At 38.4% G+C, this 288,358-nt stretch overlaps 6 protein-coding genes across 8 annotated transcripts in view; all 6 read left to right on the top strand.

Annotated features, from left to right (window-relative positions):
- The window catches only part of LOC306854728 (uncharacterized protein), a 6,345-nt gene extending 1,606 nt beyond the window's left edge, over positions 1-4,739 (top strand). For both annotated transcript variants that reach the window (XM_079392970.1, XM_079392969.1), the window contains exons 2-5: positions 104-2,483; positions 3,115-3,356; positions 3,634-3,672; positions 3,764-4,739. In XM_079392970.1, coding sequence (XP_079249096.1) covers positions 248-2,483; positions 3,115-3,356; positions 3,634-3,672; positions 3,764-3,841 — 2,595 coding nt within the window. In that variant the 5' untranslated portion in view covers positions 104-247 and the 3' untranslated portion in view covers positions 3,842-4,739. The remainder of the gene's footprint in view (positions 1-103; positions 2,484-3,114; positions 3,357-3,633; positions 3,673-3,763) is intronic.
- On the top strand, positions 3,984-9,890 carry LOC306854791 (solute carrier family 46 member 2-like; the record flags this gene model as incomplete). Its single annotated transcript, XM_079393021.1, has 5 exons — positions 3,984-4,034; positions 7,828-8,599; positions 9,404-9,487; positions 9,615-9,806; positions 9,868-9,890. 5 exons carry the CDS (start codon positions 3,984-3,986, stop codon positions 9,888-9,890), a joined length of 1,122 nt encoding a protein of 373 aa, XP_079249147.1.
- Positions 9,891-11,167: 1,277 nt separating this feature from the next.
- On the top strand, positions 11,168-16,726 carry LOC306855468 (uncharacterized protein). The gene is made up of 3 exons (XM_079394212.1): positions 11,168-12,238; positions 14,792-14,918; positions 15,061-16,726. Exons 1-3 carry the CDS (start codon positions 12,048-12,050, stop codon positions 15,793-15,795), a joined length of 1,053 nt encoding a protein of 350 aa, XP_079250338.1. The 5' UTR covers positions 11,168-12,047; the 3' UTR covers positions 15,796-16,726.
- A 2,295-nt stretch (positions 16,727-19,021) lies between these two features.
- LOC306854718 (polypyrimidine tract-binding protein 1-like) lies at positions 19,022-37,310 on the top strand. Of its 2 annotated transcripts, XM_079392952.1 has the most exons (16): positions 19,022-19,089; positions 19,594-19,644; positions 20,923-20,953; positions 25,525-25,585; positions 25,679-25,851; positions 27,181-27,327; positions 27,882-28,037; positions 28,845-28,955; positions 29,513-29,690; positions 29,789-29,869; positions 29,951-30,096; positions 31,871-31,904; positions 32,695-32,787; positions 33,698-33,914; positions 33,998-34,075; positions 35,463-37,310. In XM_079392952.1, the coding sequence occupies exons 1-16, from the start codon at positions 19,082-19,084 to the stop codon at positions 35,593-35,595; spliced, it is 1,698 nt and encodes a 565-aa protein (XP_079249078.1). In that variant the 5' UTR covers positions 19,022-19,081; the 3' UTR covers positions 35,596-37,310. The 2 variants fall into 2 exon arrangements, with proteins under 2 accessions (XP_079249078.1, XP_079249079.1); XM_079392953.1 differs by lacking the exon at positions 19,594-19,644.
- A 3,641-nt stretch (positions 37,311-40,951) lies between these two features.
- On the top strand, positions 40,952-43,942 carry LOC306855118 (membrane protein FAM174A-like). The gene is made up of 3 exons (XM_079393567.1): positions 40,952-41,370; positions 42,252-42,380; positions 42,544-43,942. Exons 1-3 carry the CDS (start codon positions 41,099-41,101, stop codon positions 42,545-42,547), a joined length of 405 nt encoding a protein of 134 aa, XP_079249693.1. The 5' UTR covers positions 40,952-41,098; the 3' UTR covers positions 42,548-43,942.
- A 48,192-nt stretch (positions 43,943-92,134) lies between these two features.
- LOC306855097 (ephrin-A2-like) lies at positions 92,135-233,410 on the top strand. The gene is made up of 4 exons (XM_079393550.1): positions 92,135-93,025; positions 212,315-212,607; positions 222,001-222,066; positions 230,461-233,410. The coding sequence occupies exons 1-4, from the start codon at positions 92,886-92,888 to the stop codon at positions 230,577-230,579; spliced, it is 618 nt and encodes a 205-aa protein (XP_079249676.1). The 5' UTR covers positions 92,135-92,885; the 3' UTR covers positions 230,580-233,410.
- Positions 233,411-288,358: the final 54,948 nt, after the last annotated feature.

Below are 288,358 nucleotides of genomic sequence, written 5' to 3'. Positions count from 1 at the left end.
TGGAAATACGTTTTGTTACTCTCTACACACAGTGTGTTAATCATCTGATAGTCTCTGCACAGTCCTGAAGTAAATCTGTTGTTTCTTTTTTGTTGTTACCCAGAGACAGGCATCAACTCTGACGGTCAACCCATATGATCCATGGTCTCACTCCTCAGCAGAGAAGCAGGCTGTGAGCCATTCCCATTCTTCTCTGAGACCTCCACTTTCCAGGGCTACCCAGAACCATCCACCACCCAGAGTTCCCATGACCAGCAACCCAAAGCGCTGGGTGATGAAGCCCTTCTCCCCTAAGCTAGAGCAGTCAGATTTGCGCTCCATATTGAGCCCTACAGGTCAACCACAGTTGCTAGAGAACACGTGGAGCAGCAGTCAGGATGGTAACTCTTTCAGGTTCAGCTTGGAAAGCATAACAGTAACAGACATGCAGCCCACTGTGATAGTGTCCTCTGGGTATGGCAATAGTCCTCCAGATGTGATGGTCCAGGCTAGGCAAGTGGCTGTGTCTGAGGATGGAAGTGACAGTGAAGACTTTAGGCCCAGTACTACAAGCAACCCCAGCAGCCCTGGAACCGCCAGCAGTACAGGCTCACATGTTGGATTCTATTCCTTTGTAGATGACCCAGCAAGTGCAGAAGCAGAGATGAATGAGGTCTACATGGTTTCTCCACAAAGGCAGGCCAAACTTAATACCCTGAAGGAGAAGAGCACCTTTAAGCTACAGACGTACACAGAGGAAAATATACCTGGAAGGCTTTTTGAAGAAACTAATGGATATGACCCTTACCGAATCGAGGATGCCTCCACAGTGAATGAAGATGAGGAAAGTCCAGACCGAATGGACATCATCCGTAATCAGGCACCCAAGAAAATCCCTGCCCTTAAAGAGCAGTGGAGTGCCTTAGAAAATCTGGACCTCAGTAACACGCCGCAAAGGCTCCTGCATGGGTTTAGTCTAAGCTACAAACCAGTGAGCGAGAAGACTGAAGAAGCCAGGGTTGAGCCTGGCTCCATAGACAATGAGCAAATTGACTTCAATGCAGCACGAAAGCAGTTTCTAATGATGGAACAATCAAAACAGAACCCCTTCCTACAGAGTCCCGAGCGGCTCCCTTATTCCCCCAAACTGCGGGGAAGAACTCTATCCTCAACGGCCAGCATCTTCATTCTAAGACAAGTAAGCAAAGAGAGCATCCTAGAGGAGAACGAGATCCCACTAGCAACACAACAAGCAATTGTAGTAAAGACTGAAACTGTGACTGAGGATTCAAAAAATGGAGGTGCCTTAGATGATGTTGACTCTGGTCTTGGTGACCGAAGTGGAGGATACGCCAGCGATGGTAGCATTTCGAATGATCCTTCTATCGAGATGGAAAGCAGCTTGACGATGTCAAGTGCAGAGGAGACTCCCATTCAAAGGGAAATCAGAATTTCCCAACAACGGGAAGAGAATCTTCGTCGATCAAGGGGTATCTTGCACAAAGGCAATTCAGAGATGGTGGAGATCAGGATAAAGCCAATTCTGTCCTTGTCACCTCCACAGGTGAAAGCTGCAAAACCCAAAGAACCCAACAGAGTAAGTTTCCTCATTCAGAGAGAGCGTGAGCTTGAGAAACAGCGACAGATCACAGACAATGTTTCAAGCCATGATACCCAAGAGAACCAAGTACAGGACAATAAGAAGTCATTTGAGTCACAACCGGATGAAATTCCAGTCACATCTTTAGGGGCAAGTCTAAGAGAAAGTCCCACAACTGATTTAGAGCAAAGCACAATCTCTGCAGATGACATGCAGAATACAGAGAAACCTGGACTTGTAGAGGAAGGTAACCTTTTGGACTCAAAGGAAGTTCTTTCACCTTGCTGTCCTCATCGACATCCTGATGAATCTATCCTTCACAGAAACTCTGACAGCTGCACTTTTGGAAACCAAGTCCAAGTAAATGCACATCCTGAGGAGCATTCTAAAGTAAGCATTCATAAAGAAAATGGTGTAGAGTGCCAAACCAATACCCTCAGAACAAAGAAAGAGCCATCCTGGATTGTGGAAAATTACAACAGCATGTCAGGAAGGAAGAGATTTTACTCTCGAAATTCTTTGTCCCCACTGGAACCTGCAAAAACTAGTCGGTACACTCCTACCTGGAAATCTCACCTTGAGTACACTGACTGGAGCCCCAAAATGCAGAATGCCCCAAACAGCATCCGTCAGGAAATCGAAAAAGACCTCAGACGAGAGCAAGAGCTCCAAGAGCTGAGAGAGTCCAGTAGTCAGTTTTTCTCAGTACCCAACCCAGCATCCGTGAATCCAGTGCTAAGTTCCTCTGAACCCAGATCTCCTCTAACCAACGAGGAAACTGTATTTTCACCACAAACTACACATGGGAACATGGCAGAAGTGGATTCGGTATTTCCAGAAAAGACACATAATTACAGTAATCCTCATTCTGGGAGTCTGGACACTTCTCGATTATCCATGACAGGTATAACTCTTCAGTCTCACTGCACTCAAACATACTAAACATAACAAATAGGTAAGGGGGGGGGGGGGGGGGGGGGGGGTACTGTCTGTTACTGGGAAACTGCCTTATTATTCTGTACAATGTTTGTGGCATGTGCATTTCGTAACTTTTTGGTTTATACAGCAGCTAACTGATTAAAGCGTAAAATGTTTATGGATGTCAGCAGCACCAAGGAATGAGAAAGAATTGCCAACGTAGTTTCTGAACTTTGGACATACCATGACATTCTGCTTCACTGAAGAATGATTAATCATTTACTTCATGGATGTAAATGCGCATTTGAAGTTAAAGATTGCTTTTCACACAATCAAATGCATACATGCTATGTCTTTTTTTCCAATACAATTTGTGCTGGCCAAGATCACAGATCACTTATCAGTTCAGAATCTGTATCCATAATAGAACTATGACTACATTTCAACAGATACATTGTATGTTAAGATGTGTTTGCTTCAGAAATGCTCTTAGAAAATCATGATGATTTTTAAACACAGTAATTTATTTTAAAATGTATGGGGAATCGAATGACTCGTGTAAGTAGGTGAATGAATAGAAAACATAATCTCTTGTGTTTCTTTGTTTATCTCTCCAGATAAAAGTTCACAGTTGTTCTCACCACGACCCACTTTCAGACTTCCCTCTGTGTCAATTATGACACCCCAGCCATGGGGCAGCCCGAAACTCATGTCTCCAACTGTTTCCCAGACCACCCCCAACAAGCCCATGAGCACGCTTGCTGATCTGTCTTCGCCTTCTTCCCAAAAAGGTCTGACTGAGACACTGCTAAAGGACTTTGAGGACAGACGGGTCAAACTAAAGCTGGAAGAAAATGCAGTGAGTGAAAATTTCTTTCAGGAAATCACAAACCTCTCAAGTAAACAGCCCTAAAAAAAGATAGTTCACCCAAAAATGAAAACTGTGTAATCACCTTCATCTTCATGTCATTCCAAACTGCAAATCCATGGAAGAAAGTCACACACGTTTGAAATGACACAAGTAAAGAATATAATTTTTAGGTTGACTATCCATTCAAGAGATTAATGTCACAATGCAATGCAATGTAGAAGTGTATAGGCAGATTTTTTTTCACTTCATAAATTTTCTTTCTCAGTATGCTGGGATCCACCCTACTGATGACATAAACAATGAGGTGAGCTGAGGTTTTCAATGTGTAGTGCCCTCTGCTGGATTTTGGAACAGATCCAGTTTGATCATGTTGTGTAACTCTGGTTTCTCGGCAGGTTGTAGAGGCCACCCGTGTAATAAGGCATAAAAACCAACGAGCCCTGCAGTGGGAGGCAGGCATGTACGCCAAATAGAAGAGCTAATGAATCAGCACCGACACAACAGGACACACCAGAAATCATCTTCAGATGAGAAGGACTGGTTTTAATTCCACATTGCACTTACCAAGCACACTACTCGTGTCACCTCACCATATAAAGTCAATGAACATGAAACATGGACATTGCTTCCATCTCACTCAGTTTAGCTGGCTGTTCTGATTGGCTGGTGTGGTGGAAATAGGTGTTGGTGTGGAGAGCATCTTACCTGCTAGGGGTGATTTGTAAACTCTAGCAAGCTGGATCGTGAAAACTTTCTTTATCTATTTCTCCTCCCATTTAACTATCATCCTTAATACTTATAAAATCTGTCATCTGAAAATAAAACACCAAAGTGTGTTCCAGATCAATAATGTCACTAACCTTCAAATCTTAAGCACTTAAATGGATAGACCAGCTTGCTTTTTTTTACACAAGGAATAAAACCAAATAAGCAAAGTATAATCACCTATCAATCCTATACAGAGAGGAGGGACCATGAGATCTGGACCTGGACATGAACTCATTAATACACAAGCCTGTTGATCTAACAAAGTGGTCTTTAAATAATGAAAATAATGTTGAATCTTGCTTTCCACTGAAAAAATATAAAATATCATTAGAAGATTATTTTTGTATTGAATATTAAAGATTCATAAAGTTGCACTGGAGATGTTTGCTGTATTGTAAATGCAATCTGATAATTGTTTTTTATGTACAATCTTAACAGCTAAGACATTGTAAATTGTGTCTTCATGACTCAGAGTTTTGTTTCAATAGTAGTCTGGTATGTCAAAATTAACATAATATCAAAAGATAACATTGATGTATTCTGTGTTGTTAACACATTATAATAATATATGCAATATATATATTAAAAGACTTGATTTTTAGTAGATATGTTTAATGTATACCATTTTTTCAATAGAAGATTTTATGGTTTAGCCCTGAACAGTGATTCCTCACCACTGGTACTGCAGAAAGAAATTCAAACATAATGTAAAAGGGGAAACAAGAGATAGTTTTTAATCAATTTTCTTGTTGAGTCGATTTTACAAAAGCAGTATTTCTTCTTATTTTTCTTATATATTTTTTCTATAAATTATATTAAATAATACTAATGACTTTATTAGTGCTAAAAGCATGAGTGAAACTTAACACCTTTCTGGTTTGGTGTTTATGAAGGTGCACTTGAGCCTTATAAGACAAGTTGGGACAGAACACAAGATCCAGGGGGTGTGTTTGGATCCAACTCCTCCCACCTTACATTTAGCCTACCTAAACCTACCCGTCTCCACCCACTGATCCCTAAAACCTCCCATCCCCACCCCTAAACCTACCCGTCTCCACCCCCTGATCCCTAAACCCACCAATCCCCACCCCTAAACCTACTCGCCTCCACCCCCTGATCCCTAAACCCACCCATCCCCACCCCTAAACCTACCCGTCTCCACCCCCTGATCCCTAAACCCACCCATCCCCACCCCTAAACCTACTCGCCTCCACCCCCTGATCCCTAAACCCACCCATCCCCACCCCTAAACCTACTCGCCTCCACCCCCGATCCCTAAACCCACCCATCCCCACCCCTAAACCTACCCGTCTCCACCCCCTGATCCCTAAACCCACCCATCCCCACCCCTAAACCTACTCGCCTCCATCCCCTGATCCCTAAACCCACCCATCCCCACCCCTAAACCTACCCGTCTCCACCCCCTGATCCCTAAACCCACCCATCCCCACCCCTAAACCTACCCGTCTCCACCCCCTGATCCCTAAACCCACCCATCCCCACCCCTAAACCTACTCGCCTCCACCTCCTGATCCCTAAACCCACCCATCCCCACCCCTAAACCTACCCGTCTCCACCCCCTGATCCCTAAACCCACCCATCCCCACCCCTAAACCTACCCTTCTCCACCCCCTGATCCCTAAACCCTCCCATCCCCATCCCTAAACCTACCCGTCTCCACCCCCTGATCCCTAAACCTACTCGTCTCCACCCCCTGATCCCTAAACCCACCCATCCCCACCCCTAAACCTACTCGTCTCCACCCCCTGATCCCTAAACCCACCCATCCCCACCCCTAAACCTACTCGTCTCCACCCCCTGATCTCTAAACCCACCCATCCCCACCCCTAAACCTACTCGTCTCCACCCCCTGATCCCTAAACCCACCCATCTCCACCCCTAGATGTAGATCCAACCCCGCCCCCTGGATCTTTGTTCTGCAGTGAGGGGCTACTGCTTGTAGTGTTTTCTAACTACTTGTATGTTAAAGTTCCAGCAATATTCTAATCTCACTAATTAAGAGCCATCATAAAAATGACATAATTGCTGAACAATCTTCCTTCAAGTGGTTTCCCTTTAATGAATACTTTTTTTTATATATATATTTTTTTTTTATACTAGCATGTATAGCCAACGGCCACGGCACAGCAGCGCCATCTAGAGGAGAAAATACATGATTTTCTTTTAATATGATATTGTATAAAAATTAGGCAGGAGCTCTGTCAAACATGTTTTAAACATGCATGCAATGTAGTTTGCTTAGTTGTTTGTTCATTTCATGCCAGTGTCATTAAAAATGTCTACACAACAACAGTGCAGATTAAATAAAGCCACGGATGCTAGACAAGACTCAAAATCCTCATCTGAACCCTATTGTATTAGTGCCACAATTTGTTTTATGCTCTCAGAATAGGTAGATGCATTTACAAGCAGCAACAAGATACCTTTTAAAATCACTTTCACTTCAATCACACAGCTTCTATTCTGCATTAAACTGCAAATCAGTGCCAAGCGGGCCTTTCCACTCTTTCATCTCAATCAAAATCCATTTCCAGTGGATAAAACCTTTTGAGTAAGTGGAGTGCATTTTTTCCTGTATTTATAAACGAATATTCATATTAGCCTGCAGTAGCATTTAAATGCATTAGTGTATGCATGTGCTTTTGTTTGTATAATAAGTGGGACAGCATTTTATTAGCTATTATAATTAGGATCTGACAATGATCAATCTTTGGACCATGTGATTTGTTTATTTGCATGGGACATTACTTTCAATATGTAGGAGCGACTGGGGCTAGTTGTCACACGTCACTGTAGTCTAATGAATATTTGGCACAGCGGGTTTATTTTTGTAAGTTTCTGTATAAACATATACCTTAAACTCTTGGCTACAATGAGCAATTTGACATTTTCATCGCCCAAGCAAAAAAGTAATTCATTCAGTACACACTCTCCCACTACAGTGGAGCAAGTTGTCCCAGTAGGAACCTGTTATTTTTTAATGTTTTTCAAAAGAAGTCTCTTATACTCACCAAGGCTATATTGTAATGTAAATGTAATTTATTCCTGTGATGCAAAGCTGAATTTTCAGCATCATTACTCTAGTCTTCAGTGTCGCATGATCCTTCTGAAATCATTCTAATATGCTGATTTGCCGCTCAAGAAACATTTCTTATTATTATCAGTTATTAAAACATTTCAGACGTATGATTAAAAAAAAATCAACAAGGACACATTCAAATGATCAAAAGTGTTGGTAAAGACATTTATAATGTTACAAAGGATTTCTATTTCAGATAAAGGCTGCTTTTTTGAGATTTTTATTCATCAAAGAATCCTGAAAAAATGTATCATGGATTTCATAAAAATATTAAGCAGCAAAAACAATGTTTTCATTGTTGATATTAATAATAACCATTATAAATAATTGGAAATAAACTGGAGTAATGGCTGCTGAAAATTCAGCTTTGCGACACAGGAATACATTTTATTTTAAAATCTATTCAACTTGAAAGCAGTTCTTTTAAATTGAAATAATATTTCACAATATTATAGTTTTTACAGTATTTTTGATCAAAGAAATGCAGTCTTGGTGAGCATAAGAGACTTCTTTCAAAACATTTAAAAAAATCTTAATTATTTCAAATACACACACATACAGTATCAATACGGCTTATTTTTTGTCTTAAAGGTTAAAAATTACAGCTTTGAGATCCCAGTCTGCCAATCAAATGGGGGCCATTCTGACCGTCATGGACCTAAAGTCTTCCTGGTGGCCTCTCAAATGGGTTCGGTTTTGGGCATGTTCATACTTGTCATCTTCATGTACTGTGAAGTTCCTCTGGAGTTTCTGTACTTGGGTTCTTTGCTGCATGGTTTGAGCGGAGGCGGGCCGATGTTTTGGGCTGGGGTGGCGGCTCTGGCATCTCTGAGCTCGGAGCAGGGCAAACGCACTCTTAAACTCAACATCGTGGACTTCTGTTTTGGGGTCGTGGGAGGTCTCCTATCTGGATATATGTACCAGATGGGATCATCAATTCTCCTCCTGACAGCAATTCTAATCAGCCTTGTGGCATTACTGTACTCTGTGTTTGCCCTCACTGACTTGAGACATTCCCTATCCGAGAGTGAGCCGTTGCTGGCTGAATCCGAAAATGGGAAAACGATGGATCGAGTCTCTGTAGGCATGCTGATGACAGCAATGGTGTCGTTCATGCTAGGCATGGTTGGGGCAGAAAATGTGCTCCAGCTGTATGTGCTGAAGCCCCCCCTGAGCTGGGACTCGGTTTGGGCCGGATATGGCAGGGCCGCCACCAGTGCCATGTACCTGAGTAGCTTCATAGGGGTCCTCGGTCTGTTCAAAGTGTTGGGAGACACAGCCCTCACTCTACTGGGTATTGTGTCCAACTGTACTGGGATGGCAATCATGGCATTCGCTGTAGAAAGCTGGGTCTACTTCCTGGGTGAGTTTATTTTAAGGTAATTAAAGGTGATTTATCGTGGAATGATGCACATAGTCCCCACCTGACAGATATCACCGAAATAGGTCTCCAGTAATAGCCATAGAGCAGTGGTTCTCAACCAGTGACTATTATTATCAGGGTTGCCAGGTCTGCGTAACAAAACCAGCCAAATTGGCACTCAAAAATAGCCCATTCATGTTCAATCAAAATAGCATTCCAGGGGGTCAAAACCTCTTTGCATGGATTTTGTATCAAGCCACGGACTAAAAATAAGAATCCGCTGCAACAGTATTACAGTAGCCCAATTGAGCGGGAAAACCGCAGACTTTTCAACACTGATTATTATTGCACTTTCACAAGAGCACAAATCAAGCGTAACGTTATGAGGTAACCAAATTTTAAAAATGTGATTTCTAGATCTGGAAATTAAATGTAAATTAATCAAATCTCCATGTGCATTTTTATACTGAACATTTTTAGTTATGACATGCCCTCAGGCCATACAAGCTGAGTTTATTCCTTCATGGGAACAGATTTGGAGACATTTAGCATTAAATCACTTCCGCTGCAGTAAATGGGTGCCGTCAGAATGAGAGTACAAACAGCTGATAAAAACATCACAATAATCCACAAGTATCCACGACTCTGGTCCATCAGTTAACATCTTGTGGAGCTAGAAGTTGTGTGTTTGTAGTAAACTCATTTATAATAAAGGCAACTTTAAACCGTTACCTCTGGGTAAAATAGAGGTATCCATAATATTGCTTTCTCCAGTGAAAGGTTGAGATGTGTTGTTTTAAACAGCTAGAGGGATCATGATGTTTGCCTGCGTTCCCATGCCAACACTGCGAGCCATGCTGTCCAAGAATCTGCATCCTCAGCAATATGGTTAAGTTACAACTCCATAGAAACAAAAACTTGAAAAATGTGCTTCATCTAAGTATATGCTGTAGTTGAGGTCATACTGCACGTTATACGATACTTCATGAGAGTCCTCTGCTGTGTTTCTTGGCAGGGCGAGTCTTTGGGCTGCTCCAGGTGGTTCTAGCTGTATCTGATCTCTTGTCCAATGTCTTTTTCACCTCCATTTACCCACTAACTCTCGGCTGGTTCAGTGGCTTCTGCTTCCTCCTCTCCTGTGCTATTAGTTACATCAGTGCTGTCCCGATCATGTATGTAAATCTGTCGTTAAAAGACAACAGCAAAAGTTTGTTTGGTGGCTTCTTCTCATATCATGCAGGGTAATAGTTGTTCATTTTGTTTTCCAGTTATCGAAGTGGGCGAGACTTGAGACTTGGATCCATTTGAGATGTTGAACACTTACATGAAAATGTATGTTCTTATTTTGATTCAGTACTTCGGAGCCCCTAATGTGACGAAAAAAAAAGGATAAAAATGATATTTCAATGCTTTTGTGTTTGCTTTCTCACTAAACCTTTGCATTACCTGAGAATGTTTGCATTCACTCACAAAACCTTTGTGTTCTCTCACAAAAGTATTGCAATTCCTGAGAAAATTTGTGTTTGCTCACAAAACTTTTGCATTCTCTCGACAACGTTTTGCATTACCCAAGAAACTTTGCATTCACTCACAAGACCTTTCCGCACTCTCCCAAAATTATTGCATGCCCACAGAAAATTTCAATGCTTTTGCATTTGCTTGCAAAACTTTTGCGTACCCTGAAAACTTTGCATTTGTTTACAAAATTTTTGTTTCAGTTTCTCTTGCAAAGTTTTGTTCACACACAAAATTTTTGCATCGTTTAAATTTAATCAATTAAATTCCCTGTGAATCTTTGAATTCACTTGCAAAAGCACTGAAATACAGTTTTTCCTCCCACCTTGTGTATTAAGTATAAGTATTGTTTATGGTGGAAATAGTTTTAGGTCTTAATATAAAATACTATTAGCATTTTAGGACTGACACATGAAGTGTCTATAAAGTAAATTAAATAAATAAAATGTTTTATGTTGGAGAGCAGCATTGCAAATTATTTTCTATTGTTACAGTAAGTAGTATGTGTTTCTTTATGTGTTATTCTCAATAAACCTCCTTTAAAAAGATTGGTTATTTGTTCAATCATTCTATTCTCTAGTGGGCTAGTTTTTGTAGCAGCATGGGCAAAGGGTTCTGCACTTCACTTTTTTAAGCTTTTCTTCAGTTTGGTTCAGAGTAGAGATACTTCTTTCATTTTTTTCTGCGGATTCATCAGTATTTATAAATATCTTCCACAGATCCAGACAGAAACAGATCAGAACAACATAACAGAATATTTAGTAAAACACATGCATGTTGATGTGTTTTACCATCAGGATATTTTAAGTGTAATATCCAACAGCTGCCACATAGTGTCATCTAATCGTCAATGCACGACCTACTATGGCAAGCGTATTTGTGTAAAAACAAAGTTGGTAAAACTAATATTTTAGATAATTACAATTGTATTTCAGATTAGTCAGAATGACATTTTAATACATCTGCAATTATAATTTAATCAAAAAATCTAATCAATTCGGAATGGACAAAACAAAGTCCTGTCATACATTTTTTTTTTTTTCCTTTAAAGAAGCCGTCTCACTAAGATATTTCACAATTTCCATTTCATGATGACTTTAAATGAGATTTGATTATAAAGAATTCCAATTCTTATCTAGTGAGCATTCAATTAGAGATACAAAAGCACAAATTATAGGCTAGTTGACTTCATTTAGCTACAATTTCTAGTCGTCAAAACTATATCCGAAAAAAATATTTATAGTTTAGCCTATATGTATATTATGAGTAGTCAAGGAGTCAAAATTGCAGAACAGACATCTGGATTTTTGACTAGTCAGAACTAAATCAAGACTATTAATGCCAGAGTCATTAAATGCTATGACGGCTTGCCATATGCCTACGTATTTCCGCTAAATTCTCAGTGTCTACCCGAGCTTCCGGTACTGGATTCAAACGGTGTTAGTAGTGAACTCTGTCTTACATATTTCGATTAACTATCGATCACAATCAAATGTATAGATTATTACATTATAGGCTATTAACTACAGTAATATACCATTTGGTACAGTTTTAGTAATGAGTTCAAAAACCTTTAAATATCTTCGTCGTGAAGGTGCGTCGTCTCGATATTGCTGTGTCCCGTCCTGTAAAATGTCCTCAAGATTTAATTCTGTGATTAGTTTCCACAGTTTCCCTTTGAACAAAGAAACACGCAAAAAGTGGCTTCAGGATATCCGGCGTGAGGATTATAAAGTCAGTCCTAATACAAGAGTGTGCAGTCCACACTTCAGGACTGATGATTTTATTCCGCAATCGACTCCCAATGCACGCCGACTGCTGAAGAAGGGCACCGCTGTTCACGAGGAACATCTCCAACACTTCAGCACCGAAGCGCACCGGGTTACGGAGGAGGAGACGCGTCCCGTCTCCTTCAAAACAAGATCCTGTGCCCATGGGCTTCCAGCATCAGGAACATGGTTATTGTTCATCTCTCGTCCAGGATCATCTAGAAGTGGATGAGACCGAAGTTCTCCGAAAGGAGGTCGAGCGCCTGAAGAGACAGGTGGCAGAGTTGTCTGTCCTACAGAGGTTTTGTTTGGGGCGATTTGCTGCATCTGACGTTGACATACGGTTTTACACCAGGTAAGATTTAAAACCTAAACAACATTTTCATACATGTTTCCATAACTTTTTCATACTTTAAATAGAACGAGTTAATTTTAGTAGCACTCAAGTGAATGTATTGAATGTGCACTAATACTTCAAATCTTAATTAAAACCGGCCTGCAGATAATAAGAAAATAAAATGCCACAAGTGTAGTTCGAGCACATTTTCATGACTATTTCTTAACACGTTTAGTAAGTGCACTTTGTAATCACGACGCATTTTTTTTACGCTTTAATTATTTTTTTTTGCATGCTTTAAGTAGGACTACCCTTATTTTGATTTGACTAACACACTTTGATTCCCATGAAATGTTTTTTGTTTTTTTAAATGAAGACCAGATTTCGTTTAAATATTCTTTTAATAGACAGACTTTAAAAACCTTTTGTAAATAATAATAATAATTTTGTTGTTATTATTTTAAGATATGGTTTATTTACGTTTTCTATTTTTCATTCCAGTCTTGCCCTGAATATACAGGTACAGCTAAAAAAAATAGAATATCGTCAATATTTTTTGTCACTCATTTCAGAAAGTGAAACCCATATATTATATAGATTCATTACACACAGAGTGAAATATTTCAAGTCTTTATTTCTTGAAATTGATGATTATGGCTTACAGATAATGAAAACCCAAAATTCAGTGTCTCAGAAAATTTGAATATTACGTAAGACCAATAAAAAAAAAAAAGGATATTTTAAACAGAAATGTCAGGCTTCTGAAAAGTATGTTCATTTCTATGCACTCAATACTTGGTTGGGGCTCCTTTTGCATGAATTACTGCATCAATGCGGCGTGGCATGGAGGCAATCAGCCTGTGGCACTGCTCAGGTGCAATGGAAGCCCAGGCTGCTTTGATAGCGGCCTTCAGGTCATCTGCATTGTTGGGTCTGGTGTCTCTCATCTTCCTCTTGACAATACCTCATAGATTCTCTAGGTCGGGCGAGTTTGCTGGCCAATCAAGCACAGTAACAGCATGGTCATTGAACCAGCTCTTGGTACATTTGGCAGTGTGGGCAGGTGCCAAGTCCTGCTGGAAAATTAAATCAGCTTCTCCATAAAGCTTGTCAGCAGAAGGAAGCATGAAGTGCTCTAAAATTTCCTGGTAGATGGCTGTGTTGACTGTGGACTTCAGAAAACACAGTGGACTAACACCAGCAGATGACATGGCAGCCCAAATCATCACAGACTGTGGAAACTTCACACTGGACTTCAAGCAACATGGATTCTGTGCCTCTCCACTCTTCCTTCAGACTCTGGGACCTTGATTTCCAAATGAAATGCAAAATTTACTTTCATCTGAAAAGAGGACTTTGGACCACTGAGCAACAGTCCAGTTCTTTTTCTCCACAGCCCAGGTAAGACACTTCTGACGTTGTCTCTGGTTCAGAAGTGGCTTGGTAGCCCTTTTCCTGAAGACGTCTGAGCGTGGTGACTCTTGATGCACTGACTCCAGCTTCAGTCCACTCCTTGTGAAGCTCTCACAAGTGTTTGAATCAGCTTTGCTTAACAGTATTCTCAAGCTTGCAGTCATCCCTGTTGCTTGTGCACCTTTTCCTACCCAAATTCTTCCTTCCAGTCAACTTTGCATTTAATATACTTTGATACAGCACTCTGTAAACAGCCACCCCTTTCAGTAATGACCCTCTGTGACTTACCTTCTTTGTGGAGGGGGTCAGTGTTCGTCTTCTGGATCATTGCCAAGTCAGCAGTCTTCCCCATTATTGTGGTTTCAAAGAACAAGAGATACCCAGAATTTATACTGTAGGATGATCATTTAATGAAGCTCAAATGTAAATATTCTAATATTTTGAGTTACTGATTTTTTACTTTCATGAGCTGTAAGCTCTAATCATCAAAATTAAAAAAAAAAAAAAAAAACTTATGAAATGTTTTACTTTACATGTAATGAATCTAAAATATATGAACGTTTCACTTTTTGAAATAAGTTACAAGAAAAAATGAACTTTTTCATGATATTCTAAATTATTGAGATGCACCTGTACAATAATCAATGAATCAAATACATGACATACAAGTTTCAATAGAAATGAGTATATAAAGTAAATTTAGTTTACCATGAATGCTTGTCAGTACATTTTAACCATATTTTAACGACAATTTGTTTACATAATTTCTGAAATTACATACAAATGTGTACTTAAGTCCTACTTTAATGGATCAGAATCTCTTAAGCACTCTTAAATTCATAAGACTATTTGAATCTTATTGCATTTAATATAAATTTAAACTACGTTTTCATTCAATCATAAATAACATGCAATTAAGTGTCCGGAAATCATTACATTCAGTTTGCACATAAGTATATTCTTTTAAAGTTTATTATTTCTTTAAGAAGTACTTACTAAGCATATTTTTTAGGTTTAAGTATGATAAATTGTACTTTTAACAAGGGTTTAGAAGACATTTTAGTACACTGTAAATAAAAAATAAGCTACAACTTGGTGGTTGATCATCACATTTGTTGTTTTGTATATTATCTCAAACATGTCCCACATTTCTTATAGGTTTGCAACTTACAACCACTTGATGGCGTTCTGGAGACTCATTGAGCCGGTGTCCCACAACATGGTTCGTTTGACCAGAGTCAGGACAGCTACAATGAGCAAAGCTGGAGCATCAGGCAGTACATCTGTAAATAATTCATTTATATATGTCATCTAAAATTTTGTGGGGGGGGAAGAGAGACAGAAATGTTTATGCTACTAATATTACTTTCTCTACATAAACACACACATTATATGTATTAAAAAAACTTTCACAATTTTGTTAACAGTGTCAGTCCATGCAGCCCATAGATGAGTTTTTCCTCTTCATGGTCCATCTCTCAGTTGGTCTAACTGAGAGAGATCTAGCCCACAGATTCAATATCAATCAGTCCGCCGTGAGTCCAATCATCACAAGCTGGGCCAATTTTCTCTACGCCATTCTTGGATCTGTGCGCATCTGGATGTCTGAGGCGGCGGTCAAGGCTCACATGCCAAAGGAGTTTCAGGACTATCCAGACACACATGTTGTGATAGACTACATAGAGCTGTGTTACAAAACACCAACCTCTCTTCTGCTTCAAGGTGAAGGGTCCCATTGCACCTACAAGGGTTTAATTGGCATGGCACCGCATGGTGCCGTAACTTTTGTGTCATCCGTGTATGCAGGGTCTGTCAGTGACAAGGAGCTTCTGAAGCAGTCTGGGATTGTGCCACTCCTGAAACCTGAAATGGCCATTATGGTCAACAAAGGGTATTTTATAGACAACTGTGTACTGTGCAAAGTTTACAGACCTTCCTGTTTGCTAAAGAAGGAACAGATGCCGGCTGAGGAAGTGAGGGAAACTCAGTCCATTGCTCGGCTCAGGGTCCACATTGAGCGTATTGTCGGCAGGGTGAAGCAACACAAGCTGTTGGACAGTCATTCCTCTCTGCGACACCAGGACTATCAACCAGCTATACACTGTTGCTTGCCTCCTTATAAACTATCAGAATGGCCCCTTGTTAAAAGCATGGGCAAATGATTAAAGACCAGACAAAACATTTGCTGTTGGAAGATAGATCAAAAGGACTGTAATGTAAATGTATAGATAAAAATAAATAACTTTGATGCTACGTTTCTGCATGTAAATATAAATGACTTTCATAGTGTTTATGTAAACATAAATATTTTATAAACCTTTTCTTGTATGCCACTGTTATGTAAACGTAAATATAAATAACTTTGATGCTGTGTTTCAATATACCTAGTTTTATTCTGTTTACAGTAGTGTACAGGAAAAGTTTTATAAAGTAGTTTATATTTCTACAGAAACACTGGATCAAATAGATAAATGCACCTATGTAACTCTGATACAAGGTTTCTGTAAACATGTAAATATAAATAACTTTGATGGTGTTTATGTAAAACAAAAAACGTTATAGTGTTTTCTTACACCACTGTAATGAAAACATGCAAATATAAATAATGTACAGAAACAGTATCGAAGTTATTTATCTGTATGCAGTAGTGTTATCAATGTATGTTTACAGAAACACTGCATCAATAGAAAAATGTAAACGTGTAAAATGTAAAATGTGTTTTTATAAACAAGTTTATAGCACTTTAATAGAAATGTAAAAAATTTACAGAAACATGGTATCAAAGTAATTTGAATTTATGATTACAGTGGTGTTTCTGTTAACATAACTGTCATGCAGATGTAAATAGCTTGTGTAGAGACATGTTATTAATATTTGTTTAATGTCCTGTTGTACAGGAAAAGCTTTATAAAGTTGGGTATTTATAGAAATGTATATAAATTTGATACGGTTTCTGTAAACATGAATCACTTCATAAAGCTTTTCCTGTTCACCACTGTAATGTTAACGTACACAACTTTTATACAGTTTTTTTCTGTATCAAATATCTGTATTTTATGGAACTAATAATTAAAAAAAGAACTTTGCAGTGTTAACCTGTTAACTGTCACTGTAACTGTCAGACTAATATCTTAGTCTGAACCTAAAGCAATCTTGACAAACTATATATCGTTTGAAAGCTTAAAGACTCTAGTTTTCATATTTGGTGACTGATTTTTGAAATATTTTACAGAGCAACCGTAATTTATTAATTTGTAAGAAGAGTACTTATCAGACTCAGAGCGAGAACTGACCTTTACTTTGAAATAGAGATACATATATAAAATCATGAAAAATCAGCCATTCTTGTTCATGTCAAGTGTTCAAAAGATAACATTCATTCTATTTTTTGAGAAAAAAAAAGGTCTAAAAGTGTTTCGAATATAAAGAAAAAACAATAGGTTCTCAATTTTTGATGCAGCATGAACTATAACGTACGTCCAGGGTTCTTGTTGCATGTCTTTTATGTGTTTTTTAGAGGTTGAATTGAAATCAAATACTGCCATACTACCCTTAATACTTCTGAATGTGATGTCTACGTCATAAATATTGAGAAAAGTAAGGAAAAACATGTTTCAGATCACTTGAACCACATATGGAAATGGAGCCGCCCTTATATGGTTACTAATGGGGTTTGATGGTCATCTAGTGGAAAAGCTTGGTACTGCGCCCAAACAAAATTTCACTGAAAGCTCATTTTCTGAGATATCAACCTCAAATTTGGAACACAACTTCTTCAGATTTTTTATTTTTGATTTTCTAGCAGTTTTAGAGTAAAACATGTTTTGTAAAATATACATTTTATATAAAATATAAATATATAAAAATTAATTTCCATAAACTAAAACTTCCATAACTTTTTTGTAATATACTTTTTATAACCTCTACAATAATCGGCTAAGGGTCTTCTTTAAAAAGAGACCAACCTTAAGTATCTGCTCCAAACCATTCAAAATAACAATTTAAGTTGGAAATGTCATTTTCAGGCCTATACTCAAAAAGTGGAACCGACAGTTAAGAGGTTAAACTACTTTTTTTAACATTACAAGAAATAGTCAGCCAAAGTAAAAAAAAAAAATCATCCAGTCCAATCCTAATAAATGACAGACACATGTATCCTACTGTACTTTCATAATTATTTCCAATTCGTTACTTTTACAAAACATAATATATTGAAAACAATTTTAATTGTATTCTTTAACTCTGAAAGCTTCTCAGTTAAGGCCTAACTTATTGGTCGGCCTCATCTCTGCCCTATTATTTACCTGGTCAGGTCATGTGATGCCTTCAGTTGGCTACCTTGGAGACAATGAGTCTCAGTTTCTGTTGTGGCCCCCCATCTATTATTTAGATTTAAGCAGGTGCAGCACAGGGGAAAAGTAATTTCCTGAGTGTGATGAACGGGTAATTATTGATGATGATGATGATACCTGATTCCAAAGATCTCCATGTCCCATAGTCCTCCTGGACAAGACATTTAAAACTTTTACATAGAAAACTTTATTCATTTTCTTGGATACAAGATGGTTTCTCCAAACCAAAACTATTTTGTCTATGACAGAGTGAAACGACAGTAATAACTCTCCTCAGCCAGGTGGTCACAAGAGACTCCGTCTCACTCCAGAGACATCAAGGAGATCATGGGGCCTTTGATGCCAGAGGCACTTAAATCTAACTGACAGCAATCCAACTAAACTAAATAAGACCAAAGGTTTGGGGTTTTTTTGTCTGAAATGCACTAGATGAAGTTCGTCCTTCATCATTGGTCTACTTTGGCCAGTCTCAGTGATGCTGAAACCTTCATGCATTTTTATTTACATAAGCACTATTATTTTTGTATGTTGTGGAAATAGCAATCAAGTCCCTAGTCAGACATAATGGATCTTTTCAACCACTGCAACCTGAAATATTCATGGACCTGGTTATATTAGCTTTCAGTTTGTTGTTGTGTCTAAAAGGTACTATTCTCCATTGAGGACACCTTTAAGAGACTAGGAACTATGAAAAAGTGTATTCTATTAGAGTCACAGTAGCTAATATATCATAAATATATTAGAAATCATTAAGTAAAGTTTCTGTTTCACTGACGAAATAACACGTTAATGCTTTGATTGAACAAAAAAAAAAAAACCGGTTTCCTAAGGGACTAGTCCATTCTTCAAAGACCCAGAACAATACTAGGATGTACGCAGTTTCTACTCCTCAACTGTGACCACCCTTTGCTTTCAACTCGTCTTATCCAATCACAATCCTCCTCGTGTCTCACACGCCCACTGTTGTCCAGGCTTGACCAATCACCGAGCTCATCGCTGAGGCTCGGCTCAACGCACTCCGCCATTTTGTAGCGCTTTAAGAAAACTCAGCCAAGCAACGAAGTTGCGGATCAGAGCTGCTGTTCCTCGGTGTGCAATGGACGGGTAAGTGATGCTACGTTATTATGAATGGAAAATAAATTGAGCTGGCCGAGCGATAAGCCTTAAACGAATAAAACCCTACCTTTATTAACTGTAATGCATTTGTTTGTTTGACTGGACTCTCACCACCAGTTGCGGTAACGTTAGTTTTCCCGTGAATCAGGTTTCTGTCTGATGCTCGCAGCTTTGTTAATCACATTTTGCTTTTTCCAAGTTTGCCTGTTTTATTAGTACGACGTAAATCAGAGTTCGTGTTTTGCAGCGTAAATAAGGCAGTTTTGTTGCAAAACTAGGGAGATTTTCATCGAGAGGACTTGTTGCATCGTATGCAGTGATAAAAGTAGAAAGAGTAACGTTAAATAACATTCTTTAAAACTCACAAATATAGGGAAACAAGCCCCAAAAGTTGTGTTATTCTTTCAGACCAGAAAACTGTTAGTAAAATGAATAAAAGTAAATTGAATAGTTGGGTTGTGTGATGGCATTGACATCTTTTTCCCTGTGCAGCCGCCTAGAGACTGAATTGTATCCTGTGGGATCAAGTTACGCAGAATTAGAGTAAGTCCATCTAAAATTTTACACTTCAGAGCTGGAGTTTTTATTTTCTTTATTACAAGCCCACAGATTACATTTTATTTAGTTGTTATATTAGTCAAATATTAGCATACTAAGGTGCTTCGCTTACAAAAATCGTCATGGTTGCCATAGTTTCCGCCAAAACACAGTTATTTTAGCCGTTTTAATTTCCTGAATATGATTGCATTGGTGTACCTTGACTTTTTTAATCCTTAGAAGCACGGGTCCTTTTTTTAAGTGGTTCAATTAAGGTTTATTGCTAGAGCACTGCAAAATATGGGTTTTAAGGTATTTAGACTTGGGTTACAAAATAACCAAATATAAATAAAACGGCTTATAGGGAATTCAACTTCCGGAGTTTGACACACAGCATTTTCTCATACCATAAACTAAACGAATATTTACATTTTAGAAGTTTTAGTCCCTATTTGCTGATTAGCAACCTAGTGGTGGCTACATAGCGGTAAACATTACTGTTGTGACTACTGTAAGGTGGTGGAAACTGTGGTTAACATGGTAAATGGTTGGCTAGTGAGTCTCTTTGATAGACCCGAATGAACCAGACAAACGCATGTAAGAAGATACACAGAATCTAAAACCACACCCCATGTATTGTGAAAAATGACCCCAGTCTATAGGGCCCCTTCATTTGAGCTCTCACACCTATTTGCATGAAGAGTTTTTCCCTCTTGGGGAAGATGTATCAGGACTTTGTTTTGGTACACTTGGTTTCTTTTTCTTTCCATTGTTTCAAACATAAAAGCATTGATATGAGGGCTTTTCGAAGAGCCGAGCCAGAGGAGAGATTCTGGTATTGCGTTTACTGAGAGTTCATGTGAAACAGGATGTGGGGGTTAATCTTCAACCATAGACTGACCCAAAAATACCACTCATATTTCTTGCTCTAAGGGAGATCTGTGGGAAGGAACTAGATTGCACTCTCTAGCTGCAATCTGCTTATTCCTTTAATGGGAAAAACATCTAACCAACATGAGCCAAATTAAATATTAGACTCATTAGCCCCACTTTAATATGGATTACGGTTAATATTTAGGTTGAGGATATTAATTTTACGAAATGGGCTGGATTCTTAAATTACATTATAGACATCTTTGCATGCAATGTTTTTCTTTACCTTTTGCTTTATTGGGACTATAAGTGCATGGGGTCAGAATGTTTTTTCTTTTCCAATTTCATGCATTTTGTTTATGGTTTCCTGCTCTGATTTTTGTTTTGTTTTCCATTGGTTTTCTTTTGCAGCGTCGTTCACGATATTGCAGTTGGTACAAAGGTAAGAATCTTATTTTAAGTCCTTCAGTCACTACGACTACATGTGCTGTACAGCTTGGGTTGGTTGAATAAGAGCAGATTGTTTCGCTTAACTTTCTTTAACTGTTTGTGTGCTGGGGCTCTCTGTATTGAGAATTCGCATGGCCTTTGTGTCTTCCACACCTTGTGCTATCGCTCCTTCCAGGCATGATTCATCCTGGCAATAATGGGGTGAATCAGAGATTTGTTAGAACAAGCACTGTGGCATTGTGCCATGCCACATTGTGCTTCCTCAACTGAAAGTTATAGTTTAATTTCCGAAACAAATTCTGGTTCATAATATTTGGCTGTTGTGAAACGCATAGTTAAGAAATCCTTAACTTGCTGCCTGGATCAGCCTTCACGAGGCCACAACACGAACACTCCCTCATTAAAGATTATTTCCTGTGGTATGTGGCTAGTGAGGAGGGACCCACAGGATGTAGAACAAAAGCCTGATTCATGAGTTTCATTTAGGTTAGTTACATGCTTTAGGTCATGCAGTAACTTATGCAGCACGAAACCTACAGGCACTGCATTTGTCTGAGGATTAACACGGTACAGAGATAGGCACTTTTTTTAAGAGTTGTATGCTAATTGAAAATTTGGATTCTGAAAGGTTGTCTAGTTTTGGATTTGAAATATCTGTAAGGGACATTTTTCTGTATTACGTCACAGGTTCAGATCAATTACGGGATAAAGACAACCTGAAACTCCATACAGAACTCATTTTACTTTTGTAACATGACATTTCTGAGTGAAATAGGAGATTTAATAAGAAAAGGTGTAGGCTAGGGCTTGATTTTATACACTGGGAATTGATTGAATTGTGAAACCAACAAGTGAGCTTGATTGAATAAAGGTTTGTGAAAACAAAACCTCCTAAATAGCTATTGGTTAAAATTACTGTGGCCTAAGTGATGTCATCAGCAAAGTAAAGTCATTTTAGAGCATGTTGCATTTACATTTTGATGAAAATAAAAGAGTGGAATAGCATGCAGCAGTCATTCACAAAAAAAGGTCACTGTTGATTTCATGTTAAATGGTAACACAGGAATCTTATCATCCTCATGCATTTGGTTAATTTAAACTGCAAATTCACAATACAATAATGTTCCACATGTCTGAGTGAAACCCAACATAGTTTATGCAATTCCTATTGATCTTGAGCAACGGGCTGTATTATTGGTTAATTTTATTTTTCTATAGCTACAAAATGGGTTTTCTTTATTTAAAATGCACTGAAAATTCATGCACAATATAAGATTAATTAAGAAAAGTAGATGTTCAGTTCTAATTTAAAGTCTTAAAAATGTTTATCAGATGTTCTGACTGTTAGATGATCTTCAGGTAACCAAGCATTTTATTGTTTCGGCGCACTTTCTACCTCAGCCTAAAGATTGAACCCGTTTCAGAGACATTCCTCAGAGATTGGTTTTGGCTGTTGATATGACGAGATGAATGCAGTCTATTCATCAAATGCAAATATGTTTGCCTCATCACTCAGCACACACATGTAGCTCTTGTGTTTGTTCAGCAGTGCTGATCAGGGGGAAGATGGCTGGGGGAGGTGCTAATGGGTCACATGGGGGTTCGCTTGATGCTATCAGTGTCTCTTTCTTGTTCTCTGTATCTCATAAAGAATGCAGGTCGATAGCTTGTGGGTCGCAGGTGCTGGTTATAGCTTGTTTTAACTGGAACTATTGTGGATTGTCATCTTGTTAGATGGAGTTTAATTTAGCCCAATATACGAGAATCTGAAGCTTTCCTGTGTTACCAGTTAGCATGAAATCATGACATTTTTGCCTCTTCTGTTCGTTTTTTTTTTTGTGAATGATTGGTGCATGTTATTCTACTATTTAATATCTTTGATCAAAATGTAAATGCAACGTCCTCTAATACGACTTTCCTTTTCTGATGACATCACCTAGGCCACAATAATGTTCACCAATAGCCAAACAGGTATTTCGAAGGCTTTGTTTTAGCAAACTTGCATTCAATCAAGCTCAATTCTTATCTGTTTCACAATTCAGTCCGTTCCCAAGAAGTCACCGTTTCTTATCAAATATCCTATTTTACTCCGATCTGAACCTGATACTTAATGCAGAAAAATCCAACTATTTTAAATCCAATCTCAGAAATAACTTTTTCAGTTGTTGAGTTTGAAGGGTCCAGATGTCTATATGTTAAAATCTGTATAGAGTCCGTATATGGACAATTACTACTGCTATTATTGCATAAAACTGAAGTCTGGATCAATGCTCATAACCTGTATGGTTAGTGTGGTATATGGCTCAAGTTTGAACAGTAATTGTGGGTGAAAGGCACACCTGGGCGTATGGAGATAATGGGTCTTGTGTATTTAGTTCTGGGTTGGGTTTCAGTTACCTGCAGCGCAGGCACAAGGTCTCCATAAATTGGAGCTGCTGTGTTAACAGCCCCAATTTTGTTTTTAATTATTGCAGTCGTCGCCCCTCGCCATGTCTTTCACACCTTTTAATCTGTTTAACCAAGTATGCCACACCCAAGAAAAAGTTAACACATTGAATATTTGTGTTCGTCATGCTCAATCAACTATTCACTGAGATCGTGTTGTCTGACACCATCTAGAAGTTGAGGAATGTTCCAGGTCCAGTGCAAGTTGAAATCTATCACCGGAAATTCTATCACCATAGAAAATAATTTCAATTAGTTAAAACATATAAATTGTGTTTTTGATGTGATTTGTGCACCGGGAAACAGATAAGATGATAATTATGTAATGCTATGGCTGATATTAAATGAATTAAAAATAGAGCACTGAAAGATAAGAGCCACACATATGGATATTGTGGCCTCAAATTAAGTATGTTCACATTTCACGTTTTCATTAATTCCCTCATTTTAGTCAAATTGTAAAGTTACGCAAATGTATTCCCTACATTTAATGTAGTGAAATTGTGACCATATTGTAGTAATTTGTTCCCTTGTTTTCATATAGTTAAAACGTTGACCACAATTTAACTAATTTAACTATTCATGGCATTTTTCAGCGTTTTAAATGCTCCAAGGTAATTTAGGCATCGCACCATTATAATGTACATTATGAAATAAGGATGCTTGTATTGAGATTTTCTCAAGATGTTATGATTTAACAATGTTAGAGGGTAATAATTTTTATATTCAGAAGAAATAACACGCATAATGTAACTGTCTGCAAAGTACTGGTTACATTGAACAAAGCAAACTTCTCTAATTCTGTGGGTTACACAAAACCAGAAATTCATTTGACTAGAATAGTAGTCCTGCTGCTAAAATGATAATTTAGCAGTATTGCTATGAACGTCGCAGGCTTGTAGTCAATTCATTGGCAGTTTATGGTAACAGTCAACAGAGCGGAGCTGTAAACAAGTTTTTGGTTCATGCTGACTTGGTGTCAGCGTGGACCAGCAACTGTTTGTTACCCATATTCTTAAAAAATATCTGCTGTGTTCAGCAGAAGAAATTCATAGAGGTTTGGAACAACTATCCCATTAAACCAAGATTACATGCGACTTAAAAGTAATAAAATCACAGTTCTGCAAATAACATGCGTCTTTGTCCCATTTAATTAGGACAATCAAAAGCAAATGTTTGTTCTGATTGTCCACTTTCCGAGCACAGACAGTTGAGACAAACAAAGCAACAGAAGATGGCTGGATTGAGGCCGTGTATGACTAAAGCAAGAGTGAATTAAGTGTATTCAGCAGAAACTCCATGCAACCACACAGGCCTGCCCACCACATTAAAATTCCACAGTCAAACGACTCAATGAAAACCACATGTAAACCAGAGGGGGGTGGCATCTGGTTCAACAAACTAAGCTAAGAAACAATCGTTTAAAGGGTTACTGCAAAACAAGCTAAACTGGGAACTTAAAGCTTTTACAGAAACCTGTCTGGATAACCACGTTCTTCAAAATATCTGCTGTTATATTCAACAGAAGAAAGAAACTCGTACAGGTTTTAGAGAGTAAATGATGAGAGTTTCCATTTTTTGGGAGAACTATTCCTTTAAGCTGGGTTGAAATGTGGTGTTTGATACCATGCACAGAGGTTCTTCACGTGGACATGTTCCGTCCTTCTTTAAAAATAAAGTGTGAAAGAGCAAATTCAAGATTCAGTCTGCACACTCATTCCTCCTGGTTGACGACCCGGAAATGTAAAACCGCCCCTCTCCCCATGGTCTACGGAGATCTTGCTTCATAGGTTTCTGGTGGGGGATGTCTTGTGGTTGATCTCTGACCCCACCCGCCCTTAAGGCAATGCTATTTGCACAGGAAAACTGAATGCAGCATTGTCCATTTCCTGCGTTCAGAGTTTTCTGATGTAAACTTGTCCTTATTTGGACATCCTACTATCATTCTTTCCTTTACTGGATGTTTTTGGCATTCCGGCTAAAGGTTGGATTAGTCTACCATCGTTTTTTTCCTCTTTGCTTCAAGTGTTCTGTTTGTAAACCTCAGAACTGACTGTCTTAACTTCATAAAAATGACTGAAACCGGTTTGACCTGGAGCTTTTCTCTTTTTTTGTCAGAGAGGATCCGACGAGCTGTTCTCCTGTGTTTCCAGCGGGCCCTATATCATGACCTCAGCAGGTAGGATCTGTTTGCTCTTGACTCATCATTTCCTTGTCAAATGTGTTTAGTTTTGTCCCAACAATCTGCCCTGATCATCTACCTTCCACACAGCCAACGGCAACGACAGCAAGAAGTTCAAAGGTGACATCAGAAGTCCTGGCGTCCTGTCCAGAGTTATACATGTCCGCAAGCTGCCCAATGACATCAACGAAGCAGAGGTCATCTCCCTCGGCCTTCCCTTTGGGAAAATCACCAATCTGCTCATGCTGAAGGGAAAGAACCAGGTATCATTCTTTCTCCATTTATGACACTCTTAGAATTAGCTTGAAATGGGAGACAAGTTGACTTAACCTAGCTGTCCACCAAAATTTAGGGATTTTTCGTATGTGTCCCTGGACCACAAAACCAGTCATAAGGGTCAATTTTTCAAAATCGAGATTTATACATAATCTGAAAGCTGAATAAACAAGCTTTCCACTGATGTATGTTTGTTAGGATAGGACAATATTTGGCCGAGCTACAACTATTTTAAAATGTATTTTTGGTTATTGCTACAAATATACCCCAGCGACTTAAGACTGGTTTTGTGCTCCAGGGTCACATATGTAGTAAATACTGTATATAAACTGGAAAATATTACCACAGTCCCTAATATTTGTGTGCTTAGATGTTTTTGTATGGAGTAAAATGTGTTTAGCTTAGCAACATGTTAACATCAGATTGTACGATTTCTTTTGCTAGAGGTTGTTTGTGAGTGTCTTAAGAATGTTGTACTATAACAAATCAAGGTTATGATAGATAACTAAAACCGTAGAAAAAAATTGAAAAAAAAAAAGACTAAACTAAAATTAACTTTTGTTGCTAATTCCCAAGGAAATTTTTCTAATTTTAATTTAGTGTAACTTGAACTAAAATAAAAAAAGCTGAAATAAAAATATTAAACCATATAGACAAAAAAAACGAATGACAAAAATAAATTAAATATAAAACAAACTAAATCATACTATTAATAAAAACTATAATAGAGACAAAAATTAGCATTTTTGAAAACTTATGCATTTATATGTTGATCAGTGACAGTCAAGACATTTATAATTTTAGTAAAAAAAAAAAAAGTTGAAAAACTTATTTCAAATACATTGTTCTTTTGAAAAACTGTGTGTGTGTGTGTGTGGGGGGGTATATTTATATAAATCTGTAAAACTGTTTCCACAAATATATTAAGCATCACAACTGTTTTCAAAGTTGATCATTAGAACTGTTTCTTGATCAGCAAATCAGCATATTAAAATTATTTCTGAAGGATCATGTAATGCTGAAGACGAGTAACGATGATAAAATCAGGTTTGCTCCACAGGGGTAAATTTACATTTAAAAATATTAAAATAGAAACTCCATTTAAATTAATAATATTTCACAATATTACTTTTCTTTTTTTTACTAGATTTGACCAAATAAATGCCATTTTGGTGAACAAAAAAAAAAAGACTTAAACATTAAAGAATAGGTCATTTCTGTGAAACTGAGTTTAGCTAGACGTCTTTGTGTTCATGTGCTTGCGTGGAGCATTTTCCAGGCTTAAGTCAAATTGCATGATCTGCATTTTTGTGCAGGCTTTCTTGGAAATGAATACTGAAGAAGCAGCCCAGACGATGGTTACTTACTACTCCTCCGTAACACCCGTCATCAGAAATCATCCCATCTTCATGCAGTACTCAAACCACAAAGAGCTAAAAACAGACAACTCACCAAACCAAGTGGTATGTGCTTCAAATTCTCTCAGCCAGCACATGCACCACGTATAGGGCTGCATGTGGCTTCTTTCCACATTTCTGACATATTGATTCATTTGTAAATGTTTTTATGTAAATAAAGACAGCTGAATTTTATAACGATGACTTATTTGCTGCAGCTGTGCACTTGATGATTGATACGAGCGGAGGGTCTGATTTGCTCTCTTCTGCGCATCTTGTTTTTGTTGTCACATTTTCCACACTGCCCATTTTCCTCTCCAAACAGTTTATATGCCACTAAAGGCCTTTAGCAGTGAATTCCACAGCTGCAGCCCATCAGCGCTCATTTGGAGGATTGCTTAATTTACTTTGCTTCGATCTGTTGGAGTAAACACAGAAACGTAGCTTACGGTGTTTACTCCATACTCAGTTTTGTTCAAAATAAGCAATCTACAAATTTCACTCATGCTTTTTCAGACATAAAAATGTGCATATGGATGCATAGGTGTAAAATCAATTAAGTCCAATAAAAAATGGTAGTTTAAATATAATATGTGATTTTTTTTTTTCTGGTTCTACAGAGGGCACAGGCTGCACTGCAGGCAGTGAATGCTGTCCAGACAGGTGGCATGACTCTAGGTGCTGTTGATCCATCTGGTTTGACTGGCCCCAGCCCTGTCCTGAGGGTCATCGTTGAAAACCTCTTCTACCCCGTGACCCTAGATGTCCTGCACCAGGTATACACTTGCTCTAGTTCCTTTCTTACTAAAGGGATAGTTCACAGAAAAATAAAAATTGTCATAATTTGCTCACTCTCCGCCATAAGGCTTTGGTTAGTCTTTATGTGTAATGCATTATACAGGTATTTGTAATGCAAGTTGTAATGCATTTTGTATTTTCAATAATAATAAAGTTAAAATGCATTATAATATTTGAAGGTTCGTTGTCATGTGTTTTATTTGTAACTGTGGTTACAATTATTCATGAGATCATACAATGCATTATAAAGTGCATTACAAGGCATAATTAATGCATTCAAACTACTTTTATAATGCGTTATATAAAAAGGATGTAAGTAAAGTGTTGCCAACATTTTCAATGAGACCTGAGACGTTTCTGTCCTTAAAAGATTCAAAAGGTTCATAAAGTTGCCGTGAAACGAATAAATATAAATTAAGTGGTTTAATCAAAGCCTTCTCAAGAAATGCGATTGCTGATGAACAAATTAAATTTAGTTTTTTATTTATATCTAAATGTATGGTATGTGTGTCTACAATTAATAGACACACATACCATGAGCACATCACATCTGGTAAGTGCATAAGCTCAAACGATGCCTTCATAAGCATTGTGGTTATCTGGACTTTCAATGGAAGGACAGAAACCTCTCAGGTTTCAGTAAAATATCTGTATTTGTTTTGTGAAGATTTGGAATGACATAAAAGTAAGTAAATGATGACCATTTTCATTTTTGTGTGAACTATGCCTTTAACTGTTGGCAGTTATGGTTGTTCGATACTAAAATATGTTTGGTTCCTCAACAGATTTTCTCGAAGTTTGGCACTGTGCTAAAAGTGATCACTTTCACAAAAAACAACCAGTTTCAAGCTCTCCTCCAGTTTGCTGATGGCCTGACAGCACAACATTCCAAGCTGGTGAGTAGCGCCATCTATCAGCCATAATCTCTAATGACAAACTTTGTTTTTCATCAGAGAGTGCCTGGGTTGCCAGGTTGAGAGGATGAGCAGAAAATGTATCTATTTCTGAAAAAGCTCTGATTGGGGGATTGAAATCTGGCAAATGCAATCATGAAAGCTTGCGAAGGCTTGTTACTAATGCAAGAAAAGGCAAATGTGTAAATAAAATGAGACAACTTCAGGATAAATAACCAGTGGGCAAATATCGCAGATGATTGTTAAAAAAATCGAGAGAAACAGAAATCGTGATCACGATTAAAATACAATTCATCATGCAGCCCTATCTGAACTGAACCAACACAGCCGTTTTACAGCAAAATCTGAACTGTCTCCATAGTTGAGTTTTCATAATTGATTGTGCTGTTTATCGCTGAAGCTGCTTTGACACAATCTCTATTTTATAAAGAGCTATAGAAATAGGTAATTTGACTTGCAGTAATTCACAAACTGTGAAATAAGTTGAAAGTCTAGATTTTGATGTCTGTGGCACAGTTTTTAATACTCTCTTTCCTCAGGCTCTAGATGGACAGAATATCTACAATGGCTGCTGTACCTTGCGGATCAGCTTTTCCAAACTTGCCAGCTTAAACGTCAAATATAATAACGACAAGAGCCGTGACTACACTCGCCCGGACCTGCCAACTGGGGACAGCCAACCCACTATTGAACATCACGCTATGGCTGCTGCTTTCGGTACAAACGGCTGTTAAATTACAACCAGCACACTCTTTTCTTAACCACATTCCCATTCTGCCTCTTTTAGAAAGTCTAAACATCCTGGTATTTTGCAGCTACTCCCGGGATCATCTCTGCCGCACCATACCCAGGAGCGCATGCCTTCCCTCCGGCTTTTGCTTTCCAGCAGGCTGCGGGTACAACGGCACACAGCTCGACTCTAATGCCTTTTGTATTTTGTTTCTTGTATAGCATAAAATTTAATCCATCTTGAACAGGGTTGACAATACCTGGGGTTCACGGAGCCCTCACCTCGCTGGGCATTCCCGGGGCAGCGGCGGCCGCTGCAGCTGCGAGCAGACTGGGCTTCCCCGCCCTCCCCGGCACACACTGCGTCATGCTGGTCAGCAACCTGAACCCTGAGGTTAGCAGTTCTCAGTCTCTGACAGACCTAGAAAGTGCTCAAGATGTCTTTAAATATTAGGTCTTTGTTGATGTTGGATGGCTGATTTTACTATTATGCCATTATGTTCTTAATTCTTCAATTTTATTCTTCTTTAATTTTTTAATGAATGAGAAATGTATCAGTTGTATCAAATGTAGAGTCACAATGGCAAAATTTCAGTAGTTGAGTCTCTACACACTTTTTATATTGTACGTTTTAATGTATGTTTTTATAATATAATGTAAATATATTGGTTTAAAAAGTAATAATTTAAATGAAAGCAATGGTACCACAGCAAAACTAAATGGAACTCTTATTGAAACAAAATGTAAGTTTTTTTTTATTTATTTTTTTTTTTTATTTGATTATTTAAATTAAAACATTAGCAATGACACCACAACATAAATATTGGTATAAATATTTCATTAAAAAAATTACAAATGGCAATGGCACCACAAAATAAATATGGTGGAACATGCTTTTTGTAACAATTTATAAAATAAAATGCAGCGTAATAATGTGTAGTACTATAAATTGTAATAATTTAGATTGAAACAATGGCTATGCTAGAACAAAATAATAATAATAAAAAAATAATATTATATTGTAAAAATAATGGTATGAATATTAATACTTAATTTAAATTAAAGTAGTTGCACCACAGCAAAAACTTAGTTGACAAACATTTATTTTGTTTTTTAGAGAAAAAGTACATTATATATTAAAACAATGGCATGTAGCTAGTTTAACTGAGTCAAATTAACAGTACAATGGATATTATAGACTGATGTTGTTACTGCTGCAATACTGCTGAATGTTCCTTTAAATTTAGTGCATATATGATCTGTTGTCCCTCAGTAATAGCAGTGCACGGGACAAAAAGCCCGTTGCTTAGTGTCCATTAACCGAAGCTGCTCCTCTTTATTCGCTCAAGTGTCCTCACCCCTTCTACAGTGCGTTGTCATTTCTTCCTCTAACATCCTCAGGTTTTTTGCATAAAATTATGCCATTCAGTTGAGCCTCATTCTTCTTGTTGCTTCCATTTGAATATGTTGCTGCTTTACTTCACATTCCACTCATCTCCTCCAAATATTACCACAGTAAAATAGCCAAATTGCATTTTCTGTTGGTCTGTTCTTTTATTTGTATTACTTTGTAAAAACAGACCATCAGAAAATGCGTTTACACATTGACATGAGCGCATTGTTTACTACAGTAACTAATTGCTAAAGATTAGCTTGTTATGCTGGTTAAGTTTCTTTGTTAACTTTAGCACTATATTTTGTATTTCTTTATGTATACTGACCTTGTTTTTTTTTACCTCCTTTTTTTTTCTCCTACTTCTCTCCCTCCCCGTTCCCCTCATCCCATTGCTCTTTTTTTGTTTTGGAAACCTCGTTCTCCTTTGCCATCTGGCTGCACGCACCATATGTCTTTACTCATCTGATCTGTACGAACAATTACACGATTCAACATCATCCCACAATCTCTCTCACACACACACACACACACACACACACACCCAACATGTCTTTAAACACACAAACATCTCTCTCTGTTCTATCCCCCCCCCCCCACTCCCTCCCCCCTCTCTCCGCTCCCAATCCATTAACCATCTTCATGATCCAACCATCGTTTTTCGCCATTTCCCGTGGAACTGCCTCGCTGCCTCGGATATGTTGAACCTCCACTCTGCCTCCGATCTTTACCTGTCTCTTCCTCCTCCGCTGCCCCCCTCTGCTGTCCTTTAAAGAGAGTTACGCCCCACTGCCTCTTTATTCTCTTCGGTATGTCATCCTTTAGCATCTTTTTTTGTCACTCGTTTGTTCTGGTCTTTTAATTTGGTTTGATTTCCTCATAAGGCATCTGTGAGGCCCGATTCTTTGAGTGCCTCGCTTGTTTTCTGCAGTATTTGGTGTAGTGAGATGAGACGCGTCATGAAAAGCTTCAGCTTTCCCTGGACAGTGGCACTTCCTCTGAACACAGACGGAAGGCTGCAGCTTTTTAATGACGGAACAAAGCAAATTGGCGCCTCATAAAATATTGCATGCTTTTGAAAACTGTTCCTCTTTTACCTTTTTTATTGCATGTCTGTGGAAGAAAAGCTGTTTAAAATACTTGGTTAATAGTCAAGACTCCTGCTGTTTTATAAGTTCATTCTTTTTTGGGTTAAAAACATTTTCATCCCCTCAACTTTTTATCTTTCGATTCTTATTACAGTCAATCTATTCAACCTGTTCCTCAGGAGATCGAAAAACAAACTAAACGCACATTGCAGTTTTCTGAACTTTTTGAACTCTCCTCTTAACAATTTGTTTTTTTTCTAAACTAAGATTTTTTCAGTCTTTTCTTAAAGCAAGTTCCCTTCCGCTTGAATAAACCCTTGTTAGACACTAGTGATAATTTTATGTAAATACATATATATTTTGTACCTTGAAGAGCATGTGATGGTGTGATATAATGGAGTATCTTGATTGTGAACTGAAGTTGTTTTATAGCTCAGGCCGGTTTTGTTGAGGTGTGAGATCATTACGTACTGCTTATTTGTATCTGACATCATACTGTCCGTCTTTGTAGGTGTATATGGGGATGTATTGAGAGTGAAAATCATGTTCAATAAGAAGGAGAACGCTCTCGTACAGATGTCTGATGGGACACAGGCTCAGCTTGGTAAACCTACTTAAAATTATTACAATTTGCTTGCAGAACGAGTGGACAATTTATATATGCACCACCATTTAAGAGTTTGTGCAAGCATGAATTTTTACAATGCTTTTAAAAGCAGTCTCTTTTATGCTTACTAAGGCTGCATTTATTTGATTTAAAAGTGTCGTAAAACAGCAATATTATTAAATATTACGACAATATAAAACAACAGTTTTCTGTACTAATATTTAAAAAAAATATTTTTAATTTAAGTCTTCAGTTTCACGTATATATAAATAATGATATGATTGTTATAATTATATATAAATTAGCATTATTAATATTTATTTATTAAAGTTGAAAATTGTGCTGCTTACATTTTTTCAGGATTATTGAATAGAAAGTTCAAAAGAGCAGCATTTATTTTCTTTATTTGTAACGATGTAAAAAAGTAGGTTTTTTTTTTTTTTTTTTTTTTTGCATCCTTGCTGAATAAAAGTATTAATTTCTTTCAAAAAATGTCACTGATTGACACCGCAATAACTGACTACTCACTATATTTGCTTATTGGAAATGTTATGTCTTTAGTCTCATCAGAAATGGATGAGTGCATATTTCATAATCAGATTGTACTTTTTTTTTTTTTTTTTTTAAACCACTACAACGATAATTCACAATGAACAAACAAAGGAAACTAGAGGGCTATCGGTCATGCTGTTTTACAGTTTTGTTGATTAATATTAGCTGTGCTTCAACGCCCAAAGTTATTTATAAATGTCCCAATGTTTAGCAGATGCTAGCACCCAGATTTGTTTTCACAGTATACTGATTGATGTTATGGGAAACTGGGGCGCAGAATGATGCACACTTGATATTTCATTTGATTTGTAGTTCAGTATTTATTTATTTATATATGTATACATTCATATTTCAGCAATGAGCCATCTAAACGGGCAGAAGTTGTACGGCAGGCCTCTGCGCATCACGCTGTCCAAACACATGACAGTCCAGATGCCACGGGAGGGACATGAGGACCAGGGTCTCACCAAAGACTACAGCAACTCTCCTCTCCATCGCTTCAAGAAGCCAGGCTCCAAAAACTACTCCAACATCTTTCCTCCCTCATCTACCCTGCACCTGTCTAACATCCCGTGAGTTTATACACATCAGCCTCTTGTTTTTCTATGAATTTAAAAACCCAAATATCTCACGTCTAACTTTGTCTCTGTTCTAGACCCGCGGTTGTTGAAGATGAGCTCAAGGTGCTCTTTGCTAGCAATGGTGCTCTTGTCAAGAACTTCAAGTTCTTTCAGTAAGTGTATGCAGTTTGTGGCATTATCATACTGTGACTTTTATGTAGTATAACATCATTTTAAATTATTGATACTGGTAGTGGAGTCGCAGCCAGTAACTGATAGTGTGTATGTGTGCGTTTAAAACTTTTGTGCACATTTTGCTATATATTAGGGCTGTCAATTGATTAAAATATTTAATTGCGATTAAACGCACGATTGTCATGAGTTAACTCGTGATTAATCGCAACTTAATCGCACATTTTTCTCTGTTTTAAATGTACCTTAAATTAATACTTTTTTAATACTTTAATCAACATGCATGGCCAAATATGGATGCTTTATGCAATATGTTTATTATTAATGAAACCTTAACATAGAGCATGAAGACTAGACAAAAGGTCATAGATGTTTTTCAAAGAATTTGTTCATGTCTATTAAGACGCATGAAAAAATGAACATAGAAACAGGTTCCCATTACTTCTCTTTCTTTGCACTGAGCAATTTACTTACACAAACCTGTTTACATGTTCACAGGACAGGGCAGCTCACTTCTTCTGAACAAGCAAAATGTACATTTATTTATTACATTTGTTTGCCTCTCTGTACCCACATACTGTATTTTGATGCAGCTAAATTCTCAACGGTTTTCATTCATATATTTGACTGTTTCTGTTGTCCGACAATGGAATGAATATGAAATAGTGACTGAAACGCGACCCATTAAGACTACATAACCAGCTCTCCCTTCCAAGAGGTTAATCTGCACAAAAATCCTGATTATAATCCAGCCGTCATCAGATAAAATCAAATAGGCTACACATAAAATAAAGACAATGGCTGTGCTGTGATTTCGGCTATACTTGCATGTAAAATTAGAGAAGTAACAATATGTGTTTTAACTGAAAGCACAGCTCCTCTCAGCCACTCGCGGAACAGAGCAGACGCACAGAAAGAGGTGTGTGCGCAGCAGGAAAGAGAGTCTCAGAAATTAAATAAGGTTTGGGCAAACCCTAAAGATTGGTCGGTAGGTGCTTTTTTGCTAAAGGGGTCTGAAAAGTCACTAAGTTGGCAACACTATCAGCATCTCCATCCATTTCTCCAACTACGGGTTAGGCCACGGGTCAAACAGAAAATGCACGCTGCATTAATAAAACTAGTGCCGTTAAAATTAATTTGCGTTAACGCGTTAATTTTGACAGCCCTACTTATATCACTTATATGCGTTATGAAGTCAACTTAGTTAGTTTAGTGAATGGTATTTAGTAAATGTTTTTTAGTTTTGTTACCTGGTAATTTTGAGTTCAAATTGGCCACAACCGTCTGTTGTGATTACTGAATTTGTCAGCACATAAATTCTATATCAGTGTATCCACAAGAAATACTAACAAATTCATCAACTTTCAGGAAGGATCGCAAGATGGCTCTCATTCAGATGGGTTCAGTGGAGGAAGCGATCGAGTCCCTCATCCAGTTGCACAACCATGATCTCGGAGAAAATCACCATCTTAGGGTTTCTTTCTCCAAGTCCATCATTTGAGACAAATACAGTCTAGAAAGGGCTGGAGTGGCCAGTCATTTTAAACCTTAATGAGTCTTAATCACAAAACTCACTTCCATCATTCCTTTATTTTAATTTAAGAGGCATTTTTAGTGGATATTTACATATATTTTTTTTCTCAAGGTTTTAGAACAGCTGTATTATTAGTCGGGCCCGAAAACTTCAATAACTGTATGCATCACTCCATCTGCCACTTTCAGCCTATTTCAGGCTTCGGAAAGTGATTTCTGTAGAAGTAGAGATGAACCACTACAGGCCTTTGATTCCATTCATGCCATTTGTGCCTTACTGATCTCCAGAAACTCAGTCAAACATCTGCATCTAATGTTTGCAAATCTGTAGTTTACAGTCCATTCTTGTGCCCTGAGGGCCAAACATTCATTTTCTATGAGACATGGGTTATTTCATCAGGCTGATGGTACAGGCCTAAAACTCTGCGCCTTTGCATTACGTATCTCCTGGTAGGGTTGTACTCATCATATCCTCTAGCTTTAGCATTTATACTGTATCTTTAGACGTAGAATGTTTACAGACATTTCCTCCTTCAAATTTATGCAATCGTTTGTGTATAAATCCAATAGTGTTGTCTAAATTTGTATTGTTTTTATACTGTGGGCCATTGCATGTTGGCTGTGGTCAGCGGATCATTAACCGCTGTCGGTTTACTGTTTGTCCTGTATTTTGCGTAGATGTTTAGCGTCGGGTTTCATGTTGTTGTGTGATATTGTAGATTATTTAAGATATCCTACTTAAATGCCCCATGTATTTTATGTATTCATGTACCTGTGTGTACACTACAGCTTGATACCAAAGCCTTTCCTCCGTGTACCTTCGTAAGGGACATCCTGACACCTTTTAGCCTCACGACAAACGGCGTGTACAAACAGGTCCTCTCAGAGGGGCTTACGTCCGTTTCTCTGTAGAGAACGGTGATGGAAACAGTTCAGGTGAATTAGGACGGTCGCCAGATATGACTGATAATCAGCACACCTGCTGAATTGTGCACGTCACATAATGCCAGTCTTAACAGATGGTCTTTAGTGACCTCTGTAAAAAGAGCTAGGCCTTTATCCCCCCCACTCAAAAAAAACTGAAATCTGACAAGTGCCTTTTTAAAATAATGTCTTTGACTGAGAGAAAATTAATCTTTTTTTGTTTATATCATATTCTCAGCAATGTGTCATAGTGGATTGAGTTATTTTACTATTTTTAATTTTACATTAGGTTCTGTGTATGATGGGTTTTTCCCCCTTTGTTACGTTTTACTATTTGTGTGGGACCAATCTAAAAAATATATATTAAAAAATAGAGGTGGCGCTTTAAAGAAATCCAAATGCTCCTTGTATGTAGAAAAGAGTTTCTGTCATGTTGTTGATTCTCTACAGTGGCTGGATAAAACCTGATTATGCATCCTTGCACAACATTAAACCCCCTCAATATACAACATCTGCCTTAGATTATAAAGTGCTTTTTCTTATAGCGGACAGATGAGGTGTAAATACTATTTTTGTATCACAATGTTAAAAGTTATGGGTTTTTATATCCGTTAAAAACATGTATATTTTGATTACAGCTATGGACCATCATCATGCAAAAATATAGTTAAATATAAAATGGTTAAAATCAGGATTACACTTGTTCTTCGTGACATTCCTAGTTGTACTTTTTGCCTTCAATAAATATTTGTTTACTCAAGTCTGTGTCATGACATTTATTCTTGTCAATTAATGAAAAACGGCTGAAACACACGCAGGATTATTACAGAAAGCACATAAACCCATTACGCAATCAAGTACGCGAGAGTTATTTGGACAAAACAAAGTTGTGGGAACGCTAGCGTCGTGTTATGCAGCAGACTCGAGAGTAGCTAGTAACGTTATGTTTTCAATGTCTCTGCTAGTAGCTACCTATGGATTTTTGTGCCAATTGTCATCAAACAAATCCAGTGTTTTGTAAATAAACAATCTGGTTTGCAAAGAAAAACTCGACTGTCAAACAAATGCAAAGTGATTTTCAAATACAAAACTCTATTTGAGAGAAAATGCAGAGGTATGGACAAATATGTGTTGTGTGTTACAACTTTGTGACTCATTTGCCTTTTTATGGGGAAACTTGGCTTGATTTTCTCAAATGCATGCAGGCAGATTTTCTCACACGAGTGCAATTGAGCAACTTTCTTTTCCAAAACAGCAGATGTTGGTCAATTTACGCTAGTCTCCCGAGACCTGAAACACCTCTTTACCTTTTTCAGACCAATATGAGTGGGGAACAGGTGAGTTTCTGTCTTACTAGATCTATAATTAACCATTTAGATGTTTTCACAAAGCAACCCTACTCAAGTGTCAGTGAAATTCACAACAAGTGCTGTAAAGTTGTTAACATGATTGATTAGTTCAAAAATCAGAGGTGACATGGCTAAACATTTAACTAGTCTGTCTTTCCCTATAAAAACTGATCCATTCTCCGTACCCCTCTGTTGGATCGCGGGATATAGAATATACATATATATTGATACAATTGTATCAACAGTTGTAACACACAATACATATATTTGTCCATACCTCTGCATTTTCTCTCAAATAGAGTTTTGTATTTGAAAATCACTTTGTTTGTTTGACAGTCGAGTTTTTCTTTGCAAAGCAGATTGTGTTTATTTGCAAAACACTGGATTTGTTTGATAAATATTGGCACAAAAATCGCTCCACAGCTACCGTTCTGTTCGACTGTGTTGCTTAGAATAATGCTGCGTCCCAATTCGCATACTATCCGTCCTAAATAATATTCGAAAATAGAATTAGTATGTCCCAAATCATGGTATGTTTAAAAAGTATGCCAAAAGATTCCCGGATGGTCTGCTACTTCCGGTTAGAATTCGAAGTGCACACTCTAACGGCTAATATTGCCCACAACGCATTGCGCTTTGGACTAGGATTCGATTAGAACTACAAACACTCATAGGGGGAAGTCGTGGCCTAATGAGAGTCGGACTCGTAATCCAAAGGTTGCGGGTTCGAGTCTCGGGCCGGCAGGGATTGTAGGTGGGGGGAGTGAATGTCCAGCGCTTTCTCCACCCTCAATACCACGACTGAGGTGCCCTTGAGCAAGGCACCGAACCCCCAACTGCACCCCGGGCGCTGCAGCATAAAATGGCTGCCCACTGCTCCGGGTGTGTGTTCACGGGGTTTTCACTGCTGTGTGTGTGCACGTTGGATGGGTTAAATGCAGAGCACGAATTCCGAGTATGGGTCACCATACTTGGCTGAATACCATACATACTCCCTTAAAACTACAAACATGGCGGATATGCGCTACCGATGGACAGGTAAAGAAAGGGATTTGAGTGATAAATAATGTCTGACCTGATGAAACATATTTATTTAATGTTATCCACATTATATTTACAACATATTTGCAACAACACTGAACTTGTATAATGATAAGTTTGGTCAATTAACTTTGAAATGCATCATTATGCAAACACATGAGCAGAGTTCTCGTTATGAAATGTGCTTCTTTATTTCTCTCCAATACGGTAGGAAATCAAATTAAACGAAATGTGGATGATGTCAACTGTGACAAGATGAATGGCAAGGCAGTTTGAACAGTTACAGGATGCACGTAACTAAGCAACAGAGCTTCTGTTAAAGAAGCAGCTATGACAAAGTATTACAGGCACATAAAAAAAAAAAAAAATTTGAATGTCGTGAAAAAGTTCTTTTTTTTTCTTGTAAGTTATTTCAAAAAGTGAAACGTTCATATATTTTAGATTCATTACATGAAAAGTAAAACATTTCAAAAGTTTTTTGTTTTAATTTTGATGATTCGAGCTTACAACTCATGAAAGTCAAAAATCAGTAACTCAAAATATTAGAATATTTACATTTGAGCTTCATTAAATCTACAGTATAAATTCTGGGTATCTCTTGTTCTTTGAAACCACAATAATGGAGAAGACTGCTGCCTTGGCAATGATCCAAAAGACGAACATTGACGCCCTCCACAAAGAGGGTAAGTCACAGAGAGTCATTACTGAAAGGTGTGGCTGTTTACAGAGTGCTGTATCAAAGTATATTAAATGCAAAGTTGACCGGAAGGAAGAATTTGGGTAGGAAAAGGTTCACAAGCAACAAGGATGACCGCAAGCTTGAGCATCAAGAGTCACCACGCTCAGACGTCTTCAGGAAAAGGGCTACCAAGCCACTTCTGAACCAGAGACAACATCAGAAGCGTCTTACCTGGGCTAACGAGAAAAAGAACTAGACTGTTGCTCAGTGGTCCAAAGTCCTCTTTTCAGATGAAAGTAAATTTTGCATTTCATTTGGAAATCAAGGTCCCAGAGTCTGGAGGAAGAGTGTAGAGGCACAGAATCCATGATCCAGTGTGAAGTTTCCACAGTCTGTGATGATTTGGGCTGCCATGTCGTCTGCTGGTGATGGTCCACTGTGTTTTCTGAAGTCCACAGTCAACGCAGCCATCAACCAGGAAATTTTTGAGCACTTCATGCTTCCTTCTGCTGACAAGCTTTATGGAGATGCTGATTTCATTTTCCAGCAGGACTTGGCACCTGCCCACACTGCCAAAGGTACCAAAAGCTGGTTCAATGACCATGGTGTTACTGTGCTTGATTGGCCAGCAAACTCGCCCGACCTGAACCCCATAGAGAATCTATGGGGTATTCTCAAGAGGAAGATGAGAGACACCAGACCCAACAATGCAGATGACCTGAAGGCCGCTATCAAAGCAGCCTGGGCTTCCATTAAACCTGAGCAGTGCCACAGGCTGATTGCCTCCATGTCACGCCGCATTGATGCAGTAATTCATGCAAAAGGAGGCCCAACCAAGTATTGAGTGCATAGAAATGAACATACTTTTCAGAAGCCTGACATTTCTGTTTAAAATATCCTTTTTTTATTGATCTTATGTAATATTCAAATTTTCTGAGACACTGAATTTGGGGTTTTCATTATCTGTAAGCCATAATCATCAAAATTTCAAGAAATAAAGACTTGACATTTTTCACTTTGTGTGTAATGAATCTATATAATATATGAGTTTCACTTTCTGAAATGAGTGACAAAAAATATTGACATTTTTCACGATATTCTAATTTTTTTTTTTAGATGTACCTGTATGTCCCAAAGCTTGCCTACTACTCAAAAGTATGTACTTTTTCTTCACAAAAAGAGTACATACTTTTAGGGCGTAGTATAAGTAGGCGAATTGGGACGCAGCATATGATTCGAGCAGTAAAATGATCACAATAGCATTATTTTCAAAACACCACAACGGAAAAGAAGAGTTAATGTTAAACGGAGGGGAACCTGATCGCGTTGTTGATTCCCCTCAGGACGCAATTTACCGTAACACTCCTTGACGCTTCTGTCTTCAACCAGGAAGAGGACCTGGATTCTGTCGTTAAAGCCAACTTCATAGTTGTGTGTGGGTCTTGTCTTGTCTTTAAAAAACACGAACGCAAGCTACAATGACACATATACGACTGCTCCCTCTGGTTTGGACTTTGTGGGTTGTTTCTTTCGCCGATGACACGAGCAATATGACCATCGTCACTAAACCACACGCACCCAAGAACACTTCCAGCATCAGTAACGTTACACACCAGTCTCGCAAACATGCCACCACCGCCAGCTCAAATATGGGCTTCGATCTGGACGGCGCGATGATAAACAGGGCTCTGTATGTTCTGATCGGGATCACGGCCATCGGAGTGCTGTATTTCATAGTGAGAGCTGTCCGGTAAGTCCTCTGGAAATCATGTCAAGGGAGGTTTTGTATTAAAAGTGTTCCTACAGTATGTTCACTGTATATCATGCTTATACTTAGTGATGCAAAATGCAGCGTTGTAATGATTAAGTCATATAACCTGTTATTTGACCTCGAGCAAGGCTAAATAAAGTTTTATTTTGTTTTTAAACTTTCGTTTTAGTAGTAGTGGGACAAGATAAGCTATAATTCCCAAAGAGCTGCACGATGGACCTTTAAACACCCTTGTTTTTAAGGTGCGCTAGATCTTGTTAAACATTTTAATTAGCAGTACACGTTTGCGTTTTATTTATATATATTTATAACATACACTCACTTAACTCGATTCTAGAGTTGTTGAAAAGGCTGTTTTATTCTACGTGGAGCGGGTCGCCCCGTCATGGGCGCCGACATGTGTCACATGACCGGAAATCGAGTTAATCAACTATTACTAGGGTGGCCATGTGTTCTCTTTTTACAGTACTTGTCCAGGTTTGTCTTTGTTTTCCTATTGATGTCGTTTTATGGTCCTCAAACATTATATGTATGCTTTGCTTTTACAGTTCAATGTCGATCCCGCCTTCTCGCACGCCACGATTGGTCAAAACAATACATATGCCTGCGCAGTATTGGTCAAACTACTTTTCAGTCATTACCGTAAACAAAGCCAAATTCAATTGAAAAGCGCCCCTGCCAACACATTTCAAGGAAATAGGACATTTGGTCAACAAATGAACAACAACAATGTATTTACTTTAGGGGCTGACATTTAAGTCATAATTTGCTGATAAATCTATAAGAAGGCGAGTAGATTAATTGTATTTTAGTTTGTTTCTTCAAGGGTTTATTGTCTCTGATTTGTACTCTCATTCCAGTCTGAAGAAAACAGGTGTTCAGAGGAAGAAATACGGGCTCCTGTCAAACTATGACGACACAATGGAAATGGCCCACCTGGAAAGCGACGAGGACGATACCACTGTTTATGAAGCCAAATCTTTGAGAAGGTAGTCAAACACTAGAGTATCCTACCAGATATTCACACATTGACATAAATAAAGCTTCTGCTCCGCTTCAGACTTTGGTCTGTGATTTTGGAAATCTATACCTCAGAGAGTATCTTGTCGGATCTGCTTTTTAATAGCTTTTCTTTCCTGCTTCTTTCAACAGATGAATGTCTGGGCGTGTTCAATACTGTCGGAAATATAATATGATGAAGACAATCCCATTATTTCCACCAAAATGGTTGTTGAATGATTTTGTTGTCATTTTCTACAACCATGAGAGGATCTATTCAGGGTGCTTGGATGCCTTTGTCCAAGATTAAGTGGATTGTGTAGGTTTAAACTAGATTTTGGACTGAAATGACCAAATAGATCTTCTTGGAAGGTCATAAATTTTGTTGTGGCAGAAGGTCAAAACTGTGTTTTGTGCTAAAGTTACTTATGCATCATTTTTAGGGGTTTGAAACTCTTGTTTGAGTTGACGTGTGTTAATAATTAATATTGTAAAAGATTGCCCCTCATTTCCAATCCACCAACACTGAAAGGCCTGAAAGTTGTTTGCTAATTTATGGGACTATTATATTGTTTGGACTATCTGAATTTGTCTTGTTTTTTTTATTTTTTTTTGTAGGTGCACTGTCAAATTATGATATGTTTTCTTTCAAATATCCTTCTGTTTTTGTTCTGTTCTGTTCTGTTCTTTTCTCTGTCTTTCTTTCATTACTATACTGGGACTGTACTGGGTATTGATTTCAGATTTGTATTCTGGAATAAGTGTGATAAATTCACGGATTCCCGTGTGTATGATTCTGCCAAATACCAGCATATGTAAGAGATGCACTTTGATTTTTAGGGTTTAGAAACTACAACAGCAAAACATGGTATTTTATGACATTGCGACACTCCTGACCACCCATCATTGCACCATTTCAAGATTTGTTGCATAAATAAAAGTAATTAAATTTTTTTGGACTAAACATTCCCACACAATGTTGGTTCCAAATGTAGATGTGCTGCTGTGTTTATTGTTACTCAGCATGTTAACTGAGGTTTTGTGAGTCTCAACCTGCATTTTTTTTAACAATGGCTGTGATTCTGCATTGTGTAATGGTAACAGTTTAATGTGCTGTAAAAACAGCAAGCCATTTTGAGGTATATAGATGCAATATCAGCATTTTCCGATATCCAACTTAAACATTTAAGGGGTGTGTATGACAGCGTTGATGACATGGTATTCTTTGAAATACATTCACTGATTATTGATGTTGTCAAATACTTTCAAACTGAAATGCATGAAGTATCAATATTTAATGTACATAATTTCAATGATTCCCGAAGTGTGCCTTTCATTCCTTCCCTTTTTGTAATTGCATTTGAGTAGATGTGATTTGGGCTGTTTTGTAATTAAATTCTCTTCTCTATTTTCTAATTTTTTTTTAGCAAAGGCAGCTGTGAAAATAAATCTGCATTGTTTATCCTTTTGATCTTTCACTCAAAAAATTCACAAAACTCTAAGCTATCATTGGGAGAAACCATCATGATGAAATAAATGTTTTTCTCCAATGAATGTTGGCCACAATTATTGGCACCCCTAGAAATCCTTATGAGTAAATATCTCTGAAGTATATTCCCATTCATATTTACATTTTTTAGCACACCAGGGTGACTAGGAGCATGAAATTGTCCAGCCATGACTTCCTGTTCCACAGGATTTTAAAATGAGGAACACAAAGGCCAAATTCCCTTAATCATCCATCACAAGGAGTAAAACTAAGAATAAAGTTCTGATGTGCAGAACATGATTGTTGAACATCACAAAACAGAAAGTGGCTGCAAGATATATCAAACATCCCCTACATCACCACATGTTGTTTGCGAGGGTTTCAAGGAAAATTCTCATCCATCCGAAAACAAACTCCAGCAAATTCAGTTATCAGACACGACTGGAACTTCAAATGGCACTGGATTCTATGGTCAGATGAAACTGAAAAAAAAGAGCTTTTTGGCAGCAAACCCACCAGATGAGTTTAGTACAAACAGGGATAAAAAAGTACCCCATGCCCACGGTTAAATATACTGCTGGATCTTTAATGTTGTGGCCTGTTTTTCTGCTGGAGGTCCTGAACATCTTGTTCAGATGCATGGCATCATGGATTCTATCAAATACCAACAGATAAAAAATCAAAACCTGACTGACTCTGTTAGAAATCTTATAGCCTAATGGGCCGTGTTTGGATCTTCCACCAGGACAACAATCCAAAACAAACATCAAAATAAACACAAAAATGGGTCACTGAGCACAAAACAAATCTTTTACCATGGCTGTCCCTATACTCTGACCTGAACCCTACAGAAAACGAGTGGGATGAACTGAAGAGAAGAAGTACTAACATGGAGCTGGGAATCTGAAGGATCTGGAGAGATTCTGTATGGAGAAAATGGTCTCTGATCTCTTATCAGGTGTTCTCCAAACTCTTCAGGCATTATAGGAGAAAACTCAGAGCTGTTACCCTGTGGAGGGCACTGACATAAACAACCCCAAATAACTTCCCCCCACCAAACCCACTGAGGGGAATTCTCGCTCCAAGTTGAACTCAAAAGTTGTCAAACATGGCTTACTCAACTTCACCTTAAGTGCAGTGTTAAAAGTTATATCTGATGCAATATAGTTAATAAGCCTGTTAACTGCAGTAGAGTGTGTCTATAGCCTACCCTATAGCTCAAATCTTCAACGTGAATCCTATTTCTAATTTAGCATGTCCAACAAGTTTGATACCTAGCATTGTTTTCAATTCATGTCCTTTCACATTGTCATACTTTTAGCATGACAAGTAGGTTAACTTCTTTGATTTGATTATTATAATTAATATGTGCTAGTCTTTAGTGTAATTAAATTCTTTTGAAAAAACATAATTCTTTCCCTTGTGAAGGGGCTTCCTTATTGTTTTATACTAACCATACAGTGGTTTCTGTACTTTTTCCTCATTCTAATTGTGTAGTTTTGAATTAGATTTTTTTATTTCTTTCATGTGATTTTCAGTCACTAGATGGCCCCATCTGTCTGTCTAATAGCAGAGGATGTATGCATAAATACACACACACTCACACTGTCAGCTTTTGCCCAGTTGAGTTTGGCCTCCTTCCTGCCTTATGAACCATTAAAACTGCTAAATAACATGGAGAATTAAGTCTATAAACATCATTATGCTGGAACAACAGAAAGGTTCATATTCTCCAAATTCAGCCACATATCATACATCAGCACAGAAATACCACTCTAGGGTCAAAAGGGGTCAAAACACACATAATCATTATATTACATTAACATCGTAATGAGTTTTGTCATTTTCTGCTCACATCATCACTGCTTAATGAGCAAGTCTTACACCATATTTCAGAATCTCAATTAAATTCTGAGTTTGAACAGAAACTATAATTCTGTTGAGTTGAAAGATGAATACTACGACAGATGAATGAAAATGACAAAAAACACTAATCTGACTCTGAGAATGATCCAATGTTCATTATCAAACAACGAAAGCAAGAATAACATATTATAACATATCAATATACAATAATTTGATTGACATTTACTATGTCAATATCAGGTTTTTAGCCTACCTTGTTGTTCTTTAAATACCACAGTATATGAATATGGTGAATTACCTTGGTACTAGCATCACCGTACCTGTACAACCAAAATATTTTTTTTTGTAATAATATTTCTATTTAAACAAATTTGAAAAAAGCATCCTAAAATTAAGCATTTTTAATCATTTGTTAAAATGTTGAAAATCCAGACATAATCTTTTAGCTTTGCAATAGTGTAGTAAAAAAACGTTGACAAAATCCACTTTTAGCAGATAAGCATTTAAAAGTGCTGTATGTCATCTTTTGACTGTACTAAAGCTTAAAAACACCATAATTCCGGAAACATAAGTTCACATACTTGTTTCTCCAAAATAAAGTGCTACAGCAAGTTAATCTACTTTGAAAATGTGAGTTCTGTGTCGGAATGTCTGTTTTTGTTTTGATCTGTGTGATTCCGCCCACTTACTGTTTACCCAGTAATATTTTAGACAGCCTGGGTTTCCAGTTTGAAAACACAGCATACTGCAGTCATGGAAGCGAGCAAACGAACTGGGTCAAAGATCACAGAGTCTCCCTGACCTAAAAAGCCTCGACATCCATCTAAAAAGCTCTATGACCACAGGCATATTAAAAAGCAGATAAATCAACTCAGTTTACAGTGTAAGGTTCGTCGCCTTCCCTTGTCAGTTGCGCTTGTTCGTGTTGCGTGTCCTCAATCTGGCAACCCGCATGAGCATTGAGTCTGAGGAGGAGGGGGAGGGATAAAGAAACAATATTATTCTGCCACTAGCTGTCATTATTACTTTTAAAATTTACAGTCGTTTCCTTTGGGAAAACAAAGTAAAACATATTGATGGCTCATCCTGCATTACACAGATTGTTGACCACTCAGATGCTCCCTAAATGAGAATGTCCCGCCTCCTAATGCCACAAGCAACCAACTAGTAATTTCATTGCTGCCACATTTTTAAATATTATTATTATTATTTTAAAGAGATTACCCATTTGATATATTCTGTCTAGGCGTCCTTTTTCAACGCAAAAATTTTACAAAAAATTGTGCTCATCAAGTTGGGTTTTTATGGGGGGGGGGGGGGGGGGGGGGGGGGTATATTTCTTTTGTAACATTCATTCTTTATTTGAAACGTCTTCAATATTAAGCAGCAAAAGACTTTTCTTGCTGGAACAGTTCATTGTCCTCTGATGGGATTCCCTTTTGATGATTCCGGTTGACTCTAGTCAAGACCAATTTACCAATCTCCTGAAAATGTGGCTAGACAAGCCAGCAAGGAGAACAAATGACAAACGCTATTGATCGCCACAGCAGGAATTTGGAAAAATGCAGAAAAAAAGGAAGAAATACTAGAAGTGCAATGGCTAAGCTCTGTACAGAATCCCACTTTGAAGAAGTATGCTAAAAGAGAGATTAATTCAGGCAAAAAAAAAAAAAAAGAAAGAAAGAAAAGAAAATCCAACTTAGTGAAAAGCTACGCTCGGACTGTTTGAAAGGCAGAAGAGCAGTGGTGTGTTGTTGATGATCATCCCAGCTTGATTCAGCACTCCATCTGCGCTCTCAGCCGTGAAAAGCAGCTCCCGCTTGATACCATTTAGATGCTGCTCGGCAGATAAAAAATTACCTTTTGTGTCTCTTTGTCTGAAATCCGGAGGCTGGTGTGGAGATTTTCCTGGTTCCCCACTGAGTCTCTCTGGCTATCCTCGGCCATTTGTCCTTTGTCTGCACAGCAAGCATAAAATATTCCTCCTGGAAGTTTCACGCAATTTTCAGCTAAAGCTGAAGCTTTTGCATTGTGTTCTTCTGCTGACTGACATCAGTTAAAGAGTGCATCGGCGTCCGTCAGTCTCACCCGTGGGTCAGAGAGATGCTGAGGATGTTTCTGCTGGTGGGTTTGGTGCGTTCATGGTGATTTCCCTGTTGACCAAAGAGACCTGACCCAGGGAGTTCAAAGGTGCGGAATGAAACTTCCTCTCATCTTTCTTCCTGCTATTTTGTGTCCTTTCTCAGCTTTGGGACAGCATCTACTTAAATCTATAATAAATACCGCCAATTTCACAAAGGACAATTTCAATCTCGTGCTTTTCTGCATGACAGAAACTGATGCAAAAGCTCCCCGTAAGGAAAAACATGTTTTTTTTTAGCCCAATTTCCCAAAATATAAGATGATTAAAATAATGTATTAATGAATATTAATTTTGTGTTAAAAAAATATGAAAAAAGTTTGTTTTGGTAATGTAGCCTGAATATACAGCAGCAAGAGAAACTGCTGGGATATAATCTGTTCTAGAAATGTTGTCATACTTTTGTGCATTCACTACAATACATTAATGAATAAATCAATACTTCTATAAATGTAATTAATTTTGGATTTCAGAAGCTTTTAAGAACCCTTATATCCATATATTTTACACACACACACACACACACACACACACACACACACACACACACACACACACACACACACACCATTTAATTGTTAATATTTTTTAATAGGTATAGTTCATACTTTTATAAATATTTTTTAAATATAGTTTATAAAACAAAATATTTATAGAAAAGAAGGTAACATGAAGGTATCATTTATTAAAAGGGATACAATAAAGATGAAAATAAGACTATTTGTTAATAATGTTGACAATAAACCTTTAGTTGTTCAGCAGCATACATTCTATGCTTCTTACTATTCTCTATAAAAAAGTAAGCATTTTTGCACAGTAAAAATGTAAAAGAGTAGGACTACTTTTGTTGATCTTGCCATGATGTATGTGTCCAGTTGTCATCTTATAAATAAGGCTAAATTATAATACATTGATTTCATAAATCAAGTGAAAAGAGAATACAAATCATGACTGTATTTACTTCTGTTTCATTAATCTTATTGAAATGGAAAGTCATGTGCATTGAATTGTGGGATACATAGTACTCAGTGTAGTGTGCACTGCTGTAACCCACACATTTTGACAAATGTAATAGGTTTTGCAGTATTATATACATACAGAAAATGTGCATAGTGTGCACAGCATGTATACTACAACATAACCCAATCCAGATGATTTATATGCAAAATGCTATCTAATGCTATATATTTCAAATAGTCAAAATCATTATTTACAGTATATACAGAAATAATAAGAATAGTATGTTAGTATGCTACTCCGAATGTAATCAGACCGTGTTCTGGGCTGTGAGGAACTACTAAGTTTCCACTCTGAGCAGTTAATTAATTGACCAATTGACCTTTAATAATTGCCTGTGATTGTTGGATTGTAGCTTCACCAGAAACTTTAGAGAGTTAATGGAAAGGAAATCGTGATACTGTTTTCTATCGTATACGTTTGAGTCGAGCGATTGAGATCTGTTTTCCCAAAGGGTGTATTTTATGCGGTAGTAAATCTGATAGAAATGAGATGGAAAGATGGACCAGTATCTTTCCAAAGTTATCTACCGTGCTTTGTTCCTTCTCTTTTCTTTCTTGCTCTTCCTCCTCTCCACAGACCCTCACGGTGACATCCCAGTGAACAAAGCTGGATTGTGGGAAAGCGTGGGCATTGGCGGCTCGGTCACACACGCTAGTCAAGCACCCCGCCTGAGCAAGCGTTACGCCCGAGTCATATTTGGACAGGAATTTTTTTTCTCCCAAATTTCATTTGCATAATCCTTCACTAAACACCCCTCAAATGCACATGCGCGCACACACACACTCTTTCACTCTTCACACACATCTTTTGGACCATGTTCAATATAAAGTTGACAGACACTTCAGAGAAAGCAGAACTACATTCAACAGTACAATTCAAGCAGGTGATGGAAGATTTGCTTTTATTCTTTTGGCTGCTGTTTCTCATGGATGCTGGAACAAAAGCTGTGAAGTGTTTGGTATCATGTATCCGCAAAGGTGAGACAGTATAGTGGGAAACAGACTGTAAAGTTTGTTCCCTTTGTCTTTTCATCTTATATTATTCATTAATGTTATTATATCGATACTTACTATACGTACTACTATACACTATCACTGCATCTGAAATTGCATACTTCCCTACTATATAGTATCTAAAAAAACAGTATGTCAAAAAAGTAGTATGTCCGAATGCATAGTATTCGAAAAACAGTTGGCGAAAAGTAGCCAGATGATGAATTACCTCCACCATGATTTTAAAGCGTGCATTCGATGCACGGTTTACTATCCCATGAGGCCTCGGGAAAGTATTTATGAATGGCAGTGAAGTGACAACTGATGCCATGTTGTTAATATGTCACATCACATGATAGCAACAACATGGTAGATAGTATAAACATACTTTTTTAATGGTCACGTAGTAAGTTCAAATTCAACTCGGATGCAACGTGATTTCGGACACACTGTATGCACTCTGTAAATTTTAGAATGTTATTTTACATAAAAAAGGCTACGGCAGTGCATGAAGTGTCCAATATTTCACACTTACTTTTTTAGTTAGGGTACTGAAAGTGCACCACCTCTTGTTGAAATTTTTGTACTAATCTTTACTACAAAATGGCATCTAACTATGCATATGTATGCAAATTAGGACTCCAGAAATTCAGGCCAACTGTCTTATGTATCATAAAATTTATGTTCCATAACCATACAATTAATACTGCAGTCCTTAGGGACCATTTTTTACTGGTCTCAAGATGCCGCAAATGAGTTATTCTTAGAGAAACAGCAGTATGCAATATAGCAGAATATGTCCTGCCCTTCAAAATAAAAGAGCCAATAACCAATTAGAAAAGTCATATATATATATATATATATATATATATATATATACAAACCCGATTCCAAAAAAGTTGGGACACTGTACAAATTGTGAATAAAAACAGAATGCAATGATGTGGAAGTTTCAAATTTCAATATTTTATTCAGAATACAAAATAGATGACATATCAAATGTTTAAACTGAGAAAATTTAAAATTTTAAGGGAAAAATAAGTTTATTTTAAATTTCATGGCATCAACACATCTCAAAAAAGTTGGGACAAGGCCATGTTTACCACTGTGTGGCATCCCCTCTTCTTTTTATAACAGTCTGCAAACGTCTGGGGACTGAGGAGATAAGTTGCTCAAGTTTAGGAATAGGAATGTTGTCCCATTCTTGTCTAATACAGGCTTCTAGTTGCTCAACTGTCTTAGGTCTTCTTTGTCGCATCTTCCTCTTTATGATGCGCCAAATGTTTTCTATGGGTGAAAGATCTGGACTGCAGGCTGGCCATTTCAGTACCCGGATCCTCCTACTACGCAGCCATGATGTTGTAATTGATGCAGTATGTGGTCTGGCATTGTCATGTTGGAAAATGCAAGGTCTTCCCTGAAAGAGACGACATCTGGATGGGAGCATATGTTGTTCTAGAACTTGGATATGCCTTTCAGCATTGATGGTGCCTTTCCAGATGTGTAAGCTGCCCATGCCACACGCACTCATGCAATCCCATACCATCAGAGATGCAGGCTTCTGAACTGAGCGCTGATAACAACTTGGGTTGTCCTTGTCCTCTTTAGTCCAGATGACATGGCGTCCCAATTTTCCAAAAAGAACTTCAAATTTTGATTCGTCTGACCACAGAACAGTTTTCCACTTTGCCATAGTCCATTTTAAATAAGCCTTGGCCCAGAGAAAACGCCTGCGCTTCTGGATCAAGTTTAGATATGGCTTCTTTATTGACCTATAGAGTTTTAGCCGGCAACGGCGAATGGCACGGTGGATTGTGTTCACCGACAATGTTTTCTGGAAGTATTCCTGAGTGGATACACATTACATTTATGCATTTAGCAGACGCTTTTATACGAAGCGACTTAAATTGCATTCAGGCTATACATTTGTTTATCAATATATATATATATATATTAGAGCCCTACACGGGCCTCAAATTTAGGCCCTAGCCCGGCCCACGTCCGACAGCTTATCAGAATTACCAGCCCGATCTCACGGCAATTCGTACATATTTTACGATGTGGCTAATTCGTATGAATTTGTACGAATGACCTACACCTAACCCCGCCCCTAAACCTACCCGTCACTGGGGTTTAGACAAATCGTACTAGTGAGGTTGTACGAATTTGTATGAATTAGCCACCTCATAAAATACGTACGAAACGGCGTAAGATAGCGTTGGCGTACCGGCCCACTTCAAGCACTGAAGGGCACTGCATATATATATAACGCTATTTGAGCATAAGAAACAACTTTTATGAGACATTTCATGTCACATTTTTTTGCTGACTTGTGAATTTGAAAAGAAATGTGAATTTGGCAAGCAGTTTTTGAGATTCCCCATTCACGTAGACAGGAATAGATGCCTGAAATCGATGTCCAGAGGTTTTGCAAATATGGCTGCAAAGTGAACAGTCTCCCCTTATAAAGGACTTTGGCAATAGTAGAGACATTAAAGTACCATGTTTGTGATCGAACATACAGTTTGTAATAAGGTGCTGTAATTCATTTAGTTTATTCTGGGATTTATGATCTTTGTAATAACTAATCCAGACAAGCTCAAAGATGACAACCTAGTTTGAGATTCTAGCTGAACAATATTTCAAAGCAGAATTTCAGTGTTTTTCCCCCACAAAATCGGATTCAACTTTATTAACAAAATAATAATTAAAAAAGTAATAATTAAAACAAAAAATAAAAGTCCTGCTTATGAAATTCCCATAAAAAAAGTCTATTTAATTGTCTGAAGTAATAAAAAAGGTTTTGAAAATCAAAAGACAAATATTATTCATTCAGTTTGTGATAGATTGCTTTGACAGAATCGACTTATCTCCCACATCCTTTCTTTGAGTTTGAGAACAGTGCCAGAAGAATCCTAAAACACAAATTTAAAATCCGAAAGCCTTGGTAACTAAAGAACAAAAACACTTATATTAAAAGAAGTGCTCCATCAGTCATCAGAGACCCAATGATTTTGTCATCTCTCACTGGACTGTAAGTAAATGTGGAGAATTTCACGACTGTGCCAAGAAACTGTTCCAAAAAGTCTTCTTTTGGAGCAACATGGCCATATATCTTGTGTTTTAACGTGTTAACGTAATGATTTGTTCCAATAAGGCCTGCAGGAATTCAGAGACTGTTGTTACTTCATGCTTTATGGGGATAAGGCACTTTTGCAATGTTTTAAAAAGAGAGAACTGAGGCTCTTAAGAGCTGGCCGGTGTAGAATTGTTTTCTAGTTTCCAGTCTTTATCTTAAGAGCTGAACGCTCAAGAAACTCTCGGGACTTCTTCCTTGGTGATGAATGTAGTTGCTATAAATCTCGTAAAACATGGTATACATTTCGCTATAGTCTCATCCACTGTCGGCTGAGAGGGGCAGATGGATAGTTAAAGTTGAACAGATAGCTGAATTAGAGGCAAATGAGGGCTGATGAGATTTTTCGGGGGGTGGATGTTGGGGGAGTAGAGTAGGTTACCCCGAGGCCCTGAGGATTAGGTCGCAGTCATGAGCAAATGTAAGGCGGGAAAATTATTTTTTCCGTTCATTTTAGTGTAATGAGGTGTATATTGCTTCTTGGGAGAGTAATGAATTAGAGAATGTGATTCTTTTCAAAATAAAGTGGTACATTCTTCCCCGGCTCATTTTTTCTTCTCCCACTCTCCTGCAGTTCTTTGTGTTGCGCTGTTTTATAATCAGGGTGTCAAGCGGCAGAATATAATAACCCATAATTTCCTATTAGGCTCATGAAAAAGTCATTTGGGCTCGAAGAAGGCAGTGTGAAAATCTGCTGCTGTTTTTTTGCAGATCTTTTCAGAGTCATAACAGGTATAAATAGGCCACTGAGTCTTATTTGCTGAGAGATTATTGCTTGCCGCACTTTTTATGCAGAGTTTACAATAAAAACGTAAACTTTTATGTTCAAAGAGGTGAGGCAACTTTGAGAGGCCAATTTAAAAGTTGCTGGGGAATTTTTTCAGGGTATCACAGGACTCCTCTGATCTCTAAAGGTAATTTTTCCAATCATTAAACTTTTTGCATTTTTAAATACGTAGTTATGAAAAAATTTATTTAAAATGATTTAGCTACATCCACGCCACTAGGTGTCAGTGTACGTCCAAGACAACCGGCAAAACATAAACAAAAAAATACTTTAATAAAGTGCTGGAGTGATGAAACATTTTTGGACATGATGTTGAATGGGTTTGTTTAAATGCCTGAAATAAGGTCTGTGTTGAAAACAAGATCAACATATTTCATCTACTCACTAGTCTGCTTTCACAGCCTCATTGTGATTATAATCATGCTCCTGCAGCCTATTTTAACGCAAACTTTCTGGGAAATATTTTTAAATAAAGACTGAAAGAATTTTAGGAAGCTTAAAGCTTATTTCATCCAAAAATGATAATGCCGTTCCAAACATGTAAGACCTTCGTTCATCTTTGCAACAAAAATAAGATATATTTGATGAAATCCGAGAGCTTTCTGACCCTGCATAGACCGCATTGCAAGTGACATATTCAAGGCCCAGAAAGGTAGTAAGGACATCGTTAAAATAGTCCATGTGACATCAGTGGTTCAACCTAAATTTTATAAAGATACTAGAATACTTTTTGTGCTCTTGTGAACTGGAGTGATGAAGAATTTTTGGACATGAGTTAGTATTTTAGCAATACTATATAGTCTCTTGTGAAGCAATACAATACAGTCTCTTGTGAAGACTGACACAAAAGAGAAGAAATTGTTGAAAAAGTCAGTATTTATCATTTCTTGTTTGCACAAAAAGTAATTACAGTTGAACCACTGATGTCTGATACAGACATAAAGCTCTCAGATTTCATCAAAAATATCTTCATTTGTGTTCCAAAGAAGAACAAGAAGGTAATAAGAAGGAATAAGAAGTCTTACAGGTATGGAACAACATGAGGGTGAGTAATTAATGACATCATTTTCATTTCTAGGTGAACTATCTTACGGAGCCCTTTATGGGACATGGTGGTGGGAAGAATTCGGGGCGAGTGGCAAAAATTCGGGGTGGGAGGAAAAAATATTTTTCAAATGTTTTGCATTCTCTCGCAAAACATTTGCGTTCCCTTGAGAAACTTTGCGTTCCCTCGCAAAACTTTTGCGCTCTCTTGCAAAACCAATTGTGTTCGGACAAGCTCTTCCAATTTACTTTACAGCTTGCAGTAGTTCATACAGCTCGTATGTTCACAATGGAGCGGTTCATAGAGTTTTATTTTGAACTTGGACTCAAATAAAGAAATACGTCAATGCTAGTTCAAGGCACGGTTTTGGGACATTCTTGTCAGGGTTCTGTTGTGTGTGTCATGTGTTCCTGCCCCTTGTGGCCATATTTGGTTTGTTTCCTGTCCTTGTTTCATGTGACTTATTAGTTCATTCTGTTCAGGTGTGTTTGTCTCATTAGCATGTGTATTTAAGTTCCTGCCTGTTGAGTTTCGTGCTGTCTGGTCTACTCGTTACTCCCCGGTGTTCCTGTTGATGTTTGCCTTGCCTTGTCCTGCCCTGATGTCATGATGACTATTATTTGAGTTATATCCTCGTCTGCGTATTCCTGGTTCCTCCGTGTGTGCACCGTGACAATTCTACGCTTAATGTTTTAAAACGGTGACATTGGAGGACCAAATTTCATCATAATAAAAGCTGATAAAATTATTAGGCTAATATTAATAACCTTATTAGTAATAATACTAAGCAGAACATCCCTGAATATAAACGCAACGCCCTGCACGTAAGCTTTTTCCTCCCCCATAATACTCTTAATGTAGGCTAATGAATGAAAACAGAAATTTTTTCCACTCACCCCGAATTTCTTCCCACCACCATGTCCCATTAAGGGCTCCGTACTATCCCTTTAATGGTGGTGATGTTAAAGTCACGTGACCATGGTATAATTGGTACATAGGCTGTGTCCAAATTCAGGGTCTGCATCCTCCTTAGGATCCTTCCTACCCGGTTGAAGGAGGAGGGATCCTCCGACGTCCGCAAAACCCGGAAGTCGGTGTTTGTGAATTTGGACAGCCTACCCTTCTTTCAGTTCCCTCCCTTACCCGTTGCTCATATCCTGTCGCCTAGCAACCGTGACAGCGCCAAGCAAGAAGCGGGAAAATGGACAAACAAAGAGTTATTCTCCTCATTTGAATTCTTTTGGAAGAAATAAAGCAATTAAATAAATTAAATACTTTCTTTGCTCGTTGTCGGAGAGTTTTTTATATCAGACTACAAGACAGTCACATCCAGGTAAGCCATTATAGCCTATTTTTATTTGTTTTTAAGTATTCTACTAATTTCTCCTACAAATTCATTGAGCCGAAGCATAAACTTTAGCTTGTTTTGTCAGAGAAACTCCTCTCCCACTCCGCTACCGCTCGCTTCGTCCGCCATTACACTCTGCCGAAAAGAATTATGGGATAGGTAGGACGGGAAAGGATCCACCACACCCATCCTTCCAATTTGGGGAAAAGGAGGACGTATTTGTGGGCCGCATTTGAAGGATCCTACGAATTTGGACAGCCTTCGTCGCGGCGCTGTGACGTAACATCCTTCAAATGAGTACTCCGAAGGATGCAGACCCTGAATTTGGACACAGCCATAGACTACGTTTAGCATTTTACTTGTGAAACCATGTAATAATCATAATCTTTAACGTGAAAATATCTTGAGCTTGTGTTAACCACTGACCTTATAAGCATTTAACCAAAAACCCATTGACTTCAAGACGATGGAATAGAAAGTTTAGAAATGGCAACTTATTTCTGAGTTTTCTGACTCAATCCTCTGGCACCCTATGGATCTGCATTATTAGTAGATGCCATGCTTTTTAAAATGAGAGAAAATTAGATGACTGAAAAGTTCTAATCACCAAATGTAATTATATTTTGGATTATTCTGAAACGCCATAATCAAAGACAAAAAGACACAAACCTCAGTCAAGCCCCTTTTTGTTTCTGGTTTTCATGTGACTCTTAGTCTCTTTGTATTAAAAGGCTCAATTGAATTAAGAGTATTAATTATCTCTTTTTGGTTGCCATAGTTTCTATGAAAATTCTGTCAACATTTGCACCCTCATGTTTTTCTAAGCCTGTATGACTTTTTTTTTCTTGGAACACAAAAGAAGATATAAAAAAAACAAAAACAAACAAAAAAAATGCTTTAATGTGTGTGTGTGTGTTTGTGTGTGTGTGTGTTTTCAGAGTTGTTCTTGACTTTTACTGAACAGACAACGTTACATTTTTCAAAAAGTGGCTCTTTATGTTTCATAGAAGAAAGAAACTCATTCAGGGTTTGAACAACATGAGGGTGAATAAATGACAGAATTTTCATTTTGGGATGAACTATCCCTTTAATATTCTCTCATTATTAAACACACACTGCCTTTTTCCTCATTCCAGCATGCACAGCGGTGCCAAAGAAATGTTGAGTATTTCTGCTGGTCACACCTGCAGTGTGGCCTTTTGTCTGTGCGCCCTCACACTCACACTTGCGCAGTATGTACTCACACACACACACTTGCGAGTGATGCCTTGCACTTCTCACCAATTCCAACATCTCCTACTGCTTTTTAAGATCTCTAATCTCTTCATTCTAGAGAGAGAGAGCTGTGGGCCTTCATTTTCCCTTCATGCTCTTCTGGTCACAGTTCAAGCCATCATCTCTCCTCTCATCTCTTTCGATTTCCTGTCGAGTATTTAATAGATTATTCCCCAGCGTCTCCACTGCCATACGAGGCCCGGCAGGGGCGCAGTGTGACCGCAGTGGGGTCATATGTTGATGTACTGCACGCTGTTGTCTCTGATTAGCACCCGAGAGCTGTGTAGGGAGTAGCGCGCACTAATTAAAGGGATCAAACCCCATCTGTGTCCGATGACAGCAGAGTTTAGGAGTGACACCACAATCCTGTGTGTGTAATTAGACGTCCAGAGGCAGCTCCCCCGGCAAGCTCCTAATGACGGTGCCAGTCGACTCAGGTAGTTGCTCATTATCAGTTGGATGCGAGTGGAAGCACTTGTTGTCGTCTTTTGTCTGTTTACCAACTTAATTCTGTTCAGAACAATTAGATTTAGCTCAGTCTAATCTGTTCAACTAAGTAAGACTTAAAACCAGAAAAACAGAATCGACTCTGAAAATGTAGTATCCCTTACCAAAAAGTAGTATACTTCAAGTTTATTTTTATTAATTTTACTTAAGTATATTTGTAAGTATACTTTATGTTGTCAACTTAATTCTGTTCAGAACAATTAGATTTAGCTCAGTCTAATCTGTTCAACTAAGTAAGACTTAAAACAAGAAAAACAGAATCGACTCTGAAAATGTAGTATCCCTTACCAAAAAGTAGTATACTTCAAGTTTATTTTTATAAATTTTACTTAAGTATATTTGTAAGTATACTTTATGTAGTCAGTATACAAATATCAGTGTACTAGTAGTATACTTGTAAGTGTACTATTTCAATACTCCTTGGGACTAAATTGACCCACTTTCTAGTATATAAATGTATACTTTAAGTATAACAGTAGAAAACTTTGAGTACACAACTAGTTTATATCAAAGTTTTTAGCTTATACTAAAAGTGAACTCCTATAGGTATACTGATAGTTTACTAATTAAATACTTGTAGTCGCATAGTACACTTTGATTGTGGGGGGGGGGGGGGGGGGGGGTTTGCTGCTCAGCCTCAAGTTCAAAATCTTCCTCTCATAAGACTGCGTAATGTTGTATTTTCATGAACTGCAGTGTTTTTGGTTTTATGATACATGATATTAGGGATTGGAGAAAAAAAACAACAACAGGAGTCACCCAACTATCGCGATTCTTTTTAAAATGATTTAAAGCCAGCGCGACCATTGTCTAGTCTTTAATAAGCAAACAAAAATCACAATAAATTGTAATATTTCACCAGAATAGTGACTGCTAAGATGTGTGTTGTTTTTAATTGTGTCTATATTAAATGTATCATTCAACTTTTTCCCATGGTCTAGAGCAGGCATCCTCAAATCTGGCCCACTCCTGCAGAGTTTAGCTCTAACCAGAATCAAACACACCGGAGCATGCTAATCAGTGTCTTCAAGATCATTAGAAAATCACAGGTAGGTGAGTTTGATCAGGGTTGGAGCTAAACTCTGAAGCAGATTGGACCTCCAGGGGAAGATTTGAGGTACACAGGTCTAGAGTTAAAAACAAAAATTGCAACACATAGGATTTGGTCTTCGATTGGCGAACAATATCCAGAGGGCTTGACAGGAGGTGTAATCCAGGTACACGAGCAATGGCCCAGGCAGGGGCAAACAGAGTCCAAACGACAAGACGAGAGAGCAAAGGCAGGCTATAAACTTCAGGGCAAGCGGAGATAACACAGAAATGAGATACACAGGCTAGGATCAAGACACAAATGACTCAGGTAATAAACAGGATAAACTAAACTAAATCTCAGACAATAAACTGGCTCCGTAAAGTGCTATCACTAGGAGAGCGATAAACGCAGACAATACTCAGCAATCTGGAAGTGGAAGTCTAAGACTTATAAAGCGTGTATGATTGTGTGATAGTTCTCAGGTGTGAGTGGGTGATTAGTGAAATGTCTGCTGGGAAATGTAGTCCAAGGTAATATGTAACAGTCTGTGTGGTGTGAAAGTCAATGTGATGGAGGAGTGACCTCTTGTGGCAGTCAGACGGAAGGTCATGGACCAGATTCATTACACATGAACGCATTTTTAAAATCTTATAAAGTTTTAAAGCAGGGATGGGCAACTTCGGTCCTGGAGGGCCACTGTCCTACAGAGTTTAGCTCCAACCCTAATCAAACACACCTAAACCAGCTAATCAAGGTCTTCAAGATCACTAGAAAGCTACAAGCAGGTGTGCTTGATTAGGGTTGGAGCTAAACTCTGTAGGACAGTGGCCCTCCAGGACCGAAGTTGCCCATCCCTGTTTTAAAGCCTTTATTATTGTCAACTCTGTGCAGTAAAATTCACTTTATTAAAGGTTCACTTTTCATTCATGTTTTAGGCTTCTCCTTATTTTTTATATTTTAGACATCCATCAATTAGTGATGAAAAAAAAAATTGCCGCGCTGGTGGAAACAACACGTGGCCATGCTACCACGATTATCAAGAGCGGCTCGACGGTGTTTAGAGTCCCGTAGCAGCAGCAGAGAGCCGTCAGCGCAGCTGGAGAGTTCTGCATTCAAACGCACGCAATAGGCTAAAAGTTTGCCGCAAAGCCCCAACAGGTAATTACCATTGTGTCAGGGGGAAATAATGAGATATTTGAATTATAATAAACTAGTGTTTTCGCCGTCTCCTCATTAGATGCGCCTTTAGAGAGAAATGCATGGATTATTATAATGAAAGACTATTTGTTTTCGATTTGTTTTATTTTGTTAAGTAGCAATTTAAAGCTTTCTATAGCCTAGATATGTTTATCATGTCTGTGAGGCATGTATTGGCTAGTTTTGGTTCATTTTTGTGAAGTGCTCCTGTTCAAGATGAGACGGCAGTATAAAAGCACATCGTTTTTGTTGATATTGTGAGTGCACAAATAAAAGTAGCCTTCACTTGTCATTTAAAAAATAAAAATAAATAAGGACAGACAACAGCCTATAATCCTTAATTAATTAAATACCTACATAGTTAAGTACAAATTAAATAAGTTGGTACAGTAATTAATTAGTGCATTCAATATATTGAAATGTTTAGATTTAATTTAATAACTACATGTTTAAGTTTTATCCAACACAGACTTGTTGCTGCTGTAGTTTTGTTAGTCTGAATTTTAGCTCTAATTTGACATCGGCTCGTCAGATGATTCATTCCGCTGCCTCTGTCAATCATAGCAGTGACTCACGATTTAACGGATTCACTCGCGGAAATTTAACATTCGCGTTTGTCATCCCTGAAACGTTATACGTGGACGTTTGGTCCTCTTAGACAAACAAAACTTTTCTCCAAATTATGAATGGATTATGTAGAGAAACTGAGCAAAGGGCGCTCCCTTATGGCACAGTACAGTTGACAGGAAATGACTGAGCTGGCTTATCCAAAACCAGGAAGTAATCGTGCATATGGTCAATTGAATCACCACAAACATTTCTGAGGAAAAATATTAACTATAAGTAAACTTACATTTATTCTAAGTTAGATCCACTATTGTATGATGTTACCGTATGGCAACATATAATAAAATACCTTAAAATAATACCCCCCCCCCATTTTTTTTTTTACAGCACTTCAGATTAAGCCAGTCCGAGAAAAGAAAAAGAGTCAAATATTTTTTTCTATAGGTCTATCATAATGTGTGCGGTAGAGGGTTAAGTGAACTTTACATCATACTTTAAGCATATTACTATGTCCCTATTTAGGTATTAATTTGTAAATATTTTGTCATATGAATATCTGAACATACAAAACATCAAAAGAAAGAACAGCGTATCTGCTTGTAAACAAAAACATTTTATTCTAGCTTCATGCATTCTTTTTTTTTAAAACACTTGAAAGTCTCATAAATAAAAAATAATATTTTGAACAAAAAACTGAAAAAATACTATGAATTGGATTCAGAATGATAATCAAAATGTAGATGGAGTCTGTTGGGGAATAACAGTTCAAATCCATGGACCAGGTATGATGAACAAAGACCAGGAGTCAGATTGCGATTAATTAAAGAAATTTACTGAAGAAATAGTTTGCAGTTTCATCCGCAGAATTCAGCTTTAACACTCGCGATGGAGTTCGTAGGCCGACCTGCTTTTCAATTCAAAAACACCAGCAATTATATCCTAACAGAGGTTGCTAATTGCGTCAATTAATTGCAATTATGCAACTAATTGCATAAGTCATCAAAATTCAGATTGTTTCTAAAACCTAGATAAACTTATACAGTTTCCACATATGGACGCAAGCTTGAAGCATATCTTCTGATGACTATTTTAGTGACAAGTGATCAGAGGTCCGATGCAATACGTCTCTCCAAAGACGTATATCTGATAAGCGGGACATCGACAGCAGAACATTTGTCCTGGACTGTCGACCCATCCATCCATCCATCCATCCATCCATCCATCCATCCATCCATCCATCCATCCATCCATCCATCCATCCATCCATCCATCCATCCATCCATCCATCCATCCATCCATCCATCCGTCCATCCATCCGTCCATCCGTTAGTTACAACCTAAAGTGCGAAATCAGTGGCTTCCCAAAGTGAATATCCGCTCCGCTTCTGTGTCTCTCAAACCCTCACACACACACACACACACACATGTTGGTTTGTGTGGTTTATGGGGACTCTCCATAGGCGTAATGGTTTTTATACTGAACAAACTGTGTGTGCTATTGCCCTACACCAACCCTACACCTAAACTTAGCCCTCACAGGAAACTTTGTGCATTTTTAGATAAAAAAAACACCATTTAGTATGTTTTTTAAGCCTTTTGAATTACGGGGACATAGGCAATGTCCTCATAAACCACCTTCAGATTGTAATACCTCTGTCATACCCATGTCATTATACAAATTTGTGTCCTCATAAACCACATAAATATGCACACACACACACACACACACACACACACACACACACACACACACATATATTCACAATGGGAGGCAGGTGGAGCATCTGTGTCCTCCCTAAACGAGGCTCTTAACTGCACATCTCCATCTTCCTCTGCATCTGATGGCGGCACCAGGCTGAGGCAATTCTGCCCCGTTCGCCGTTGGCCCTGCAGCAACACTGTGCTGGCACCAGCAGTTAGACAACAGTTCAAAGATGCATGCGGCGATCACTTCCCGCCCTGGAGTTCTAACTCAAAAGCCATCATGAGTTTTCCAGCTATCAGGAGCAGCCGTCGGTGGTCTCTAAGTTATTCTCTAAGGCCCTGCGCTATGCCTACTGTTGCCGCCTGCGTTTTGAAAATGTAATAAAGCGATAGAGATGCATTTATTTTTTCTTGTAATGCCTTTGTAGGGCGTATTTGAACGTATGTGTTTGAACGCACCCCAGTGCTGACATTTAGACGCCCTCTTCTAATTGATTTGTGCACAGATAGGGTGTTTATCAGGCTCTGTTCTCCTGTTGGCTCTCCGTATGTTTTCAATGAGCGATTGCGTCGATACCCACCCCTGTCCTCGCTGTGCTCCGGAGCCATCAACACTCTCAGTGGGGATACAAAGCCCCTGCTGGAAAACTATTGGAATTTGCCTTTGGCTGTACTGTCACTCTTTCCTCGAGATCTGGACGAGTGCTGGCCCCACGAACCAGACCGAAGCAGGACCAGCCCATAGAAAATGAGGAGTAAAGGTTGAACTGTGAGGCTCGTGGGACAGATGAACACTTAAGAGGAGTGCCAGTCATGCGTGAAGCTCACGTGGAAAATGTTTGTAGGATATTTCAAAGAGACACTTGGATTTCATCTTCATATCATATTTGGGTTCATAAAAGAAAAAAAAAAAGAAAAAAAAAACAATCTGTTGTTAATCTAGAGGTGCCAGAATTCACTGTTCTTTTAAACACTATTTTTGACCTTTTAATGAACATTATGGATGGAGATGCCAGGAAATTATTGTGATAAACTCAAGGGAAAATGTTATTGCTCATAGAAGGGTTATTAAATGATGACAGATTTGTCATTTTTGGGTGAACTATCCCTTTAACTCGAACTTACGGTTGAAAAAACAAAGCAGTTTTGAATGATTAGGCATTGATACTTCACGCTCTGCTGCGATTGATTTAATTTTGAGTTCTGGACTCAGTTAAGACCGATGCTCCTCACACATGACTGGTAACGTGTTTGACAGTTGAGACATCTATCCATCTTTTTTCGTACCTTTCTGATTAATCAATCGTTCTACTCTCCTTGCCCATGCATCCATCTTCCTGGTCTCATTCCTCATCAGTCCGTCTTCTCGCTGACGCTGTCAGAAAAGGCAGTGAGAAGGTGTTCATGGGTTTTCCACAATGTTGCTGGTGCTGACATCTTTAAGATTGTCCGAACTCATACCACAGCTCACATCCCATCAATCAGAGAGAGGGAGAGAGAAAGTGAGGGATGGAAATAAAGAAAAATAGTAAAATAGAAGTGAGCTGGGAGTAGCTAACTAAAAACAGCGACACTAGTAACTATATTTTTCAGTAGCATGATAGTAGCTTTTAACAACCTACTTTTCGCTAAGAGTAGCGGTGTAGCACTGTATTGCTTTTTTTAATGTCACATTGTTTGTGCTTGTAGCTCTTTCTCATATTTAGTGTTGGATAGCCTGATTCGTTTTAGTGACTCAGTTTGTTCAAAACAGTCCTTTTAAATTAGCCCATGTAGGTTTGGAAAGTTCAATTCTGAATCAGTTTGTCAGTTTGTCCAAAACAATCATCTTTCTCATATGTCAGTTTGGAAAATTGTATTCATTCTAGTACATTGTTCATCCTAACCCATACAGCAAAAAAAAAAAAATATATTTTTGAAATTTAGTTTCAACCTTCAAGTACCAAACTATATTTAAAAATATGTGTGTGTGTGTGTGTGTGTGTGTGTGTGTGTGTGTGTTATTTCAAAATGTACACTTTATTTTTTATTTTGGCTGTATGGGAAATTCTGATGAATTGGTTCATGTAATCCATTCACTTCACTAATTCTTGTAAATCCCATTTTATGTTGTTTAACAGATTTTTAAGCTAAATGCTATCACTATTTAGAAAATTTGGTATTGTGGTTTTAAAGCTGTATTTTAGGACATAGTGTTCAAGCTTAATACTGAAATTTTCCTCTGAAGCAGCTTTAGCTTATGTGCTAGCTAATGTTAGCTAAGTTGTGTTGCGCTCTCAAGGTACTGTAGACCACCTTGGGCTAACTACTTTTACAAAAGACTAGTTTAACTGCAGTTTTGGACCACTTTAAATTATTAGCAGCTTGTAGCTTGGCAAGCTACGGTTTCAAAGCATCTCCACCACTGGAGCCGAATGAAGAAAATGGCTTCCTCGTCAACTGTTATTTTTATGGAGATATGCAAGTTGTCGTTCTAGTTACCCTCGTTTATCTGGAAGATTGGGACTGATGCGGTGGGTGATGGAGACGGGGGCGTTTGTCATCACTCACCCACCGAGAGAATCGTCCCGGGGGCAAGAGACGGTATCGTTATCATGCTGAGAGGAAGTTAAGCTGATTTGGCCTGAGCGAGGTTCATTTAACGCTGCCTCTCGGGAAGACCGAGGCTTTGCAGAGGAAATGATGATGATCTTCAGAATGTCATTAGCTGCTGAAGATAAGAACAAACTGATCGCTCAAAATCTCATCTCGATTCAGATCTTTAAAACATTTGTCACGGAATTAGGTGTTGAGTAATTGACACCTCCACAGCGCTGAGGTCAAACCAAGGTCAATCACGGGTAACACTTAGCACTCGGTAGTCTGACAGAAAATGTTTGTGTGTGCTTGGGAAACCTAACTAGAGAGTTAGTAAAACTATCAAGAGAATCTTTTTGAACATGGAATCCACTCAACCGAAACATACACATAAATAGACTCTAAAAATGCTGGGTTAAAAAATAACCCAACCTTAACCCAGCCGCTGGCTAACTATGGGACAGAACGCGCGCTGGGTTGTTTTGACCCAAGTGCTGGGTTGAGCTATTTGACCCAGAATGCTGGTTGTTTATTTGACCCAACCAGTGGGTCAGGTTAACTCTGTTGCTGGGTTAAACATTACCTAAACATTGGGTTATTTTTTGTCTCATTGCCTTTATATTTACCGATATTACCAATAATAATAAATAACAATCACAAACGAATGTAAAATTATTTCTTTAATACAATTACACAACACAAAAAATGCAACTGTAAATGTCAATTTAATGAGTTTTCACATTTCTTTTTAAAATTTATTTTTTTAAACATTACATTCACATTACATCCAACCCCCTACAGACACAAATAAAAGTTTCAGTTTCTTTAAAACACAAAACTGTGTAAACTAGGTACTGTAAATTCCTATTCTTTGTCAACGTTGCAGCATCATAACACTATGAAATTGATTATTGCCACATGAGAATCAGTCCAAACATTGTGCCATTAAAACTAAGCCAAACAAAGAGACCTACAACAGACAATACATGTGACAAAAAATTAAAACGTTGACCAGAAAAGTGACCAGAAAAAACTGCAAAAAAAAATTTAAATCAAGAAGGGGGCCAACACTTTTTCACACCACTGTATAACTTTTATAACGATAAAGAGATTGTTGAGGCCTTTTTTGTCAAAAAAAAAAAATATAGGCGGCTACTTGATTCACAGAATAACGCTAACGTTTACCCGCAGCGACAGATCAAATATCACATTAACAGTGAAATGTGTGTGCTCTTACCACAACTTATTAAAAATAGAGGCAAATAATCATATCATCATATTAATGTACCTTATAATCCTGCTCGCTTGCGAGTTGCTTGACCGTCTGACGACGAGACGAGTGAAGAATCCAGAAAATTCGATGAAGAGAAAAAATAAACAAACCCGTTGGGTCAAAATAACCCAACCCAGGTGTTCAGTGGTGAAAGAACCCCTTGCAGTCCATTTGACCCAGCATGAACAACCCAACTGTGTGTTTACAGTATCTCAAACAACCCAGAATTAGGACCAGCACAATTAACCCAACAATGTGTTTACAGAAATAACCCAGCACTTTTAAGAGTGAATGCTTTCAGACACTGAACAGAGTTCACTTACACAAATTATTATCAAAAATAATAATACTAGGGCTGTCAAGCAATTACAAATTGTAATGCAATGAATTACATTTGATGTGCTGATTAATTAATGTTGGCTGGGAAATTAGCCCCCAAAAGATAATTTAAATTCATTATTGTGTTACATGAGAAAATATTTGAATAGACACTACAAAAAGTAGCTTTAGAAAGAAAAGTTTTGATTCAACCTTGCAAAAATACTGATAATAAATGGGTTTTGATGTTTTCTTTTAAAAAGGAATGCTGAAATAGTAAATGGTTAAAAAATTGAAATATGTTAAATATGAATCTAAAAGCTCTAATAGGTGGCAGCAGATTAGTTTTATGCTGCCTTCACGTGCTATTGCAATTATCATAAATACGAGTTTACTAATTGGAAATTTCCTGTAGCTCAAATAGTAGAGCATGGCGCTAGCAACGCCAAGGTCATGGGTTCGATTCCCAGGGAAAGCAAGAGCTGATGAAATGTAAAAACTGTAACTTGAATGCAGTGTAAGTCGCTTTGGATAAAAGCGTCTGCTAAATGCATAAATGTAAATTGGACGTGAACGGCCTCTCAAGTTGTATTTACTACTAGGAAATTCAGAAATAATTTTGATATTAGAGTTTCCGAGTTGGGCGGGTCATAAACTTTAAACATGGTGGAGGGGACAACCATTGCTGCTGTCAATGCTGTTCTCCCAACAACTACATCCATTTGTCTTGTTGCTAAAGTGGTGTATTTATAGGCTAGATATGAACTATCATTCCAAGCATATTGTATGTTTTATAAGCAGTGAAATAAGCATGTATTTGACCGAAATTCCAGAATTGTTTATATGATTGTCAACCAATGGGATGCTACATTTTATTCTTTCTGACATTAAAGCACTTGAATACGACAAGCTCGTAATCACGACTTCATAAGTGGGAAATAGGAAATTTCTGATAGCACATGAAGGCAGCATTAATGAATGCTGAGTCATTCAGTCATTCATTCAGCCGATTCGTTCAAACTTGTGAAGACTTATGTCATTTTCAAGTTTGCTGCACACGTCCTGAAAAGTGATGCCAAAACATGCAGTATAGGTCATAAACCCCGTCCCCTCCATGTAAACGAATGGGACTTAAGCCAAACTGAAAAATCAAATTACACTTCAAATACATTTTTCCCAAAGATGGTTTCCAGCATTTTAGGTCGTCAGCAGCTGCATGCGTTGTAAGATGATATACAAGTCTGGGTGGAGTGCGTTAAATGCTTTAATAATTTTAACATGCTATTTTTTCCATACTTGATTGCATCAAATTAACACATTAAATTGACAGACCTAAATAATACCAAACCGTTTAAATGTAGGATAGGCTATTCCAGAGAGGCTAGCAATAGCAAGCTAGCTTTGAAAGCATAAGAACCCACCCTCCCTGCAAATCACTCTCCAAAGCCACGCCTCCTCCAAAACACATGAATGAGAGGCGGTGTTGGTGGAGGGTTAAATGCAATGCTGTCAGATTACCTCATGTTTCATTCACAGGTGAGAAAACATTACTGTACAAAGCGCATAATATTATAATAATAACGCCTTTCATTTTTGATCGGTCTGCAATAGCATAATGGAACATGCTGATGACATTATCATGTCTGCGCGAACAGGGCGCGTGGAGGCATGCAAATACATACGTTGACAGGCAAGGAGGACAGCCTATTATAGCCTTTGAACAGAGGGATATGATTGGACGAACATTTTATAGTCTTACCCCTATAAATACATATAAATCATTTTAAACCACTTAACTTAGTGATTGCTTTCAGGATGTGAAGAGACTTTCAACCAGAACAACAAAAAATGATTTTGAACCTAATCACCTATCCTGCCTTTAAACTGTTAGCATTTTATATATATATAAATTACATGTGCAGAGCAATACTCGAACAATTCAAATGGTTAAACAGAAAGATATTTTGTAGTTGATTCAAAAATAAAAAAATTGGGTGACAAACTCATCAAAGCCAGTTGTTATAATATCTATGTTGATTAAATATAAATATTATATATTAAATAAATGTTTTATTATGTTACAGTAGATGTATGGCCAGTGACTGTTTTATAGACATGTTTTTCACTGTTTGGTGCGTTCCATGTCACAGCTCAGGATAGTCATTATTAAAAGGCTTGAGTGGTTTTGTGGTTCCATCAATCAATGAGGCCTGTCAAGACGTCATATTCCGGATATGAATCCGTGCCTATTTTAAATCAAACTCTCATGAGGCACATATCTACATTCTAAACTCTGCAACTTGCTTTTTCTTTACCACTCATCAATACTTGTGACTCAAACTGCCCTTTACTTGTTTACTGTGGTACCTAGGGTCTTCATTAAATAGACCGTGTGCATATAACGCTGCAGTTTGTATCTGTACAATTATGGGTCCAGACTCCCAGTTGTCCGAAAATGGGAGTATAATAGCAGAAGATCAACGTTCGCTAATGGCTGCCATGTTTATGTATGCATTGGGCCTGCAAGAATTAACTCCCCCAAACGAAAAAGTTAACTCTAGACAATTTCAGATCGACTTTGTAAGGTTTTTAAAGGTCAAAACACAACGGCTGACTGCACCAAAGCAGAAATCACCAAGCGAGCGAATAGTTTATATGCTAATTCCTTCCATCCCCATAATACGCACAAAAACACGCAGCTAAAAAATGGCCAAATGTAGTGGAGACACTCTCCCCCCACCGCGCAAACTACTTATGGCACATCTCCTGCCATATCCTGGAAGCGGTAAGTGCCGCCCAAATCTTGGCACACCGTCGAATGATCACACTGTCAGAGTGATCAATATAAATTGCTGTGTGCGGCGTCGAGAGAATGGAACGGGAAAGGTTTTGATGTGTTGTCTGGTGAGGAAAAGATGAGCGAGCATGCATGATTTGACACGTGAAGGCAAAACTCCGCACCAGGCCTTCCTAATGGCTCCATTGGCTAGTTAGGCATGTCCAGAGTTCAGATGCCCCTGTCAGCTCGCTGCTTTTGCCTAAAGGGGTATTATGCAAAGTTCTGGTTCAATGCCTCCCGTCAAGAGTACCTTTTTCTCTTAGCGGTCCCGTTTTTCCCTCCACCACCCACCCTCCATCCCTTGCTTTTTGCCTGTTCCATTTTTTATTTACAGGAAACCCTGTTGAGAGTGAATGGCCAGATAATGGCGTTGGCATGTGAGACGTAAATAATTGCCAATTTTCTTCCTGCTTTCGACCTGCCTCAAACCACTCTACACCATTTCTGCTTCCTCTGAACAAACTATTAATTGGACATGTCTCCCTTTTTCAATTACTCTAATTGGTTGCACTTGTGAGTTGTACAGTGGGCAGAAAGGACAGCATTTTTCCACTCATCATCCTGCTTAGACCTCTGGAGAGCCTCTGCCATTCCCATCACACTCAAATCCTGAAGGACCTTTTCAACACTTTGATTAGACAGAAGGGTCTTTTCCTGTGAAAACACAATAAAGTACGGCCCAATTAATGCCTGATGGGTCCTCAAGTGACCTCTAACTGGTTATTGTGTTTCCTGTGATGGACGGCTTTCTTTGAGTACCTGCGTTCTTGTCTGTCGTCTTCGTTTGCTTTAGAGGTTTCCGAGTGAGAATTTTGTTGTGAATGTTGATTTAGTTTGTATGCATTCCGCATGTTGTTGATGAACGATGGCGAAGCTTGACTGAAAATACCACTTACTTAGTTGAACTGAAGCTGAGGAGGCTTGTGTGACCAAACTACAGTTCCCATGATTCTTAGTGGCAGCACAAGAAAGCATTCAAATCTACCTGTGGAGATCCTACATCCAAGTCAGAAACAACATATAAAAAAATCGAAAACACAATACATTTACAAAATGATGGCTAATGCTGTTTTTTCTTTGGTAGTATAAAGAAATAATAAAGTAAAATAATAACAATAAATAATTGTGAAATAAAAACAACTAAAGAAAAGATTAAATCATTGATGAGTTTACCTGCATGCGATGTGACCATTAACCAACATCAGAAAACTGAGACACTTTTATAGTTTTTATTAATATTTTGAATCTGTTTTTATATTTTCCATTTTAATTTTAGTTAAAGTGTTAGAAATGTTATTGTGTTATTGTCATTTTTATTATTTTTTAATATATGTGTATAGTTTTTTATGCTTTAATTTTCTATTTGTTTTAGTTTTATTTATTTTAGTACATCAAGTTCAAATAAATCAAAATGAGGTTGTTTATAAAAAATTATATAGATTTTTATTTTAGTTAATATTTATTTTCATTTAAAGTTTTAAGTTTCTCTTTTTTTTTTGGAATGTGAATGTTTTTAAATGATTGAAAATTACTTTAAAATCTCAGAGGGTGTTTCAAGTAAATATTTTATGTCAAATATTTATGTAAATATTTTATGTCATAAATACACCTACATTTGCTTTAAAAAAACGTATATGATTAATTTATGTGTGGTATATGAAATAATTAATTATTTTAACAAATTAATATTATTGAAATACAGGACTGAAAACTTTGCAAAATCATTTGCTAGTTGATTTCCACTATCTTTCACGTAAACACACCTTTGCAATGAATAAATTAGTGCTAATGAGCTAATTGAAGCATTAGTTCTATTAGCTCGTTAGTGCTAAAATCCTGTCTTTTGTCTGGAAATGAAGAAAGAGAGAAAAAAAACATGAAACTGCCCAGCGGACCCATTTTATTTTGTCCAACATCACTTACACGCACATCATGTTGAAATGATGACTGCCCAAGAGGACTTGACCATAGCATGAGCCTCTTGTTAGACTGTTACATCTTTCTCAAAGTTTCTCATGTTACGTTTTATTCTGAAAGTCGTGTGTTGATGAAGGAAAAAAGGGCCGGGGGAAGGAAAGAGAGACGGCGAGGCTCTCACACAAAGTTTGACAGGAGTCGCCATCTCAGACGATGAAGGGTGACGGCCAGACCTAGTGAAGAGCAGATTACGGACTGTCAAGAACTCCACTGGGACTCACACATTCCCAGTCTCTTCTCCCCTCATCCCTCAAAGCCTTTCACCTATTCATCTTCCAGAAGGTGACAAAACTGTCAACGGCAGCTACCGCTATGGTCCGGAGCAGGCCATCTCTCCCATCGGCTCCCATCGGCTACAGAGTTGCTGTCTTCTTAGGCTTGATAAATGTGTCTGATTCCTCAAGCCATCTATCTCTGTCATGTAGAGTGTTTTACCGGGCACCCGAGAGACATGCTGTGATGTAACCATGAGTGAGGATCTCAAGTAAATCTCCATCTACTCATTCAGGGAAACTGTCTTTTGTAGTGAAAGTGCTGTCTCAACTGCAGGCTCTATTTACTTTGTTCAAGAGCCCATTCAGATTCAGCTGGCTAAGTCCGGTTCTACACAGTTGCAAGAACAATTTATGTGTTAATAATCTTCAAATTTATGCAGCAGACTACATTTATTAGACATTTATGCTATTGTTAATTATATATATTTTTTAATAAACAGCAAATTAGATGCAGTAGTTTAAATTAGTTGCAGTACACATTTAAGAGTTTATAAGACCTTATATATTTTCAAAAATTATTTTACCTAAAGAAAATATAAAAAATTATGCTTTTAATATATAATTACTATATTTAAAAACTTAAGTGTTATATATATATATATATGATTAGATTTAATATATTTTACATTTTACATTAAATGTTATATTTAAAATGACTAACTCTTTCTTTGAAAGATATCAGTAAGATGGTGGTTAGATTTTTTGTTCATTTTTCTTTCTGGCAGTTGACTCTTCTGGCTTCTGTTGAAGTACACATACCTGCACTCAGTTCGCACTGCTGGTCAGTGTCATAATACAGCCTTTAACACACTCCCTTAGAAACAACACATCACAGACACATGCATCAGAAACACAAATCATGAACACATCACCTACACCCTCTCAAAATCAAACACATCACACACCAACACACACAGACTGGTCATCACACAAAACAGATGCTTGGATTCTGCAGTTGAAAGGCTATGGAGCATCTAAAAAAACATATAGTACAACCCTTTATTCATTTTATGTTGCCCATGTTGCAATGCCATTATGACAGTTCTATCTATCTATCTATCTATCTATCTATCTATCTATCTATCTATCTATCTATCTATCTATCTATCTATCTATCTATCTATCTATCTATCTATCTATCTATCTATCTATCTATCTATCTATCTATCTATCTATCTATCTATCTATCTATCTATCTGTGTGTATGTATGTATGTGTATGCTATAAAAAATATTGGGGAAAAGTACTGTTGTTTTGGTGTAAAATATAGTTAATTTGCAAAAACAGATAACTCCGTTTTTAACAATTCTGTCAGGACTACTATTGTCAAAGATGATTGACAATTAGCATACAGTTTGGATTGGCGGTATGGTTCTGTTCTGGGCAATAACTCCCTGTGCATCCATGCAGCCTATAGCATGGATGAGAGCAGGGAGAGCAGCGATAACCCCCCAGGGTAAACAGAACAGAACCAACAAATGTATTGCAGATTTGTTAAGTTCAGTAATTTTATGTACACATATCTGAAGTTGTCTGATTCAAAAGAGAATCAGAAGCTGGATCCTGACTAACAGAGGAGGAGTTGGGGATGCAGGAGGGTAATTAGCTATTGAGCAATGCGAAAACTGCTGATAATACTGACGGCCTTATATATGGATGCTTAGATAGGTGTCGTATTCCTATAAGTAGATGAGGATCAGCTGAGAGTCAGCTGATGCAAGCTTGACTAATGTGACCTGCCAGAAATATTGAACTTCCAGCCAATCAGACACTTCGGGGAACCCCCTTTCTGCAACTACAACAACAAAAGGGATTCCCTTAGCAAAGCAAGCAAGTACCTCCAGGTTCTAACTGAATCAGGTGCAGTTAATATAAATTTGAGCCTCACTGAGAAACTCAAAGCAAGGGTTAAATAAGTGATTGATGGTTGTTAAGGTCTATGCAATTGAACATATTACTGTAAACTTGGGATTTCACATTTTCATTCTCTTAAACTCATCCTTTCCTTACTTTCTCTCTTTCTGCAACGTGTGAATGCTTGTGTTCATGTGTTAGATTACTTTATGTCTTAGGTTTATACAAATAAAATCTTATTTATATTGAAAAGAGAAGTATCTTGTGTTTTGTGCTCACAAGTTAATGTCTTAATCTGCCGATCTTGTTACTGTGCTATTAAATAGTGTTTTCACTATATTTTGGATTTTAATATCCAGTGCAGAGTTTGTTATACGGCTCGTTCAGTGAATCGCCGTAACAGTGAGTTTGTTCAAATTCCCTATAAAATCATAAATGATTCCCTTTGAGCTAAATTAAACTATTTCTTTAAATTACATATTAATATTACTTTTTATTACATTACATATATAAACTGAACAAAATTATAAATGCAAGGCTTTTGTTTTTGCCCGCATTTTTCATGAGCTGAGGTCTAAGACTTTTTCGATGTACACAAAAGGCCTATTTCTCTCAAATAGTGTTCACAAATCTGTCTAAATCTGTGTTAGTGAGCACTTCTCCTTTGCCGAGATAATCCATCCACCTCACAGGTGTGGCATATCAAGATGCTGATTAGACAGCATGATTATTGCACAGGTGTGCCTTAGGCTGGCCACAATAAAAGGCCACTCTAATGTCAAGCTCTCATTCTGATTTAAAGAAATTATTCTTTCATGTCATTCTGATTTAAAGTAATTTGATTTAAGGTCAGTATTCTGTAGGTGCAATCAATTCAAATTATGACAAATCTACTGAAATTAAATTCTGAATTTCACCTAACCTTGAATTTTGATTAGAGGTCCCGTTGTGACTCATATTCAGAAGCCAGCCAGTGATCAGTGACTCAGGGGTCAGGATTCTATCACCGTCTCTCTCGGTCTACATGACTCATAATCTTAGCTACAGTGATGTTGTACAGCTCAGACACTACATATGGGCTCATGTGTTCCCTTTTATGTTCCTTAAACTCCTCTGATTAGCTCTTATTGTGCATGCCAGCGGGTCGCTGGTTCTAATCAGGTGGTCTTTGGTCAGCTCTGCGTCTGGGACTAATCGAGCTGTGTTTTAACCCCTCCCTACCAGCACTTCCACGTCTGCATCACCAAACTGGTGATGTCATCACCCTTCTTTTACCTAAAAAGCAGCCAAGGACTGTTTCTTTTCCACCAAAAATTCCACTCTTTGCATATACTGGGTCCAAAAGTCTGAGACCACATATAAAATATGGATTCTTTTTTAATAAACCCGGGAATAAACAGAACCCACCATCCAAAATAATTAATTTTAGAAGTGAAAGTAGACAATAAATATATTGATAAATATTCAGCTGGTCGTGTGATCCAAGAGCTTTTATTAGGCTACTGAAATGACTGGAATCTCATGTGTGTGTGTACATGATTTTGCAAATATGTCTTTTATATTTTTAATATTTTTCAAAACAACCATTATGGCTGTTAATTTAGAAAATGGGCCATCTCTCTCTCTCTCTCTCTCTCTCTCTCTCTCTCTCTCTCTCTCTCTCTCTCTCTCTCACACACACACACACACACACACACACACACACACACACACACACATTGGTTTTTGTGGTTTATGGGGACTCTCCATAGGCGTAATGGTTTTTATACTGAACAAACTGTGTGTGCTATTGCCCTACACCAACCCTACACCTAAACTTAGCCCTCACAGGAGACTTTGTGCATTTTTAGATTTTCAAAAAAACACCATTTAGAATGTTTTTTAAGCCTTTTGAATTACGGGGACATAGGCAGTGTCCTCATAAACCACCTTCATATTGTAATACCTCTGTCATACCCATGTCATTATACAAATCTGTGTCCTCATAAACCACATAAACATGCACACATACACATACATACACACACACACACACACACACACACACACACACACACACACACACACACACACACATTTGACTTTCAGAAGTGTTCCATCTCACCTGAAAACTCTCCATTGTGGTGATATCACAAAATTAGATGCAACCATATACACCACTGATGCACATCTGTCAAAAGTTTTTTTTTTTTTTTTAAAGTGCAAGCTGAGGTGGGAGGCTGAGCTCTAAGACTAATATCTTCTAACCATATACTGGCATAGTTTTCTTGCACTGTAACATCATTTTTGATATATTTGTCCATTTTGTGTATTCTTTCTCCTCTCTGTCTTTCTACATCAGTCAAGGAAACATATATTCCTGTTTTCATGTGCTCTCCTTCTGAAAAACATGACTGTATCTTGGGTTTTGGTTGTAGGCGTGTTTGTGAGTCATTATCAGACGGGTGAGGGCAGAAGAACAGACGGCACACAGGCATCAGAGCACCAGGAGGAACAGCATGTGACCCAATCCTCACATTCAGGCAAGATACCTCATGACGATTACAGTCTGATTTCTATGGCCTATTAATAAAAACCATCAAGATCTCATCGAGATTCAAAGGCAGATATACAGTAATTGACCTTAACAACACAATTTGTATGTTTCTCAAAACTTTGATACAGCTACTGGATTAATTAAAGGAATAATTAACCCACAAATGTAAATTTGCCATCCAAGATGTAGATGAGTTTGTTTCTTTATCGGAACTGAGTTTGTTTCTTTATCGGATTTGGGGGCATTTAACGCTAAATCACTTGCTCACCAATGGATCCTCTGTAGTGAATGGGTGCCGTCAGATTGAGAGTCCAAAAAGCTGATAAATACATCACAATAATCCACAAGTAATCCAGTTCATCATTGTACGTCTTGAAAAACTGTGTGTTGTAAGAAACAAATTCCTTATTAAGATGTTTTTAAGAATCTTCCATGCATAATATTAATCTCTCCAGAGGAAAGTTGCCCCGTCTTAAATCAGGAGAGAAATAATGCACAGATCAAGCATCAACAAGTAAAAACAGTCTTAAACAATTCGAAACATCATATTTTGATGTGAGAGGACAACAGAGGATGAACTTTTTTTTTACTGAAAGAAGTGTTATTATGGACCATGGACTCTCATTCCGGCCAGAAGTGACAGTTTAAAGCTAAAAACACCTTATTGAATTTTGTTTCTTACAAACACACAGCTTTTCACTTCACAAGATGTTAACTGATGGACTGGAGTCATATGGATTATGAGTTAGAGTTATACTTTATTGTCCTTTACAGAAAATTTGTCTTGGACTCAAAGCTGCAACAATACACAACAACCACACAAAAACAACAACAACAACACTTAACACTTATTGTGGTGTTTTTATCATTCTGACGGCACCCATTCACTGCAGAGGAGCCATCGGTGAGCGAGTGATATAATGCTACATTTCTCTAAATCTGTTCGGATGAAGAAACAAACTCATTTACATTGGATGGTCTGAGGGTCAGTATATTTTCATTTTGGGTGAACTGTTTCTTTAAACTCTACACATGGAAGGTTCAGAAGTCGATCTGCAGGTGTTTGACTGCCTTTACACTTGCCCAACTAAAACACACTGATCTGTATAATTGGTTGGGTCCTCTATTATGCCATGAACTGGTGGTACTAAACATTTATCTATCCATTATTCCTGCTGGGCATTTCTAGGCTATTAGCATAATTAACAAAACTGCTTATTAAATGAGTCACCTAATAGCCTCATACTGATCTATGACAGAATGCTGTCTTATTGCTGCATATACTAATTGGAGGCCTGGAACGACCGGACTGCTGGATAGACAGATCTGGTCTCAGTCAGAGATGTTAAAAGGCTAATTATAATGCTAATTACAACAAAGGAACCTTAAATAGAGTTCATTTATTTTCTTCTCCGTTATTCTGAGCCGTGAGGCAATAAAGTTTGTTTTACTGTAATGAATAACTACTGAAAATGGCTTGCTTCGTATAAATGGCCGTTCAGCTTAAAATAGCAGTTGAAATTCATAAATTGCAGTCTGAAATATTGATAAATTATATGGCCTTCTTCAGAGGGTAGTTTAAACTATGAAAGCTGACCGTACTGCCGTGAAAGCCGATTCTTGAATCTTGGGGCGGGGGGTGGGGGGTGGGCGAGTGTAAGTCCTGATGAACTGAACTGCTCAAGCTGAACAAATGGAAACACTCAGAGCCCTGGGAAGTGAGGAGTCTAGAGACGACTAAAATAGGTGCACCTGGAGTCCAAATTTCACTTGGTGCTACAATGAATAAAACATGGCCAGCTCTCTCCCTCGCTCTCTTTCTTCTCTCTCTTTCTCTTTGTTCCTTTCTCTCGGTTTCAGTTTCAATTCACTGAACTTTATTGGCATGACAAATAACATTACATTGAGATTGCCATAACGGTAGCAGACAAGCTGCGGACAATCGTTTTAATAAAGAGCAGGGCCAAATAAATGATGAATTACGTTTAATGAAATATTCCACGTCAAGTAATGACTATAATAACAGAAAATGTATTATTTAACAAAGTGCAAAGAATAGACGTGTTTGGTGTTGTGCTGTTCTTGAGATAATGGCACTCATATCAAAGTCATATCCTTTTAAGTTCAATTTACAGCCATCTTTGTAACTCCTCTAAGCAGCTATTTTCTGTGAACTGAACAGCTCAAATATATTTGAATGGGGAAAGACAGGAATCTTAAAAGCGTCAGGAATATATTAACAAAAAATGGTCAACAAAGGTATCATACACTGTCTTACAAAATTTGGGGTCAGTAAAATTTTCTTTTTTTTTCAAAAACTTGGCTCACCAAGACTGCCTTTATTTGATCATAAATACAGTAAAACAGTGATATTATTACAATTTTAAATACCCTTTTTTGTTTTTATGTGTTTTAAAATGTAATGTATTCTGGTGACGGCAAAACTGCATTTTCAACATTATTGCTCCAGTCTTCAGTGTTACACGATCCTTCAGAAATCATTGTAATATGCTGATTTGTTGCATAGAAACATTTCTCATTATTATATATTGAACCTGGTGCGGTTTCTCCTGTAGTTTAGCTTGTGTAGGTTTACATCAACATGCAAATCACTCTTGGATTCACACCAAAACACCTTTAGGATATGGTCTTGGTTCAATTTCAACTTGAACTCTGGAATGGTTCAAATTTGGTGAGAATGCAATTTGATCCAACGGACCGAAGAACCGGCCAGCATCTATAATGATCACTAGGGATGAGATAAGTTCATCTAAAAGCGAAAATGTATAAATAAAACACCCAAGAGTGTTAGCAAAAAGTCTTATAATTAGATGTGGTTTCAAACAAACTGATGAGTAAGTAATTTTATAGTAAAATTATGCTGACCATGCTTTCCTGTCCATGCGGCCCAGTCCAATAGGTGGTGGAAATGCTGCTTTCTTCTTATTCTGCTATTTTAATGGTGGTTGGCAAAACAAGATTACCTCATGTCTCATTCACTGGTGAGAAAACATTACATTAGAAAGTGCACAATATTACAATAATAAATGCAAATACATACGTTGACAGGCAGGTATGACAGCCTATTGTAACCCTCGAATCGAAACATTTTATGGTCCTATGCCTTCTGTTTTTAATACCCGCTCAAAACTGGTTAACTGAAAAATTATATTTTGAAAAATGAAAAGCCAGTTTGCCTTCAGGTGAAAGGCAAAGAAAATGTCCATAGAGAAAAACGTGAATGGCGATTCCATTCCTACTGCACCATACTGAAGGTTACTGTTTATTTTCTATTTTTCCTAAGTTCTTATGGTCCATCTCCTCCCCTTTGCAGTGTCTCTGGCCATACTAAGCTGCTTGTGTAGTGCAGAAATCTTTGTGTTGTCCTAGGTCATTACTGAAGGTTCAGTTTTCTTCATTGGTTCAGATTTGACTTTCATCAAGTTTTATGCCTACAGTCAGCCTCTTCCTCTTTCTTTATTGCTCGTTCTCAAATCTAAAAATAACCTTTCCATAGAAGACTTGATTCCCTGTGTCATTTTGAAGTTTCATGACCCTCATTCGTGTTGTCAGTGGCAGCAATGTGAAATCAGAAGTGATCCAATTTACATTCAAATCCCCTATTTCACTTGGAAATATGTCACATTATGGAAGTAAAATGGATTGTGAAGTGGCAACCCACATGGACTGAACCTATAAAATGTCTTTTGGAAAAGATTTTGCTTAAGTAGATTTTTTTCTTAATGTTATTTGTTTGATATTTTGTTACATAATAATAATATATATTTTATTTTTTTATGAATTTAACATTACATCACTTGTTCACCAATGGATCCCCTGCAGTGAATGGGTACCGTCAAAATGTGAGTCCAAAAAGAGTCCACACCACTCTAGTCCATCAGTTAACAGTGAAAAAGCTGCATGTTCATAAGAAACAAAATCATCAGTTTGACACCCCTGTTTTAAACTAAACAATAGGAAAGTATACTTTTAGTTTACTTTTTATGTACTTCTCAGAAATATTCTTAAAATGACATTTAAGTACTTGACTTATACTTAGAAAAAGTCTAAATATATGTGCTCTGAGAATCCGTGTTTTCATTGTTATACGGTAGGGAGCGCAAGTACACATCTTCTGTACAGAATTTCCATAACCCCCCCCACCAGAAGTGAAGAAGAAACGGAAACAACAGATGCTTGCACATGTAACCTAACACAATCATCTGACATAAAACAGCATTAAAACTGTGAAACGTAATGGAATAAAATGTCGACCAATGAAGAGGTAATAATGACTGTCAAGCTTTGGGGTGTTGATCGACTCCATCTACGTTTTGATTATCATTCTGAATCAAGTTTTTTTCAGCTTTTTGTTCAAAATCTTTCTTTCTTTCTTTCTTTCTTTCTTTCTTTCTTTCTTTCTTTCTTTCTTTCTTTCTTTCTTTGAAACTTACCCACATTCAAGTGTTTAAATGCATGAAGCTAGAATAAAATGACCCATTTTTGTGTTGTTTTTGAGGTTTGTGTTTGGATTATTGTACGGTTGGAAGATCCAAACATGGCCCATTATAATATTTCTAACAGAGTCAGTCACTTGTTGATTTTTTATCTGTTGGTATTTGATAGAATCCACGATGCCATGTGTCTAAAGAAGATGTCCAGGACCTCCAGCAGAAATATAGGTCCACAACATCAAAAATACAGCAGTATATTTCATTGTACACATGGGGTATGTTTTATCCCTGTGTGCACCAAACCCATCTTGAGTGTTTGCTGCTAAAAAGCTCATTTTTTAGTTTCATCTGACCATAGAAGCCAGTCCCATTTGAAGCTCCAGTCGTGTCTGATAACTGAATTTGCTGGAGGTTGTTTTTGGATGAGCTAGGAGAAATTTTCTTGAAACCCTCCCAAACAACATGTGGTGATGTAGGGGCTGTTTGACAATTTGTTTTAAGGTTTTCTGACCCCGAGACTCAACTATTTTCTGCAATTCTCCAGCTGTGGTCCTTGGAGAGTCTTTAGCCACTCAAACTCTCCTTCTCACCGTGCATTAGGACGATATAGAGAGACGTCTTCTTCCAGGCAGATTCGTAACATTTTCTGTTGATTGTAAATTCTTAATTATTGCCCTGATGGTGGAAATGGGAATTTTCACTGCTCTAGCTCTTTTCTTAAAGCCACCTCACTAATTTGTGAAGCTCAATTATTTAACGCTGCACATCAGAAATATATTCTTTGGTTTTTCAAGCTTTTTTTTTTTCAATGCTTTTTAAGTCAGATTAGTGCCATCTGGTGGGAATAAAATAAGAAAAACATCTGCAATTCCATGGTTTAGTTTTTTTTATTAAGTTGTGGTTTTGGATATATATTTATACATTTTCAAAGACAACTTTTTGTAAAGGTTTAGATTTTTTTTTTTTGGTTTGAAATGTTGATTTAAAGCGTCAGTTTTTGAATTATTATTACTACAGTCAAACATTCCTGAACATAGAGAAAGCATTTTGTTACAAAAAATATTAAAATTCTATAAAAAGTAACAAAAATGAAGAGGAATGTTTTATCAGAGCTGAATCCTTCTTGGTCTGATCTGATTTCAATCTCTTGTTTCAGTTTTCCGAGTTGTTATGTCCATATGGTTATAATTCATTTGAATGTGTATATTTGTGTATGTGTATGTGTGTGTGTGAGTGGATGTGCCTGTTTTGCACTCTTGATGTTTTAGAGTTTCACCCCATCATTGCTGTGTACTTTTTCTGCATTGTGGCAGATTTGTAGATTTTTGTAGATTTTTTTTCAACTTCACATTCATTTCCTATGGTCAGTCATTTTAGACCGAAGAGCACAAGTGTTATTTGTTATTTAGCACAACTATATTTTTACGACCACTTAGCCAGCTCGAATCAAGCTCTCAATTTTTGTGTGTGTTCACATTCCAAATGCCATAAAAGTCACCAAGTTTCGTACCATTCCGATGAAGCTGTGATTTTTTTAAAATTCAAAAAAGTTTCCGGTCAAATGTGACCGAAGAGCACCAGAGGGTTAAGTATACTTAATAAAATAAACTTGAAGTATACTACTTGTTTTTGGTAAGGGTGGAGGAAGAGTTATTGTGGATTATGGACTTGTATTTTGGCCAGAAGTGATATATTAAAGTTAAAATGCCTTAATAATGAATTTGTTTCTTACAAACACACAGCTTTTCACTTCACGAGAAGTTAATTGATGGACTGGAGTGGTGTGGATTATGGTGATATTTTTATCAGCTGTTTGTACTCTCATTCTGACGGCACCCATTCACTGCAGAGGATCCACTGGTGAGGAAATGATGTAATACATTTCTGCAAATCTGTTCCGGTGAAGAAACAAACTCATTTACATCTTGGATGGCCTGAGTGTGAGTAATTTTCAGCAAGTTTTCATTTATTCCTTTATTTGTCTAAATACTTTTAGTGGTTACTGTATGCCTGAATATGTATTTGTTTTTTGTTTTTTCCCCACCAAAACATCATTGCCTGACAAGCTTCCTTTGTTGCCAGGCATGTGCACATTTACAACTGGCATATTTTGCATGTATCCAGGGCACAGATTAAAACTCGAATCGCTGGGCTGAATAACATTGTCAGTGGTCTTTAGTCCACTGATAGACTTAATCTGTGTCCGTTCGTGTGTATTATCAAGTGCTCCATTGATGGTATGATTATGCCAGTAAGAACTCAGCAGTGCATCTCTTATAGACTGTCCCAAATGGATATCTCCTGGAGCGGAGCGGCTATTTCCATTATGCTACATTTGTATCTCACGCTATTATTGCTCAGATAGCACAGAAAGATGCAGTTCTGTTCTGGGTTTCTGTTACAGACCTTGATGGGTCTCCATTTACATTAATGGTCCCATTTTGCTGGATAAAAGCCTGCTCAGTTTGGCCTGTAGCTTAGAATGGTGGATCCTGGATCACTCGCTGTGTTTGTGAGGGTTTTAGAAAACACCTTTGCTTAATTTTTTTGTCGTGTTATTTTGGTGTTTATGCAAACAACCTGCATTTTAGAAAAAGGGAATTACATTTTATCCAACATAAAAGGTTTTTTGGAAAATTTAGAATCCACATAAAAACATGTCACATGTTACGAGTCCAAACTAGTTTTTTTTTTATTTGTCATAAATTATTTTACAAAAAAAAAAATGAGTTCACTGTTGACTATTTATTAGTTTAAGTTTAAGAAATGTATACTTCTGAATTTAATTTGCATGCTAATTTTAGAAATAATTGCTCTTAAGTCAAATTTACAGTCCTAACACACATGTCTGATTGCTACATGAATAAATGAATTGGCTACTGTTATAGACTCATTTTTTCGTGGATTGCATGCTTTATTTATGCTGTTGTTGTTATTGTTATTAGTTGTTGTGTCGTCTTTTTACTTAATGATGTTTGTCGATTGTCACTGTTTGTGTGTTTAGGTCCATATGCTTCTATATAAATTATTGCATATAAGATTTGCTTTGCCAGATGTTCTTTTGAGGCACAAATTGTGCCGTTCTTAATAAATAAAAGTTATGAGTTATGATTTTAAAAATAAAAATTTGCTAGTTGATAATTTGCTGAACAATACATCTCATCCCAACAAGATTTTGAAGATTTTTTTGAATGATCAAATTTGCTTTTGCCCATTCAGGTGCGTTTTTGTATGTTTTGACAGTATTACAAGCGAAAATGTTCGAAACTGCATCAGTTTCGAAACTTGCCACTATAGTGAACAAAAACCCAAATCTGACCGGCAATCAGTCAGTCATTGAGTCATTGGTGAAGCAATTTGGGTTTTCAAAGATAAATTTTGTCCTTGAATCCTGAATATGTGGCTATAAATTACGTGGTGGCTGTTAATTTCCTCCCTGATCCTGATGCCTTGATTAACTTTCTCAACAATTAAACTATTACAGTATATTCTTCAGCCCTTTGCAAAAATCCAAAATATCTCTGCAGAGATCTTTGAGTTAACTTCTGCTGCTGAAAATACATTTTCCAGTTTTTTTAAAAAAGAGCAATGTGTCAGAATGGTTTTTCCATCCGTCCCAAATCATCAACACACACTTGGGTCCATTAGGACACACATGTGCCGGTAATGCTGTGTTTGGCAGTGTGTTTAATATCTCATTTTTCCAGTGTATGTCCATCAGCACATCTGCCTCTTTCATATAATTCCACAGCACGGATCTTCTTTAGCGACTGAAGTAACATCCTGTATGACCATAACCGTCTCTCGTTCAATAACAGAAACTGCCCGAGGGATCAAAATAACCACTCTGACCCTTCGGGACCCCAGCTGTGATGGCTTAAGGCTTTCTGATGACCTTCGAACGATTTGCCAGCAGCTCTTCTCCTGGCTGATGGTGACAGAGTGCTGTACCGCCACACAGTGCTGTATAATCTAATAGCGGGGCCAGTGCCGGCCGGCCCACGCTTACCCTCCGCTCACGCTCATATGAGGAGGGCTAATGTAATCTGTTCAAGCTGTTAGAATCAGCCGGTAATTAGATTTGTCTGTTCATGATGTGTATACGGAGGACTGACTCATCTTTTCCTTGAATCTCTGCTGCACAGGAATGTGTGAAATTAACTCTCTGTTTGCTATTCTCAACTCTAGCAGTGGAACCGGAAAACACATTGCTGTGAAGTTGAGGTGTCCTTTTGTGATTTTCCTTACTCTGTGATGATTTGCAACCGACTGTCCTGGTACACTTAAGAAATGGGACAACACCACCCATCAGAGAACCTATACAGTGCTGAGGGGATTATATATTTTTGTAGGCCAAAACCTGGACGTGATGTAGCATTTTAGCACTTCCTGTTCCATCATCCTTAAGTCAATGTTTTTTTTTTAATGGGCTTGTGGTTAAATGACTCAAATATAGTTTGTGGTTATCATAAGATCAACATATTAAATAATAAAATACATTAGTTTGCACTGTGATTTTTGGGGGTTTTAATGTTTTAATGAACAAAATTGGACTGTGAAGATTATCAGGAACAGTAAATGTTGTCAGATCAAACGGGTACTCACTAGTCCACTTTTACAGCCTGGTTGTTGACAATCACACTTTTTCAAACTATTCTAACTCAAACCTTCGTGGTGACATTAAAGTCATGTGACTCTGGTGTAGTTCATTAATAGCCTGCTTTTTACTTCTGGTGATTGTATTTAAGTTTCATAATTCATATGTTTCTTGATTTCATGATGAACAAAATGTATAAGAATCTAAAAGTTTTGTTGGTCACAGACTTAATCACAGACAGAAATACCTTTAACAAGGCTTTAAATATAACTGATACAATATTGACTTATTTGATCATAATTTTAAAAGTAAAAACCTGTTAGATGGAAAACAATCTAAGGGGATTTTTTTATATAATTTCAGAGTAAAAAACATAAATTGACATTACCAGAATTCCCTGTGTAAAGCTTCACACCTGATGTTTTTTTCATTGAAATAGCTTAAAAAAATCAGTTATGTTAATTAGGCTTTTAATGTTACATGTTATTAAATTAATGCTTATTGCTTTTTTTTTTTTTAAGTGTGTTGTGTTACCTTGATGGTGTTTTGTATTTTTATGACATCATGCACCGTCTATATTACTATTTACTTTAGCTTTTGGGAAAATTATTTGCTTGTTTAACTAGCTTTCTCTTTACCGCCTGTGTTTCTACAGTGGTTGTCAGTGTTTTATAAAAGTTCAAAACTGCTTATGGTAATTCAATAGGTTGGTATCTGTTAATAAAATAAAATAAATTAAATAAATTAAAAAAACAATTTAATTAAAAAATTTAAAAAGTTTTCTCTGTAAATTTCGGTTTAATGATATCAGTAAAACCTTATACTACCATATATTTTTTTTAACGATACAGTTTTGGCAACCACTGATGTTTTTTACCTTAAATTTCATGGATGGATGGATATATTTATTTATTTAAGAGTAGAAATTAAATTAAAATATTGGAGGGAAAAGGGATTTTTCTAAATAATTTAATTTATTAATTTACTGCTTTTGCAGTAAATTAGTTGTATGTCTTCTATTGTATGACAGGGTATTGCTAACACTAGATTCTGATATACCTTGATGCCTTCCTACCGCCTTTACCCTAAGGTAAAGCAACATTTTTCAGACACAGCCAATTTGAAAAGAGATAATTCAGACCTTATATGTTCCCTTGGTGACACCTGCAGGAGGCAGGATTTTATTTATTTATTTAATTATTTTTTTTTTTTTTTTTTTTTTTTTGCAAGTGACATTATAAATCACAAATTTCATTTACATTATAGTAGATGTTTTGCCAGTGGGGGTCTTGTATTCGCCGAACAACTTTGAGATGAATGGGATTCCTAACGGATAGCTTTCTCCAGGCGTTCTAAACCTGCTTGGCTTATGATGTGCTCATGCAGTACCGCGCAAATTCAAAAGGGGGTGCACAACATCAGCAGACATAGGCTCCTCACTGCAGGCTGAGAGTTAGATTCAGGTTCTCGTTTCACCCATGATCAGATAATTAATGAAACCTAATAAGATGCCTTGAATCCTTTCATTATGCTAAATGGAAGTCGAACAGATGGGATTGATTTTCTAACTTTTTTCGTGGTGAAGAAGTCACAGGGTACACCGCATGTTTACTCCGAATGTTAAAGTGAGGAACTGAAATGACCTCCGCTGTTATAAATTGCTTATAATCCACTGGAGATGGTTTTAATGTTATCATATTTGTCTGCATCATCGGAGCCTTTGTGTGTGGGTGTGTTTGAGTGCATGATTCAGTAATTTTAACTCTTTTCTAAAGCACTGCCTAGAACTCAGTGCAGCACACTTTCATGTGCATTTCATTCTCCAATTAGTCTCAATGACTTCACGTGTTTTTAAAAGGATCTTTTTGTGAAGGTCTCAGCTTTTAAAGGGCTAAAGTGAGATAAACCCAAGGATATTAATTTCAGTGTATTGGCCGGTCATGGAATCCGTATCTGCAGCACTTTTGTGCCAGCAGGCATTTAAAGTTTACAGCAGGGCTTCATATGGGACTTGATGACCTTCACAAGCTGCATCAGAGGAGGCCTGACTCCAGCTGCAGAGACATTTCAAATTCAGCCATGTTCTGTGTCGGGGACATTTACTCTTACAAGGAGTAAGGGGCCCATGGTTTCTGTGGTTACATGGACTTTTGAAATGTTCAGGTCTTAAAAACTAGTGCAAGATGTTGTTTTAAGTTGAGAGTGTTGAAAGTGTGTTAAGGGCTTGATAAAAATGTGTAGTTATAGTTATGAATACTATAACAGATTAGTTCACTGATCTTTACATACAAAATGAAGTGGATCATTACTACTATGCATTGTGCATCTTTTAATTTATTTATTTTTAAATTTCACACACACACACACACACACACACACACACACACACACACACACACACACACACACACACACACACACACACACACACACACACACACGCTGGTTTTTGTGGTTTATGGGGACTCTCCATAGGCGTAATGGTTTTTATACTGAACAAACTGTGTGTGCTATTGCCCTACACCAACCCTACACCTAAACTTAGCCCTCACAGGAGACTTTGTGCATTTTTAGATTTTCAAAAAAACACCATTTAGTATGTTTTTTAAGCCTTTTGAATTACAGGGACATAGGCAGTGTCCTCATAAACCACCTTCATATTGTAATACCTCTGTCATACCCATGTCATTATACAAATTTGTGTCCTCATAAACCACATAAACATGCACACACACACACACACACACACACACAGGAACAAAGTACAAAAGCAATATGGTTTTAAATGTTTTTAATAAAGTCCCTTATGCTCACCAAGTCTGCATTTATTTGATAAAAAATTCAGTAAAACAGTAATGTTTTGAAATGTTATTACAATTCAATTCAATTAAAATAACCATTTTCTGTTTGAATTTATTTGAATTGATTAGCCTAGTCAATTAATATTTCATATAATGTAATATATTCCTGTGATGCAAAGCTGACTTTTCAGCATCATTACTGCAGTCTTCAGCGTCACGTGATCCTTCAGAAATTATTCTAACATGCTGATTTATACATTAGATTTTTTTTACATTTTTTTAATATAAAAGTTATAATAAAGTGCCTGACCTGGATGAGAGCATATTTCTGAGTCTTCATAGAAATATTTCCAAACAATCACAAAGCAAACATACTTATTTGTAGTCCTAAAACACTTCATTACAAGAATAATTACCAATTGTAAAAAAATAACAGCAAGACTAACTGAGGAGTAACACCTCACCTGAAGCAAAACTCCTGTGCGAAAGTATTTGTGTATTTGTATTTTCTCCATCTCAGCTTACAGAGTAAACTTTTAGCTGCCGTCCGGCAAAAGTACAGCTCTGTTTGAAGCTTTATTGGAAAGGTATGCTTGTTCCCTCAAGTATAGTTTTACACGCACACACAGCGGTTGCTGGCGTGTGCAGCCAATCTTTCAGGAAAGAAATAACAGATGTGGCCTCTTGTCTCTGTTAGCCACATCTCTCTTCAGGCCAATATACATTTCCAACTGACTGCTTTTAAGAAAGTGACCTATTAAGCTGACAGATATATTTTTCAAACATTGTCCGGACTTGTCAAAAGATTTCCACGAGGGAGAGTAATTTGTTTGTGAACAGTTTATTAGCAGCAGCAACATTTCCTCTCAGAGCGTCTATTAGGGCTTTCAGTGTATGAATATGACTACTGATGGATCTTATGCAGCAGTGAAGGACACAGATAAGAGAGTGTCAGAATGAAACAAAGCCAAGTGAGGGAATCCAGCCATAGAGTCAACTCCAGTGAGTCACGCTGCCCTCTGCTGGCAAACACTTCATGTCAGGCCAACGCGATCACAGAGCAATACAGTAAAAGTGCTGTGAATCACATCTATTCTGGGATAGGGATATTTGCAGCAATAGCCAACAATACACTGTATGGGTCAAAATTACACATTTTTCTTTTATGCCAAAAATCATTATGATATTAAGTAAAGATCATGTTCCATGAAGACATTTCCTACCGTGAATATATCAAAACTTAATTTTTGATTAGTAATATGCATTGCTAAGAACTTAATTTGGACAACTTTAAAGGTGATTTTCTCAATATTCACATTTTTTTAGCACCCTTAGATTCCAGATTTTCAGATTGATAGCTGTATCTCAGTCCTATCCTAACCAACCATACATCAATGGAAAGCTTATTTATTCAGCTTTCAGATGATGTATAAATCTCAATTTAAAAAAATGGACATTTATGACTGGTTAAGGATCACATATGCATGTATTAGACTATCGTTGGTCAGTAAGTTTTCTTTTCTTTGCTGTTTTAGACATGAACACTTTTATTCAGCAATGATGCTTTAAATTGCTCACAAGTGACAGTAAAAACGTGTGTAATGTAATGAAATATTTTTTTCACACATTTTTAAGCATTGAAACCACTTTTCAACACTGATAATATTAAAATATGTTTCTTGAGCACCAAACCAACATGATTTCTGAAAGATCACGTGTGACTGTAAACTGGAGTAATGGATGCTGAAAATTGAGCTTTTTCATAACAGTATAAATTATATTTTGCTACATATTAAAATAGAAACCAGTTCTTTTAAGTTGTAATAAACTATTAATATTTTAGAATATTACAGATCTTCTAATCAAATAAATGCAGTCTCAAAGACATCTTTCAAAAACGATCTATCTATCTGTCTGTCTATCTACCCCCATGTCGTTCCAAACTTGTAAAAAGCTTAATTCGTCTTCGGAACACAATTTAAGATATTTTGGATGAGAAGCGGGAGGCTTGTGACTGCCAAATAATTAACACTTTCAAGGCCCAGAAAAGTATGGAAGACATCGTCAAAATAGTCCATCTGCCATCAGAGGTTCAACCGTAATTTTACGAAGCTATGAAAATACTTTTTGTACGCAAAGAAAATAAAAATAACGACTTTATTCAACAATTTGTCTCCTCTGCGTCACTGTAGCACCATTTTGGAGAGTATCCACTGAACGAAAACAGCGTACGGGCCTTGACAGTGTCAGTTCTTTGGCAGTCAATGGGACAGTAGCCTCCTGGTTTTCATCCAAAATATCTTAAATTGTGTTCCAAAGACGAACAAAGCTTTTACGGGTTTGGAAAGACATGGGGGTAAGTGATTAATGACACAATTTTCATCTTGGGGTGGAGCAACCCTTCCTACAGTGAGGTAAAGCCTGTACTGTAATGCTTGTAATAATATCCCTGAATTCTTTCTCATTCATTTTCATCATAACATGTCTTTATTGCTAAAGAAATTAAATAAACCAAATAGAATAAACTAAAGAGACTTCTCAATCTTATTCAGAAAGGCACATGCTGTTTTTAATATCAGCGAAGGTGAGACATCAATCTATTTTAATACTGTTGTATTTTATAATAAACAAGCACGACTTTTTCTCTGTTAACATTTATATATTTTGTGACATGCATGATTGTGATATATCTTCCCTGTTGTGTCTCCTCCTATACCTTATAGCATCTGTATCCTGTTTGAGGTATAATCATTTCACAATCCCCTCCACAAGTCATTAAGCACTCCATGCTCCATACATATATGCATAAAACTCCCTGAATCTTTAATAAATGAGCACCATTCATCTCCGTACCATCTTTAAAAGCAGAATTAAACTTTCATTTGTATTTTTCTTTGCTATGTGTCCGTTGAGCCAGCAGCCTACTCTACTGCTTAAATATTAATCAGTGCTGAATCACACACTGTGGAGTGACTCTCGCTCTCTCTGTCTCTCTTTATGTGCACATCTGTCTCTAGCAGTTTTACACTAAATACAGCAAACGCACCATCCCCCTCTTCTCTCATTTGATGATTTAGCATGGTTGATGGAGCGCTTGCCATGATTTTACCATGTATGATCACTGTCCTTGTTCTTCCTCGGTTTGGTTTAGAGGTTAGTTTTAGGCTAAAGACTCGGGTTGGACTGTTATCAAGCTACAAGTTCCCTACGACGTGTGGTATAGTTATTCGTTTTAGGATAAAGACTATGTTTATTTGTTAGGAATGTTGTTCCAAGAACAAAGAACTACTCACATTATGATGCACTGTAATTTCCCCCCCTGAAGTTGTAAATAAAAGAGTATTGGAGTATGCTGTACAGGAAAATACTGTATCAGTAATTTGCTTCAAAATTTCAATTTAATTTGCTTGAAAATTACTTTTCAAATACGTTACCCATCTGGACAAAAGTAAAAACGTGCAGGTAACTTTAAAGAATCAGAAATCAATAAATTCTAACATACCATTATAGATAAATAAATAATTTCAGTAGTAATAATATATATATATTTGAGTGGACGTTACACTGTAAAAAGTTTCAGCAGAAAATGAATGTAAATAATGCTAAACTGTGAATTTTAAAATAAAATACAGTTTAATGTAAAAATATTTTATTTATGAATAATGTTTATAATTAAGGAAAAATGTAAAAATATGAATTGGCATTCTCCTAGAATTTCCAGCATGAACTGTTTAGATTTTAATAGCATGAATTGGTCAGTTTCAAATAAAATTTACAAACAATTACAAACTCTTCTTTTAAATGTATAAATAAATGTAATGTTATAATTGAATGAAGTAAGAGCGTAAAATTCAGACGTCTTACCGTAATATTGTCCCTTAATTTTTAGAGAAAAGTTCTGGTAAGAGCTGGAATTTAATTTTACTGTAAATTTACAAACAATTTTACATTACAGAGCTCAGTTTATAGAAACAACATTTTAGCATGTCGCACACCCACACATCTCTGCAATTATCATTCTTTATCTAATGCGAACTGTAATTAAGTTTAATTTCATTTAATGGTCTTCTTAATGGGCAATATCTCCAAAGTTTGCGCGTGCAGGTCCAGGTGGTCCCTCTCGGCGAGCAGCTCCGCCCCGCAGTCGAGGACAGACAGCGAAGAGACTGAGACATGTGCTGAGAGAGAGACAGACAGCGCGCTGGGGAGGCAGGACCGCTCGTCTTTAGGTAGGAAAGACAGAACATGTTATTTCACACTTGTGAGAGCGTCGTCGGTCTGTGAGGAGCAGCAAGTTGTTGACACACAGAAGCGACATTTAAAGCGCCACGGCATCAACTTTGCGCGTGATGCGGCGCGTGTGGGCTCAGCATCGCGTCTGTGAGAGCGCCACGAGACCGCAACCGAGATAAGTTGTAGTCACGGAAGTGTAGGCTACTTTTTCCTCTCACTGACTGCTGAAGACCGACTCGCTCTAGGTGGCTTCAGAGAGAGGAGACGCACGGACCGCGCGCGCGTGTGTGGAGTACCAGCAGGATTTTAGAGCGCGCACGTTCGCTTGAATGGATGGTAACGACCTGGCCACTTTTTACGAGTCTGAGAAAAGTTTTTGAAAGCAGCTGGAAGGAAGAATGGATGCGAAAAGCGAGCGGTATTGTAGTTTGACACGCAGCGCGATCGTCATGGAAACATCTCAAGCTATGGAGGTCGAGATGCTGGATGGATCCTCCGTGAGAAGTTCATTCGCTGAGCTTTGACTTTACTTTTATTCCTTCGCAGAAGAACGTGATGCGTGTGAATAAGACTCACCCACACGTGATCGTTTCTTCTTAAGCGCACCTGCTATTATTAACTGAGCTTGTATTTTCTCCCCGTTTGCGTTGACATTATGGACAAGAACTCTATTGCGTATCAGATGGAGTTGACGCTTTTCATGGTCGTCCTCCTGTTTTGGGTCACCGTGTGTGCGGATGACAGTAAGATCATTTCAGACCGGTATGCTGTGTACTGGAACAGCACGAATCCCAGGTAAGAAACACCTCACTGCATCAGGGAGTGCATAGTCAAGCGTTACCTGCTACTGCAGAGTCATGACTGGCAGGAGTTCTTTGAAACTACAATTAGGGCAACCTTTTTATTTAAATATATATTTTTAATATACCTGTATTTAAATAAAAAATAAAACATATTCATAACTTGCGTCCCTCTAGGGAAAAAGGGGCTTTTTAAAACAACCATTATTCCAGTTTTAACAGATTAAAATGAAAAGTTTTTTTATTGTGTCTTTTTCCTCATTTTAAATCTTTAACATCTTTTAAATGTTGCATTTGCAAGACTTTATCTAGCCTACTTTAGGCTCGTCCTCTACCTAGACATTTTAATTTTTACTTTTCACTTTTCCCCAAGGACCTTAAAAATTCAGTTTTGGTCATTCACATCAAAGATTCAAACATCAAAATACTGTCATCATCATCTTGTTGAACAAATGAGTTTCCTCTAAAAAAGTTTCTTACTAGTTATCATGCACATATTTTTCCAAAAAAGTCCATATGTTTTAAAATTATTTTTCATAAATTTTAAAAACTAAAGTAATGGTAGTGTATTTTGTGCTTACTCAGCATTTCTCCACAAATGTTGAAATATCATTACCATCACACATTATTTATTATACTGAAATCCACTTGAATGCTGATCAGGCCATGCTCAGATTTTTATTGTAGTACATGTTTTATTATAGATAAACATCATTTTTAAGTTAGTCAGATGCATCCAATTGAAAAATCACCATATATTTTATTTTTATTTATTTATTTTTCTATGATCAGATCTAGTACAAGTTACGTGAAGTCACTTAACTCAGTCCGAAACATTCAAAGTCTTCCCTTTGAGGTTTTCATGTGTGATTTCTCTCAAGAAACAATGACGATTTCAAAACACACTCACAAAAAGGCCTCAACTGGGCACTGTTTAACAACTTGTGTGTTCCGATTGAAAGTACTTATAGGGCTTCTCATAAAAACTGCCTCTCTATGAGCACATTGTAACTTTATGGCCTCATTTATTGCATGCTTACTGCTTGACACTGTTATGAGTTACTGAAGGCTGTATGCTGCGTTACATTGTGTGCCGTTGGTCCGCGGGGTTGATAATCACCAAAATTATGCAAATGAATGCATACTTTTATATCTTGTCAGCTTTTAAAGACACTGTTATTTTGTTTTCCATTCTTTCATCATGGATGTTCCTGAGGTGGGATCAGTACTCTAGACTTTTCATTTCATATCACCATATGGTTTAAATAGTCTTAAGATGAAGCGCCCCTTTCCGACCACCCCAGCACCCCTCATCAGAGCGCTCTCAGAGGCTGTTTCTGGCAGAGGACGGAGCTTTGTATAACCACACAGTCAAACTAATACATTACATGCCACAGTTTTAACCAGTATGAGTCATTATTGAGAAGTCCACAGATGTTTGTTCACATCAGTAGTTCTGTGAAGAAGTTTTTTGAGCTTTAGATTTGTACTTTGTGCTTTGTGGGATTGTTGCTTTTTTGTAAGGAACGGGTTTTGAGAGAAAACAATAGATTGTAAGTTAGGAATCAGAAGGCGATTTTACTTGCATACCTTAATTGTTTCCAGTTTACCTTAATAGAAAAAACAAAGAGTTTCTGCTACTGAGTGTATGAACGTTTTGTTGTTTTTTCTTTAACATAGATTTAGTCTTTAAAATGTTTATGGGCTTGATTTAAAAAAACAATGGCTCATGCATTATATATAATAATTTACAGTAATACATTTTGATATATATATATATATATATATATATATATATATATATATATATATATATATTAGACCCCTCCACCCCCTACAAAAGCTAAATTCATTCACAAATCTGAAAGAAAAAAAAAAAAGTTTTCTGTTCCCGTATTCCATGTCGATACATTCAAAAATTTAAAATGGTGATTACGGCATGTCTGGATAATTTTTTCTCTATTTTTCCACCTGTAAGTTTGTGTCTGCTGTGTTATGTCAGGGCAGTGAAATGTTTGTTCAGCTAAACTGAAATGGGTCTTCCCTCTGTGTGTGTGTGTGTGTGTGTGAGAGAGAGAGCTCAGGGAAAAGGCATCTCTATTATTAGGCTGTAGAGTGTTTTAACCCATGCTATCGATTTTACCGGCCAGCCTGTAGATCTGTGAGATATACGTAACAGATCTTCCAAGTTTGGATTTTCCGAAACCCAAAGCAGATGTGCATTGTACCTCTGTGGATTGGGCTTGGTTGTTTGCAGCCCTGCGAAACTGAAATGAGAGTTTGCGGGCTTCATTCTGATCTGTGGTTTTCCTGCAGGCCACCATAAAAGCCAGCGGTTCTGTCTGGTGTGGTTTGAATCAGGCCTCGATGGTTTGAGTCTGTTGCGTGGCTCAATTAGGAGTGTGAGACTGAAATGACTTGTGTTAAATGACCCCAATCAGAGCATAAATAAATACATTGAAATACATTTCTGCTTGGTATGAGTTGAGCCCGGAGGTGTCGATTTAACCCTTGTGGCTTTACGGTGAGGTCTTACGAGGAGGCTGGTAGCTTAGAAGAAGCAGTTAGGGTGAAAAGTGAGCTTTCACGTACGGTACGCCATCATGCAGATTGCCGTGCAGCACATTCGGACAGCTGTTCAGGTCTGAAGAGTGATCATTTTCTTCTAATAGTTTCAATGAATCCTTGCATTACACTAGTTTGAACCATTTAGCGGACGTTCTTATCTGTAGCGACTTAGATTTTAATTTCATTAGTAAAAAGCTGAACCACATGGCATTTTATGGATGCTTTGCTAAACACTGCAAAAGCATTTTATTTTTATAGTTTGATTTATTTAATTAATGTTATCATTATTTTAATTTAATTATTTTAAGTGAAACATTTTCTTAATTTTAATTAACTAATTAAATAAAATATTTTATTGGATTTCTTCCCTGTGCAGGTACAAATATATAATGTATTGTTTTTTTTATGACGAAAGAAGATTTTTAAATGGCTCTCTTGTAACATCCTGTTATGATATTCGTATGAGATGTTTTTTTAATTCACTATAATAAAAAACAATTGTACTTGAAGGGAAACTTCAAGCTTCTTAAAGGGAAACTTTCTTCTTTGTATGGTTTTATTTTGCTGGCTTTTTGTCATAGTGTAATTGGTTCCTCAAGGTTATGAGGGATGTCTGGTGTCAGAGGATTCCTGTATGAGGGCAAGACACAGCCTGTATGGATCCACATGGATTTTATTCTCTTAGGGTCATTAACCTCTATTGTGATTAGAATGCCTGAAATTAATGACTTCAAGCTTGACCTTGGCTGCTCGTGTCAAACTTCAGCTCCTGTAGGTGGCATTGCACCATGTTCTGCCCCAGTTTACGGATTTGTCCGCCATTTTGTGAACCCTCACACTTGCCTCTGGAATATGGTGCAAGCTGGAGACAAAAAATGGAGTATGGGGTTAATACAGTCATACTATGACAATTTACCAGGAATAGTATTTTTTTCTTTTTTGTTTTGTTTTATTTCATCTTAATTTGTCACCTGAGGCAGCATTTTGAAACTTTTATAAAATATTTAGTTAGCGTTGTAATAATGATCTAGTTTAGTGTTGAAAAATCCAAGTGCTAAATGTAGTTAAATATTTTATTTTAGTGACAAATTATCGTTATTATTAAGCCTGTTTTTCAGACACTGAATTTGTTTGCTCAAATAATAGTTTTGCATCAAAAAGCATGCTGAATTATTTTTTAAATCTGTTTCATTTCTCTATTTTATCTCTCTGTGGCAAGTCATATACAGGTGTATCCAGAGCCCAGTTTATTGTGCCTGACATTAATTGATTTTTCTGTTTTAAGCAGCACTTAGAGTTCAGTCAGCTTCCACTTCTTTGTTTGTACGTTCCTTCCGTATGTGTGTTTATAATTCATTCCAGGCAGCTGCAGGGTGGCAATTTACAGCCTACTTTCATCCAGACAGAAATACCTCAAATTTCACAATGCATGACTGAGTGTTTCTTCTGCTAGGACTGTGACCTGCCGTCCTGAGGGTCGAGGGAACAATTTTGCCACTTTGTAGGAAAACACTCTGAGAGAAAACCCATTCCAACCACCGATTCGCCATCCGTCCCGTGACTTATTGCAACTTTAGCATGAGATCGCCGTTTTGTTTGGCGGTTTAATCAAATTAACTCATCCATTAAAGTGTATAAATATAATTATTGTTTTTTTTCCCCAACGATCCTTGTCCATTAATACGCAGTTGCTACAGTGAGGGAAAGCACTTAAACTGACAGCGCTCTGGACGCAGTGAATTCGTTAGTTTGGAAATCAGATTACAGTGGGAATGGCGGTCAGCTGTGTCCACTTGCTAAAACAACAGTGCATCTTTTAAGATGGGTGCACGCAGTCACGCAACCTCACTGGTGCTGCGTTTCTATGAGATTACGGGCTACTTCAGTTGGGGAACTGTAGGGAGAAATTCAGTTACTGAGGTCTATAGGGCAGCGGTTGTTATAGCTATAATGCATCCATTCTGTTTACAGCTGGACTTCAGATTCATCTGCTAATGATTATCAATGACAGAATGTTTCATGAAACCTTTTTTTGTCCTAAATGCATGGACCGAAAAGGGAACGGAGCCCTCACCGGCAGTGAATAATGCAAATGTTCTAATGCCATATTGCATCAAAAGGCTCTAACATGTAATTAAAGTTTAAAGTCACGGCGTGGTTTCGGGCGTATGAAAAAAAAATTGTAATCAGTAATCTAGGTTCAAAGTTGCGTTAAATAAAATGTCCTAGAATGAGCTTCATCGGCATATTCTGTTTTCACCATTATTCAAAATTACATTACTGCAGGATAGAATAAAACATCCCGCTGCTTCAGCCACTGAATGGTGGGAAACGGTTGCGCTTCTCTAAATTTGTGTTGCAGGAGTAACATAACCCTCTCCGCCATTATCTGCACTGTCCTGCCCCCCACCCTGCACTAAAATGATGGCTTACACGTGAACATTTGCACAGATGTGACATGCTATCCAAACAATTTTGTGCACAAACAGACAAAAAAAATAAATAAATTCAAGGTTGGTGTTTAATAATGCATGTTTGTTTGTGTTTTAAAGCTAAATATTTGAAGTTATCTAGAGACGTGTGAGTAGTTTACTTGTTTACGCCAGGTTGTTTTTTAAACAGTGATTTATTTAGCTTTCGTTCTTTTGTTTTAATGTATGTTTTAGTTTATTTCGTCTGCTTTCAGAAAGTTCTGAATTCTCAGTTTAGTCAGTAGAAACTCTCTTATACTAAGCAGCAGCTGAAATGCTTTTGGTACAGGCGTCATGACGCTTAGTTTTCACGCTTTCTTGCCGCGGACACAAACCAGAATACATTCTCAGGACCTTACAGGGCACCTTATCACCCCTGCATCCTCACCTCTTTGTGCGACAGTTTATTTTCATCTGTTTTTATACCCAGCAACAGCCCCAATCACAACGTCACCCTGCCTTCTGTATTACTCATAAATTTTAATGCCTGACCCACATTCACGTAGCACATTGGCAGTCACGTGCATCCAGGGAGCTCAAACTTGGTTTGAGGTAGGTGCTCTTTCACGGGTGGATCTTTTCCCCGTTGGAAGAGAAAACGGATGATTTCAAAGCTGCACACTGGCTTTGGTTTAAATATCAAATCTGAGGACTGGGTGTTTGTGTAAAGTCTTCTTGTTTTGCTTTCATCCAGGTGCCATCGAGTTCTCCGTCAAGTTAGCTCGGGACGCTCCTCTCTCTCAGGACCAAGGCCTTTCTCATTTAGTCTACAGTATTTATGAGGCACAGAGTGCCAGGAAGCCCTCCCTCAAATGGGCTTGTATGTTTTTAAGTGACGTGAGATGCTCTCTTTATCGCCAAACCACTTTCTCTTTACGTATTTTGGACCTAATTAGTTAATTTTTTTTTTTTTAATATAAAAATAATTTATTATTTTCATTTTTTTACAAATGTTATTATCACTGAGTAATTACTGCATGCATGGTTTTTCAATAATTTTTTTAAATCACATTCCTCAAAGTTATTTTTAAGACACCAGACATCACATTGTTTAATTTGCTCAATCAAACAAATGCGCTATTTTAATTTGTCTGGAACTGTAGTTTAGTTCTGTTGACCCACATAAAGTCGGCTCATTATGTCCATCCTCAAACTCCTCATTTCTCTCCTCGACTGAGTTTTATTTGGAAATGCACTCAGCTTTCTGCTAAGAAATGGAGGGTAATTTTATGCCTCAATCCTAATTTGTTAAATGGTTTGTACAAAGCCCATTTGTACAGGAGGTTTATATTTTATAATGCTTAAAAAACCTGACTTTAATCATCGGTACTATAACTGAAAATGAAAGTCATGTGCTATAAGCACTATAGAGTAGCAGAAAGAGAATTATGGGAAAGACTTAACAGTAACATGCATTCTCTGTTTAAAAAAGTAAATAAAAAGTGCCGAATTGGGAATTTTAAACAATTCATTTTACTTATAAGATATTATTGGCCCTTAATATAATCTAACAAAACAAGTTTCGGAGGTTAGAATTACAGTCTGAATGTTGTGTCATTATGTGGACTATTCAGAGTACCATTTGAAAGCTTTATAGATTTAGTATGCTGCTGTTTTCCATTGAGTATCTAACAGATTTTCAAGTTCAAAATAGACTTTAAATCAACATGCTCCTGAGATCATATTTCTTAATCGCTCTGAGAGATGAGATCATTTGAAGTTTTGAAATGATTTTGAGGGCATAAGGTATCAGATGTACGCAGTCTGGATAAAGCAGTGCCGGTGAGAAGACTTTTGTACTATTCCGTGCGTCAAATGTATTTACTAATTTAAATGCTAAATAAATAGTTTTGGGGTTTTTTCCCGCACTAATAAATATAATTACGGCAGTAATCATTACCAAAGGGAAACACATATGCTGTATAAACGTATGTGTTTAAAGCAAAATTAAAAGATATTTTTTTAGTTTGTGTGGGGCGCATGTGTTTTTTACTTAAAACAATGCTGATCTCTACCAGTGAAAATGTTCACATTTATGAAGATCCATTTAATGGTTTATAAAGTTATTTTACATATCTCACGTATTTTCGTTCTATATACAGTAAAATATATCTGGTTAGAGATATGTCCGCTTGCAAAATAATTCTTAAATATATATATTTTTTTGACAATTTATTTTTTCTCTGCGGGGAAAAAATGTTACTCAAATCTTTTACTAAATGATAAATATCAGTAAGTTGTAAATTGTATTACCACATGGATTTTGGCAAAACCTGGCATGTGTCTTAACTAAATAAAAATTTGCATACGTAATTAAATTAAGTTTATCGGATAATGTGATTGCTGATCCTGGAGTCACCCGTAGGCTATGACTTTTATTTGATTTGAAAAACATTTTATTTAGACTGTTTTGCATGTAACGCCATCTCCTTGTAGCCGAATTAGTGCTGATGTGTTCAGTTGATTCACCTGTTTTTACTTTGCAAATGTCTCTTTTCATCAACATTGGTGTAAAGCCACCGAACACATGGTTCTGTCTTCAAGCGAGAGGTAGGAGCTGCTCACACATCTCAGTAGGCCTTGGCCTTCAAATAACTCGACATTTCTAAAGGAAAAGAATAGGAGAGCATGTGAAAAGTGGAACACTGCCTCCTTAGTCATCTGGGAGTTTTCTCTCTTGAACTGCAGATACGTCAAACCTGTCATTCTTGAAGCACCAGAGAAAATCCTTGTTATGCGGGAGGTGTTGACAGAGCAGGGACTTGGGTTTGGGAACAATCCATAAGGGAAAAAAGCTGACCCTTACCCTGAATACCTGCTGCATGGTCACTGCCAGGGTTAGTGGGACAGTTTTTAAATGCATGGCTGTATCACCTCATGCATGCTGTCCATGCACTGCAAACTCAGCCGGCATCTGCTGGCTTAGACGCACGCGCTGTAGCTATACTTTGCTCAGACAGATCCTGCTCAGCATTTACTTAAAGCTAAATTTGGCATTTTTGTGCTACTTTGCAGTTATATTTTGGCTATAAAATAAGATATATGTGAAATAAACTGTATGGTCATGTAAAATCTAATATTTATTTAGCAAATAAAACTTTTTTTTTTTTTGTATTGTTTTTGTGTGAGTGTTGTGTTTAATGATTTTATGTAATTTTTTACTTTTTTTGTTTTCAGTGCAAACTTATGAATTCCAGGAAATAGAAGAAGGAAAAAATATCAGTTTTTTTCACACATTTAACATTGATATTATAATTAGACATACATTAACACTGCATATTGTTTAATGTCAAATGTAGGCAGCTGTCCACACTGATGTTCAATAATTGTATGTGTTGTTGAGTAAGTACATATAGATTTTTGGAGATATTATGATATTCCTGAATCCAAATCAGGTTTAATCCTTTTTGTTAGGACAATTTATGATCGATTGATTTCATTATAGGAGCAAGTTAGAATTGAGACATTTCCATGCAGATTATATTATTCCAGTTTAGGATAGTATTTTTTTTATAATGGTCATGCATTTGTACAGAAAGGCAGCTTTAAGAACAACGTAAACTGGCAGCTTGAATATTATTAGATGCTCTCAAAATGTTGCAGAGTGCATTCTAACAGAGAAGATACGGTAGTTCTTGCTACTGGAGAAGCACAATCATTTCAGAATTTGCTTTTAGTGATAAAAACTGTTGTTTTCTTAGTCAGGGTCAGGAGCGGGAGAGGACAAGCAGGTCAGTTTTTGAGCCCTTTTTCGTTCCGAGAACAAAGCCAATCATGCCTCCAACTGAAAAAACAAAACTGGCATTTTAGAAGTCCTCGGATGACAGGGTTTTGCGAGAGAGACTGTGGTAGTGATCTGCAGAAAGAGTCGATCTTTCATGACAAAACTATGAAAAAAAAAAGTTAGCGTTGCTGCACAAGCTTATTTGGCAACCAGACGTTTACAAGTTATAATAGTGGGCTTATTTTTGAAAGTTATTTTCTGTATAGGCGTACACCTGAAAGTCTTTTAGGTTTAAACGAACCTTGTAGTAAAAATAGCTGTAGTAATGTACGGTGCACAAAATATTATTTGACTTGCTACATCCACAGATCCAAATTTAGAAAATGCGACACGTTCCAGAGGCAACCACTTTTTATGCCCCACTCGACATCTGCCACATACTATATGCTATGCTGTAAAAATAAAATTAACTTTCCCTCCCAAAGTGAAAAAATCCCTGATGTTTTTTACACCTGTATGTGTGTTACAGTGAGGATCAGTTAGTTTTCTTTAAGACTGAGAAAAACAGAGAGAGAGTGAGTGTGTGCGGTACGGACTGCTCATGGTGCATGATGGGGTATGATGATTGAGCTGTGTGCGGGCGGCACCGCGTATGCCCGAAACGGCCTCAAAAATGCCTCGGCTGCCTCCAAATATAGGTTACTGTGACAGGCAAAGCAAAAAAATCAAATTCTTGCAAGCCTGCGGTGAAGCTGTAGTACCTTTGGCCCTTGTGTTTTAATGTACATAGGATCTTTTGAATCTATTTTTAAAAAAAAAAGACATTCTCTCTGGAAAATTGGTGATTAATATTGCTAAATGTGACCCTGGACCACAAAACCAGTATTAAGTGTCAATTTTTCGAATAAATAAGCTTTCCGTTGTTGTATGGTTTGTTAGGACAGAACAATATTTGGCCAAGATACAACTATTTGAATATCTGGAATATATTGAAAAAAATCTAAATATTGAGAAAATCGCCTTTAAAGTTGTCCAAATGAAGTTCTTAGCAATGCATATTAATAATCAAAAATAAAGTTTTGATATATTTACTGTAAGAAATTTACTAAATATCCTCATGCAACATGATCTTTACTTAATGTCCTAAGATAATTTTGACCCATGCAGTGTATTTTTGGCTATTGCTACAAATATACCCCAGCGACTTAAGACTGGTTTTGTGGTCCAGGGTCACAAATACTAAGATTGCTAAAGTGCAATTGTATCAAACGTTTCAAGTGTTATGTTCTTGCATACACAGGGACGTGGTGTGAGGACAGTTGCGTTTTAGTCATATTTATTTTTTTTATACACCACTGGAACTAAATAGTGGATTCGGCTTCAGTGGGTCAGTATGTTCAGTTCAGATTTGTGCTGAAAATAAGCGTCACATAAAAACCCATTGACAAACTCCTACAGAAGCTAGAGAAGTACTTACCTTGCACATTTCCATGCCATATACAGTACGTTATTTCACCGTGAGGTGGCTAATCCCGGCGCAGGTGTGATCACGGATTGATGTCTCACCTTTAGCGCTGAGAACGAGCCAGCTGCTGATCAGGACACAGGAAGATTACCTGGGCTGTGTTGTGAGTTTAAACAGGATTAGCCGTTTCAACTCAGGTGCTATGCTAACAGGATTAGGTCTATAGACTCCCTTCGACTGCGCTATTTCAGCATCCAATTGTGGTCAAAAACAAAGGTGTGCTTGACACCCCGCACATTATTGTTGTCGACAAACATTTGGCCACACGTTCAGTGTTTGTTTTTTGAAGATTAAATGCTTTGTAGCATCCTATTTTAATATGCTAACTACAAGCAAGACATTCAAGAGTTGATTCTCCTGAAACACTGCGTCTCTGAGGCGCTATCAAAACAAACTCTGTTTGATTGCCAGTTTCGATCAGCCTGCCATAGCAACAGCGGCTCAGCCAATGGTGAAGGCACGGGGGCGGGTCTGTCAGTTATTTTGACCAATCAGAAACACTGGTAACTTGTTTGAAAACAGTTGTTATTTCCTGGAAATAAATTGTGTTTGGTGATGATGATTTCATGCTTCGGCTTTAACACACCCTGAATAACAATATATACGTTTTTAATTTAACCGAATGTGAAACGTTTCATACTTTGATGATGTGAATGTTTACCGTTGGTGTGTTTGGATGCGTCTTAGTGAATTAGACGGATTCTCAGCGCCGTTCTCTGTTCACATGATGTTCTGGTTATGAGTATCACATGCATCATGTGCTGTGTGACAAGGCTTGATGATGGCTCGCAGGACTTTGGTCTGTTCAAGGCCAAACAGAGAGAAAATCCCAAGAGGGATGTGTTTTTAATCCAAGGATTTTGCCTTGAAAAGCCAAACTCCTCCAGAGGTCTTTGAGGATTGTACAGAATTCCTCGGCTCCTCAGCCACATCTCAACGGGGAGGAAAGATACTGCATGTCGGCTGATAAAGAAAGATTATTGTTGGAAAATAATTATTGTGTAATTTTATTGAAGTCGTGAATTAAATGCATTCATGAAACATGTAGCACAAGCCAAAAAGCATTGGATAAATATTGCATAGGCTTTTTATGATTATTAAAATATGGAGTAGTGATTTGTTCTGATCGACCATTGTCACAAATCGTATGTAATTATGAATTGTGGTTACACTATTTTTATCACTGTGATAATTATTATGTAGCATTTGATAGATTTGTGATAGTAATGTTTTTTTTTTCGGCTTCTCTCTTTGGTTACATGCTTTTTGAAGAGTTTAAGTAAAGCGCTGCGGAACAATTAATATTATATTTTTCCAAACGCCACGTGGGAACTGTTCACGGTTTAGTACTAAAACATACCTGATCTTGCAGACCGCATCTCTAAATCATTTGTCTGACAGGTAAAGGGCTCTTAACAGGGCAAGCTGGAGTTCATCAAAGCGGCCGGTTTTATCAATTCTCTTTGTCTTTTCCAATCATTTTGAATATCAAGCCTGGATGGTTAATTACTGTATTGATATGGATTTTATGGATGCATAATTGTCATTGTGTTTTAGTGCTGGGTTGATACAAAATTTTTGATTTCGGTACAGTGCCAGCCTGTTTCCACAATAGCAATATTAAATGTATAACTCAATGCAAAAAAGACAGTTGGTAGAACATTTATTATGTGTTGTAGATTTCTGTTTTATGTCAGTGGAGATATTTCTAAAATAATAAATTCACATATATTAAATTTAATAGATTTCAAGCTTAAATTTAATAGATTTCCAATAAGAATAATGGAAAAAGCAACTATTTATTAATTCTATACAAAATGAATTAAATGCATTTAAATTTTCAAATAAATCTCCAAAATTTCCAAAAAATGTAAATATTATACTGTTATTGAGCATTTAATTAATTTATTTTGATGAATATTGCTGACTTCTTTATTTCATAGTGTGTTATTTTTTCCTCAGATCTGAATGCCTGTGTAAACTGAGATGTCTTCTATAAAATATTGAGTCACATTGTTAGTAATGATGAATAATTTTTAAATTCTGTAATCAATGTTTTGCATTTTCAAATCATGCATTTATCTTTTCCCCCACTCTTAAGCATTAACATCACTCTGCCTGAATAGAAGCCCATTTTCATCAGATACCAAAGCGTGCAAAATTGTGTTATCACAGTATTGGTGTATTGTTTTATACTTGTATTATATTATATTTATTAAACATTTTTGTACCATGCAAATGTATAATTTCATGTAATTAGTGATACAGAAAAACGTTGGGGTTGGTTTATTCAATTCTTCATTAAACTTGCAGGTAAATGTATGAAACTTCTGAACATAACCTTTCCTCATCTGTAGTTTGACCCAGATAGTTAATTATGATGGAGAATTCTCCTCGATGCTGAGGGCAGTCACAAGGTTAAATGAACGATCCATTTCTATCCTTTTTCTTCCAGATGTTTGGAGTTCAGTGACAATGGCAACAATCACAGGAGATTCAGTGTCATTAACCTCTTATTCAATCACCATTAACCCTCCGGTGGAAGAAAAAAACTTAACCAAACACATCAGTGAGACACATAATCTGTCTATATTGCTGTCAGTTCCTAATGTCTTATTTTTGGGTCACGCAGATGTGCTGTTTCATTGTGTGTGTGTGTGTGTAAGAATATTGTCAACACTGATAGCTCTATTTCTAAACCTAGTGAGCTGCCTTGCTACATACGGGCTACATAAGTAACTCCATCCTAAGGAAAAATGTGTGACCACGTGCGTGGCTGATTTGGAATGTTCTTCCACATGGATAAATAGGAGATGCAAGAAGAACGATACTCTAAAAAGAATAAGTATACACAGTCAAGTCAAGTCACCTTTATTTATATAGCGCTTTTAACAAAGTAAATTGTGTCAAAGCAACTGCACAATATCAAAAAAGGAAAATAGTGTGTCAATAATGTAAAATGAAAAGATTAAAAAAAGATTTTCAGTTTAAAAAAAATGCACAGTGCGTTGAATAAAATGGTCTTATTGTTTAAAAAACACATGCAACTTTATTAAAAATCTTGACGATATCATGTGAATGGTGGATATAAAAATTCTATGCTATTATGTCAATTTTTTGCATATTCAAGACTGCATTTATAAAATTATTAGTGTTTTTAAAAAATAGCTTTAAGTGAGTGTTAGATGAGGGCAGATGTACTATAAATTTAAAATTGAGCATGCAGAATTAAATATCCAGTATCGATTGGTATATATCCAATATCAACTGATACTGATAAATTTTAAAATCTCTGGCTGACACTGCCATTCAAAAGTTTGAGGTTGGTAAGACATGTTTTTTAAAAGAAGTCTCTTATGCTCTCTAAGGCTGAATTTATTTAATCAAACATACAATGAAAGATTAAACCAAAAATTCTGACATTAATTACTCACCTTCATGTCATTCCAAACCTGTAAGACCTCTGTTTATCTTCGGAACACGAATTAAGATATTTTTGATAAAATCCGAGATCTCTCAGACACTGCATAGACAGCAAGGCTAATACCAAGATCAAGGTCCAGAATCGTAGCAAGGCCATCAGTAAAATAGTCCATGTGACATAAAGGGTTCAACTGTAATTTTACGAAGCTACGAGAATACTTTTTGTGCGCAAAGAGAATGTGCGCAAAATGCTTACCGATGAACTTGCTACATTTCTGGGCCTTGATCATGGTAGTAACCTTGCTGTCTATTTAATATTGTGAAATAACAATGTAAAATAACTATATTTTAATAGATTTTAGTATGTAAATTATTCTTTTCAAAGCCGAATTTTCAGCATCATTACTCCAATCCTCATTATCATATGATCCTTCAGAAATCATTCTAATATGCTAATTTGCTGCTCAAGAAACATTTCTTATTGTTATCAATTGTTGAAAAAAATTTAATGAGTTTTTTTGGATTCTTCAATGAACTGAACATTTAGAAGAACAGCATTTATTTGAAACAGAAATGTTTTGTAAAAAGGTAAAAGTCTTTACTGTCAATTTTTACCAATTTAATGCATACTTGCTGAATAAAAGTATTAGTTTGTTTCCAAAAACAAATTTGATACAAACTTTTGAATTGTAATGTATACAGAATGTTTTAAATAGAGTGGGTACTGTTTAAAACTTTTTTCTTTTCAGTATTGAATGATTGAATATTATAATTTATCCAGCTAAAGAAGAAATCATAGATTAATTTCACTGAGCTCATACAATGCATTCTGGTGAAGAATACATGCAATTCTGTCTGAGAGCCCGTCAAAAAAGAGGCAGCCTGGGACTCCTTAAAATGCTAACTAGAATTTGGAAGAGCAGTGTGCGTTGATGGCATCTCTTCTGCTCTGTTTTCTGCTTCCTTACTGCATCATTAGCTCATCTCTTTGTCCTTCATGTGTTCCACATGTCTGGCTGTTGGTCTTCAGCGGCTCTGCATGTCAACGCATGACGGTCAGCAGGATTAACTGGTTCCTCTCCATTAGAGAGCCTCCCATTCGGACAAACCAAGAATATGACATTTGCCATTCTTGTGTGCTATTCAGATTAATTCACGACAGCTAGCAAGAAAAGAAAAAACACACTTCATTACCAAGCGCTCTGCGAAAATGTCTTTTTACCTCATGTCACTGTCAGAGGACTCTTTTTTTTTTTTTTTTTTTTTAAACCTGTAGCCAGCGGTCAAAGTAACCGTTTGCTCACTAGACAGCGGAGCACTTAGTGCTTTTCAAAAGCCACTGCCTTACACTGCTGCTTCTGCTTGGGTCGAGGAAAGAAGGAATTTCATGGGTCATTAGCATGGTTCATAACCACGCCTAACGCTAAGGACTTTTCAAGATGTGATCTCGGTGGGCCTGCATTTGATGGTCTAAAAAGAAAGAGCATTTGGGGCCTCGCCTGGATGTGGGGGGAAATTTCAGGGCACTGCATGGAGGGAGACCAAGAGTTGAGCGGTGACTCACGGTGCGCTGAGTGATCTAAACGTCCAGAGGACTGGAAAGGTGAGAGGTCTTTCGAACTGAAAGGAGTTGATCTTTCGGTAACCTCTCGGTGACATCTGGAGATCCGAAACTTCAGCTACAAGACCCGAGGGTTTGCGCCCAGAGAGTGGACACGTTTGATGCCCTCGGAAGAGTGTCAGGCTCATCCTGGTTTGATCCCTTCCAGTCTCCCTTTCTAAGTGCTAGTAGGTGCTGGCCGAGGCCGTTTTAATCTGTCTGCAGAATGGGCAATTAGGAAATCCTCGGAAGCACCGGGCCACTGAGCCCTTTATTGAGGAGCTCACTCCACACACAGGGATTAAATCGGCAGAGAGAGACTCCGCTGCAAGGGTCTTTTCTGCCACATTAGCTTTTACAAAAGGGATTTCGAAGGTCTAGGAACAGCAGCCCCCTCCTTCGCTCCTTCCTCCGTCAGAGTTCGGCTGCCGCAATTAACCGGAGTTCCCATAGAAGGTGTGTTCGTGGGGCTGGTCAATATGAGAGGCCCCGTGTCTCCTGCACTACGCCCATCGAAGCTATAATTAAAGTTGAGACAACTCTCAGGACCACAGAGATGATGGCGGGCTAAAGGCGCTTTGTTTGAGGCCTTTTCGGAGGAAATCAAGCCTTGTTAGTTGACCCAGTCTGCATGACTGATCAGCTTCAACAGACTATGGGTTCGAGATGGGCTTTGTGTGTTGGAGACGGGGGTGGCATCAATAAAATGCATTGAGTACTACTCAGATAACTTCAAAACCCAGTGGCTCAAACCGGCCTGCATCTAAGCTGACGGATATAGAAGACTAGACTTTCGATTGTTATTTAAATGACACTTGAATAGAGTCTGTTTGCCTTGAAAAAAGCAACTGTGCTTTAAGACATCACGGCACCTGAAAAAGGCTAATGCGTATTTACCGGTTGGTTCAGGATGGAGGTATTGCTGTACTACAGGCTGTCTTTCAATATGTTTACTGTGTCGGAAACAAAAAGAGACATATTTTATCCATTAGACAAACTTTATTAAATCCGGAGGCACTCAGGGGAACATAGCTGAGGGATTATTGCTCTTTTACAAGCGACTAGTTTTGTATTACGATATATTGCCTCTTTAGCCACTCTGAAACTCATTCCTGGCTTTGCCGGTGTTTGCACTATGCAGAATGCTGGCCTCTGCAGTACCGGCTTGGGTCGCGATGGCACAGAGCACCAGGCTTGTTAATGTTGCCCTTAATCCCTGCCTCTCAGGGGGCCCTTTACCCAACACCCACTCTCTTCTCCGCTCAAGAGCCCTGGACAGTGGGCGACACTTTCACTGTGGAATGGCCTCGGGGTATCATTCCGGTCACAATCACATCGCCGCACTGAGTTATGGCACAACTGTTAAACACCGGCTTTTGCTCGTCTGATATCTGACAGAAAACTCGAGACACTCGTGAGAGTTAGAAAACACTCTGGAGTTTTACTGGTATTACTTTGTGGTTGGCAGTGTTTTTAATGACCAATGCAGAGAACTGAAGAGCAGGGTGACTGATGGCCTTGTTGTGCCTGCAGAACGAATTTGGAACAAAAGCTTCGCAGAACAAATTGAACGCCTGTCTATTTGTGTTCCGCCCCTTGGATGTTTATTTTTTAAATATTCTGGCTTGATTATGTGACCAGCAGTGTTGGGAAGTAACTAGCTACATGTAACAGAATTACGTAATTTAATTACAAAATAAATGTAATTGTAACAGTTACTGAAAAAAAATTGTAATTAAATTACAGTTACTTATGAAAATGTTAACTATTATAAAGGGGTTATATCAGATTTTTTCACCCACCCACCCACAAATAGATTTAATTTATTTCTTTCATAAATTTCATTGGCTGCTCTAAAATATGAGACACCAATGTTTCAGAAGTTTAGGACACATACTTATTCGACAAATGTTTTATTTCCCATTTGGGTTTATGTACATGTTTTATTTTTTTAAGATTCACTTTTTCTTTGTTTGATGCCAGTGTTTCCAGTCATTGTCCTTGTTATGATTTTAAATCTGTATTAAGCTTTAGAAAGATCTCAAAGTAAAAAGAGGTGCTAAAGTCTGATTTTGTGGTGTCTGTACTTTAAAATTAAATATTATAATCTTAATTCAAGTGTTGAGTACTACTGTAAGGTTAACCCTGCCTGGTTTAAATGTTTGAAAATGTTTAGCAGTTAAAAGCATAAGAAATTTTGAAAAGTAATCAGATGCAATCAGTCACATTACGTTAATAAAGTAATTGAAATAGTTACACTACTTGTTACATTTTAAATAGGGTAATTTATAATGTGTAACCTATTACATTTCCAAAGTACCCTTCCCAACACTGGTGGCAGGTGAAAATTAAGTATTCTTAGCTTTGGTTTCTTAGAGACTAGAAATTTTGACTGGAATTTTGGTCCTGTATAGAAATGTTCTATTCTGTTGCCCCTTCATCATCTAAAATCAGCAGTGATAAGAAATTATACAGCTTTTTGTTCGGATTGGTGGACAAAAATTCCCTTGAGCCATCTGTGCGAGGGAAACTTTTTGTATGTTGTGAACTTTTGACTACAGTTCGGACTTGAGCACATAAAACGAATGCTTTTATTATTGGTTACTTCATATCTGGGAACACGGTGACCCTTACGCAAACTCCATATTACCGCACTCCAGAAAAAGACTCCTCTTTAATGAAAAACAAACAACGTTCTCTTTATTGTCTTTTGCCGGCCTGTGATTTGATATACATTGTTTAATTTCTGTCGAGTAATATAGTATGTACTCATGAAATGGAAGTATTTTTAGTACCCGAAGACTGTTCATTATGGATGACTTCAGATCGCTGCATATAGCCTTTTCATAAATCATTTAAAACCAAAGAATAACTGTTGTTCATATCTTTCCCTACCCGCAGGGAATGAGACCTAGTTACACACGGGTTCAAGCTATTTGGATCCGAGTAGAAAGAAATGGAATGAATTATGCTGTGCATTTATGTAATGGCACTTTTAAAGACATGCTTCCCTGATCAAAAAGAGCCGGTTCGACACAGCCTCCGGCCTCCCAGTACATTAAAACCATTACACTGTCAGATACGGAACCACATGCCAGTGATTGATAAGTGTTGCTTACAGTAAACACGTGTATGTACAATGTATCATTCAAACGGGGCCCCAGATCCTTCAAGCTCTTTTTGGTGGAGGAGGGTGTTGGGAATCTGAAACATGATATTACAGCTCAGAGCTTTCCGTCACTCTGTGCTTACCCTTGGCCAGAAATCATTCAGGACTTTGCTGGTGTGAATTCCCACCATTGTAACCCAAGGCTAACACTGAATTCGTCGACATGCATTACACAGGTACCCATCAGCCCAGGACCACGTTTCCTCTCTTTTGGGGGTTTCTCTGTTGCTCATAGTAGCACTTGGAGGGAGTCTTCATTACAAAAAAAGAACAGATTGCTTATTGAGGCCAAATGGGGGTAAAAAAAGAAAAAGCAAACCAAAAAAAAAAATCTACCCCTTTCTCCTGCACTAGGTCAGAAATCCCATTTACCACTTTTGGCCTCTTACTTTACTGTGGTACCCATCTCCTGGCAGAGAACATAGTTTCTCATGTATCACGGCCTGCTGTGGGTATTTTCTCAGGAAAATAACAGCTGTGTGTGGGACTGGATGTGTGTGCATGTGTAAGAATGTGTTTTTCAAGATTATTTAAAGACACTGATATTTCAATCAGTTTTCTGATATTGAGGTTTTAGTGAATCAAGTTCTAAAGTGGTAAGATTATAATTACTACAAAAGCTTAACATTTTTTAAGGGTTTTCAAAGCACTTGTGGTTTAAAAGCTATTTAACAAGTGCATTAACCTAATTTGACCTCTTAATATGTCAAAAAGTCTCCAAAAATGTACAAAATAGTTTTTTATATTTGTCACGGTTACAATCTAAAGGCCTTTTCACAAGTCAGATGCAACAAAGTATGAAATGTCAAGTATTTTCGTTTATTCATTTATTTACTGAAATGTGTTTGTAGAGATGCATTGTTTCAATTAAATTTTTTGTGTGTTGCAAAATTTGGCTGGGTGCCTTAATAGCCAATAAACTGATTGATTCCCATTGAGTTTCCTCATGAAAAATGGTTTTAGCATCAAGTTTAATTTCAACCCTCTGCTTTGTTGAACACTGTATACAGAATGAGAATCTTTTCTGTTTGTTGTAAGTCATTAACTAGAAAGCCCATCTTGATTGGCCTATCAGAAACATGACCTCGTACACAGTAAATGCATAATCGCCGATTAATACTACCACAATCCTCTGTTTATGAAACGATTTCCTCCGCAAGAGTCCATCTCCTCTGATTTCTTTTTACCTTGGCTTAAACCCACTTAGTTCTTCCTTTCTTTTCTCCATTTTTTTGGGGGCGGCCATACGAGCGGGGCAGAGGACGATGGTAAAGGCAGAGCAATAACAGGAGAGTTAATGGGATTATGCAAATGAGAGCGCTCTTAAAGGGCCCATTTGAAGTGTTTAATGGAGATTATGGAAATGGTTCACTGGCTTCAGCGTTTGGAGTGGAAATGAAAGGCGGTGGAAAGGTTTTGGGAGGAGGTTTGGTGAGGAGGGGACACAAATAAATAAATAAATCCAATGGGCCTGCTTGTCAGCATTGTGGGAGGAGAAAGCAGGATGGATTGAGGGATGATCCGACCAGGAGGAGATGGAGTGGAGAGAGCAAGATATTTGCTCGGCTCGAAGGTTATTATGCTCTTTTTGCGGTTTGGGGCAGAGGTTCAGTTTGCTCTCTGATTTAATGTTAATGTTACAAACTCATGAAAGTTTGGAAGCGCACTCATAGACCATTCTCCCCAAGAAGTGCGCTTCATGCTGGGGAAATTGCGGTTCGGAACTTGGAATCAATCACGAAAGTGCAGACGATGTTGGATATCCTTCTGTGAAACTGGATGTAGAATTTGTGCATGAATCTTTAGTCATGTCCAGGAAAAATAATCCTGAATGAGAGTTTATAACTGAGACTTTAGAGGGGTGTTCTTTCCTCTTTAGTCCCCTCCAGCCAGATGCTTGACTAATGGCATTAAATCTGGTCCACAACGCAGTTTATTCTGCCCAAGAACTGCCCATTTAGACAAGAAGAGACTGTTATTTACAGTGACCAACTGCAGTTTTTTTTATAAAGGAGGCATGTTTTTCTGAAATAGATTATAAAAATACACCTGTCTAAAAAAAAATCATTAAAATAATGGTTCTACTCAAAAAACAAAGGAATTTAGAGTTATGTTCATCTAGATAGTTTGCTGCAAAGTGCACTTACCTGGACGTCAAACTTTTGTAAAACCAGCTGATCAGATTAGAGCTTCACTAAAAAAATGGTGTAGGATTTGCTTTGATGTAATTACAGAAATGGCTAGTAAATTCCCCCCAAAAATAACAAAGAAACGGCAAGTAACAGAGTGAAATTTGAAGCAGAAAGACTGAATAGTACCGTGAAACAAATTTTTATAAAAGTTATGTTTTGCCTTTATTTTTAATGTTTTTATGAAGTTTTTCATGCTGAATACGAAAATCACATTATTTTTGTGTATCATTAATGTTGCTCATGAAAACTAAAACTAAAGCTTATCAAAGCTATTCTGTTATTACTCATGCATAAAAAACGGTATTGTAGCTACCAAAAGTGAGTCGTCCAAACTTCAGAAGTGTACATTGGATGATTTTTGTCTTTTATGACTAGTCCCACAATGTCCCCAGAATATTGCAGAATGTTATAGAAACTTCTAGAATGTTCCTATCCTTGCAAAAAAAAAAAAAAAAAAAAAGCCAATATGTCATAAATAATGATAGAATTTCTGAAATGTACCTGACCTAAATTTTGAATCAAAATATTGAAGCTATGTGAAAATAAATAGTACAATCAGAATTAGCACCACATAATTAAGAATTACTGAAATTTGTCTTGCATTCTGTAGTATTTCCTTGTAGCCGCACTTCAATAACATTATTTGCAACAGTATATCAAATGTGATGACGAGTCATATTGAGTGTTTGAGGCGATCTGCATGTAAAATGACGAAAGGCATATTTATAATGACGTGCATTTACTTAGTCGTTTGCTTGAGCAAACTCGATTAACAAACTGCCCTACTTTACATTGTTTTTCAATTCTGGATCAGTTTCACATGGGACCTTTGTGAATGGACAGTGATAAATGTACACGCAGCAAATGTGGAAACATAGTCAGCCCATGCGTATACCACGTACATTTATTACTTAATAAAGTAATTGTGAAAACTCCCTGAATGTTTTATTTCCCACACAGATCCGCAGGATTTGGCCTTGTTAGTTAAAGCTGTCCCTCTGTGGTTTTTTTCAACAAAAATGGCTTCCAAAGTACGCACCCCTGTGGCTAACATATTTTAATGCTGGAAAAGCTGACTCAGTATTTGCGTGTATTTTCTACAGAGCCTCGTCCCTGAGAGCAAATAAACCCACCTGATCTCGGTCCATTGCTCATTGAACTAAGCGAGCAGAAGCAATTGAACATGCTGCACATTTGAGACTAATTTTCCCTGCCTTTAATTAAAGGGGCTCCCACACATTGCATGGCTCGGCTGTTTGAGCTCAGGATTTAATTGCCATAAGACACTTCAATAAACTGCAAGGGCTGAAACTATTAGAATGGACACTTTTACTTTTGCTGTTTTGTTGGAACGATTATACATTGGGCTGTTTGATAAATTCAGTTTCACAGAAATGAGGAGCACATAACAAGCTGCTAGCTGGGCTAACTCCTCATTTAGCTGGAAATTAATGTCCATGTTCAATTTACAAATGCTATGTAGATATATCGTTCTTGCTGTATGTTAACTCCTCGCTTTAATGACATGCAGTAACTGTATATTAGCAGAGCGGAATTTCCCTCTTCATATTTTATTAACGCTTCTTTATTGCAGAATTGAATATGTATTAGCTACTTTAGCGGCCTAGCTTTTGTTTGTTTGTGGAATAAATTGTTCGTGGCCAGCACTTAAGGAAAGTTAGCAAATACACTGGCAACTCAACTCAATGTTTACATTTTAGTTTTGATTTGAAAATGAGCAAACACTCTACTACTGATCTGATTCGATTAATACATGCATAAACAAATTCAGAATGATAAAAATAAATTCATTAATATTCATGAGCTAAGGCTTTTTGTGATGTCACAAGCAGTCACGACTGAACTCACCACTGTTATAAACAAACTGTCACCCATCGAACCATAGTAATTACTCTGTTCCTATACTTGCATCGTATATCTGTTGTTTCTGTCATTGTTAGCAGGAGGCAGAATGCCACATGTCCTGTCCGGTAACTGCCACACAGAGCAGTTGAATACAGCGGGAAAATACCCTTGGAAAGCTATCAAGCATTTTAATATGTGCTACTGCACTGCTTGTTCCGTAATTAAAGTTTACAGCGGTGTGTAGGAGTGCATGTATATTGTAAACTTTAAGAGCAGTGATTTGGCACCACACAGGTTCAGATGTTTGGAAGCACTGCGTTTAATGTAGAAGAAAGTTCATTACAGAGTAGTGCATGCATCTTTACTACTAGACCGGCTGAAATCTGTTCATTATTTAAACAGTCTCTGCTGCGGTGCAGTGCGATGCTGAAGAGGAAGATTTGTTTTGATGAATGATTATTGTCCACATGCGCGTTCATTGTAAATACATTGCGTTTTTTTCTTCGCAAAAATACAAATGGCCTGTTTTTGATTCTTCATTTATTTTCATGGCTGTAACATTGTTTCTTTTGTATTAATGTCTGTTAGTATAAAGTGTTTGGAAGTTGCAAAATGAAGAATTCACAATTTCTTTGTTTTTCTTTGTATATATAGTTTATATTTTTTATTTCATCATTTATATTATTTACAAAATAAATACATATTAATTTATCTATAATTTCATATATATTATAGATAAATTCATCTTTTTTTATTTTATATATTTTATGATCCCTTAAAATATCTTAGTTAAGGCTGTAACATTTTAAAATGTACATCTCAAATACATAATAATAATAATAATAATTCAGGTTTTATTAGATTTTTTATTACCGTAAAGAATATGTAAAACCTGTTTTTCTAAGTGTGAGGGACATCTAGAATAACTTTTACTTGGTTACAAAATGAAAAATATAACAGTTTTTCAACAAACCAACATGACTATAAAGATTTTTCCTTTTCTTTATCATGGATACTCCTAGTTGTCATTGACCTGATTCATTTTCTCCTTCCTTTTTTTAACTCCAACGCCTGTCATGGATTTCGAACCCGTTACATCACCTTTGATGTGTAGTAGTGTAAGAAACAGCCTGTGCTTTTAGAATAACAGTAACCTGTCATCCAGCCTCACGGCCGTCCTCCCCTGGCCTGTCCACGTCCTCCTGTGCCGCACTCACAGAATTAACACTCAAAGCTGGAGGAGAATCCGAATCAGGGGTCTGACAAAATGAGGGACGGCAGCAGGCCCGGCGGTTCAGGCTCAAAGAGGAGCTGTGTTGAAAATTTAAAACAGCCCCGGACATGTTATTCTGTCAGCAGCACTTCAAAGTCACCGCTGGTTTAAAAGCAGGAAGAGCGAATCAAATTGACTTTGTGAAGTTCTCGGTATATAAAGCCTGTTCTTCCCGTCCCAGAGCCTGCGGTTCGGACGGAATTCGAGAGGGCCTCGGTGCCGCTACCTATGCCTTTCCCTGACTCGTGACACCAGATTGATAGCGTTAAAAAATGAAGCATATAGAATAACCGAACGTCAATGCTAACTGTCTCTCCTGTCAGTCTTTTCCAGGATAAATTGCAGTAGTTGAAAGACACGAGCCACCTTTCAGATAACCCCTCACGCCCGGCTCTCCGTCAGCTCCTCGTGCTACTCTGAACGGCTTTGTCTTGGAAATACCAATCAGGGGTCCACATCAGAGAGCTTCGCTCCTGGTCCCGTTACTTAACTTTCATTCCCTGAAATTAATATCGAGTGATGAGATGGATGAATCGCCCTCTGGGACGTGGGGTCTGCGGCCCCTCCCGGACTGTGGTCTGGACAAATGAGTAAGATTTGAGAGATGGAAAGGTATCTCAGTGCTAATGTGGTTCTATTCCAGAACGCTCTGAATATATATCCTGGCCAACTCTATTATGGTATCATCAAAGAAAAATAATGACCTCCACGTTACCGACTGAAATTGAAAATCTCTCTCATCTTCGTCATCACTTTCGCACCGAACCATCAGGCTTTTCTTAAATGATGTGCCTTAGATGATTTTCACCAGAGATCTGGGCCATTTGTATTCAGGCTTTGACTTGGACAGCTCTTGTTTTGCAATGATGGATGCAAAACTGTTCCCGTCACCGCGGGCTTCCTGCGCGCCTCGTCCTCTGGGCCGATTTCCTTTCAGAGCGGGAGCCGTATGAGCACTTGGGTGGTGGATGGACACTCCAGTCCTTTCCTGTTTGGCGTCTGTCTCTTCCCTTCAACCTGTTGAGACACACAGAGCCTGCAGCCGTTCCATTTAAACAGCAGCCTCTCCTTCTCCTCTCCGCTCCAACTTTCATGTTAACAAGTGCTCCCAGGTGGGAGTTGCCATGGCGATTTCCCCATGGCTGCCTTGAAGACGAGATCGGGGCGGAACGGAGAGCAGGTTTGCTGTAGACAGCTGAAGCCCCTTCTTTTGCCCTTTCCCATTTCCTCTCTCTGTTTTTTTATGCGCTTAAAGCTAAACCTCACCTCTTAGAGCACGGCTATAAATCAGCGATTTGTGTCCATCTACGAAGTTGCGTCACTCAACCAAATTGAATTGCGCATAAAACGCCTTCAATTTGGCCTGAAGTGCTCACTCACGGAAGTCTCCGGTTACGCGGCGCTGCCCGCGGATGCAAATTGAGTGATGGCACATGAGCTTTGTTTTCATCTCAGTTGAAATGTCCATCCATCATAAATGTATTAGTCATAAATGTGCCTTACATAAACGCGCAAGCTATTCGACACATCATCTCAGCTCATTCGTCAGGAAATTGAGCATCACTTGAGCTCGATGCTGTTAAAGGTGATGTCTTTCTGCATTAAACTGTAATTTTGGATTAACTTTCTTCATTCAGGCTTTTATTGTTCCTGCTTAGAAGACCAGCATTCATGGGTGAGTGTGCAATATGAGAAAAGAGAAAAAAATCTAGTCTTTGTATTTTTGTTGGTTTTTGAATACGATTGCTAAAGTAATTTGCTCTTTCTATGACATAGGAAGATACAGGCTGTAAGAATGCAATGTGGTACAACCACCCAAAATATTTATAAATGAACAATTAATGATATTTAAAAAAAAAAAATAAGCCTTTAAAAGGTTTATAGATCTTTTTCCACACACACATGTAACTTATATATGCATATTTATGTGTAAATCTAGTTTTACTTTTTAGCAAATCTTTTATATGCGTGTATGTATGTACGTGTGTGTATATATGTTTGTGTGTATATACAGTCATGGCCAAAACTATCGGCACCCTTGGTAAATATGATCAAAGAAGGCTGTGAAAATTAATCTGCATTGTTAATCCTTTTGATCTTTTATTTAAAAAATTCACAAAAATCTAACCTTTCATTAGATAATAAGAATTTAAAATGGGGGGAAAATATCATTAAATAAATGTCTTTTTCTAATACACATTGGCCACAATTAACGGCACCCTTTTATTCAATACTTTTTGAAACCTCCATTTGCCAGTTTAACAGCTCTAGATTTTCTCCTATAATGCCTGATGAGGTTAGAGAACACCTGACAAGAGATCAGAGACCATTCCTTCATCCAGATCCTTTAGATTCACAGCTCCATGTTGGTGCTTCTTCTCTTCAGTTCACCTCACTCATTTCCTACAGGGTTCAGGTCAGAGGACTGGAATGGCCAGCAGAAGCTTGGTTTTGTGCTCAGTGACCCATATTTGTGTTGTTTTTGAGGTTTGTGTTTGGATTATTGTACGGTTGGAAGATCCAAACACGGCCCATTATAAGATTTCTAACAGAGTCAGTCACTTGTTCAAGACCATGATGCCATGTGTCTAAACAAGATGTCCAGGACCTCCAGCAAAGGCCCACAACATCAAACATACTGCAGTATATTTCATTGTACACATGGGGTACTTTTTAATCCCTGTGTTCACCAAACCCATCTTGAGTGTTTGCTGCTAAAAAGGTCATTTTTTAGTTTCATCTGACCATAGAAGCCAGTCCCATTTGAAGTTCCAGTCGTGTCTGATAACTGAATATGCTGGAGTTTGTTTTTGGCTAGGAGAATTGTTCTTGAAACCCTCCCAAACAACATGTGGTGATGTAGATGCTGTTTGACAATTATTTTTTTAACGGTTTTGTGACCCCGAGACTCAACTATTTTCTGAAATTCTCCAGCTGTGGTCCTTGGAGAGTCTTTAGCCACTCTCCTCCTCACCATGCATTAGGACGATATAGACACACGTCCTCTTCCAGGCAGTTTCGTAACATTTTCTGTTGATTGGAAATTCTTAATTATTGCCCTGATGGTGGAAATGGGAATTTTCACTGCTCTAGCTCTTTTCTTAAAGCCACTTCACTAATTTGTGAAGCTCAATTATCTTTTGCTGCACATCAGAAATATATTCTTTGATTTTTCTCATTGTGATGAATGATTAATAATAATAATTATAATGCGTAAAATGTATATAGCGCTTTTCTAGGCACTCAAATCGCTTTACATACAAGGGAGGCATCTCCTCAACCACCACCCGTGTGCAGCATCCACCTGGATGATGCGATGGCAGCCATAATGCGTCAGAACCCCCACCACACATATATATATATATATATATATATATATATGTGTGTGTGTGTGTGGGTACGTACTATCCACACACATAGGCTACATAATTTTTAATATCATGAGTTAATTTATATTTTTATACTGTATTTTACAGTCTGAATCTTGCCATGTCATAGAAAAAGTAAAATAATTTAGTGAATTAATATATATATAGTCAGGAGGTCTTTCTATGATATCATTTCCTGTTTATTTATTTTTTAACTGAAGACTTTTGCATATTGATCACACAAAAAAGGTTTTTTAAACATTTTAAGTGTATACAAAAAAAATATATAAAAATATAAAAAAATGATATGGATATAAATCTTTATTTATTTATTTATTTATTTATTTTTATTAATATAAAAAGTTGATGTACTTTCTGGTCTAGACTGGTGCATTCATGCTTGTTGTTTATTTTATTTTATTTTATTTTATTATTTTATTGGATGACCAGTGGAGTCTAGCTTTGTTAAGATAGTCAAAAAGCTTAGTGGAACACCATGCTGGTAACCAGTAATGCTGGTCTTTCTTGCTGAGGTGGTCATAGTACCTATAGTTAATCTTTTCAGGTTGATTTTCTATTTCAGACTAGCGTAAATGTCACACCGGTAAGTTGGCAATCAGCTAGCGACACGCTGCAGGACAAGAACATCTTCCCTAGTTTTCCTTGCAGAAGTGGCTGTGTCCTTCCTGAGTCTGAGATAAGATAGATATGGTATAAAAGGATAGAGTCTTCTCTCATAGGGGTTCAGCATTGAGACGTTTTCCTGGGGCAAATATTGATGTATCTACACAGGTCAGGATTACGGGATTGCACTCGCTTCTCCATACACTGTAGTTCCCTTTAAAGCACTCATCCTCAGTCCACTCATACTAGAGGATGTGCTTACTTTCTCGGAGGACACATCTACAGTGTGTTCTGTAACCTTTCTTAGCCCAAACCACAAAGTAATTCACATGATACAGAGGGTTTAGGCACTGCAGGGCCACCTTTGCCCTCTACGGGCGAGTGGAAGCGTGTCACATGAGATTGGATCCAGAACAAAATAAGTTATCTGCACAGTGTGACAACTCAGGGAGAAAGAGAGATTTTAACCCTGATTATAGCTTCTTTATATCATAGTCTCAGTGCTTGAATTGAGTGCAGTTTTTTTTTTTCTCTAAAGGAAATTAATATTTTTATTCAGCAAGGATGCATTAAATCGATCAAAAATCTTTATAATGTTACAAAATATTCCTGTTTCAAATAAATGTTGTTCTTTTGAGCTTCCTATTCATCAAAGAATCCTGAAAAAATTACAATGGTTTCCACAAAAATATTAAACAGCACTGAACCGTTTTCAACTTTAATAATAATAAGAAATGTTACTGGAGCTGAAGGATCATGTGAGACTGAAGACAGGAGTAATGATGCTGAAAATTGAAAAATGGAATCAATTACATTTTGAAGTATATTAAAACAGAAAATGTATATATAATAACCTATACATTATTTCACAATATTACTGTTTTTTACTGGATTTTTGGCCAAATAAATACAGCCTTGGTGAGCATAAGAGAACACATAAAAAAACCTAAAAAAATATATCACTGATCACAATCTTTTGAACAGTAGCGTAGATAGATAGGTTTGTTTATTTAAATAAATAAATAACAATTTCCCCTGGTGTTTTGAAGGGACAAGTAGCTTGACAACAAACTACATAAATTGCTATGAACACTAAGTATTTAATTAACAGAATTCGCTGTCTTCTGACTTCTAATAAATAAAACTAATTTGACGATTGATGAATAAATTCAGTGATTCTTATTGTATTTTTAAATTTATTGTATAATTTCAGTTTTTTTATTTTGTGTGTTTGTGACTTTTGCCATCTAATCCCATCGTTTAATATGTGATTTTTCTAGAATTTATTGAATAATTGTACTATTTATATGTGTTTTGGCCAATCTTGACTTTTATTATTGTCCTTGTTAATTGCTCATTCATTGCAGTTTACCAAGTAAAAATTGGTAAGTGGAACCAGCTGACTGACAATAACCCATCTAATAATTAGGTTTTAAAAGGGAAAGGGAAGTGGTGTGTGGCCAAGTATGGTGACCTATACTCAGAATTTGTGCTCTGCATTTAACCCATCCAAGTGCACACACACAGTAGTGAACATACACCCAGAGCAGTGGGCAGCCAATGCTGCGGCGCCTGGGAAGCAGTTGGGGGTTCGGTGCCTTGCTCAAGGGTCTCACCTCAGTCGTGGTATTGAGGGTGGAGAGAGTGTTAGTTATTCACTCCCCCCACCTACAATCCCTGCCGGACCCGAGACTCAAACCCACAACCTTCAGGTTACAAGTCAAACTCTCTAGCCATTAGGCCACGACTGCCCTATAGCCATCACTTGTTCAAGACCAGGGGCTGGTCGCATAAACTTAGTCTGATTGACCAACTATCTTGTAGTAGGTATTCAAGAGGTAATTAATTGTACTTTTTTGGATTCAAATGACACCGATCTTAAATGTTTTTATGTAACTGACATTAAAAGTTATGTCAGGTCTTAAATAAAAACATAAGGCGACTTACATTTTATATAACCAGCTACAGCTTTAAAAAGCCAGTGTGGAGCCAAACATGTGGAATTGGGCCAAACTGGACACTAAGAGCAGCTATGTGGCAGCAAACCTCAATAAAAGCATAAAGTTATAAATCCTTGCAGAATACAGCATTGAGCATACAATGAGCTGTTCAGCTTTTCACAACCGACAACGCCGTCAGTAGACCTGATGGGATCGAAACGCATTAGAACATCGTGCTTAGCGTTTCTAGAGCTGAACTCGAGGAAGTGGCATATCGGAGCTGATGAACTGGAATGAATTTGCTCTTGTGGATTTGTGCCAGTTTGATCGCTGTCAAAAGCGGAGATATTTTAATCAATTTCTCTTCATCCTCTCCCCTTGTTTTTCTCCTTCACACTGTCTGCTACAAGAAATGTCTCTTTCTAAGAAACATTAATGTACAGCTGAGATGTCCTGCCCTCTGTCGAAGCGCTGTCAGACCTGTGTGTCTCCGTTCGCCCCCGAGGGCAGGCCGGAATGTCTTACTGTGCGGAAAAGTGTTTTTTTAGGGATAGCGATCGGGGAAGCGGTCGGAGTGGCCTCCTCTGTCATTCACGACACAGGATGATGCGTATCCTGAGGGCCATTTCAAATGGCTCCTCTCGTCTCCTCCTCCCTCTCATTGGGAGGGAGCTGTAGCATTTGGGCGGAGTTGGAAGGCCTGCTGGCCAAGGAAATAGTTTTTATTCAATGCATACATAATCAGGCACCCTATCTGAGCGTTCACCTTTCTCTCTCCCGGACACACACATTACCGACGAGCGGTTCGGCTCCGAGGCCGACGCACATTATACACTCACTTACACTAACACAATACGCAGCTGGAAACACACGCACACAGAGTTTTACTTTTTGTGCTCTCTCTGTCTGTACTCCAGCTGCTTGATCACACACATTTGGGGACACCACATATATTATGCGTGCCCACACAAACACACAGACACATCTAAAGTCTTTACAGGCGGCGGTTGGCCTCTGCTTTTATTAATGGGCCAAATTCCAAATACACTTTGTGTATACCCAGAATGCTTTGTTTCCTTCAAGGAAGACGATGGATTAGTTCGAAACCGATGGTGACCGCCTTGCTATCTAGTCAGCCAAGACTTATAGGGACTTATAGGTTCACTCTCATGTTGCTCCGAATCTGTACACGTTTCTTTCTTCTGTTGAACACAATAGAAGATATTTTGAAGAATGTGTGTAACCAAACAGTATTTTTCTTTCTATGGAAGTGAATGGGGGCCATCAACTGCTTGGTTATTAATGTTCTTCAAAATATCTTCTTTTAAGTTCAACAGAAGATAATTCAACAGATATTTGAAGCCTTTTTTAAATCATGATTGAGATGTGTACACTCACATTTTTGGGTCACAATAAAACCGAAGAAGTGGTTTCTGAGTGAGACAGACTTGGTTTTATCCATTTGTTGTGAATTGGACGGAGGCAGATCTGAATGCAAGCATCACCATGAACATCACCAGAGGTCATTTCACCAAGAGTGTATATTTTAATGAAGAATTGAGGCAAAAAAATCAAATGGATGCATGAGATGAATTGTTCATAATACAATCAATATCATATACTAGAGACAAAATAGACAGGGTGAGTTTTCGTTTCATGTCAACTTTAAATTGAAACTTCTTGAAAATGGTATAAAAAGTTTTCAAAATCATAAGAAACCATGTTCGATTTGGACATTTTACTGGTTTCGCACACATTCGTCATGAAGATGAGATTTTTACCCCGATGTGGGTATATCTTGAGAATCGAATCACTGGCTCGACTTCAGATTTTGTAATAAAAATTTAAGGTTAGACATTGCAGGCAAGTTGTTTTTTGTTAACAACTGTTTATTAAGTTTTATTTTGTGGAACAGTAGTACAAAAGACATTGCAGGCAAGTTTTGATTTTGGGCTATTTGGAATTTCATAATGTGTTGTTTCAAACTGTAGTTGAATATAATTATTACTTCAGCAGCACTTACACCAAACAGTTTTATTCTTATCCACATTCTTAAGGTTTTTGCAGATGGATTTGCTCATATATAATTCACTTGATTTATTCCCCCAAAATGTTTTTTGATTTAATAAAAAGACATTTAAAATCCTCTCTGTAAAAACAAACAAACAAACAAACCTTTAACTCTAATATGTCAATATATATAACTCTGAAATGAAACAAGAATCTTGAACCTGGTATAATCCAGGTTTTTTTGTTCTGGAAATGTATGCAAATTAGTGCATGTTTAATTAGGCAATACCTCATTTGCATATTTAAATATAACACCACAGAAAACATGCAATACAAAAAAATCAGCTTGGGAAATAATTGTTTTACTCTATTCACCTGGAGTGTCTTGCCTTATATTTTGACTGACAAAATTTCCTTTTGAGGTTTGACTTGAAAGTTCGATGAATTTTCTGCCTTTTATCCCCCATGCATCCATTTTTTAAAGAGGGAAGCTCTGATATAATCTGGGGAGCTGAGTGTGCGGGATACTGCTGTGATTTAGGTCAGTTGTTTCGTTTGTTTTTATGGGCCGTTTGTAGCTCCCAAATGAAACGGTCTTGGAGAAATGATATGATGAACACGGCCCGCAGAGAAGCCAGACAAATGCACTCTCCTGAAGCTGCCAGATACGGAACGAGAGAGCGAGGGACGGTGGGTTTGGATGAGGACACACTAAAAAAAGGAAGTCATCCTAGTTTCGGTGGTCCTGTTCAGTCTGCATGCTGTCACACTCCAGACAGCCCTGGTGCTCGAGACCCTCCGGAGAGAGACGCTCCACCCCCTCCCCCCAAAACCGGCTCTCCTTGTCGACCGCCTTTACCCCTCGCTCTGTGTCTCGTCTCTGTTTAAGGTGGTGCAATTTGGGGCTTTCAGCTCACATGCTTTAATTCTTAAAGACAGGCCTCTATAAATTATTCATGCTTCCTTCTCCAGCTTTCTTTCTGCATATGGTGCTGGGGTATTACTGATGTGCGTGCGTGTGTGTGTGTGTGTGCATGTGTGTGTTTGTGTTTGGGGTGTGGGGAAAGATGGGCCACAAAGGCAAAGCTAACGAATGCTGGGGCCTTAGCAAGCTTCCTGTTTAGCATTGTAGATACACCTTCAGAGGACTGGGTGACTCTTTTGCTCCCTCTCCCTTTGTGTGTGTACGTTTATAGCTAAGGGACTGGTTCCTTCGCCAAAATAACTATATCATTTTAGCAATTGCCAGGCCTCTGCTAGCAAGAGTAAGAGATCATAGGGAGGAAGGTTTTGACTTTGGTTTAATTTTACGCCTCACTAGGGCTTCCTTGCTTTGAAACAAAATGGAAGGACGAGGTTGGCTAGTTTACGGCGCAGGTCTGGATTTGATTTGTGCATTATTAGCGGTTCTCTCTTCTTTTATCTTTCTTTATATTCACGGATGAGGAATTCTTCTCCATTTTAGAGACGTTTCTTGTTTTGGTGCACTTAGTTTAGGGATCCAAAATTGTTTTGTCTGTCTGTCTAGATTTAGGTTTATACAAATTCATAGATAGGCTGAAGAGCCCTTAATTCTCTGAATTGTGGTATGGATACACTCACACAGCTGGGTTACGCTTCAGAAAAAAAAATGCTGAATCATTTATGAATTTTTTAATGCTTTTTTTTCTGCAGAGAAGCAGGATCAAAGAAGAGCAGTATTACAGCCCTCCGCTGACTTTAACATGTGCTTAGAATGTCAACCACTGCTCTTGGATTTCTAAATACAGCTTCTAGGTCAAACCTATACGATAGATAGATAGATAGATAGATAGATAGATAGATAGATAGATAGATAGATAGATAGATAGATAGATAGATAGATAGATAGATAGATAGACAGACAGACAGACAGACAGACAGACAGACAGACAACTGATAGATAGATAGATAGATAGACAGACAGACAGACAGACAGACAGACAGACAGACAGAGATAGATAGATAGATAGATAGATAGATAGATAGATAGATAGATAGATAGATAGATAGATAGATAGATAGATAGATAGATAGATAGATAGACAGACACAGACAGACAGACAGACAGATAGATTTATCATACCTTAAATAGATTTTTTAAAAATAGTTAAATAATTTATTATTATATTAATTTATATTAGAAAATAAATATATCTAATAATTACATTTATTTAATAATTTCCATTTTTCAATTTGATTAAATGTTTTTATGTTACTTAGAGAGAAAGAGCAACAGAGACTAATACATACAGTGTGTATACATAACTTATTTTAATTATTTAAGATGTGTTAATATACTAGCTATACATTTAAAAATATGTCTGTTTATTAGTTACATTTTATATATTTAATTATTTTGTATTTAATTTAATATTTATGTGTTTACTTGGAAAGAAAGAGCAGATAGAGACAGATATTAAGGTAGATATTAAAATTCCTTAACAAAAATAAATAAATTAAAATATAAATAAAATTATTTAACATACCTTAAATACAAATGTTTATTTATTTAATGTATGTTAATTTGAAGTGTAAATAAAAATAAACATCTTTCTTTAACAATTTTATTTATTTAATTTCCATTTATGTAGATTTATTTACATAAGTTTTCATAACTTTACATATAATTTCATAAATTATTTATTTACTTTTTTGATGCTGCAAGGTTGCTAAGACAGCGTGTCTTCTCTTGACTTTCTTTACCCCGTAAAACATCTCTACCGTCTTTTGATTTTTTCATGTATACTTCCAATTCCTTTACTCACGACTAACCTCAGCAGTGACGTGAAAGATGGCAGCTAGGGGAAAAAAATACTTTTGATGCTTTTAAGAGCCCTTCAAAATGGTTACTATAAAAATATCTACAACATAATACTTTGTTGCTTGAAAAAATAAATAAATCAAATTCATGTCTACTCCATCAATTGAGAAATGCTTTTTTTTTTGGTGTAGCTATGGCATCTACCAGCAGGTGCTATGTGGGTGATCAATAGCAACGAGGGAGCTGACTTTCTTAAAGAAGGAGTTTAACGATAGGTATTATGGGCTTCTCTAAAAATGCCGTCTTAGGCAGTGTGTCACTATAGAGTTGGAGTTGAGTTACAAAATGGAGAGTGAAACTGAAGCTGGCGCTTGGGTAAAGCTCATTTTTGGTGGGATGCTGGGCAGCGGCTGGCAGAGAAACTTAGTGATTAGAAGTGAATTCGCTCACTCTCTGGAGAATTATTAATTACAGCCATTTAAATGTACCCAGCGCTGGCCATGTCCTGCTCTAAACACAGTGACTGAGTGTTGTTACAGAGAAATGAGCCTAACTTACTGCAATTACAGAGTCTAGCTGTTAAAGCCAAGAAAATGCTCAAAGAAAAAAAAGCCATTTCTCTTTTGCAGCGTTGCGCACAATGACTCACAGCTGTGACTGGAAGGCCGCTGTGAAAGAGAACGAACGCGCTCCTATTTGATAAATTCGGTTTGGTTTCTCTTGCTCTCTCCCTGGCTGAGGTCCTGTGTGGGAGTGGACTCGTGGATGGTGTGAATTTGCTTTCTGGTGCTTTGGTTGGGAAGTTCAGAGGCGTTTATGCCTTGGCACACTCGTCCAAGCACAGTCTGTCTCGGTAATTGTGGATATAAGCGGTCAGTCATGCTTTTCCCTGCCCACCAGCTAACTGGACATACACGCCACTGGCGAGGCCAGAAATGTCCGAGTGAGTGGATCTAGCTGAAATTGGGTGGACGTCTGTTCGCTGCCTATTCTCAAATTATTTACATTATCCTTAAGTTTGCACCCCTTTCCTTTGCCTTTCCAAGACATATCTGCTCATTCACACAGGCAGGCACGCAGGAAACTGAATAAAAAGATCTGAATTACCGATTTCCTACTTACTGTTTTACTCTTTTTGATTATTTGCACACTGGTGGTCTATGAAATTATGCAGATTTTTTTGTTTGTTTGTTTTTTGCAAAAAATCATGCAAGATTTTAACAATGCACTAACAATGTTAGTGTAATTTCTGAAAGTTAATTAAATAAAGTTTGTTTTACAAGGAAATACGATTTCATACTGTAAAAAACATGTTTAATTCAATGTTTCTTGGCATTTATTTGTAATTATCTGTAAAACACCATGTCATATTTTATCTTCATATATATATATATATATATATACAGTATATATATAAAAATGATATTTTGTACATTTGTTTTAATTTGTTTTGTAAGTTTGGTGTGTTACATTTTGCACATTGTCTTTAACTAAAATTTATTTTAAAATGTTAAACCATAAACCATCAGACTAAAATCGTTCAACATTAGTTTATTTCATGCACTTGCATGTAAACAAATAGTTTAATATGGCACAGCAGTATTGATCTTTGTAAGGCCATTATCAAAATGTGATTGGTTCTTTTAACTATATTTCGATACTAGAGCGTTATGACTTCTTTTATTTATATAATAACCATATGCAGTCTCTGACATGACAGATCCCAAATTGTGAGTTGATATCAATGCTATGTTCTTGAGTTTTTATTTTTTCTTAATATTGCTAGCCAGACAAATGCATTACAAACCGAATACACCACCAACAATTCAACTACTGTTCACACGTGATGAATTCAGTGCATTTATCTTTTCTGGGAACTTGCTTTAATTAGCATCATTACCATCATAATCAACCTTCCTACTCTTTCTCCTTCATTAAACGGCGTGTTTAAGTAATGGTTTTGATGACCGCTTGATTAGCAGTGTTAAATATAGTTGTTTGCATTTTCACAGAGTGCTGCTTGTTTTCTCACATGCTCTTCAGAAGGCTGTTTTTTGTGTGTGTGTATGGAGCTGTAATTCAATTTTACGTCTGGATTAATTTGTGTGGACGGAGCTCCTGATATTTTGCGTTCTCTCACCTCTGATGACACTAATGACTCATCCCCGTGAGCCCAGAGAGCGGCACAAGCCGCTGAGGATGTGAGAGGCACATAATTATTGCTTATTTCTGATTCGCCTGTTTCTGTTAATTTGTAAATGTGTTTCTTACAAGCAAACTTGTCAGAATGTGTTTACGTGTCCCAGACAAGATCTTTCCATGTATTTCTACAGGATTATGCTGTTACAGGATTTTTCTTACTTTCTGTGTAAGTTCCAGCATTGACATTGTAACAGTCAGTAGAAAAATGACTGACAGTTCAGGCTGTGGCTAAGAAGACAGCAGTGATCAAGTCCAATTTGTCATTTTTTTCTACTTTCCATAGTGTGGCAAGTTTGTTTTAGTCGATGAAACAAAACAACATCAGTCTGTCATCATTGTCAATATTATCATATTTGAAGGAAGTATTGAGAATTGCGGTGCACAAAAAATACTAGCCAGCAAATTAAAGTAGCCCAATATTCCTGGACACAAGAGAGAGAAATTAAACCAGAAATTCAAATTCTGTCATTATTTACTCTCCCTCAAGTTGTTCTAAACCTGTATGAGTTTCTTTCTTCTGTTGATCACAATAGAAGATATTTTCAAGAATGTTGGTAACCAAACAGTTGCTGGTCCAAACACCTGTTTTTCCATACTTTGAAAGTCAGTGGGGACCAGAAACTCATACAGGTTTGGAACAACTTGAGGGTGAGTAAATAATGACAGAATTAATTTTTTTTGGGGTGAGCTATCCCTTTAACCCTTTAAATTGGATGAGAGGTTTGAGTTTGTTTTGACATCTCTGATTACTGATTGCAGATGTCTTTGGAACTGTGAGCACTGTTCGAGACGTTGAGATCTAGAGATGACACATGTGAGAGAGCTTATTAATTATTCACAGCTTATTAATATTTGAACAAATTTTGTCTGCCAAATCAAAGTCATATGGTCCAACCACCATGCTGAAACGTAGGGAATAAAGAGACCCCTCGCAGATCCTAATGACTGTGTGTCAAGGTCAGAGAGTTTCTTAAGATATTGGATAATTTGACCTTTTTATGACAAAGTAAGACAAGATCAGAGTGTAATTAGCCATGTAATGTGACACCGAGGTGTAAGGTGTAAACGTGTTTGAAATATATACGACATCAACGTTAAAATTAAGAGTACATTTTTTTGACTTGCTTTTTAAAAAAAATTCTTGTTCATTGTCCTAGACAGTTTAATTGTCACAATTTAATCTCTTTTAAATCTGACTGCCATTTATTGAGTCATTAATGTGATCTCATTTGTAAATTTTCTTTACTCTATGGGACATATTGGACAGGATGAGGCATCTCAGACCTGATAAATGTCTTATCCGATTTTTGTTAGCACACAATGATTCATGCTCTTGGCAGCTTTATCCACCCTTCAAAAACTCTATGAGTCAGTTCCTTGTCAAAGGTGTTTGCCACATCTGACTACACAGGGAAGAGCGCTGCATAGTGCTAATCCTATAGAAAAGCTGAAATATGATGTTGTGCGCTGATCTATGAGGATTACTGTCCTCTAATTCAGAGGTAATCCCCTAAAGTGAATTCACTAATGACATTAGCACCTTTTTTTCTCTGCTGGAGGGGACAATGGAAAAGAAAGGGCATCGCTTAAAGGACTGTGTGACCTCACATTGGATGTATTGATTGTGACATCACATCTACGGTTGGGAATCTTATGAAGTCTACTGGTTCTAGTTCTTATGATTCTGATTTTGTTAAATATTTTTAAATACAAAAATCTTAATGAAAACTAATGAACAGTACTCACACGAAGGTATGACACTTTACAACAAAACATTACATGCAGATCATTTTTATGACTGCATTCGGTCCATGTTTTTTCATGTCGATTCCCTTTTCTAATTGGATTCCACCTGTTTTCCATTTTTATGAATTAATTGCGTCTGTGTTTTCCATTCTTATGAATTCGTTCTGTCTGTGTCTTCCATTTTTATGATTGGATCCTTTCTGTCTTTTCCATATCTATTCCATTTTATGGCTGGATTCCGACAGTTTTTTTTTTCCCATGATGAATCCATTTTTATGACTGGATTCCATGTTGATTCCATTTTTCATTTTTTGATTGTATTTTCCACATTGATTCCATTTTTATTGCTGGATTCCAGCAGTGTTTTCCAACGTCAATTCCATTTTTATGAATGGAATCCACCTGTTTTTTCCCATGTTGATTCCATTTTTAAGAATTGAATTCTTCCTGTGATTTACATGTTGATTCAATTTTTTATTACTACATTCTGTCCATGTTTTCCATTTTTATGACTGCATTCTGTCCATGTTTCCTATTTTTATGACTGTATTCTGTCCGTGTTTTCCACATCGATTCTATTTTTATGACTGGATTCCGACAGTTTTTTTCCATGTTGATTCTATTTTTATGACTGGATTCCACCTGCATTTTCCACGTTGATTCTATTTCTTTTTTTTCTTTTTTCTCTTGATTGGATTTCACAAATTTTCCACATTGATTCAACTTTTATGGTTGGATTCCGTCAGTGTTTTCTATCTTGATTCCATTTTTGTGGCTGGATTCCACCTGTGTTTTCTAATGTCGATTCCATTTTTATAAATGGATTCCATCCGTGTTTTCCACAAAATGCCCTGCAATAAAAGGATTCGCTCCCAGTACTTCACTCACTTTACACCAGAACTGCTTGCGGAACCAAAAGTTATGAATTTCGCACACTTCCAGTAGTTTATAGAAAACTGATTCTGGATAAGATCCGGTTCACAGTTCCCAAAAATCCCAACAGTGAAACGTAGGTAGGTGTGGGCGGAGCTTCAGAAAGAATAGAGGATCCTGATTTCAGAGTCTCAATTATGAAGCTCCCTTCCAGTGTCCTTGATGAGCTCCTTATTAATAACCAAGCACATGTTCAGGTTCTGATGAATTCAAGCGCACGGATCCGCAACGCCAAAGTGAGACCCCCCACCCCAGCCCCCCTCTTCTCTTTCATTATTGCTTTTCTTTCCCCAACCTGCTGTGTTAAGTTGCATGAGTTGGACGTCAGGCTCTCTGGCAAACATGCTTGCTCGGTCTGTCAGCTGTGACGGTGGGAGAATCGGTGGGTGATTAATGAACTCGTGTCCGTTACCGAGCTCAAACCGTCTCCGTCAACTCACGGGTGGATGTGAGAGGCTGACAGCCCACGGCGGATTAGCCAGCGCTGGACTGTTTCCGTGTGGCTCTTGGTTCTGGAGCATGAGGATTTAATCTGGACAAGAGAAACATAGCCACACGCCTAAAAAAAAGAAAAAAACGGTATCCTTCAGCTTGACAGGGATGGCGTTTTGGCCCACGTTCTTATGTGCTACCCGCCGAGCGTATTTACATGTCGTACAAAAGTGCACAAGTAGACAAGTTTGTCATATTCAGGCCCTTGAGCTTACTTTTGTCACTGCTGATCTGTGTTTACATGTTAACAGAAACATATAGTCTCCATAGAAACCTCAGCAGGCTTCAGGCATAACGTACAATCAGCTGGTCATTATGAATAAATCCCAACAGGCTGAATCTGGACTTGTCATGCTTGAAGGGGTTTATTCGGTCATAATGATGGCTGACTGTAAGTAATCCTGCTATTACAAGGCTACCTGCAAAATAAATAAGGTAAATGGACAAAGAAATAAAATTATATTATATCACTGTATTAACAAAGAGATGACGCAAAGGGGTTATGTTAGATATATAATATATAAAATGTGTATATAAAATATACAAAGGAGCAATGTGATTAGAGTAGACTACAAAAGCAAAAATGTAAAGAATTGAAGATTTTGAAGGTTTTATTAAAAAAAAAAAAAATGTTCCAGATTTATCACAATATACTTAATGTTGGTCATTAAAGCTGTATATACAATATACTGTACACATTTTTATGGAATAGCAATTATACAGCTACTGAGAAAATAGGGGTTCTTGACAGTTTTTTTAGTGATGATATGAATTCTAAATAACTTGATATGACATATTGAAAGCCTTTTTGGTGGCTATTTATAATTAATTGATATAAATCCAAAATTCAGGATTCAAACTTGTAACGTCCTGTGAATCTTGTTGAACGATTCATTAAAATAATTGTCTCATGAGTCATTTTCTCATGATTTGAACTTTACTGGTTGCACTGTGTATTTGTTTTAACTCAATATAAAGACATTTTCTGGTCATTTTTTTTACAGTACATACAGTAGCATTTAATTCAGACAGCAAAATCAATTCACAACTTGAGTGAAATATGATTTTGTTTGTCATGCATTGGATATACACTGCTGCTAACAAGCGGTGCAGAAAACACTGGCATAACCACAATAGAAACAATTACATATTTGTATTTTTAAGCATCAAGGAATTTCAAATTACGTTCATGCTCTTCTGCTTTACTGTAACATTATACTCCCACGATAAATGTAAACCTATAGCAGTGTAAGACCAAAGCATGGGCACATGCACTCTAAAGTTACAGACTCTCCGTCGCCTCAAGACCTTTTCAAGGGTCGTCATAGCTGTCTCTTCACACGGCTGTTTCTCCTCAGTGCTGGCTGCAGTCGCTCTAGAGACAAAACTGAAGGGTTGTTCTTGGATTCTGTGCTGTTCCTGTGGGTGTCTCTTTAGATTAACTTTGGCTGCTGATTTTTTTTCCCTCAGGAAGAAAATGGCAAGAAAAATGGTGTTCTTTAACCCTGGGCAGATTTTCCAGGCCTGCTAAAGTGCTCTAATAAAAGGGGCCCCTTCAGTCTCAAGCGAAGCCTGAGCGTAGTTTATGGCCGCTTGCAGATATGGATGACTAGCTGTCAGTGGCCTTGTTATAACCGCTATAATCCATTTTGTTTTTTAAAAAGCTGCTTGCTTGTTGTTCCATTAATAAACTCACAGGTTAAAATTGAACTCAGACAACTTTTATGTACAAGTTTCTTAGGTTGTCAAGCTCTTTCAAAGTAGGCATCAGGACAACATGTTGAAAGTCCTTGTACAGTGAAAATAATGCAGATGTTCTTTTCAATAAAAATCTGTCGAGGCAAAAGAAAGTAAGAGAATGTTTCTTAAAGTATGGGATGCCATGAAATGTGCCACAACAAAATGTGCCCCCCCCACAAAAAAAAAAAATCTGACATTAATTTGTCTTTTGTTTCATCTCAGATTACGTCTTAAAGGTCTTAAAGTGATAGTTCACTCAAATAAAGAAAAATGTCTTTATTTACTCAACCTCATGTCATTTCAACTATCCATAAATTTCTTACTTCCACAGAAAGCCAGATTTTGAAGAATTATACTGGGCATAAATTAAGAAGAACTGGCTGAATTAGCATTATTTTAGTATCATTAAGGCTATTATAGTTTTATAGGTATTCAGAATTAGATATTATTTTGATATTTTCTGTTTTCACTTTTTAAATTTATTTAAAGGGGTCATCGGATGCCCATTTTCCACAAGTTAATATGATTATTTAGGGTCTTAATGAAAAGTCTATAACATACTTTGGTTAACATTTCTCAATGGTAGTGTAAAAAACACCTTTTTTACCCTGTCAAAATCAGCTTAGTTTTCAGCAAGCTGTTTTTAGTCCATGTTGCTTTAAATGCTAATGAGCTCTGCTGACCCCGCCCCTCTCTTCCGTGGAGTGACAAGCAGACTTTAAACTTCAGCCGCAAAAACTGGCTAACTAGCACATTATTAGGAATAAGGTTTATTGCAGTAAGTTTTAGTATATATATGTGTGTGTGTCTTCAGTCAGTCACAGGGTCAGTCCAATTTATAAACCATTCAGATTCATTCAGATCTGTGAATGAAAGTGATTCATTTACAAAACACATATTGCTACATCTCTTCTGAACCCCTCATGAAAAAGAGACAAACAGGTTTTAAACGATGTGACGTGAATTGTTCATATTTGAACAAATCCTTTAATCTGCTGCTTGACAAAAACTAGTTTTCGCATAAAAACAAGACGTGCCATTTTGCGATCGGTGTGAACACCGTTGAGGGATCCTGCCTGCCTTTTAACTGATCTCTGGCTTGATAAATCTCACTGGAGCAGCAACGAAGAGAAAGGCCAGTGAGTAACAAATTATTAAGCCGTGTTACTGCCGCTGATTCTCAGAGATGTGTCAGAAAAGAGGCTTTAATGAGCTTCTCCAATCAATAATCCTTTAACGAGGATAAGAACTCTCTGATGAAGTGGGATGCTGAATTCCCCTCCGCAACATCCTTTTCCGCCTCTCACTCACCTGCTTTGTTTGTCTCAGTGGAGGCACGGTCACAGAACGCAGTGCTCCCCACATCGGCAATCTGCAGTTACACAGCGCCTCTCTCCCCGCATTAGCGGGCTGCAATCACACAACGCACCCCGCATCGGCAATCTGCAGTCAATAGGCCGAAAAAGACTTTATTTGCGAGTATTGACAAATGGGATGATGAAGTCAGGATGGGTTCTCTCTCCCAACTCGGCTGGAAGTCTCATTTCATTTGGATCGAGAACAGACAGTGGTTGTTAAATTAATGATTCGGAAGACTGGGTTTGGGTCGAGATGGTAGGGATAGTTGAACCAAACATGAGAATTCTGTCACTATTTACTTACCCTCATGTTATTTCAAACCCGTATGCTGTTATTTAAGTCTTTTGAAGAAATACAATAGCTTTGGTGAGGAACAAGGACATTTCAAGAGATTAATAAAAGCATAGGTTTGGAACAACTTGAGGATGAGTAAATAATGACATTTTTGCAGGTAGAAATACATCTTTAAGACTATATAGGTTGCAGTATGCTATATTTTTATGTTTTTTAAAAAAAAAAAATTATGCAAAGATATTGCAAAAGCAGATTTTCCAAATTTCCATTTGGGGCCATGTCAGACGCATAGATATTTCTTATTCTCTCACCGTGATCGTCACAGACACGCACATATTTTAATGCTCTTTCAATGCATTGGTCATTAATCTTGAGAACAAATGAGGTAAGTTATGAAATGTTCTCAAAAAGATAGTGGAAAGCCAGAAAAATTCACCTCAGGTTTCAAAGATGAAACTGCTGACACAGATTCTTTGTTTCATTTCTTATTCACAAAGTGCAGGCACCCCTGTTGATTAATACTTCTCATGATTGATCCTCAAATGACTGGATTGCAACAAAAGCTTGCAGAGATTTCCAAGAACAACTGACCTCTCTCTTTCTTCCTTTTGATTTCTTCCTGTGCTTTTTCGGGCAGACTCTGTCTTAAAGCTGAAGTGTGTCATTTTTCTGTCACTACTATCACCAACTGGAATAGTAAAAGTTAGTTTTCAAACATTTCCAAATGATTTCCAAACAATCCTCAAATAAACTGAGCAATGTTTTGAAAGCACTTCAGTGGGGGTAGTCAGATTACAGATGGTTTATTTTTTATTATTGTTTTGAACGAATTTTAAACTGAGATAGGAGAAAGTATTGAAAAATGACATAGTTTGCTTTTATGATTTACTTATGAAAATTATGATTTACTCACCGTAATGTCATTCTAAACATTCTAAAATTTTTGTGGGTGTGCTTTTCAGAGGAAAGAAAAGAATTAGGACTGCACAATAAATCATATATTAATTGTGATCACTATTCTCTCCATTTCTAAAGCATAATCATCTGCAATATTTGCCTTCTTGTTGTTTATCTTGTTTCATTTTAATTTGGCATTTGTGTTATATTGCATTGAAAGCCTCCTCAAGCTTTCATGGTTGCAGTTGCCAGATGTTCAAATCCCCCAATCAGAGCATTTCTCTTAAATCAATAAATTTTCTGCCCAGTGGTTTGCTTAATCTTTCCAACCTGGCAACCATACGCACACACTCTCCGCATTATGGAAAAAGCACTGATGAACTAAAAATGCTGGTAACATTTACATGTTGTAAGAAGCATGTTGACTGTAGGTGGCTGTTTCACTGATGCTGTTGTCATTGCGATGTTGTTGCAATGATACTGTGGACTCAGAGCATCAGGCAGCAGACTGTCCACGTTTAATGTGATTACTGTCACTGTAGGATCCCACTGTGAGTTCACCTGCTGGAAGATGTCCTATTAATGAAGTAAGAGGGTATGTACAGAAAATATGTACCACTGGGAGCTGAATCATTAGGCCCTATAAAACACTCAAAACTCAACTACTTAATTCAACCATTTGTTTTCTGAATAACAAAAAAAAAAAAAAAAAAAAAAAAAAAAAAACTGGACGTCTATCTATCTCAGAGTTCAGAACTGTACTGCTAAAGACCCTGAGTGATTGCCCCAGCCCTGGGGGGTGGTATTTTTAGGGATTCTGGAGGGGGCTGTGGTGCATGTTCCCGTCAAAAGGAGGGTTGCCTCCCCACGCAGCCAACTGCTACTCAAGAGTAAGGCCAACGTTGCCTGTGGTAACCTTTCAAAGCCAGCCGTGGTGAGGTCATTGGAGGTTGGAAGGAGTGCAACACAACTCCTGCCACGTTTTTTTTTTTTTGCACAGATAAGGGGAGGGAGAGGGGAGCGGGTGGGGTTCAGAAGTATGGGGCTTGTCCTTTGGAAACCTTTTCGTTTTGTTCCAAATCTGATTAGCCTTTGAGATGTGTTTAGGCTAAAATGGAGTGAGGGATACAAGAGGGGGATGAGAGGGGTTAGATCTCTCATCCTTCTGCTTTTGTTCACCTGCTATAGAAAGCCTCAGTATTTCACAGCAAATTAGGCTCTTAAGAGCTGTGGTCCAGAGGAGCTCACAGCACTGATTGCCTGTGTTTTGGTTTGCAGGTAACGAAGGGGTACGTGTGTGTGTGTGTGTGTGTGTGTGTGTGTCATCAGTAAAATGCACAGTAAAAATTTGCAGCTGTGTAGCATGTTGTAGCAACATTTTAGGTTTTACAGATTGACCTTAAATTGACAGTAAAAAAAAAATAGCATATTTTATTACCAGAAATAATATTCATATTACTATATTATTCACATTACCATCTTACTAAAATATGAGAATTTAATCATTAATAATGTTCCGATTCTTGTTTTCCCCCCCTTTCAATACAGTTTTAAAGCATCATAAAAGCATCCGAAAAGTGGCTGATACAAAGCATTTTTTAAGCACTTACTTAAAGCCATATGATTGCTTTTTGTGAGGAACAGACCAAAATTTAAGTTCGTCCTAATATCAGCCTGGCTGTCATTCAGTTGATTCAAATGTCCACTATTCTTGAATGAACTGTTCAAAAGTGATGCTGACTTAACTTAAAAAAAAAATGTTTCAAAAAGTTTCAATTTAAAATAATTTATTACCCCGCTGACTTAAATTTTTTAGTTTAGTCAACTTGAAATTTTAAGATACTCAATGTTAATTTAAGGGACAACTGGAATATTTTAGTTGACTAAACTAAAAAAATTAAGTCAGCGGTGTAACAAATTATTTTAAGATAAAACAAAAACTTAAAAAAATTGAGGAAACCCGTTGCCTTAAAATTATTAAGTAAATAATAATAATAAAAAAAAACGTTACGTAACAATTGACAATCCACTTAATTTTTTTTTACTTAATAATTTTAAGGCAACTGGTTTCCTCAATTTTTTTAAGTTAAATCAACTTATGACTTTTTTTAGTTTTATCTTAAAATAATTTGTAATAAATTATTTTAAATTGAAACTTTTTGAAACATTATTTTTTACAGTGTAGTAGTTAGATATTTTCAATGAATCAGTTGATTCAGTTCTCAAAACTAGTCTAAAAGATTTGTTTAAAAATCCTATTAATTCAGTTCTCGAGGTTATCTCACCAACTTGATACATTCACAGCTGTCAGCCGCTCTAGAGAGGGAAGACGTTTAAAAAAATAAATAAATAATTGTCCATCACCCAAAGCTACTGTATGACTTCAGAAGTTTTGAATTATAATGCGCACATCACTTTTATGTGTTTGCTTTAGTTCTAGTTCGATAGCTCCATTCCACTTTCACTGTAACTGCATGGAAAAGAGCAACCAGCACATTATTCAGAATATCTCCTTTTGAAAGAACATCATACAAGATGAGCGTGAGTAAATGATGACAGAATTAAACATTTTAAATGAACAATCCCTTCAAGTCATTCTAAAATTTGATCTAGGGTTCCTTTGAAAGCGTGTGGTACTCCTGCATTTTCCATGCTTTATCCAGCGAGTGGGGCCCGTTCCCTGTTTCCACAGTGCTAAACTGGGCTCAGCGCCCACGCTACAGTAAATTCATGACACGGGCATTTGGCCTACGGTCTCTACGGCTGTGGAAAAATGAGCGGGCAGGAAGCTCCGAGCCTTTTGTTCTCCTAGGAAAACACCAGGGTCACATGGTGTACAATGGCACTGATGCTTAAACAGACGCAAAGGAGGGAAAGACAGACCGAGAGAGAATATAGATGAGTGAAAATTTGCACGCATGAAAGATAAACGATACGAGACAGCTGTGTCTGCAGCCCATAGGAGCTTGGTTGCAAAGTAATTTTTCATCGCTGCTTTTCAGAGCAACATTATGTTTCTTGAAACTACACAAACTTTCCGTGATTCCTTGTAATAATATCTAATCTAAATTGCATGTGTAACTGGTCATTTTTTTTTTGCTTTCCATTCAGTGTATAGCTGAGAAGGGGGAGTTCTGTCATTTCATTCGCTGACTTTTTCAAACCCGTATCCACATCTGTGTTTAATATCCTCCTTGATTTGCCGTTCCAATGTTTAATGGAAGTAGTTATTGTCATTACGTTGTACACATTGGCTGATGTGTTGTTATTAAAATGACTGTAATTTATAGCAAAATGCAAGTGTATGTTTGAGTAATTGGAAGTATAAAATCTCTGATGAGAAGCCAGTATATGTGTCGTTTCCCAGATCCCAAGCAATTCATATGAAAAGTGAGCCCGGCGTACGTAGGGTTCCTTGTCACTCACAATGCGAATATGTTGAAGGCCATTTCATCTGCGCACGATACTTTTCTTGAAATCATCTCTGTATAATATATTGCACATTCGGTCGGATCCAAAAAGAAGCCTTAAATGCTTTCATCTGCTCAGTTGGATTACTCTAAAGCATTCTTTAAGGAATGGGAAAAGAAGAATTCCCAAAAGATGAAGGATCCAATATTACTGTGCTGTTCTCCCCTCAATAACTCCTTCAGGATCAAATGTTTTACAGAGAGAGCACCTGCTCTTGTTCTTGACAAAAGCAGAAAACACTTGGATAAGTGGAGCTCCATGTCATCGTTAACCCAAGACCTACATTCCCACTTCGCGTCTCTAAAACAAACTCCTGATTCTTGTGAAGCATCGGACCCCTGCCGAGCTGCTCTTGAAGTTACGGGGCTTCCTGCGAGGAAGAATGGAGACTCTATGAGAACTAAACTCTTTCAATCTGGGGGGGATCCTGCTTCTTTGTCTGGATGGAGATGGGTTCTGTGACCAATTAGTGTTTTATTGGTTAGCAGAGAGCAAGAGGCTCTGTCGTATGTGTCCTCCTGAGAAGTGTGTGACTGAATATTCAGCTCTTCCCTCCCTGTGGCCTCTTCTTTCCCATTGAGGAAAGATACACTGTGTCCAAACCTCATTAGAAGAACAGCGAGCTTGTTGTTTTTTTTTTGAGAAAGAGAAACCCACGAAAGGAGTAGGTGGTCTAGTCAGGCAGCATCCTCCAGCAAGGAATGGCTAGGGTTCAATACGAGTTAAGCTGTATCGACGGCATCTGTGGCGTAATGCCGATGACCTCAGAAGATAATTACAACTCATCCGTTAGCTTATTTTTTTTTTTTGACTCACATGACTTTGAAAAGTCATGTGGTGCAACCATCAAGTAAAAAATAAATAATATCTGAATAAGTTTGATTGTACTGTATACATCTTAATATTTTTCAAAACGTTTTCAAGGCAAATTATTTATGTATTTATGTATGTATTTATTTTATTTATTTATTTATCACTCCTAAATACTATTTACCTAAATACTTTGTAACTAGACTAGATTACGTATTAAAATGCTCATAATCAGATTACAGTTACTTGGATTACATTATTACAAATTAGTCACACTGTGCTAGTAAATTATTAATAATTTATTGATTCGCCCTAATTCTTTTTTCTATTTAATTTTTTTTTGTTCATCTGATGCAGGGATTCCCAAAATTTTTGTCAGTTAAGCTACTTTGACCTAAAATGTTTACCTGAGATTTAAATCTCAGTCCCCCTGAGATTTAAAGTTAATATTTCAATAATTTAACAACACATTCATGTGTTCTCTGATGTTGGTTAATGGTCATACGTTTTATTTCTCCATTTAAATCTGTCAGAAATGTCAAAAGTAATCTAGAAGTAATCAAAAAGTAATCAGAAAACAGTACATTATCTAAAATAAGAAACAGTAGTTTAACCTCTAAAATGACTATTTAGACAGGGTATAAAATCTCAGATACACTTTCATAAAACAGAAGATTTGACAAAATTATAAGCTTTACACAGTTTGGCTTTTAAGCCTTCCAAATGCTGGCGCCAGTAACTTCCAGTTTTTCTCAAATCATGATTTTGAATAACTGTGGAACAAGTCACAATTATTTTCTGTGGTAATTAACATTAATCAACAAACACTGTTGATTGAGCGTAACTTTTGACTCCAAGGCACCAAGACAGTTGCATTTGCACAGCTTCTCAACAAAACAACTAAAAAAGAAAAGCTCTCATAACAACCTTCACATGTTCATGATTAGTTTGTACTTTTTATCCAGTCACAGTGGAAAGTGAAATTTGATCCAGTTCACGTTGTTTCTTCTTCAAAAATAATACTTCCCAATCGCTCTTGTCACATGATTAGCTCGTCATTAGAAACATGCACGTATGTGACCTTACAAACACTCTGACCTGTTCGATTATTGTTCAGAACAGCCGATTTTATGAGAATTTCAAGTGACTTAAAAGAAAACATTTAACTCAAAACTAAATTTGTGTCAGACGTCCTTGAAACGTTTCTAATTCAAGTTTTTTCTCTCTCTCTCTCTTTCTGGTTTGCCTCAACTTGGATTGCTGCTGTCGTGAAAAAGGTAAGACATTTGTACTCATATGTGCTCCAAGAGATATCCTTGTGTCTTTTGAATGTCTAACAAGTTCATTCTTCTATTACTTTTTAAAATCCATCTCGTCACCAGACAAAAATGCTCATATTTCCGAGTGAAAAAAAATATTTGGTCACACTTTATTTTAAGGTCCAATTCTCGCTATTAACAAACCATTACCTACGCCTAAATAAACTCTTAATTTGCTGCTTATTAATAGTAGGTAGTGGTTAAATGTAGGTATTGGGTATGATTATGGGTGTAGATGCTGTATGTGTTCATGCAGAATATGTGCTTTATAAGTACTAATAAACAGCCAATATGTTAATAATACACATTGAGAATTGGTCCCTATATTAAAGTTTTACCGAATATTCAATGAAAGTGAAATTTATTTAGTTAGGAATTGATGTAGAATAAAAATGATAAAAATTTATAAATTTGTTGTTTGTAATTATTTAATTTGAACATATTTTACGGCCCATTATGGTTTGATGATGACTTAAATATTATTTCTCTGTATGATTCTGCTGATGTTCAATGTTAAATATAAAAAAAAGCTTGTATATGCTTATAGTACTCTGGGGAAAAAACTGAAACCCACCCTAAAGCCAGAGCTTTTGAGGGTGAGATCTTCACAGCAAAGAGTCGGTGAATCCCCAATGGATGTGGTGCTCCAGACTTCAGTCCTTTTTCCTCAGAAGCTACATTATGTGCAATGCAGGACAGGTTCCTGTCTCCCTCAGCAATGAGTTTTGGGTGCTTTTTTAGACCTCGATGGACTGAGACAATGCACAGAACTGCTGAACGTGAACTGTTTTAGTGTCACATCAATACACCAATTAGAAGCAGAGGCAGTGTGCTTTTTAAACCACACCACAGATCTTCAGCCGGTGTAGTTAACCCGGAGCGGAAACCCCACGTTTCCAGCCTGCTCGTCCTTTTGAAGATCACTCATGAGGTCTATAACATGGACCTGGGGTTTGCGGGTTAGTGGATAAGCCGAGTTGCTGAGCTGAATATGAATGTTTGAGCGTGTGCAGTCATGCAGATGAGTGAGTGTGTGTGTGTGTATACTGAGGGATTGAGCCTGAAATGCGCTGTTTATTTATCAATGGTGCACAATGAAATCATGTTTTCTCTGAAAGCAGAGATGATGCTCCTGTCTTTCCCACGAGAAGTCTATAGTGTGTGTTTAACTGTCCGCAGCTTGTACGTGAGTGTTCGTATATGCATTAAATTAGAAGCATGAGAACACGATGGGCTCTTGAAATCTTCATGGTCCTGTTCATAACAGCGACCTCTTGATTTAAGAGTAATTTTTGGCCTAAAATTTCTCTCTTGAGCACTAAATGAAGATGAATGGCTTTCCTCGCTCTCTCGTTGCTCCCTTATTTGGGCAGCTTTGCTCTTGTCATGTACAGTTCTGCTCAGTATCGCTCAAGAACGAGAAAAAAAGGGCCCAAATGATCTCTAAGAGATATTTTCTAGCGGATTTGACAGCATAAGATCTTTTCCAATCTAATGGCTCTTTATTGGCCTAATGATGAATTTCTGTTAAAGCGTCCAGCGTAAAACAATCTCTAATGGCCTCGTGTCATGGGAGAAGAAATCATTGCAGGGGTCAGTGCTGGAATTTTCTAGCTCCGCCAGCGCTTCTCATTTAGCATTTGCTGTGTCATTCTTGTTAAATAATTGCCATCCCTGGCTGGGAAGCGAGTAGGTTCTCCTGTTAATATAAGTTTAGTAAGAGGCTCTCGACAGCGATATTCCATGATTCAATTAAAATTGATTCAGTTTAGTCTGTCCGGGAATATGGTTTTCGCTTCACTCCTCATAAATCGAGAGCGGAGCTGTTCTGCTTCGAGTGATGCTAAATCACTGTTGACATTGCAAAGCTGTTTGGAGTCACGGTCACATGTACAAACACAATTTGGACAAGAATGTAGTCGATGCTCTCGTTGTTGTAATATGAGAATGTGCAAAGACATTGTATTGTTTCTGTGTAGCTACGCATAACGCAGCAAATACAAGAGTGTCTCAAAAGGTTTGATCAACAAAATATGAGACCAGTTGCCATTTATTTGTGAAGGGCAATACTCTTGTTTTCTGTCTTGTTTTATGCAGCCTTTTTATGAGCAACGCGAGTAAATGCGATTGATAACTACAAACAAGTCATTCAACAACTATCTAGTCCGTTAGTGAGTTTGCCTAAGTTTTTTTCTCACATTAAAATGAATTTATTGATGTTTTTAGCAGCAGTGATTTGATTAGCATGCTAAAGGTGTGTCGTGTTTTTGCCATCTTTTTTATTTTAACACTTAAAATGCTGCCATGCATATGAAGTATGTATGAAGACGTGGTTTGTAACCTTTTTGACTCCAAGGACCCCCATTGTCCACAACATGACTTTTTCATTTGTTTGAGCTTTACAGGCTAAGAATTAAGGATAAATAGTTTTACTTTAAATTTCTACCTTATAAAATATTTTAGAGCTTGACATAACCAGAAAAAATGTATAACAATAAAAACGTATAATAACAAAATAATCATATAAAATGTATTTTATGTCAAGAAATCACACTTTAGAATTATTTAAACAAAAATAAAAATTGTTAAGGGGGCGAATTAAAATAAGAAAAAAAATATTTATTTATGTAAGCAACTTTAATGATTGTTTTGTCTTTATTTTAAATCATTAATGTATTTTTGAGCCCCCTAGTGGGCCCCAGTTTTTTGGTTGAGGACTACTGATCTAAATGCTCCTTGGTCGCATTGCTTTTCTGAACATTTGAAGTGATGTGTGAAGTTAGTAGTCTAAGTTTTAAAAATAATTCTTGAGGCATTTTTTCTATTTTGCTTTTTGTGAATGCAGAATGCAGATGAAACAGGGCTTTGATTCTGATTAGTAGACGAGTCATTCAGTCCATACACCGTCTAGTTGATTGTAAAAACATAGTATTGCACATCTCTGTGATGAACTGATTTTACTTGGAAGAATGGATGACTAAATTCATCTCACTAAGAGTCTGGAGATTTTGAATCTTTTCATATAAGGAAATGGTTTTGGGTTAGTACAGAGAAGCAGACTGAAGGCCCCTCTGAGGTGGTCCGCACGCTTCTTTCGCCGCCTCTGAACAGGTTACTCTCCTGCCAGAGGATTGGATTTCTTCAAGCCAAAGTCCTCAGTTTGTCTTTTTGACAGAAGAGAGCGGCTTGCAAAACTTTTCTCTGCAGATAAGCCTGCTCCGAGCTTTGAGAGAGCATTAAGGCTGTTCTTACAAACGTCTGCTGTCTGTACTGGTGGCTCTTCTTCGGTATAGAAGCAAATGCATTTAGACAACTTTTGATGGACAGTGGGCCACTTTATAAACCAGTAAGTATTATATTAGAGTATCTTGGAGAAAAATTACTAATCACTTGTGTTTAGTTTTTTTGTTTTGTTTTGTTTTGTGTTTGCTTTGTTTTTTTTATTTAATTTAAATGTAACATTATGCATGTTACATGTATTTTATTTGCATATCTACATTTATAATTTAGCTTATATTTGTAATTTATGTCTGTGAATAACTATAGAATGAGTTATTTTCTGTGATTATCAGAATTAATCAACAAACACTGCTGACGGAGCGTAACTTTTGAATTTACAACATTCCCAGATACCAAGACAGTTGCATTTGCACTTTTTCTTTTTCTTTTTACTCCTCCTCAAGACTGTTAAAATGTGTGTTCTCAATATTCACATGTTCATGATTAGTTTGTACTTTTTATCTAGTGGAAAGTGAAATTTGATCCAGTTCACTTTGTTTCTTCTTTAGAATGACACTTTCCAACCATTCTTGTCACATGATTAACATGTCATCAGAAGCATGCACAAATGTGACCTTACAAACTCTATGACCTGTTTGGATATTGTTTAGAATATTTCAATGTTTGGAGCCAACTATTATTATTTGCTTTGCAAATTGAAAAAAAAAAACTGAATTTTATTCTAAATATCTACATTTACAATGTAGTTTTAAATATTTATTCATTTATTTACATTGAGCAAATAAAAGGGATTTTGGGCCAGTGAGGTTAAAGGGTCTCCCTGTTTAGGAGACATAGCTGTCTCCCTACTCTACTGTCCTGGCATGGGGACGTGAAGAGCCCCTCTACCAGCTGCCCCTCTGTCATCTCAGGGGTCAAAGGTTAAGCTGTGTGGCCACTCATCTGCAACCAGCAGCCATCACTAGATGCCTTTGCTGATACCATGGTTTCCTCTGTTCAGACACACACATACACAGCAGCGGTCTGCTGAAGGCCATTCATAGATGTTTTTAAGTGGCACCCAGCTGTTGGAGAAATAGTAGGAATCTCACATTCCCTTGTTTCTGTTTAGAGCTCAGTCTGGGCTTAGTTAATTGTTAAACCAGATTCATCAGTTGATGTGGGCCCCCTTTTGAGCGGTTTTGTGGTAAATCCACTTACTGAAATAGACTGTTGACAACTACAAAGCAGAGGACACCTGAGATAGCACTTCAATTTCAAGGTTTTGTGCATGATTCAAACATAATGTGAGGCCTGAATGCTATGTGTATGTCGGGGAGCCGGGTTTTACCAGAGAACATGTATTACAAAATATTTTTTTAATGAAAATCTCAGAATGTTGACTGGTTAAGTGGTGGCTTTAGTAGGAGATGTAGGAGAAAATGTCATTAACTTAAAGGTTTAGTTCACTCAAAAATGACAATTAGTCTATGTTTTACTCACCCTCAAGGCATCCTAGGTGTATATGACTTTCTTCTTTCAGATGAATCCAATCGAAGTAATATTAAAAATTGTCCTGGCTCTTTCAAGCTTTCACCATGACTGTCTTTCGTATGACGTAGGACGCCAGCGTCCGTGTGCGAGTCTCTCAAAGATCAGCGTTTGTTTATAGGAGCAAAGGAAGTTTCCTTACTTTACCAAAGGATAACCAGTCTCCTCTTGGCTTATATAGAAATCCTAATAATATACGTCTCACAAAAAACACAACGATTCGCTACAGGAGGCCTTTATTCACCCCCCGGAGCCATGTGATGCACGTTTTAATATGGATGCACACCCTTTATTTAACTACTTTTGACCTGTTGAACACCACCACCCTCCCATGTCATTATAAAGCTTGAAAGAGCCAGGACAATTTTGAATGTAACTCCGAGTGGATTCATATGAAAGAAGTAAGTCACATACACCTAGGTCCGTGTACATTGCATTCATTCATTTTTTTTATTTAAAATTGAAAACAGAAATATGAGAAAACAGCACCATTTTAGTTTTTTTGTTTTTTCAAAAAAATGAAAAAAGAAGTCGCCGCCTTGATTTTCCGTTTTTACATTCAGAGGTAGAAAATTGATAAACAGCTTGAATGTTCGATTTCCATGTGTGGGCGGAAATCACGCCCCTTTCCACTTAATTGGTCAAGCAAGGATCAAATGGTGCTGTCATCATGTCGTCTTCAGTTTTGTGCAACAGAATAAGAGTCCTCCGTTGTTAAAGCGTTTATTACAACTCCTGCGTCCATCTCTCTCTCATCAAACCATACTGGGGCAGCACCTAGATAGGGCTTACTTCTGTGTAGGCATACATTCTCTATGGCAAATATTAGGTGCTTATTGCAGAAATATGTATGTACCTCAGATCTGCAGCCATATTACCATTTAGTCTATTGCTTTGGTGCACCGTACATTTTATTTAGCTGTACAGTTATCAAAATCTGTGTGGCAAAGCTGCGTGACATTTACATTAAAGTGAAGAGCATATCAGTATCGATTTTAGTGTGAATATAAAGCTATCTTACTGTTTTGATTATTATTTCGAGTTTTTTTTTTCAAGTTTATATGATACTGTTATTATCCAATGGCATGTTACACATGTATATAATAAATGCTATTTTTTTATACTGGGCATTTTTCTAACTTTATAAAATATGTCTGTCACCTTTAATATTAAATTCCTGAATTTAGTCAATATTTGAAAAATATGCCACCACTTGTCTTTTCCTGTTTAATAAATAAATAAATAAATAAATAAAAATGAAAATGAAAATGGTCATGTTTCTGTTTTCAATATAAACAAAAAACAAAAAAAACGAATAAACGCAACGTACACAGACCCACCTAGGATGCCTCGAGGGTGAGTAAAACATGGACTAATTTTCATTTTTGGGTGAACTAACCCTTTAAGTCAGCAGGACTATCGTAAAAACAAAAGTGTTTATAGGTATAGGTTACATTCGCTAAAATTAGAGCAGTTATTTTCTTTTTTAAGTTTAAATTTAAATCATAATTTGTGGATATACGATAATGTACAAAAGTTTTATTTTTAAATGAATAAGATTTTTATATTGCAATGGTGCTTTATATTGATCATAAGTGACCATAAAGAAACGTATTTCAAATAAATATATGCTGTTCTTTTGAACTTACTATTAATTAAAACACTGAAAGAATGTTTCATGGTTTACACACACACACACACACACACACACACACAAAGCGGCACAACTGTTTATATTATTGATAAAAATAAGAAATGTTTCTTGAGCAGCAAATCAGCATATTAGAATGATTTCTGAAGGCTCATGTGACACTAAAGTCTGGAGTAATGATGCTAAAATTCAGCTTTGCATCACAGGAATAAATTATATTTTAAATCATATTACAGTACAACACAGTGCTTTTAAAATAGAATATTATTTCACAATATTACTGTTGTACTGTATCAAATAAATGCAGAACTAATGAGCATAAAAAACATTATTCAAAAGCATTGAACCAACCCCAAATCAATTACGTAATTTAAATCAGATCATTTTAATCATATTTGATCAATACTTTCCTGTAGTTAATAAACTATATTATCAGCATTCTCTTTTTTTTTTCCACTGAGCTTCACTGGGCAATGCATTCTGGGATTGCCCTCGCTGAGAGGATGCATGGAATGCTGTCTGCCAGGCATCTACCTTTTGGAACAGCCTTTGATGCCCATAAATGCTGTCTGCAGAGGAAGCTTACTGGGTTTTGGAACAGAGAGTGAGTGTGTCCATGTGGATCACTCAGTGTCAGTGTTGCACTGGATGTGGGGATAGTGAGGACGTAGTGAAGTGCTGATCACCTGAGTCCCGCTGTGGGTCTCTGGGTGCTTGTGAATGTCTTAAAAGACGGTGAAGCACTGATCGTGGAACCGCGGGATCCGTCATTGGCTCATCACAGATCGCCTTTTATCCCCTCTTCAGGCCACTCTCTCCGTAGGTGGGTTAATCGTTCCAATCACTGGCCATGACACTGTTTGTCTCTGGGATTTGCATGAAATTTTAATGAGTGATTGGATTAAAATGGCTAGGGCCGTGCTCCCAGCAGCCTGTAGCATGTAATCCCTGCCGTGGCAGGCTAGCGATAAGGGTACGTACTGGCCCAGTGTGAGCACAACCCCTGAACGGCCAAGAGCAGCAGCGCAGACGCCCAGATACAAGGATGCACAAATCCTTCTCTGATTGGCCATGCTTAGAGTTTGTAGCTTTTTCATTGGCTCACTAGAAACCATTTGAAGTGGCAGTGGTGGAGTGGCATTCACTATCTGAATTATATGTAACAAGAAGAAGTTAATTTTCCTTCTGATTGGAAGAGAAGAAAGGGAAAAGAACAAAGTAAAAGAATGGGGAAAGAAATCCAAAAATCTTTAAATTGGGGCTTCATCTGTTTTATCGAGGGCCCGATATGCTTCTTAGAATTATAAAATTCAGCTAATTGACCCACTTTGAGGTCACAGATAAATGAGAAGTGAAAAGCATTCACTGTTAATCAACAAAAGCTTTTAAAACCAGTTTTTCCTGTACAAAAAAATGTACCATTTACTGTATTGCCAATATATATGATCACATATATATATATATATATATATATATATATATATATATATATATATATATATATATATATATATATATATAATGTTTATTGTATTAATTGTAACTTTAACTGTTTATATAGATATAGAAATTCTAGGTATAATATAAATAAAAATATAAATCATATAAATTATAATATTTTATATATTGTAATAGCAATATCATGTACTGAATATATATAGTTATACATACACATAAATAAATTATATATATATACACACATAAATAAATTATATAATATATATATATATATATATATAATGTATTTATGTGTATGTATAAATAATACTGAAACAGGACTATATTTAACTATGGCAAATAAAGTAATTGCGTTCTCTCATTTTTAAGTTACTGTGGATAGAAGTGCCTGCTAAATGCAAAAGTAATGCAGTACATATATAAATATATTTAAATATGTATATATTGTAAATTTAGTACTTAATTTTTAAATGCAATATTTATTTGTTTTTTATTATAGTATAATTGTATGAAATAAGAAAAGAGAAATATTACTTTAGATTTCAAAGAAAAAGAGAGAAAACAAGTCATTTAGCAATTTAGACTTTTAGTCCCTTATTTTTGCAGCATTTCTCCCAACTCCAGGTGTATGCAAATGCTACTTGGGGAAAATCCTGGCCCTTTTCACAATAAGGAATCTCAGAGAAGGTTTATTGTTGTCCAGCCTCTTTGATTTTCCTTCCATATCCAGGACTGACAGGCAGGCACCTCAGGGGTTGTGTGAATACAGCAGACATGCACCCAAGCAGAACAAATCTTCCCTCCCTCTGCCCCCCTCATAGTACTGTACCTCAGGACACTTCAAAAGTAACCTGACCACTACACACATTCACAATATGCTGAAAAAAAGGACATAAAAAGGAAAGAAGCGGGATGGCGTTACACAATGGCACTCGCACTGAACATGGACCCTTTATTTGAATTTTCTATGGTTTTGAGGCCAAGCTAAATAGCAAAGTGGCTACAGAAATAATGTCTACTCAGCAGAACCTAAGTATTAAAAACTGTTTTTCCAGGTTATAAGAGAGCCAGGATGACCTACAGATAGAAGAATAAAACATAACCATGTTATTTCCAGACCCAATGCTGTTAAATAGTTCAATCCCAGAACCTGAAATGTAATAAAGTTCACGGCATGTGTTCAGCGCTGTGAATCTGTAAGGGTATTTCTCTCTGTTCCTCACGTTTCTGCTTTTAAAACCCAGATGATATTGAATTACCCATGGAAATCTGGCACAAATATGCAACTTTTAGGTTTTTTCCTGTTATAATGGATCCCTACTGTGAAGTTCCCCAATAAAGACTAAGAACAGACAGGTTAACCTGACCATGTTGCGTCACGCTATCGCTAGCATCCTGCAGACGACGAACCTGTGACATGGAAAAGGTTTTGTTTGAACAGTGGGGGTTGATATGAGAGGGATCACATGGAGTACAGATGAATCTCTCGGGCGGCACGTTGTAGTTTGTTGATTTTTAAAGAGTTTTGCCTGAGAGTGAACATACAGATCAGCTAATCTAGCTGCTCGTGGCAGAGAGAACGTGCTCTTTAGAACATTAAGAGCCTTTGCTCTGCGGTGTATGTTTCAGGATATAATATTCATGCATTCCAAATGAGTGACCGAGAGAGAGAGCAAATACATGCGCTGATGGAGTTCGTTGAGACTGGAAAATCCTCCATTCCATTGGCAAAATGATCGAGGCCTATTTTCAGATTAGGCTGTTATCCAGGGCTTTTAAAAGCTACATCACTGAAATCCAAACCGTATTTGTTAAAAAACCCTCAGATATTATCTTTATCTTAAAGATTTTTGATTTGTGGCCAAGTTTTTCTCTAGGGATTATTGGAAAATTACAATGTGTCTTATGTAGAGGCTTTTAGCTGAGGTAGCCAGCTTTCTGAAATAATACAAGGGGTATTTCTAGTTCATTGAAATGTTGATTTTAATTACTTAATTTTCTTTTATATTTAGTATTATTGTTATCCTTTATTATTTTGAATTTAAAAAGCAAATAACTCTCATCATTTAAAAAAATTGTTTTGAATTTAAATAAGAATTGTAATTTATATACTCTTTAAAATATAAGATCATGGCAATGTATGTTTTTACATTACTCAAGAAAATAAGAGATTCAACTTAAATTTAAACTTTAGAAATTCATATGAAATTCAACTAGATTTTCGAAGTTGGTTTAATGTAAGTGGAAATGAACTGAGGAAAAAAAAACAGTATATATATCTGCTCTCAAACGATTAAATCGCATCCAAAATAAACGTTTTTTTTTTTACATGATATATGTATGTGTGCTGTGTATATTTATTATATATATATATATATATATATATATATATATATATATATATATATATATATATATATATATATATATACATACATACACTCACCTAAAGAATTATTAGGAACACCTGTTCAATTTCTCATTAATGCAATTATCTAATCAACCAATCACATGGCAGTTGCTTCAATGCATTTAGGGGTGTGGTCCTGGTCAAGACAATCTCCTGAACTCCAAACTGAATGTCAGAATGGGAAAGAAAGGTGATTTAAGCAATTTTGAGCGTGGCATGCTTGTTGGTGCCAGACAGGCCGGTCTGAGTATTTCACAATCTGCTCAGTTACTGGGATTTTCACGCACAACCATTTCTAGGGTTTACAAAGAATGGTGTGAAAAGGGAAAAACATCCAGTATGCGGCAGTCCTGTGGGCGAAAATGCCTTGTTGATGCTAGAGGTCAGAGGAGAATGGGCCGACTGATTCAAGCTGATAGAAGAGCAACTTTGAGTGAACTAACCACTCGTTACAACCGAGGTATGCAGCAAAGCATTTGTGAAGCCACAACACGCACAACCTTGAGGCGGATGGGCTACAACAGCAGAAGACCCCACCGGGTACCACTCATCTCCACTACAAATAGGAAAAAGAGGCTACAATTTGCACAAGCTCACCAAAATTCGACGGTTGAAGACTGGAAAAATGTTGCCTGGTCTGATGAGTCTCGATTTCTGTTGAGACATTCAGATGGTAGAGTCAGAATTTAGCGTAAACAGAATGAAAACATGGCTCCATCATGCCTAGTTGCCACTGTGCAGGCTGGTGGTGGTGGTGTAATGGTGTGGGGGATGTTTTCTTGGCACACTTTAGGCCCCTTAGTGCCAATTGGGCATCGTTTAAATGCCACGGCCTACCTGAGCATTGTTTCTGACCATGTCCATCCCTTTATGACCACCATGTACCCATCCTCTGATGGCTACTTCCAACAGGATAATGCACCATGTCACAAAGCTCGAATCATTTCAAATTGGTTTCTTGAACATGACAATGAGTTCACTGTACTAAAATGGCCCCCACAGTCACCAGATCTCAACCCAATAGAGCATCTTTGGGATGTGGTGGAACGGGAGCTTCGTGCCCTGGATGTGCATCCCACAAATCTCCATCAACCGCAAGATGCTATCCTATCAATATGGGCCAACATTTCTAAAGAATGCTTTCAGCACCTTGTTGAATCAATGCCACGTAGAATTAAGGCAGTTCTGAAGGCGAAAGGGGGTCAAACACAGTATTAGTATGGTGTTCCTAATAATCCTTTAGGTGAGTGTATATATACATACACATGCATGTATATATTTCATGTTTATATATGAAATATATTTATTTATAATATAAATTATATGAATATAAATATAGCCATGTAAACACATGTAAATATTTTCAAAATATATGCTGTATGTGTGTGTATTTATATTTGCATAATAAATATACACAGAACACATACATAATATGTAAACAACAACTTTTTTTTGTGAATTTTTAAACAAATTTATTTAAAAGGCAAACTGTGCAATAAAAGAATCAAAAGAAAATAATATACATGAATATAAAAACAACAATGGACTGCATGATTGTATGAGGCGAAAAGAGCAAACAACTGAAGCAGAAACAACTGAATTATCAGTTAGGATCAGGGAGAATTACTTTCCATAAAGGGATGTACAGGCAATTCTGTCAGCATTATCACCATTTCTGTCTAAAATGGGAATATTTTAATTTCTTCAAACAGTTATCAAAATCCCTTTAGTTCCATTGTCAGTCGCAGCAAAAGAGACCACCTCGCAATACCCATTATTGCATCCATGAACATCATCCATCCACAAATGAGCTTTCTGGATCAAAGCAATGTCAACCTTTTTTCGTTACAGTAGTTGTAAAAAAACGTTTTATGTTTATGGGGGCCATTTAAACCATTAACATTACAAATTATTATATTAATTTCAGTCATTACTATCAAACAAATAAGTGAACTGAACAAATGAGAGAAAGTTATACCACTGCAAATGAATTAATAAAGAAAACCCACCCCATAAAACTTTTACAGACTGGGGTAAAAACCCCAGGCTGCTACCCTCCCCTGTCTTAATCAGTGACAGTAACATGACAGCCAGTACCATTCTTTATAACACCGCCATTAGCCCTATTATAAGAGAACAGAATAACTTTGAATTCACACGAGTGATAAAGTGGGGTTAAAAATAAAAATAAATAGTATGTATACTTTCCATAACGAGGAAACAAACATAAATAATTGTATCATGTACACTGAAAACTGTACATTAGTGATACCAAGTTTCCTTGCTTACACGAAGAACTGCCAGTAGCCGATTGATACATGAAGTTCTAGATCAGTAAATCAGAATTCGAGTCACTCGGTATTGTCAAACCCTTATGCCACGTCCATCCCAGGAGAATGAGGAGCGGGAATGGAGCTCAGTAATTGACGTGCTTCGTCCGGTGAGTGCATTAGTTTGGTCTCGCCGTGTTTCATGACGATCTTCAGAGTAGCAGGATGCTGAAGAAAGGTCTGCAGACCTGCCTCTTTCAATTCTTTCCGTATTGCACTGAAGGAGCTCCGCTTCTTTGCCGACGCTTGAGAGAAGTCGGGGAAGAAGCTCAACATCGCACTGTCACCCGCTTTCACAGGATCGCGGTGTCTTGCTTCATTCAGAATCAAATACCTGTGGTTGTAGCATAACAGTTTGAAGAGAAACACTCGCAGTTTGGAGAGATCCATTGAAGCTCTGGATTAAACTCGATGCGTGCGTTCGATCTCGATATCTCTGTCCGCAAGTGATGGGTTCCAAAACGCAGTGAGCGTTTCAGAAAGCTCATTGGGTCATCCTTCTCGGCGTCTTCAGGTAGTCCCAGCAGGTGGAGATTACTGAGTTTGCTGCTGTCTTGTAAATCAGTCACCTACTGCTCAAGGGCATCCAGACGCACAGTGTGTTCGCCGATTACTTTTTTCTGCTCTCTCTGTTCCCCGATTATAAAGTTAACTTTAGAGCATATATTCTGGATTGTAGTCATGTGAGAGGTGAATTCGGTGCGCATTGCTGCTAATTCAGCCTTCAAAATGTCCTCAAATCGCTTTATAGCCATAAGGTCTTCAATGTCGGCTCGGCCCGCCTCGGCTGTTTTCTTCTTAATTGGTGAGGATGATGGTGAGAGATAAGCGTGTTTCCGACTGTGTGACATCTCCAGACCAACGACAAACGGAAAAACTACCCCAAATGTAAAAAAAGAAGACAAACAACAGTTAAAGACTTGAAAGCGTCACGTGATCCCCCAAAACTTTTATTTTTGAATCGCGATTAATCATATATATATGAACACAGGGCCAGCTCCAGACAGGGAAATACCAGCAAAAACAGAGAGGGAAAAAAAGGGTTCGTCTGGTCACCCTACTTTTAGCACAACTGGTGCGTCATTAAGTGTCTTTTTGCTACTGTGAATAGGCTAAAACAAGAGCCTTGTCTTCTGTGTTTGGGTGTCTGGTAAATACACTCCTGTATGTCATTCACTAGAGAGGTGTTATAGGCATTGGATTTCAGCGTCTGAAGGGCTACAAATCAATGGCATTGACCTGTGACTTTTATTACCTGCTGAGCAGAACTGATAGACAAGTCTTTACTGAGTGTCTCGTTTGATCAGTCGTTGGCAGAGCATTGGTCTCCCCACCCGTTCCTGTTCTGACAGCTTTCCACCCTTTTCTTCCTTTGTGTGGTTTAAGTTGTTTAGTTTAAGTATTCGGGATAAAGACTGACATAATTATTTCTTTCCAGTTGCTCCTGCTCTCACCCTAGTAAGTTTTCAGACGTGTAAAACAATTCAAAAAGTCATGACCGTCTGCAGCTCAGGTTTTTTTAGCTTTCTACAATAACAGTAATTGTGATTTTAAATCTCACAGTTGCAATTTTATTTATCATAATTGTGACTTCAGATCTCTTGCTTGCAACTTTGTCTCACACACTTGCGACTTACTTGTAATGAATTAATTCAGTATCTCTTTTTGTGAATTAAAATTTTGAAATGTTATTTATATTTGAACTTCAATTTGTACTTTATATCTTACAGTTGCAATGTAATTCTCATAGTTTTGAATTTATTTCGACTTTATATCTTATATAAAGATAATTACAAGATATTTTGCTGAGTGTGTTATTGTGCTGGTATCTTAAGGACTGCCGTGGACAGCTGGCTCCTAAAGGTTTTGATATTCTTCATATTCTGTGTGATCAATTCACAGCAGTGATAGAAATTTATATTTTCCAATAAGTTTAAATTGATTTTTACCTTTTATGGGCATTTTTTACTTTTATAAAGCCATTTTTTTTAAGTGTGCATCATCTTTTGAGTCAAATTCTTACATTTAATCAGTCAATTTAATAATAATACATTTAGGCTGTTACTAAACAAATGAAATCAGTATCAATAAAATTAATCCTTGCAGAAGTTGCATCTGAAGTGACATTTAGATATATTTATGTTAATGCAGCTTAGAGAGTCATTGAATGCTTTAACTTGCAGTTAGAAATGCATAAATAATGTTTTGATATTTTAAACATGAAATGTTGAATACTGATATTTGAAATTATTTAAAAAATGAAAAAATACTGTAAATGTGAAATTAAAACCGCCAATAGGTGGCATCAAGTCACTGTTAATAAGTGAGTCATTGCGATTGAACCTAATCATTTAAACGGTTGATTCATTCAGGAACGAAACACCGCCATGTTGCTCAGAGACGCAAAACAGCGCTGTGGCTGTTTGGAATATTTTTTGTCGAAATAGCGCAAAAACAGGAAATATGGTGCCTAAAATGTAAGTATCTTGATATTAACTTATTGTTTATTGAACTATTGAATAAAATCAATATCACAATTGTAATCATGCTGATTTTTTAAGAAAATACGGCACTCTTTGTGAGATATTTATTAACAATATGAAATTATATGAATATATAAATTTTCTACCCCCTTATCTTGAATTATGTGATTATTTTGAATGTATATTAATAGCCTGAATCATGCAGTGAAAGAACTCACTCTAAATGCTCACACGCACGAGTTTGGTTTTTGCAATATACTCCATAATGTCATGATGTCTCAAGAGTTCAGTATTTACGCTAAACGTGCGCAGATTTGGCTTACATGAACTTCCCCAAGAAATTAATGAGTGAGCATAATTACAAAAAGTAACACACCAAATTGGCTAGTGATTTGACAGCCTTACCCACCACAGATGAATTTTTTCCCGCATTTGGCGGGTGTTAATTTCAAACCCTGCTTGTAATGTTAATTTCTTTTTCACAATTCCAACATTAATTCGCTTTAATGCAATTATGAATTCATGTCTCTCAGCTGTGACTTTATATTTTACAGTTCTGACATTATTTATCGTAATTGTGACTTCAGATCTTCCGGTTCCGACTTTGTCACACAGTTGAGACTTCCTTTTGTGAATTTAATGCAATATCTTCCATTACGACTTTATTCTCACTACCATTTATGATATTTTGCTTTGTAACCTTATATTTGGCAATGCAGCTTTAGTGTGATTTTTACTTCATATCTCACAGTTGCAACATTGCTTCTCAGAATTGTGACTTATATTTTGCAGTTGTGACTTCCGTAACATAACTCACATTTGCATCTTTTTCATAAATGTGACTTTATATCTTGCACTGTAAAATTAGATTTGACTTTTTTTTTATATAGTTTTTTTATATATATATTTTAAAATTCTGACATTATTATAATTCTGACTTCAGATCTCACAGTTGCGACTCTATTTCTCATAAGTACGACTTTCTAGACTTATGTGTGACGGTTGTTGAAACATTCAGGCTGTGAACATGGGTTGATGGCCCATCACATTCAACACTGAAGAGGGCCCATGTGGAACCTTTTTAAGTAATTAAATGTCATGACCAATAATGGGAGATGAATTTCTCAAGCTGTTTTATGGCCTAGCTCCACAAATTCTTTCCCAGGAAAAAAAAGAGGTATTTGCAAGAAAAAGATGTTTGCGTCTGCCCTTAAATCAGAACCAAGCGACATTTTCTTAACCTGCTCCTTTCTGTGGCGTGGATCGATTTTCCCCGCTTCGGAATTGACAGATGCTGTCTGTATGTGGGCCGTTTTTTGAAGAACTCAATGGGAGAGCACCTCTCTAAGGAGTCAAACCTCTAGACTCGAACCCACGGCATTCTGTGAAAATCTTTTTTTTATGGGTTACTGCCCCATTCAGCCCTGCCTTACATTCACCAGCTCACATGAAAAATAGGAGAGAATGTGAACCGGATTGTCCCGCTTGTTGGCTGTTCATTTATTTTACTCAAACAAATGGATTGGGAAAGGGGGGCGGGACTGGTGGGGGAAAGGAAAAGAAAGCGGTCCAGAAGCGAACCGCAGCGACGTAGCCAAAGTGAGGGGGTTTGAGACAGGGCCGACCTGACTGCATGCTGGGATCCTCAAAAGGCATTTGCCCTTCCCCTTTCTTAACTCCGCCCACACGAAAGAGGAGGAGGCGTCCTGGCCTGCTTCTCACAATCGATTGGTCACGGCTGTAGGGTGGGTTAAACAGCTTGTGGGGCTCACGCGGTGCCCGTCTCCCCCTTGGCAGATGTCTGGGAATCTTGGGAATGGAGGTGGCCGCAAAGGCACAGATGCATGGCTGCGATAAGTTAGCGGCGGCATAGCTTAGACTAATTTTTTGGGGGTAGAAGCCTTGTGGGGTCTCAGATTGGCTCCGAGCCGAGTTGGGGTCATGGGTTCTCCCGGGTTGCGGTTACTGGGCCGCACTTTCTGACTGCGCTAATTGAGTTGCTCGCTTCCTTAACGAGGACTCTCTCAGTTGCATATCTCCCACCGTCTGTGTGTAACATGAACACAAAACATCATTAAACAAAGACTGACAGCAGAGGTGCAGGACCACTAATTCGACTGCGCAGAAATGCTGTACTACTTAATGAAGGACCGAGTTTGTGTGGCTGTGTCAGGCGTTATTAGGGGCAGAGGGCTGGAAGGGGTTCATGTTCACTTCAGGCTTTGTTGCTTGCAAAGTGAAATAAGCACAGTTATTTTATCACACCCCAGGCTGCGAACGCAAGAGCAGCTCCAGTCTAAAATAAAGATGTCAGACCCCTGTCGAGTTCCTTTTACTGTGTTTTCTTAGGCAGTTCCGCTTATTTTTTTGTCTAATTAATATCTTCTCCTCTTTTGCAATTGTCAAACTGCTTGACAAGAAGTCCGTGATGCCTTTCAAACATTTGCCATTTACTCTTTTTGGGAAAGCTTCCAGAAATCTAATAAATACGGATTACTGCGCTCCTATTGAATTTTGAGCATATACTTTGTCTATGTTATGCTATTCCCGTCAAATATAAGCGTTTCTTCAACTATGTGCACTTTTCCACAACATTTCCACCACAAAGTCATTTGCATCTCAGATTACCTCAAAAAAAATTTTAGAGGTTGAAATTACATTTTTGAAATCATATGGCCAGCTTGCTAAGGCTAATTTCACCGCATGCATTTGATGTGTCCTAAATACACGCAATTACACAATGTTTTCACACTTTTTCCATTATTTGACAAAATTGCATAATTACTGGAAAAAATATTCAGGTCAAAAGTGATACTTATCTTGATTTTTCTATGTTCTCTCACACATTACATTACATCAGATATCATATGTCATATATAGCTCTTTGACTTTTGTCAAATTTTGTTGTGGTGGAATTCATACAATAAATGGTGCAAGAACATATTCATTTAAATTAATTTAACAGTTATATTTTTTTTGTTTAAAATTGAAAGTCAGGGTCTTGGACACAATAAAATCTACATGTATATAGAATTTGTACGAAAATTTGTAAAATAAGTGAAGTATCGTGGATGTAAAATGTAAAAACTGTTCATTTCCAGAGCTGATAAAATGTAAAAAATGTAACTTGAATGCAATGTAAGTCGCTTTGGATAAAAGCGTCTGCTAAATGCATAAATGTAAATGTAAATGTCATATAGCCCACCAAAATCTGAAAAATTAATAATAAAAAAAACTAAAGAACTAAAGCTAAAGAAACACCAAATCACACTTTCAGCAGAAGTAGACATGAATTCAAGCTGTGCTGGTCTTCTTGGAGCTGGAGGCTTTTGGTGCTGAAGGTGAATGTTTATTGGATTCTTTTTTAGATTTACAATAGGCAAATTGAAGAAACTTGCAATGATTCAGTGAACCTCTTTTGTTGGGAACATGTTTGTTTTCTCATTGCACTACAGGTCAGAAAACATCTAGTTACTTTGTCCATAGCTTCTCTTATTTCCATCCAAGGCAGCTCAGAGCTCCAACACTTATTAGCATTCATGGAAAAAACTTGCTGTCAGTCCATCATAAAACTTTTGTTTAAGGCTGGAGCCTTTTCAGCAGCTCTCAAGGACCTGTTTTGGTGTGTGTTGAAAAAAAAACAGAATAAAAATGGGTTGGAATTGACGTGTGCTTTTGTAGAACTCAAACATGGGCTCAGACAAGGCCTAATTGTCAACCAATGTAAAGTGACAGAGAAAAGTGTAAATCACGCTATGCTGGTACACAACAACATCTTTGATGGAGACTTGTAATTGGGAAAATCTGGCTGTGGTTAATGGCTCCAGTTCCCCCCTCGACAGCACCTCCTCGCCCGCACCCACCATCTCCACCGGCCCCCTCAGAGCTTCCAAATCATCCAAATCAAACAGCCATGTAATTTCCAGCAATTGTGGTATGTGCTGTGCAGAGTGCTTGCTTTATGAAACCTGAAGCTTTGGTGAGAGAGTGTCTGGGTACAAAAAATGCAAAGGGTTTAAATTTAACCTACAGCCTCACGCTAGAGTTAGCCAGCCGGTTAAACCAGTTAAACTTTTTTTTTTTTTTTCTAGCCTTGGCGCAAAACAGTATGTTCTCAGGTTTGGATCCCAAATGTAAAATCGGACAAACTAATAATAAATTAAGTCACAAAAAGCAAAAATTATACTTGGATATAGAGCTGGGCGATAAATTATATCATATGATAAAATATGTTATTATCGGTGATCAGCTCTGGACATTTTTACTCAATATAAATAAATCTAACTGTCCAGTAGAAAAAAAATGTGACAGCCAGTAAATGCATGAAATAAGTCTGCATGTTCTGCATGTCTCTGTGTCAATGAGTGGCGTAGTTTCATCTACTACACAAACTCAAACTCACGTGACACTCACAGTGTTTTCAGTGTCTGCGTCCCAATATATGAGACATGAACACACAAAGTTCATTTCCAGAGCAGCTCTGACAGTCACTTCATGTGCTTTACACCGTTTCATTCGAGAAAAAACTACCATCAAACACACTGAAACCTTCGAAATAAAAGTTTGGTTTATCTTGAAGAAAAGTGATAGTAAAAATATTTTTTATCTTCAAGGAATATCCTACAACCAAGATTTTCACCCTTGTTTTTATTTATACAGTTCTGTTGTGCAGACTCTTATTTGACCAAAATAAAATTGCAATGTTATGTTGTAAATTTATTATTTTAATGTGATTACATTTTAAAAGATTGATTAAATTGTTAAAGTTTTATTAATTATTTTATTAGACACAATTTTTTGATGATAAATTAGTATCAAATCAAACACAGAATTCATAAAAAAGTAAAACGCAGAATTCAAGGAAAATGAAACAGATATACTAAATGAACAGGTAGCTGTTCTGTAGAGTTTAACTGTGAACAAACAAGTTACCTTTATATTCATTCTCAAGGTCTAACAAACATGTAGTGAGCATTTAATTCCCCATTATTGGTGAACGAATACCATAAATATCAACATCATACAGTATGATATGGAAATAAATATCATGATAATATTTTTGGCCATACCATCCACTTGGATGACAAAAGAAACTGCATGCTGTCAGTTATCCCGTAATGCAAGTGCAATTCGTAGCTAGTTTCGAACCAGGTTCTAGCTTTGCTTGGAGGTGGCAGGGATTTTTATTTTTTAAAATTTAGGGTTTAAGGAAGTTGCCATGACACCTGTTTGGTGTCTGAAATGTTGCTGACCTCTTTCAGGCCCCGCTGCCCACCCTGGGCCCTTTACCAGCAGGTGAGAGCGCATTATTAGCAGTGGGATAATTAATTGTCAGGCACACAAAAGGCAGGTCCTGGCCCTTTCGGGACCCCTGAAGGAGCTCTTGTCCACTGGAACCTTGTAAATCACAGAGGCTGCTAGGGTCAGCCCGGCGGTTCTTTCCTCAAACGGTCTCTAGTGCAACACTAAGGCTTGATTCATGTGAAGAAAAGCCTCTTTCAGCAGCAGGTAATATATTTTTTATATTCTCTCGCTTGCTATCTTGAGTCCCTCAAAATCAGATAAGATCCACTTGTTTTTACAATAAAAGACCTGAATGTCACAGTGGCCTTGAGCGAGAACCTGGGTGCTGTGGATAGAATCTTCTAGATAAACATAATTACACATGCAGCCTTGGGTCCAGCCATGGCCAAAACCTGCAAACGGGAGTCTCCCTTTGGAGCAATGGGGTCCCAAAAACAACTGTCAGATTGTCTTATTTATTTTTTTAGAAGTCATGTGGTGCAACTAACGTCCAGAAATTTAGTTAAAAAAAAAAGAAGCATAGTTTGACCTTTTTATGACAAAGCAAGGTTAGTTCAGCTTAAAAAGTGTCATGTGGTGCAACTCCCCAAAGACTTAATTATATTTATGAGTTTATGACAATTTATTGTGATCAGTTTGAACTATTTGACAATAATATTTTAAAACATGCACACATTCATTCTTATTAGGCCTATATACTCAATAAGTTGAAAATGTTTTTTGTCTCGTCACTTCAGTTATGAATTGTGTAAATTATAGCCTACGTTTTCGAATCAAGTCTGTGGTGGTTATGACCTTGTCATAACTAGATTTATTATTTTGAACTATTTTCTACATTTTTTTTTTTCTCTTTATCATGAACACTCTGTCATTGCTCTGTGTGTCAATTTGTATTAACCAAATTTTAGGAAGTGGCTACATGATCATGAAAAGTATCTTGTAATTGATTCAGTCTATAATTAGTGTTGATTATTTGAATTCTCTAAATTGTTTTAGTAACCAATTCGATAAAGGAATTATGCAAATGAGATAACTGCAATAAATGCAAAAAATGCAATGCCCACAATGCAAATGGTAAAGGGGACATAACACACACAGTTCCACCCGATCTCATGTTAATCTTGAGTACCTATAAAGAGAAGTATTGCATCCTTCATATCTCCTGGTCTTTAGTTTTATCATATTTAGAAAAAAGAAAGAGACAGCTTTACGATTCTCTCCGAAAACAGCTGAGCTCCTGGAGGTGCGCCGTGGGTGGAGCAAAAGAGTGCTGAGCACTTGAGCGCCAAATACCAACAAAGCACAGACATTAGATGCCGTTTCACTTACCGTCTACAGTTCCGATTCATGGCCGTGATCTTTTATAGCTGGGGCCGCTGCATCTTTCAGTATCAAACGATGTGCAAATCCAGCGTCGAACCGGGCCTTGTTTATAAAACAATGCATAGCACATATGCATAGCAGAAGTAATACTACTGGCGACGCTCCATGAAATCCCTAATATGGACAAAGGTATCCAGTTATCGCTGTAGTTAAATAAAACGCAACCATTATCACTGCATATAATACTATAAAATAACATGATTTCTGCTTCATTCTGTGATATGAAACCACGTTTGATCACAAAAAGAAGTTTCTAACACTCGACTAAGTTATGAAGTTAATTTTGAGTAAAAATATGTTAATAAATGATATCTTTGTTGGGCAACAGGTTTGTAAACAGGCTCATACCGCACACGTGCTATGGTAGTACATTTATTCAAGGCTCGAACCAATTTTTGTCACACTGTACAGCCTTGACCAAACCAGTTCCAGATTGTAGAAGTAGCTCATCCTTTAGCAATATACTCCTCCTCAGTTTCACGTCCGCCTTCCGCCATGTCGCTCGACACAGTCACACACAGAAATATGTCAACAACTAGACTTTATTATCGTGGAAAGACTAATTATTATTGTGGGGAGAATTTTTACTGGTGTATTGCAAACAATAAGATATTGCCCATCCCTAACAGTACACACAGGGCGTCAGCGTCAGTGCCTCTCGTTCACTTTGAATGGAGTGACGTCAAATGTTGCCGAACTGAATTGTGGGTCCATCGCGTTGCATTGGGTCCGTTGCTCGTGGCAAAAGTTGAAGACTTTCCAACTTTTCAAGTACCAATGCAGGCATCAGCCAATTATGCAAATACCCTGGTGCAGATGCTAGCCAATCGCATTCATGCAACACTATAAAACTAATGTGATTGGCTGTTGTCACTATGACGGTCATGTCAACACCAAGCTTCAGAACACCCACTCTTGCTCTCGCGCGCTCTTCTGGGAGAAGTGCCCATACAATGAAGACACATGCTCGAAAAAACTTTACGAAACTTGTACAAACCCGGAAGGAGTGTATTGGCACAGAAATCCTCATTTCTACATCCAAATTTTTTTCTTTGGCCTTGTTTTATCATGAGAATCTAACTCTTTAACAGTGCAAATTACTCAACATGCATGAAATAGCATTACCCCCCCCCCCCTTTAAATAATTTAAATACATACTGTGCAATACTGTCCAAACATGTCACTCACATTTGCCACTAAATATAGATGTCTGTGAATATATAGATGTGTTTTAAATTTGGAGATAGAAAAACAGGAATCGCAAAACACCCTAATGTTATTATGAAACTTCAAAATGCAATGATTTCATTAAATAGAATAGGAGCGATGCACGGTTCGAAGTCAAAACGCTGCACTGTTATGTGTTCTACAGATTAGCGGTTTCAGAGCAGTTCGTAATCAATGAACACTGGACATTTATGCAATGTGATTGCTTATAATTGACTGTAGACAGTGCTTATTTTGTAATATGTTGTCAGAGTGCACATTTTATCTCCTTTATCTGTTTGAATGAGCAGTCAAGGATACTAAGCATATACATTTCAAAATAAGAGTCTCGGTGTGTTGGGTTTGTTTATAGTTAGAAGTTCTGCAATACGATTGTACTATGTATATTTTTGTTGTTGTTGTGTCCTGTTTGATATTGGTATTTGGAAATGAGAACATTATTTAACATATTATTAAATATATTCAGTTTAAATAAGCAATAAGCCCTGTACTATACCAGTGTAGATTGCTCCTTGTTAACTGGACTGCATGTAATGAATAATATGCAGGATTTTGCTCTGCACGTTTTTAAATGTAAGGAAGATGACAAGCTTTTGTCTTGTGGCATGCACTTGGCTTTAATATCATACACATGAAGAAACCATGCGCACATACAGACACACACACTGGTGTGAAGGTTTGGAGAAGGGAGATCGTGGCACACAGGGCAGATGGCAGGAGGCAATGTGTCACCATCCACTTGAGGAAACGCCAGATACAAGGGCTGTGGGAGCTCGAGTCTCCAGCGGGCAGATGGGAGTTCTCTTCAGAGAGGGCCAAGCAGACAGCGTCGTCTCATTAGCCAAGCTCATTACCCCAGTAGTACCAGATCACTAGATCTGCCGTGGTCTGCATTAGCAACCCTGAGCTTCAGTGTCTAAACGTCAATGCAGACTGAGACTCAACCATCAAATCTAGAGCCAATAGACAGTTGGGTTGGAGCATGACCAACATTTTGGCTTTGGTACAATACTTGCCTTTGATACCTCGCTATCGATACTTTAGACAGCAAATAATTACAAAAAGAAGAAGAGGAACAAAATCTTTCTTAGGTCTTGGCTCTAGTCCTTGTGGCTAAAAATAATCAAATGTTTTGTTTCCTTTTAAAAGTAGAACAGAGAAAAACGAATATTATATTATATTGTATTGTATTGTATTTGTATTGTATTTAAAATAATATAAAAATATCAATATAATTATTAAATACAAAAAAAATATTACACCCTACATGTCCAAGAGTAGTAGTCTTCTATTTTTGTAAAATAAATACAAATAAATACTACTACTACTAATAATAATAATAACAAGTATTATTGTTATTCTACAATTCGTGTATATAATGACATTTATATTATATTAATAAAAAACTCTCAAAATTAATTTATGAATTAACAACTAAAACTATTATTTTAATAGTAGTATTAGTATTTACACCCTACATGAAGGGCACTCCATATTTGTACCAAATTATAATATTGCATCTCTTTAAATGTTTGGTACTGCTGTTTAAGCATATGGAACACAGTGCAACTCTAAAAGACAGTAAAAGTAAGTATGAACAAAGGCGTTTATTTTGACTGTTAACCCTTAATTTCCCTGGATTTGTGTTGTTACCGTCCTGTGTTAACAGATGGCTGTTATGATTCTTTTGGCACTCATGCTCACATATATATATATAAAAAAATATATATCTGAAACGAATTAACAAAGAATCTGTACTAGATTCCCCCAGAATTTCATACTTGTCAGGATCAGTTGTTTTTTGATATAAAAAAGCATATGAAAATGTCTCATGTTTGTGGTATGTGGTTGCTGGAGAGCTATCTCCGCTGTTTGTGTGTGTAAGCATGCATGTGTGTGTATCTTGCTTCAGATGTGTTGCAGGAGAGTGTATTGACGTTTTCAGGGGCCCGTGGGAGGCTCACACTGGAGCATCCTGCTCTTTCATCTGCTGCTCGTGGAGAAATGCGGTGAGAGAGAACTCACAAACAGAATTGAGCAAAGGAGCCTGTCATCCTCATGAAGTGTATGTGTGTGTGTGTGTGTGGGGCGGCTGTATGTGTTTTACTCTTCCATGATTGCCCTGGGCTCCAGGCTTTTTTTCTTCTTCATGTTTTCGTCTCTGTCCTCTTGTACAGAGGAGAACGTGGATCAGGCAAACACAGTGGCCTAATTTTGTCTCAGGGAATCACTCCAGCTGCAGGAGAACTTCCCGTGTCCTGTAGATGAGATACGTGCTGGTGTACGGAGCTCTGTTAGTGTAATTCATCACAAAGGTCTACACAAGATAAAGAGTAAATAAACGCTATAAGCGTCCTTTTGTACGATCCAATTATAGATGCAATGCAACGGCACATGTAGACGTGAGCTTTCTGTGAATGGGGATTTGAATAGCATAAATATTCACTACCCCAGTCGGTCTTACCAATTATTTAGGACGAACAGTGTGTGACGGTGTTAATAAATTCAGAATTTATCTCTCTGATACAGATTTTGCCAGTGATGAGAAGCTGGTACATTATTTACTTATAAAACAAAACAGAGTAGAATAGAATAGAAGCTGAGTTAACTGAATAGGTGAGAATCAATCAGAACTTCATAGAATTGATAAGTCAAGAAGATGAAAAATAGGATATACAGTACTGAACTTTTTAGAGTTGCTTTATAACAGTAGAATAGAATAGATAGGATGTATTAGTATATGGAAAGGAACATAATAGTTCAGTGTAAAACAGAACTGAATGGAATGAAGTATAATAGATCCAGAATGAAATAGAAATAAAATAGATCAGGTGTGAAAAATAGAACAAATAGAATATAAAAGAATAGTCTAGAACAGAATAAGAATTTATTTGCAGAGCAGAATTGAATTGAATAGAATGAAACAAGTTAAAACTGAATTCAAAAGAACAATAGAATATAGAATTTAGCTGTATGACAGGAATACATTAAAAATGTGAAATGAATGTAATAGATTAGTCTAGAGGAGAACTGAATAGAACTGGATAGAATATATTAGTCTAGAAAAGAACAGATGTGAACTGAACAGAACAAAATGCAATGGATAATTTTGCAATAGAATAGAATAGAATAGAATAGATAATTATTCTAGCAGAACTTAATAGAACAAAACAGGTCAGTCCAAAATGTAATGTAATGGAATAGAATAGATAAGGCTAGAAGAAAATAGAACATCTAGAATAGAAATAGAATGGAATGGGATAGAATGCAGTAGATTAGTCCAGATTAAACAGAAATAAAATAGGTTATGGTTAAAAAATAGAACAAACAGAGTAGTTTAACAGAAGAGAATAGTCTAGAACAAAATGGAATTTATGATGAGAACAGAACTGAATTTAATAGATTGAAGCATTAATAGTGAAATGAAAAGAACAGAATACAATAACAGGCAAGAAGAAAATATAACAAATAGAATATAAAAGATCAGTCTTGAATTGAACCAAAACAGATCATGTTACAGTCAAGTAGAGCAGAATCTAACAGAATAGAACAGAGAAGGCTTTATCAACAGTATTGTGACTAATATATCAACAGACTGGATGGATGGATGGATGGAGAACAGGGCAGCATATTGCTGTCTGAGTGCCAGTGTCCCACATCCCATGTGTGTCCTGTTGGAATGAGTTCCAACAAAGGAAGGATGATGTATGTGCAGATACAGGTGGCACAGGGACACAGCACAGATTACTTGACGGTCGCCGTTCTGTTGTGTGAAAGATGCCTGCAAACTCTCAGCCTGATAATTAAATGCTGTTTGAGCTCACAGAACCAGATGCACCCAAGCTTGGCATAGGTGGGCTTCAAGAATAATTTCCATTGCTTAAAGGCACAGTTCACTCAAAAAAAAAGACAATTCGGTAATGCTTTATTTTAAAGTGTACTTGTTACACATTAAATGTATCTGTACTTACTATTGTAATAACAAAAAAAAATCATAATTACATGCAAGTAACCCTAAAACAAACCCTAATCCTAACCTTAACCATAAAGTAAGTATTTAATTAATATTACTTAGTAATTAAATGTATAACTACACTGTTTTCTTTTCTTTTCCCAAGAAAAAATAAATAAATATTTCCAAGAAAAATTAACAATTTACTTGAGCTCTTAAAATGTAATCAATTGAAATTTTAAGCAAAACATTGCATTTAAATTTTTTGTCAAATAAGATGCTGCACAACAAACGACTTGGAAAAAAAACAAACGATCTCGGTTGTGTGATTTTCCTTAAAAATAAAAATATTGCTATTCTTACTACTTTAAGAAGAACATTTTAGTATACAATAGTAATATATTTCTGTCATAATTTTTTCAGGTTAGCCCAAACTTATTTTGGAGGATTTTCGTGAAGATCTTTGAGTTTCAGTGTGTGTTTTATGGTGGATTTTCTCAAATAAAGCTGTATAAAGCTGGGGAAGTGACTGTCAGAGCAGCTCTGGAGATGAAGTTAATTTCTCATCTATTGAGAAGCAGATGCTGAAGACACCGCAAGCGTCGGGTGTGTTTGAGTTTGTGTATCAGACGAAATTACACTACTCATTCACACAGAGATGCAGAAAATGCAGACATATTAACCAGATTCACTGATTGTTGTTGTGTTTATTTCTGCTGTGATTAATCCAAATCGATTAATCATTATCGGTATGCATTTTATGTATGAAAACGTGTACGTTTTGTGTTAAATTTAAATTCTCTGTCCATGTGGGATGTTTAAAAGCACAGTTAGTTTATATTATGTAATCCATGACATAAACAGGCATGAAATAATTAAGAATCTGTTTGATAGGCCAATTTTCTTTTGTTTTAGAAGTAAAGGGCAGCAGTTTTTGGCCGGCGTGCTTTTGCCCTGAGTGCGCATCTTTTCATTACATCATGGCCAGCGGTGATTAACATCGTACTCAGCGCTATTTCCTAATGTTTACTCCATGTAAACATATTACAAAAATGGGAAAATGTACTATTTATTTTCCACCGCAGTGAATCTGCACGAGTCATCAGAGAGCAGCGGTTTGAGGCTGGGTGGCCAAATTGTTGCTCAGGTAATTTTAGCTGTTTACGTTTGGTTCATTATTCTGGGCCTCTTGCATTCTATCTCCAACCGAAATTACCCTCCATTACGGCCATTTGATATTGACTTTAATTTGAGTGCATGTTATTTTTTTTTATATATCTCATGAACCATGCAGATTGATTTGATTTGGTTTTTGTAGTTTGATTTAAATACACCCACGCCCCTCGACGCACAACAACAACCTACAGCAAACACACTCGCATCGCCTCCAGAGACACTAGAGATGAGACGTCTCTAATTATCCTAATGTATCCATTTGTGTTATTGTCACTGTGACTTTCAGAGAGATGGCAGAACATTGTTTCCAACTGGGATCTTTTCTTTCTCAAACATCTCTCTTTATGAGACCCCTGGGTAGCATCTCTAGAGTACAGGGTGATGGTCCTGCGGTGCATTGTGGGAGTGAGCGGAGATGTTTGAACAGCCGGCCTGTGCCATGTTGAGACCTCACGTGCGACTCCAGAGGAAACCGAACCCGGACGGGGACGGGCCCTCCGTGGACACCTGATGTTCCACTAATTGGCCACGGGTGAGCGGTGTGAGTCTGTCGGCTGGGCTCCAAGGCATCAGAGACGAGCTGATATTAAAGTAGAACACATCCTGTCTTATTAGCCAAAACAGGCTTTGCGTGAAAGCCGTCGGTAGGATTTTATTAAATTATTTTCAATGCTTAATGGAAACTCTTTACCTGTGGAACAGCATCTATTACTGTGCACAAGGGCTTCAGGGCTCTTTAGAAACTTGACAAAAAGCTTCCCTCCCCTCCCCATCTGCTTAAAGACAAAAACGGGGCTGTGAACCTCAGAGCTTTTTGTGTGTTCTTGGAAGATTAGAGCATATTTTCATAAGTCTTTTTAATTAAATGGAAATTGATGAACAAGAAATGCAGGAGAAACCCCCGCCTTCGTCCGTGATCTTGTCCAAAATGTGTCAGGGTGAGGACATCCCTCACGGGGTTTTGGATTTTGTTGTTTTATCGCTCGTCCGCCATGTCTTTAAGCCCTTTCCAGGAAAGCAGTCGAGGCCCTGTGTGTTTCATGTACTGGTTTGTTTGGTTTTTTAAATATTCATACTGGTTATCCCAACGCTCCCCGTTGAATCAGTGGATTCACGTGATTGGCTTTTGAAGGTCTCTTTAGATGTGCTTAAGACTGACAGCGTCTCAAGGATTGTTAAAGATGTGCCTCTTTTGATGCCCTGTCTTGGCTTTGTTGTGTTTCTGTCCTCACACAGAGGAAAAAAGAGTATTGTATGGTTGTAATACACACAGTGTCTTCTTATTAATTTGTTGAAGTCCTAAAATAACTATAAATAAATAAACTAAAAAAAAATAACTATGTAGACTTCTTTTAAGACAGAAACAACAACATTTATTTAAAATGTAAATAATACTAAATACTATCTATTATAATACTAAAATCATACTGCTAGTGCCAAATACAAGTAAAATTTGTATTTGGCATAAATAGATTATAACGTTACAGGGAACTACAACATAACATGGTGCCTAAATTGTAAGTATGATAGTCTGACCCTCGCTGAATAGGTGAGCAATTCAAATTGATGATGCACAAACCATGTGACCCAGCTTGAACATCTTCTAACTCTTCTAACTCCTCAGTGTAAGCTGCCTGAAGTTGTTTACTCCAGAACTCCTTGAACAACTTTCAGAACAAATAAATGAAGAGCTAAATCACGACAGGTCTTCTTTACGTTTTTGTGACAGGTGCAGTTTCACCGAGAGACTGAGACTCGCTGAAAATGATGCTGAAAGCTGCACAATCACCTCACAGTTTGGCATTAATATGCTGGGGGAAAACAACTAAAATAATCCCTTTCTCATAAGGACAAGACAATAAAAATTCTAGTCATTTCCAGTAAATTCATCCACCCGCCATTAGTAGGTGTGGCAAAATGTTAATTTTGGACTCAGCATGTGGCATTATCTCCGTGTCCCATATTTGCATCCGTCTAAGGCGAGAGAGGCTGCTAATGCGAGCTGACTGGCATTAATGGCTGCTGACTCGACCATGTGTTGCCCACGAGCTGATGAGCAGCAGGCATCGGCCTCGTCCAGGGCCGGCGGTCCGACAGACAGACCCTCAGATTGGGGAGCAAAGCACCCCACTTTCTCCCCTTGAGTCCCACACCTCCCTCTCTCCTCAGCAACTCTGATTGATCCAGACGCAGGGTGACCTGTACTGTCAGTCAAATCTGCCCGCAAGGTGCTTCCTGTCATGGGCTCGCACGTTTTGTCCACAAACACTCCAGAATGATCAACGCTCTCTCTCTCTCTCTCCGAATGTCTCAACACACTCACCTGCAGGCCTTAGTAGCATATTAGATTAAAAACTAAATCAGAAGTGTAAAGCTTGATGTTGTACGCCACATCTGCTCATAAATATTTAAATCTAATGATAATGACGTTGCCGTTATGCACATTAGTTCCATTACAGTGCCTTGCTGTCTATTTAGACAGCATCGTAGATGTGCGCTTGACGCAAATGTTACCTTCTGAGATAACTTGTTTTGGCAGCATCACATGCATGCTTTGTGGAGGGGGAAATCCTAGAATGCATTGTGATGAGCACTGTCCAAAAAAATTCATCCAAGATGGCGAATGAGCTGAGAGAATAAATATATTTTCAGTAGTTCAAAGAAATATAATCTCAAAGGTAGTTCACACTAATTAAAAATTAGCTGTTTTACCTGCTTTTGTGCGCTTTTGTATTTTGTCTTGCTGCACTTGCAGATTTTTTTTCACTAGTTTTTAACCAGTTTTTACTTAAAACAAGTGAAGAAATTCTTCATATCAGTGCGGAAGTCTTTAAATCTTACAGTGTTGCATCTCAAGCAAATGCATCTTATTTTAAGGATTTCTAGACAATTTAACTAAACAATAATGCAAAAATTTGTATTAAGAATATTTATTTATTTATTCATATTTTTGCAGTGAGAATGTTGTGCTGTTAATGTAGCAACATGGAGATTTTGGATTATCATCTCCAATATCTTCATAAATACAGTTAGTCGGTGTGTATCAATACACACTGGATACAATTGGATAGTTCACCCAAAAATTAAAATTCTGTCTTCATTTACTTACCTTCTTATCATTCCAAACCTGTATGAATTTCTTACAGTACTTCTGAGGAAGATATTTTGAAGAATGTTGGTAACAAAAGATTTCTGGTTACCATTGCCTTCCATTGTATGAACCAACAAAAACATCACTAAAACTTCCAAAAAAGAAAGAAAGTCATACAGGTTTGGAACAACATGAGGGTGAGTAAATAAAGACAGAATTTTCATTTTTGGGTGAACTGTTATTTTGTTATTTAAGTGACAGCAGTCTATTAAAATTGGTTTATGGATCATTTAAGGTACTTTAGAGTGAAAAAAGGTTCCTTAGATTATTAAAATGTTCTTCAGACTTAGAAAATATGATTTATTTAAGAGCTGATTACCGAAAGGTTCTTTTGGAAACAAAAGGCATCACTGCAAAAAAAAAAAACACTTTTAGAATCTTAATTTTTAAGACTTTATAGACGGTATAGTTTAGTTCTCTTTGAAAAAACCTTTTTTGGAACCTTTAATTTTAGTAGTGTGCAAACAAAAAGCAGGAAGCATCTTGTGCCTCTTTTTGACTCTGCAGCCAGACGTTTGAGCAGATGTAGCAGAGTATCAGTGTGAATGTTTAGTCGATAAATCAGAGATGAGTTAGGACGAACGATTTTAAACCAACGGAGCCAGACCCTTGGGCTTCGATTGCAGCCCAGTAATAAGGTGTCAAGTGTGTAAACAGGTATGACAGATCCAGATTTGAGGTGACAGCTAGAGAGAGGGTGAGTGAGCCACGCTGCGTTCTGACAAACTTCCTTCCCTTCCCACATACACGCGCTGGGATCGTTGGCCAATCTCAGTCAGCCATTGTGACATGTACACCTTGCTTCGCCTTGATAGGCAGTTGAACCTCAGGACTGTCAGATGTGGCCACCCTCCTACCTGCCTTGATAGGTGTGCCATTCTTGGATACCCACCAAAGTTGGCAGCCACCAACGCTTCGTCACCCCCCGCCACATCAGTCAGCCTCAACTGGCGGGGTCCGTCCTGCCGCCGACCGACCCACCTTCCCGCTGACAGTCCATCACACGCAGAGGGCGCGTCCGTCATGGATGCACCTCCCCATTCTGCCATCTGTGCCTCTCTGCACATGGCTAAGCACAGTCCCTGCTGCCACATGGCGGGAGGGCCTGCGTTTTAACACTTTGTGGGACACACTTCCACACACACACTCTCAAGCTCGGCAAGTCCACACCAACTGTTTACATGAGCCTTGTTACTGTTTTAGAAGGATCGTGCGGTCCAGATAAATGTTTTGTCTGCTGCGTGACAGATGTGTGTTTGTATTTGTTAGCTACATGCTAACCTTTAGCCTTTTGCTGTTGGGTGCTATGTATCGGAGCAGGCCGTCAGTGAGTTTGATACTGATGGATCGTGGCAGTCTAGTGCCTCAGGGATCAACAACCCAAGAGGCCTTGGGAACTAATACATGATCACTGTTGTCCAGATTTGGGTTTTCAGCGCAACGGGCTGTCAGTACCGATATTAACAATGAGGAACGTATATGTTCAGAGAATGGAATTGCAAAATTTTCTGAAAATTTGGATGGTGCTTGCGTGTGCAAAAGGCACGATGATGCTTCAGTACTGCTGGTGGTTATCTGGGTGTCTAGGGTTGTGCTCCATTCAGAATTTGATTTGTGGATTTGAATTGAGGTAATGCACATGAAATCAAATTACAGTTTGAATTTCAATATAAGGAAATGCATATACAGTAAGGACTAAATTAACTGAAATTCACAGAACTGGCTTGACAGATCCTTTTGTGGGAAAAAAGTTGAAAAGAGTTGAAAGAGTCATCTGTCTGTCTGTCTGTCTGTCTATCTAAAGCGTGACTGTGTATATAGATCGTACAGCTACATCACAGATACAGATCATGCTACATGTGGTACAATATTTTTATTGTGGTGTTTATCGGTTTTTGCATCTCTCTCTCTCTCTCTCTCTCTCTCTCTCTCTCTCTATATATATATATATATATATATATAATTACGTTGAATTAATTAAGTAAAAAAAAACAATTCTAGTGTTCTATGTGGTTGTTTCTAGGGTGTTCTGGGTGGTTGCTTGGTGGATGTCAAAATAGCCCCCTCTAGTTCACTATAATGAGTCCCTACATATTGCTCAGGTAACATTTTCAATATTCTCTAAGTCTGTCCAATTGTTTCTTCAATTTTGTTGTCCCTTACGCAAACATGAATGCTTTTCCACAACAAGAAGTGCCCTTTGAGGTTAAGAAAATTGTCTGAAGCACAAATAGCAGGGGATGAGTTGCGATCCAAAGCTTAATATCTGGGTCTACGAGTTTATTCAGAGCCCTAACCATAATTATTTGCAGTATTATTAGTAATAATTGCTTTAGCAAACACTCGTAATTAAACGGCGACACCAAAGATATAATCAGGAAAGTTTGAAAGGTCAGGAAACTCTATTTACAAAGTTGTCCCATCATACGTCTAAAAACCTCAAGCCAAAATAATCTTTCAAACAAACAAGAGCAGAGTTTACCTGTCCTTGAGTGAAGGCCTACTGGAAAAATGAACCCCGAGTACCTTGCCAAGAGGCAAGTTCAACCTGCCAAGCTCTGCTAGTGAGGACAGACGACAGTGCCGGCTTTGATGTGGAAATGAATGGATTTATTTTTAAATTTCTTGACGAGGTGTAGCGGGTGTTCTCGGTGGCCTGTGACAGTGGCAGTTGGCGGGTGCCGCAGGTAGAGACCTCGATAGATGTCTATGTTTGATCCACATTTACCCACTGGCACTCAGACACTAGAGGAGATCCTGCCCAGGAATACATGATCACTTATAGAAAGAGAAAGGAAAGGATGCAACCTTGAAAGCTTGTCTTCCATACAGATAGACCTTCTAAGATGACTTACCAATACTGCGCTTAGATCATATTCTTGATTAATTCATTTGCTTTGTACAGTGAGGTTAACTGTGTTTAACATTTTCAAGTTTTCTGAACACATCATTTTACTTTTAGTACTGCTTGCTATGACTAGTATCTATAGCTACTGGGAAAAATTACATGATGATGGATCTTTTTATTCATAAGTGTAAGTATTAAGTAAAATGCCATTTATTCTAGGCTATATATACAATGACTTGAATGCACATGTTCTATGAATTCAAATTCATTTTTGAGGCATATTTTTCATAAAGAAAAAAGCCTCTTTAAAAGATTGAAGTTCTTGAAAAGGAAACCGTTCTAGTTACCTAATGTTTTATAATATCTTTTAAAAAAATGCTTTTAGAAGTTTAGAGACATATTTTTTAAATCTGAAAAAAAGTATCTTATATTTTGTTTATATTTTATATATCTTATATATTTTCTCTTTATATAGTTTGTATTTAAATATATTTTATAATATAATTTATTCCTGTGATCCTTCAGAAATCATTCTAAAATGCTGATTTGCTGCTCAAGAAAACTTTTGTATTATCATAAATTAAGAAAACAGTTGTGGTGCTTAATATTTTTTGTGAAAACCACGATAGATTTTGATTGATGAGTTGAGAGTTCAAAAGAGCACTTTTATTTAGATGAATGTATCCTTACTAAATAAAATATGTATGAACAAATTGCTTTATTCTTATTTAAAAAATATTAGTTAGTTTGTTTGTTTATTTAAATAAATATGCTTCACTGCTTATTAATATTTTATTTTGTTTGCCTGGAAAACCAAGTCATGTAGTCCAACAAGCATGCAGAAAGAAAGAAAGAAAGAAAGAAAGAAAGAAAGAAAGAAAGAAAGAAAAAGAAAAAACAGGAAATGATGTCATGGAGAGAACATGGGCTCTTTTGACTTGTTTAACCACTTAGCATCCAAACAATGTAAGCAGATATCTGTTCCCTGGAAATCACCCAAAAGTATATCATCTTCAGTAGTATCTTCAGCGCATCTTCAGAAAATCCAATGTCTTTTATCGTTTTTAACTTTTTAACAAAGTTACTCCATCCACGTTGAAGCGTTAACCACAGAAAATGCCCACATGCGATGTTCTCAGAGTCTTTCACTGACAGACAAGTGAAATGAAATCTGGAAAAACCCTTGCAAAGCGATGATGGCACTGAATACTCCCACATCCCTTTTCACACCGAGGAACAGGACGAATTTAATTTTGTGACAGTCTTGAATTGCAAATGTGGAAGAAATGCTTGGCAGCTCTCCAGAAGAGTGAGAGTGCACAGTGCCTGACAGGCTGGTGTGTCACATTAGTCAAATGAGATGTGAAGGCTGCACCAATCATCTGATGCAGGTAAAAAGCTCCTCACGGTGTCATCCTGACAGCTTCAGCCAATGAGGAATGCAGGAAAGTTGTCGGCCGCTCTGGCCAAAACACAAAAGCCTTGATCAATACAATCTATTACCAATTAAAGGCCTTAATGAATTAATCTGTTTACGCGAAACAGAGATCCCTCAGCCGCTAGCGGAACCAATCCATCATCCAGAACCATTAAAGTCTTTCCTGCTGGCGATTTCTCAAATTCCTGGCCATTTTTAATCTCCAGATTTGAAGCAGTAGTACAAGCCTAATGCTTTAATTCAGCTGATAGGTGGAGGAAATGCGATTCGAGATGTGGCTCGGTGCCGCAGGTGGGAGAGAAACAATTTAACGGGCCTTGCGGTGGCGCTGGACTTGGCGAGGCCCAAACCTGACTCGACCAAATGCTTCTGTGCGCGAAAGCTAATTGAAGTGATAAACTGCTGACCATCTGCCACAAGAGAGCATCTTCCAAGTGAAACCGGACACGTGGGGCTCATTGATCCACGCTAATTCCACAGGAGATGCTATTAGGCGAATGCTCGGCCGCGTGCGTGTGGAAACGAGCTGCCGCTGATGGACAAACCAGGACGTAATGGACCCCTTCACTCCCAGCCTCACACCCGCATTACTTTTCACCTCCCAAATGCATGTAAAGCCTCTCAGAGCCGATAAAGAAATTAGCCCCGGCGCTTCTCCATCCGCTGTGCCTCTGAGAAGATTGAACCCCGAGTCGCTCACCCATCTCCCGATGTACATTTCATTTTATCGGCCAGCTGTCAGTGCCGGCTAGCCGAACATTAGCCTGTCAGACTGAAATAAGGATTGACGGAGCGACTCAAGCACTTCAGGTCACTTAGTTTACTCACTTATTCACTCAATAACTCACATTTATCTCTTTATAGAAGACTACTCTAGTGAAAAATAAAATATAGTCAAATGTATTTTAAATAAATTTATTTCATGCTAAATATACTTCAACGTCGTTTGCACCGCGTTCCTCCGTTACTTGATCTTTTTATTTTGGTGCGTCAATCTGTTAAATTACTTTATATAAGAAATTATGATCCGCACTCACGAGAACAGTCTTATTTTTCTGTTTTATTTATCGAACATCACCAATGGGGAAAAGACACAAATGTTTTGGCTACCAAGCCTTCCTCAGTGTGTCACTGAGTGCAGATCATAATTTCTTATATATGCTAAATATACTACAAATACATTCTTAATAAAAATACCCTACAATTGTATCTTTAGTGTATTAAACTGGTATGCTTAAAGTCTGCTAAATTGAAACAACTAATGTTGTGCTTAATGCCCTTTAATTGTGTGGAAGTAGTGCTGAAGTCCAAATAAAGATATACTGAAGTATATTTGATTGTGCTAAAGTGGAACTATTGCAAGTATACTTTAGGTAGGCCCTACACTTTAAATATCTTGCTTTTAAAGACCAATATTATTCAAAGATCATATAATCTTCATCAATAGTGACATTAAAATACATTTTAGGCTTAATATTAAGAAATTTACTTACTTTGTGCACAAGTAGTACTCCAAATAAAGTTTAGTTACAGTTTTTGTATCAGCAAGTCTTGAGCAATTTGTCAGTAAATATTTTAATAAATTTGAACTATACTTAGTATGAAATAAATGTATTTTAAATATATAGTCCTGAATTTTTTACTAAGGTAAAGCCTATGATGACATAGGGGCAACGTGAGTGTTGTATCATGTTATTTCATCTATGGTATAAAAAAATATTTTTTCTGGTTTATATATATATATATATTGTGACGAGTCGGCTGCCTCCCCCCTTTCTATCATCACCACGCCATCCCGTATTCGCCGCCCTTCACCAGGCTCCCGACGGTGTGCGAGAGAGGAGCGGCGCTGAATAGCCACGGCTGGCGGCGTGTGATGAGGCGCACCTGATGTGAATGGAACCTCATCACTGCCGCTGTTTAAATGCCGAGTGCGCCTCTCCTCGGGAGACCGGTCTCTTCCCCGTGCATGCACGCTGGTGTCCTCGTGGGTCCAGGAAGGGTGCGTCGAGGAGGAGGACTGCCGCACCCGTGAGACGGCTGACGGGCCAGGATGCCGGGCCGTCGAATCCCCCAGAAGCGCCGGGAACCCAGGAGTTGGAAGAAGCCGTGCAAGAGACGCCGCCGCCACTCGCTCCCGGCCCCGAGAGGGGAGCGCGTGCGGCCACCGGACTCCGCCCCTTCCCTGGACCCTTCCCTTCTGAACACTACCCACAACGAGGACACCAGATTCCCCGTTTATTTGGACACTTTTCCCCCTTTGGACACTTTATTTTACCTTTTATTGTTTAATAAAAACCTCTCCGAGGCTTGACGCCACACCCACTGTGTCTGTCGTTTGCTCCTCCCGCCACAATATATATATATATATATATATATATATATATATATATATATATATATATATATATACACATATTTATTTATATATTTATATACATATAAATATAAACTTTGTCAGCCAAACTAAAAGTCATACACTCTTAAAAATAAAGGTGCTTTAAAGGGTTCTTCACAACGAGGCCATAGAAGAACCACGAAAACTTGGCATATGTTTTTAAATTAAAATATTTTGTGTAGACTCTTTGTCATTGACCCAGATATTTGAATGTTATGCCCTATATATGCCCTATATAAGACTCTATGACTATATTCTATACAAGACACCTCACTTGGGTGGTAGTCTTGTGTAATATTTTACCCTATTTTATTTATTCATTTGTAATTGGTTAAACTCTAGGTATTACAACCCAGCCTGTTACAACACTGCTCAGTCTCCTGCTTATTGCTTAAAGGGAGATTCTTGAGTTTTTAAATGTGTATTTGGCTTAAAAAGACAGCAGTGATTATTAGGAGCAGATCACTTGGTCTACTGCGTAATTTAAGAGGGGTGTTTGAGGATTTGCAGCACTAGTTGCCTCCTTTTCTAATTAAGGCTGTTAAACTGTATGTATGCTTGTGTATATTTTCAGTCCTGAATAATGGCTCCTCTCAAGCGTTACTGCTGTGTGCCACACCACAGACGGGATCCTCTGATCTCCAGTAATCTCTAGAAGAACAGACCGTTTGCTTTCGATCGCTGATGTGGCATGTCGTTAAAAAGTCTTCATTCTCACTACCAATAAACAGAGCTGGAACGTATTAGTAGCTTTGGGAGAATTTGAACCAGAATGCTGCCCTGCTCCAGAGCCACAGAGCTGTTTATTTGTCAGGCGAGCCCATCGTCGTTGCCATGTTTGATATCATTCGGAAAGATTCTTGTTTTCGCTTTTGAGATTTTCTGATTGCACATGCCTGTTTTTTTTGGGCGTGTGGTGCTGAGCATGGTTGTGCGTGGATTTTTTGGCAGGAATTTGCATTCCAAAATTCCTGTTTTTGGAAGAGAGACGTTAAAGGGCGTTCACACTGACAGCAGTTAGATCACTGGAGGTCGTTGAGTCGCTGTACTGTTGGTAGTAGGCATTCATACTTGACTGGATGGACGGCTTTCGGAGAAATGTGGTCTAAATCTAGCTGCCGCATCGAGTCACTGCGAATTTGCAATAAACTATGTTTCATCATGGGCTCTGCCGCTTATGTGAAAATCGTTAAATCTGATTAAAAATGAATGATTTCCAGGTTGCTTTGCACTGTCAGTGTGGACACCCTTTTAGTCTTACTGTGCACTTAGCTACAATAAACAGAACATTATTTTCTGCACAGGACAGCACTTTTCATTGGCCATGTGATTAATGACAGCAACTGCTGTAGTATTACATATTTAATGTGTTTTTTATATGTTTGTACACATGCAACAACATGTTCTGTTCGCAAACCTAGTGAGCTCTTTCACAGAAAAAATAAACCCAAGATTTAGAGAAAGCAAGAGAAATGTTAATTATAAAATATACGTTTAATTCATTTAACACTAAAACATTTTTAAATAAATAATAATGCACCAATTAATAATTATTAAAAACTGACTATTTAAACCAAAATGTGTTTGCCATGTGTATTTATGCTTATGCTGGTTAAATATACACACAACTTATTATTCATGATGAAGTATTTATAATATAGTAATTAATTAAAATTAATAATAATGAATGCAATAATTGATCATTATGAAAACTGCTGGTTAAATATACTCATTTTATTATTCAAGATGGAAAAAAGTGCTATAATAATAATAATGAATTAAAATGAATAATAATTAATGCAAAAGTTGATCATTATTAAATACTGATTATTTAATCCATGTGTTTTGTATATGTATGCTTTTGCTACATAAATGTACTCATATAATTCATTCAAGATGTAAAAGTATTGCTAAAATGATAATGAAATAAATGAGTAACAATTAACGCAATAATTGACAATTATTAAAAACTATTTTACCCAAAATTTGTGTGTTATGTATATTTATGTGTATGCTGGTTACTCAGAATTTATTATTCAAGACGGAAGAGAACCGATGAAATAATATATTAAAATGAATAAAAATGAATGCAAAAATAGATCATTATTAAAAACTGTTTATTAAAATAAATGTATTTTATTTATATTTATTATGCATATGCTACTTCGATATATTAATATAATTTATTCAAGACAGAAAAGTATTCCTAAACTAAAAAAATAAGTAATGAGTAATAATTAATTCTTACTCATAACAAACTTTTTTTTACCCAAAGTTTGTGTGCATCATGTATACTAATGCCCCCCAAGTCACTAATTAATGTGTGTAGGTGTGTTGGTCACGGTCTGAAGGTGCCAGTCATTTACACTGACTTCTGATGTGAATACAAGGTCTGGGTGGAGCTTTACATCAGATAAGTGGAGCGGCTACTCAATTCAGGCCAACAGCTCCTTCAGAAACAGCAACTCATTAGCAGCGCTGAGACCAATCAATACAGCCATTAACCAAGAGCAGCACTTGAACAGAATCAAACCTGCTCAATTGGTCAGCATTGCTGCACTCTGCGGCCGCCCCCTGCTTCACTCCTTTAGAAATTCCTCTCCCTTTCTCTCATATTGATAAACCGCTTTACTTCATTTTCTGATCTGTTTATTACTGAAGGATTTTTCGGACTCATTCTTGGACCTTTTTGTTGAAAATGGTTTTATGATCATAATTATTGCGACTAGTCTAAGGTTGAAATTTTTATAATAATTATTGTTATAGCCATTATACATACAGTATATACATAGTATGTACATTTTACTAGGGTTGGGCCGATAGACGATGCCATCGTCCATCGCCGATGGCTGACAGACATCACGATGTTGAGTTGACATCGTGATCTCCCCCCCCACCCCCTCTTTCCGCAATCCGCCGCATCCCAATACCGTGTTCGAAAAGGAAATTAAGTATACTATGGAACCCCTAAGGGGAATATATAGCCTACGAGATGGGAGGATAAAAAATACTTTCTCTCACAATTATATCTTTGGGTAATTATACTGTATAAATTGCAGGCATCAGGGAACCGCTACTAATATGCAGGGCACTGAAACTGCTTTAGAATGCGTGCTCTTATTTTACTTTCACTTTCTTGATTCGCGATCACACGGACTCTATACTACGGAGCAGCAGTACCATACATTTTACAAGATTAGATGTTTGTCAGTGTGCTCAGTATCTGCAAATCATTCGCCATTGTCCTATCAGTCATCTCTCCTTACTCTGTGTATGTGGTAAGTGAACTTTCATGTGATGTAATGTAACAGGCTGCTAGCAAGCGGCTAACCATGTCCCTTTAGTGGATCCGTAGAACGCATTATTTGTTTTCCGTGCATTTCTGCATACAGATTCATGCTTCGGGTACACCCATAAGCCCGCACCCTAATGTGATCGTCCATCACGATGTTTCACTGTAGACATTGTCTGATGCCAATTTGGTAGACCCAACCCTACATTTTACACTACTCTACAATTCAAAAGTTTGGGCTTGGTAAGATTTTTTTAGTAAGTAAAAATGTTAAAAAAACAGTAATAGTGTATAATAAAACATTTCTTATTATTATCAACAGTTGTGCTGCTGAATATTTTAGTTTTCTTTGAATTAACTTGATTTGTTGCGTAGAACGTTCAAAACAACAGCATTTATTTGAAATATAAATAATTTGTAACATTATAAATGTTTTTATTGTCATTTATTTTTTATTTATTTTTTGTTTAATTTATTGTTGCAGAATAAAAATATTAATAAAAAATCTTACTGACCCCAAAATAAGCCACTATATTATATACAAAAAAAATTAATACTACAAAAATATAATACAGATAATTAGCCCAGAAACATTGTACACAAGTACAAAATTAATTATATGCCAAACATGTTTGCTTTGCAAACATACTTAACATGAGATTTTATATGAGGCTAGGGTTAATGCCCATTAGTGCTCTTTGTGGTGATGCTGAGAATGCAGGATGTATTTGAATTGCATTATGAATTACGGTCTGACGTTTTGAAATGCAACAACAAACAAAATCATTAAAAAAAGCATTTTTGCACTCTGAATTTAAACACAGGCCAAGCTCCCTGTAGTCACATTCTCTCTTCTCCATTTATTGACTAATTTGGTATTACATTATTTTCACCTTCCTTTTCTATTCCATCTGGAAAAAAAGGCTAAGGCTCACCAACCTCATTAACACACTTCAAATGGAATTATAAAAAAAAAATTAATAAGTGAGCAACAGTTTGTGAAAATGTAATAATTCAGTTGTGGTGCTTATCCGTAATTCCCCAGGATTTCATTAGGAAGTGTAGAGGCACCTAAGAAGAAAATCACTCTTTTATTTGGCTTCATGCATATTGTATTTTAATGCGTGGTAGTTTCGCGCTGGAACGCTGTGATGGCTCTGCATGTAATACGTCGAGCGGGAGGTGAGCGGAGAGAATGTGTGAATGGCGTGGTATTAACGCACAGCTCATTGGGGACCTGAGCGCCAAGAGCGTTTATTGTAGATGCGGAAAACCACAGATGGAGATTCATTACATTCTGCTTATGGGCTTGTGGCCATTTACAACATTTAGAATATCTTATTTAATGCTGGCTGCATGTTTTAATAGATTTCTTGTATTTTAAAGAGGGATAAAATAGGCTTGGACTAGTCTTCAATACGCAATTGTCATCGTAAATCCCAGTCAGATGGGTGGAGCTGAACTCTGTGGAGAGGCTAGCCCGCTCTGACCCCTCTGACCTTTGACCTTCGTCTCATCAGGTTTTTGTCCATAACTGACAGGAAGGTCAAAGGCGTTTCGCTCCAGCTGCGGCTCATGAGCTGAGCATCAAATGTGGAAATGTTTTTGTTTCCTGTCTCGAAGTTCCTCGTCACAACACTCGCTGGGTAATCTAGTTGGACACGAATATAATGTATCCAGCCAGGCTGTTGTCTCTTTGAATAACTCAGGATTTCCATGTCATGTTTTTATAGTTCTATTTGCTTTTTGAATGTTTTTTATGCTACGAAACTAGATTAGCGATCATAACATAGTAAGACGTGCAGCTTTGGAAGCTACATTCAGGACTGAAATGGTCACACTAAATAACCAAAACTGGTTTCCTTAACCCTGGGCCTTTTCCTGTTTCAAAGCCTGATGTTTTTCCCCTCAAATGCAGTGGAGCCTAAAGCAGAAATATTAGAAGGTTTGCGTTCCAGGTTGAATACAGGTTTGCTATGTAGCATCTAATAGGAGCCTCTCTATATATGGGGAAGGTGGGGGGAAGAGGAAAAAATAGCTGTGTAGCCTCTGAAATATTTAACCCAAGCTAATTGGAGAGCACTTCCCATTTCAGGACTCCTCAACCTCTGAAAAAAGCAAGACCAGATCAAAGACTTCTGCTCTTTCCCTCCGGATACTGATGAGAGAGGAATGGGAGAGAGACAGAGAGAGAGAGAGAGAGAGAGGACGAGAGATGGAGTTTTGAAGGAGAAGATGCAAATAGAGGAGGGCAGTGCTGGAGAAAAGATGTATCCTCAAGAGACGGAGAAAGAAAGAGAGAGGGGCATGTGTAACCAGCAGGAAATGGGAGAAAGTAGATGGGGAGGCAGGAGAAGGACGGATGTCGTAATGAGATGTCATGTGACGCTTGCATCGTTTGACCTAAAGAACAAACAGGACGATTGTTGTGAACACGCTAAGTGTTGAGAAATAATTTTCATGAATCGGTTCTTTTGAACAGTTTGGGGGGGGAAAACATTTCAGTGTGATTTTTTTATATAATAATAATAATAATAATTAAAAAAAAACATAAGAACAAAAACATTGCAAAAAATACAATTAATTGTTTCCTCTGACCATCTACTACTGTTTAAAACTTGGAGTCTGTAAGAGTTGATTTGATTGATAGATTGATTTAAAATAAATTAATATTTTTATCTTCAAGGATGCATTAATTGGTCTAAAATGACAGTAAAAAAAATCGTCGAAGGAACGAGACGCTGCGTCAGGAGACGCTTTGGGGGACGCCTACAGCGTAACCGGCTCTGAATACCAATGAAATCTGTCCAATACATGGGAGGGACGTCACGGGCTAGGTGACGTAATGACCAACTGGTATGAAAGCATGTGCGGTGCAACCGGCGTCAGCTTCTAGAATGAAGCAAGCGCTGGCAGGGATGCCGGAAGTGTGGCCTTGCGACGCAGCGTCTCGTTCGTTCGAGGAACTGTTGTTACATACGTAACCTAAGACGTTCCTCTTCAGGAACTCGAGCTGCGTCAGGAGACGCTTTGGGGAACGAGATGCCCACGGCTCCAGACTTCCAAGTCCCTGCCCTGTGTGTATCCATACGGAGCACAGCTAGGGCAAGAGAACGGAAGTGCCTGGAGTGGCTCTCATGTCCAGGCCATAAAATCTGACGAAGGTCAGGGGCGTGGACCATCCCGCAGCGTTGCAGATGTCCTGGATAGGGACACCTGCGAGAAAGGCCTTGGAGGCCGCCACACTCCTCGTGGAATGAGCCCTGACTCCCATGGGCGAGGGGAGATCAGAAGACTCATAAGCCATCTGAATGGCATCCACAATCCACCGACTAAGGGTCTGCTTGGAAGCAGGAGAACCTCTCTTATGGGGACCAAAGCAAACAAGCAGTTGGTCCGCCTTCCTCCACAAGGCAGCTCTGTGGACGTATGCGTCCAGTGCTCGCACTGGACACATACGATTTAGCCTCAGCTGGTCGGGCTCCCAAAAGGGAGGAGGACTAAAGGCCTGCAGTACAACAGGCTGTGGTGTGACTGACAGAACCTTGGGGACATACCCTGCATGAGGGTATAGAAAGGCTTTGGCCATACCAGGCGCAAAGTCCAAATGGGTAGGGGCCACAGAGAGGGCCTGCAGGTCCCCAACTCTCTTCAGAGATGTCATCGCCAGAAGAAACACGGTCTTCAGGGTGAGATGGCGATCTGAGATCTCCTCAATAGGCTCGAAGGGAGGCCTACAGAGAACGTTAAACACCACAGCCAAGTCCCAAGGTGGGACCCGGTACCATACCGGAGGCCTTAGCCTCAGTGCACCACGGAGGAAACGTGTAACTAGGGGTTGTCTGCCCACTGTTAGTCCACCAAGAGGGGTGTGGTAAGCCGAGATTGCCGCAACATAGACCTTCAAGGTGGAGTGGGCTAATCCTGCGGAGAGTCGAGCCTGCAGGAACTCCAGCACTGTACCAACCGGGCAGTTAACTGTGTCGAGCTGGCGATCTCCGCACCATGAAGTGAAGAGTCTCCACTTCAGGGCGTACAGTCTCCTCGTAGAGGGAGCTCTGGATTGGAGAATGGTCTCAACAACCTCGGTTGAGAGACCGGAAGCTGTGCCCCCTCAGGATACTAGTAAGCTTCGCCCCCAAAAGCAAACCTCAGGAACTTCCTGTGAGAGGGAAGGATGGAGACGTGGAAGTATGCGTCTTTTAGATCGATCGCGACAAACCAGTCCTCGAACCTGATTTGATACGCGACCTGCCTGAGCATGAGCATATTGAACTTCAGTCTGCTGACTGAGCGGTTCAGACGCCTCAGATCTAAAATGGGACGCAACCCTCCATCCTTCTTTGGAACTATGAAGTACCGGCTGTAGAACCCAGACTCTCTCTCGTGAGGAGTAACCACCTCGATGGCCTCCTTCCTTAAGAGAGTATGTACCTCTCGAGACTGGCCTCTGGTGTAATCAGAGCGGCTAGTTCGGTGCCCTGAAGCGGCGAAGGGAACGACCGAACCAGCTGCTCTAGAAACCCCTGAAGGGGTGGCGAGCATCTCAGCTCCGCTACGATACCGGGCGGAAGAGACTGAGATGTGTGCTCGCTGGAGACCGCTGCGCCCTGAAGCACCGTAGGTGGCAGGGTTGGCAGAACGATCTCCTGAGGGCGCTGGGGGGCGACGACCGCTGTGTGCTGCAGCGATCGTCGCTCTACCCCAGCGGGGGCTACCTTCATAAGCCCTGGTTCACCACCATCAGGGCTTCTTGGCCGAAGACCTCCTCGCCTGAAGCATGGTCCGCAGATCCTGCTTAGGCTGAGAGGTCTTCGGCCACGCACCCTTCTTTCCACCCCGCTTACGGGGAGGCGCACGGGTGGCCAGGTGATTTTTGACATCTGACAGAAGAATCCACTCTGATTTAACCATTCCAAACGATTCATTCTGATACACAAACAATATGTTCAGTCTTAGTTCAAACTGTTCTTTGTAAAGAATCATGTCAAGTGAAAGATTTGTTTACAAAGCGAACCAGTGACCATGTGTGTGTTCCCTTTGACCTTCAACTTTTACTCCTACTTGATTGGATTGTTTTACTCACTTGCAAAAAGCTTGTATATCCCCGGCTTTACCATCAACACTAAATAAGAATGGAGGTCAAAGGTCAGAAGTGGTTATTGCCTCCTTCATCAGAGCCTTATTATTATAAAATAGAGATGGCACTTTCACAGGTCTTTTGACCTTTTTGCAATAGATCCAGAAATTAAAGTGTTAGTTCACCCTAAAATGAAAATTATGTCATTAATTACTCACCCTCATGTCGTTCCAAACCCGTAAAACCTTCGTTCATCTTCGGAACACAGATTAAGATATTTTTGATGAAATCGGAGAGCTATCTGACCCTCCATAGACAGCAACGCAACTGAAATGTTCCCAGGTCCAGAAACGTAGTAAATACATCGGTAAAACAGTCCATGTGACATCAGTGGCTCAACTTCAGTTTTGTGATGCTACGAGAATACTTTTTTTTTTTTTGCGCAAAGAAAACTAAAATATCAATTTACTCAACCATTCTTCTCCCCCGAGTTATGTCTTCCACCATTTTGGAGAGTACCCAAGAATTTATTTGACGTAATCAGCGTTGTTTACGCTTAGGCGAAAGCGTGCGTATGCATTGTGATACTCTGTAAAATGGCGGAAGACGTAAGAATGGTTAGAAGAATGGTTGAGTAAATTGTTATTTTTGTTTTGGGTTATATTTTGTTTTTGGGAATATTTCAGTTGCGTTGCTGTCTATGGATGGTCAGATATCTCTCCGATTTCATCAAAAATATCTTAATTTGTTTTCCGAAGACGAACGAAGGTCTTACGGGTTTGGAACGACATGAGGGTGAGTAATTAATGACATAATTTTCATTTTAGGGTGAACTAACGCTTTAAGCAGTCCCCAGTCGCATCCATCCTCCCATCCCTATCCAGAACTGTGATTGACAGCTGGGGCTAATTTCATAATCTGGCCAGCCTGCCCTGCACCGCCTCCATAACTTTATTTGGTCAATAAAAAATCAATAGAATGCTCATCTCTAATCGGTCTCTCTGCTGCTTTCATCCCTGCCTCATTACCTCTCCTGCCAAACAGCAGCAACACACACAGCGTCTGAATGCTGTCACCACATCTGGATGCATATTATTAAATTCTCCCTCATGAAAAACTTTCAGATATGACTTGAGCTCATAAATGCAACAATTTCAGTGTAGAATTTTCTAATAAAACTATTTCCAGTTCCAATTCTAATTTCTTTAAATTATTCTGATTCTTTAACTTCTGTTTAAGTCTCTAAAAATAACACTTTTTGTACTGTATGCATTTTCATGTCATTTACACTATAATCGGACTACGCTGGTCACGCTGTGTTTTTGATTCACTAAAAATAACCGATTCATTAGAGTCATTAGTACTGTAATTGGACTACACTGGTCACGCTGTATGTTTTTGATTCAATAAAAAGAACCGATTAATAAGAGCCATTTTTACTGTAATTGTGCTGTATGTTTCTGATTCACTAAAAAAAAACGATTCATAAGAATCATTTGTACTGTAATCAGACTACACTGGTTGCGCTGTATATTTCTGATTCACAAAAAAAAAACCGATTCATAAGAATCATTTGTACTGTAATCAGACTACACTGTTCGCGCTGTATGTTTCTGATTCACTAAAAAAAAAAACGATTCATAAGAATCATTTGTACTGTAATCGGACTACACTGGTTGTGCTGTATGTTTTTGATTCACAAAAGAAAAGCCTATTCATGAAAGCAATTTCTACTGTAATCGGGATACCCTGGTTGCATTGACTTTTTGTTTTTGATTCACTTATAAGAACTGGCTCATAAAATTGATGTGTTTGGGAATTCATCTACACTGGTTCCACTGCATGTTTTTGATTCACTAAAAATAACCTGCTGAAAAGAGTCATTTGTTTGGGGATTCATCTACACTGGATGCACTGTATGTTTATGATTCACTGAAAAGAACCTGCTCAAAAGAGTCATTTGTTTTGGAATCCATCTACACGTTGCACTATACACTGTACACAACTACAGTAGTAGTATTGGGTGTAGTAGTATTTTACAGTAGTATCGGGTGTCGCAAGACGATTGATAATGGGGCAAGCGCCCCAGTGAAATACTGATAATACTGATACTGATATACTTCCTTGATGATATTTAATTTCAATAAGGAAAATGGCATAGAAAGCCCTGAAATTCTTTGATTCGTTTTGATTCATTTTGACATTTCACTCATTCACTGAATAATTTTTAGGGTACTTAAACCATAATTCTTTAAAACCAAAGGCATGATAAGATTGAGATACAAGCTTTTTTCCAGATGTCCACTGTGGCCCATGTTGCAAATAATGCCGTTTAGTTTGTCGCTAAATATTTGCTCAACAGAAACCTTGTCATGAAAGTTTGAAACGGAGTCACGTCATGATCTGATTTCCTGCACCTGTGCACCACATCTACAAACAGCGGATTGCTGAAAGACATTGCTGAGGTCAGAAACCCCCCAGCTGTACCTGTTTGAGAACAGCACTGATTCGTCATTAGATGCTCATCTCGTGGCCTCTCTCAGCGCCCTCCAATAAAACTGTTGGCGGAGGGGTTTAAAAGGCTCTGTGGCGGCAGGTGTTTGTCCTTGAGTGGTGTAGCACGGACGGCGCTGGTGTGATCGGACCTCCCCTCACCTCAAATTGATTTTCTCAATGCTAAAGAGTTCGCGAATAATGTTTTATCCGCTTTCTCCTTCCTTCCGTTTCCTCCCTCATTTTCTGACTGTGGGGAATAATGTGGGAGATAATATTAGGGTTCTGCTGTTTCCCCTGAGCAGATACCTATTTCCAGATCCTTCTGAGAGGTCGCTATTCATGCAGGGAAGGAAAAAAGGCGTCCTTGTTTCAGAAATGAGTGTCTTCCTGTGTGAGGACATGTTTATTTGCTGCGTACCAAACAGAACAGCCTCTCTGGTGTGTGTGCCAGACACAGAGCAAACTTATGTCTAGAGAACTTTTAGACACCATATGTTTAGACTCTATAAGTGGTTTAATAGTTCTGACACTTTCATACAGTTGTCTGGAAAGTAATAGCACTTTTTAATCTCCATTGCATTCTTAAAAGGATAGTTCACCCAAACATGAAAATTTGTCATTTACTTATCGCTTTACTATAGTGCATGTTATGGTTAACATAGGTTTTTTTTGTTTTTTTTGTTCTCTATCTACTTGCAAAACTCTTAAAACCTACTTTTACATATAATTAATTGTAATTTCCACCTGAAATGACTAATAAAAATGACAGTTCAACACCATCTTTTATTCTTATTTATACAAACAATGATTACAGTGACAGATTATCAAATATTAAAGATTATTTTTGTTTGGTTCCTTGCACAATAATAAGTTATGACCCCCAAACACTTTTCCCATACTGCATGATTTGATGTTTGCGGTTTATAACTATATGTTTGGCTTTTCTCATGTGGTAAACTTGCCCAGTAGCTCACCTGGTACAGCATTACTTTTGGGTACAAGTCACAATAAAAGAGCTCAACGACTTGTAGAACCATGGACAAATGGCATGGTTACTTCAGCAAACGTGTTTTATCTCATGCTTGCTTTTGTTAACACTTGGTTAGGCTTAGGGTAGGGTTTAGTATAGGTGGTATTCTAATTTAAAATGCAATAGAGCATTAATCTTTTAGTGCCACTCACCAGACATTTTATTTCTAAACTGCTGTGACACTTACAACAGCCAGTGTAATCAAACGTTGGCAGATTCATGTTCATCTGTTTTGGGGAAAATGGAACACACACTGAATATTTTACTTTGAAAGTGTTGCGAAACATGCAAGCGCAGTAAAGTCTTGCTGAAATGTCGCCACAGACATGTTTTTCCAATGAGCCTGGATTGGTTATGACAGTTTGTTAAATTAGATTTGTGATACTGTACCTTCTTGCTTCTGACCTGAGTCCTATATTTTGTTATAAGTGATCATAAGAATATAGTTTCTGCTAATTTATGCTGGAACTACTGTTCCAAATACATGTTTTCTCACTGCACTGTGATATTTGTTGTGGTGCTAAAATCGTCTTGTTGTAGTGGGCAGATTGAGACATATTCTTGGAAAGTGCACGGTGGGCAGCAGGCTCTCTCCATGCACTGATGACACACAACACCATGCTCAATTAGCCCTACAGTTGGTTTAATGACCGCTGAGATTCAAAGACATGGTTTTGCAGGATGCCGGAAAGAGGTGTGAACCTGGACAGAGCATGATGTCGGCCAGCTCTCTGGGATTTCCCTTTCCAGTTCACTGCTTTGGCGCAAGGGATCATAACTGTTCCACATCAGGCCAAAAAGCATATATATATATACATATATATATATATATATATATATATATATATATATATATATATATATATATATATATGTATAGATGTACACTCACATATATTACATTTGTGCTTAAATTTCTATTGAATATAAAAGTTTTTTTTTTCTAAACCACATGAAAACAACATAAATATAACTAGCATATTTCTAAGATCTTGTCACATGATTTAGGATTACATTTTTAAAAGGATTTTTCTTTTATTTATCATGGACACTATTGTTTGTCATTGCTCCAAAATCAACACTTTAGAGGTTGATTCTTCAAAAAATTGTGCTTCAAGATGATTTTTAGTTGATGCAATTAAAAAAACATGTAGTTAGTTGTCAGCCGTGTTCAACAAGCACAATGTTGAGTTTCTTTGTGTTGATGGATTGTTGTACCCCTCCATTATTAGTGAGTATTTTCGTGGCCAAGAGCAGCTTGCAGTGAGCTCAGAATGACGTTTCCTTAGAGATGAGAAAATGGACAGATGGAGGGTTTGGATGCTGTTGGCTCAATTAGCGCACATTTCAGTCCCGCTGCAGCTCTCTGTTGTGGACAGCCAGTCCCAACCTTTTACAATTACGGGGTTCCAGCCAAACAAGGGCCAGCCTGAGAGATCACTGAGCTTCATGCAAAAAGAACTGCCATTTTTGACAGCGCGTTATTCACACAGAATGGCGAAGGTGTTAAATGCTGCAGTGTGGGGTGACCCTCTGTTTGAGAAGGACGACGCTTCTCTCTGACTGTGATTAGCACTTTCCTTTGGGATATAGACAAGTTCAAGCACACACTATGGTTGGATAAACGGTTTCATTCAAGTCTTGCTGTCAAGCAGCAGAAGGACCTCAGCCCTTGTCGTTAATTTGTTGTCAGTTGTTGATGCCGCTGGAAGATGGTGGAGCTCTGGGAATTATAACTGCTCCCTAATAACCGTGCAGCAGGGAAATGATGCTCCTCGGTGTCCTGACCCCAGACCTCAGGAATGCCACTGGGATCACCTTGCTATGATTTACACAGAAGCTGAAATTCACAAAGGAGACTTGACAAACAGTGATTTGGTTCCTTCCTTTCATTCTTCCGTGTGCTCCTTACTTCTGTCAGCCCGAATCGATGGGTAAATCGCAATTGTCACTCTCTCAACTGGCTTCACAGGCTGCAGAGCTGGAGGTCACGGCCCCCATCGATCCGTCAGCCTGGTTGCCGTCTGGCTCGCTGATGGATTTGGTCCCCCCAGCTTGGACGAGGGCTTCTGAGAGAGTGATTTGTCTTTAGCAAGCGACTTCCCCAACTTGTGTTCAGCTTTAGGCTACTGCTGTCAGCCCATATCTTAGTTCTTCCATTTTTTTTTTTAAACACTAATTTTTAATCAGTAAAACACAATTTTGTTCTCGCGGGCGATTGCTGTCGGCGTGCCAAAGGTGTGTCAGCATCAGTATCGTGTGGTGTCATGTTCAAGCCATAGAGCGCATTGTTGTAGCACGTTGGTGCTCCACCCAGAAGGGTTCAGGAGGAGTTCAGAAAGGTTGGACAAGATGTAGACATTGTGCGATGGGTTTAGTGGTTGGGTTTCATGTAGCATGTGGCAATGAGCTGTAGTCTGTTACACTGGAGCTGATCTGGCTGTGTTTATTTCCCTGACATCCAACCCTCAGCTTAACCAATATCAGCTGACAGCTGCTGCATATCGAGCCCTGAGAAGTTCGAAAGGGTGAAAAGGTTTGATTTTAGATGAAATGTAATGTAATGTGGATTGCTCTTAATGCTGTTCTCAGTAGATGGATAGGTCAATGACACATGAGTATCCATGATAAAGAAATCTTTCAAAAATCTAGTCTGAAACATTTTTTTAAAGAGATGATTAATTATGAATTCCAAAAAAGTATTCCACACCACTTGACATTCTTTTTTTATTTAAAGGTCAAATTAACTGTGTGTGTGTGTCTGTGTGTGTGTGTGTGTGTGTGTGTTTGGAACTACTTGAGTTTGATTTGGTGGGAAAAATATAAAAAATGTTTCATATAAATAAGCAATTGTTTTCTAACAAATAACAAAAATGTAGCAAACTGTGTCATTTACTACAAATAACAAAAATGTAGCAAACTGTGTCATTTACTTTTCAAGAATTTAATTATTTTAATGCCACAAATATCAATTAATAAAATGAATAAATTAAAAATATTCTTATAATAGAACAGGCATATTCAAGTCTTTCAATACCATATCAATTCATAGGAGGAACACTTAGTTTCAAAACTGCTTCATTTCTTCATCTCTTTTCATTTGAGGGGAATGAGTGTTGACTCATTTCTTCAATCATGAAAACGATTATAAATCAACAATGAATTAATTTTGAACAGTGCTTAAATTGCCTGTATTTTAGCATCCAACATTCAAGTTCACTTGTACATTTGTGTTCTTTTGTGCAGATAAAAGTTGTAATATTATGTTTATGTTGTGAATATCTCATGTACACATAGGATGCATTTAGTTAAGGCTATTTAACCCACTCGAAAAGTGCTTCAATTTACCCATTTCTATTTGTGTCATACCAACTATGATTTGTTAGTTTTTTTTAATAATTATCATCCTTATAAATATTACTTTTACAAAAACATTGATACATTATTAATAAAACATTATTAGTATTATTTTTCCTCATCATGTTTTCATCAATAGTGTGCTTTAATTAGAATAATTTGAATAATCGTTTTACTATCCCTTGTGTAGAATATGAATTGGGAAGATACTCCATTCACCCCCACCTTCTCTGTCAGTGTCACTTTACTGTACCGCCTGCTCAAAATAGCCAGAGAGTTTTACTGTGATCCTGCGCACCTTTGATTCCAAAGCCTTTACAGAGCAGTATTACGACGGCAAATAAGGGACATCAGAGCAGGCAAGTAGAGGTGCTTGATAGTAGCTTTATGCTAACAGGAAAGTTATTAAATACGTTTACCCAAAAATGAAAATTCTGTCATCGTTTACATTGAAGAACGCAGGTAACCAAGCAGTTTCTGGTCTCCATTATCTTCCATAGTATAGTAAGGAAATCAATGGGGAGCAGAAACTGTTTGGTTACCCATTTTCTTCAAAATATCTTCTTTCGTGAGTGTAAGTAAATGATGACAGAATTTTCATTTTTGAACCACATTTTCCAGCACTCTTTTCCCCCTTTTGGTGGTTCTGGACTGGAAAAATTGGCCCTGTATTCCTGCTGGTGTCGACCAGGAACCACTAACGTCAATGAGCAGGTGATGGAATAATATCCTCACCACATGCAAAACAAAACTCTAACCTACTAAAACCTATTAAAATCAACAATGCCGTCCTGGAATCTCACACTTTTTGCATTGCAACACTACTCCAGAATCATCTAAAACACTGCTGCTGGGGTTTGTTTTTAATCTCTGGGGGTTTTCTTGTGCTGTAACTCTCCTCATGTGTCTACGCTGGCTGCCAGTATCTGGTAAAATTCAAGACGTTCTTCCTGGTTGAATCTATTGCCAGTTGCCGGGGTGTCTATACTGTACTTTCAGTCTTTCATAAATCCATCCACACCAGCACAGCCACTTTAGGTTTCTAATCCCTCTTTCCCTCCACATGAAGAGATCCTCCTTGAGCCGGTCCAAAACCACCATACTTGGTTCTAACTGGTGGAACAAACTCTGGATAAATGGAAAATTTATTCCACTGCTACATTCCAACGAATCCTGAAGACACATCTTCAGTATTTATTTACAACAGATCTCACACAGAGTATTTTGTACTTTGTTTGAAAAAAAATTGCTTATTTCATGTACTGCTATGAATCTGAGCATACTGAGTTTACTCATCGTCAACTCATCTGTACTAATATTTTGTTGTCTCTATACAATTATTCAAAATATATAAATGAAAAAAATGATGCAATTTTTTTTTAATTGCAGACTTTAATACACCACCTCTATGATGATCTTTTAATATTTCTCTGATAAAAAAAAATATATCTACATTTTAACATTTGATCTTTTTCCCTACAAAATGGGCAAAATGCTGGAAAAAATGAAAGACAGTTATATCATAGAAAGGACCCCTGAAGACCTTTATGACTGTGTCAAGGTCAGTACAGTATGTCTCATAAATTATCTGATAATTTGACATTTTTATAACAGGGTAAGGTTAAATTGGGTGGTAAAATATAACGTGGTGTGACTCTGAATTATTAATTCATAATATGTAAAAAAAAAATGCATTTTATTACTATTTACCTTGAAACTGAATATTTAAACGCTTTGAAGATGTGTGCGCTCATGTATTTGAGGTGTAAAATATAATTTGGAATAATTTGAGTCAATTTTAATCATTAAATTTCAGTCTTTCTTGAAAAAGGTTTGAAAGTTTTTTTCAAAACCACATGACACATGAATACAAAGAGCACATTTCTAAGAACTTGGCACGTGTATTTTAAAATAGATCCCCCCCCTCCCCCCTCCTTTTTTCATGGAAATTCTTATATGACATTGACCCATGTGAAAAATATCTTAGCCATTATTTTAGCAGTAATGTGATATTGTTTGTAATCATAGTAATTCGAAATGATTATGTTGTATTATGTTCCATTTTGCTGTAAGGCATAGCTTAGCATGCAGCAGGCGTTCTCATCCGATCCCAGGAATAGCCATTAACATGATTTGTGAACTTTATTGTATGCCAGTTTCGTAAGAAAGCATCTGCTAAGAACATAAATGTAAATGTAGACGTGTCATGTACAAGGTCATGAAAAATGCATTACCTCTGTCGGCTAAGCACTCGCTCTTTTCATCAGTGTTGGCCGCCTCAGCGCTCTGTAAGAAATATAAAATAACCCTTGAAAGAGAGAGGCCCTATTTTCTCTGGGTGAGATAGAAGCATTAGGATGATTTTTTAGATAGTTTATATATCCTTTCTATGCATTTTCCATTTTTTTCTTTTTTCTGACGTGATAGACCTCTGATCTCGCTTCATTATTTTTTATGAAAAGGTTGTGCCCTGTGATCTGACCGAAACAGAAACCGAGGGGACTCCATGGGGATCCATTCTCACTCTGTCACCTTTCACAAAGAAAAACACAGCTAATGCATGACTACTACATGTTAGGGCAACAAGAGGAGGACGAGTCTGGTGACAACAGACGTATCTCCTAGCCAAGTCTGTCATCTCATCGCTGTAGAAGAGTGTTTGGGAAAGAAAACCTAAGCAGACCCTGTTGGGATGGCGGTGGGGGGTACGGAGGAAGGGGATCCTGGGAAATGGGCGGTAGTCATGGCTTGGGTTACTTGTGTTTTGGCCCTCTCCGCCCAGGGGGCTGCACCGCACTGCCACAGTCTTCTACTCCTGTGGGTGTTTCAGACACAATGATCCAGTCGCCTCAATAGGCTCGGGTTTCCCGTTTCCCCGCTGGCCGATGCAGGCCGCAGATAACTTTGTCTCTGTGCTTGTATCTTTTATCTCACATCTGGGAGTCTTGCCTGGGAGCTGGATGGTGACTACAGTGCCTGCTTTGTCTCGGCCCTTGTCATTACAAGGCTCAGGTTGCGGGCGGAGCTGGCGGACCTCCACCTGAGTTCGGGAGCCGTCCCATCACGCGCACTCCTGAACATGCTCGGCCGTTGGGTTTTTGGGGGGGGCGTGGCCTACCTGGCACAGGTTAAAGTGAGGAGGCAAAACACACGGGTCTTGATGACTTGGCAAGTTGTGATGGTTATCTTAGAAATTATCCCTCTGTAATTGCTATGAAAGAATGTTGCCTGAACATTTGGGTGGATTTCACTCCACCTCCCAGATCGCCGTGTCCATGTGCCCATGCGGAATGCATCCGGGGTCTCCAGCCCCTTGGCTTTCCTGTGAATGTGGATGTTTAAAAGCCCTCTGTTAAATTAACTGTTAAAAAACTGGCAGCCAGAAAAAAACTGTAATAATGTTTCAGGTATTACAGGATGGCATACAACTTAAAACTGTATGTTTCATTAAGTGACAATATTAAGGAAAGGGAAGTGGTGTGTGGCCTAGTATGGTGGCCCATACTGCATATAACCCATCCAAGTGTACACACAGTAGTGAACATACACCCGGAGCAGTGGGCAGCCATTGGTGCGGCACCCGGGGAGCAGTTGGGGGATTGGTCGTGGTATTGAGGGTGGAGAGAGTGTTGGTTATTCACTCCCCCCACCTACAATCCCTGCCGGACCTGAGACCAGAACCCACGACCTTCAGTTTACAAGTCCAACTCTCTATCCATTAGGCCATGACTGCCCCTAATAATGTACATATATATCAGAACCAGTGGGGATTTCTTTAAGACAGTGTTTTTCCCTGTTGAAGCCTAGTGTCCATTGACTTCAATGGGGCTGCTTTGAACAGTTTTTTTCAGTGCTTCGAAACTAGATAGTCATTGGATAAATGCTGCGATTATGTCCCGCCCACGGATGCTCAGCATCTCTGGGGGTGAATGGAGGAGTGGTCTGGCCTGGACTCCGGGCTTCTGCGTGATGATTGGAGGGTCTGTCAAAAGACTGCATCTTTTGATTGACAGCAATTTTGTACTATAAAAAGTCGCTGACGCTGAAGCTATTCGAGCTTAGTCCGATAGCGGATTTTGCAAGTTTAGTCGAAAGACAAACTGCTGCAACCTATTTCTTGGTATTTTTTTGGAGAAATTGCTAGCCAGTTTTCATCATACATTTCACACAATTATACACCACATTCCTTGTTTCAGTTTAGCCTAATTCCCACATTTCCTCCGTCGAGTGCAGTAGGCTAGGCTAGCGTCGTAGGGGTGAACTAGCCAGCTAGCAAACTGCACATGATGGCAGACGGTGGTAATATTGTCGAACTGATTTTGGCGAAGCCATTTGAAAGTCTTCCTTACGAGGAGAAACTTAGAATTAAACAGCAGGGCAGATCAACACCTAAGATTGATTTAGTGCAAAAGATAGGGAAAAGTAACAGGTCTTTTCAGCTCTCCTGGTATGACAAAGTTAGCTGGCTGACTGGAAGTGCTGTGACAAAGAAAATGTACTGCTGGGAACGTAGGGCAGAATTTACGTATAAATAAATGGACAATTTTTATGATGTAGGCCGAAAATGTGCTTCCCCTCTTTGAAAGACCAGCAGCCGCCGCTGATCAGAACCTAACACATATTAAACTAAAATAATGCCATAAACATTAACCAAATAACAGAAAATGGAACAATAAAAACACCCTAAGTTATAATACTGATTAAATTTTTTTGTTTTATAAAATGTCATCTTAATATGGGGTGTCGCGCAGGCACTTCTGGGAATGTACTTTTACTTACTTTTTTAATCATTTACAGTGCCATGATTTGTTTGTCACTCTCTTTTTTATGTATGTATATATATATATATATATATATATATATATATGTGTGTAATGTAATTTTTTTAGATTAAAATTAGTGCTTGGCAATAATTAACGATTAATCACAATTTTATTAAATATATACATGCATGTGTGTGTATTTATATATATATATATATATAAATGGAAGAGACATTCTCCTCACAGGCAATGCTTTAATGAACATACATGCAGAGCAATAAACAAATACATGTCATGCAGTGCAATAAATCAATCAAAAACAACTGCAAATCAATAGCTGTAAAATGTCGAAGTATATACAGTGTCCTCCAAAATTATTGGAACAGTAAAGACAAAATTGATCTGTTGGCTGTGGAGTCAAGACATATACAAATACGATTAAAAGATGAGTATGAGACAAAACTACAGAATGTCACGTTTTATTATTGGGTGATTCAACACATAGATGTTTTACCAGCTAAGAAGTTCAGCACTTTTAGAGTTTCATCCCTCTATCTGATGTGAGCATAAGTATTGGAGCAGTTGCCTCACAGGTCTTTCTAAGTGATCAGCTGTGTCCTGTTGCATTAATTCTTCAGATATTAAAAGCAGGGAATGTGTCGTATCAGTTATATCCATTACTTCTGTATTCTGAATCTTGCATTCGATGATGACACACACAAACCAGGATGAAGATGAGGGAGCTGACTTTGAGAGAATAGCAAGCAACTTGGATGCTAAAAGAAACGAGGAAGTCAGTTAGAGCTCTAGCAAAAACAAAGGGCATGGAGAAATCAAGAGTTTGGAAACCACCAGCAACCAACAACGACCTGATCGGCTGAGAAAACAACAGTAGCTGATGACAGACAAATCATAAAAGCTGTGAAAATGAACCCTAAAAGACGTGTCTGTAAAATCACCAACAACTTCACCAAGAACAGAAAGGCAAGATTAGAGTTTGCAAAAAAGCATAAAGGTGAGCCAGAAGAGTTTTGGAACTGTGTTTATGGACCGATGAGACAAAGATTAACCTTTATCTAAGTGATGGGAAAGCGAATGTGGAGGAAAAAAGGGAACTGCAATGATCCCAAACATACAGCCTCATCTGTAAAGCATGATGGAGGTGGTGTCATGGCATGGGCATGCATGGCTGCCTCTGGAACAGGCCCTCTCAACTCTACTAATGACTTAAAGTTTGATGACAGTAGCAGAATGAATTTGGAAGGGTACAAAACCATCTTGCCTACCAATATTCAACAAAATGCCACCAGATTCATTGGGAAGTGCTTCATATTGCATCAGGACAATGACCCAAAACACCCTGCCAGTTCAGTCAATTAATTTATAAGGGCAAAGAAATGTAAAGTCTTAGATTGCCCAAGTCAATATCCAGATTTAAATCCGATTGAACATGAATTTCACCAGCTGAAGAGGAGAATAAAGGCAGAAACTCCCCAAAACAACCGTGTTGAAACGGCTAATAATAAAATGTGACAGTCTGTATTTTTGTCTCATATTCATCTTTTAAACATATTTGCAAATGTCTTGACTCCACAGCCAACAGAGCAATTTTGTCTTTATTGTTTCAATACTTATGGAGGGCACTGTATATATATATTAATGAATGAATGATGCATTTTATATAGCGCTTTGTGTATTGCTGTACATCCAAAGCGCTTTATAATCATGTGGGAGGTCTCTTCTCAACCACCGCCAATGTGCAGCATCCTATATATATATATCAGAAATCCGAAAACTAGTCAATCAGAAATAAATCCACCTATGCACAATGCGAATCATTGTGCATGTTTGGGTCAAGGAAATCTATAATACCTAAAGAAAGCTAACCATTAGCTTTTCCATTCATCTCAGTGGCTGGCACTCAGCTGTTGTATGAATTTTGGGCTAATCACTTGAGCAGTGAATGCTGGATGACTATCTACTCTGCAGCTGAAGGAAAGTTTTGCTTCAATGACGCTAACACGCTAATCACCAGCAACTATCCTGAACTGATACGTCACAGGCAACAGAGAGAGAAGAAAATGCAAGTCTTGCAAAATATATATTTTAAGTCAAGTCAGAATACACAGTTAATTTGGAATGGAGAAAGATTTTTGGGGGGTCAGGGTTTCAGGTAGAAGTTTGCAAAATGTCAAAAGTTAGCAAAACTGCTAATTGCTTGTGGCATTCATAGAACAAATATGCTAAGTTTCTTACTTTATAAGATGCTTTGAAATCATCTCTCTCTTACACGCACTTGCAAAAACACGTTTACACTCTCTCTTTGGACATTATTTACCTTAAAAGTACAGATAAGTAATTTAAAAGTACACGTTATAAGTCAAAGGAGCTGGCTCAGTGACAGTTTTTGCCTTTTTTTCTGAGAGTTTTATCATATTTCCCGCTGTTTTGTCTCACTCCCTTTTGTAAAAGAAAGCAGACATTTTGAAAGCCTTTAACCAAAGAAGCCACAGATTACACTCGATGGCCTTTTCTCACAGAAAATAATTTTGGGTTAGCGCATCATGTTGAGGATCTTTTTAAAAACCTCAAGAAAAACACAGAGAACAGTGGTTAGTGCTTTTAGGGGGAAGAATCCAGCGCAAGATGTTTGACAGAGTGGGACGACGCTGAGGAAATGGCGGTACTCATAGCGAGAAAGAAAAGAATACATCAAGCCCTTTTAAAAGAGGCCGGACAAGATGAGAGCGGCCGAGTGGATGAGAGTCCGTCACCCAATCCTTCTCCTGCGGACTGGGGCGGGCTTATAACGCTATTAGACAGCACTTTGCTAATGGTGTTAAAAAAGACACTGAGGGCAGGTCAGGGAGAGTAGGACGGGTGATACACTTAGCTTTAGAGTGCATGGCATTACCATCATTTTCTGTTTGATGCCCTCTGACAAACCCAGTCCCTTTTACGCCGAGAGGCAGAAACCCGAGAGCAGCTCTTTTGTGTGTTTGTTATGGGAGTGACAATTAGGCGGAGGGCATTAGTGTGTGTGTGTGCAAGACGAGAAAGACATTTACAGGCTTGTATGCGTGTGTTTTGTTTTACATGCATGTGTACACACGTCAGCACGCACGAGCGTCTCGCTTCGCTCTTGTTTGTTTGTTTGCAATGGCGTATTTTCTAAGACAGGTGTTTACTCACCCCATGATGAGAAAAACAGCATGTTATCACACTGTGGAGAAAAGCGCTCACAATCACACAGAGCGGATCCCAGCAGCCCCCTAGAGGACGTAACACGCACAGAGAGTGGATTTCATTCCCTTTAATCGCAGTAATCTGGTACCATGCCATGAAATACACACTTCACACCACCTGAAAGTGATTACATATGGCTGAGGTACAGTAAAAAGGGTTAACATTGCACTCAATGTTATCAATGGTTCTGATGTTTTCAGAATATATTTTATACACTACTTAATTTAAAAGTCTCTTATGCTCAACTGATTGGACAGCTATTTGATCATGAATTTTCAGCATGATTACTTCAGTTTTTAGTGTTGCATTATCCTTCAGAAATCATGCTGATCATCCTTCTAAAATGTTGATTTGCTGCTTTTTTGATTATTAACAATGTTAAAAGCAGTTGCTGCATAATATTTCTGTGGAAAATGTGATTTTTGTTGTTGTTGTTGAAATATACATTTTTTGGAAACAAAAGCAAGTGTGTGATTAATCAGGAGAGCCAGTGCTGTCCATCAAGATTATGATTGCTCAAATAATTGGGCAAAGTCAGATGCCAGCCAGGCTGATTAGACAGCCGAGAACCCCAGAGATGTTTGACTGGATCATGGCCCCACACGTTTTAGTTTTACATAAGTTGAAAGGGTGAACATGAGTTATATTTGATTAAAATATCTCTGCTCATAGGATACTTTTAGAATTAGTGATGATTTAGTATTTAATGCTGGTTGACCTACATTTTTTCCTCAGTATTGACTTCAGTATGGAAGGATTCTTCACAGGTTGCTTGAATTTAAGCTGCTGTTTAAATTATGTTAAACTTTATGCTCAAGTCTCTTGTGTTTAGCCTTGTGTGTTTAAGCTAAAGTGTAATAAATTAATAAATACAATTATATATTGTATTTTATTGTTATGTTATGTACAAAAATTATAAGTATACGGTATGTCTATAATTACTGTATACAGTAAAATATGTTTGTGTATATACATAACCTTTTATATAAGTACATATTATTTCATAGGGATTGTGTTTGTAATAATAATTAGGTGGAAGTGTGCAGGCATTATGTGATGAAGGTGCATTTTCAGTTTCCTCTTGTTTTCTAGGAGTGTGTGCCTGAGAAATCCTTGTTAATCTCTCTTGTCTGCCATAACCACCCATAAAACTGCTGCTGTTACTCTCACACACACAGGCCTAAAATGTGTATTGGTTTAGGCAGTGTGCATATTTTGGTGTGGGGGGGGGGATAAAGACTGGATGCAGAGTGGCTTCTCAACAGGCATCTGCAGGTACGAGAGAGAAGTTTCTTAGCTGAGCCATTAAATCCCAGAAGCCTCATTACACTCGCCGTCAGAGCTCACGATGACGAAGAGATCCAAACGCGCATATTTAAAATAAATGTCAGACATCCTCAGCTTCTAATAACAGTATTTATCGTAAAGTTAGAGAAAAGATAATTTAAAAGGAAAAAAAATGTAAATACAGTGGCGTCCAAGTGTCTGAGACCACACTGGGATTCAAAATCTGAATTAAACCTGAAAGTTTTAGGATTGAAAAATACATGAAGCAATGTTGTGTAATGAATTATTTGTATTATAATTTTTTGTGAATGTATTTTTTGGATATTACAAATATATGGATGCACTTCATTGCATTATTGACCAAAATTTGGACCAATATTTTATTGTTATTATATGTTGGTATCATCCAATATTTTTGTTATTGATATGTAATTATGCTTGTTAATTTACACTATTTTTTACATTTTGATTTAACATGCACGTAATCTCTAAAAACACTGATAATTTAATAACAATTAACTGTAATATTTTGCCAATTTCTAAACAGAGATCTATTTTTATACTGTGCATTGTTGTTGTGAATTATAAAAGTATAGATCTGTAATATCATTTATCAGTTGTTTGCCATGTAATAATTCAAATTACTCAATAACTGTAAAAATAGTCAAACTAATCTGTATCAAACATTATAATTATAGTGGTCTCAGTTTTTTTTTAAACCCCACTGTATATAAATATGAATCATAAAACAGCATGTCTCTAATAATAAAACACTGAATCTATTTCAGAATAATATTGTTTCCTCATTCTGGTGTTGATGTTGTGGCTTGTTCACGCTCCAACATTTGCACAGGTGACCTGGGTCTAAATCCATCTCAGGTCACTTCTCAACCCCAATTTTTATAATTTTTCGTTGCTTCTGTCCTGTTCTGGTTGATTACAGGCAAAAAGCCCAGTATGAAAATGTGTGTTAAAAAGATTAATATGCATACATACAAGGATGTAAACATGCAGAGTTGCTGAAGTGAGATAGTGAAGCCACCGTGTGTGTAAACATCCTCCATTAGCAGCCCATTAGAGCCGCGGTACAATGACAGACAGCATCCCAGCGCAGTTGCTCTCTGAGCACGCTTTTGATGATAGAACACAGATTCGTTTGCTGTCCTTTCATTTGCTGGACTGCACCGGTCACTTCTATTTTCTCCCACCATCTTTCAGTGACTGAAAGGTCTTACAAAGCAGGCCGAGGCATAAAAATGTAATTAAATAGGGGGGCGTCGTGTCGCAGCGAGGACGGGGTACTTTTATCTAACAGCGGTCCAGAGTAAATGAGGACGCCGTGTGAAGAGAAGGTGGATGTGAACATGGACCTTCCGAGAGAACACACAGCACCTGGAAAATTACAGACACACAGACCCGCTTACCTGAACATATAACTAGACATTTGTGTTAAAGAAGGAGCACAAAACAACTATTACTTTTCCTCTCACACAGGGCATATGTGTTTTGTCCCCTGGGTCTTCTGTCCTATTCTTATTCTTTTTTGTTTGTTTTGTTTTTCTCAACCAACCTCCACTTGACAGCATTTTGTAGCCCTGGCCGAACGTCAGCTGGGATAACGTTTGCATAAATGCTGTGATAGAAAAATTGCTCAAGCAGAGTTGGAATAACAGGAGATTGCGGGGAGATGTGGAGGGAGGGGGGGCATGGAGGTCTGCCTGACACAAAGAACAATAAACATGTTCCACATGGAGAGAAGTGGTCCACAGACCAATCCCAAGCTGAGCATGTGGAAATGGGTTCCAGACCCAGAGCCGTCGGCACAAAGGACCATTCTCATGCACAGAAACACACACATGCTAAACGCCTGCCCTCTCCCTCTGTTTGGTATAAACACCGGCATGAAATGTGCCGCTAAATCCCTGACACCAGAACTAACCTGCCATCATAATCTCAAAACTCATGCGAGCCCAGCACATAGCCCTGTGGCATGCCCGAGGTGGTGATGCGTTTGAGGCAGAATTACCCCTGAATTGGGTGAGGCTTGTGCCAGGTTATTATCTGGCTGTGTTTGCCCTAAACTATTATGGCCAGGTCATTGGTTAATTGCAGAATAAACACACATATTTGCTTTGGCTGCAACTCAACTAAAGGTTCAGGACAGAAAAAACCAACAAGATCTTCTAAATGAGGGCCGAACTCCACAAGGCCTTCACAAACTCATCGTTTCTGTTTGACAAACTTGGCAAACTTTAGCATCTGCTCTGTGGCAAAATGTGGTGCAAAATATAATGAATCACTTGGCTTAGAGTGTGGGGCTTTCTAAAGAGATTGTCTCATTTCTCTCTCCTCCCTGAGAGCTGGACTGTCCAATTGCACCGAGGTAAACACCCACCCAACCCCAACTCTCTGTGGTTGGTGTAACACAATCTATAGTTGTTTCATTTATAAAACATTCAAAACCACTTTTCCACTTCATTAGTCCAATTCTGAAATTCACAACATTGCTTGAGAGAGACATTAAATACTCTAATAGTCAAAATGACTTTGTTTGTAACAACCAGAAGCCTCTAAATAACATGATAGATCATGGATTCTGTCTTATCTGAACTGCTTGCTTGGTTTTAACCACTTCCATTAAAGATGCTTCCTGCTATGGGCCTGGAAAACAGACTCTTCTACATGCAAACATTTGCTAAAGGAAGTTCTGAAATCTGGATCTGAGGCTCTCTGTCAGCCAGACACTGCTGTAAATCACGGCACTTCAAACCCCTTCTTTGACCGCACCGCCAGGAAAGTTCACCCCGAGAGTCACCCTCCTTCTAAACACGCCAAACGAGAGTGGTTTGGTCTGATTAATTGAAGTCCTGTGGGGATGATAGCGGCTGAAGAATGAACCAAAGACCCAAAGAGCCCCAAAGTCCAGAGAAAGATTTCTGCACACATACATTCCTCCAGATGGGAAGAGAAAGAAACTTAGCACAGGTTTTGCACCAAAGGCACACAATTAAATTTAAGTAGCAATCAAGGACATATTTAATGAAACAAATGAAACAAAACTTTCAAGGACATATTTAATGAAACAAAGTACATCAAGAGAAGTGTATAACATGGATATACTGCATGCTTCAGTGGTTCTTTGCTTTGCCATAATTCCATAATTTTTGTACTACATCAGCTGCTTTATAGTGTTCTTGAGTTGGCTACTTGGTTCTTTAGAAGTTAAAAATATTGATTTTAACATTATAGGTTCTTCAGATCTGTTTCTGGGTTCCTTTCAATGAACTTGTGTAATAGTTCATTTCTATCAGAATTTTCTCCTAAAATAAAACAGAAGCAACTGGGACATAATATTACATAGTATTATATGCTTATTGTGATCCCAATTTTAAGCATTTTTTTAATATTTTATGATATTGAGGGTCTTAATAAGGGTAGAGTTCTGAGAAGCAGAATACTTTAGCAAAAGTCCCATTTTGTTCTACATTCAACTTCATTGTTGTCCTAAAATGACATATCTCCTGTGTGATTTTTCTTGCTTAGGAGAAAAGGGTAAAATAAAAAGTTACTTGTAAACCTAAATAGGTTCTTTTTGGCATCAGGCTGTAAAAGCTTTTTGGGTTCTAACTGGATTGTAGACATGATGAAAATATCCCACTGTGAATGGGAGGCTATACAGATCATTTAGAGCTGATATGAGATCAGTTGTTGATGTAGCGGCGGAGGAAGAGTTCAGGGAGGTCTGATCGGACCTGTGCTCTGAGGACTCGAGGAGGAAGTGGACCAGTGACTACAGTGTGATTGATGAAGCGAGCTCACCTAACTGCATGCATTAGCTCTCTCTAAACATTCTGGGCTTACTTATTGATATTTCCATCTGTCATCTCCCCCCCTCCGCCACCCTGTACCCACCAGCCATCGGCTGTAAGGTCATTTTTTATACTAAGATACTTTTGAATCAAAGGGAATGACGTGTTGCCTCAGTGTGTCGGATCATTTTGCCGACTCCTCCGGATTTAATGACATCTGGGAGTGAAAGGGGGGACGGGGCATTGATATTGATTTGTTAAGGCGTAATGCACCATATGAATCTGAAAGAGATATGTCTGACCCGCGGAATGTGTAGTAATGATAACGCACTTTGCATTAAAGGACCGCTAACACATGTTTTTATGGCAGGGTGATTAAATTTAGAGCTCCGTAAACATCAGGAGGGTCCTATGGCGGAGTTCTGTTCCCATTACTCTTTGCTCAGCTCTCAATATCGTTTACTGGAAAGCCGTGATTAGAGGCAAAATGACACAAAAACGCATAACAAGAAAATAAGACAGAGTACATCCATCTCGGGAGAGAACGAAGCGTTTTCCCCTGCCAGGGAGAGAAATATCGAAGTGCTTTTTGCTGAGGCGGTATGAGATGAACATGTTTTTTCAAGATGTTTTATTGAGTTCGTTGGATACAAGGCGAACTAAGACAGCATCGGTGATGTAGTCCAGGCCTGCGTTTCCCAAAAGCATCGTAAGCTTAAGTACATCATAAACCCATTGAAACCAATGAAGCTACGATCAACTTTTGGGAAACGCAGCCCAGGTCGTCGATCATATAAGCATGGGAGTTTAAAGTATTGCTGATGGCCAAAAAAGAAAGTGACACAAAAAATTGGAGAGAGGGATAAAGTCATGCAGTGTGAAGGGGGTTGTTCTCTGGGCATCGGTAATAAGGCAAGGAGATCTTCAGCTTTAGCTTGTGCTGCTACAGCTGGTGTTTGGCCTGGCTTGGCCCTTTGACAGTAATTCCAGACCTAGATTAGCTGTCATCTGATGCCAAATCACACTCAAAACCCCCCGCCTACCGCCCCCTCACCCATGGCCCTGCCCTCTCTCCCCTCAAAGACCTCCAGAAAACAGAGTCTTGTGATGTTCTGATTCATGTAGACAACATTCACAGTCGGCAAAGTGAAGCAGCTTTTGTTTATCATTTGCTTTTTGGGGGGAGGATGTTTTATAGTTTGTAAAAGTCTTTGGTTTCATTCCAAAAACCTGCCTCCAGATCATAGACGTGGTCCAAATGCAAATACTTTTCTAAAAGATAGGCAGTTTTATGCTGCCTCTTTAGAAATCTTATTTTAAGCCAAATTCAAAAGCCAACACTTTTTTAAAAAAAGAAAGTGATAATTTTTGTGATAAAAAATAAAGGTTGATTAGAGAAATGTATGAAATGGATATAAATTAAATTCTGAATTAAAATTAATTTGATGAAAAATGTCAGGTGGTATAAGCTTTTGTTATCACTTAGAAAAATTATGTTACCAAAAATACTTTAGCAGCTGTGTCAGCCACACTTGTGAGTCTCTCAGCTGGAGCCTTCACACTAGACAGAAGAAAAGGTTTTAAAATAAAGGTTTTTAATGTTTTAACTCAAGTGTCTACAATGCATCCTGTTTCTTGTAAGGTGAAAACCACTTCTATAATTAGCTTAGGCTAGATCCTATCAAAATGAGACTGGTTCAAAAACCTTCCTTGTAGAACATTTTTATTAAGTCAGCATTAGTTTTATCAATTAATGACATAATCTTTTACCAGTTACCTCTTAAAAATCATTTTAACAAAATGGGGGTGTCATGTGGTGCAATTGCCCCAAAAATGTGTAGGCTTATATTTATGAATAAATAATTCATGATTTTATTGATTCTTCATGGTTCTTTTTTATTTTTGGCAGTTTTTGAAAACGATAGATGTAAGGGAAATATATTATTACTTTTTCCTTTATGGTTACACTACATGACATGCTTTTTAATATATTGCTTCATTCTAGCATCATTTGTATTTTTATAAAGCAAGAGTTGCTGCCTGTGTAGGACGTTTCAAATCTGTCATTTACGAGATTCCATTGCAGTATGACTGTAGGCAGGTTTTAGCACAGGCCTTTTGTGTGTAGGCTTTTGTTGACCCCGTGTGTTTCTTTTGATTTCGTCTCGTCTTTGTTTCACTTTGATATTCTCTTAAATTGGATGAAGCACCCTGGTATGGCTTCTCATAGTGTGAACACTTGATTTGAGTTTGCTGTCTTATGTTCTGTAGTGTCTGTAGTGAAGGGGGCTGCTTTGATGGTTTGGAAGATGGAGGATGGAGCAGGTGTGTCAACCGCACTGGTGACAGACCATTAGAGTCTCTCGGCTGGAGCCGTTAGATCTTATTCATGTAATCTTCACACTGTGGACAGAAAAAGAGGATCTGAAGAACTCAAGTTCACACACACGTTCATGTGTGTGTTTTGCTGTGTCTGTGTCTACAATACATCCTTTTTTCTTGTGAACTGCAAGGCTTCATATCAGTATCAGTAAATGAAAAGGCTTCATATTTAATATCAGAAAAAAAACATGGTGATACATGTGACTTAAGGGGTGAATAAACTGGCTTGAGGGTGAGTGAACGATGACAGAATTTAAATTTTCAGGTGAACTATCCCTTTAAGTGTCCGAATGCTTTTTAGTACCTCTGCATTCGACTGCACATGAAGTCACAGTTCCACCGAAGTAACTGCAGTTTAGATCTCGAGTTGTACCTTCCTGCAGGTGCTCAATTTGTGTCTAAATTGCCCCAGCCAGCAAACTCATTTCAGAAGAGCTGGACTGAAGCCAGACCATGTGAAAACCCTTAATGAAGTGGCTTTCTCTCTCTGAACCCCTGTCAATCTCTACTCATCCACTTCCACTTGGTAATTCCAGTCAGTTTGGCCCTTAGCCCCAAGTCCCCCTCGACCAATCCCATCCTGTCACATACAACATGGAAAATATCTCCACTATGAGTGACAGGAGCTACTAGCAATTTCTCTTTCGAGTTTTGTGTTAAAAGATGTTACGTTCTCAATCTTCGGCCTGTCATTGTGACAACTTTTTTGATTGACATCAACAGTTTTGTAGATCTCAACTAAGTTGTTTGTGTTTATTTCCTCAGATTCTTGCATGGTGAATACACAGTGGAGGTGGCCATCAACGACTACCTGGACATCTACTGTCCGCATTACGAGGACCATCTTCCTCAGGAGCGCATGGAGCGCTACATCCTTTTCATGGTCAACTATGACGGCTACACCACCTGCAACCACCACATGAAAGGCTTCAAGCGCTGGGAATGCAACCGCCCAATGAGTCCGAATGGGCCCCTTAAGTTCTCAGAGAAGTTCCAGCTGTTCACGCCCTTCTCTCTGGGCTTCGAGTTCCGCCCAGGCCACGAATACTACTACATCTGTGAGTAACCTCCTCCTTTCTTACTCTAATTCTTCAACTTCGAACCCCTCATCTGCGTTTTCCTGTTAGCAGGTGTCGGTATGGCCCCAGGGTGCAATCATTCATTGAACGGATGGTTCTTGGGTTACAGGAACTGGGGTGTAGAGGGTAAAGGAAGACTTGATAAAGGACGCGCAGACTTCACAACATCTGATCAATACATGTGTCACACGGTTCAGTCTGCTGAAACCTGTTATTTGGTCTCTAGAGACATATGGCTGAATGCACAAATAAAATACATGTCAGTCCATCTTTGGTTAATGCTATAATGATATGGTTTAGAGAACCGAACACAAAATGTAACTGAAACTTAAAATTACAGGTTGCACATCTTGAATTTCCATGAAATAAATCTGTTATGCACAATGTTGTTTATAGAGCAGGATATTGTTTGTAAATGGCTGGCTACTCTACAGTAGCCGTGTTTTACCAGAGTAAACAAAGAGTAACATAAGTCTCCTGAAGTTTCCCTGATTTGACATTGCAAGAATAACACTCAACTTTCTAAATTTTTGTGTTGTTATTTCCATGGTGTTTGTTTCTGAGGAATGATTTTGTTGATTTGATGAAGATTGAAGGAATGGGTCACTACCTAATAATAAAAAAGTATTTTTTTTAAATACATTTATTTTAGAATTATAATTAAACTTTATTTGGAGTACTACTTGTGCATAATGCACATTTCTTGATAGTAAGCCTAAAATATGTTTTAATGTCACTGTTGATGAGGATTGTGTGATCTCTGATTAATATCTGCCTTTAAATGCAACATATTTAAAGTGGATCTAAAGTATAATATATGGATCTAAATTATAATAGTTCCACTTTTGCACAATCAAATATTTACCTCAGTATATCTTTAGTTGGACTTCAGCACTACTTCCACACAATTAAAGTGCATTAAGTACAAAATTAGTTGTCCCAATTTAGCAGACTTTAAGTATACCACTTTAGCATACTAAAAGTACAATTGCAGGGTATTTTTATTAAGCACATAAATATGTAAATGTATTTGTAGTATACTTTGTCTGAAATAAATGTATTTTAAATACTTTTTGTATATTTATTTTTCACTAGGGTTAAAAGGGATAGTTCACCCAAAAAAATAAACTTGCCATCACCATCTTGTTATTCCAAACCTGTATAACATACTTTCTTCAGTGGAACATAAAAGAGAAATTTAGCAGAATGTTCATGCTTTAGACAATGAAAGTGAGTGGGGACCAGTGTTGTGCTAGTTACTAAGAAATAGTAACTAGTTACAGTTACTAGTTACTTCATTCAAAAAGTAACTCAATTACTTTGTTGATTACTTATACCAAAAAGTAATGCATTACTGGTAAAAGTAATTTTTTTGTTATTTTTTTAAAGATTGTTCCCATTAATGCTCTTTTATGCGTTATGGTCTATACAAACACAAAACTGACTTGGAACACATAGTAATTTTTGTAACTATATATCAGTAATTTTAAATAACTATTTTATTTCAGACCATTTTAAGTCAGACCAGCACAAACTGAAAATATCACAAGGATTTCTGAGATAACACTAAACAGGCTGAATAATATATTCAGAATCAAAAATAAAAAAACCTAAAGTAGCTTCTGCATCATAAAAGCTGTGTTCAGCCCTTTAAATGTTCCTTTCACAGCTTAAGTATGAAAACTATCAACAATGTACAACATAACACAAAACATTTTGAAATAAATAAATGAAAGCAATCTGAATTATGATTCAGAATCAATTTGGAGAAACTCAGCACCAAAAAATGCTATTATGGACAACCATAGTCCACAGTAGAGACAGGCTGCATGTTTTCAACAACATACCGTGCAATAGCTTTGTTGATCTGTCCCTGGCTAACAGTCCGGTTAAAATCTAGTCACTGTTGTTTGGCTGGAGGGGCTTGACTCACTTCGAGTGTGTCTACCGACACTGGGTTTGCTTCTAGCTTCGTCGAGGCATGTAGTTTCTGGAGGTGCTTCGACAGATTGGAGTTGCTGTTTATCGCAGTAGATAGGACCTTCGAACCAGAAAGACACAGCTTACATTTGACTAAAATGTTTTTGTCTTTATGCGCAACTAAAGTGAAATAATGAGCATATTTCCACTTTGAGAAACTCGTCTTGCTCTCGCCTTGACTCGCCATGACCGCCGCACATGCTTGAATAAACTCAAACACGCACAATGCGTTGCCGCTGTAAACAGGTTTGGCTGTAGGCTACACTTCAGCCAAAATGAATTCATTGAAAAAAAAGGAACGGACAACCGCACCATATTGTAATGGTAACGGAGTTATTTTATTTAAAAAGTAATGTGTTAGAATACTAGTTACTGTCAAAAGTAACTGAGTTACAGTAACGCATTATTGCCCAACACTGGTGGGGACCATTCTCGTTGTATGGAATACTCGTTTTGTGTTCAACAAAAGTCGTACAGATTTGGAATTAGATAAGGGTCAGTGACAGAATTGTAATTTTTGGGTAAACTACCACTTGGGAAGTTGTGGCCTAATGGTTAGAGAGTCGGACTCGTAATCCAAAGGTTGCGGGTTCGAGTCTCAGGTCCGGCAGGAATTTTAGGTGGGGGGAGTGAATGTCCAGCGCTCTCTCCACCCTCAATACCATGACTGAGGTGCCCTTGAGCAAGGCACCGAACCCTGCAACTGCTCCCTGGGCGCCGCAGCATTAATGGCTGCCCACTGCTCCGGGTGTGTGTTCACTGCTGTGTGTGTGTTCACTGCTGTGTGTGTGCACTTTGGATGGGTTAAATGCAGAGCACGAATTCAGAGTATGGGTCACCATACTTGGCCGTATGTCACTTTCACTTCACTTACACTTACTTCGATTGAACGGTTTTGATGTTCGGTATGCATGCCGTTGCTCTCTTTCTACCTACTACTTGGACCAGCATACAGTTATGTTATATTTTCACAGAAAATATTAAATCCACTATGCATTACCAAGAACTAGTCAGTCTTTTTTGACTCAAACTATTGTTCATGTGTCCACATTGACACATTTCTGCACAATAGGAAGCTTATTCTCTATAATAATATATCTATGTTGCATTTTGGTGTGTTGTGCCAGGTGGACCACTCTTTTCCAATGCTGGCCACTTTAAACATATCGAAATGGTGTAAAAATCAATTATTACTGTCAGTTAAATGTCTGCCGCGCTTCATTGCATTCGTTGAAGTCATGGTGGTGCAGTTGGAGTTGAAGACATTTATTATAGCTATTTGAATGTCTAGGAATTTAATCAGAGGAGTCGAAGCTGAAAGTCCAGTTCTAGTGAAGTCCCTTGGGACCAGAGTTTGGCAGTGATGAAAATGTCAATTTGTTGAATGGCATGTGCACTATTAGCAGTGCACTTTTCTGCTCTGAGTAAGATTGGTGCAAAACCAGTTTCCAAGGCCATCATGCGTAACTGTCCAAATTATGCTGATTGGTCAAATCATATTTAACAGAAGGATCCTGATGGAGGTAATTGCATCCACAGCTTCTGGGGTGCCAACCATTACCATTTTTCAGATAACAGCTAAAAGCCATTAACCTGGAGGGGGAGTTTTTGGCTCGGGATGGTGCCCGGACGACAGGCCTGACACCTTGTCCTCTGGAGGCGGCCCGCCCACCGCCTCAAGGTCAAACCTTCGCACGGCCGGACGAATCGAGTGGGGTTCTGCTTTATCCTGTTCTTTAGCTCTCACTTGCATGACAGGGGGGAATTTGCCGGGGTGCATCTGTCCCTGTTTCACTAATGGTCTTGTGAAAGGTGTCCTTTGGCCTGATAAAAAGGGCTCCCGCTGGGCACAGGCAAAAGAAAAAGGCTCAGGGCAGCACGCAGAATGCATTAATGAGGCAATTTCTCCTTTTTTTGTTTTTTCCCCCTCTTTTTTATTCTCACTAATGCTTTTTTTCTGTATATGTGTGTGTGTGTGTTTATTCCAAATTTCAGACGAGAGAAGGGACTTTGAGAGCAAAGTTTTCGTGTGATAAAAGAATGCAGCTTTTTATCCTAAACGAATGCAGCTCATTAAGTAGAACAGCATGATTTTTACCGCTTGCCATGCTTACTGTGTCCCGGCTTGCCTTAGAACTGGCCCTGTGCCCTCAGAGCTCGGCAGTTCAGAGGTTTAGGGCTCGGGGGTACTCAACCTATAGCTCCGCTCATGACTAGAAGCCTCCCATTGTGTGTCGGGACACCTGATCCTGAAAGCATAGTCACACAAATTGCTCCTTTGAAAGCTAAAAGCACATTTGTCCTAATAATCGCTGAAGAGTAATTTCTAATGGTTCGTGGCCATCTGTTGTATCTAACAGCCAAAGATTTAGAGGCCAGAAATACAGAGCAGGATTTAAGGTTAAGTATGAAAATCTGAGGGCTTTCTGTGAAAGGAGTATTACCTTTTACTAATCTAAAAAAGACGTTAACTTGTCAACACCTCATGGTCTTAAAGAGTTAGCTCACTTAAAAATAAAAATTTTACTCTAAACACAACTCAGGGTCATGAGCAAACATCTCTATTTTAAGTTTTGGCAAAATGGTGGTGAATACTTACAATTTGAGTCATACGAATGCATATAATTTTTAGAAGAAAAAAAAAAACGAAGCATGAAGGTCCAACCCCAAGCAAAAAATGTATATATTTAAAATACATTTACTTCATACTAAGTAAGGTTCAATATATCGCTCAAAACGTGCTGATATAAAAATGATAATTAAACTTTAATTGGAGTACTACTTGTACACAATGCACATTTCTTATTATTAAGCCTAAAATGTGTTTTAATGTCACTATTGATGATGATTGTATGATCTTTGAATAATATCTGTCTTTAAATTGAAGATATTTAAAGTGTATCTAAAGTATATTTGCAATAGTTTCACTTTAGCACAATCAAATATACTGCAATATATCTTTTGTTGGACTTAAGCACTAGGCCTACTTCCACATAATTAAAGTGCATTAAGTACAAAATTAATTGTTCCAATTTAGCACTTTAAGCACTTTGTTACTTCAGTAGAACAAGACATAAAACCAGAAAGTTATGGCAGAAGAATGTTCGTTCTGCTCTTTTGCATACAGTGAAGGTGAATGGAGAACGGACATTGTCAAGCTCCAAAAGAGACAACAAAAATCATCATAAAGGATAACTCTCATTCACATTCAAATATGGAACATCAAGAATCATCAAACCAGGTTTGAAATTGCCATCGGCTCTTAAATGTCTTGCAACCGATCACATCAATGTTTCAATCAAACTTGAATGTGCTGAAAGTGAAAATGAGATTTAATAGCTGTGGCAGACAGAAATGTTTGTCTTTTCCTTTGCACAAAGCTATCGTGTGGCTTTAGGACACTTTGAATATAGCGCACAAGTCCTATGTCCTAATTTTATGGTACTTTTGGTTATTTTTCAAGCTTGATAGTGTAGCTTCAGTTACACTTTCGTTGAATGGAAAAGAGCAGCTCACTTAAGAAGATGAAAAGAGTTTGGGTGAGTAAACGGGTAGATTTTCATTTTTGAGTAAACTATTCCTTTCATTTTAGTGTGATTCGTAAATGTGCTGCTCGTTTGACCCAAAGCAGGCACAGTGTGTCTCGAGTGGGTATCGCTTCAAATATCATGGCTGTCCAGGAAATTAAAGTGGTGGGCGTCACAGAAATGTCGCCAAACCAGCGGGGCGTCCCAGACCTTCCTTCCATCCTTGGGATGTTGTCATCCCAGTTGCGAGGGGAAAACGGAGACACAGAAGAGGGTCAATCAAAGAAAAAAGAAAGGAAAGAAAGAACCCAGGGTTCAAAGTTTGCTCTCGAGGCCGGGTGTTTCTTATGCCTGTCCTGAGCTGTTTTTAATGCAGTCCGCCCTGTCGCTTGGTGCGAGACCCGCTATTGTGCACCTTTTGTTCCAGACAGCGGCCTGGGCTAAGAAGTACTTAGTCTGGCTATTCATCAGACGAGGCCGGCTCCTCCTCCAGAGGAGTGTTTGGCTACTATCAATATTGTTGCTGTCATGGCCCCTGGGGTTATGAGGCAAAGGGCTCTGCCACGGGGTTACTGGGGGTGGGGGGGGGGGGGGGGGGGTGGGGGTTGGGGGTGACCGAGGCTTAGTTTGGTTATCCCACAACAATAGAGGATGTCCATCACCTTTGGGTCGACCCCGTCTCGACCCACCGGAGAGGGTGACTGAGTGAATGGCAACTGTGACATTCTCACAGGCCTGTGTGCTTGAATACAGCAAATGGGAATTTCAGAGACTCCCAAAACACACACACACAATGCACCAGATCTCTGATAGCACCTCTGTTCATACACACAGAAAGAAAAAAAAAACCTTATCTAAAAAATCTAAAATCTCTTTTGTTGACACTTTTTTTCATAAATACTTAATCATAGCATAAGTTTATTTTTGTGTGTTTTTTTTTTTTTTTTGTCTGTTTGATAATTTCTTTACAACTAAAATGGTGAAATGTGCCATTTTTTATCCCACAGAGTGAGCCAAAGTAAACTATGTGTTGGTTGGTTCCCCGGAAAAGTCTAAACACTGTGTCTCTGTGGCACTTTCAAAACATTTGTTTGAGAATTCCAACCAGCCCGACAGCAACAGTGATGAATGATGAACAGAATTTGATAAAAAATAAAATAAAAACAGCAGCATTGTGAAATATTATTACAGTTTGAAATAACTGAATCAAATCATAATATGCTGATTTGGTGCTCAATAAATATTTATTATTATCAAAGTTGCTGCTCAGTAATATTATTTGAAAGCCATGATTATATTTTTCAGGATTCTTTCATCATTAGAAAGCTCAGAAGAACAGCAGTCAAATTTTAAAATGTTCAAGCAGGCAAAAAAAAAAAAAAAACATTTTGTAACATCATAAATGTCTTTACTGTCATTTTTTATCAATTTAATGCATTTTGGCTCAACCAATTTCATGAGTTTGGGGTAGATCTAGTAGTTTTCTCAGACCAATAAAAGATGGGGTAAGAGTCTTTGAGAAACCTGTTTAAAAATAATAGTTTTTTCCTTTCCAGTTACACTAGTAGACTTAATACTTAAAAGCAAACCATAGTACTACTGTTTTATATGTGTAAAAGAAAGAATTACAATGCTACTTTTTGGTACTTTTTTGTTTAGTCTTTTTTGTTGTATAAAATGCAGTGGAAAGGAATTGTCTGAAGTGATTTCTGTTGTCCACTAAACTAAAATGTAAGCTTAGAGTTTTTTTTTAACAGCATGAACACCATGTGCCAATTTTACGTCCACACACTTAAGAACACCTGTTAGAGCAGAATTCACCCAAAAGAAGCTTTTGTGCAGAATACATCAGCTCTCCATTAGCTGAGCCGCTGAGTGATTTGTGGTAATTGCTAAAGGAATTTTTATGTATCTGAAGAGCAGACAGAAAACTGTTTCATGGCAAAAACCGTGATTTGATTTCCATTTGCGATCTTAAAAAATTAGCCAAAATTCCATTTGTGTGCTTTTGTACGAGATGAGGGGAAACGAGCGCCAGAATGAAGTTACACTTTCAATGGAGAACTGACTCAAAGTGCTTTCTCTCAGCCTCTCTGTAGTGTGTGCGTGTGTGAGGATGAGAGAGAGAACGAGTGAGTGACTCACATGGCAGAGTAATGGAAATTTGTTCATTGCTCTGCAGGCAGATGTTGTGTCTGGTTCAGAGAGTACAACAGCTCCTGGTTGCCATGGTGTTAGCAGATATGGCTTTACCAATGAGACTGAATCTCACGTGTGTTTACCATCAAAGCAACACATGGCCTTTATCTTGACTTTATCTATTTTGCAGTGCTATAAAGCACAACAGTACGGTTTCTGAAATAAAAAGTAAAAATCTAACAGGAGGGACTAACTGGGTCATGCTAACCTGAATAACCTATAAATACACTCAGGGGCATGTTTTTTTAGAGGGGGCATGAGTGAGGGGGGGATGGGGGTGGATGTGGATGCTCGTCATGACACACAGCAGCCATATATATGTATATATATATATATTATTTTTTCACGTAGGACCAGGTAGGTTTGGATAGCTTTTTTCCCTTAATAAATGAAATCATCATTTTAAAAACTGCATTTTGTATTTACTTGCATTATCTTTGAGTAACATTTAAATTTGTTTGATGATCTGAATCTTTTAAGTGTGACAAATATGCAAAAACATTAATAAAAAAAATAGGAAGGGGGCAAAAACCTTTTCACGGCACTGTATATAGCTATATAAGTATAACTGATATAGGCTTATGTTTTATTTATTTTTCCCTTTTTATTCAAAATATTCCCAAACGTGTTAACTATAACATGAAATATCTTGATTCTCAAATGTGTGTAAGATGCATTTTGCACCTTTATATATTATGTTAGTTGATCTATAATAGGCGATGGGCAATGTAGCCTGATAGTGTAGGCTAATCTATTAACTACGCATAAAATCCCATTTTTTTCTTTGGTACCAGATATGGGTGTCATGCCATAAAATATTTTTAATACGACTGACTTTGTATTTAATGTGAAATTAATAGAAACATTGTAATTTAATTATAACTCTTTCATTGTACAGAAAGCAAAGAACATTTACATTATCAAAGAACATTTTAAGCACTCTCAAAATCTCTCATTAAAATCACTGAAGCTGTTTACACTGTGAAATAAATATCCTACTTATATTGTATGAACATCTGCACTTTGTTGTTTCTGATGAGAGAATCAACAGGGAGCAGAATTCCTCCAGCGAACGTGCGCACATTTTCACAGTGACTCATCTGAACGCCTCTGACTGGTCATTGCATTCATAAGCTCAACAGAATTGTGTGTGATTGGTTACAATGTGCAGCTGTAAAAACGTGTCTGTCTCTGGTTCAGCGCCAGCTAAAGCACAAACGCAGGTTTGAATTTAGCAGCTGATGCTGTGCCACACTGCATGTTCTAATAATGCCAGTGTGATTGTATGAAATATAAAAAATATTATTTCGCTATTTTTTGTCTTTTGGAAGCTGCATTCAAAATCCACTTGGCACGTGTTCAGTTTAAATGGGCATGACGCCTCTGTAAACAACTAAAAGCACTAATACTATGCTCAGAGCTCCTTACTAAAGTTTTTTTTTTTTTTTTTTTTATCTCTATGGAGAAAATGAATGGGGAAAAAAATAATTCCACAATGAAAGTGGTCAGCGTTGTGCAGTTGGGTTAGTTGACCGCTCGGTGATTTAGGTCAGCCATTCAGATCTTATAATTTAAAGCCATTTCTAAATATATCATGCCAAATCACATAGATGTATCGCTCTTTAAGGAATATTAACAGTAATTGTCATTTTCTCTGTCTCCATAGCCTCCCCACACCCCAACCTCGGTGGGAAGCCGTGTTTGAAGCTGAAGGTGTATGTCAAGCCTACCAGTAAGTATATCCCAGTGTCTGCTCTCTGTCCATTTGTGTTATTTATGGTCATACTTGCAAATCAGTACCAGGAATCTCACATCCCAATCCTCGTGTCCAGATTGATTTAACCCAGCAGGTCAACCCTGGGAATTCTAGGGACACCTGTATTAACTCCAGTGATGGGTGAAATGCTTAGCTTTGTGTAATTTATCTTTAGGAACTTCGTTCCCATCGCTAGCTCTAGACCTCCACTGATGACTAAAACAGCTTGTTTTATGGGGCCGAAGACTTTATGGGGCTGATCATTCATGATACCAGAAACGGTGGAGCGATAGTGTTGCCCCTCTGGGGCACTCGCTTTAGGAAGCTATTCATCTCACATAGGCCAGATAACAATCAAAAACGTTAACCTGCAACTAATCAAGCTAAGCAAGTCCAGACGCAAAGAGACCTGCAGGGGTTCCCACACACGAGCCACTGACACCTGGATAGCCTGCAGCTAAACAGAGGCCTTGGTTTGTTTAACCCCTCATCACAGGTAGATGTGCCAGCCATGGGTAACACTGCTTAAATCTTTCTCTCTCATGACTGCAGCGTGTCAGACAAGTCCAGAAAATACGCTCACTAAAGCCGGGCTCACACTGTGCGATTTTTAATAGTCTTTTGCGTTTGTTGCTTGTCACACTGTACGAACATGATCCCCATGTCAGACTGTAGGATCTCAGTTGTCTTAATGTCAGACTGTACGACAGTCAAGACGCGACAAAAACAGACGTACTCAAGAAGACTTGTCCGGAGTTTTACGTCATCAAAACGTGACCCGCGTTCTCTCGCTATAATGGTAGCTAGCAAACAACAGCAACGTGTAGCGTTAGTTTTATTAATTACATGCCTTGATGTTAAAAAAAAACAAAAAACGAAAAAGACGACGTGTGTGGAGCAAGTCATGGCTGGGCAAAAGAGGACTTTATGGACTTCCAGTTCTACAGAGCGAACTTGAGGTAATTTTGTTATTCGAGTTTAAACATCCTGCCCCTTAATCAATAAACTTTAAGTAAACTTTACTTTGTACATATATTGTTTTTACAAATAACGAAGTTGAAGTTTGAAGTTGTCACGCTAATTGCGTCATCAAGTTCAGTGCTCCTATTGGTTCTTGGTTTGACGGTCGTCGTAGGAGATGTCACACTGCAGGAAAGTGTCTGAAATCTTCTGACACTGCCAGAATTTAATCGGAGGAAAAAATTGATCGCAACGGCCATTAATCGGCTGTCGGTGAACATGTCAAACCAGCGATCTGGACAACCGATTTTAGCCTAGGATTATAGGAATCTTTTAGGATTTTCAAAATTTGTCTCAGACGACCAAATCGTGGCCAAAATCGCACAGTGTGAGCCGGGCTTAAGCCGGGCTTTAATATACAGCCTTTGCATGTCCCTCTAGACCTGCTCAGCATCAAGAAGGACTTCAACCTGGAAAATGGTCAGAAGTAAAACATGGGTATGCGGAAAGAGGTGGCCGTGAAAAGGTGTAGAGTGAATTTTTGAACACCCTCGTGACATTTATCCTACACGTGTTTAAAAAAAGCTTTTGAGTGGAAATTTATATATTTTTTAAAAGGTTTAGCAGGGAAGTCTCCCCAGTACAGTTGAGAATTAAGAACCAGTTCTTATGCAATAGATACTGTATATTTTTGGGTCCATGGCTTGACATGTCCTCATATCATAAAGAAAAAATGGCTTCACATTATTTTGACCATCCCCAAGAGACATATGTGACTACTGACTCTGTCTACTGACTATAAGTAACTTTGCAACTACATGTCAACTAACTCTCGTGGGAGTGTGACTTAAGTTAGGATTACGGTTAGTAGAATGATTTACATGTAATGGCAAAGTTACTTGTTGTCAGTAGAATGTCTGTTCGGGACCGTCAAAATAAAGTGTTAGCAGATATTAAGCATACAGTCTAATGCTCTAATGACTGGTAGATGACACATAGTTACAAAGTTACTTATAGTCAGCAGAATGTCTCACTTAAAGGGATAGTTCACCCAAAAATTAAAATTTTGTCATCATTTACTCACCTTCATACAGAGCCCCTTAAGGGACATGGTGGTGGAAAAAATTCGGGGTGGGAGGAAAAAATATTTTTCAAATGTTTTGCATTCTCTCGCAACACTTTTGCATTCCCTTGAGAAACTTTGCGTTCCCTCACAAAACGTTTGCGTTCCCTTGCAGATATTTGCGTTCCCTCACAAAAAGTTTGTGTTCTCTTGCAAAGATAAACAAACTCTTCCTGTTTACTTTACAGCTTGCAGTAGTTCATACAGCTCGTATGTTCACAATGGAGCGGTTCATAGAATTTTATTTTGAACTTGGACTCAAATAAAGAAATACAGTCAGTGGTTAGTTCAAGGAACGGTTTTGGGACATTCTAAAACGCTTAATGTGGCTTAATGTATTAAAACAGTGACATTGGAGAACCAAATTCAGTAATAATAAATGCTGATAAAATTACTATAATATTACTATTAATGAAGCAGAATAGCCCAGAATATGAACGCAACGCCTTGCACGTTAAGTCCCCCCCCCCCCCCCCCCCCCCCCCCATTGAAAACGCTTAAGGAAGGCTAATGAATGAAGATGGTGATTTTAAAAAAATACCAAATCTGTTTACATTTATGCACAGCCCAGAATGGAACGCACAGAGCTCATAACTCTTAGCTCATTGCTTTTCTGTGCATAGCGTATATTTTTAATATAATATAAAACTTGGGCTTTTTATTACTGTTTTATTAAGCATGCTTTACTATGGGGGAGAAAACACTTATCGTGCAATTCAGCTCATATTTTGGGCTTGCATGTACACAGTACATATTTTTAATACATATAATATAGCATTTTTGGTCTTTTTATATCATCTTTATTAGGCCGTGTTAAGCGTTTTATGAACCACTGTAAGCTGTTCCATTCTGGGCTGATCTGCTGTTCTGTGCGTAATATAAACTGTAAACAGATTTGGTATTTTTATATCACTGTATTCGTTCATATAGCATACCATAAGCGTTTTCTATGGGGGCGAAAGCTTAACGTGCAGGGCGTTGCATTCATATTCTGGGCTATTCTGCTTTATTAATAGTAATATTATTAATAAGGTTATTAATATTAGCCTAATAATTTTATTAGTATTTATTATTATAGAATTTGGTCCCCCAATGTCACTATTTTAATACATGAAGCCACATTAAGCATTTTAGAATGTCCCAAAACCGTGCCTTGAACTAACCACTGACTGTATTTCTTTATACTTGAGTCCAAGTTCAAAATAAAAACTTTACGAACTGCTCCATTGTGAACATACAAGCCTTAAAGGGGTCATCAGATGTCCATTTTACACAAGTTGATATGATTCTTTAGGGTCTTAATGAAAAGTCTATAATATACTTTGGTTAAAATTTTTCAATGGCTGTGTAAAAAACACCTTCTTTACCCTGTCAAAATCAGCACTGTTTTCAGCACGCTGTTCTAGTCCATGTTGCTTTAAATCAGGGTTCCTCAATAGATGGAAAAATGTTTGGCCTGCGCTCATTTCAAATAATGTGTCATGAAAATTCAAACGCAGCATCAGAAAGTGACATTAACTTACATAATTTCTACACCGGACGCGAGCGGCACGACACGACACAACAAAATACAATAGATATTATAACCAGTGATGCTGTCTACACTGGATGCGGCGCAGCACTGTGCGACAAATCCCCGACAGTAAACTGCTGACTCCTTCTATTTATAACGTACATACATGATTTGCATTGCTTTGTCGCGTCCAGTGTGGATACTATGTGACAGCAAAAGCGTGTCAAGTGTGAAGTAAAGAAAAGTGGACACGGAAAATAGGTGATTCAAATGTGAATGGACTGAAAAATTTTGAATGAGTGAAACCATCTTTGTTATGGATGTTGGTTTGCAGTGAGTTCAGTTTTAACGTAGCCTAAGTTTGCTTTAATTTATTTTCAAGATCTGAGGTAAAATATCTATTGTTGCTTTCACTATAGCTATAAACCTCACGCAAAATATTATTCAAACTCACATTAGACACTTTTAACATTGAATAAAGCACATAATAATTACCTGAGATTATCACTGTCATATTTTGTACGTTGTTCCTGCGTGTCACTTATTGTCACGTGTCACTGTCGCAGGTGTTTAGGACAAAAACTACATGGAAAAGATGCTTTTTATCGCATCGCGTCACGTCTGGTTGGGACACACAGTGTTACAGTTTGATCCTCCAAAAAAATCTAAGTAAAAATATTAATGCTGACAGATCTCATAATTGAATCTGCAATTAGGGAAAGTGGAGAGAAAAGATCCAGTCTGGAGATGATTTGCAGTTGAATAGTTGATTTGCATGGCAGACACGGAGATCCAGATTTTTTATTTGTTCATTTGTTTTTAATATTCAACAGGCAAAGTTCTTCTGTATCTAAATGCAAAAATGTTCATAATTGTTTGAATAAAACAGACTACTGGGGGAAAATATCTGAATATTTATATTGGTACCATCTTGTGGCTATTTTAACAAAAACCAAAATAATATAATAATTGTAATAATAAGAATATATATATATATATATATATATATATATATATATATATATATATATATATATATATATCAGTGGCCTGTGGCTTGGTATCGTTGGCAGAATTCGGCCCTCGGTGAAAACTAATTGAGGAACCCTGCTTTAAATGCCAGTGAGCTCTGCTGACTCCGCCCTCTCTTCCGTGGAGTGACGAACAGACCATAGATATGTGTAGATTCCCTATTCGACCGCTCCAGATACGTTGACGCGTCAGCCATCTCGCATTCACCATAATAATCAATGAATATTCAAAGATATACAAGCGTATAACTTACTTTTGTAGACGCTTACAGTCAATGCGCTCAAAGATTCGCAGACCTTTCCAAAAATGACGGATGGCTTACGTATCGCAGCCCATAGAAACAGTTGATAATGAGGCATCTAGGTATATATATCTATGGCGCATACTAAACTTCAGCTGCGAAACTGGCTAACTAGCACATTATTAGGAAAGGTGATTTGCAAAGATTCATAAAAACCCTTATACTCACTTCTTCTGTAGATAAAGCTGGATCCTGAATGATTCGGGCAAACATAGATGCATTTATGTAGATCGGGGCATTCCCTTCAAAACGAAAGTAACGTTGATCCTCTATTGGTGCGTTCACACCAGATGCGAATTAAGTGTTAAGCGCGAGTGATTTACATATTAAGTCAATGCAAAGACGCGAAAAGACATCCTGCGGCGCGATTCGCGTGAATGAGGCGGTGCGAAAGATGCAATTCGCGTGAATGACGCGGCGCGAATTGAGCGTTTCGGGCGTTTGAGGCGCATAGCGCATGATTCCGAAACAACAATAGAGGACAAAATCGTCGTCCTGTATGTGGATACCCGGAGCGATTTATTCACACAAGTCGCGTCTTACAGTGACTGAGCCTTACAGTCACTGTAAGGCTCAGATGTCGGGAGTAAATGACGACTGCTATATTCATTATATCATCCAACAACTAAACACTTCAATCGCTTAATCGGAGACATCTTGTCTTCCCCTGCACCGGAGTTGACACAATGGTGGACTGATGACAGCTCACTCAGGGCAGGTCTACGATAAGACGGCCTTGTCAATCAACTATCGTGGGAGCGGTCTGTACACTGTAAAAAGTGATAAGTTGACTTTACTTAAAAAAAATTGAGGAAACCCCTTGCCTTAAAATGATCAAGTAAATGATAATAAAAAAAAAAAATAAGTTAAGTGAACCTGACAATTCACTTAACTTATTTTTTTTTAATTATTATTTACTTGATCATTTTAAGGCAACGGGTTTCCTCAATTTTTTTTAAGTCAACTTATCACTTTTTACAGTGTACAGAACTATAGGGCTCTCAGAGCAGCCTGATTTGAGGAAGGGGCTTTTAAAATAGGGATTTTAGAAAAACCACTGGGTGGATTTTTATCATTATAGGATGGATGTGTAAACACACATTTATGTTTAAACAACTTGTAAAGTCAATTTTGCATCTGATGACCCCGTTTTCTATGAGGGAGAAAAGGCTTAACGTGCAGGGCGTTGCGTTCATATTCTAAACATGTGTTCATATTCTGCTTTATTAATAGTAATATTATTAATAAGGTTATTAATATTACCCTAATAATTTTTATCAGTGTTTATTATTATCGAATTTGGTTCACCAATTTTTAAAACATTATGCCACATTGAGCTTTTTGGAATGTCCCAAAACCGTGCCTTGAACTAAGCACTGACTGTATTTCTTTATACTTGAGTCCAAGTAAAAAAAAAAAAAAAACTCTATGAACCGCTCCATTGTGAACATACAGAGCTGTATTAAAAACAGAGCAAGTTCTCTTTCATGCTTTTAAAAACATTAATAAATCTAATATACTTCTATAAATCAAGCACGTCTCATTTTGCAAAAGTCATGTTGCATGATTTTACTAATTTCCGCGTGAAATTGGGCTTTTATGGAGGAATGAAAGCACACCCCTGGAAAGGGGGCGGAATGGGTCGCAATAATCGTTTTGCGAGGGAGCAAAATGTTTTATTTGGTTAAACCAATTTGACTGATTTTGTTTTGACTGGGATTCTGTCATTTACTCTTCATCTACTCACCTTCATGTTGTTCTAAACCTGTATCATCGTCTGCTGAACATAAAAGAACTTTTGAAGAATTTTGGTAGCAAAAGCAAAGTTTTGCTGTTTGAGCAAATGGGAATGCAAAAAATATATTTGTGGTAGTCTCCCATTCACTGCTCTTTCAAGTTAACCCAACTATGACGACTTCCGCTGCTGAGAAACCTGGAAATGTGAAAAAGGTCCATTGACTTCTATTGTATTTTTTTCCATACTATGGAAGTCCATGGGCACCAGAAACTGTTTGATTAACCACATTTTTCAAAATGTCTTCTTTTGTGTTCAACAGAATAAAGAAACTCATCCAGGTTTGAAACAACATTAAGCTAAGAAAATGATTGCAGAATTTTCATTTTGCGTGAACTGTCCCTCTAAATCTAAACTTTTTTCAAAACCATATGAAACCAACATGAATGCAAAGAGTATATTTCTAAGAACTTATAATGCAAAATCTAAAAATGTGCCGTTTGAGGTTCCATCATGTTTATGAAATCAATAAGGTATTAGAATCATTAAATTTCTCACAATTCCCACCCCTATTTTTCAGAGTCATCATTTAGGGGTCGTGCAAGTTTGGAGGAGAAGCCTCAGCTCATATGACAGCCCATTAGCGTGATGTAATTGTTAGCAAACAGAAGTGTTCCAGAGAGCAGTTCAGACAATCACATGCAAATTGAAATAACGATTCACCTCTCACTCTATCATTAATCTGTTTACAAGAGCACTTGTGACTCCATCCAGCTTCTCAGAGATAATGTACACTGCCTTTCACAGCGATTAGATCTCATGAGAGTGGTAGTCAAAAACTGACTGAAGTTTAGTTGATTGTTCAAATTCCAATTCACGGTACTCAATACACTTTTGTCCACCGTCGGGCTTCAGAGGTGTAGAAAGTTGTTGCAAAGGCCTGAATATTGTTTCACTGGGGTGTGGGCTTTGGGGTGTTTTCATTAAATATTTATATGTGAATATTCAGGATAGAGAGTAACGAAAAGAACAACAGATGCCTGTCAGTGAAAAGCTTTATCATCCGCCATGACCCCTCCATGTCTTTGTTTATTTTCCTGCTCTCTGACGGGGTGGAATCCTAGTCTTGTTGTGGACACAAGGGTTAATCTAAACCCCAGACCCCATTTTAATGTCTGTAGGGATCAAGGAAGGGAATTGTTGGACCTGAGACAAAAGCTCAATGAAAGGCAGGCTGGGAAAAAGTACAAGGATGGGCCAGGGGCTAGAGGAGGCGGCAATGAGGGAGTAAAGAATGCAGAGCCTTTACACTGAAGCTCTCTCCCATTTTTCATATAGACAAGATGAAGATGTCCAAATCTGAGTGAAAGTAGAATGTTAAAGTTGTGATGAAGCAGGGGTTCTTGTTACAGATCTCTTACTAATAATAAAATATTAAAAAGATGTAATTTGTAAAGAACCATAATTATAATGTGTGTTAAATTAGAAAGATGCAACATAGAAGGTATATAATGTTAAAAAATATTAAATATGTTTTAAATCTAGACTATAAAACTATGTTGCCTATATGCATATATGTACACACACTTTTTAAAATGCATACAGTACTTTTCAAAAGTACTATGTATTTTTACTGATCATAAATCATATATATGTATATTAATGTACAATCGTTTCTTTTTTTTTTCTTTTTCTTTCTTTGTCAGATGACTCTCTGTACGAGTCTCCAGAGCCGTTCCTGACAGATGACTCCAGCGGTGGTTGGGCATTAACGCCCAGTCTGTGGCTCATGCTTCCGCTGCTTCTGCTCTTGTGTCCCTCATAGCATTATCACCCTCTGAGCATGACCACACCCACCCAAGCTGCTTCGCCCCGCTCTACCCCGCCCCTTCATGCATCACAATGACACGCCATGCCCATTCAGTTCTGGAGTCCAGCCAACAGACGTTGATATGGATTTTTACCCAGCCTGCAACCCTGCAGGACAGCCGCTAACCAGCCCTCATTTGCAGTGACAATTATGCCCCACCCAAATTCCCAAATTTGGACATTCCTGCATCGGCGCTCTTGCTCGACTGACAAAAGACATGTGAATTGGCCAGCTTTTTTGAGAGCGCTCTGCTTTTCTGCCAACATCCCACCATCATCCGCGTGTCAGGAGACAGATTCAACCTACTGCCATCTGAATCGCTCTGTTTGTCTGTGTTAACCACCTACCTGAGCCTTCACTGTCATCTGAGCTCAATTTTCACGTTTCTGAGAGCGCGTGCTAGTGTTGATGCTTGTGTTTGCGTGTGTGTTTGTGCTCGTTGGTGCTGCGTATGCCGATGTTCGCATATGAACAAATGTACAGAGCAGTCACAGTCCCTTACAAAATTACTAGAAAAACTTGCTCCATTACTCATTGAGAGAAGAAGACAATTCTATCTGTGAATCTGCCAAAGACACTACTTAAACTTTTTTAATTAGGGGAGTGGGGAAAATACTGGCTTTGGAAGGAGATTACATGCAACCATGGAACGTCTTTTAGAGTCATGGGAGGGGAGTGACAGAAAACAGTGAAGATTTTTTCTATTATTATCTTTTTTTGTCATACAAAAAAGAAACAAAAACAAGAATGTTGCATAGATTAAAAAAAAAAACATTGCTAAAAATGGCCTTTTTTCACTGGTGCTTAATCTGAAATGAGCTTGTCTGACTTGAACTGCAAAAAGATCATTTTCTTAGTTATTATATTTTACTTGTTTTCTAGTAAAGATATTTAAACCTTTGCAAAACAAGATACGTTTAATTGGAAAAAAACTGTGTAAGATTTATTATTTCAAATAATAGTCTAACATTGAGTGACGTTTTATTTACCCTATTGGAAAATTATGGAGCCCCTGAAGTGACCTTTGTTAAAAAAAATAAAATAAAAAATAAAAGACAAGAAAGGTTTTCTCTGAAAATTTCCCAGTTAGAAAATGAATAAAACATTTCCTTGTTTTGTCACACAATAGAACAACAGTTTCTCTCATTCACATGTCAAGAGAACAGAAAATGTTCATGTTTTGTGCAGAAGTTTTCCATGTTCAAAAGTGTTTACAAGAATTTTTGAACATACAAAAATCTTTCTTAAAACACTTTAATCTGCGTATAGATGTTGCCCATGCAAAAGTTTCTTGTGCACATTGCAAACAAAAAAAAAATCTTCTGGTCCGTTGTGAATTAGTTTCATTGTGTGTTTGAAAAAATTTTTTGTATGCATGCATCACTGAAATAAATAGTGTAGGATTTACTTTGAAACAAATTTCACTCAGAAAGTGTTAGAAGTCACAAAGTTACAAAGAAACTACAAGCAGATTTTGAAGTAGAAAGAATGAAATGGTTTTTTTTTTCATGTATTTTTTTTTACAAATTTGAAACATTATTTTTTACAACGTAGACGCTTTTTGTTGCACTTTAGGGGCTCCATAGCAAATAATAAACTTTTTTGTTTGCTTGTTTGTTTAAGCGTAAATCTTACAAAATGTTGTGAAAAAATATATTTATTTGTCAAAAACTAATAATAATAATTCAAGAAATATAAATTAAAAAACTAAAATTGTGTAAGATTTATTATTTCAAATAATAATCTTACTCTGAGGGACATTGTATTTACCCTTTTGGAAAATGATGGTCTTAATATCTGACGCAAATGTACACAAGACAAAAATACAGATTAAGAGAATGTATTTCTGCAGTGTATACAGTGCCAAGTGGAAGAGGGGATGTCTGTGTCGAGGAAGTGTTTGTTGTCAGGTCAGCTTTCTAATTTTGGTCCCAGCCTGTGTCGCTCTCTGTATCTGCCTCTCTCTCTCTGTTTCTCTCTCTCTCTCTCTCTTGCTGTCATTTTTGAATGTGGTCTGTTCTATGTGCTACCCCGTCACGCATAGATCTCCCACACTTGCACTTGCTCCCTTTATCCGTGCTGAGGAGGACCGCTGAATGAGAGGCCTCAGGACCCTGAGCGCCCGGTCACTTTGGCGTAAAGACTGACGGACCGAGGCCTTGCACTGCAACTAGAAACGCTACATGAGACTCCATATGAGGCATTCAAAATTTACATAGCACTTCTGCTTTTGAGACAATTTCATGGAGAAAAAAAAAGAACAGAAAGGAGAAACTATGAAGATGTGGGAATATTTGTGCGTTGGAATTGTTTTGTGACTGTAAAAATATATGTCATGAAGATTTCAAGGCAAGTCGGCTTGGATCGTCTAAGAGAACGAGCAACGTTTTTTAAATGTTTGTTGGAACTTTTATATTTTACTTATTCCCATGTTATTTTTAACTTGTCAAAAGAGCAGCAGAAATTATTCATATGTGATATGAAATTATAATGTAGACCCTTGAATTATTAGAGCAACGATGGTACAAGTGCTGCGGTTACATGAGTCTAGATGAGTCAGATGTTGCTGTTGTTGTTGTTGTTGTTTCTTGCTTGTATCACGATGCATTCTGGTACATGTAGTCCTGAAATGTTTTTGGTTTTTTTCTTTCTCCAAGTGTTACTATGAGATTATTTTTTATTTGTTAATCATGTGGATAAAACATATTTTGAGTTCATATAAAATGTTCAAATGCTCTGGCAAAGGACAACTACAAGAAAAAAATGAAAATAAAGCTTTTTGTTTAAATTTACAGTCTTTTTTTAACAATCAGGAAGTGTGAGTTTGTAGGCTTTAATTCTGTGTGGAATGAAATTCTTGATTTTTTTTTTTTTTTCATCCAGCAAGGATGCATTAAAATGATCAAAAGTGACAGTAAAGAAAATGTTCCATTTCAAAATAAAGGCTGTTCTGCTGAACTTTTTATTCATCAATGAATCTTTAAAAAAAAAAATCACCATTTCCACAAATAAATCAGCATATTAGAATGATTTCTGAAGTGACAATGAAGACTGGAGTAACTTACACTCTTACAGACTGGTGTAAAAAGACTGAAAATTTAGCTTTGCATCACAGGAATAAATTACATTTTTTAAATATTACTAATATATATTATTAATATAGAAAATGGTTTATTTTAAATTGTAGTATTTCACAATATTACTGTTTTTACTGTATTTTTGATCAAATAAATGCAGTCTTGGTGAGCAAAAGAAACTCCTTTAAAAATTTAAAATGCCATGTTCCAAAGCATGATACACTTAATTTTTTATTACTTTTCAGAACTGAACAATATATAAGTTTAAGATAAGTGCCTTGTATGATGTTGTTGCAGTACATTCTGGGAATAATATATGCAGTACTGACATAGAATATGGCTAAATCAAGGCAGTTATCAACCTTTTGGAACAGTTTTCATGTCGAGTGCAACTATAATGCCTTGAATTGCTCCCTCTACAGGCAGCTCTCTAGGTTTGGAAAACTTTGAGGTATCTCATAACCTCCAAGACTAATCTGTTTCAGCATCTGATCAACAGTTCTCTGAGGCTGATTTGTGACTGCGTATTTTGAGTTTGAGCTCCATCAAGTTGATTCTTTATCATCTATTTTATATCTTAAAAACTATTTTTTCACTATCATTTTCGTTTCTATAACGTGTGAATATATCCCTTATAGCATTCTAAAACAAAACCAATCAGAGCGCCTTGTTATCACTAGTTTTATTTTGATTTCTCGAGTCTGCTATTAGCTTTTAGCCCGTTATTATCGGCAGCGTGGCTGCCGCTAATCTCGCTTACATTGCTAATACTCTATTCACACACATTACCATTGTTTCACTGTTACTTGCTGGTGGAGAAGCAGGCCCAGCTGAGAGAGCGGAGAGATCTCTGAGAGAGCGGAGAGATGAGAGCTGAGAGAGCGGAGAGATTTCCGCGCTGGAGGCTGATGCTCACAATCCGGGGTAAGTATACAGCACGCTGCTAACACTCCCACCATCTCTACTCTGTGTGTTTCTCTGCACAGACCCTGTGCACCCAGGACGCGATCTTCCCAGATGTTCTTCGCTCTGGTGCCGGGACGCCATGGACCCTGGGTGCACCAGCAGCGGAAGATGCGAGCCAGGCCCCGGGCGACGACCTCTCCCCCTCTGCCGCCTCCGGTCTTCAAGATCTCCACCCGGAACCGCTTCGCTCCCCTCCGCGAGACGGAATGCGACGCTGTGATCGTCGGAGACTCCATCATCCGGCACGTCCGTGCTACGTTAGCTGAAGGTAAAGTGCACACTCACTGTTTCCCCGGTGCTCGTGTTCTCGATGTTTCTACGCAGATACCCGCGATCCTGATGGGCGATGAGAGCATCGGTGCTGTCGTGCTGCATGCGGGGGTTAACGACACCAAGCTGCGGCAGACGGAGACACTGAAGAGGGACTTCAGGAGCCTGATCGAGACGGTACGAAGCACATCGCCCGCGATGACGATCATCGTGTCAGGACCGCTTCCCGCGTATCGACGAGTACATGAAAGGTTCAGTAGACTTTTTGCTTTAAACGAATAGTGAAGTGACATTCAGCCAAGTATGGTGACCCATACTTGGAATTCGTGCTCTGCATTTAACCCATCCAACGTGCACACACACAGCAGTGAACACACACACACCGTGAACATACACCCGGAGCAGTGGGCAGCCATTTTATGCTGCAGCGCCCGGGGAGCAGTTGGGGGTTCGGTGCCTTGCTCAAGGGCACCTCAGTCGTGGTATTGAGGGTGGAGAGAGCGCTGGACATTCACTCCCCCCACTTACAATTCCTGCCGGCCGGAGACTCGAACCCGCAACCTTTGGATCACGAGTCCAACTCTCTAACCATTAGGCCACGGCTTGGTTATTGTCATGGTGTAAAGAACAGAAACTGCTCTTTGTTAATAATTGGAATCTTTTTTGGGAGCGTCCTAGGCTTTTCCGTGCTGATGGCCTGCACCCCAGCAGAGTCGGAGCGGAACTCCTGTCGGACAACATCTCCAGGACGCTACGCTCCATCTGACTAGTCAGCCAATTCTCAAATAACTGCTATGATGACTTTTTTTCTACCCACTTAAAAGATAGAAGTACTTGCGTTGTTCAATCTATACAGACTGTGTCTGTTCCCCGAATAGCGAGGTCAAAATATAAATTTAATGAAGGATCTAGAAAAAATCTGATCGTGATTAAACCAGAAAAACGCAAAATAAATGAACAAAAACTATTTTTAAAGCCTGACACCCAAAGCAGTTATTGTAAATTAAATGATCACAGATAATAATTTTGATGTACTCTGCCTGACTGAAGCCTGGCTTAAACCAAATTAATATTTTGGTCTAAATAAGTCTACTCCGCCAAGCTACTGTTATAAACATGAGCTCCATCAGACTGATCGTGGCGGTGGTGTTGCAACAATATATAGTGATATTCTCAATGTTACTCAGAAAACAGGATACAGGAGGTTTAACGCATTCAAAATACTTCTGCTTAATGTTACACTGTTAGATATGCAAAAGAAATCTCTCCTATCTCTTGCTCTGGCTACTGTGTATAGACCGCCAGGGCCATATACAGATATCCTAAAATAATTTGCAGATTTCCTCTCAGATCTATTAGTTAATGTTGATAAACTGCTAATTGTCGGAGATTTTAACATTCACGTTGATAATACAAATTATGCGTTAGGACTTGCGCTTACTGACCTAATAAACTCTTTTGGAGTCAAGCAAAACGTCAGTGGGCCAATTCATCGTTTTAATCATACGCTAGATTTAATTATATCGCATGGAATTGATCTTACCGATATAGATATCGTACCTCAAAGTGATGATGTTACTGATCATTTCCTTGTATCATGCATGCTGCCTATTACTGATATTAGTTATATGGCTTCGCGTTATCGTCCGGGCAGAACTATTGTTCCAGCCACCAAAGACAGATTTGCAAATAACCTGCCTGATTTATCTCAACTGCTCTGTGTACCCATAAATACACATGAACTAGTCGAAATGACTAGCAACATGGGCACTATCTTCTCTAATACATTAGAAGCTGTTGCCCCCCTCAAATTGAAAAAGGTTAGAGAAAAATGTACTGCGCCATGGTACAACAGTTATACCCATTCTCTCAAGAAAGAAACTCGTAATCTTGAGCGCAAATGGAGAAAAACTAACATGGAAGTTTTTAGAATTGCGTGGAAAAACGGTATGTCCAGCTATAGACAGGCTCTAAAAGCTGCCAGGGCAGAGCATATCAGCAAAATCATAGATAATAACCAAAACAATCCAAGGTTTTTATTTAGCACAGTGGCTAGATTAACAAATAAATAGAACCCACCAGATCTAAATATTCCCTCACAGTTTAATAGTAATGGCTTTATGAATTTCTTTACTGATAAAATAGAAATACAATATCAAATGTAGATTCTACTGCATCTAGTATTTCAGCTTCATTCACCACACCCAAAGAAAACCTGCAGTGCTTTACAACTATAGGACAGGAAGAGCTAAATAAACTTATCAGTGCATCTAAACCAACAACATGTTTATTAGATCCTGTACCCACTAAACTACTGAAAGAGTTGTTACCTGTAGCAGAAGAACCACTTCTCAATATTATTAACTCATCGTTATCTTTAGGTCACGTCCCAAAACCATTCAAGCTGGCGGTTATTAAGCCTCTTATATTAAGAAACCACAACTAGATTCTAAAGAACTGGCAAATTACAGACCCATTTCATATCTTCCGTTTATGTCTAAAATTTTAGAAAAAGTTGTGTCTGCTCAATTGTGCTCCTTGTTGCAAAAAAATTATCTCTATGAAGAATTTCAGTCAGGTTTCAGGCCTCGCCATAGTACAGAAACTGCACTTGTTAAAATTACAAATGACTTGCTTCTTGCTTCAGACCAAGGCTGCATCTCATTGCTATTATTACTTGATCTTAGTGCTGCGTTCGACACTATAGACTATGACATACTCATAGATCAATTACAAAACTATACTGGTATTCAAGGGCAGGCTTTAAGATGGTTTAGATTCTACCTGTCCCATCGCTACCACTTTGTTCATTTAAATGGGGAGTCATCTCAATTATCACCAGTAAAGTATGGAGTACCACAAGGATCTGTCCTAGGTCCTCTGCTATTTTCAGTATACATGTTGCCTCTTGGTAATATTATTAGAAAATACGGGATTAGTTTTCATTGTTATGCTGATGATACTCAACTATATATCTCAACAAGACCAGATGAAACTTCTAAACTATCTAAGCTAATAGATTGTGTAAAAAATGTAAAAGATTGGATGACCAATAATTTCCTCCTATTAAATTCAGATAAGAGAGAGATATTACTTATTGGACCAAAAAACAGTACACAGAATCTCTTGGATTACAATTTGCAACTAGGCGGATGCACTGTTACGTCCTCTCAAGTCAAAAATCTGGGTGTTATATTAGACAGCAATTTGTCCTTTGAAAATCATATTTCCCATGTTACAAAAACAGCATTCTTCCATCTTAGAAACATTGCCAAGCTTCGAAACATGGTACCTGTTTCTGATGCAGAAAAGATAGTTCATGCATTCATGACCTCTAGACTGGACTATTGTAATGTACTGCTAGCTGGTTGTCCTGCATCTTCAATAAACAAGCTACAGATAGTCCAAAATGCAGCGGCTAGAGTTCTTACCAGGTCAAGAAAATATGATCATATTACCCCAATTTTACAGTCTCCGCACTGGCTGCCTATTCAGTTCCGTATCATTTACAAAATATTAGTACTTGCCTATAAGGCCCTAAATGGTTTAGCTCCTGCGTACCTAACTTGTCTTCTACCACGCTACAATCCAACCCGCTCCCAAAAGTCGCAAAACTCTGGACTTTTGGTAGTACCTAGGATAGCAAAGTTCACTAAAGGAGGTAGAGCTTTTTCACATTTGGCTCCCAAACTCTGGAATAGCCTTCCTGATAACGTTCGGGGTTCAGACACACTCTCTCTGTTTAAATCTAGATTAAAGACACATCTCTTTAGCCAAGCATTCACATAATGCATCTTATAATCTTGCACTGCAGTTATATTTGATCAAATGTACATTATTATTATTCTTTAGCTTGGGTTGAACAAATAATTTTTGCTTAGATGGAACAGCAGCTACGCTAATTATGTCTCTATTTGTCTACGGATTAACATCCCGTGGTAACTAGGAATTACAGAAGCTTCAGTCTGGATCCAACCCTTAAATGATCTAAGATGACCGAACACCTGAGAAAAGATGATGCCAACCCCTCAGAGGACCTCAGAGGATGCCAACGCTCAGACAACATACAGAATTACCAAATTTTGCAATATATAAATATATTGTGGAAACTTAATTTCCTGTAGAGCTGCTTTGCAACGATTTGTATCGTAAAAAGCGCTATACAAATAAACTCGAACTTGAACAATTTTTTTTTGTTTTTACGATAGCTGTTTTTCATCTGGGTTACTCGTATTTTGATGAAAGCAAAGGAACTCAGACCAGGCCAAATGAGCTCCAGAGACGCCTTCAAAGTTAAGGTAATGTATCAATCACTCAGAGACCAGACAACATGAATGCTCTTCCTTTGGTTTTTATGTTTCTAGCTTTAAAAAAAAAAAAAAGAAAGATTATCCACCAATTTAGCCGTGTCATTCAATAACTTAATCCCTGCTGGCCTTGTGACCCTCCAGGACTCTGAAAACTTCCTTTCACACTGACAACACATTTCCTATTTCTAAACATCTCATTCTCTTCCTTTATTTGTCTCTCACTGACACGCACGGACACCTTGCGTCCAAAGGCTCTACTATTTGGGAAGGGATGGCAGTAAATGCATCTGAACGGCTGTAGTTTGCAGTAATGTTTGTGAGAGGGTCAGAAAATGGAGGCTGATAGGACTGAGTGCTGAGCTTGGTCTCATGCAGCGATGGAAAGCACCGAGCCAGGGGAGTCTTACCGAGGAGAGATGGGGGTAATTGTGCACAGATTTGGACAATTTTCCCCCAATTTGGTATTATCTGTTTCCTACGAGACAGCTGAAACAGGAAATGATGGAAGATTCTAGAAAATACCCCTTTCCATGACACCAGGGCCTCCTGGAAATTACGCATCTTGAATATCGCCTGTAATGCATTGCATTATAAAATATGAAGTATTTATGCATTAATACATATGGTATATGAAGGGCTTATAATACACCATATGGAAAACATTTTGTGTCAGTCAAATGTCAGTAACAACGCGTAAAGCCGTTTGACATTTAAATTGACATAATATGAAAACTATTGCTGGAACATGCAGTTGGTTAATTTTGTTTATTTGTGTGAGACCAACTTCGTACAGTCTTTCAATCAAACAGTGTAAACTGTAAAGAATGGAAATTATTTTACATTTCGCACCACAGACACTGCAGTTATTTTCTTTTTTTTAAAATGGTTTATTTAATTCAATTATCTGCTTCATTTGCAAGGGGTCAAAGGTTAAACTGGTGTGAGACACCGTGAGATTGGTTTGAAACGTCTCAGGTTACGGATGTAACCATGGTTCCCTGAAGGGAACGAGACGCTGCGTCGAAACGCATATGGGAAAGCCTTCAGCGTGACCAGGCTCTGAATATGATGTGTAATCAGTCAAACAAGGGCGAGGCGTCACGGGCGGGGTGACGTCACGACCAGGAAGCATATAAGCACGTGCGGCGGAGCCGGCTTCAGCTTCAAGTCATGAAGCAAGCGCTGACAGGGATGCCGGAAGTGTGGCAACGCGACGCAGCGTCTCGTTCCCTTCAGGGAACCATGGTTACATATGTAACCTGAGACGTTCCCTTCCAGGAACTTCGAGCTGCGTCGAAACGCATATGGGAACGAGATACCAACGCCGCCAGACTGACAAGTCCCTGCCTGGTGTCAGGACGAAAGGACAGAGGAGCCGGGAGTGGCTCGGATGTCGAGGTCATAGAACCTAACGAAAGTCAGGGGCGTGGACCACCCAGCTGCGTTGCAGATGTCCTGCATGGAACACCTGCCCAGAAGGCCTTGGAGGCCGCCACACCTCGGGTTGAGTGCGCTCTGACTCCCACCGGCGGGGGGAGCTCAGAGGCCTCGTATGCCAAAGCCATGGCACCCACAATCCACCTACTAAGAGGAGGGCTTCGTAGCAGGAAGACCCCTCTTAGGCGGACCATAGCACACGGGCAGCTGGTCCGACTTTCTCCACAGGGAGGACCTGTGGATGTATGCGTCTAGTGCTCGCACTGGACACATACGGTTGTGCTTCTCCTGGTCTGTGCTTCTCCTGGTCTGGCTCCCCGAAGGGAGGAGGACAGAAGGCCTGCAGTACGACCGGCTGTGGAACGACCGATGGGACCTTCGGAACATACCCCACACGGGGGTAGAGGAATACTTTCGCCGAACCGGGCGCAAAGTGAATAGAGGCCGTAGTCAGGGCCTGAAGGTCACTCACCCTCCTCAGAGAGGTGATAGCCAATAAGAAAACGGTCTTTATAGTGAGGAGTTTCTCAGTTATCTCCTGAATGGGCTCGAAAGGTGCATTGCACAGAGCCTCCAGAACCACAGCCAGATCCCACGTAGGGACGAGATCGTACCGGAGGCCTCAGCCTCAGCGCACCGCGGAGGAAACGTGTAACCAGGGGGTGTCTACCCACTGACTGGCCACTGGTAAGGGCGTGGTATGACGAAATAGCTGCCACGTAGACCTTAACAGTGTAATGGTTTACCCCTGCGGAGAAACGGGCCTGCAGGAACTCCAGTACTGCACCAACGGGGCAGTTGACTGGGTCAAGCTGGCGGTCCCCGCACCAAGAAGTGAAGAGCCTCCACTTCAAGGCGTACAGTTTCCTCGTAGAGGGAGCTCTGGATTGGAGGATGGTCTCGACAACCTCGGTTGACAGACCGGAAGCTATGAGCTGTGCCCCCTCAGGGGTCACACCAACAGCTTCCATCACTCCGGGCGAGGGTGCACCTCGGTGCCCCCGGCCTGTGAGAGGAGGTCCCTCCTGATGGGCACTTCCCACGGAGTGCCGTCGAGGAGAGATATCAGGTCCGAGAACCATACTCGGCCCAGCCAGAACGGTGCTACTAACAGTAGACTGACCTCGTCCCGGCGCACTCTCGCCAGAACTCCAGGGAGCAGAGCGATCGGGGGGAAGGCGTACAGATGGAGCCTCGGCCACGTCTGTACCATAGCGTCCAGTCCCAGAGGAGCTGGAGGGGTCAGCGAGAACCAGAGAGGACATTGTGCTGACTCTTGAGTCGCAAAGAGGTCCACCTGGGCCTGGCCGAAAATACCCCAAATCTGCTTCACCACCTCGGGGTGAAGCCTCCATTCCCCAGGCCTCAGCCCCTGCCTCGACAGGATGTCTGCTCCCACATTGAGATGCCCAGGTATGTGCATAGCTCTCAGAGATAAGAGCTTGCCCTGGGACCACACAAGGATCTGGTGTGCCAGCTTGTACAAGGGGCGTGACCGCAGACCTCCTTGGTGGTTGATGTAAGAGACCACTGCCGTGCTGTCGGTGCGCACCAGCACGTGGTGATCTCTCAGGTCTGGGAGGAAGTGCTTGAGTGCACGGAACACCGCTAACATCTCTAGCCGATTGATATGCCACGTCAGGTGGCAACCTCTCCACAGACCGCGGGCAGGGTGGCCACTCATGACCGCACCCCAACCGGTGAGGGAAGCGTCCGTCGCTAGCGAGACGCGGCGACAAGGAGCTCCCAACACCGGGCCCTGGGACAAGAACCAAGGATTCCTCCACATGTCGAAGGCACGGACACAACGGCGTGACACTTTGACAGCACGGAGTGAGTTTCCCCTCAGGGAGACCCCCTTGGTCTTGGGCCACCACTGTAGGGGTCTCATGTACAGCAGGCCAGAAGGTATCACGCTGGACGCAGCTGCCATGAGCCCCAGCAGTCTCTGAAACTGCTTGACAGTGAGTGACTGGCCTTCTCGCACTCTCCTGACTGTAGTAAGGATCGACTCGATCCGAGCAGGGGACAATCGTGCCTGCATCGTGGTCGAATCCCACACCACGCCTAGATAAGTGATTCTCAGAACCGGAGAAAGCACACTTTTCTTGGCGTTCAGTCTCAACCCCAGTTCTTTCATGTAGGCGAGAACGACATCTCGATGCCGAACCGCCAACCGCTCTGATTGAGCGAGGATCAACCAATCGTCGATATAATTGAGTATGCGGATGCCCTGAAGCCCTGAAGCACACTTGGTGAAAGTGCGGGGTGAAAGTGCTAGGCCGAAGGGAAGAACCCGATATTGGTACGCTTTGCCCCCAAAGGCGAACCTCAGGAACTTCCTGTGAGAAGGAAGGATGGAAACATGGAAATATGCGTCTTTGAGATCTATCGTGACAAACCAGTCCTCGGACCTGATTTGAGTCACGACCTGCTTGATAGTAAGCATCCTGAACTTCAGCTTTCTGACTGAGCGGTTCAGTAGACGCAGATCCAGTATGGGCCTCAGCCCTCCATCCTTCTTCGGAACAATGAAGTACCGGCTGTAGAAACCGGACTGGGTCTCGTGAGGAGGAACCAACTCGATGGCTTCCTTCCTCAGCAGAGTACCAACTTCCTGTTCCAAAACCAGAGCCTGCCCGGGGCGGACCGCAGTCATAACAACCCCGCAGAACGGCGGGGGTGGCCCGCTGAACTGAATACAATAGCCTCTCGCTACGGTCTGCAGGACCCAAGGAGACACATTCGGCAGCCGCTGCCAGGCTGTCAAATGCTCTACTAAGGGAATCAGTCTCTCGAGACTGACCTCTGGTGCAGCCAGACCGCTGTCTCGAAGCGGCGCACCGGAAGGAGGCACGTGGCCTGGCTGCTGGGGCGAGTTTCTCGGCTCCGCGCTGCCGGGCGGACAAACCTGAGAAATATACTCGCTGGGACCGGCTGTGCCCTGGAACAGCGGCAGGGTCAGCAGACAAGTCCCTGGAGGGCACCGAGGGGAGACGGTCACCGTGTGCCGCGGTGTAAGCCGCTCCACCCCAGTAGGGGTCGTCCTCCGTAGTCCTGGGGCTCACCCGTCAGGACCTCTGAACGAACCAGACCCTGCAAGGCAGGACCCAAAGAGACACATTCGGCAGCTCGCTGCCCAATGATCTTCTAAGGGAATCAGTTTCTCGAGACTGACCTCTGGGTTCAGAGAAGCGGCCAGACCGCTGTCTCGATGCGGCGCACCGGAATGAGACGTGTAATCTGGCGGCTGCGGCGAGTTTCTCGGCTCCGCGCTGCCGGGCGGACAAACCTGAGAAATACACTCGCTGGGACCGGCTGTGCCCTGGAACAGCGGCAGGGTCAGCAGACAAGTCCCTGGAGGGCACCGAGGTGAAGTGGTCACCGAGTGCCGCGGTGCAAGCCACTCCACCCCAGTAGGGGTCGCCCTCCGCGGTCCTGGGGCTCGCCCGTCAGGACCTTTTTCGCGAGGAGCTAGTATGCAGAGGAGGCTGCGCCCGCCCAGCAGCCACCTGAGTTTAGAGAGCGCGCATACCCTCTGCCCACCAAAGAAGTTGTAAGCAGAGCAGGAGCCTTCAAAGGCGATGCCGTAGAGGGAGACAGATAGCTCGCAAGCGTCTGTTCAACCCGCGGCATCGCCGCATACCCGCGCTCATTCAGTTCCCGTGGGAACGAATGGCCGGGACGAAAAGATTTCACCCGCGATCTCAACACCTCGGTGAGGAGATCGGGGAAAACGGAAGGCTCCTGTGTAGAAGTAGCTCTCTGGGGCGAGAGAAGCGGCGAAACCTCGTCAACGCTCGTCACATCAACCTCCTCGGAGGACGCAGCGTCAAGCCCTCGTCTCGGGGGAAGAGACCGCTTCCGAACCGAGAGACGGGGCGCCAGATCAGGCGCGGGAGGAGATAGGGACATGCCCGTCTGACTCTCGCCAGCCAGATCAGCCTTTTTCTCTTTTTTTCTCTCTGCAAGCCCCGCGAGCGCAGCCGCCGCTCTGCCTTTTTTTTTTCTCTGATTTAAAGGCAGAAGCGGGACCGGCTTTATTCATTTTATGCTTGTGCAAACACTGCAGCTTACAAAGCTCATAGTTATATCATATTGGGGTGACAGAGGCGGCGAAACCTCGTGAACGCTCGTCACATCAACCTCCTCAGAGGAAGAGAGACGAAGCATTGAGCCCTCGTCTCGGGGGAAGAGACAGCTTCCACACCGAGAGACGGGGCGCCAGATCTGGCGGATACGGGAGGAGATAAGGACATGCCCGTCTCACACTCGCCAGCCAGATCAGCCTGCGAGCCCCACGAGTGCACCGCCGCTCTGCCTCGGCAGCAGCGGGACCGGCACTGCGTGGGGAGCTCGCGAAGGCTCCCTTCTCGAAGAGAGCCCTCCGGGTGCGGAGACCGATTCTGCGTGCTCCGCACCCAGGCAGACCACGCAAAAATCGTGTGTGTCCTCGCTCGTGATATAGCGAGGGCAAGGATGCACACACGACTCAAAACGTGGTCTGAAAGCTTCACCCCTGAGCTTGCCCTTGGCTTTGGCATGATACTGAATGCTTTCCACTTAAAACTAGGACAAACAACAGTAAATAAGACACACACAGAGCGCTTCGCTGAATGACAAAAAGCTGAAGCCGGCTCCGCCGCACGTGCTTATATGCTTCCTGGTCGTTACGTCACCCCGCCCGTGACGCCTCGCCCTTGTTTGACTGATTACACATCATATTCAGAGCCTGGTCACGCTGAAGGCGTTCCCATATGCGTTTCGACGCAGCTCGAAGTTCCTGGAAGGGAACAGCATACTTCCCAGCATTGCATGTGTATACACTATGCAGAGTATGTGAATGTTCTGTGAATTGTACAAAAAAAGAGCAGTAAACAACTAGAGAGAATATTGTATCCCATGTTGCAATGTACTCCACATGACCTTAGTTTTATGACAAGTTTATCTTTATGCTTTATCAGAGTGCAAAGATTAAAGAAAATCATGTTTTTATTTACATGATAGCAACTGGACAACATTCAGAATTAAAAACGCCTACATGAGCTTATTAGTATTCATGGGATTTTATACATAAAGCATGGCTCTTGCACATGGTTTTTTTCATGTTTGGATAGATACACAAATGTACAATTTCATATTATATTTTTACATATGAATAACATCAGTTATGAACATGTTTAAAATCCTTCAAAATGTATAGAAAGTTGAGTACATGCAATTCATAGTCATCTATTTTATTGTATTTAAGGAGATAAATGTTAAATAGCATCACAGTTATTTAGCACAGTTTACCATGTACTGTATACACTGTAAAAAAAAAATTGTTGTAAACAAAATAATCATTAGAATGTTTTACTAGAAAATGCTTTTCATTTTTTCTACTTAAAAATTTCTACTATAACTCAGTGTATACTTTCTGTATCTTTATAATTGTTTGTGAAATTTACTTGCAAATTATTTTCACTATTTTTTCACTGTACCATTTATTTTACATTTTAGCTTGTTTTAAATTTATTTTGATATTACAGCAATATGTGTTGTGTGATTTCTAAATTAAACTGTAAAATCAGTGGTTTCATTTATATTTCAAACATGTTAAGCTTTAAAGCTGCACTATAGTGTTTAGTGTATAGTATAGTGTTTTTTGTTTGTTTGTTTTTTACTAAAAATGAAGAAAGATCATTTATTGCACAAGTACATAAAATACATTTTTAAACTACTTGGCCCAATGCACCATAATGATTTATTATTCAAGTTGCCAGGTGAGATTTTGTGGGAAATGTCAGTTTGACATCATTCATCTTTGCATGGTTACATCACATCCTCAAGGATAATAAGGTTTGTCTATTGCAGCGCATGTGTGCTGCGGTGAGAGATGCATTAACAGTTCTGTAAGCCTATAGCCATAACTAATGAGCAACATTATTAACAATGGATCGTTCAATAAGGCAACCATCTGAGTAATCATCCCAAACCTTGCCTAACTTCTGTAACCCAATTTATTTATTTCAAAAGTCAAAAGACCTGCTTAAAATACATTCCTATTTTCATTAAATCTATTTGACATTGTTCTGACATTCGGTGTGATAAAATGATCAGCTGTAACCACGGGAATGTGATAGAGGGTATTTACACTAAGTGAAAATAGCATATCTTCTTCGGAGTGTCTATTTACACTAAGTGTAAATAGCCTGCCTTGTTGGCAAAGGCTATTTACACTAACTCCGCCCACCAACGTGTGATTGGGTTAGTCAACATTAAAAAAAGATGCCAATTTAGCATCAGTTTCAGTGGTATAGATAGTAAGGCACATGCCGCGAACGACCCGAGTTCGACTCTCCTTTTGCAAACTTTTTATCTCCCTTTTCAAATCCCACATCACATCAGAAAGGCATTTGTTTTCAATAAAAATTAAGCAAATGATCAAAAAGTTGAAAATAAAAGTATCGGGTAGGGTTAGGGTAGGTGTAGGGAGGGCTTTATTGTCCCAATAAGGTGGCACCCATTTAATAACTGGAATTATTTACTATAATTTATACTCAATACTTAATTATTGCGTACTGTTTTATAATGTACTACAATACTGAGGTGCAGATAATTGCCACTATTTGCAATAAGTAATATAAATAGCAGAAAATATTGCTATTTTAACATAGTGTAAATAGCATATCTTTAAAAAAATACTGCTATTTTCACTTGGTGTAAATAAAATCCATTGCTATTTACACTTAGTGCAAATAGCTGCTGCCTATTTTCTTAGCGATTGATGCTATTTACACTAAGTGTCAATAGCTATAGATTCTATTTACACTATGTTAAAATAGGATTTTCTGCCATTTATACTAGGTATGCACCTCAGTATTGTAATACATTATAAAACAGTATACAATAATAACTTATTGAGTGTAAATTTTCATTTTAATTCAAATTACTAAATGGATGTCACCTTATTGGGACAAAAGCCCTCCCTACAGCTACCCTAAGCCTACCCGATACTTTATTTAAACGTTTTGATTATTTCCTTAATTTTTATTAAAAATAAATGCTTATCTGATGTGATTTAAAATTTGAAAAGGGTGATAAAAAGTTTGCTACAAGGGGAAGATTCGAACCCGGGTCGATCGCGTCAAAAAGAGATGAACACACGCTTAACCATTTGCACCACGTTGGTGGGTGGAGTTAGTGTAAATAGCTTCTGCCAACAAGGCGGGCTGTTTGCACTTAGTGTACATAGACACTCCTTTAATAAATTTACCAGTAACTCTATTTTTGGGCCAACTTTTCTCCATCATTAAATGATTAGCAAGACTTTGCCATGGGATTGCGCGCGAGTACTGAACTCAGTCATCTGTGACAGTACATGCAAAGGCAAGTACATAAAAGACTTTTCTGAAGCTCTCAGTAAGCTGATATTGTTGTTATCAATCCAAATATAAAACAAAATGCATGGATGAGGAGAGGCCCTTCAGTTTCGTAACTATAATAACTTATACCGGAACACTGACAGAACCGATTTATCTGATTTTTTTAAAAGGTCCTGTTCACAAACTGATATCAGTAAGGATTCATGCATGATTTTCAAGGGGTTACAGTGTTACTTTTTAAAGAATGTTAAATTACTTTGTTACTTTTGTGTTACATTGTTGCTTTTTTTTTGGAAAGCCAAGTTACTTTCAAATTATATTGTTACTTTTTATGGATTGTTTAGTTACATTTACTGTATGTTACATTGTCACTATTAATGGAAAGTTAATTTAGCTTTCCGTTTCACATACTATTAAAAACTAGTCAAAGTATCCAAGTGCACACAGCGACAGAACAAGGAATCAGCATTACAAACAGCAGCCCTTTGCTATCATTTTCCAAACCTCCCGCTAACTCATTTGTGACAGACAGAAAAGTGAGGAGTCTCCATAAAACAATAAACGAAAGCACTCTTTGCTAATTAGCATATTGAGTGCTGTATCTCTTCACCAAGATGAACTGATTGGTATTCTGGAGTCCGCCAGCATCTCTCATCTCCAGTAAATTTGCTGTGAACGGTGACTGTGTTCCTGTCGCGTTTCTGTGTGCAGCCACTCCACTGTCCTCTTGTGCGATAACAAAGCTCAGCTTGACCTTTTAGCAATCAAAAGCCCAACAGTCGAAGTCCTATCAAACTCTCAGTGTGAGATGCCCATGCCTGGTTCAGGATAGAGCTGGTAGAGTGCACCCTAGGTACCCCCTAACAAGATAAAGAGGGGGCAACTAAGATGTCTTACTCTTAACAAATCAAGCCCAGCGATCTCATGGTCGACACAGTAATCCTGCTGCGTGTTACCCTGCGTGGACCTAACGCACAAATAACACAGGAAACAAAACTAGTTAAAGTCCCTCCAGCGGGATCTGTATTGCCATAAAACAACTCCACCAGAGTCTACTAGGTCTCCTGCAGGATGTCAAAAGAACATTTAATCCAGATTCAGAAATCCTAGAGGATTCCTAATGTGAAAAATATCAAGGAGGATCCAGAGGTCTGCCTCCCATTTGTTCTTTTCCCTTATTTGAATAGATCAGATTTTCTTGATTCAAGAAAGTCTTAAATAAACATGAGAGCACCATTTGACGAATATCATTTCATTAAAGCAATTTAGCATGGTTGGACAATGTTACTTTTTAAAAGTAATGTTACTACTGTATGTGCTACTCATTATAAAAAGTAACTAATTATGTTATACTATTTATGAAATGTTAAGATATTTTGTGCCACATTGTTAGGCTACGTTTTCATAGAATGAGTTACTTTTATATCAAATTGACCCCTTTTACACATTTACTTTTAGAATTTACTGGTAGGCCTAATATTACAACTTCTCAAACAAGAAGAATTGATAACTTTCAGTCAGGTGACCGGCTCGAAGACCTGGAGGGCAAAACATCCATAGAACTGCAGCACAAGCGTGTCAGTTTTTCATCTGTTTCCCAGCTGCAAATATTTAGATCTCCTCTCAAAAGAATAAAACAAAGGTATTTCTGAACTAAATGCAAGTTTTGGCCATTTGCAATCCATATTAAGCACCCGCGGCAATATTTCAATCATAAACAGTGCGACAAAATGTAAAAACACTTAAATTGACTTAATATATTTAAAACAGTAATATTAAATGATCAAATTCAGTAATCACCATATTAATGATGCATAGTTTACACAGGCAAGCAGATGATGCCAGAATATGAACGCAATCCGCTTAACGGTTCAGTGTTTTCCTTCTAATGGTTTTCTATGGGAAGACATTTAATGTGAAACTTTGCACATTGTGTTTATATTCTGGGTTCATCTTCTTGCCTGTACAAAATATACATCATAAATAAGGTGTTTACTGAATCTCGCCTTTTAATATCTGCGTTTTACTACATTATTACTTGATGCAATGTGTGTAAAATTAGCGGTCGGTCAGTGGAGCAAAGCTTCGTTTTGCCCACCAGGGGGGCATTCCTATAAGAGTGTGACGTCACGTGAAAACTATCAATTGACAGAACTTATTTACCAGTATTTTTTTAAAAGTTCCTGTTCACACATGTCCTCTAAATGGTAATTTACCAAGATTTAATTTATGAAACTTTTTTTAAATAGAAAATTAAGCTACTTTGAATTACATTGTTTCTTTTGTGTTGTTACTTTTTGTTGCATTACTTTTAATCATATACAAAGAGGCAAAACTTACAGACTGCAGCTTTAAATTGGGTTTCTGTTACATTGCTGAATTTTTAATTGAAAGTTATTTTGTGTTATGCTTACCCCAGATAGCAAAAAACACTCGGGCCAGTTCCGGTTAGATTCTCACCTGCCGGAGACTTACCACTTTATACTCTACAGCCGCATCCCAAACACAAGCGCGAAAGCGAGCTGCGGGCCACGCTCGGCCCAGATAACACGCCGATGCCGAGTCTGAGCCAAAGGCGCCCGGGGACAGCCGAGCTCAGGCTATTACTACATGCTATCATGGTTACTTTTTACTGAAAGTTAAAATACTTTTGTATTACATGATTAATATTTTTGAAACTTTGTTTTGCATTGTTACTTTTTATGAAAAGGTAATTTACTTTTATTCTTCATTAAAATTCAATTTACTTTCGAATTAAGGCCCATTCACACCAAGCATGATAACTATAAAGATAACGATAAAGATTGTTCTAAAAATTGTTCTCAATATTAAAGAATAGTAATAGTAATAGAATAGTCCACACCACAACTGTAACAATAAAGGCACAGAGAAACAATATCATTGGAATCATTTTCAGAACAATTTGTTCCAGCTGATGAACGATACAAACATTGACAGCCAATCAGAATCCATCGTGCTATAATGAGCTCGAGAATTTAAAGAGACAGACTCGCGTGCGCTTAGAATAAACAGCCGATATCGTTCGCTGGCGTGAACGCTAATATCGTTATCTTTATAGTTATCTTTATAGTTTTCGTTCTTGGAACGTTAAATTGCGATAATGCAGGGCCTGCCCTACCTCAGGCTTAGGCCTAAGACTAGGATCATTGGATAGATGAATTGTCACCTGTAGTTAAACCAAGTAATGTCACCGTTTGCAAGTGGGTCCCACCCTCTGAATGTATGACAGGGTACGATGAAGAAAACGCAGAAAATGCAACTTTTCTGCAGCTGGCAAACTTTAAATGAGTGACTTAAGATGGCGCCCAAGCGAGAACAGCGTCTTCGGGGCTGCTAGATAAACAGACACGCAAAGAAAGTGCAGCTAGTGATGCAGGTATGTTAGTTATCATTTATTTTGTCAGGATCATTGTTTCTAAAAATAACACGGGCCTTGTTCTGTCAATCAGCGTTATTTCAGAATTGATCATTGCCAGTTTATTGGTTTATTAGTTCAAAATTAGTGCGTACAGTGACGAGATGACTAAAGAGATTGTATTTAAAAAGTCAGAGCAAACACTAGAGGATTTTTAAGGTTTCCACAAAAAGTACATTAACTACCTGTATATCTTCATTTTACCGCTTCAATTCAGTTTTCAAATCCTAAATACTGTTGTTATATTTATTGAACAATAGGCATAGCTACAATTTTATAAAAATAATAGTAATAAACTGACTTTCTTCTCAGTAGATCAGTGTCAGACCAAACTCCTCTCTTCCATGGACGAGTCTGAGCCTGAGCCTGATCCTGCGACACTCAGGGAGCTGAGAAGTGCTACAGACCTGGCACTGCGTGCCACCAAGACCACCGCCCAGGCGATCGGGAGGTCCATGGTCAGCCTAGTGGTGCTCGAGTGCCACCTCTGGCTCACGCTGACGGAGATCAAGGACACAGACAAGGTTCCCTTCCTTGATTCCCCCGATTTCCCCCAGCGGCCTCTTTGGACCGGCGGTTGAAGGGTTTGCTGAATGCTTCACTGAGGCACAGAAGTCGTCCTAGGCCATGCGACACTTCCTGCCCAAGCGATCCAGCTCCGTAGCTGCTTCCAGTCACCCTAAGCCTATGCCGACTCAGCAGCCAGCTCAGCCTGCTGCCCCCGTGGCTCAGCCTGCCAAGACTCAGCAGACACGAGGGCGATCCTGTTCAGCCAGCCTTCCCTAAGCGCTAAGGCCCCGACCTAGGATAGCGTTGGAACCAGCTCCTCCGGCATCTTACGGATCTGCAGAACAGGATGAGGAGGAGGCCAAGTCCTGCCACGGCCGGACCACCCCCCAAACAGCCTCTCTGGAGCCTCTTATCACCCCGTTCAGCACCGGGTGCGGAGGGAGATGTGTTTGTTGTGAATATACAGCCCGTACAAGCGCCCAAGCAACCGCCCGCAATTACAGTGGGAAAAATAAAACACAAACTTTGTCAAAAAGAGAGAACATTTCCTCTTCCATGTCTCACGAGTGCCCTGCCCCCATGCAGCTGGCCACTCGAGCTTATCCAACCCCTCCGCACATGGACCGAGGCCTGGCAGGCCATCCCCGGAGTGTCAGAGTGGGTTATGCGGATAATAAAATGAGGTTATTCACTCCAATTCGCTTGAAGACCCCTGCGGTTCAGCGGCGTGGTCTCCACCTCAGTGCAAAGCAAGAACGCCCACGTTCTACGCTCAGATTTGATGATTGTGCTGAAAAATGGAGCAATAGAAAGAATTCCTCCAGCTCAGAGCGAGTCAGGCTTCTACAGCCGTTACTTCCTCGTCCCCAAGAAGGATGGCGGCCTCCGGCCCATCCTCGATCTCAGACACCTAAATTGCAGCGTCATGAAGAGGTCGTTCAGGCTAATCACATTGAAACAGATCCTCTCGCAGATTCGGCCAGGGGACTGGTTCTGTTCTCTGGACCTGAAAGACGCATACTTTCACGTCCAGATAGCCCCCCATCACAGACGATTCTTGAGATTCGCCTTCGAGGGAGTGGCTTATCAGTACACGGTCCTTCCCTTTGGACTGTCTCTGGCCCCCCGCACTTTTACGAAGTAAAATCTGAGACAGATGGGAGTCCGCATTCTCAAATACCTTGATGACTGGCTCATTCTGGACCAGTCAGAGGTGGAGATTTTATCGCACAGAACCCTCCTCCTCAGCCACCTAGAGCGCCTGGCACTCAGGGTCAGCCAAAAGCATGCAGTCTCCCAGCCAACGAATATCGTTCCTGGGAATAGTTCTCGACTCGACTCAAATGAGAGCCATAGTCGCGCCAGAAAGTGCTTTGGCCATGCGAGAACTCAGTTTGGTCTGCTTCGCATGCGACCTCTTCAGCGCTGGCTGAATCCACAGGTTCCATCACATGCGTGGCATCACGGACGCCTGTGTATCAGGGTGAGCCAGGCCTGTGTAACAGCCCTAGCCCCCTGGAAAGACCCTCACTGGATGGAAAAGGGCGTGGCCATGGGAATGGTTAGCAGGAGAAAAACTGTCACGACAGAAGACTCCAATACAGGTTGGGGGGCGCTGTGCGAAGGCAAACTGACTTTCGGCCATTGGTCGAAAGCGGAGAAAAGGCTTCACATCAACTGCTTTGAAATGCTAGCAGTATGTCGAGCCTGCCAGTTCTTCCTGCCAGACCTGAAGGGACACCACGTGCTAATCCGCTCGGACAGCATGTCTGTGGTGTCCTACATAAATCACCAAGGAGACCTCTCCTCGAAGCGCCTTTGCCTACTGGCAGAACGCCTTCTGGAATGGGCTCAACCCCATCTGCGCTCGCTGAGAGAGGCGCACATACTGGGAAAATTGAACCAAGGAGCGGACAATTTATCTCGGAGCAATGTTCCCTCAGAGGAGTGGACGCGCCATCCACTTACGGTTCAGAGAATTTGGGAGATCTTTGACAACTCTCACTGCCTGACTTATTATTTGAAGATCGAGGATGCGTTGGCCCACGAATGGCCCAACCTCCTCCTTTACGCATTCCCCCTGATCGCCCTGATTCCACAAGTTATCAGGCGAATCAAGCAGCGGGGTCCACAAGGTCCTCTTGGTGGCCCCCCTGTGGAAGAATCAACCTTGGTTGTCCGAGCTGACTGGGCTGCTCATAGCAGCCCCGTGGCCCATTCCTCTGAAACGGGACATCCTGTCTCAGGCGAACGGGACAATCTGGCACCCTCGGCCCAATCTGTGGGCCCTGCACCTTTGGCCTCTCGACGGTAGCCCGCGAGTTTCTCAGAGAGCGTCCGAAATACCATTTCTGAGGCTAGGGCACTATCTACGAGATGCCTCTATGCCCTTAAATGGTCTGTGGTCTCCACGTGGTGCCTAGACTGTGGTGAAAACCCGTCTATCTCTGACTTATCAGGGGTTCTGTCCTTTCTGCAAGAATTGCTGGATAAAGCACGTTCCCCGTCCACATTCAAGGTCACACGCCCCATAGCATGCCAATTGCTGGGCAGGAACACTTCGGTTGTCCGCTTCTTGAGGGATGCCAAGAGACTGAATCCGCCTCGGCCCCTCTCGGTCCCTACATGGGACTTGCCCACAGTGTTGAGCCGCTACAATCCAGTACCCTTCGGTCACTGTCGCTAAAGACGGCTCTACCCTTAGCACTAGCATCGGTCAAGCGAGTAGGAGACCTGCAGGCGCTCTCCATTAGCCCTGCCTGCCTGCCTGGAATTCAGGCCTAACGACTCCAAAGTCGTTCTGAAACCAAGGCAGGGTTATGTGCCCAAAGACCTTTACACTCCATTCAGAGCACAGGGCATCACGCTCTCCGCGCTTCCTCCCTCTGATGAGGACCGAGAGTTATCCTTGCTTTGCCCTGTCAGAGCCTTGAGAATCTACTTTGAGCATTCCGCCCCCTTTAGGAGGTCAGAACAAGTCTTTGTTAGCTTCGGTAACTGCGCCAGAGGGAGTCCGGTTACGAAGCAGAGGTTCTCCAGATGGATAGTGGATGCGGTTACGCTAGCGTACTCGTCCTTGGGCATGCAATGCCCCATCGGAGTACGAGCCCATTCCACAAGAGGCATCGTCTCATCGTGGGCGTGGTCTAGTGGTGTGTCTATAGCAGAGATCTGTGCGGCGGCCAGCTGGGCCTCGCCATCCACATTTGATAGGTTTTATAACCTGGACCTACCGGCCTTACAGGCCAGGGTCCTCTCTGCTTAATGGCACATTTTATGCATGGGAACTTTCTGATGGAGAACCCTTGACTGCACGGCACTCAAGCTCTCTGATTGGTTACTTATATGTTTCAGCCCAGGGTGTCGAACTGCAAGAAATTCTGGAATGATTATCCAGGCCGGGCATGACCTCTTTGAGTTTAGCCTGCTTTAGCCTTGGAGTTATTGTTATGCTTCCCTTGAGAATTGATGCTTGAGGAGGTATAAATCGAGTCGTTCCTCTATCAGCACGGCGTGATTGAACTGTGTTCCCATAGCGCCTTTAGACAAGACGCAGTACGAAGTGGAGTATCGACAGGGAACGTACTTGGTTACTGTCGTAACTTCGGTTCCCTGAGATACGGAACGAGTACTGCGTACTTGCCGTGCTGGATAACTGCCAGACTCAGTCGAAGAAACCTGAGCTCCTATGGTGAAACGGCCGCTTATATAGCCAGATGGCTCCGCCCATTCTGGCAGACTCCGTCGCCATAGGCTCGTGCAGCTCTGCTGCCAAGCCATTGGTTCGTTTTTAAAACACTGCACAAACCAATGGCCATGATAGAAAAAGACTCATTCCGTATCTCAGGGAACCGAGGTTACGATAGTAACCAAGTACATTTTCTAATTTGAGTGTTTCGCGTCGGTTTCCAAGTTTGCCACAGTTAGTCTTTGCGCCACTACATCACGTCTGTATTCCCAACTAGTATGGCTAGGTTACACTTTATTTTGATAGTCCAGTTTAGACATTCCACAAACTATAAGTCCCTTTCTAACTACGTCAACTACATGTCAACAAATTCTCATTAATTTGCAACTACATGTCTACTAACTCTCAGAGTAGACTGTTAGGGTAGGTTTAAGGTTAGTAGAATAAGTTGACATATACTTGCAAATTTTCTCATAGTCATTATTTTGTATGTTGTGGACCCATCAAAATAAAGTGTTAGAAGATATTAAGCAGACAGTCTACTAATACTCTAATGACTGCTAGTTGACATGTAGTTGCAAAGTTACTTACTGTTATTAGAATGTCTAAAGTGGACTATCACAATAAAGTGTTACCATAGGCTATTTTGTAGCCTCTTCTTACAGCAGCTGGAATAATTAAACTTGTCTTTTTAGCACAAGTTCTAAGGAATATTTAATTGCTTTTTGTGGTTAAAAGAACAATTTCTTTCAATGACATTCGAATGGTATGACAATTAGAGATTAGGCCGTACAGAAACTGAATGGTCTACAGATAACACTAAAACACACTAAATACGCTCGACTTATTGTAAAACTTTTTTTTTTCAGTTGGTCAGAACAAAACTGGCAGACATTTTACCTACCCAACATCTTATTTTGGCCATATTTCCAAGACACAGTATCTGTAATTCTGAAGTACAGTGAATATCCACACCGGTGCATTGACTGACAGCCCACACAAACACCTCAAAACATTAGATTCATCCACGCTGAGGAGCCATGCCAATGCACAACACCCGGAAAAGAAGATAATTACACACATAATTGCAATTGGAGGTTTCACACAGAGATGGCGATTAACTGGCTACAGCTTTAAATTTGGTTGTTACATCGTTGAATTTTTAATTGAAAGCTATTTTGTGTTACATTATTACTTTTTAATGAAGGTTAAATTACTTTTGTATTACATGATTAATATTTTTGGAAACTTAAGTTACTTTCGTTTTGCTTTGTAATGTTCTATGAAAAGATAAATTACTTTTGGTTTTCTCACAGAGATCTTTTCCTCCAGAGTGGAAGTGGATATTGTGAAGTAAATTTAACAAGTAAAGCTATTCATAAGTTGTTATTTAAAAACCCTTATTTGATTATATAACATGCATTACTTGCAATATGTTACTTCAACACTTTAATTTAGAAAGGTGAAGAGATGAAATAAGATCTGCTCTTCGATCTAAATTGGAGGTTGATTTGTATTCCCTCCTCTATTACAGGAGCAAACCATCCCAGTTCTTGTTGCACTGCACTGTGGATTCATGCAATTGGAAAATAAACTACTTTCCATTTGCCTTCGTAGTTTTTATTGTTCTTGTTTTCTCATGCTTTACAAGATATGCTTGAAAGAACATAAACTCCAAAACATTTCCACCGGCCTGTTTCTATCTCCTCTCCATCAGGACTTAAGCCCCAGCAGTAAGCTGTTACATCGCATCCTGTTTGCCACATTAATTTCCTGCGCTTAACAATATTTTAGCATAATTAACAGGAGTGAGCCAATCTGCTGCTCATTGATTCCTCCTCTTTCTCTCTTCCTCTCAGAAACACACACTCAAAAGAGGGTGAAAGTCTGGCTTGCTTTATTAATGAGGACCATCTGTGCAGAGGCACAGTGAAGGAGAGAAAGAGAGAGGGAATAGACAAAAAGAAAGCGGAGAGGGAGAGAAGAGGAAAGGAAAGAGTGTTGAGAGGGAGCTGAGAGAGCTCAATAGAGGAGTTTGGGGTCTGAACTGAATCTGATCAAGATCTAAAAGTCTAAAAACTGGAGAAAGACTAGGAGAACAGTTTTTCTTCCTTTAATGTCTTCATTTAAACTTATCATGATACTTCACCCCTTTATTTACTCACTCTCATTTTTCACCCCAAATTTGATGATTTTTACTAAAGATTATGACGACAATCCAAATAGTAGGCTAATAGTTAATAGTAATTTTGATATCATGTGGATTTTAAATGTTGATCTTTTCCTCAGACAAAGCCTTCATCTGTATTCAGAATAGTTGTTACACTGCAAAGTCATGCAGACCTCTTTAATGATGTTTGTGCATTTATGACATGTATAAGCTCTCTTTCTCTCTCACTCTCTCTCTAATATAATGTATATATTAAGTTGTTATATGTTGTTCTACTTTGTTTGCCACTGATAAAAATAACAGCATATGGATTTGAAATCATAAGTAGCACCTTGTTGATGACAAAACGTTTGTGTTCATTGGGGAAACAAACACTTTAACACTTTAGCATTATAAGACAAAGACATTTTTTAAACACGCTGCAGTCTGTTCAGTTAGTAGCAGTATTCATAAACTGAGAAACTGAAAAAGAAACTGCTAAGCAGGTGTTACAGCTTATTTTGTTAGCTTTTTTGTTTAAAGGCTTGAATACAAACTTTAACTTTGGATCAAACAGATGGTTTAATTAACAACAGTCTGACACCGCATTGACGATGTGAATATTGTAAATATACATACATACAATATTTCTTTAAGTTTTTAAAATGGTAAAAACAGAAAAAAAAGAATATATAGTTTCTGCATTTCAAGATCACTAATGAAATGCTGGACAACTTGATCATCAGTTTTACACAAATCGGTGCAGTTCACACATCTCAAGTGTTGGGGGGCATACAAATACTAGAATTCATTTATATCTTTAAAATTAAACTTTTCACTCAATTTTTTAATGTGTAATGTAAGACTTTTGGACCCCACTGTATTTTATTATAATGCTCAACAGATCATTCAATTCATTCAGATTAGTGCTGTCAAATTGATTAATCACTATTAATCGCATCAAAAATAAAAGTTTGTGTTTACATAATGTATATGTGTGTGCAATTTATGTGTACAGTATATATAAAAACACACATGCATGTATATATTTAAGAAATGTTTACAAATAAATGTATATTAATATTTAAATATGATTTATATGTATATATACATATTACATATTTCATTGTATGTATTATTTTATTATTTTGGATGTGATTAATCGATTTGACAGCCCTAATGCAGATGGTTAGAAATGTTATGAAACTTGATTTGTATTTTTAATGCATTCATATTTGAATGTAAATGAACTGCTAATCTCTTATGCATTATGTTAATGGATTATTAATGAAAGCTATTATATAGTGTTACACAATTCTCTTTTCTTCTTTAATTTGCTTATTTATTAGTGCCGCTCTGCACCTTTCTCTCTGAGGTTTTCAATTGGAAATAGTTAGCTTATGTAACATAAATTCATTCGTCATTCACCGATAAAATCAATGTACAGCAGGTTGAGGAATTAATCATTGTTAATGAACCCAAGGCAAGCTCTTAATTAGACAACCAACTGCAGGTTTGACCCAAACAGCTCATATAGTCGATAAGAAGACATCTGTTTGCTAATGCCTGACTATGATTCTTTTAAATTGAGATATGCAGAAAACCTTTACTGAGTTTTCTAATAATCTAATGACAGGCCCCATATAAACCTTTTTACACGTTCACAGATCCATTTTATTGTCCACCAAATTTTTTAAATGCACCAAATAAAATCTTCTATAAAAGTATTACAATATGTGCAGTGTTTCACAATCGCTAAAAGAAATCATGGCTTTCAGCTTGAAATTTCAGATCATTCTTTGACTGTTTTAAGCGGGATATATATGCTGAGCAGCAGATGAATGCATAATGGCGGGCGGCTGTTGTAAAAACATGTTTAGATTAGATGTTTCCACAAATGTGTCATGAAAAAATATCTGCATAACAATCAGGCCCAAGTCAAAGTAACTGTCACCACAGTAATACACAAAAACCTGCAGATATAAGTGGACCGGGAAATAAGCTGATTTCCATTCTAATGGACGCTCTCGGAGGGAGCACAACTCCAGGCATGGAGGTTTCTCGTCGGCTTACTGGTTAATGAGCTCAGTTTAGAGATGCACGAAGAGCATTTATGAGCATCCACAGGGAAATACCCAACAACCCGATATCGGTTTCAGGGTTTGTTAAGAAGAATAGCTCTTTTTACGTGACACGTTAATGGTTATATGTAGTACAAAAATATCTAAGGAAAGGTGAAAAGCGCATGTGCAAAAAAAAACATGCATATAAAGTGTCCTTTGTGCGCCCATGGGAGGCGGTGAACGCTCCGTAAACACGACACGCTGAAGATCACGACCCTCAATCACAAAGCACAGGCTGAGGCGAAAAACATGAAATGTCCTCCAGAGATGCCGTAATTGCCTGTTCCTCTTTTGCAATAATCCAATTACCTTTTCCATCTGATTATATTTGGAGAGTATTATGTTATGTTTTTTGAAAAGGGCAAGCTGGCCATGCATATCAAAGTCACGGGACACGTAATTATATCATACCACTGGGTCACCATTGTAGGCTGCGGGTGGCTCGGACAGGACTGGAGGAAGATTTTGTGTCCCTGAAAGCCGAACCGCAGGTCCCGTCCACACATCTTAAGAGCTGTAATTAACCAAGGTCACCTCTGAGAGCCACATACTGACGGAAGTTTATCAGCCTCCACTAACATAAAGGTCTAAAACCAATTTTGTGATAATTAGGTTTTCTTTACCAAAACTGCTGGTCTACTGGTGTGAGTAAAGCAAGTAATCTGCATAGTGATATTTTGATTCTTTTGTAGCGACCTCCCCAGTTCACAAAAACTGGAGGAAACACTGTGGACGGTAATGGAGATGCTCTAATTTGTTTTTTGTTTTTTTGCTTATTAAATGCGCATCTAGATGGTGCTTTACAGGGATGGACATAATACTGAAATCCAATAAGGCAACAATCTAACTAACAGCCCAATTTATATTAGCTGTCTATAATTTTGTACAAAATTTATGTCCATATTAAAAGTACAAAATTTATGCCCATATTAAATTTATGTCCATAATCCTAGCCAGGCATATGTTTTTTTTATATATTTCTAACTGTGTGATATGGCAGTTGATGGTGAATTCAGATTGAATTATTCAGTTTAACTGGCCTATAGGTTATGATGAATAATGAAGATATTTGATATATTTTAATAATTTATAATACATTAGTGTTCTACCGCAAGGGTATAGTTCTAACTATAGATAGATAGATAGAATTATTTAAAAATTTTATAATATTTTCCATATAATAAACATAAAATTATATAATGTTACATTATTTAATATTTATTATTTATATACTTTTTATTTTTTAACTATGTATTGTATTTTCTCAATATATTATTATTATTTTTTTAATCTGATGAAAAGACACCTAATATAAATATGAAAGAAAGAAAGAAAGAAAGAAAGAAAGAAAGAAAGAAAGAAAGAAAGAAAGAAAGAAAGAAAGAAAGAAAGAAAGAAAGAAAGAAAGAAAGAAAGAAACCAAATTACCCCTCTAGTCCTAATAAATAGTTGACAGGCTCATGAACAGGCTGCCTAAGGCTCATAAACTAGATTTATAAAATACATATGTTGTGCATAATTTCTATATCTGAAAATTCTTCAGTCATTTAGCGGCTCATTAACACCCGGAACCAGGCTAAAACTTAATCCTCGTGGTCGCAGCTGCATTTGCTCGCTCTTTTTATGGCGATGTTTTTCTGTGCGACTCTGTGGCCCGGTCCACCACAAACCGAGTCTACTAATGGGCCTGCGGCCTGAGCCGCAGCGCTGTAATATCACTAATTGCTAATGTGGAATGATGAAACATGCATGAGCTTTTGTTCTGCCTCATGTCTGAATTCTTTCTCTTGTTCAGCAGAACTCTGATGGCTCTCTCTCTCTCTCTCTGTCTTTCTTTCTCTCTCTCTTATATTTTCTCTCTGTGCATTTTCTCCAGCTGCTAGAAATGGTCCATTAGCCAGCCCCATATTTTCCCCCTTTAGAATCCAATTTGTGGATGTAATTGCACTCGCTCTGTGTTTTTTTTTTTTTCTTCCTGTAATTGTTCTGTGTAGTTTGCATAGTAGAGTCACAGAGCGAGACTTAAGTGTTTATAATAACAAACGGGGGTCAAGAGGTCAAATCTGATGGGGTAAATCTTTTGCCGAAAACACGCAAAGCAATACGTGGTGACCTTCACCCTCAACTTCTCTCTTTCCCCCAATGCAACAAACTCCCAAATGAGCAGGAAGTTGAGTTAATAATGCATTACAGGCTCAAGAGAGAGTTGCTTTTTTTATCAAGTGTTTTGACTTTGTCTCCTGTAATCTAAAGCAGAACTGCTCTACTGGTGGGTTGCAACCTAAAAATAGGTCGTGGGTCTGTTTTGATGGGAAAAAACAATGCCAAATGCATCCTCTTGTCTTCTGAAACATGTATGAGTTACTCCCTTCTATGAAAAACAAAAGGAAATATTTACAGTAAAATGTCCAGTTTGCTTCTTTCCATAAGTCAAGTCAAGTCACCTTTATTTATATAGTGCTTTTAACAATACAGATTGTGTCAAAGCACTTAACAGTATCAAATTGGAGGATAGAGTGTCAGTAATGTATAGAAATAAGATTAAACACTCAATTTTCAGTTAAGGCATTTCATTATTGAATTCAGAGATGTCATTGTCTAGCTCAGTTTAGTTTAAATAGTATCTGCTAAATCAAATTGACGATAATCACTAGAAATTATGTGTCCCAACTGAGCAAGCCAGAGGCGACAGCGGCAAGGAACCAAAACTCCATCTGTGACAGAATGGAGAAAAAACCTTGGGAGAAACCAGGCTCAGTTGGGGGGCCAGTTCTCCTCTGGCCAGGAGATTATTGTTTATTTATTGTTTTAATTAACATTTTAAATGTATAAATGTATTATATTTCTATTTTATATTGTTGCAATTTCTAACAATAATAGTATTATGTAGTTAGGTATTTTATTATATTTTTAGTTATTTTTTTTCTTTTTCTTTTTATTGTATTTAAGTCGAGGTCTTCACTGGGGATATGTCCCCGTGGGCTCATCCAGGTGTCCCGGCCTCCGCCGACGTTCAGGAAGACATCATCTCCTGGCGCCAATCCACCATCTGATCCGGACACGGACATAAATGGTGACCACAGCAATTTTTAGAGGATAAAGACTTAAATTTCAGTTCACTTTTGCACAAAACTATGAAATGTCTTCAAAATATGTTATTTCATTGCTGTCACAATTAACATTATGGCCAGTAACCATTAAATGACCAACTTTGCATTCAAAATATAAAAAAATACTATAATAGGATATAGAATAATATATTAGTATTTTGTTATGTGCTTTTGTCATGTTTAGTATTATTTGTAATATTATTATTATTTGTATTATTTATATTTAGCTTTGCTTTATTTTTATGGTTACACTTTAGATTAGGGAACACATATTCACGATTAACTAAGAGTGCATTAACATGTGCCTAATAAGTACTAATAAACAGCAAGTATGCTAGTAATATGCATGCTAATAAGCAGCTAGTTAACAGTGGCAAGTGGTGCTTAGAATAAAGTGTTACCATTTTTATTCTAGTAATTTTAGTACTTTTACAGAAACTTACTTATTTCAGTATTTTCGAAGGCAATATTTATAATTTTCTTATACATTAAGTTTTTCATCTAATATTTTATTTGATTTCAGCTTTCAAAAAACATTTTTAGTACTTTTAATTAACAATAACATTTGGAGCCCCTGTTCCCCATCCACTTTTATTGTATGGAACTGAGGAGCATGAACATGCTTCAGAGCATCTTCCTTTTGTGTTCCAAGAAAGAACCTCGTACAGATTTAGAATAACACCAGGCTGACTAAACAAAAGGACGGAATTTAAATTTTTGAGTGATCTCTTTAACATTTTTGTTTACTCTTCTACTACAAACAATTTCAGTACTGTTGGGTCACTTGATGTCCAATGTAAGATTGGTTTCATAAGCAAAACCAATAGTGAACCACTGAACTGAAGTACCCACAGATTGACCATTTGAAGTGGTGACAAGTACGCCACAATGGAGGGAAGATTGAAAACAGAAGGATGAGAGAAGATGAGAGCCAGCTAGAGAAGAGAGAAAAACGGGCCAGAAAGAAAAACGATCTGCCTTTCATCTTTTTTATTACTTTCAGTCGTCTCCTCAAAAACTTACTGGGTCTTCTGTCACTTCAAGAGGGCAAAGAAGAACTCACAGCTCTGATTGTGAATTCTGAAAGGGTGCGAAGGGACGACGCCCTCATACACGCCGTCTGCGCAGGTGTTCAGGTGAGCGTAACTGAAATCCCCAGCAGCCCCGTCCCACAAACAAATGGGGGCGGGTGGTCATCAGTGGAAGTCATTTACATCCATCATGTTTCACAGACGGACGCAAAGCTCTGGAGATAAACACTCCCACCTGCTTGTGGCTGCCTCGGGGTGATGTAGAGATGAACTGAATGTAAAGAGACATTGAAGAGTGGAGGTGATAGGAAACCTCGGTGAAGGGCAATCTTGCTGATATAGAAACTGGTTCGGCTGCTACATTTTCCTCCAAAAGTGTTCTCTTTCTGCGTGTGTGTGTGTGTGTGTGTGTGTGTGGTGTGTGCGTCGTTGAGAGAAGGTTTAAACAGATGTAAGGTTGGAGGATTATGGAATAAAAAAGGACCTGGTGCAGAAATGACTCAGGATTAGCAGCAAAACTCAGTCCAGAAGCACATGAGCTTGAGCCTTATCTGAACCAATCACTGCACAGTTACCGCTGATGAGTTCATCATATGCTTTGATTTGACCGGAATGGGTCCAAGCTTTTATGTATGAGTAATAGTGCTTAAAAGTGAAGTGTGTCCTTTCTGTGTCCTAAACAATTTTGTAAACGAGCATTATGTTTGGCTTCATGTTATATTTCAGGTTAGAGATATGGATGCTGACTGCTGGATCTATTAATCAGTTACACTTGAATTGTAAATGCATAGTGTGGTGTGAGACAATGACATGCACTAAAAGGTGTTAATAGAAGTTTTGCAACTTTAAAATCTTCATCCACTAAAACTTCTGAGTAGTTAGTATTTATTAAATGTTTCCTGAAAATAGGCACAAATGTCAGTATTTTCTGACAATGGCGCATCTCAATCATACAGTTTTCTAGCCACTTTTTAGCAGAATGTTAAAAATAAACTAATATAAATAAATAAATCTTATTTTACAAATGGGGTAACAAAAGTGACTACAATTAAAATTACATGGGAATATGTAAATACTAATGTTCAAAAGTTGGAAAGATTTATCTTATGCTCACCTAGACTGAATTAATTTGATTAAAAATGCCATAAAATCAGTGATGTGAAATTTTATAACAATTTTAACTTGATATGCTCTATTTGAAATGATCTTTTAAATATATTTTAAAATGTAATTTATTCATTTGTTATTTGTTATTGATTTATAAATTTCAGCATTGTTACTCCACTCTTCACTGTCATCTTCAGAAATCATTCTATGATTGGATTTTGGGCTCAAGAAACATTTCCTATTATTAGCTATATGCTAAAAACATTATGCTGCTTAATATATTTGTGGAAAACCAGATAATTGTTTTCCAGCATGCTTAATAGAATTTCAAAAGAACAGCCTTTATTTGACATAAAAGTGTATAACAAAGTTCAAATTGTCAGTTTGATTCATTTAATGTGTCTTTGCTGAATAAAATATAATAAATAAATCTCACTTTTAAATTGTAGCGCATATTATTGAATTGCAGGAAGATTATGGAAATAATATTTCAATGGCAAATCTTACCCATTACACAAAAATACTAGGTAGAATACATGGTAAAATAAATGGTATCAGATGGAAATACTATAAACTTTGATATACACTCACCTAAAGGATTATTAGGAACACCATACTAATACTGTGTTTGACCCCCTTTCGCCTTCAGAACTGCCTTAATTCTACGTGGCATTGATTCAACAAGGTGCTGAAAGCATTCTTTAGAAATGTTGGCCCATATTGATAGGATAGCATCTTGCGGTTGATGGAGATTTGTGGGATGCACATCCAGGGCACGAAGCTCCCGTTCCACCACATCCCAAAGATGCTCTATTGGGTTGAGATCTGGTGACTGTGGGGGCCATTTTAGTACAGTGAACTCATTGTAATGTTCAAGAAACCAATTTGAAATGATTCGAGCTTTGTGACATGGTGCATTATCCTGCTGGAAGTAGCCATCAGAGGATGGGTACATGGTGGTCATAAAGGGATGGACATGATCAGAAACAATGCTCAGGTAGGCCGTGGCATTTAAACGATGCCCAATTGGCACTAAGGGGCCTAAAGTGTGCCAAGAAAACATCCCCCACACCATTACACCACCACCACCAGCCTGCACAGTGGTAACAAGGCATGATGGATCCATGTCCTCAAGGTTGTGCGTTTTGTGGCTTCACAAATGCTTTGCTGCATACCTCGGTTGTAACGAGTGGTTATTTCAGTCAAAGTTGCTCTTCTATCAGCTTGAATCAGTCGGCCCATTCTCCTCTGACCTCTAGCATCAATTTTTCCCTTTTCACACAATTCTTTGTAAACCCTAGAAATGGTTGTGTGTGAAAATCCCAGTAACTGAGCAGATTGTGAAATACTCAGACCGGCCCGTCTGGCACCAACAACCATGCCACGCTCAAAATTGCTTAAATCACCTTTCTTTCCCATTCTGACATTCAGTTTGGAGTTCAGGAGATTATCTTGACCAGGACCACACCCCTAAATGCATTGAAGCAACTGCCATGTGATTGGTTGATTAGATAATTGCATTAATGAGAAATTGAACGGGTGTTCCTAATAATCCTTTAGGTGAGTGTATACTATGGTATTAAATGTTTACCATAATTACAATGGTATTTATGTAGTATTCCACAGTACATGTCTGAAAAACCATGGTATTATTGCCATACTGTAGTATTTTCTTTGTGCCTAAAAGCATAGGAAACATTTTGCTATTTTTGAAGTTAATGCTGAAGGAACGCTACAGTACAAAACTACTTTTGTACAGGACAGCGCTGTAAATTGTGATGACGAAAAAATAATAGTTTTGTGTCATGTGAAAACCTTAAATGTCAAGATAGAGAACATTAGTGAGATCTTGAAAAAACTACTTTTGTTATGTCAAGATCTTAGTCATTAGCTTGAGAAAACCAAGCAAAAAAGTAATAATGCATGCTTTACACCCTTAGACGGAGGACGAAGAAGGGTACCTATCCTGCCCGTAGAGTGACGCTGTGTTTTAAATACTAGAGTCGAACCCTGCACTGCAATAATGACCCACAGCTGTACAGAGCCGCTATAAGCAAGGACAAGCCCAGACTTTAAAGAAAACCAATTAGTCTTCAGACCTGTCTTCCCTCGTTATTATTCCTGCTCTACAGGGGAAGATGAAAAGGTCAATTACACTTTGAAGTCGTGATTAAACACCATCTAGGGAGTTTTGAGATGCATTCTTTGTGCTTTTATTCAGCATTCCAAATTATTCCATTTTTTAGGCACAGAAAAAAATACTTTTAGAGTTTGAATGTCAGAATGAAATATCAGCGTGTGCCAGAGGAACGACAACCAGCGTTTATAGTGTTCTTTAAAGAGCGGGTCTGGTTTCCTCTACACACACACAGTCCATGAACACACCTTCACACACTCTACATCTGTTTTAATTGCTGGGCATTAGGTCAATTTGAGTAAAATTCTCCTTGTCCCTGCATGCATCAACATTATAACCAATTAAATCATTTGTCTGTTATGTGCACATAAACCATTTTCTTGCATATCTGATGAAGCTTAAGTCAGGAGAAAAAAATAGATCATTGTTTTATAACTGCTGAGAGAATCATTTAAGATTGAAAATATGGGTCATTCTCAGAAAACGTGTGTCCTCTGATTTACAGCTGATACTCAACTCTATCACATTATTTGATAAATTGGATATTTAATTGTTTCCACCTGTTTTAAGATTTAGGTTATCAGTCATTTAAAGGGAAATCGATCACGAAGAGTGCTTTGCCATTAAAAGAGGGAGTGTTGGAGTGAGTTGTTCTGTGCTTGTGATAATATTACAGTATACTATTATGATTTCTTTCATTCTTTCTTAAATTATTAATTTATTTATAAGAATGTAGTATATATTTGTAAAATGTATAATTTATTGATATGTATCGGTATCATTATCGGTATTTACAAATCTAAATATTTAAATAATAAAATATATAATTTATTAGCTAATGTACATTTCCCCATTTATCATTGTTTCATTTTAAATTAATATAGATTGAGTAAAATAAACCTCATATTTTTTAATAACAAAAAATCTCATTGGTATCTCATTGTTTGTATATGTTTGCACATATGTTTTCAATAGGTTGACTCTGTTATGGGGGAAAAAAATCATAATGATTTTAAGGGGAAATTATGGCAATATTTAGTTGTTGTCATCTCAAAATAAGTGTGGTGTGGGAAATCATATTTGCCGATAAATGCAGTCACATTCAAAATCCATCATGTTCCACGCTACAATATTTTGTTTTATAAAATAGTATTAAAAAATTTTAAAAAAAAAATGTAATCCTGTTTCTACAAATGTGATAATTTATGAGAGTGGCCCACATATTCTATGAATTCAGGCAGTACATGAGGGGGGAAAAAAAATAAATGTAATATAAGTGTATAAATTAGAAAATTATTCTAAGAAAGACTTGGCCACTGAAGCGTGACTGAATTGAAGATCACAAGTACAGGAGTGATTTATAACTGAACAGGCTAATTGGTCACCATTTCAAATTACGGGATTACAAAAAGAAAGTGTTTTCTTTTTCTTTTTATTTCTTCCTGATAATTATTGCTTGTCGGTGTATCAGGCATGCTTCTTTTCTCGAACAGTTTTAAATGTGATCTCCTTATCAGCAGTCAATCGTTTCAGCGGCGCAGACTTTACAGATTGCCACGTCTTTAAAATGGAGCTCATGGATCATATCTGATGCTAAACGTGCACAGATAAAGTGTTCTTAGAAATGCAGTATAAGGGCTCAAATCAATGAGGTATCCCACTTCTGAGACAGCACGTCTCGGAAGACGAGGTCGTTTAACCTTGACGTTAAACACTAAATATCCAATTTATGTTGGGAGGAGAGCGCAGCTGTGGGGCATCGTAATCCTCTCTGACTGAGAGATGAATGCTTGTGCAGCTTTAGTGTGGGTTCAGGGGTGGCAAAGGAAATCAAATTCAAACACCTCCCTCTCTCTCTGAGCGAGAGCTCATGTCTTTGAACACTCTTAGAGTGATTGAGGTTTACAGCACAGAGAAGCGAAGCGGGCCTGTCACTCACAGTCTTAATGTTGTCCGGAAGGAGGGGGGCCACGTAGCGAATGTGAGGAAGATTGTAATGAAGTTGGTGTAGTGCAACAAGTTGTCACAAATTGCTGGGCCTGGTTAGTACTCCATATGCAAACTATCTTATACACTAACCAGTGGGCAGAAAATTTATCAATTTTAAGAAAAAATCTCTGAACTTTAAAAAGCTTTAAACTCTTGACATCTGGCAACAACAACTATAAAAGCTTGTGGATGCTGGTTATCAATCCAAGATATGCAAATGCCTGATTAAATGATCGTTTAGTGTGTGTGTACACAACAGAACTCACTCTCGAAACTGTAATAATTGACATCATGGTGACCATAGCAACGTTGTGGAGGCTTGTGTATTTGGTATCTGCTATTTTTAACCAAAGTAATATTACAGCAGCCAAAGATTTATGTTCGGTGATTTTAACTAAACCACCGTCAACAGAGCAGTCGTGTTTTGTTAATGTATGAAAAGCTGCTTTGCAAAGTGCGTTCTTGAAGAGTTGACATGTCCACATTTTATGAGCAATGGTTATTAAAATTTTTTGGGAAAGTTCAAGTTTATTTGTATTGCGCTTTTTACGATACAAATTGTTGCAAAGCAGGTCTACAGGAAATTAAGTTTCCACAATATATTTATATATTGCATCAACTTATGGCAAAATTTGGTAATTCTGTATGTTGTCTGAGCGTTGGCATCCTCTGAGGTCCTCTGAGGTTGGCATCATCTTTTCTCAGGTGTTCGGTCATCTCAGATCATTTAAGGGTTGGATCCAGACTGAAGCTGCTGTAATTCCTAGCAACATTGTTAGCGTTATCGAACTGAAGATGACACTGAACTGAATCGAGCAGAATAACGAATGACATTGCTGCCTTTTGTAGAACTGCTTATAAGGTGTATTTTTATTACAATACGGTGTTTTATATCTAACATTACAGAACCGCTGTAGGTCCAACTAGGCTGAAGGCCAAACTAGGACATTGCAAGTCCACCATATTCTCAATGTTTATATGTATACCATACTCTCTAATTGAATGAAGTTATACTCCTTAAACAAGCCATGTGAAAGAAAATAGATGGGCTGTATTACACTTATTTGAGCAGAATATATAGATATTGCTAAACTCTAATGTATATGTTTGCCAGTGCTCTTCAGTGATTTTTCAGTAATGTAGAGAGTGCACGTGCGCATGGTTGCCAGTAAACCAATGGGCAGAAAGTGTATGGATTTAAGAACAAAGCTCTAATTGGATCATTTAAACTCTTGACATCTGGCAACCACAACCATAAAAGCTAGTGGAGGCTTTTTATCATTGCAAGATAATGAAAATGCCTAATTAACATGATTTTTACCATAAATAACCAGCAGGCATTATGATCCTCAATAAATTGAGAGAATTAGAAATCGTGATCACGATTAAAATATGATTTATCGTGCAGCCCTGAACTAAACCAACACTGAACTGACTTGAGTTAAATAATAATGACAGTTCTTGTCCTTTAGAGCTGTTTTACAGCAGAATCTTAACTGTCTCCATAGTTGAGCTTCCATAATTGTTCCTGCTCTTTTCTGTTTATCACTGTGAAGCTACTTTTACATAACTTTAGATTTTATAAGTCGCTTGCGTTGGTGACTGCTTTTTCAAAAGAGTAGCAAGATGGCAGTTAAACTGCTTTAAATAATCAGTAAAGTCTTCGTTTTGATTGACCATCTGAGTTGACAGAGGAAAAACAGAGAGAGAAAAAAATTCCACTGACTGACAGACATGCACATTATCCAGAACAAAATAAGCATTCCCTATAGTCGCTGGTTTGTTCATTTTTATGGTCAGATGACTGGAGAATAGGTTTTGCTGGTTTGACAGGTTTGTGGCACAGAAAGTGAGTCCAGAGTGAGAAATTACTCCAGTATTCTGGGTCTCAATCGTAACAGCTCAGCACTGAGCAGATCTCCAGTTAATCCTGACAGGACAGGAAAGCTTGCAGAGACAGCTCTATACCGCACCGCTCACTGCATTCGCCAACCCACCTACAGACACATGTAGGGCTTAAGGAGAAATCGCTGAGTCTGCCACCCTAGCCGCATGTTGGTGCTGGTGAAGCAATGGCGATGTCCAGGTCTGTGCTATAGTCCTGTCATCCTCCAGTAAAGAAGGGCAGTGGGCCAGGCTGCTGCAGAGAGACACACCACATACATTTTTCATTACCTTTAGCAGCACAAGGCAAGAGGCTCAGATACCAGAAAGGAAAGTCAAGGAAGTATGATCAAAGAAAAATGCTAATTTCACTATAAAATTAATATTTAACAGGGGATTAATATTTATATGGGCACATTTGTTGTTGTAGTTTTCATTTTGGTTTTGCAGCGGTTGCTAGGAAGGTCTGGTTTTGTATATTTTTATTTTCTAAGCTATTTTCTGTGTGTGTGTGTGTGTGTGTGTGTGTGTGTGTGTGTGTAAGGTTGGAAGTTAATATCATATTAAACACATTTTGTGTTTGATTGCTGCTGTTTGTGGCTTATGTTACTGAATATTAAAAGAGTTTTTTTATGAAATACAGTGATGAAAACACCACAGTACGAAATACTGTGCTATCCATGAAAAGCCTTTATCATATACTAAAAATAATGGTTCTTTTAAGGTCGTCAACTGAAAGGTTAAAAAACACTATTTTGAAACCTTTATGTTTAAGAGTTTATGGAGCCTCTCCATTGCACAAAAGGTTCTTCATAGCAGAATATTTTGATTATTAATGTCATTCACGCTAAGAAAAGAATGGTTTTAAGAACTGTTCACTGAAAGATTCCTTAGGGAACTAAAAATAGATCTATGACATTGCTGTAAAAAAAAAAAACTTTTATTTTTAAGATTGTACTGTATAGGAATTTCAAAAATATGAAGGAAAGAAAAATATATCTGTGCTACTGTACTTAGGTCTTTAATAAAATTTGTGATATTGATCTTGTGATGGTAAATTGATCAAAAGTGATGGTTAAGGCATTTTATATAATTTTGGAAATTTTCTGTTTCAATTTCAACACTTTTCTTTTGAATTTTCTATTTGTCAAGGAATCTTGAAAACCTGTATCACTGTTTTCACAAAAATATTCAGCAGCACAACTGTTTTCAGCATTGATAATAATAATAATAATAATAAATGTTTCTTAAGCAGCAAATCAGCATATTAGAATGATTTCTGAAGCGTCATAAAGGAATTAATTACATTTAAAAAATATATTAAAATAGAAATATATTTTAAAATGGCAATAATAGTACTATTTTACTAATACTAATTATATTTGAATTATTTTTCATTAAACAATTCATTAAATAGCTTTATAATAAGAATTCCTGATTTGGTGGCTGACTGCATTGGAATAGAAGTTAGAAGACAGAAAATTAGATTTTAATACAAAGTGAATCATACCTCTGTATCTGATGAATAATATTTCAGTGTTTCTCTGCAAATTATGAGGCACACATCTGTGAATGATTAATTCTTAATGTCTTTATCTCACAATACAGAGCGTATACAATCATAAATTTGATGTGAACTGAACATGGCCCACTAATCACAGACTGTCTTTGAGACTTCACTTCATTTGAATATGTACTTTGTAAACAGTGTTGTTGGCAGGAAAAAAAAATATGCTAGTCACTTACTTGGCTGTAAATTGCTGCTCTGAAAGTAATTAAAATAATTGCATCATCAAACATTTTGTTTCCCATCTTTCTCAGATGTTTTGACATTTAAATGAACACATCTAACATAATGAAATCCTTTAATGATTTCTTGTAAACTTTTCAACAGTTTCTTTAACTAAAACATCATCAAATTCCTCCCCCAAAACTATCATTTAATAAGCTATATGAAAGGAATGCTCTGGGTTCAAAATAAGTTAAGCTCTATGGACAGCATCTGTTACAGAAAATCATTCCGATTCATCCCTGAGTTTGCAACAACAAACAAAAATCACATTTACAGAAACTCTATGGGGCAAGACAATCCACAGGGTTTAAAAGCAAAAACATATTTTATTATTATAAGCTTTAAAATGGTCTGAAGTTTGTAACTTTGTTTATATATATATATATATATATATATATATATATATATTATATATATACATTTAGATTAACTATTCTATCATCTAAACTTCACCTAAAGTTAATCTTTTTAAACACTAACATATATTATATATATATTTCTTATATATAATATACACTCACCTAAAGGATTATTAGGAACACCTGTTAAATTTCTCATTAATGCAATTATCTAATCAACCAATCACATGGCAGTTGCTTCAATGCATTTAGGGGTGTGGTCCTGGTCAAGACAATCTCCTGAACTCCAAACTGAATGTCAGAATGGGAAAGAAAGGTGATTTAAGCAATTTTGAGCGTGGCATGGTTGTTGGTGCCAGACGGGCCGGTCTGAGTATTTCACAATCTGCTCAGTTACTGGGATTTTCACGCACAACCATTACTAGGGTTTACAAAGAATGGTGTGAAAAGGGAAAAACATCCAGTATGCGGCAGTCCTGTGGGCGAAAATGCCTTGTTGATGCTAGAGGTCAGAGGAGAATGGGCCGACTGATTCAAGCTGATAGAAGAGCACCTTTGACTGAAATAACCACTCGTTACAACCGAGGTATGCAGCAAAGCATTTGTGAAGCCACAACACACACACCTTGAGGCGGATGGGCTACAACAGCAGAAGACACCACCGGGTACCACTCATCTCCACTACAAATAGTAAAAAGAGGCTACAATTTGCACGAGCTCACCAAAATTGGACGGTTGAAGACTGGAAAAATGTTGCCTGGTCTGATGAGTCTGGATTTCTGTTGAGACATTCAGATGGTAGAGTCAGAATTTGGCGCAAACAGAATGAGAACATGGATCCATCATGCCTTGTTACCACTGTGCAGGCTGGTGGTGGTGGTGTAATGGTGTGGGGGATGTTTTCTTGGCACACTTTAGGCCCCTTAGTGCCAATTGGGCATCGTTTAAATGCCACGGCCTACCTGAGCATTGTTTCTGACCATGTCCATCCCTTTATGACCACCATGTACCCATCCTCTGATGGCTACTTCCAGCAGGATAATGCACCATGTCACAAAGCTCGAATCATTTCAAATTGGTTTCTTGAACATTACAATGAGTTCACTGTACTAAAATGGCACCCACAGTCACGAGATCTCAACCCAATAGAGCATCTTAGGGATGTGGTGGAACGGGAGCTTTGTGCCCTGGATGTGCATCCCACAAATCTCCATCAACCGCAAGATGCTATCCTATCAATATGGGCCAACATTTCTAAAGAATGCTTTCAGCACCTTGTTGAATCAATGCCACGTAGAATTAAGGCAGTTCTGAAGGCGAAAGGGGGTCAAACACAGTATTAGTATGGTGTTCCTAATAATCCTTTAGGTGAGTGTATATGTGTCAGTCCTTGTCTTGTGTTTCCCCTCCTCCCGTGCCCATATTTGGCCTTCCTGTTCCTGTCCTCGTTTGTCTTCATTAGTTTAATTAGTCCCTAGCCCTGTGTTTGATTAGTCCACACCTGTTACTTGTTTTCCTAGTGTTCTTAAACCCTGTGTTTCCCTGCCTCTGTGTCCAGTCTGATCGTCATTCCCTGGTGTACGCTTGATGTTGCCACATTCCCTGTGATGCCTGTGGTTATTGCTTCATTAAAGTCGGTGTTTAAGAGAAGTTCCTTGCCTCTGCCTTTCCCTGCTCCCAGAGTGAGCGTGACAGAAGACTGGACCTACAACAATACTATGGCTGAAGACAGGCTTTGGTGTCTGCGGCAGGATGGTCGGGAGTTGGTAAGGTATGTTGAGGAGTTTCTTGAGCTTTCCAACGAGGTGAGCTGGATTGACGCCTCGCTCGGTGTGTTTTCGGTTTGGGTTGGATGAAGATGCCATCAGCTGCGATCTCCCCACGTCCAGTTTTTCCCTGATCGGGCTGATAAATCATGTCCTCAATGTACATGGCATTAATTTCGAAGTCAAAGAATGTCAAACCGATCTTCGTCCAACCCAACCCGAGAACAACCCGGCCTCACTAGCTCACCGCTCGCCAGGACCCTCCACATGCCCTACCAAATGTTCCGGCCACCCAACTCTTCCCAGCACCGCTGCTGTCCTCAGCCCAGAGCACCCCTTTGAATCCGCGCTTCCCGAGCGCCCCCAAGTGTCCGCGCTTCCCGAGCGCCCCCAAGTGTCCGCGCTTCCCGAGCGCCCCCAAGTGTCCGCGCTTCCCGAGCGCCCCCAAGTGCCAGCTCCACGCACGTGCCCTCCCGTGCCGGCTCCTCGCACGTGCCCTCCCGTGCCGGCTCCACGCACGTGCCCTCCTGAGTTCCCGCTGGTTCCGTCCAGCCCTCCTGAGTTCCCGCTGGTTCCGTCCAGCCCTCCTGAGTTCCCGCTGGTTCCGTCCAGCCCTCCTGAGTTCCCGCTGGTTCCGTCCAGCCCCGCGCCTCCCGAGCGCCCGACAGAGTCCGCGCTGCAAGAGCGCCCGACAGAGTCCGCGCTGCAAGAGCGCCCGACAGAGTCCGCGCTGCAAGAGCGCCCGACAGAGTCCGCGCTGCAAGAGCGCCCGACAGAGTCCGCTCCTCTGTGGCTCCCAGGGGGGTCCCCTGACCCGCCATGGCCCCTGGAACGGGCACCGCCCTGGAGGCCTCCAGAGCGCCCACCCTCCCTCCCCATTGGATGGTGTTAGGCGTGAGGACACGCCTTCCGGAGGGGGGCGTAATGTCAGTCCTTGTCTTGTGTTTCCCATCCTCCCGTGCCCATATTTGGCCTTCCTGTTCCTGTCCTCGTTTGTCTTCGTTAGTTTAATTAGTCCCTAGCCCTGTGTTTGATTTGTCCACACCTGTTCCTTGTTTTCCTAGTGTTCTTAAACCCTGTGTTTCCCTGCCTCTGTGTCCAGTCTGATCGTCATTCCCTGGTGTACGCTTGATGTTGCCACATTCCCTGTGATGCCTGTGGTTATTGCTTCATTAAAGTCGGTGTTTAAGAGAAGTTCCTTGCCTCTGCCTTTCCCTGCTCCCAGAGTGAGCGTGACAATATGTTTATAACACAATAACACTGTTAAACATAATATTTAGAAGAAATAAAAATTATATATATATTTATATAGGGATATGCCAGAAGCCGAATACCTTATTTGGAAAGGCACGGATAATGGCTTCAAAATGTATAACAAATTTATCCAAATAAAAAATATTCGGCAGACACAATCACATGTTTGCTGGAACAGCACTACATTAGTGAGGTCTGCGGTTAAGATTTGTGCAATAATAATGGCTAGTACTGATTTGATAGCATTTGACACAGTTTCGTACAGATAATATCATGGTGATCATTACGTTTTTCTAACGAATGTGGTGGTCTCCTCAGCAATAAACTATCTGCATGCTCCTTTTTTTGTGTTGCCAGATATTGCTACAAATAAACAAACAGAACCAATCCCCTGAAAAACACACCGAAATAAGCTTAAATCTTGTATTTTGCAAATAGGATACAGAATCTCTAACCTCAGCCTTCATCTTCCCATTTTATTAATGCCCTAATTACTTCATTAACGCTGTTACATTAAGTCCAGCGCCACATGAATTTATTCAGCAACATGATTTTAAATATTTTTTTTATGTTTTCAAATTTTATTTTTGAACAAAAAACAATTACGGAGGTCTGAACCTGGGCCTGGCTATGGGTCTGGATGTGTAAAGTGAATGAGTGTAAACTAGCCCTATATGAATGAAATGAGCGCAAATCAATAGCCGTGTTGTGGTCTGTGCGTCTCTCAGAAATCAGAGCTTTGTCTGGAGTTATATCAACTCACTCGACAAAAATATCCTAAAAACTGCCCTAACTTCAAACCTTTTCGAAATCCAACTGTAAAAATGCATTACATTAGCCCTTTTCGTGAATGGCATTACATTTAATTATACAAGACGAAGAATGTTTGATCAAGGCTTTTGGAGGGTCGATTTGTTGCGCTCTGTTTATAAAAAACTCGTAAATGATCACAAACTACCGCAACACATGATCTCTAAGTTACTTAAAGCTCAAGCGAGCTTTATTGTCATTCTGCTATGAGTAGGCTACTGAACATTTTCTTTCCATTTAAATGTTTTTATTTATTTTTTCAGCTTCTTTTTTTTTCTACTAGTGCTCTTATTTAAGATTGTGGACTTATTTAAGATTTTTTTTTTTCATTCATATCATTGGTGTGTCAAGATGGCGCCTGTGTACATGGCAAGCCACTTGCTGCTCTCACCTACGTTTTCTGTTTTGTCCTGCTGTTGGTTGTTTATATCTTTTCTCACGTCATTAAACCAAGTTGAGACTCTCACTTATGATCGTCAATCACTCCTGGACATTCATAGTTGTTGTATGGTTGTCTCTGAAACTAATCTGGGAAAGTTCGTGGATATCCCACACAGAACTATTATACGAGACATTCCGCATTTTCTTCATCAATGGCTGCTTGACATCATCCCTAGAAAGCGTCGGAGAAGACGCAGGAAACCCGGAGGATTGATCATCAGACTAAAATCCTATCTGTGAGCTGGCATCCCACCCAGTTCATGTCCTCTGCCTTGGACTACGGATTATTGATGTTTTGTGCTTCGGTATTTACCAGTCCAGTCGCCGCGCTGGCTTCGATACACCCTGCCGGCCCCTCTGCTCCTTCCAGATTCTCCAGGTCGTCCTCCCCTGGATCTACAGCCTCGGATTTGCCTCGCGCAGTGGGAGTAAACCCTGATAATCTTCGATCCATGAGTAAAACCCCGGTCTCATGAAGCACTCTGCGTTCTCCAAAAATGGCACTGATCAACACTCATTCTCTGGTTAACAAGACCTACATTCTCAAGGATTTTATGTCCTCTCACAGTCTGGACTTCCTGATCATTACTGAAACGTGGGTGAAGAAAGGAGACTTAAACCCCTATTCTGAACTTGTTTCAGCTGATTACTGTTTCTACGCTGCTCCCCGACCTATTGGTCTGTCTATAACGGACATTGAAGTGATTGAATCCCTCATATCAGATCACTTTCCCATTGTGCTTATGATGTGTCTTCCTGAGATTCCCCAGATGACAGCTTCTGATACAAGACAAACTCACGTATACTCGCCGCATTTTTATGAGGATTTCACTGAGCTTTACAATAAAGTTAACTCTTCCCTGACGGTTGAGTCGTCACTCGCTGATCTTGATGCTGAACACCATTTCAACTTTTTAAATACTGTTTGCACAGACATATTAAATTCCATTGCACCTCTTAAGTGTTTTAAACTAAAACCCAAATCAGAACCTTGGATTGATAATAACATTCGTTCCCTGAGACAATCCTGCAGAAAAGCGGAAAGAAAATGGAAAAAAGACAAACTGCAAATTTCTTTTGATATCCTGAAGAATTGTTTGTCCTTATATCAGAGATCTTTTAAGAAAGCCAAGAACTCCTATTTTTCAAATGTTATTGAAAAGCATCACTGTACTCCTAAAATACTTTTCTCTGTTATTAACTCTGCTTTAAGTCCTCCCACTAATTCTTTTCAAAATCCTTCAGAAATTTTCAAAATACTTATAATAATTTTGTCAGTTCAATAAGTAAAATTCTGTTTCTTTGGACATCTCCGTCCTGTACCCCATCATGTCTGGGTCAGAAACCCAACCTTGACCCTGCGTCTGGCCATCTGAGCATGAGCGTCCCCAGGGCCGCACTCCCGCACCCTTGAGCCCTGACCGCACGTCTCTGTGGCGCATTCCTGCATGCCATCGCTGTCCACACATCACGTCACAGTGGCTCCAACTGCTGGGAAAAAGATTATCTTGTGCTTTCGCCCCACACCAACTCCACCCAGCACCCTTAATTCAGCTCTAACCAAATACCTCCACACTTCCCCCTCACCCATTCATTGAGGGCGTCATTTATTTATTTTCATTATGTCTCCAGTGATGGCTGCGCTTTGATCGGCCAACACCGCGTGGGCCGGCGCGCCTGTGGTGCCCAGGTGCTGAGTGAAGCCATTTCCTTTGGGCCTAATTTCTTACCCCACACAGCCCCGTTTTTGTTGAGACTGGACATCCAAGCCCGACTCCACGCCGAGTGTCCAAATGTCCCAAGCCGGTTTGTTGAGAATAATTGATGGTTGAGTTAAAGCGCTGGGCTGAGATGGAGAAGACATCTTGCCTAGGTTGATTAATATACGGCTCCCATTAGAAATTATCTATTTGTGTGGGATTCAGATAAGTGTTCATAAAAAGTTATGATTTAAACTGCATTCAACAGCATACTATTCCATGAATAATTCTTTTTTGGCACATGTGATCCACTGCAATTGCTTTTAAAACCACCTAAAGGAGTTCTGTCTTCTATACAAAGACTCGTATAAAAGATGTTGCTTAAATTTGTGTAGCAGGATCTGTACCAGTAAATCAGACCAACTCTTGTGGCCGTCTAAGTGGCTTATTTCTCCTGACAGGGCGCCATGACTTCATTCTCATATGACATTCTGAGTTGGAGGTCTCCATGTTTCCAATGATCATAGTCAAGGTCTCTCAATTCATCCGGTCTCACTTTTAAGCCAAATTTTCTTCACACATCTGTCCTCGGCTTTTAAAGCAAGGTCAGTTGCGTTCTTTGGAATACAGAGTTGACGCTTAAGAATGTTGCACCGTTTGACCCAGCTCTTCAAACAAGCAACCTAGTAAGCAGTCAGAAAGTCACTTACCCCTTTCACGATTAGTTTCACAGGGAAAGCAGCAGTAGGAGAGAAATACTTCGAACTCACTGGAACACGCCATATTCAATCACCCTTAACCGCATTTGTAATCTGGGAATGAGTTTTCTTGCTTTTATAATACCTCAAGAGAGGTGTTTTGTTCGAAATTATTGAGGGGTCTACAGGGAAGGTGTAAGCTAGGCTTGGGAAGAACACCCAGGTTGGGTTCGCTCAGAAGGGACGACTCTTGTCGGGACCACCACCGCGATTCTTGCCAGCCTGTTTCGTCCATTAGCTCTGCTGGGCCTCCATCATGGGAACCTCGTGTTGCATTTACTGCCGTTCTCACCACGGGTCTCCCACCGGACCTGACTTCCACCCTGACTCTCCTTCTGCTTCGGGAAGGGTGTGGAACGACGTTCTTCTGTAGATGTTATCGTTTCATCCAAGTTTTTTCCTTTGACCCCTTTCTCTTCTTTCCAGCTGCGAAAGTGTTTATATTAAAGCGTGCAGAGAGCTCTCCCAGAGGTGTTGTAATAACTCAGTGTTACAGTGGGAAAAGGGGATATTTAATGTTTAGAGAAAAAATTAAAGACAGAAGGTGAAAACCATGAAGATAAAGAGGAGTGATCAAGTGATCCAGAGGAGTGAGGTTGTTTTTTCTTGGGTTATAGGCTTGATGAAGCAGCAGTACCGGTAGTTGAAACAGTAGTTTGATTACTTTGTTGGGAAAAAGTTTTCTTTTAAGATGAAGCGAGCAATGTTCTTTCTCAGTGGACTATTTTTCTTAGGTTACTGAAGTTAATATGGTGTACAGGGGTCGTAATATGGAACCTAATGTAGAAATAATCTAATATTTTGTCATGTTGTACTTAAAAATGCAAAGCTTGCAAATAATCACTATGTTTGGGGATTCATTTAAGGAATAATGGATTTTTTTTTAATATAATGCGAAACAGAACACAGCAATAAATGTTTTGCGTGGCCTGAGCACATTGTTAATTCATAGTCGTGTCCAGTTATCATCTTAGAAACTGTAACTTTTTTGTCACATTTTCTGTAAAAATTTCTTAACTTAGTCATTAAGAATGAAATGTTGTACATACTGTATCGTATACTACAGATGTCTTTGGTAAATGCAGCAGGTTATCCCCTACGCAAAGTAAATATGTTTTCTTATTAATCAAAACTGTGTGTGTGTGTGTGTGTGTGTGTGTGTGTGTGTGTGTGTGTGTGTGTGTGTGTCTGTGTGTGTGTGTGTGTAAATAGTATGTCAAGTGCACTGCAAAAAAAAATAAAAAATCAAACACTAATCAAATATTTTGGTTCTGTTTTCCAATTTGAATATCTAAGAATCTCTGAAAGGAGACAGATTTACTTGAGAAGCAAAACTGCATTAGATATTAACACTATAATAGGTTCATAGATTTAGAGTGTCTCTAAAATATGAGTGCATTTTGTCTTACTGTACTGGCAGATGCATTCTCTAAAAAAAGAAGTCTTAATACCTTAGTGCTGCTTCTGAAGTAGCTAAATGTATTTGTTCCTAAAACTTTTAGACTTTTTTTTAACTAGGGCAACGAGTAAAAAGTAGACTAGTTAAAAACTTAAGAAGTCTTTTTTTTTTTGTAGTAACTTTTAATAGGTACTCTATTCAGTGCCTGATTAGAAATCCTATAAAATTGCGTTATTAAAACCTAATGTTTTTCAAATCATATGTTACATATGGTAGTATAAATTAAGACTGTGAAATTAATATAATTTCCTTTTTCTTTGTGTTTTTTAATTAGCTTACATTTTGCAAGCAAACTGATTTGCCTGCTATCGTAGCTTATCCTATACCGCACACAAATAATCCTTACACACTGCTTCAGGAAGCTTCAAAACATTTATGAATCTTTAGTTTTGAATCAGTGGTTCAGTGGTGCAAACCTTTGTTTCAAAACTTTTCAAAACAATTTAATGCTTTGCCACTTTAGGTTTGGCCATGAATGAGTGTCTAATAATCTCTGGTTAGTAAGTAAATGTTTAATAAATTTTAATACTTAGACATGTATAATAGCCAGAAAAAGGAAAATGATATTTAATTGCTTCTAATTGAACTAGTTAAGGCATTATAACACAAAACAAGCACTACACATTAATAAAAACACAAATTTGACAGAACCCTCATATTTAATGGTATTTAATCATATTTAATTTATTTGTAGGTTATAGAAGTTACACTTTTATTTTAAAAGGATGCAGTTGATTAGAAAACAAAAGGTTTGTGCTGTGTTTTGGTTGCATTTACAGTGTTTTCACCAGCAGGCATCGCCAGCCTTTGAGTGCTTCAAAGGAGTAAATAATTTTGCAAAACAAGAAGTTTAATTGATTTGGAGTTTTGCAAGCTTCGTCTAACACATGTTAAATGCTAGTATTTAAAAAATTTATAATATTTTTTTTTAATAAAGGGTACATCTATCCATCCATCCATCCATCCATCCATCTTTGTTTGTTTTCAAGCTTTCTCCATTGATGTTCAGATCAATTGTGTAGGCTAAAAAAATAGTTTGCTTGTTTTTCTGTTTGTAGCAAACTGGGTAATTGACAACAAGCACTTTCTCCTTTTGATAGTTCAAAAGCAGTGATGTATTCAATAAGAAATATTCAATAAGAAAATGTATTTTTTATTCATTTTATTTAATTTTTTAATTTTATTATTCATTTGTTTTATGTTATTGTATTATTATTATTATTATTTTTTTTTTTTTTTTTTTGCATGTTTAGCAATATGGACAGGAATGGGAATGCTACTTTTTTTCCCCTCGTATTATAAACCCCCATGAGGTAAACATTTGCATGAAGGTTGCATACTTCTATGGGTGTATTTGCTAGTTTGGGAAGTTTGGCTCCTTGGGTCATCTGGGTATTCTATGCATACAGAACATTTGCATACTGGGCACAATATATGTAATGCATACTGGGAGTCGTATGGTGCTATGCTGTTCCAAACATTGCCAATGAATGCACATGATTCTCTTGTTAAGCATGGAGTTTGTTTTTGTAAAACACAAGTGCTCACACAGCACAGAGCATAAATGTGTGTGGTGATTTCCTTTTTAAATACAGGTCTGCTCACTGCTGGTGAATTCTCTCTCAGCTGCTGTCCTTCAAACAGTACTGTTGCTGCTTGTTCAGGTGAACAGTGGCTTGGCTTTTGCCGGCTGAATATTAGATCCTCAGGCATTGGGAAGTGATCCTATTAAAACAGGCCGTGGAATGTGCCAGTTTTCCACTGCTGTCTCTCCCCCAAATTTGACTGACAGCTGGTAGGGCCCCTTCACTCTCAGATGCTTCGAGCTGTCAATCAGCTGTCTGTTTTGCCCCACAGGTCGCTTCCTGTCTCCTAGGATTTGTGTGTAGTGCTAATGTTAATGCTAATGTTAAAACAAAGGCAGTGTATTGGCTTCTTATTTTCAGCACAGTATAGCCAGCAAGGAATTTGGATGTGCCGATATTTTTGTGTCTTCTCTGAAAGCAAAAAGACTGTCCGATGACAAATAAACGTATTTATTCGATTAAAAATGAATGCAAATCATAATATCTTTTTCAAAGGCTTTTAAAAGTGAGATGCAGGTTATTGTGTGTTAAAAAATGTGAACACAGCTATCAGAACCACAAACATTAACAACATAACAACAGCTTTCATGACCACAGAGATTAACAAAAGCTACTTCATAAAATTATTTCAGAAATTATAATTTTCAAAAGCTACTGTAGCATAAAATGCTGCTTGATGTAAATAAAATCTAATTAATATAATAAAAAAATAAAATAAAAAAAAGAAGAAGAATATTTAGTAAATTGAGTACTATTCCTGAGAGTAAAGGAGGGGAGTAAATGCAAAACTCTGGGAATTATTAAAAAATAGTTTTGGTTTGAGCTGATATTTTGTGAGCCGATGCAAAGTTTGTTGCCTTGGGGACAGCAATAGTAGACACACACATGAAATGCAGAAATCTCCAAGTGATTGACAGGGAAGCATTTCCTGATGCATGAAGAGCCATATGCCAGTAGTATTCCAGCATCCTTCAGACCAAAGATATTTTTCTGAAGCTATGTTACATGTGACCTGCCCACACACTTAACATGGGCCCACAATGCTGTTTCTCCCTAAACTGCACTGCTTCAGTTCACGCGTATCGATATAAAACACCCGATTTGAATATATCAGTAGCACTGCCATGTTAAACATAATTTCAAGATGGCAACAACAAATTTTAATTATTTAATTTTGCACTTTTTCGTGTATGATATGATAGCCTACTTTAATGTGTTGAGCTTATTAGTACTTGTATATTTATTGCATTTGATTGAATGAGGCTGGTATCCATTCAGCCGACCACCAGAGGGAGCCCTCTGCCAAATACTAACCATGAACTGTTTCTTCTATGGTTATTTCCTGTTATTCACCTATATAAATAGCCATGTCTTACCCCAGATTCTTTTTAAAGTGTTGCCATTCATTTCACTGCCTTGCTAAGTAGTTCTTCCATCGCCTGTTTCTTTGCTCTCCAGTTATGACTATTTTGTCGGTCTTGTTGCATTCCTGTTTTTGCTTCATTTGCCTGGTTGGATGGAATTTGTGTTAGTGTTTAGCTTGCCTATACTTCCTCAGCAACATTTCTGCCCTTTTAGATTTATTTGCTAAGTTTATTAAACTTCCCGCTTTTGGATTCTATCTTCGCCTCCATGTTGAATCCATCACACATATTGGTTGACTTGATTTATTTAGTAAATTGTTTACATGTTTTCCTCATAGTATAAAGGTATTGTACAATTATGATAAAATAGAATGATTCAATTTACTTCATAAATTGAATAAAAACATAAAAAGCAAAAACACACCGACGGCCATTCTTTATTCATTGTTTTATAGAAGTTGAGTTTAAAAATCTTGCAGAATTTCTTCTAGGAGACCATCTTGCTCCAACCAAATGACTTGAAGGCACCTGACATTTTAATTACAATTTCCTAATTCGTAAATACAAACTTCCCAGACTTAAATACACTAAAAGCATTGTTCATTGTTTGCTTTTTAGCATCTGTTTAGACCCAGAAACAATGGCACGTGACATCAGACTTAACAAGCAGGTACACAGCATGCTTCACTTATCCTTTATGTATTCAAAATATATAATTTTACCCAATATTTGTGTTTACTATGTAATTTTATGCTTGTTAGAATATTATGTCCTAAGCTAGCAACATGCTAACATCACGCTCTATTAAAGGGTTAGTTCACCAAAAGTGGGAAATCTGTCATTAATTACTCACCCTCATGTTGTTGAAATTGACAGAAATGTAATGAAGCTACGAGAATACTTTTTGAATAAAGTTGTTATTTTTGTTTTTTTTAAGCACAAAAAGTATTCTCGTAGCTTCATAAAATTACAGATGAACCACTGATGTCGCATGGACTATTTTATTTTTTCTCATTACTACCTTTCTGTGCCTTGAATGTGGTAGTTTTGATGCTGTCTCAGGGTCAGAAAGCTCTCAGATTTCATCAAAAATATCTTAATTTGTGTTCCGAAGAAGGTCTTACGGGTTTGGAACGATATGAGGGTGAGTAATTTGCTAATGTTATAATATGTTAATGCTAATGTTCTAATAATACTAATGTTGCTCCCTTCAAGAGCATTAAACCACCACTGTCAGTCACGGTTCCCTTTTCATGCAGAAACTCATTTGGATGGTGTAAGGATATCTCTTCGAATTTGTTATCACACACACACGGATAACTTTACCTCAGCGGGACAGTCCAGAGGCTTCCAATTACACCCACTCTCACCTCTCATTAGGATGCATTAACAAAGAGTCCAGATTTTGTTTAAATAAAGCAGATCCTGGGGCCATTAAGGCCGGCCCAGCATCTGCGGCCTGTGGGGCAGGTGTGAGGCCTGATCCCAGCGCTCCTCATGGCCTCTGTCACCTCTCCACTCTCTCCTCCACAATAGAAGCCCTCGGACGGCTCTGGGGAGCAACGGAGCGCTCAGCAGCCATTGATCGCGTGAGGTGGAGGCAGCCGTGTGTGTCATTATTGGAATGCAGTATTCCTCCTGCTGCTTTTCATGTCTTCACACTCTCCGAGCATGCCATCGACCATTCTCTCTGCAGCATTACTCTCTCCAAAAGAAACCAATGTGCCGCTAGAACTAAACTTAAGGAAGTTTCTAAAGTCCACCTTCCTCGCTCATGCTTACGTTGCCAGTTATCCATCTCTGCTGCCTTTTTCTCCCTTCGATTGTTGTTTAGTTTGAACTGCTTGAGGTTGTGTCTTGAAGGATGTCTTGAAAGATTTGTTGTGCAAGTGTTCAGTGTCTTAAACTCTGAGCTGACTTAAAGTGAAAGGTCTTGCCACCCATTTCCTAAGATTCTCCACATGTGCTGACAAGTCAAAATGATAAAATTGGAAATAAAATAGCTGCTAAGAAAAGTTTTTTCTTAATTTGTGTGCAGCTGCTCATATTCAAAATGGCTGTATTCAAATCAGGGTTATTAGAGTATTTTAATTAAAGTTTTTGTAATTTTGTGTGTGTGGGGGGGGGGGGTTGTTGTGATTTGTACTTTTTTAAATAAAGTTTTTTATTTACTTTTAGTTTTCATTATTTTATCCTATTTCAGAGTAGGGTCTAAAACAGTTGTAGGAACTATCCGTGACGTAAGTGTATGCTGATTGGCTAAACGCATACGAAAACGCCCTCACCCGCCATGATTTAAAACACTGTGTAAACATATACTGTGTAAACATTGTATCATACTGAGAGCATTTATAAACGGCATTTACCTGAAAACTTCGTCTACGGCATTTTGTGCTTCTATCAGCCTCAATGAAATGTAGCACTGCAAATTGTCGTTGGAGATTCTTAGTCGTCCTTTCCGTTCTTTCAATCGCTTGACGTATATGTTGAAATTCCATGTCCATTATTGTGAAACAAGACACAACAAAAACACAGCTCCGATCACAGCATCCTCCATCCTCCTGTTGTTAACGTTGTTCTTCTTTGTTTACGTTGTTAAACGCCGCGTACAAATGACGTCGCTGTTGGCCATCTTACATTATTTCCTAGTACCCACTGTCGGTGCGAATGCAACCCTTTAAATGGTACTGGAAAATAGTTCGCACACAATCGTCCCAGTACTTTAGTACTGTACTTATATTTCAGGAACTAAAGCAGTGCGAAAGGCCCTAATGATGACAGAATTTTTATTTTGGGGTGAACTATCCCTTTAATATTACTGCAAGAATTTTTTCTCATAAACTGAGTAAGAATCTTGTCAAAACATTGACCAAAAATCTGATAATGTTCCCTGTCAGCTGGCTAATACTATGGTACTGAATACTTCTATACAATGCACTGTAGTATTTATATGGAACTCCAAAGTACCTCAAAGAACTCTGTGGAATTATTACACTGCATGTCTAAAACTCTGATATTTTCTGTTAGTGTTAGCAATTCCCACCCATACAGAAAAAAAAGTTTTAACGCAAGTGTGTTTGTGCTCCTGTGTGTATCCCTAAGTGTATCCGAGTGCTCATGTGCCAAACCTGCCTGAATTTTCCTGCCGGCGCTGTTGTCTGATACCCCATAAACCCTGTCAGCGGAGGCAGCAACCCCCGCCCGACCCCCCTCCACATGGTATTTTTTAAGACTAACTCTGCACTAACCCAGGTGCCAACTGCCAAGGCCTGCCGTATTGCACAGTTACTGCACAAACCTACTAATGATTCTCTTTTTTTTTCCCGCCAGAGCGTTTCCTCCCTCCATTAACCTGTCAATTAGAGCTCAGCTCCAGGGCAGCCCAAAAATCAGCACTGGTAAACGCACACATGGGAGAGGTGGGGGGGGCTCGAGGAACTGACTGTGATTGAAATCCACTCGTACCCCCCCCCGCTCTTTGGACCCGTCCCGCTCTGCTCTCTGGGCTCCGGCTGCCCTAACAAGCTTTGACACGCGGCGCTGAGCACAGGAGCAGGCCTGCAGGGCAGGGGAGGAGTAGCGCTATGCTCATTGATAATCAGGTCTCGTCCCCTGAGCAGCGGTCAAACAGAACAGAGCATCTCGACATGCATGGCTAATCCCACCCACATGGCTCCGCTGCTACACCTACCTCGGTGTCAGAAAAGCATCGGTTTTGTAGCCCGTTATGTCTGCTACTCTGTTTAATTGGTTTATCTGTTTGCAGAAGTGCATTAGCGTTCTGGAGTCTGTGCACTCTTGCGGATGGCGAGGTTTTTGTTTGTCTTCGCCATTATAATGGACATTTTATCTCA

Source organism: Barbus barbus, assembly GCF_936440315.1.
Source record: "Barbus barbus genome assembly, chromosome: 35".
In the NCBI taxonomy this organism is placed as follows: Eukaryota; Metazoa; Chordata; class Actinopteri; order Cypriniformes; family Cyprinidae; genus Barbus; species Barbus barbus.
The sequence above is the reverse complement of the archived record's forward strand: the minus strand, read 5'-3'. Positions and strand labels throughout refer to the sequence as shown.

Bases quoted from the DNA above. Each gene is read 5' to 3' on its own strand.
- LOC306855468 (XM_079394212.1), top strand. From the start codon at position 12,048: ATGGGCTTCCAGCATCAGGAACATGGTTATTGTTCATCTCTCGTCCAG. The intron at 12,239-14,791 runs GTAAGATTTAAA...CATTTCTTATAG, and splicing joins GACATACGGTTTTACACCAG to GTTTGCAACTTACAACCACT. The intron at 14,919-15,060 runs GTAAATAATTCA...TTTTGTTAACAG, and splicing joins GAGCATCAGGCAGTACATCT to TGTCAGTCCATGCAGCCCAT.
- LOC306854718 (XM_079392952.1), top strand. The intron at 28,038-28,844 runs GTATACACTTGC...GTTCCTCAACAG, and splicing joins CCCTAGATGTCCTGCACCAG to ATTTTCTCGAAGTTTGGCAC. The intron at 32,788-33,697 runs GTAAACCTACTT...TTCATATTTCAG, and splicing joins TGGGACACAGGCTCAGCTTG to CAATGAGCCATCTAAACGGG.
- LOC306855118 (XM_079393567.1), top strand. From the start codon at position 41,099: ATGACACATATACGACTGCTCCCTCTGGTTTGGACTTTGTGGGTTGTT. The intron at 41,371-42,251 runs GTAAGTCCTCTG...CTCTCATTCCAG, and splicing joins TTCATAGTGAGAGCTGTCCG to TCTGAAGAAAACAGGTGTTC.
- LOC306855097 (XM_079393550.1), top strand. From the start codon at position 92,886: ATGGACAAGAACTCTATTGCGTATCAGATGGAGTTGACGCTTTTCATG. The intron at 212,608-222,000 runs GTGAGTAACCTC...CTGTCTCCATAG, and splicing joins CCACGAATACTACTACATCT to CCTCCCCACACCCCAACCTC. The intron at 222,067-230,460 runs GTAAGTATATCC...TTTCTTTGTCAG, and splicing joins GGTGTATGTCAAGCCTACCA to ATGACTCTCTGTACGAGTCT.